The sequence below is a fragment of the Anomalospiza imberbis genome, chromosome 3 (assembly GCF_031753505.1).
Source record: "Anomalospiza imberbis isolate Cuckoo-Finch-1a 21T00152 chromosome 3, ASM3175350v1, whole genome shotgun sequence".
Lineage (NCBI taxonomy): Eukaryota > Metazoa > Chordata > Aves > Passeriformes > Viduidae > Anomalospiza > Anomalospiza imberbis.
The window spans coordinates 11,146,833-11,435,190 of record NC_089683.1 but is presented as its reverse complement, the minus strand read 5'-3'; the positions used below and the strand labels follow the sequence as shown (position 1 = coordinate 11,435,190).

At 38.8% G+C, this 288,358-nt stretch overlaps 2 protein-coding genes and 5 long non-coding RNA genes across 9 annotated transcripts; 4 read left to right on the top strand and 3 right to left on the bottom strand.

Moving 5' to 3' along the window:
* Positions 1-119,021: 119,021 nt before the first annotated feature.
* On the bottom strand, positions 119,022-124,032 carry RDH14 (retinol dehydrogenase 14). Its single transcript, XM_068183408.1, has 2 exons — positions 123,650-124,032; positions 119,022-120,498 (listed from the first exon to the last, which is right to left on the bottom strand). Exons 1-2 carry the CDS (start codon positions 123,995-123,997, stop codon positions 119,881-119,883), a joined length of 966 nt encoding a protein of 321 aa, XP_068039509.1. The 5' UTR covers positions 123,998-124,032; the 3' UTR covers positions 119,022-119,880.
* A 198-nt stretch (positions 124,033-124,230) lies between these two features.
* On the top strand, positions 124,231-128,062 carry LOC137470267 (uncharacterized). The gene is made up of 2 exons (XR_010996976.1): positions 124,231-124,515; positions 126,262-128,062. It is a non-coding gene; the product is annotated as an uncharacterized lncRNA (long non-coding RNA).
* Positions 128,063-128,703: 641 nt separating this feature from the next.
* Positions 128,704-135,397, bottom strand: NT5C1B (5'-nucleotidase, cytosolic IB). The gene is made up of 6 exons (XM_068183407.1): positions 135,090-135,397; positions 134,816-134,983; positions 132,049-132,178; positions 131,447-131,569; positions 130,601-130,785; positions 128,704-129,589 (listed from the first exon to the last, which is right to left on the bottom strand). The coding sequence occupies exons 1-6, from the start codon at positions 135,219-135,221 to the stop codon at positions 129,251-129,253; spliced, it is 1,077 nt and encodes a 358-aa protein (XP_068039508.1). The 5' UTR covers positions 135,222-135,397; the 3' UTR covers positions 128,704-129,250.
* Positions 135,398-142,206: 6,809 nt separating this feature from the next.
* Positions 142,207-220,588, bottom strand: LOC137470262 (uncharacterized). Of its 3 annotated transcripts, none has more exons than XR_010996972.1 (5): positions 220,454-220,588; positions 209,815-209,922; positions 205,391-205,521; positions 177,286-177,380; positions 142,207-142,355 (listed from the first exon to the last, which is right to left on the bottom strand). It is a non-coding gene; the product is annotated as an uncharacterized lncRNA (long non-coding RNA). The 3 variants fall into 3 exon arrangements; XR_010996971.1 differs by lacking the exon at positions 220,454-220,588 and adding an exon at positions 211,369-213,267; XR_010996973.1 differs by lacking the exons at positions 142,207-142,355; positions 177,286-177,380; positions 220,454-220,588 and adding exons at positions 194,170-194,533; positions 211,369-213,263.
* On the top strand, positions 170,067-171,840 carry LOC137470263 (uncharacterized). The gene is made up of 2 exons (XR_010996974.1): positions 170,067-170,197; positions 171,506-171,840. It is a non-coding gene; the product is annotated as an uncharacterized lncRNA (long non-coding RNA).
* Positions 194,819-200,833, top strand: LOC137470261 (uncharacterized). The gene is made up of 2 exons (XR_010996970.1): positions 194,819-195,042; positions 199,278-200,833. It is a non-coding gene; the product is annotated as an uncharacterized lncRNA (long non-coding RNA).
* A 561-nt stretch (positions 220,589-221,149) lies between the features above and the next one.
* Positions 221,150-236,325, top strand: LOC137470264 (uncharacterized). Its single transcript, XR_010996975.1, has 3 exons — positions 221,150-221,294; positions 228,017-228,147; positions 236,134-236,325. It is a non-coding gene; the product is annotated as an uncharacterized lncRNA (long non-coding RNA).
* The last annotated feature ends 52,033 nt before the right edge of the window (positions 236,326-288,358 follow it).

Below are 288,358 nucleotides of genomic sequence, written 5' to 3'. Positions count from 1 at the left end.
AGTTAACTGAAATATTATTAAATCAGGCAGATATTGTGTAGCTAGTGTTTTACAAAAGTAAAATTTACTCTAGCAAAGTTCTTTACCTCAGAATCATTATTAAATGATCAAAGCGTACAATCTCACAGACTTAGTAGTTAATTGCAACATGTTTGCTCTGTACTTGAGGAGGTGATGTTTGATTTGTGACTGCTAACTGAGGTAAACATCCTGCCTAGTTTGTTTTTTTTTATCTTTGTGATAAGTGAAGTCCTACTGAGCAACCAAAAAATCTTAATGAATATCTATGTTATTTTCCCTGTTGTTTCAGCACATACACATTAAAGTAGTCTGTAGATTAATGTCTAAATCACAGTTCAACCCATAATTTTGAGCATCCATGAGAAAAGACACCAATAGTCATCTGAGTGAGCTGCTAACAGGAGTAAACACTCCATGGAGGATGCATAGGAGGGGAGGAAGAAGCATGAATAAATGTAACTAAGTTGGCACAAAGGCCAACAGAGGCATTCACCCTCTGTTCTCAGTCCTACAGCTGGGACACTATGATCCTCCTTCTCCCAGAATTTTACAGGTTCAACTCCAGCAGGACACAAACAGCTCCTCAGAGCAATGTGGGTAAATGCTGGCATTGCAAACACACAGGTAAGTTAGAAGACAAATTTTTCTTTTTGTAATTTCTTTCTTTTTTTCTGACAACCAGCCTGAATGTTTGCCCATGTCTTAGATTGATGATAAGCTGTGAGCCCCACAAAGCTACAGAGCCTTGAAAAATAGTTTACAAAGACAAGACAACCCTCATTTCTCTCAGGTACTCCTGGGTTTACATTACAGCCTCCCTGATCTCTTAAGTTTTGTGTTCCACTTCAAGCTAAACAATTAAAATGGTCTGGCCTCAAGACAATAATTTATAATTCTTGTCTGTTCTTCTATATAGCACTTGGGTGTCTGAAATGTACTTGAAGATCTACAGATGAGATAGAAGCAGCTTCACAAATACAAATCAGATTTTACTTAACAGCTAATGAAGCAAAGAACCAGGCTGTTGGAGAGACTGATTTAGTGAAAGGGAAAAAAAAAAAAGAAGCTGTTGGCAGTATTTCTGTCTTCCTGTCTGCATTCGGAGACCTTAGGTCCTTTTTTATTTTGCCATGTACTTCTCTATGCCAAGAAACAGTAATCTGGAAAAGGCAGTGACATGGAACTGTTAAATTGATGCTGGACCTTGGCTTAACTGGGAGAGTGCTGCTGTACAGGGGCCTGCTATTGTCGCCTCTAGAGGTAAATGATTTTCCAAAGAGTAAACCTTTCCCTGAACCACAACCAACAGCTGCTTCTAAATAAGTTGTACAGTAGAGGTACTACAGCAACAATCTGGTATCAGTATTTTTTAACATGTACACAAATCTGCTGCTCTTTAGCAATCTGGGGTTTTATTGTTTTGTTTTGGCTTTAGAAGCACCTGAGATTTTAAAATTTGCTTGCTGTTGCCACTGACACAGAAATGACTGTTTGTCTTAGGCTGGAAACAAACCAAAACACTTCTCTAACTAAATGTCTGAGACTGAGAACTTCTGCAAAACCCACACCAGCATGCTACTGCTGCTGACCATGTTGTTAAAATTCTGGTAGCAAGTTCAGCTGGATGTCAGCTGGCACCAAAGGCATAACTCACTCATCAGATTCCATTCTGCAGTGACTATAAGAAGTGAAAACATAATGTTAATGTCTGGAAATATAGAAAGAGAGTGGAAAAAGTATCTGCTTTCTTATTACAGAAATACTGACAGGGTAAGTGTGGTAGGATAATTATGCCTGCCACAGACAGATGAGTTATATCCTGAAGAACTCAAAGAAATTCCCCCTCTGCTTCAGAAACTTTGGGAACAGACCTGTTCACCTGACTGTTTGAATGAATGTGAGGGCTGGAGGGACCCTGTTGAACTCATGTCTCCTTGGCTTCATCAGAGTAGGAAAGGAGAACACACAACTCTAGGACTCCCCAGCCCAAGGTTTTATGCCTTGATAAATTCTTCTGTCAAGTACCACATTGTTTTATATTCAGGTAATCTACCAAAGCTAAATTTGATGTTAGACTTTATCTGAGAAAAAAAAGCAAAGTCTATTCACCCAGGTGAATAAATAATCCAAAGTGACCAATACTAGCAGCTAGTAAAAGAGTGATACCTTCTGTCTCATGAGGCCAAAATGAAAATGTGTTGTATCAAAGGATTATATTTAGGTAAAAAGGAGACTCAAACCATTCTTTTAGTTATCACAATGTCTTGTCTAACCCTTTTGGAGAAGAATCCTCATCCTTTTATTCTTTCTGCATCTCTCTTACTTTCTATGTCTGTCTGCTCCTACCTATAGCAACACAAAGTCAGCACTGGACTAAACCCTTTCTTCCTGAGTGAGGTGGAATAAAGTTAGGCAGTGTTGGCTGGTACTGATTGTGTGCCTGAAAAATAGAGATGTTTGCTACTCCTTCAAAATATATTTCTATACAGCTGAAAAATGCACTGAATTTCTAACTCAGGTGCTTCAAATTCTATGAGAAATAAGGAGCGATTTTATCGCAGCACTGGTGAGGTGTTGTTTCTACAAGGCTTTCACAGGACTTCCTCCATCTACTGTCTAGTAGCTTTATTAGTTCAGGAGAACTCTCATCTAAGAGTGATGAGTATCAGCCCATGAAGCTGCCACACTCTCAAAATCCTGCTCATCAGAGTCAGTGAAAATTCACTGCTGCGCATCAAAGCAATTTGGCCTCAGGGAATGGGTTACATGGTGGCATATCTTGCTTTTTGTGGTAATTAAAAATCATACTTATGAGAATCCATTAATGACACAACTGAGATCCCAAAGGACAGAAGCCATTATGTGTATGAATCATGATCTGTCATCCTCAGTTTTAGCAATCATTGACAAAACTCCTCGGATCTTTGGAAGATCGAGTTTACAATGTGAATCCTTTAGTCATGATCTGCTTCCTGATTATGTTCCAAGGAAGGACTTGCCTGATCCAAGGGCCAAAGTGGACTGTTAACATTTCTGGAAACTGGTAATTTTGCTTTTTTTATGTTGATTTTCCTCATCCAGTCATGACTATATGGGCCAAGTGGTTAATAATCAGGACACAGCATTATTTAATTGTGGCTGTGAATTATGTGTGATGTGAAGCAGAAAGTTTCAGCTTGCAGTGCAAACATTGTTTTCACCTGGCAGCACCATGACGAGGAGGACTGGAGCTGAGCACATTTGCAGTGAGGCCAAGAGTTTAATGGATGGCAAAGATACCCTTTCTGCCCTGACCATGGCATGTGAAGTGCACTGAAAAAGAGATCGTGGTCACACAGCTGCTGCTGCTCCTCTCCTTGTTCTGAGAACATCCAGGGAATTTCTGTCTCCAGACATTTCCAACTGGCATTAAAATTTGATACTGATGTAAAGAAACCTGTGCTGTAGTGTGCTCTCCAGGTACACAGACTGAGTGAACTCCATCTGTTAGGGAATCTGGACAGATCTGTGAACATGAATTGGGGCTTTTAGGTGGATTTGGATAGCAGCGGTCTTAGTCAAAAAGACACTTGAGCTGACCAGGAGTAATTTAGTGATTTAGTGACTTGAGGACTCTTGGTTAAATCCAAATATCCCATACAGTAAGTCACCAGTTCATCAGTATAATCAGTATGAACCAATTCAGATACCAGAGTTTACAGGAGAAATTAATTTCCCATGTCCATGCAGTAGGTATGCCAGTGGCACAGCAGTGGCAGAAGGGTCAGCATTAGTCTCAGATAGCAGTGACAGTGCCCAAACTGAGCTTGGCACATGCAGCACCTGCAGCATCATGAGGTCCTGCACCTGCAGCACATGCAGGACCTCAGCTTTCATTACCACACAGCAGAACCACAGAGGCCTTGAATTGTCTCCCTTCTGTGTGAGCAGAGAATCAAAGGGCATACCAATGGATTCCAGGATGGACATGCAGGGGGTTATCTGACATGGGGAAAATGCACACAAACAAAAAAACAATCCCAAGAACAGGGAATGGCATTGACAATTAAGTTCAAAATATTTACTTCATGTTTTAATCCCCGTGAGCTACGAGGGGCTCCCCACAGCTACACACTCACTCCTCAAGATGGGATGGGAGAGAGAATCAGTGGTAAAAGTGAGAAGACAGCTGAGTTGAGATAAAATATGACAATAATTACAAAAAATAACAGAAATATTATTAATAAATGAAAAATAAAATAACAAAAAGGAGATGTAATCCCCAAGAAAAATAAATTATGCAAATGAAAAACAAATGTTTACCACCAACTGAGTGATGCCCAATCATTTCCTGAGCAGCAGCCCTGGCCCGCGTTCCCCCTGGTTTAAGTGCTGAGCATGACTCTGTATGGTCTCAGATATCCCCTGGATCAGGTGGGGTCAGCTGTCTCTGCTGTGTCCTCTCACAGCTGCTTGTGCATCCCCAGCCTCATTGTAGCTCCAGTGAGGAGTAGAAAAGGTCTTGGTTCTGTGCAAGTCCTGCTCAGCAACAACTGAGTGTTATCAGTGTGTTATCAGTATTGTTATCATCCTAAATCCAAAACACAGCAGTGTGCCAGGTACTAGAAGAAAATTAACTCTATTCTGGCCAAAACTAGGACAAGGAGACTTAAAATATTCTCCCAAAGTAAACCAAGATGCATTCTCCTCAGAGTCAAAAAATAAAGAATAGGGATTTAATACCTCTTCTGTAAGCCTGAGCCTATGTCTCCTTTAATTAAATGAAATAAAGGATAAATTCAGTGTTAGAATTTTCTTATCAAATGTTGAATTGAGATTTCTTCAGAAAGCTTTGTCTCTGTCTTGGCTTTCTGCTCACAACTTAATAGCTACAATTAAACACTTTCTTCAGTCAGGCACACAGGCATGGCCAGAATGAAACAGAACACTGCAAAACCTCCAAGCATACAAATAGCTTGTTTAAAAATCCTTACATTTGCTCGAGCTCTGGGGTGATGGCTGTGTTCTGCTGCCCTCTCCTGTCACTTCCATGTCCTTACAGCTGGATCGACTACTGGCTAAACGTAAGATTATGAAAATTCACATACAGCTGCATAACAGTAAACCAGCACTCTAAAATTTTTCTGGGGCTGTACAGCTTTTTTCCAAATACTCTTTCAAAGCTTCCATTCCTTACTGCTGTATTGTTTTGAAGAGTAAAATAATTTAAGCTATGACTCCATGTATGGCTTTATATGCCTGTATTTTGAAAAAAAGAGGTACAATTATAAAGTCTATGATATACTTCAGGATAAGAGCTTCTAGATAAAATCATGAACCCATAAACACAAGAAAAAGTTCTCCTGATGGCTCCAAGGAGCTCAGGCTTTTCTTTTCTGGCAGTAAGAGAAAAGTTTTTGTTGTCTACTGTCAACGAAACCCAACTTGAAATAAGTTATTGGCAGTTGTTTGTGGTCATGTTGCTGAGGGTGGATTACATAGTCTGGCAGCAAATGTCTCCAGTGTTAATGAACAAGTAAACCCAGAGTTATCAAGCTTATTAAATTTGGTGCACAGCTCCAGGAGCACTGTAAATAATGACTTGTTACTATTGGAATTCAGATTTTGAACCCCAGAAAGTCCATGCTTAGGCCATGGTCTCAAACTGACTAAGACAACTATTTCCCAGGCAGTCTTTGGACAAGAAAATGCCTTCCCTCTCCTTAAAAGTTGGTATTGATGCTTCTTATTAAAGATTTTAAAGTAGAAAATGTCTAAATTACTCCATGTAATGCAACACATAGTTGCATGCAGTTTCTGTTTGCATAGTGGAGGTTGTTTATCTTTAATGTAGTTCTGTGGAGAGCATATATGCTTTGAAGCCATAAAGTGTATATTGGAGTGTCCATTGAAGGGCTGACTTTGTAGAAATGTTCATTTTGAAAGAAGATCATGTCATAAAGACTGTATGTTTTATGAAGAGCACATGAACAAGGATCTCAGCAAGGCTAACAGAAACAAGAAAAGAATATTCTCAACTTTTAATTTTTCTTAATCCTGCAAAGGGATCCAGGAACTGTAAAACCCAAAAAAAGATTTAAGAAATTAAGTGGGAGTAAGTGGTTTACACACACGCAGTGTGAGACAGCCTTTGCTTCTTCATGCCTTTCTGGACATTGAATTATCCTGTCTATAACTTTCGTCTATTTCTTTAAAAATCTTGATTTCTGAGTTTGGTAGTTCTTTCCCACTGTGGAATAGAGAAGACTTTGTGTTTTGCCTGTTTTTCTTTCACAGCTGTGTCTGTTGTGTGTTAAGAAACACGACCACAATTTATGAATTACGTGTTTTTACATCTGAAGTAGAAAATTCTTTCTCGGTGTGTGTGCAGAGGTCCATAGTGTCTACATGAACTTAGCTCTTTAGAGGGGAATCTCTCAGGATAATTTCTGGTACCAAAGGGCAAATTTTGCTTTCACTTACACTGTGGAAAAATCAAAAAATTTCCTTGAATTCAGTGAAATTTCTGTGGTCTTGTTTTCCACCTACCAAGCTATGGGTACAAGAAACCAGGAAACCATTCCTCTTGCTTCTGTTTGCTTCCCATTGTAGAAAGCATCTATGGGATTGTCTTCTTGGATCAACATGATGTTTCAAAGAGACAAAGCAGTGTCAGAACCCAGGTCTGAATGAATTATATCTTCCTTTATTTTTTGTATTCATAATTTGAATCTTTTGCAATAAAACACTCTGATATGCAATATAATTTATTTTATCATGATCTTAAACGGATATTCTTTTGAGTTCCTAATAGTTCTTATCATTCTAAGAGAGAGATGGGCCAGTTTCTCTAAATGGAGATATCTGAAATTTTGAGGAAACCTATCTTTTTTTTTCCCCATGAAATTAAATCATGATTTAGTTTTTGGAAAACAATCAAAATACTTCAGTATGAGAACAGTGGGACATGAGAGTTAAGTTTGTAAAATTTCCAGTTTCTGGGCTGAATTGGAGCAGCATCTAAAGGGTCGGGTGCAGAGTTGTAATGCAGTTTTATCACGGGATTTTCCTTTTAATTGAGATGGGTTTTGAAACATGAAACGCTTGCCTGTTATACCAGCACAGTTGCAGTGGCGTTACTGATGTAATCTGCCTTGTGATGTCACTGTTCCGATCCCTGAATTTCCTTCCCAAAGGCACGAGGTGTTCCAGACCTGGGGAACACCACTAGATGGGGATGTTTTCTCACGTTCGCCTCATTCTCTGGCTCTGAGGGGCTGAATTTTCTCTCTGTAAGTACATTCATTTTTAATGACTGCACATTAAAAAGTGCAAAATCAGTTCAAGTAACTTTCATATATAAAGAGGTGTCATGTGCTTGAAATATCTGCACATGGCAATGAACACAATAATTGATGCCATCTAGTGTGGAGTTGTTTAGACTCGATGGAATGAACAGACAGGGTTGTACGAGCAGGCAAAAAAGATTGGAAGAATACCTGAGGCCTCCATACCTCTGTGTAACAGAACAAATTATTACTTATTTAGCTTATATCACATGGTGGAAGACATATTTTATCAATATTTCTTATCCACAAAGCAGTTTTCAGCTCCAGAGGTTTTAAACACATTCACCCCCATGGGGAAAAACTCTAAATGGGTATGGGATAAGTGTAATTGCTGAAGTGACAGCTTCTATTGTCTTTCTGCCCTCATCAGTATTCAATATAATGGCAAGGGCAGGGACAGATTTAGAAACAGCTGATTATCTGTACAGTCTCCCTGGCCACATATTCCCACTCGGATTGTCTGCAAATGCATCATAAGGGTGGGCACACCAGGAACACAATGAATTTTTTTTTTTTTTAATTCCCAGTGTAATTCATATAAGAATGGAACTGGTTTCTTCTGGCTTTCTTTTGTTATGGTTTTTTTTTTCTATTCACATATCAGTGACCTAAAACTCAACGTTGTGGAATAAGGATTCTCATATGAGGTTAATGAAAGCTTTACTCCTCAAAAGCTGGTTTAACTATTCATATTGCAAAACATATCAAACTGTAATCAGATCCTAAATATTCGAAGTTTCTATTTAGTAAAGAGAAAGAAAAACAGAGAATTGTAGATAATTCATGTTCTGAGTAACTATGTTTGTACCTTTGTGTTAACAGGCAGAAAACAGAGAATATGGTATTACCTCTACTCTGGGCAGTTCTTTACTATTTCTTCTAAACTACTTAACATAAATGTACATCCCAGACATTTCTGTCAGGGACTTTTTATGCCAATAATGAGAATTAAGTGTGTGTATATAACCCCAGTTGGAGAAACCATCTGCAAAATATTGATGGCTCAGAAGCAAATTGGAAGCTCAGAAAGTGCATCAATTTGAATACACAGAAAAAGGCTTTATTCAACTGCAGAGGTAAAAAGTAGTATTTTCCAATGTGTTTAGGTGATTTAGAAGCCTGCTTTTACTGAGATTCAAAGCCCAGAAACTCTAATTACTGGAGGGCTTTGGGTTAATTTTACTTTTTGAAATTCCCTCATTTGCACAGAGAATTTTTTCTTGTATATTCAACAATATAAATATTCTAAAAGAGAAAACCAAAATGGAACAGAAACAAGAACTATGCATTCACTCATTTGTAATTTCTCTGAATTCAGTTAAATATTGAACTACTAAAAAACTTCCTTTTAAAATGTTGCACTAAATCAAAGATTCCTGCTGAGTCAGAAGGTATGCAGTTTATAAATCAGACTGTAAACATGGATAAGTAAATCTGGGCAATATATAAAAACTCTGGAGTTAGTACATTTGAAACAGAAGCTTTAAAAGTAAACCTTTATAAATCAACTCTTTAAATCAAGGAGAAAACAATGCTTTTTCTTGTCCTATGCACCAGGGAAAGTTACTCCCCAAGCAACTTGTGTAGATAAAGGCTCTGTTTTTAATGCAGGTTGATGTATTTATGTACAGAGAAACTACAAACCAATGTTAAGTGAGAAACATAAAAACTCTAAGTACCAATCCAGAAACATTTTGACACCAAATAGGTTAACAGTTGGATAATTCAAAAGACTGTTTGGATAGTTACAAGGTAGGGCATGATCACACAGTAAAGGACAGTCAGCAAGGGGCCTTCATCTGCTATAAATTACAGAAAATTTAATTAGAGAAAAGCCATTAAACCTAAAGTGAGCATTTCCTACCAGTTCATACAAAGCAGCTTTTAAATGCTTATTAAACTTTCAGTATCAAGACCTACACATTCACGTTTGATTGGGAAACTTTTTTGTAAGTTTTTATATTTAAGCACACACATTTGTAAGGTGAGTTAAGCTCTGACTTTGCAGGGTCTTCTGTGGCTTTTATTTCTTTACAGTTGAGGCAGCTTTTCAGAGACTGTGCTGGCAAATGAGGTGCTAGTGTTCAGATGGACTATAAAAGAACATTTTACACACGGCCATAACATTACTTTGTAAATGATTTTGTTCTCCAAATTTAATAATCTTTCTGGAACTTTTGGTTCCTCAAGGTCAGAAATTTCTCCTTCCAGGCTTCCAAACATTATTAGAGTCAATATCTAATGAGGACATTTATGCAATGAATAAAGAGGTGTAGTGAAAAAATGATATAGTCACTAATAAGTAACAGGGAAAGACTTATTACTTTGGAAGGTTCTTTTTCTTTATATTTTACAGTGACAAGCTGGAGAAAAGCGCGCCTTTTTTAATTGGAATTTCACTTCCAAGATTGACTCTGTCATTCTAAGATTTGTAATGTCTACAAGTATGTACATATCTATGTGTATCCATGTGTGTGTATATATATTTAAATACAGCTGGCTACACCAGGCCATACATTAACAGACCAATCTGTTGAAACAACACAAACTTTCCAATTCTATTTATGTTATACATCCAACTTTATCTTGTGTGAATTACAGCCTTTCTGCAATTTCCAGATGTAACTTTCTTTCTTTCAAGGCTAGTAATGAACGAAGCCTAAGCTTCCTTTAAGACTGTATTTTTATCAAGGACCCGCCAAGGCTGTTCCTGTCAGAGCCCAGGCACAAAAAGGAGCCAGAAGAAGCCATAGAAGACCAGAGGATAGAGCACACTCATCTGAGTGTACCTGGCAGCTGCATGAACTGCCAGAGAAGATTAGTTGATTCTGGAATGAGTGCCTTTCAGTAAAAAAAAAAAAAAAAAAAAAAAAAAACAAAAACAAAAAAACCCACAAAAACTCCAAACCTGCAATCCCTTCCTCTTTGATAACAGTTTTGCTACAGCCACTTCTATGTGCACAATATAAATCACATATCCACTATACTTTTTTATTTTTTTAATCGCATTCCAACAGAGAATTCTATATCCTAGTAAGGAAGAAGAGCAAGTGTCCAAGAACCTCTTTAGAGGCCTTGCTATTGCCCTGTTTTATATGGAAGTTTCTGAGTAGAGGAGAGGCATCCATATATTAGAAATCCTTTACTCTGTGTACCCAATGCATATGGGCATATATACAAAGTTTTATGTAGTCAGAATTTAAGGTGTGTGTTTGAACTTTATGTAGAATTTGATGTTTGGATTACTTTTGAAGGCACATCAGACAGAATTTAATGTGTGTATTCAATTATTGAGTGATTCCATACTGTAGACCTTTACTTAATTATACTTAAACTGAAGCATGTGAAATAGAAGCTTTGGAATAAAGGTAAACTGTGAAACATGAAGCTACACTTTAAAATTATAAAAGCAGAAATAGATTTTTTTTTCTGGAAGATATGTTATTTTCAGTCTCTGCTAAAGAACTGTATATCTTTTGTAAAAGTCATCCCTGCACAAGACTCCTGAATTGAAAAAAGAGTTCCCTCATGGCATATCCAGCTCACTGCTCCTCTTTGGAAATTAGGTAAAAAAAAAATTGCTGATTATTTCAAATTGTTGATTCTTTCAGCAGATCAGAAGATGTTGAGCTATCCAGCTGATACCAAGATTGTGTCAATTCACTTGTGGATAAAGGAAAAGACAATTCTGAATAATGACAAAGTGTTTGAAAGATAGTACTTTGGCACAAAGATATGTCAGAAAATTAGTGAAATCGAATGAATTCATTTTTCTAATTAAGATTTCATTGGAATACTAGGAATTCTGTATGACACCCAACATTAGTGCATATTTTGGTGAACAAAATGTGCTTGTGGTTTGCTCCTTCACTTGTAGCTGACCTGCCCTGACTGCTTAAGCTGAACAGAACTAGCTCACCCATGGGCATGCAATCAATCAGAACGACTAAATATTAAATTCTTTCCCCACAGTGCCTGGGGATTTTGCTATTACTATAATTTATCTCTTTTCCCTTACTATTACTTTATATACATAATTTTGTGTTTTTTTCTTTGGACCACGGACTGTGTTTACTCATGTCCCTAAAAATATGCAGAGCACAGTATATTTTAAGTCTGACTAAGGACTTTGGACCCCTTTCTCACACAAATAATAGTAATTAACTAATTGATTGTTAGATTACTAATCAGCTTTTGATCTCTGCATCTACTTGTGCAATTTCTCCCATGTAATATATTACTTGGTTTTTATTACAGCTGTGTCTTCTTGTATTTGTTCTGCATTAGTACAAAACCAGATAAATTTTTGTCTTTGAGTAAAGACACACTGGCAGCCCCAGACAAATAAAAAGAAAACATCCTTTAAATCAGGACCTGTGTCTATGTTATTAAATGATTTATGACAAAGAGAATTAATTTCTGGAAACTGTGAACCCATTTAAATTTCCTAAGCTTTCACTGTGCCACTGGAAGTGGCCTATTAATGCTCCTGCTCCTCTGAAGTCCTTTGTAGCAGTCTCCAGCAGGAGTCTGAATGACTCTTCTCTCACCTCGATCAAACCCTTGTCTCCAACTGTACTGGCTGGGCTGTTTTGTCCCAAAAAATGAGGAGTGGGAAAATGAAACCAAGACAAAGCAGCAGCATGATATAGAAACTTCACATCGGGCTGGTGAATAAGGGGCCTATCCACATTTTGGAGGAGTGTACATGATGTGTCTGCAGTATTTTTCTTATTGAGAAACTTTTTTGTGTTTTCTTCATTATTAACAGGATCCAAATTGTTCTCTGTAGATATGGTCCAAGCCATGCTTTTGAACATATGAGAAAAATCACCTTTAAGACTTGGTATTTAAACCATGTGGTTCTTGTGGAGCTGAACTACAAAGGACTTTTTTTGGCTATAAATTGGTTGTGGACCTTAGAAAAAAGTTAATGCCAACACTGATTGGTGCACATAAAAATTAGTGTGTTAATATGACATCTCATGATTAGTAGATGACCTATGAAGAGCCTATACCAAAGTGTTTCTCAGGAAAAGAAAGATTCTGCTGAAAGGTTAATTCCTATTTTTCTCAGGATGTATGGGAATTTTAAAGAAAGGATTCTTCTCATACAGATTTGAGGATCACAGTCTGGCCTAAGATTTAGAGGATCAAGCCTAGAAAGAAGCCCCTTCCTCTCATCTACCTTTACCCAAAAAACAGCTGAAAATTCCTGAATTCAACATGAAGGCAAAGAAAAGGCATGGAAAGAAGAGAAAAAAAAAAAAAAAAAGAGCTGCATAGATCCAGTGAGAATTGCAATATGCCAGAGATCTCATGTTATCATTGCTGACATTAAATTTCTACTTGTGTTATTTTACAGACTTAGCAGATGTGCCAGGCAGCCAGATTTCTGAGCAGTTTTCTGAGATGAACACTCAAACATTTTGAAGTCCTGCCTTCATCACCTAATATTCAAAATCTGTTGGATGATATTGAGACCAGACAAATGTATAATGTACCACTAGAAAAAAAAAATGCAGCTGAAATTTGACCCAGTTTATTTTGCTTAGTTAATTATCATTATGAGGACCAATCTGTTTCAATGAAAATCAGTGGAAAGGTATCACTGTATACACAGGCTAGGCCCTTCTAATAATATTTAGCAGCTGAATAAGAATACAGGGAATACAGTTCCTATCAATTTTGGAAGCTAAGATAAGATAGAGTACAATGAGTATTATAGAGTATAATAGAGTATTATAATGGAACAAGACACAAAAAGATACTTAATATGCTAAATTTTTCCCTTTTTCTTCAGCACAAAGAGAAACTGCCAAGAATAGGTAGTGGAGATCATTAGACATTCAGGTTTCTAAAAGTATATTGTTTTGAAAGAAAGCTTTTAACAGCCAAAGGGAAAGCAACCAGACAAGCTCCCCACAAAGTGAGGATAGAGATAGTGGTGCTGGCAAATGCAGATGAAACATAATTTTATTTAGTTGTCAGTCATCCTGAAATTCTTGTCTTCCAAAATGAAGCTTTTCCCCTTCAAAATGTCAATAGACTAAGGTGTTTTTCATGAATGCACCTACATTGTCAATTGCATCTGACATTTATATGGTGCCAAACATCACAATGTTGAGATATGACAGCTTAAGCAGGCATAAAATGCCTGGACTTTTAAATGATTTTGATTTTCATAATTGCTTATCCACATGTGTGCAGTGGAGAAGAATGGAAGATGATCACACTGTAGATTGTCTTACATGGGAGATAGAATGCTGGGTGGTGGTGCTCATTTTGGGCTGCATTTTTATAAAAAACATCTTTTTTGGTGGGTCTTCAGCGAAAAGTTGTTAGATATTATTTCTATGGGCCGAGTTCTGTTCTGATACTAAACAGGGGAAGTTCAGACATCAGAGCTACAGAAGAAGCTGTGCAAGAGTGTGAATTGAGCAGGAAACCAGAGTGGGACCATGAAGACAGTGACTTGCTTATCATCTCAGAAACTAAAGTGGATGTCTTCTGAGTCTGAATATGGTCTTACAATTTTTTGTGTGTTTTGTTATCTTGGAATCAAGAACAACAGGCTAAATCTTTTTCAATTTATTAATAATGCTAAAGGACATTGAATTCAACCGAATGGGATATAGGATGAAAAAGTATGGGAGGACAAAATGCATCAGAGTGATGCATAGACTATGTAATATATATTTCTTTTTAATAGGGATGAAGAAATCTCAGAAGATGTGGATAAATATTGCTAAAAAGTTTGGATTGTTATCCTGATCTTATCTGAATCCTAAGACTGAGCTGGAAGTCTCACAAGAATGGGCTTTCTCACAGTATTTCAGAAAGCTCCAGACATCGTAAATACTCATGGTATTTCAACAATTCTTGTTTCAGCCCTGGCTTTAGCCTGGTGGTATAAAGAGGCACAGTGTAAAAATTAAGGGGAGGGTGGGAAAGAGAAGTTAGCCTTTTAAATATTAAGAATTCTAACACATATAGCTAAGGGAAACAGTAGCTGAAGAGTCCATTCCAAGGATGAGCATCATTAATGGAATAGGAGTTCTTTAGTAAAGTAATAAAATCCTGAAACCCTACCAAAACAAAACAAAAAACCAGGCTAGTTTAAAAGAAATGTAAAATTTAAGAGAAAGATGAGTGAAAGGAAAAGAACTTCCTGATAACAATTTCTGTTTAGTAGAAGAGCTGTGTCCCAAAGAAATAGCAAAGATTCTATAGATCAGGACCTTAGGGCATAAACCCAAATCCTTTGAAGATAACAAGGATCCCATGATATGTAAATACAATACACACTGGTTTCTGAGCATCATTAGTGTGTCTTAGTACAAGAGAAACTGGACAGATGTCTTCCTTTAGAACAGACATAATTATATTGCATATTTATTCCACAACTTCTAGCAATAAAAGGTATGGTTTTAGTGGTTTCCATTCTCACCCTTGCCTGGAGTCACTGACAGCTCTTTTGAGCTGAGGGTTAGTGTATTGAGCTCTAGTGGAGTATGGTTACCTAATTCATAGGTTCTAGTTAGAAACTGATTAACATTTGAGCATAAGAAAGGTGGAAAAAGCATTTTTCCAAATTTTTAACAAGGAATAACTTGAACAGGCTTCAGGAACACAGATTTTGAGGTGCTCAGTCTAAGATCTCTGAAATACCGTGGCTTTGACCTCTGCTATGATCTGTGATTTGTGATCCTCTAATCCCATGGAGGTGAAGAGCCCAGCAGGATTTACACTACCATACAGAAGAGCTCAGACCAAGATATATCTGGGTTTGCCAACACAAACAGATGCAATGGTTATCATTACAATGATGCAGATGTCTGTAAATATTGCTGCAAACACATGCTTTTCTTGACCTTTTGAAAAGTTAATTTCTGATCAGTTAACTGTGTGAAAGACAACACCCAATTTCAGTAGTTTATTTCCTTCAACTTTTTGAAGGTCCTGTGGGTAGGCAATAGCTCAATAGCACATGTGGTTGTGTTATCCAAGGATATTCATCCAGTTAAAGGCATAGCTGCCTGGCAGCCGATTTACTGTTCTTGTTTCTCCATCACGCAGCTCAACTCTATCTCATCATAAGTCAAGTGAATTGCTTGTGGTGTGCTCGGCAGATGAATCAGCACAGGGATCTTGCAGCTGCTTTGTATTTGACATACAGGTACAGCATGTTTGGATGTAATTGCCAGCCGGCCAGCCAGCAGTGGATTTTTGGCGGGGTCCTCAGACAGATGTTTTACAGTCAGATAGTGGTCTTCATAAATTTAGCTGTCCACATTGCCTTCCAGGTCATTCTTATCTGCCATGTATAACTAGGAGGGGCACAGATATCTTTGAGATAATCTACCTACTGTGAATATGGTCATATGATATGAAAACTAACAACCCAAGGAGCCTTATTGAGAGAGGCTCTGTGTCCTATATCATACCCTGCTTTGTTTGGAATTTTAGCGTTCAGGAGACATGGTAGGTGATGACTAATAAACATAGAAATAAGCTTTTTCTTTTAAAGTATTCATTCAATTCCAAAGATCTATTTGCACACTAAGCAAAACTCAAATTTCTTTTCTAAAAGGCATATTCTTGATAAATCTGATAATAATATAATTCTCAGTAAGATTACCTAGTGAACATAATGGGATAGCCTAGATTAACAAAAGCCTGGATAGATTATACTGCCAATTTTACATTGTCCTATAATTGTAGTGTGTTTTCTATTCTCAGAGAGAGAACCTAGAGTAAAACAGAAGTAGTTTTTTCATAGATACCTTTAAATATCTAAAAGCATTTATTCTCATCTATTCTAGATTAGAAATCTAGGTCCTTTTCTATAATCCACAAGGAGAGAAAAGAACTTTTAAAGTGAGTTTCACCCCATCTGTATCAGACACTTCCTATATATGAGATATATGAAAATATCCAGAGATAGCTACATCTCCATCCACAGATATAATTTAGGTAGAAGTTGAGCTTAGGGAAAGCATCAAATATTTCAGATATCTAAGGATGCCCATCAAGTGTCTTTCAACACAGTGCCTATCTCAGCAGGTGAAGAGAATGGTTGTCTCAGAGCGTTAGTCTGTTAAGCTTCATGCAATCATCAGGTTTGTTCTGCCCCTTGGTCACTGTAGTTTTTCACTGACTTAAAATAATGGTATTGCTGCAGCACAAAAGAGGAGTCACAGAACAATAAATATAAATCACTCCTACTGTTCAAAACAAAAAAATGTATAGAGGTTTTTCTCAATTTATATTCTCTTTAAAATATCTTCTACTGATTCTTGATTTTGCAAATAACTTCTAGAATAACAAGAATCATAACTTTGTGATTTATGTTCTGCAACAATAAATCCTCATGCTTCTGGTTTTCTGTCCTTCCCAGTAATTGATTTTCCCTGAAGATGAAATGGCATAACTGGTGTAGACCATTTTTTCAATTTGTCTTATGCAAGAGTTCTTGGACCATCAAGGTTAGCAGGACAGAAACATTCCATTTCTGTACATTAAGGTTCCTTTCAAGCCAAATTGAGTGAGTATGGTTCTATATTTCCCACAGTGCTACATATCACTACCTGTATTTTCAAATAGGAATTATTTGTTCAGAGCTAAAGCAAGCTTCAGATTGATGCTCACTCTCTGACCGCAGGTCATTTTTACTTTACTTTTTATTAAACCTTTCAGACAGAATTTTTGTCTCTTTCTTCCTTCTATTGTCTATTTCTATTTGGAAATCTGGCAGCGATTGGAAAGACTTCCAAATGGAATGTGATAGTCCTGCAATCAACCATCAAAGCAGTGCTTTAATCTGGTATATAGCATATCTCTGGTAACAAGAGGATGACCCTGTATTTGTTGGTCTGTTTTAGATCATGCATCACTTGCTGTGCAACGTTTCAGAGAAGTTCAAAATAGCTTTTACTGAGGGTGGTTGCATCAGAGTAATGCAAACTCGATGAGAAACAAATATTGCATTATTCTTTATTTTTAAAAATATAAAAATTACCTTTGAAATATAGACTTTGTCATCTGTAAAATAAGAGGCATATATTTATCTTTAAAATGTAAAAATGTGAAATTAAATTGCTTCATGTCTTATTAATTTTGGTGTCACCTTTATTCATGTTGTAAATTTATTACCCTTGTGCATAAGGGAAGGGAACCCTCCGAAATTCCTAATCCTGCAGCATCAATAACCAATATAGTGATGACATAAATATCAAGGCACCTACAGGACTTCCTGAAATGGGACTGGTAGTAAAGTAAAGGATTATCTGTGACCCTCTACAAATCAGTTTTGACTAGTGCTGAAAATAAATGTCTGGAACTTTGCATTTCTTCTACTGATATGGTACATCTTATTTATAAAGTACATTATAGAACACTGCAATTTCTGTAGAAAACGAAACTTCAGAAAAACAGCAGCAGCCAGTAAAATCCAGAAAGGAAAACCAATTAAGGTAAATTATATGGTTCTATAACTGTAACTACAGCATTTTAGTGGGCAGGCTTCCAGTTTGGAAGGCAAGTCAGAATGCCTTATGCAAGGATTTGCTTTTATTATTGCAAGAATACAGCCACATCTCAGTGCAACTAATGGCAGCCCACCATTTTGACACAATCAAGGTAAGATGCATCTGATTTACTACTAAATTTAAGAAAAAGGTTACCAGACCATTTTTATTTACCTAACAGTCAGTACCCTGTCTTTAATGCCCACTTTTACTGCAGGGTTGTATGTATATTTTAGTTAATCCAAGTAAAAAATTCATAATTTTTAGCATGGAACATAAGGCCTGAATTATTGTTTGAAAATGACATTAAATAGCTATTAATGCACTTATTTCTTAATGTTGTCTAAGTAGTCTAAGTAAAAGTCTCATCAAAAAGCAAATGCTGCAATAGACTGCACAATATGACTACTGTTACAGTAGTTTAAACGGAATTCCAGTAGGTCAAAGTTTCCTCCAGTACCTCTGGTTTTTTCATGTTATAATTTCAACAATATACTTTAAGAGACTTTTTTTAAAACCATCCGCATGGACCAATTCATCTGCAATTTGCTATACTTGGTAGATTTAAAAGCCCCCATATGCTTAAGCTGTAAAAAAAAAAATTCTGGACACATCAATAAAAAGGTAATATAATTCAAAACAGCTGCCTGTAACATGCCATTACACAAACTGATACCGTATTTTACCCCCATTTTGTGTTATTATCCTACATTAATCTTCAATTCTGACTGTAAATGTTTTATCCCAAGAGCAAATAAAGAGTAAAATTAATTGTATTAAAGAATAAAGGTACTTCTAACCATACAAAAACATCACAACTGCTGTACTATTATTTTATCAAATCCTATTACTTGCATTCTAAAATACTGTGCTGTATTGGAAGTATGTTATTAATAATTATGACTGTACATTTACATTTAAATATAATTATTTATATTGTGTGATGATGTATCAGTTATAGAGCTAGGAAAAAAATGTCTGTAAATCATTTCAATCAAATATTTGGTGTTCAAAAGATTGAGGTTAGCCAATCAAATTATAGAATCTTTCTTAAATTATTAGCTCTTAAAAATTATCTCTCTGCAATCTGACCTATGATTTGTTCAAAGAGTTATGGGTTAATTACTTGACTCAAGGAGAGTACTATTTTAACTTTTTGATTTGTCTTTTCCATGATTATTCTACCACAAAATTGTACCACTATGTCTTTGGGAAAGACCTCGTCATGTTCCCATACAAATCATCTGCAAAATTACTATTGGCTTCAGTACTTCAGAATTATACCAATATAATCCCTTAACGAAATTTCTCTCTTGAACAAATGAAGTGTGGCTTCTGGACAGATTCTAGTTTTTCATAGATGTTTGACTGCACAAATACTCAAGAACAGTGAATGAAAAAAAGCTCTGAATTTATTTTTGTAGCCAATCACAAAGTTTCTTTATAGAAGTAATTTGAATTGCTTCTATAGCTAGTTATCACAAAAAAGCAGAAGCTGACTATTCAATACAACCAAATTTTATGGCAAACCAAAGTTTTTATTACTGCATTTCCTTAGATCAGCATCCCCTTATGATGGCAATGATGAGGACTCAAACATGCAATTTGCTCATGAAGGTAGAATTTATTGTATTTACTAATTTTGTTGGCTCTGGTGAGCTTGATTAGGAAGTGGCACATCTGTCCCTTGTGGACACACAGTGCAAAGTTGGTGAGGGACTCTCCTTCAAGAAACTGTACTTATTGGACACCAAGTTATTCTGCTGCCAGCTCAATCTTTCATTTAGACATTCCTTCTCACCAGAGTCTCTCACAGCTCCCATGAACATCACAACAGGCTTTGTTCAGCCATGAAGTCTTCATATCTTCAGTGCTCTAGGGTAGAGCTTGTATCCTACAAGTCTTGTGCCTCATGAAGTATCCTCACAGTGCACCAGGTTTCCTCCTATATGGGGATCCCACATCAGACACAGAGAGAAAGGTGAGATATTGTGCCAAATCTGGATTTTCCCCCCACCCGCATCCCCGGCTGAGAGCGATGCCCACTTTTCTCCTGTCCCTAACCCAACTGCAAATCTCCTCTCTGATGAAACTCGGGCATATGGTCTCAGTATAAACCAAGCTGTAAATACCCTTGAGAGGCAGCATGGACTTGAAGATGATTGGCATATTATCCCACAGAGGTCTGTGAGCAAAAAGCTCTATGTTTTTCTGCTTCCCTCATCTCCACTGATACCAAGGAAATGTTTCTACCTCCATTGCTCACTAAACATGGCAGGACAAGTCTTCGTTCTGCCAAATATTTGATTATATGCCAGAAGAAAAACTACTTGTACCTGGAATACTATTTGTAACAGACAGTCTGTTGATTTTGGCTATAACATTAAATAACAAAATTAAATAAATATTTACTTTTTAAAAATAAAACCCCAATCCATTTAAATAAATGCATAGTTATTTTTCCACTAAAAGTTGTATTTAATGTTTGGGGTGGAAAGGCTTTATGCACATCTGTATGTAACGAACACTTAAGGAAAAGAGTCCAGCAACTTTAAATCATAGTATAGACAAACCTTGCACTCAAGTTAATCACACACTGGCACAGAGACACATCCTTTTGTTCTCTGCACGCACATTCCAATACGGATCATGTATGGATTTTGCTCACAAGAAATATTAAAGCTGTAAACTTTTTTCCCCTCCACATTCCTACAGCCCCATAAATAGGGTGGCAAGTAAAAGAAGTGTATGTCAGAAATAGTCCAGCTGTTCCCCACGCTCAGTGCTCATTCCTTTTCCAGCATACTCTTCACCCAATTCTCTTTATTCAAGACATGCAATAAAAATAACAGCTAAAGTGAAGAAAATTTCTCACAGAGACTTTCATGCATTCAGCTCACACTCTTCTTACTGCTACAGCCTCCCACAGCCCTTTTCTAATTCATCTGTGAAATGCATGCTATACTGGTGTCCGAAGATTTACCCCCTTTCAAACACTGCCCAGCTGCCAGTCTGTCTTCTGGCCCTCACAACACACTGAGCTCTGGTTTTAAGTGTTCAGCTGCTCTTGCCAATGCTGTTCACATCTTTTTAACTCAATTAGATCTATGAGCCTTCCAGCCTTGATTTCCCACACCCTTGATAAGTGTGTTTTCTACTAGTCAGCCCCTGTTTTTCTGCCTGTCTCCTCCTCTTCCTCAGCATTTATTCAAAATGAAAGATATTCAGAAGGAGGAGTGCCAGCTGACAAATATTTATTTAAAATTCATGCAGAGAGAGATTTAACCTAAACTTCTGCTCCCTAAGGTGTCTGTCTTCCATTTCTACACACTCTTGAAACAGTTCCAATGAAGCACATGAATACTCTGCTCTCAAATGTCCCATTTAGCAGCTCTCTTTTTCACCCTTGGTAAGGCTGAGACTCATAAGCTCAGGTCACACATTTGTACATAGAGTAACTTGTGTAGTTATTGACCAACATGAGGGGGGAAAACAGCTGGGGAAACACAGTAAATACAAAAAAATGGGGATAGATCTTTCAGATTTCTGGACTGGTCTCTTGCAATCTGGCAGCTTGTAGACACCCAGGCAGCTGGTGCAGACTCCTGGGCTCTGCTGAACAAACTCTCTGCCTGGTCCAGATGCTGCACCTCTCTGCTTCTTTGGGAATCTGCTCTCAGGAAACACATATACCTAGATTTATCCTGTAGACTCCTTTCATGAGCCAAGGTTATAAAGATTCGCTGCCTTGAAGCAAACCCAAAGGCCTGGCCTGGAATAAGAACCAGGATCCAAGGATGTGACTCAAGCTGTCAGGAGAAGCAGAGGATCCTCCTCAGGCCTGTGTGCAGTAGAAATGGTGTAGGGAGAGATTTTGCGACTAAAAGCTATTCTTAGATCACTCAAACAGAGGCAAAACTATGGTTTGTCAAGTGACAGCATGTTGTCCCAGCAACCATGAAAGCCGTTGCAGTTGTCCAAGATAAACACTGTTCTTCCCTGGCTACTCTAGGCTGTGGGCAAAGGACAGAATCCAGGTTTGGAAGACCTGGATTCACATGTGGTCCTTCAGAATCCACCAGCAGCACTAAACAGAGTTTCATTTTAGGGTTACAACAGGGACTGAGGTGGTGGCTGCCCCAGACCTCAGCTAATTCTTCCATTACAAATCCTGTCCATCACTGGCCATCACAGAAGCCCATTGAACTGAGACCTCCAGCTCAGATTTTATAGCCTGAACAAACAGTTTATGCTGACTCTAATTTAGGATTTATGTCTGTCTGTCTGGATAGTTCACACAACTGACATGAATAAAAAAACCCAAACAATAAACACAGCACTCCCTAAAACGTATGACCAAAACGTATGACCAAAAGAAAAGCAAGTATAGGGAGATTTTCTAAGCCTTTTCCTCAGACACATGTTTGCCTAGAGGTTGCTTAGCATCTATTCTGTGTTTGAACTAGACCATTGAATGAGCTGGACTTGAAATATTCCAGAGAAATCCTTGCAGGACTCTTCCTAGGGACATGAGAGACAAAGGATAAAAAAGAGTAGATAAATCCCAAATATTCTGAACCCAGTTTGCTTCAAGTATAAGTGATATTGTCATCATGCTCTTCTCAAGGCCTCATGATTAAGTCATTCCCATAGCCTTTATCCTATGGAAAGTCAAGGAGAAATCAACAGAAGTCTGTAATTCTCCAGCAAGTCAAGCCAATCAGCACCTTGCCTATAAATGAGCCAGTTTGGAATAAGATATCTTTCGTGTTGACTCAGAACATTAAGATGCCCAGAAGGACTGTTCTAGATCTAAATAGAGAGTGGGGGGAGAGGAAAGATATAGGGGAGACAACCCCAAGTGCTCCTGTCTGGTAAAGTAATGGTCTTTGAGGGACACTGTTTTCTTAGCCTGTCAGGTATGGTGTGCATTATGTTATACAACAATCTGAGAAGCAGTTATGTCCCAGTGTAGTATAGAAATGAAGATACAGAGTATTTCTGAGTTGTGTGTCAGTCCTCCTGAGTCCTCAGGCATGACACGTATTATTTGTGTTAATAGTGCAGTCCTTGACACTTTATTGTAAATGCAGGTGAACCCAGTGGGAAGAAATGATGATGTCTGACTCCAGTTCAAAAGGCTGAATGATTTCGTTATTATAACTATACTATAATACATTAAAATACTATTTAAAGGAGATATGAAAACTACAAACCTACTTGTTCTAACTACTATATCTAACTGACCCACAACTCGTGACCCTCTGTTGAGTCTCTGATTGGCCATCAGGCTCAAACAATCCTCACCAGAATCCAATCAAGCAATCACCCCAGGCAAACAATTCTCCAAACACATTCCACATGAGAAAAACAAGGAGCAGAAATAGAAATTGTTTTCTCTTTCTTTCCTCTGTGCTGCTCTATGAAAAAATCCTGAGAGAGAAAGAAATGTGCTTGCCACAATACTTCATTCTATAAAGGAGAGGGAGAAATATAACCCACTACAGGACAATAGTACAGATAATTCTATAGAGTAATCATGGAAAATGTGGGTGACTGAGCAGACAGCTTAATGCTGTATTGGGATGTATTGGGGGATGCAGTGCTCCTTTGCTAAGGTGACACAAGTGTGTGGTCCTTCTAACCTCCATTTTAGTGGTACATCAAGGGGTTGATTTTTCTGCCTAGCTTTTCCATTTGCCTTAAACTGAGCTCAGTGTTTCCCCCAGACGCTCAGTGTGCCAGGGTAAGTTAGGCAGGTGGTGATCATGGCCCCCCAGTGCTGCATGCAGGTACTAAAGTAGAGCAGAGCTCTTTCCTCTGCCAGGTCAAGGTTCTCCAGCCCCGAGGCCAGCTGGCACTGTCCTGCCACAGCCACACTCTGAAACATGCTGTCCAAAGAGAGTGGCTGCATCCAAACTGCTTATGCAGGATTCTTTCTGGGCCAGGTTTAACTCCCACACAATGTCCAGGAATTGTTCTGGAAAATGTTTAGTTGACTTGAAACAAAATGGTTCTGAAAATTTAACCACATGGGTGAACGATGACCAGGCACCATGCCCCTAATTTGGCAAACTCAATGTGAACTGGTGCTGGGTCCACAGCTGTGTGTTAGTGCTCACTTATTCTCCCAGCTCTCCCATGTAGCAGAGAAACACTATTCAACCATATTTTTAGTTAGGGCCTGAGGCCAAGAACCAGGACTGATATACACAAATATATTGGTTGAAGGAAGAGCCCTTGTTTTGATTCTTATTATCCTATTTATTCTCTCAAGGGCCCTACATCTCTTTCATTTTGAGCAGAAACAATTTAAAAGTTTTTCTCATGCCTCTGATTTTTGCAGTGCTACTGAGAGGTCAGCCTTCATTCCCATCAACATATTCATGACTTTTCATATCTCATAATGTGTGCAACATCTCAGTTAAAATCTTATAATCCTTCAAATTTCTCCATGAATCTGTCCTCCACTGACAAGCAATGTCAGTGTTAAATAGGAAAGCAGTGTATAGAAATATTCCTTGTACCTGATACATATTATCCTTCATCTAGAGAGTGTTTATTTTGCTTGTTGTCCTTAATGATGGACATTTTTCCAAGGATCAGTGAACTCTTTTTGTTCTACATAGTGCTTAGATTAAGATAGGGTATATGTCTGTAACAATAATATTTCCAAACAATAATGCAAATCATATTAATTTTATTTCATTTTTATATTAGTCATTCACTCAAAAAAGCATAGCATACTGTATTAACAAATTAATCTTTTCTTTAAAATACCTGTTGCTGATGTTGTTATATTTTACTTTGTTTACAATTATTAAGCTGTTCTTATCTCAAGTAAAAAATTTCATTTTTAATTCTCCATCCCCCTGGGGTGGGGTAGAAGTGAGCAAGCTGCTGTGTTGTGCTTAGTTGCCATCAGGGCTTAAAACAGTCTTATATGAAAGGCACAAAAAGGAAAAGGAGAAATAAAAACATACAAAAGGTTAGAAATTATTAGAAAGCATAGCAAAAAAATTCTCTTTCCACATTCCCATTGTTCATTACTCTTACTAATTTGTCTTTTTCTAAGATACTCAAAGTTACAATAAGAAAGGACAGATATATATTCCTTTCTCTGCAGCTCATTTGTATTTTTCATGTATATCCAAGACAGTCATTTCTGAATGTACAATTGAAAATACACATTTTTCTTTCTTAGGGGTTACCGGGAGTTTAACATAGTGTAAAATAGAAAAATCAACTCTAACTCATGTTCTCTTCACCTCACTCCACCCTCTCAAAGAAAAAAAAATCAGGATAAAGTAAGTTGAGTTTGACATCTCAGCTGGTTTGTTATTGCTTATTTTAAAATTGGGGAAAAAATGCTGAATTCACAGGCTTTGATAAAACAGTCATTTATTTCCCTGTCAGATATAATGAAAGTCAAATGAAACAATCAGTTACAAACATACACAAAAGTATACTCTAAAGCTCAACATGAGCACTCACATCAGAGACAGTCTGAATAGCGGCAAAGTCACGTAAAGCTATTGAAAAAAGTACTTTAATATACAACAGACTTTTGTTCTCACCAACAGCTGAGGACATATCGGTGATTAACTTACAGACTGGATGCTCTTGGGTCTGAAGAACTTCAAACTTGTTGAAGTATCTGGAAAACATGTCAGATACTACCTGCCCTCTCATTCCCTCAAGGATCTGGCCAACTACAAATTGTGGTTGCATTAAAAACATTGAAACTTCCTGAATGAGCCCAAGAGCTGGCTCTTGACAGGATAGACAAGGCAAGAGAGTACAAGTGCAGAATAGCAAATGTCCTGTCTGAACTTTGTTTTGATAAAGAGAAAAAGGTGGCACACAGAAAAACAGCCAATTTACTATTCCATAATTTTTCTTCATAAGTATTCAGTATTCAAACTACTGGCAAACTCACTGTAATGGTTAACTGCACTACATAATAATGAAGGGAATATCAGAATTGTTGTAAGACACTGTGTATGACACTGTGTATCCATGCAGCCCACATAATGTGATGACAGCCATTTTAGGACATGTATGTGTATATTTATCTATGGCTTTATGTCTAACATACATGTATGTGTACATAGATATGTATGTATGTATGCATGTATGTCAGAATCTTCCACCAGTCATGAAATGAAAAAAAAATTGAATGCAAACATTTAATTGTAATATAATGAACAAATATAGTATTTGACAAGTGGTATCTTAATTTTTAAAATGAATTAAAACATTCCTTAAAGTGCTCTTTTTTTCCTTTTTATCTTTTTTTAAACCGCTGATCCTTTTAAGGAAAACCACTCAACCTTTCTATTTGGATGCGACTTCATTATGCAGCCTTAATCTTTTCTCTTGGGCCAACATAATCCAAAATGACTTGTGAGAAAGACTTACAATATTCCTTAGGCAGAGCAGCAGAAGCCCCAAGATTTAGGTTGCAGAAGATTTCACTGATAATAACATCGTTGGTATTTGGTAATGAAAAAAAATCTGAGGCATAAATCATTGACATTGTCAACATCTAGTACAGCCTGACGATTGCAAGGAAAGATAAAAGCTCTGATAAATGTTTTGTTATTTATAAATGTAGTAGGCATGGTTAGCAGTTATTTAATTAAAGATTTACTGCTCTCAGTCCCAGGCTTCTTGCCCTTCTCTCCAGAGATGCAGATGCATCCAAAACCCATATAAAGTCAAACATCCCTGCCTGGTTTTAAATTTAACATTACTGCCTAATCAGGCTGTTGGTCTTTGTCAGACAGTGGATTACATTCACATTTGCTGAGCCTTTATTTAAAACAACAGTATAGTGATGAAGCTTTCCTTAATTACAAAGAATCAGTACCTATTAAAATTATTATATTTAGAACTGGGCAAAATATTAGAAACCGTTACTGTCCTAAATTACTTATTATAAATAGTAGAGTCTAATTTCTTTCCAGATAGACAGCAAACCAGAAATAACTGTAAATATCATCATAAAACACCCTCAGAAAGTGGTAAATCTTATCGTTTAATACTGAGGAGATGGAAAGGAGGATGACATTTTGAGTTCTGCAATTTCCTGTGTGACTACAGACACGTGATTTCACCTTGTCCCTGAGAAAAATGCAATTTCTCAGTAGAATTTAGTTGGTTTGAAGTGCCAGGGGATCAGGACTGCAGAGTATCTGAGTCTCACACAGAGGTGGCTCCTTTGGAGCGCCTGCACACAGAGGCCTCTGAGCAGTGCTCAGGAGTGTTCTCCCACTGCAGTCAATGCTATTGAGATCTTTCTCAGAAAACGTGTAGGTTTCTTTTGGAAGCTCAAAAATCATCCTACTAGACTTTCAATTATCCAGACCCAGCTGTCAAGAAGACCTGCAAGCATTTAAAGTCCCATCTGCCACTCCTGGCAATAGAGAATTTTTGTTAAGAATTTCACCCACAGCACAATACATGTCCAAACCTGAGCACCAGGAGGATCTTTGCTGTGATTCCAGCTTTCTATTAGTGCAACACATAAAACACCGTGAATGCAGTTTTTCCAAGGGTAGACAGAGCAGTTTCTAATTGCCAAGGCATTGCAGATACCCCAACACACAAACTGTTGCTTGAGACAGCCCATAACAAATCTACCTCTCAGCTCAAAACAGAGACTTGCCATGGATCTAGCTGGTGTAATTTCATCTTTTCCTGCCTTTAAACAAGTCTTGCCACAAGAAGAATTGCTCCTTTTCACTGTTTCCTGTCTTACCTTTCTCTTCAGGAATGCTTGCCACTTGCAGTGCTCAGAGTAGGAGTCATAACATTTCCCCTTGAAGTCTGACCTTCAGCTGAGGCTTCCTCTTGCCCTCCTTTGAGGGATGATAGGGCTCCTCAGTTCACAATAGGAATCAGGAATCAGAATCAATCTAAAATTGATTTTAGAAGTTGCTCAAATAGTTGATTCCTCTTTTAAAAAGACACGCTGTCAGCCTCTTCACACACAGATATTGCCAGGTCTTGGTGGGAAGTGTGACCTGTATGTTTTCATTTCCTGCCCACCATGGCCAAGGGAAAATATTAAAGGCTCCACTAGAGAATAGTTGCAACATTGTATAGTAGCATCATAAAACTGTGGAGTGCTTTGGCTTGGATCACCTAGTTCCAACCCCTCTGCCTTGGACAGGTTGCTCAAAGCCCCATCCAACCTGGCCTTGAACTCTGCCAGGGTTGGGGCATCCCCAAATGCTCTGAGCAACCTGTTTCAGTGCCTCACCACCCTCTCAATAAAGAACGTCTTCCTAAAAGTATTCAAACTAGAGAAATATATATCCATAGTAAGATAAAAATGTATGTTTTACACATATGCATTCCATAACCCATATAACAAAATATATACTAATATATTAAGTGAACTTAATCCTATCTCTAAATCTAAGTGTCTTAATTTCAAACAAAATCCTGTCCAAAGTGTCAGTGCCTTTCTCCAAGCAGAAAGGCACTTGGATTTCAAATCAACACTGTTCTGTGGCATTAATCTATTGAGTTGTGCAGGACAAATTCAGGAACTAGGAAATTTGTTTGATATGAATTAAGTTTGCTTCAGACATTTCGAAATGCAAAACTGTCTCAGAAAGGTGTTGTGTGAAAGTGCATTGGTTTGAAGGGAATGGGGGGAAACTAAGGGAAGAAGAAGGATATTTTTCTTCAACTAGGTTACTTGGTTAGTTTGCAAAAACTGTTTAAGGTTAGCAATGCAGCAAAAGGGTAACCATACCAACACATTAACTGTTGTTGTAAATGTGACAGGAATTCTCTGTCATTGTAGCCAGCAATAAATATATTTTATTTCTTAATATACTCAATATGCTAGAAAATGAATATTCTAATTGGAAAGTGAAGTGTAAAAGACAAGATAAAGAGTGATACTTTGAAGCTGTCCTCAGCTATTCCTGAAAGTCCTATCACAATGCTTGCCCCAGGCAATGCTGGAATAACCCAGAAAAGCTGTTTTATGATGTTAGCAAGAAAGCATGCTCTGATGCATAAGAAAACTTCTGCCTCTCTGAAATAATTTTTGCAATAGTGTTCAGAAATCAACTAATAAGGGTTAACAATCACAAAACAGGACTTGACTAGTAAACACCATGATCACTCTGGTCACAGAAGTTTTGCTCAGTGTTGTGGTTTAACTCATGGGTTGAGATAAAGATAGTTTAATAGGAAAAGCAAAAGCCACACACCCAAGCAAAGAAAACCAAAGAACTAATTCAGTGCTTTCCAAGGTCTGGAAGGTGTTCAGCAATCTTCAGGACAGCAGGGCCTCATCACACATAACGGTGACTTGGGAAGACAAAATCCATCACTCCAAACGTCCCCTCTTCCTCCTCCTTGCCCCCACTTTATACACTGAGCATGCCCCATGGTCTGGAATATCCCTTTGGTCAGTTTGGGTCACCTGTCCTGGCTGTATCTCCTCCCACCCTCCCATGCACCCCAACTTCCTCCCCAGCATGGAATCATGAAAAGCAGAAAAGGCCTTGGCTCTGTGTAAGCCCCGCTCAGAAATAACAAAAAAAAAAAAAATCTGTTATCAACCCTGTGTTCCACAACACAACCCCGTACCAGCCACTGTGAAGAAAATTACCACAGCCAAAACCAGCACACTCAGGCAAGTCATGACCAATCCAGTAAAAATTTTCTATAAAATTCTGAACTGTGAATCTTTTCTGCTTTCCCTGAGGACCTGGAGATCTCTGTCTCCTTCTTTGTTAACTTTAAATTTGCAGGCCCGAAGCTGTCACTTTTTTATTAACTGCTAGTGTATCTAGATCACTTCCCTTGCCATCAGGAAGATCTGTTCAGGTTTTACCCTAATACAATATCTTGATGGATCTAGGTTTTCCTTTAATTAGAAAATTAACAAAATCCTTTTTTAAAAGCTTTATTCCTAGCTTAGGATGTTCTTCATATCTTTAATGTACATAGAATTATTTCTTGTATCAGGACGCAGTGGGGCTGATTTCTGTCGTGGTAAATGTCAACAGCTGAGCTCATATTCAGCAGAACTTCCACCTTCCAGCAGTAAGAGGGGAGAAATCTGGAGCTAGCTGGGTTTGAACAATTATTTGTTCCACTGCGCTTGAACTAGTTTTGTTTTCTGTAGGACTGTTGGTTATGAATCTTCATTCTGCCTCCTGAACATACACTAGAAATGCAAATATCAAAAGCTGTTTCCACCTCTGATATTTTAATTAAGCCCTGGTGTGCTTTTTCACAGGTGTCTATGACCACCATGAGCACTATGTTGTCTTGCAGGTCTGGTTGCTCACTGTGTGCAAGAATCCCAAATTCAACTCCTTGTAAATCAGGTTTCTACCAGAATCATCCACAAGATGTTTTACCATGTGGGTTTATCACTTTAGCACAGACAGTGAGATTATCTACAAGTACATCTGTTTTAGGAGTGTGGTCTGAATGTTGAACTTCCTTCCCACTCTTCCCTCTCTCACTGATGCCTCAGAATCTGTGGTTGAAAGGCCAAAGACCACCAAGACATTCTATATACTCACATGCAGTATTGCAAAGGGTAAGGGACCATTTCCTACAATTACAGGTGGGAATATGTATGCAGATCTAGCAAATGGATGAACATAGGGGCAATATTTTTCAGAAGCTTGCAGTTATTAAGAGATAAGATATACATTAATTTCTGCTTTGATGGGAATGGAAGTTTCTACCTGCAACAGAAGTATGTTGCTATTTTTCTTAAGGCACCAACTCATTTAAGACTAGACTTAGAAGTGAAAAACATTTTTTAGTTGTTGGTGCTCCAATCTGCTTCAAGAAATAAAAGGTGTGTGGAAAGGAGGAGGTAGATGAAGTGAGCAATCAGCTCCAAGGACTGCCCCTGAAATATTCAGATGTAAGTTTATTCACCTTGGATCACATCTAAGCTGCAGTGGGAGTTCAATCTTCTTTTGACTTGACATCCATATGAAACCAGAACTATGCAGTCCAGGTTCAGTGGTTCAAAATCAGTTTTCCATGAATACACTCCCTGAAGTTTTAGGAAACTCTGGAAACTTCTGTTCAGGCTCATTCTTAGCTTGAACACAGAGGTGGGTTCAGCCTCAATTCAATCAATTTATCCAGAGAGTTACATTAGAATCTGACAGTTAAAAATGTCCAGATTCATTAACAGAGAAAATAATGGTCAGTGATTCAAAGGAGGAGAAAGCAAAATATCTGGCTTTCCAACTGAGCTACATTAAGATCTAATAAACACTGCCAAGAAGGTATCCAGATTTCTAATCAAAATAAATCTGGAGGATTACTCTGTTCTACAATGTTTTAAAGGAAATAAGTCCCTTCAATTCCAAGTCCACATTAAAGCAGTGTTTTGTGCTGCAACTCAGTGCCCTTTAATCTAACAGGACACCTCAGTGGCCTTCCAAGCTGCAGAACCCTGCTCAGGGACACTGACAGCTCCTGGCATTGGCAGAGACAATTGCTGTGGGCTCCCTTGGAACAGGTCCAGCTGAGAAGCACGTATAATCCCCTGCCTCTTCTCCAGAACACAATGCCTTGGGCCTCCATACAGCAGGATGTTACTTCATGTTTATATTTAATAACCTCCTCCCTTCCCGCCTCCGAGAAGGGAGGTCTTGGGACTAGCACATTCTCCGATAGCTCAGGAGGGTTGGATTTAATTTGCTTGATTCATTACAGGCTTTCTGTTTGACCTGGGGCTAATCACTTTGGACAAAGGCCACAAGGGGATTTAGGTAGAACCCAGATCCTTGCCAGTCTTTCTTATCCAATACCTAATTTTCTGCTGGTTGGCATGTGCAAAATTGCCTCAGTCCTGATTAGAGCCAGGCAATTTTTATGGAAGAATTCTTTGTTTGCTCAAAAAATGCACTTTCGTGTTGATGGAAACTATCTGCAAATTTGTACCAGATTTGACCAATTGTTTCAGCCAAAAAAAAAAAAAAATATTGGAAATGTCAAGATGATTTGTTTGAACATTTTTAAGGAAAATATTTTTGAAGCTGTTCCATTTTGAATAAATAATCAAATATTCAATGGAGTAAAACTGGAGCCTAATTCACCCTCATTTTAGGTAAGAACCCCAAAGAGTCCATTTGTTGCTTATTGGCAGTGACATCTAAAGCGTGCAAAAAAGGAATAGCTTCTGGGAGACCAAACATATCTACCAGTTAGTGACTCAGATTTCTCTATGAATAAGGAAAAAAATTAATATTTTGCTTTGTGATCAAAGAGACAGAAGTTGTTAAAACAAACACCTTTGGGTCAGTCCATTAACTGAAAATGTGGTGCTCTTTCATGTCTACAAGATGATCTAGGGACATAATTTCCAGTTAAAAATCCAACACAGAGTTTAATATATAACTGTATTTTAGAGACAAGATTTATGGGCAGAGGCCTGATTTTTCTCCCAGCATTTCTTATTAAAAATTTATTGTCCTCTCTTGAACCAGTTCATTAGATTATGATTGCTCAGATCATTTCAAGTCATGTTCTTTCTTTATCACTCTTATACACAGTATGGGTGCTATATGAGCTAGAAATTCCATTGTACGGACTGAAATGTGAAAAGAAGTTGTTGTGTTTTGTGGCGTCCTTCTAGATATTTATGTAGTTGGTTGTTTTCTTTAGTGCTAATTTTGCAAATAACTCTTCCTCATCACTCAAAGACTGTGTATGCTCTCACAAAGGTTAAGGAGAATATTGAGATGTTGACTGCCTGCATAATTTAGGCACAACTTATTTACCCAAACCTAGATGCCTGATGGCAATTAAGATGACCAGGCATATTTTCCTGGCTTCTAGCTTCTCTTGGGAAGGATATGGACTTTCTGTGGGAATTACACATCTGCCATCCCTATACAGAGGTGCTGCATTCCCAAGTATGTCTCAAATGCAACTGAACTGAACCCAAAAACCTTCAGGGTTTTTCTTCACTTGGATCCTGGCATTCAAAGAAAAGGTTCTTGCTAGGACTGTGTAACATCTAAAATAAAAATAATACCCCTAAATGCTCTGGAGGTCTGCAAACAATCTATGTGTTGAACAGTCTAAGCTCTGTTCATCAAATTGTTTTAACTCATTGTAAAAACCAGAAGTTCATTGCTTTATTCTGAAGAGGCTAAAAGGTGATAAAGGGTCATGGGGAAGGGAAAGGAGGAGGAAAGCCAAATTATTGCCTTCAGTTTATCAGAAAGTTTGGGGATGATTCTCGGGCAGATGCATAGAAGTTTCTTTCTCTTCCTGATGTCTAGTTCCCACACCATTATAAGTTTGGAAATTTTACTGTGCAGGATCATGTTTAGAATTTGAGTATCTCAGATATATTTCTTAAACTGACAAATAAGATGAAGATTTAGCCTGAAATTGAAACTTTCTATAGTTCTACAGTTCAATGGAAACTGAGAAATTAATTATGTTAAACATAAACCGTTTATGATCTTTGAATCTTCGATCCACGGTAATTTCATTATTTTGCATTTTTTCCCTTTTTACTTTTTACTTTTTTTTTTTTTTAATGGCTGAAGGTGTAGGATTCCTTTATGTTTAATCATGTCCCCGATTTTAGAATACATGGATACAAGTATGCACATATGTGAGTATGTGTGTGTGTGCATGGGCACATGTGGGGTCCCTCCTCTCTTCTAAAGCATGGTGTGCCCACTCAAAGGCAGTAGAGCTCTAGAAGGTGCAGAATCTGACTTCCAGTCCCTGTCTATGAGTGATTTATATTCTAAACTTGTCTGTTGTCTCCAGCACATGGGTTCAATGAAGTGTGAGATGCTCTCCCTATAAAAATGTAGGAGTAAAAATATATAGTACATTTTTCCATTTGTTAATAAAGTTCAGCAGGCATCTGTGCACAGAACATACAATAGTTAGGCTGCTTATGTGCAAATGTGGTCTCTCTCAGTGACTTCTGTAAGCTCATAAACTTCATTTATCTACACTCTGTAAGCTATTTTCGGTGAAAGCTTCGTTCTGAATGAACCCGTTACAGGCTGGTTTTCTCTAGCTGATGAATTCATAATTTCTTTTCTAATTTTAAAAACATTCAAACCTCCATAAGTTAATCACAGCTTTCTGACTTAAGATAAGGCTTGATGGATACTTTTTTTCCACCAAGTAGTAACAATTCTTTAGAATTCAGTTAACTTGCTTTGAATTCACTGAATCATTTCGTTTGTCATAACACAGTCTTTTATGACCTTTTGTGTATAAATAGGGAAAATTAATTGCTTCTGGCAACATCAAAGTGTTGTTTCACTATACATTTAATCATTAGCTTTAAATGCTTCCAAACTAACGTTCCAAGACATTGCAAAGAGGTAATAAGTTCAAAGCAATACAAAACATAAAGCAGGACTCTAGAGCGAGTTGAAAGGATTTTCTTTAAATACATAAGAGCTTTCAAACCCATTGTACAAAACTTGGAGGAATTTTGGACAGAACTAAAAGAAGAGCTTTACTCCCACATTTGAATGAATTACCAGATCTGCTAGATACTTCATGCCCTTCTGAACTCAAACAATCTGTCTCCAAGAAATAAAAAGTATAAAAATAAGTTTAATTGGTTCTGATATATGTCAGAATTTATTCTTGTGACATATTAATAAAGCTGATGAACAGCTCACATGCTCAATATCAAATCTCACAAAACTCATGAGTTCTGTACTATCATTTATAGCAAAAACTTAAAATAGGGAGTTTTCTTTTACATGTTCAGATTCCTTTTGTTTTCCTTTGCACAAAGGATTAGGTTCAATTGTTTATGAAAATACACATTCACTAAAATGTTTTATTTTGAAGGAGTTGCTTCCCCAAACCATGTCAGCAGCTCCCAAAATATCCATGCACTTGGATCCTAGGCACTCTGGATGTCTTGGAGAAAAGCCTTTGTCCTGGGGAGAGTCACAACAAGCTGTGATGCAGTTACAAGTGATTTAATAATCATAAGAGACAACAGCACAACAAAGGTGAGTATAAGAATGTCTCATGAACTTTGAGATTTAATGCCTGCAACAAAGACTATTTTAACCTCATCTTTCCTACGTGGGATGTGGATCATGACCATAATATTGTTCCACATTGCCTTCAATCTTTATCCATAATTGGCAAACTGAGAGCAGCAAGATCCAGGCTGTCACTTTTTTTCAGTTTCCAATGCAAAACTGCACATGCACGAGTTTCATGCTGAAAACATTTGGTGTTGTTGCATAAAATGGAAATTTGTGAGTGTCTGTGAGTGCCAGCGCTGAGCTGAGCACAAGTGCACTGTGCACATGCACGCAATGGGCATTTGTCAGCACTGCCAAAGGGCACTGCGGCACCAGCAGAGCACAGCGCCAGGAGCTCAGGCAGCAGAGCTCTGAGCTTTGCTCTAACATGGCCTTGCTTGTGACAGTGAACACTGTCTGAGCCCCAGATTCCTCTGGCCAGAAGGTGCCATTGCAGGCATTTATGCTCCTTTCAGCAATAATCACAAAGATACAGCTGTCTTCTAGTAAATACGGGCATCCGCAGCGTCCAGTTCTGTGGAGGTGTAAAATCACATTCATTAATGCAGCCTAATAACCTGAAAAATATATTTCCATAGATTTTTTTTTTTTAATGTGATCACTAAGTAATCACACCTTTATTGAAATTCATGGCTTGTTCACCATCCCAAATACCTCTACATACTGGCCAGATGTACAAGAAAAGATGACAACAGCCAGGTACAGGTTTATAGACAGTCTCCAGCAGTCAACAGCCTTACTCAACTCCATACAGGTATAGTGGCTTAGACTGAACCCTGAAAACATGGGACATTGTTTCCCAGTGCAATTTCCATAAGTGCTGCTCACATTTTGGAAGCTGAATAGCACCTGTTCTTTCACTAGTCATTGTTTGATGGTGCAGAGGAGAAGAAACAATTTGCCTAATTTGGCTTTTAGATCTTTTATGTTTTATGCATAATGAATACATTCCATAGACCCTCTAAAATAGGATCTTATTAACTAAATGGTAATCAAGAGCTAAAGAAAATGCTTTTTCCCTTGGCTTAGTCAGTTCAGTTCATACTGTTTTAAATCAAGAAATAAATCTAATGCTAAAACGTTCTCTATATAAATCTGCAGAAGATCATCTGAGATAGACAGCACCACATATGTTTATAGTTGAGAATCTGGCAGCCAGAAGATGTAACAACTGATGGTCAAGATGTTCTGGTTCAGAGTTGGAAAGTAAATAATTCCTGAGAGGAAGGATTCTACAGTTCTGGGCAGCTGATCCGGTAATAAAATAAATAAGCAATAAAATCCACTTCCTGTTTTGAGAGTTCACATTTCATACTGGCAAAATTCTCCTATTAAATTCAATTTCATGCTTCCATAAATAAACCTGGCACCTTTTTAAACACTTTTCCATCTGTTTTACAACTAGAAGTGTATTATTTAATGCACTCTTGGGATTCACACCAATGGGAAAAGGACTACTTGTATAGAACACAACATTTTAGTTGGAGAGCATACAGAAAAATAATCACTAGCTTCCCTAAAATCTCAAACAATTGTAACAGGACTCTGATGTAATATTTTTTATCAGGCAGGAAAAGGAGACTTTTTTCTTTTGTGCATAAATGTTATTTTTATTCAACATGAAATATATTTTGAAGCAGAACAGAATATTTGCTTTTTTTGCTTATGAAGAGACATTTCTTCTAAAATAGGGAAAATAGCTCCTAACAGTATAAAGAAACAATCAAGTGAGTTAATCCCAGAAAAAAGAGTCAGAAGTTATCTCTATTGAAAAAAGAGATCTAAAGACAATGTAAGTAATATGCTTTTATTCTTTGGGCCATTTGCATTTATAGATCCTGAATTGTTGTGCAGAAGTCCCATTATCTTTATTTCATATGTGATAATATATAAATTTCAGATAATAAAATGAAAATATGAAACCATTTGCCCCAGTCATCAGCAAGCCAGAGGCAGACAGGCATCTTGAGGCACAGACAAAGGCACTAGGTGCTTGACTCTCCTGTACCTCCATCTAGGATTTGTTCTAAAAACAATTTAAAGGTTTTTCCTGTTGTCCTTGATCTTGGACTGAGATGGTGATGAAACAGAGTGAAACCACTTGAACTGCATGCCTCTGTTCAGTACTCACTGATTTTTCTGCTGTTTCCAGTATATAATTCAGAAGATATGTGGCTTAGAGTCTTATTTTAAAGTGTGAAAGGCAGCAATGTCAGCACTTAGGGCAGGGAACCTCTTAACCTCCCCAGCACTCCAATAAACACCAAAACACCTACTGAGCCCACAAAGCTCCCACACATAGAATTTCCACAAAAGCACTAGCAGAGACAAAGGAGAAGTCTTTAAGTCATAGTAGAAATTAACACTGAGTGATAGTCCCTAGGAAAAAATCTAGGGTGTGACAAGGGAAAAACTGTCTCATAGATGGATCTTTGCTTTGTTTTTTTAACACTGCCCTTTAACTAAAGCCTTTGACATACAATGATGATCACTTTCCTTGTGACAGCAAACTAAAACCACTGATACAGTGCTCACAACAAAAGGCAGCAGCTCTGATGGTGCCTAAAGAAGTCAGATTGAATATTATTGAAATTATAAAGAATAATATTTTTTGTGTTCCATCTGACTTTGTACCCACTGCAAAGGAAGGATACACACAGGTAAAGAGCATCCACAGCAGGATAAAGGCTTACAGGTGAGAATCCTCCATCTCCAGTGACTTGTCCAAAACCAGGAACTGGTTTGTTAGTTGCTGTTCTTTACCTTCATTCATGGAAAATTAAAATGGCTTGTCAATCCCATTTCATTACTTTATTTCTTGGGTGCTCATGAGTACACGTGAAAACCAAATATTCCTGTAGTTAGACCCACCCCAAATACTAGCATGAGCCAGAGAAAGCAGGCAAGGATCCTCAGCTCTAACATGTGCTGTGGATATTCTCATCAGTCAAAGGCCCTAATCCATGAGCTATAGGCTTTGAATGGCTTTGACCCCTTTTGGTCAGACATCTGTAGAGAGGCCCCTTGAAGTTTCAAATATGATGCATATCCTCAACATGCTGGATCCAGATGATGTTCTTATTTCTGCACTGTAGAGAAATTTTACCTTTTTAAGCAATAGTTGGGAAAATTATTTAATACTGAATTTCTGATTTGGCCTCCACATTGTCCTTGTTGCTAGGGCAGATTTACTAGGGGATCAAAGGAACAAGAGGCAAGAGTACTCCTTGATTATATGTGCTCTCATAAATTAACCAGTTCCAGAGAGCATTCCTGGGGTACTGGAAGTCAGTCAGTCATATATACTGTTAAATTGTTAGCAGAGTCCTTGGCATGGTTTTGACCCAGGTCAATGAGCACACTCCCAGACAATTCCTAAGAAAGTATGGAAGTTACAGTGGGCCAGGAAGCCCTCTGAAGAGTGACTTTGGATGCCACCACCCTATTCTGGAGCATAAGAGAGTTCAGCAGGATGGTTATGGGCTGTTTCATGCAAGTTATTTCCATTGGCAGAGGATAACATTGGAAGTGAATTTAATATAGTCACACAACCCTTAAAAATGCTGCTTTATGCATGACAGTATCAGGATCAAACAACAAAAGCATTGCTTGGAATGGCTGCATCCAGTTGTATCCAAAATTACTTTCAACCTCAGACCAGGAAAAAATGTGTAACGCCTCTGTCAGAAACACAGACAGGAAGAATGAGTGCACTCTCAACCAGTTTTACAGTGACACCAGGCTTTATGATGTGGTCCACATGCTGGAGAGAAGGGATACCATCCAGAGGGACCTTGACAGGCTTGAGAGGTGAGTCTGTGCAAACCTCATGAAGTTCAGCAAGGCCAAATACAAAATCCTGCACATGTGTCATGGCAAGCACAAGCACAAGTACAGGCTCGTCAGAGAATGTGGGAGCAGCCCTGTGGAGAAGGACTTGGGGAAATTGATGGATGAGAAGTTCAACACAACCTGGCAACATGTACTTGCAACCCAGAAAGAAAACTGGGTCCTAGGCTGCATCCAAAGCAGCACGGGCAGCGGTGGAGGCAGAGGATTCCTCCCCTCTGCTCTGCTCTGGTGAGACCTCACCTGGAGTTCTGTGTCTAGCTCTGGGGCACCCAACATAAGTAGGATGGGAATCTGTTAGAGTGAATCCAGAGGAGGCCATGAAAATGATCAGTGGGCTGGAAAACCTCTCCTGTGAAGACAGGCTGAGAGATCTGTAGCTCCTCAGCCTGGAGAAGAAAAAGCTCTGTAGAGTCCTCATAGCAGCCTTCCAGTAACTAAAGGGGGATTATATGATGGGCACAAACTTTTTAGTTGGATCAGTGGCAGTAGGAAAAATGTTAATGGTTTCAAGTTGAGGTAAGGGTGATTTAGGTTAGATATAAGGAAGAACTTTTTTACAAGGAGGCTGGTAAAAAACTGCCAAGAGAAGTTCTGGATGCCCTGTCCCTGCAAGTGTTCAAGGCCAGATGGGATGAGGCTCTGATCAGCCTGGTCTGGTGTAAAGTGTCCCTGCCCATGGCAGGTGCATTGGAAGTAGATGATCTTTAAGGTCCATTCCAACCAAAACCATTCTATTATCCTATGAAATAGACTTTGGGCTTTTTTTTTAAATTTTCCCTATTGCTACTGCTATTTAGTTATTAATTTCCTAAAGTGTCAATACCTGGTTATAATAGAAATACACAGAATTCAAAATCTTTTGGCCTACTTTGTTTCAAAGAAGCAGATTTGTCCTTTCTTATTGCTTTAAGGCAGCATGAAATTTTAACCCAGCATTTCCTTTTTTGTTGTTTAGGGACTAACAAGAGCTGCAAAGTATTTCCTGCATTCACAGCTTGTAACCACTCCCTAGGAATTTCAAGTACATAAATCTTTTTAGGTTTTCACAAGCAGAAATTGCCTTGTCCTGATCCCAATAATCAGCTCATTGATTCATACAGTTTCCCTGGTTTTTGATGCAATGTAGTAAAGTGCCTTGGAGTTTCGTCAACGTGTGTATGTGTATGTGAAGGTGCACATATGTATGTGAATATGCACACAGATAACAGGACGATATACCTCAGTAGAAGCTGCTGGGCCAGCCACCAGACTGGCAGTCTTACAAGCAAATAGCGTGTCAGTGCACCTGGAGTAAAGCTTTGAACTTCAGCTCAAGAGTGTTTGCTTCTCTGCTCCCACTGCTCCTGTAGTAAAGCTGTTCTAGGATCTAACTGCTGTAACAGATCTTCTTCTTCTGCAGATCTTCTGATTTCCAGATTGAGTCTATTCAGGGACCAATTTATAGCTTTCTGTTGTTGTGCCAGCATCATCCTTTTGTTTAAATCACTGTTATTTTTCAGTGGTATTTGTCTCTGTGATGTATTTATAGAATGTAATCATATTTTTTCTTGATTTTCATCGTCCAGGCAAGACAAATTAAGTAAACCCACTGTTCTCTGACAATACCTGCTCTTCTTTTCTGCACCCATCTCTCATCAGCACGAGTTACCAGAATTGCACACAAGACTAAAAAGTCATGTCTTGTTAGTTACTTTGTAAAATGCCAATAACCCCTTACTCATCTCTGCATAATTTTGATAGTAATCTTGCAAAGAATTTATATTGTGAAATTCATCATCATATCAGCAATTTCCAGCTGATTAGGTCTGCATATCTCCACCCTGTAAAAGACACATCCAAATGCAATTTTTGTCTTGTTGAAGCCCAGCCCATTCCCACAATACTCAATATCACCCATTTCCTTCGCATTCATCACCTTCTAATTCCATACCTCTTACAGGCTTCATGGAAGATCTTTTGTATCAATACCAAAACAACAAAGTCATTTCCTCCCAGTCTGGATTTCCCCTCATGCCAGTGGCTTTAATGGTCTTTCTGGCCAAATCCTAATCATCTTTGCAGTTCCATTACTGAACCCATCTTCTCTGGCCTTGAGAGTAATCTCTCGGTGGCCACCACATTAAAAGTTTTCATCAATGTCCAAAAAGTTTATATTTGCCTCATTTCCTCTGACTGGAAATTATTTTTTTTTAAAAAAGGAAAATGGATGCTTAGTTTATCTTTATCTGCATTAGATAAACTCTTTCAGTAACTGATCTCCATGCCTTTAATAATTCTTTTATTCCAATCTTTTTAAAGACATCAGATTGCTGAACTAAAATCTGGGTGACCTCTATTTCAGACCATTTTCTTATTCCAACTTATTTACTGTGTGTGTGTGATGTGTCTCCAAATATTAGGCACCAAACAGGTTTTATGTATTTACTAAAAATAGCTGCTGCAGCACTTGAAATTTTGTTTGCCAGTTTCCTCTTGGGATTGTACTTATTTTCCACTTTTTACCTTCTGGAGTATATTAGACATCTCAAATTGTGTTTCTACCTTGATTCTGCTGTTTTCCATTCCTATACATTAAAAAATATGTCCTCGCTTTTTCCCATGTCCAAAATCTTTGCTTATTTCCTTGAAATCTGAGCTAAAGCATAATTCAGTTTTCAGTCTATACATGATTTATTATTCATTTCTACTCCATCATCACTACATTCTGGCCCTACTTATTTTTCCACCCTTGTTCTTTTTATTTGCATGGCTGAAGAATCTTCTGCTATGTGCTTTAATATTCTTTGTAAGGTCCAACTCAGCTTGACTCTGTTATTCTCACTTTATCTACACTTTTTTTGGCCTCTAAGGCAGTTTTCTTTGTTGATTAGTCCTTTTTCCCCTAATCAGTGTAGGCACTCTGCTTATTTCTAATATTCTTTTTTTTTTTTAATCTGGTCAGATCTGAAATCACTTCCTGCAAGTTTCCTTTTCTTTTTTTCTCTCTGAGACAGAGACTTGTGATAAGTTTTGCACCCTTGACTTCATGGCTTCTTTTACATTCAAGTATCAAATTCAAGTCCAGTGGAATTAACTCTCTAGTTTCCACTGTTTATCAAAATTTGCCCTTTGGAAATTAATGTTAATGTTTATGAAATAAATTTTCATTTCATTTCAACTCATTACTTCATGGTACCTCAGGTTCAGTGCCATTCTCCACGAACAGTAACTCATTTTGGAGTTCTTTGATGCTTATCAACATCAAAACCAGTGGTTAGATGGTTAAGAGAAAGGCTAAGGACGGAAGATATTTGGCCTTACTATTTCTTCTGTACTTTTGACCTAAGCCTGACTTACTATTTGGTCACTGGTATTTTTTATGCTATTTATTTTATGATTGTAGCAACTGCTATGATCTGGTCTTTGTGTCTCAAACCCAACAGGCACAATCTGACATTATCAATTTTTGCCAAGCTCTCTCTGCCTTCAGAATATGTTGGACACATCCAAACTCTTTGTGGGTCACTTCTGTATCCATGCAAATTCCTAAACTGAGGAATTCTCTTATCCTGCTGATTATCTCTGGCCAGAATCATGTTGGGCTCCAATTTAAGGCTCTCTAATTGGTTGGAACACCAATTTAGGAGTACAGTGAGCCTATGTCCGTACCTGAGCATTGCTTAATTTACAAGGTAGCCTGTTTTTTTGATCATCCCAGCACTCACAGATAATGAGTGGGAAGTGGAAGGAAAATTTCAGCTCCCCTGTTTGCCTATCAGAAAGGCAGCACAAACCTGATTTTTCACTTCCAAGTTTGCCAGTCTTTTCATTGAGCAATGAGGCAGTGCCTTTGAAAAGATCCAAATGCTGTTGCTGCAGGAAGAGGATCAGGCTCTCTGATATATTATGGCAAGGCTTACTTCAACAATGGGATCCAGACTCCTCACCTTTGATGTTGGACAGACACCACATGGAGAAGGAGACAACCATTTTACCTGTGGGTTTAGCAGAAATTTGATGCAAATAGAATTTCAGTTCCTTGAGGGAGATATTTAGAAATAAAAACGCCATAAGCATTTTACGATATTGAAAAATTCATTATTGGATTCTTGCCAGGAAATTTACCTTCAATTAATCTGATGTTATTCTACAATACAAAATGGAAACTTCTCAATTCAGCTTAGGCAAATAGTTATCTACCTTGAAATGAGGAGGATCTCTAAAAAAATGGTATTTTTCCTTCATTTAAAAAAAATATAAATCTTCAGAGTAAACTCAGGGGAAAATGTTTCAGTAATGCTTTGTGTTCTGTCTGAATAGTATAGTTGTATTTTCCAGAGAGCCTCAATATGTTTAAATTTCAGCTTGTTCAGTTTGAGATTTACTTTTCCTTGAATGCAAGAATGTAGATTTTGACACAGTACATTATGCTAAGAGGGAAACCATGCTCAACTGTCTCTGAGAAGCCATGAGCAACAAATAGAAAATTCTGAAAGATGTACAAGTTATGAACAATGGATAAGCTTAAAGGTTTTTCATGAAGACTAGACATTTCTATAAACCATTTCATTTCATGAATAAAATATTAACTTCACAGAAATAAAGATCACTTCCTTAGATGGAATCTCAACAAAATGATAAGACAAAGCTTACTACATTTTTCATTCATAATTTATAATTCTGAGAGTTTTCCTTATACATTTTGGACTGTTCCACATTTATGAGATCATATATTCCTTGAAAGTGGAAAAATACAGTTTTGGAATTCAAAATGTCTAGAATATGTACCAAGACATAAAGTTGATATGAGAGGAAAGAAATTCTATTTTGCATGTAAACCCTGCTGATGCAATATCAATAGTAGGCATCCCTAAAATATTGGATAAAGAGTATTCATCATCTAGTTAAGGGACATTAGAAATAATTAATCAATCAGAAAGAAACAACTCTGCCTAAAATGTTATCATGCTTGTGAGAAAGACAGGACTGATATGTTCTGAAGTTCTCTTATTGAAAGAATAATTGAACTGTTTTTACAAACATGATCTTAAGACTTACCTACACGTAATTTTCATTTCTCCTATTTCCTTCCAGTAGCAATATTATCTCTACCAATCCAGCTCAGATCTGAGTGAGAATTACTTTATATCAACTGGGTCTTATGAATTAACAGAGATGCCTTCTTCAGAAAGAGGAAGCAAACACCAGCTTTGATCTACCAGATTGTTCCAGGTTCTGAAGAAATAAACATTCCTCCGTTTGTGGAGTTTCACATTCATGTTTCAAATATGATTCTCTGGCTAAAAGTTCCCATACAGAATCAGAAACCTGCAGTAATTTATAAAACATTCTTGTGCAATACTAGATGCAAAGGCAATGTGATGCTTGCCAATAGATTGCATAGTGTTACATGAACTGCTTTACAATGGTAGGGAGAGAGAAATGATGTCTGTAGACAACGAAAGCCTGAAAATCAAAAAGTAAAAGTAAAATGGTCACAGAAGATTTTGTCAGCATGACTGATTTGGGGGCAAAAATGTAGGTTAGATTTTTCTATGCTTGTGTTGCATTTGGTCTTAAACTGCTATGCAGTTATCACTGTCTAAGCTCCAGGACTAGATGTGGGTACTATAAGTGACAATACTTATGGCCATCTGCAGACAACACTGTAATATTTCCCAAAATTAATTCCTGTTTCTATCCTAGTAAGTGCAGTTGACCTAGAGTACTGAGAAAAATATCAGTTTAAAGAGTTATTTTGATGAAGAATCTACACTGTTTCTAAATATCCAGAAAATTACCTGGAAGTATAATAGAACAAATGTACCTATTAGTCTCCTTAGTCTGAGCCTACACGTTTCTCCTTCTGCTTTTCCTTGAAGATCATGAAATTTCAAAGACACGGGGAAAATCAACATATTCAGACTAATCAGGACCTGGTCTCGGAAATACCCTTCCTCTCTTTTATTTTTCTTATGCTCTGCAAAGCATCCACCTTCTGAAGAATGTCAAAGGTGAGACAGACTTAAAAAAATTGCCTTGTTAATATACATTCAGATTGGTGAAAAAAATAAATTTACTGGAGATATCTGTAAGGTACTTAAATGTTCACAACTAGTGTAAATCCCAGACGACATGGGACCCTTATGTGTGATGTAAGCATCACCCTTACATCAGACATCTAAATTCTGAAATGTTTTTGAAAGTAAAAGAATGGAAAAGAGATACACAAGAAGCATTGGTGATTTAAAATGTTTCTATAAATTTATTCTCTGAGATATCAAACATGTAAATAATCTTCCTTTTGAACTGAATAATTTTTAGGGACCAAAAGTACAGCTGTTTTTCTAATCTAAAGGAATCTAAAATTGCTTTTCAGGTAGTATTTGCAAGCAAATATACCCTATTAATATCCCAGGTACATCTGTAGAATTTTTATTAACAGAAGAAAGTACTGTCCAAGACTCACATTCTTTCTCAAACATCTCAAGTAAACAGCAAGCTCTGCTTTGACAGCCACCAAAAAGTGAGCATGATCTGAAAGTAGGAGGGTGAATAATGTCCCCTCTGAGACAATATGGCACAAAAGTCTTGAATTCTCATCAGACAGCTGATGAATTTTAAGAGCTTTATGTATTTGTAGGACATGTGTCTTTTCTGGCTGGTATTCTCAGCAGGAATGGTACATGTTGCTTCTGGGAATGGCACTGCAGCTGCCCTTGCTTAATAGTTTCCTACTTCTGTTGAAATGAGTTTGCTTTTGTTCATATTTAACAAAACTTGTTTTTCCCCCTCTCCCTCTTGAGTCCTTTTTCTTCTGTTATGTTTTTCTAACCTGTCTCCAGATCTTGCTTGACTGGTCTCATATCTTTCAGCCCTTATTTCTCTCATTTAATAATTTCTGTTGCTCTGCAGTTTAGCTTTTCTCTCTACATCATTCATTATATCAAATCCTCATCTTCATTTCTGATAACCTTGATATTTCAATCATCTGTTTCCTACAGTTTCCCCAGCTGTTCTAACAATGCCACCTATAATGTTTCCTAATGCTGCTCATTGTCATACTTAGGACCTTATTTTTCTAACAGCCTGGCAATCTTATGTTTTCTATTTGTCTCTGATCTGAGTGTTATTTAACTTGTCAGTGCAACAAGAGTAAGACTTATGTCTATAAAAGCTGCTTGGCTTTAGATAATCTCGTTTGATGTTTCTCAATTACAAGCATTTTAATGGTTAGTGCTGTGATAGCACTGATTTGATGATTGGCACAACATAGAGCTTTTTAAATTAAAAGGAGCTGTACAAATAAACTTAGCCTTTTCACTTCTACCTCAAAACTCCATATATCTTTCCTATTATGCTATCTAGTTCCTATTTATTAACTCTGCTGAATTGACTGGGCACACTGACTTTTAAAATATTATACTAATGCAATTTAATTCCATTTTACAAGAGCTTCAAATGTATCATGATATGGTTTGATTTTTGATTTTTAACTTGTTGTCTTTATATTCAAAGAGAATATTGCCAGTAGAGTTTTTCCCTTACTTGTGGTCTATACATAAAATTTTTTATTTTCACAACTTCTTCTTTCATCACCAATGCTTCATTTTTTTTTAGCAAAACCTAGTTCTCTAAACTGTGAAGTAGTTTTCTCATTGGCATTACTATAATTCACATGCTTCCTATATGGTGCTGGAATTTCTCTAAGCAGGAGAATCAGACTATGAATCAGAAGAGGCAGCTGTGATGTTTTCATATTTTCCAATAATCATGTGGCAGTGCAAAAAGAGGAAGCAATAGCATCATGTTGTGGAATTGCGACCCACAGCAGTCATTGACAGTGGCACAATGATGAGATGATGGGATCTTTAGCAATAGAGCACAGTTCAAGGCACTACATGATTGTGACACAAAGGAATCTTTCTCAACAAACTAGTTGAACATTATGGGGCAGTGTGAAAATAAATATCCATATACACATACACATACACACACATACACATACATACACATATACATATCCATATACATATATAATTTCTTGGGTTTGACATTTCTTCTTATCATGTTATAGTTTGTCATGCGAATGACAGGAAAAAAAAGAGGGGGGGAGAGAATGATGAAAGTGGTGAGACCGTGGCACAGGTTGCCCAGACAAGCTGGACAAGCTGTTGGATGCCCTGTGCCTGGAAGAGTTCTAGGTCTGGATGGGTGGGGCTCTGATCAACCAGGTCTAGTGGAAGGTGTTCTGGCCATGGCAGATGTGTTGGAAGTAGATGAACTTTAAGGTCTGTTCCAACCCAGACTATTCCATTACACTGTTAAAAAAACCAAACAAAAACACAAACAAAACAAACAAGCAAGCAAAACACAACAAAAAACTCCAAAAACAACCCCCAAAAAAACCCTCTGCTATTTGATAAGCTAGTCAATATGAAGATCTAGTTTGAAAGAAACATGAGCTTTTTTATGCTCATACTATTAAAGCAAAAAGCTATAAGAAATTTGAAATAGTATTATACTGCAAAAGACTCTTGGCAACCTCAGCTCTAGGTATTGCTGACTGTGTAACCTGTAATATACCATTCTGGCAGGGGCACAGGCTGAGTGTATATAAAAAGGTTAAAATGATATTAAAAATAGCACAAAGAACTGGAGAAAAATATGGCTGACAGACGATACTTAACATGTACAAAAAGTTTCCATAGAGACATATGTCATGAGCTATTCATATTGAAACAGCAAATGCAACTAGCCTTCTAATTATTTTAGCATTAGAATTGGTTTTATGCTAGCCAAGCAAAAGGACCCTGTAATGGTACAGGGTAGGATAATAAAAGAGGAATGTTTAACCTTCCCTCCAAAGTCATTTAGCCAGATCCTTTCCTAGCAAAAGTCAATTGGCTCCAGAAAGGCTGCACCAGAGAAATATTTATTCCAGGATGTTTTTTGCAATGTGAAATTCAGCTCATTCATTTTTCTGTGTTTTCATTTAATCTGAAAAGTAATGACACATCGCAGACTTTCCTTCGGCTAAGGAGAGATTCACCAGCACTCAGAGCTGGGTCCTGGCCTGCCAGGGACTGTCAGATAGAGAATTCAGGTTCATCCACCTGCTGCTGCCTCAGTCCTGGCAGAAGCCTCTGGTTTTGTTCTCCACCAGCATCCTGCCCTGCTGTGTGTGAAGCTCCCTGGTAACCTGTGCCATTACCAGCATTGTGAAACACAGCAACCTCACTGCTGAGATCACTTGTGTTCCTGTGCTGATTGCACTGTTTTCTTATGCTATTAAATGACAGCAAAAATATTTTTTTAAAAATATTTTGCAACTTCTGTAATTTCAGCACTACTCCAACTACCTCACAAGTCTGGCAGACAACAAGTTCATAATAAATACTGCTATAACCAGCCAGGGATGGGAACTACCTGGGTGTGGGATATAAGGTTATACCCATATGCTGACTAAAGAAATTGCAAATTTTTACAAAACAAATCAGACTGGGGAGGAGACACACACACACACACACACACACACACAGATTCATACGACAACACACACAGCACTTTAAAAGACCTGTATCTGAGACAAAATATATGACATGAGGACTTGAGTGGCAAATAGCTGCAGGTTTTATAAACAAAACCTTTCATCTTTTCAAAGATTCAGAACTACACAGAATTTTAACATTTTAAAAACTGTCTTATCAGAGAAGTCTGGAAATTCTGTATTTATTTTTCTGATAAATCTAGAATTTAAAAAACATGAAATAACCATTTTGAATAGGAATTTTCTATTGAGCATTTTTCTCTGAATTTTCATTTATGTAGAAGGATTCTGAAAAAAGTAACTCCTTCCTTCCCAGTTTTGGAACAGTTCTTTGAAACTTTTCTGCAAGAAACATGAGTGTCTAGGAAAATACATATGTTATTTTTGAAGTTTTGGCATAAGGAAAGAGTATAATTTATAATTCATTGGTATTTGCATGGTGATAGGATACCAGTCACTAAAAATATAAGGAAACATCACCCTTCTTCGAAGTTAATCAGAATTGAATAGGAACACAAATTATGCTGCTTCTTCTGCCCCTTTTTTTTAATGTGGCTATTTTCAGAATATGTTATTCATTCATACTAATTCATTTAAATGAAGATTTTTTAAATATAATTGCTTTTTTATATTCTTATTGCATATCTTTGCAAAAGTCCATATGCATTTTAAATGCAACTATAAGAGTATTCAAGTTGTTTGAGACTTCATGCATATATTGTTTTGGGACAGTTCCAACACATTTAGAAGAGTTTAGTGAATAAATAGAGAAAATGCATGCCCAGAATCCCAGAACAACAAAGAGCGAATGCTCATATTTTCTAGATTTCATAAATTATATATGCCCTTATTTCACATTTCTACAGTTCAAGTCTTCCAGAGTCTTCAAACACCCTCATATGAAGGGAAAATTCTCCTGCTACATAAATATTATTTAAAGTTTTACAGTGTTTAAACTATAAATATTTCCACCAGATGTCAGCAATGCACTCTCTAAACTCCAGCTGTCAGAGGCTTCAAGCTTTCCCAGCATTACAGAAATCATGTAACACACTGCACTGTATTTAAGCAACCAGAGAAAAACAAAATGACCATCATTGCTTCTGAAGAGACTCGTGACATTACTAAGCTTGTCCAGCTAATAATGTGGTTCTTTACTTAGTTTCTTCTGGGAGGGAAGTTTTATTGCACATTGGACCACTAACATATTCATTATTTTTTTCTCCCAGTCTCTGTAAAAATTGAATTTCTTATTCTTATTATCTCTGTGAATGTTTTCCTCTATTAATCTATCGATAATAATGCACTTGGGTTTATTTTTCTTTTTTTTGTGAGACTATAGAGGAAGGAGAAATAATGAATCTATTTTGGACCGTAATGCTGCAATAATTTTAGGGCAAACCAGAAGTACACTACACCATGGGGAATGGTAAAAGCACTGGGGTCAGTAGAAGTTGTTGTCTTCATGGCTGATTCTTCTCCTGGAGCTCAGGCATCCAGCTGCAACATCCAAACCAAACAGAGAACACTTTCAGGCTCTGGTTTGGTTTCATAGGGATAACTTTGCTGTTACTTATTAACTTAAGCCTCTTAAAGTTCACTTAGATACAACAACAAAAAGCTGCAGAATGACCTCTAGCGAGGCAGTATTTTGTGTGTCGTGCCAAAGCAGACAAGATAGTTTTTACACTATAATGTCCCTGGCAATAATCTCACAGGTTTCAGAACACTGCTTTTTGTTTTCCAATGGTTTCTAGAAATTGTTTCACAAATTCTTTTGGAATAGCATTGATCTGTCAGAAGCAGAACTTTCAGATTTGGCCAAAATTGCATAGAAAAGATTCCTCATGTCAGAGATAAAATTTCCGTTAAAAACCACAAAAAAGAAAGCCCCACTTCTGAGTGAGAAGGGAAGCCTGGGAATTCATTTAGTTCACGATCAGCCTGACTCACACCGGACTTTTAACAGTCCTAGGGAGTCTCCTGACTGCTGAACTAGAGATTAAGATCTGGAACCATAAAACCATTTAAGCATCAAACTTCATAAGAATGAGACATCAGATTATCTTTGTGTATTGAGCTTTAGAAGCTTTCTCTGGATCAATGAATAATAAATATACCAAGTGAAGCAGCTATACCAGGGGAAAAATATAAAGGAAATAAGACATAAAGTGAGAGCTCATCCCCAGCAAATGGAGGGTGTAGGTGAATACTCTGATCACCAGGTTAATAGGAGTGGTTTCGGTCTCTCTTTTTTCAGTAAAACCTCAAAAGCTGTTGGGTTTGTGCCAATGTGCAATTGAAAAAAATGTTGGAGGTTATGGGAAAACTGATTCTTGCCCAATTCTAATTATAGGTCTGTCTGGTAGCACTCCATGTTATAAAGGTTGTTTGATATGTGTCATTATAAAATACAGTTTTTGGCTGCTTATTACTATGCCAGAACATTAACCATTTGGACTGAAATATTCCATGACTTTGCCTGCCTCAGGCCGATATTTTGGCAACTGCCAATCAAATTATTCAGTGAGTTGAAGGAAAAACCCAAAAAGTGTGGGGTTTTTAACATTAATAACTTCTGCTCCCTGTTTTGTTTAAGCAGTCTCTTTGTGCTCTGTATGTGGGAGGTCAGAATCAGTACAAGTTCATGTGCGTCTGTGCTTCTGTGCAGAACATGCTGAGATCTGATCAACCTATATTTTCCTGGATTTTGAGCTCTTGAAAAAAAAAAGATTAACAACAGTTCCCATGATTTCCAAAACATGATCACTGTACTTACCAATCACGCTTGAACATTTCAACTTTACTGAAAGGACGCAGCCCTACAGAACACCATTTAGAAATATGCTGAAATATGTCAATGAAAAGTGCTTCCTCACGTAGCTTCCTTGCCTAGTAAGGAACACAAAATGGGATTTCACCTTTCCCTGTCACCTCACGTCCTTGTGTCTGCTTCCTGATGGGGCACGAACCTCCAAAGTTATCAAAGCCATGTTGAAGCCATCAAAGGCAATTAGGAAGAGAGAGACATTGGGTTGTGAATCATAAGATAAAAAACAGAATAAGGTGGCTGCAGGGGATTATGAAAACATGATACTGGAGAAACTGGGATGAGTTGGTGGGAAATGTGGCTGGAATTGACACAAAAAACAGACTGAAACATGATGAAGGAATTAATAAGAGCCAGGCAGATGGTAAGGAAAAATCAAAGATTAAGGGAAGGTGTGAGAAAGCAGAGGAGGTTGCACACTATAAAAACAGCAGGCTGAAATTTAGCCAGTAAAGAGGTTACTATAAGAGAAACCTGGCTTTTGCTGGGCAAGAAACAGAGGGGAAAATCAGTGATTTGGTTAGATAGGTTCATTGAACAAGGAGTTTTTTTGTCCTGGACCTGGTCTTGTCTGAACTGATTTTGGAGGAAGAGATGACACACATGCAGCGTTCATGCCATAATGGTGTAAAGGCAGCATCAGTGAAGCAGTTTGGGAGTCACAGTTCAATTCTCAGAATTTCACAGTGTTTCAATTTTTTTAAAAAATAGAGGAGCATTCACTGCTCATCTGTGAGTTATTTTCTTTGTCATCACTGCAACTGAGAGTAGAGAAAGGGGGAAATTTAGATGTAGAAGAAAATACTCATGTGCTTGAACAAGTCCATTCTGTGTAAAAACTCATTCCATTCACTACAGAGCTTCCAATGCCGCAAACAATGGAGACACTGCAGCAGAAAATACCTTTATTAGCTACACAGAACTTGTCTGTGGCCAGAGCAGTCCTGAAACTGAATGAAGGAACTTTGTGAGGAAAAAGTACCATTAGCTGTGTCATTAAAGACCTTCTCCTGATGTGAACAAGCACAACTGAGAGCAGGTTAGGAAAACAGTCTGAATTTGGTCTTTCACTAGTTTTTGAACAGAGTTTTCTGTTAACTTGTTTGTGTTTAATACACATTAATGGAGATAGATTTATTCAAGCTCTTAAAAATAAACTGTATAAATTTAAGCTACTGTATCCAAGTCCAAACCTTGACTCAGTTTTTGTTTTCTCCCTACTCAGTCAAATCTCCCTCTAACTTTAGTAGGATTAGGCTGGGTAAGGATCTAGCAAAACTCATCAACAACTTCATGATTTGGCTTAGAGCTCAGTGAAAAATGAACTCTTTAAAAGGACTGTCACGGAACTTACATAAATTTACCAAGTCAAAGTATGGAATATTCAGTGATTCATGGCTGTGTGGTTTTTATTAGAGCTCCTCTGAAACACAGCGGGCTTGCTTAGCAAGGGTTCATGCAAACATTTTCTTTGGTTTCAAGCTGCAAAGGTTCACACGCTCCAAGTTTCACTTTAGGTTTCGAGTTTGAGTCTTGGAAATACCCTACTTTCACTTAATTTTTGTATCCAAACCATAGTAAAATAAATCTGGCATGAATGTGAACCAAATTCAGGCTGGCAAAAGTCCACCCAAAGCTGTGAATGCAGTTTAGATATTTGGTGTGCTAAATGGCATTTTGTTGTTGACTGTACCACTGACATCATTTTGATATTCACCTTGCTTCTCTTGCCCCCCAGACTGCACAGTACCTTTGTGAAACTGCGTAACAGTATGAAATGAATGTCAAAGCCACGAGGAAGATACCAGGATACTATGACATTTGAAGGTCTGCACTAGCAACAGGTCTCAAAAGAAACATTTTAAGAGTTTCTTCAATTGTTGAACTCCATTTTATGTCCTGTCATAAACAATATAATGTTATTATAGTGCATTATCTAAACTGTCCCTTTTCTTGCCATACCCTTGCTATGTTAGAGTTCTCCACAAGCATCTATGAATTGATCTTAATGACCACCCCTGAGCTCCCAAATAAAACACCTTTTTGCTGCAACTGTGCCAGGTACCTCATCTGTAAAGACCACCACTTACTAAGATGCTCAGTGCCATTTCTTCCCTTTCTTTTTTACTCCATTATATACTTTTTTAAATCTTGTTTCTAAATAAGTCTCTGTCTTATTTTTGTGGCTGTTCCATTACATAAGTAATTATTAAGGTTCTTCTTTTCCCATATTTTTTCTATGAATTAAATATTTCACCTCCCTGCTCCTACTGTTTTCCTGGTTTCTCAAATATGCTTTTCAACCTGATCTTGCTGAATGCAAGCATCCTGCTGTGCTTTCACCTCTCCACCTCTCCAGGAAAGCCAGGGAAAATTAAACAGGCTTGGGAATGGTTCTGATTTGATTGGAAAGATTTTTTAAACAGTTATAGACACAGTGAAGACATTCATTGACATTTGCTGGAAGAAGGACAGTACCAATATGACTTGAAGAATAAAAGAAATGTAACAAGTTCTTTCCAACAAAGATGAGCTAGGCTGGACAGCAATATAAGCTGCGGTTAGCACTCAGTTTAAAGCTAGTTGATCATACCTTCACCGTGACACCTAATTTTGAGCATACAGACAGCTGTTTCAGAAAAATCCTGACGTTTTAGAATTTCTTACTAAATTTATTCCAGTCTTGAGGTAGAGGTCAGTGCCTATTAAATCTGAAGCTAATTTATTACATCAGCAGAAGTAAGAGGCACAGAAAGAAGTTTAGGTAGTAAAATTCTTTAGAGACATTGATTAGGATGAAATCCAGCTTACCAGCTTAGATGCTAATTTTTCCTTTCTTATTGTCATGACAGAGAAGAGGGTAACGATTCCAGTTATCTTCCTGTCTCTGTTTTCAGCCTTCCTCTCCTGACTGTTCTGACAGGGCTCAAACCACCACTACCAGCCCTTTACCAATGCAACAACATTTTCAATTGCCCTGTGAGCTCTGGGGTGATCTAGTATTTGTAGATACCTTCATTTATTCTGAAATATAGAGTGGTGTTTTATCTCTTGTCACTAAAGGAATAAGAAAAGCAGAGTGCCATGCCATCTCCCACGGAAAAATAGAGCCAGGGGCTTGATATATTTGTTCCATGCATGGTCTGGTGCCACCCAAATGGGTTTGGCCATCCAGCTGCAATTGTAGAAGGGTTTCTCTTAGGCCTGAGGTCATAATAGCCAGATCCATAGTAACATCTTCACCATCTCTGAGGATATGTATACAAATATCTTAAAGGTCAGTGTCAAGAGGATGGGGACTGACCCTCTTCAGTGGTGCCAGGGAACAGGATAAAGGAAATAGGCAGAACTGAAACACAGGAAGTTTTCTTTGAATATAAGTGACAAAACACTGGAACAGGCTCTGGTCCAGAGAGATTGTGGAATGTCCTTCTCTGGAGATATTCAGAACCCACCGGGACACAGCCCTGTGCAACCTGCTCTAGGCAAACCTGCCTGAACAGAGGGGTTAGACTAGATGATCTCCAGAGTTCCTTTGCAACCCCATCCATTCTGTGATACTGTGATACAAACCAACAGCAGACACTTGAACTCAAGCCACTTCCAACCTGCAGTTATGGATAGGCTCTTTTTTCTTGTCTTTTGAAAGTAGTTGCTGCTTTGAATAGACAAGAACAATTAAGTGGAGTTGCTTGCCACACTTGGTATAACAGGAATATTAATAGATAAGATTTGAAGTCTGAAATATGTATTGTTAATGGGGAAAATGATATTATGAGAAGGACTCTAGGATTAATGAACCCACAGAGAAGTGGCACAAATAACTGACATTCATACAGTGCATGTAAAATAAATATTTCAAAACTAATAAAGGGTTGGTAGCCAAGTTTTATTTCAGGCAAGTGAAATATTTCAAGTGTTTAAAATAAGGCCTGATTGAGTAAAAGGACTTAGATACAGACTCAAAATATTCTACACAAGATTGCAGTGACTAAGGAACACTGGAGAGAGGGATTTGTCTAAAATACTACCTCTTCTCTTAACAGCATTGGTCATAACAGTTCTGTAAAAGTCTGTCTAGGACTGCCTCATTCTTTGGGTATGGTTAAGTATAGCTGATAGAAACCAACAGGGTCCTCTTAGCAAAAAAACCCACTTTGGAGGAGAGAGACCTGGTGTGAAAGTTTTCACATATTTTCTCCTTACATGAGAATAAATTAAAAGCAGGGTGAAGATATAGGACCAGTCCATTCATTTGGTATGGTTGAAAATACCAAGATGTGCAGAAACCAGAGATGTTGCAGGCATGATCCTGACTATGACTTTTTTTTCTGTAAGAGAAGAGCCATGGACTCCACTTCCAAAGAATATGGGCTAAATTGAAAATATTTATAATAGAATATACCAAGCCAATAACCCAACCTTCAAAGTAACAACCACCTATCTCTATGTTACAAAGTCAAGTTTTCCTTTATGTGTTTTCTATTTGCCCTAAGAATCCTTTGACTTGTTTAATATGTGCTGGTACAGCTTCTGAAAAGAAAGGCTAAGGGCACCTCAGAATCTGCTATAAATTGTTAATTAGGGTAATCATGGGATTAAGATGTATGTTTGAGCCCAGGAGATCTGAGAAGAACATTATATCTTGTTTTCCTGCTTCTTTTGTGCCACAGCTAACCCTGAGGTAGGATACCAAACCTGGATCCAGCATCTTAGTTTTTGTGTTGCTGTGCTGTGCCTTGCATCTGGTGTTGTAATTTTTTTTTTTTTTTTGGCTGTTAAAGGTTCTTGCCCTAATCTTTGAAATCCAACACCAGATGCCTAGGTAACACTAGGTAAATGCCTAGTTACTCATCTCTGTGGAGACAGTAACTCTGAGTATGCCAGTAGTAGAAATACGTGTTCCTGAGTAACTGCTGGCAGAAAGAAAGATCTCTATCTGCCTACACTAGTACGTGGATTTTTTGTATCAATCACACTCTCTTATTCAGGTTTCTAAATCCCATCTAAACTGCTCTCTAAATTCCTATATTCCCTTGTTCACCAAGTCCAAGTTACAAGTCCCACAGTATCAGAGCTTTTCATAATCTCAAATGTTTCACATTGCTGGGAAGCCGAGAACCACTATATTCTCAGTTTAACACATGGGAAATTAAGACAGAGGCCTTCAACAAAATTATGCAAAGTGCCTGTGATAGTGCAAGCAATTAACCTTCTCATAGCCATCCTCCAAAAAAATCTTGCTTTCTCCTAAAGTGAGTAAGTAAGTATTCTGGGAGCAAAAATAAATATGTCTAATACAATAGAAGAGCATGAGAAAGGAGAATGGGTGAAAGGGCATTATTTGATTAAATGAGTGGGCAGGACAGCTGATACAGGATACCTGCACAGAAACCTAAGGCTGGCCTGTGTTCTGTGTCCTTTGCCTTCAGAAGGCTTCAGCTTAACATGCAAATTGGCTCCAGGGTTGAACAAAACAAACACTAGTGCCAGTTTTTGTTCAAGGTAATGCATTCCATCTGCTTTATAAGAAACGAAACAATTTTCTGGACCACTCCAGGTACACAATCATATAGTATATAGTAATAAATCACTCCTTAAGAAAGCAATAAATGTAGCTGAGAGCTCAAACTTTTTACAGAAAGCCACCATATTGTTACACTACAGATTAGAGGGTTGCTGTCATAGTTTAGCAATCTGGTTGAAAAGCACCAATGCCTGGATTAGCCCCAACCACCTGAGGAATGCGTGTGGTCACTCTGGCTCCATAGACTGTCAGTAAAATAAACTCTTAATCCCCAGGTTCAAAGGATAGCATGAATGAACAGCTTCCAGGAGACACCCATCAAGGTCCATTGATTAGATGTAGCACCTAAGATGGCAATGATTTAAACTTGAGTGCACTGGGAAACTGCCTAAATCTGGATTGAATCTGTTGCCTCTAATGGCAGTGCTGCAGGGCTGCATGCCAGCAGTCTCCTTGGTCATTCCCTTGCAACTCCTTGCACTGCTGGCACTCTCCCATTTACTAACAGATGAAGTGGAGCAAGGGCAAAATAACAAATAAGCAACAAGAAGAAAAACCTTCAATTTCCCGATGGGTGTATTCATACATCAGTTGAACATTCAATTCTGAAATTAATATAGACTTGGGGATCTTTGTACACACTGTAATGTTGGAACTGGCTCCACTTTTGACCAACCATCTCCTCATCAAAAACTTCGTTCACAAACTATAATGTTCCACTTAGATGGATTCTTTTTGGGTTTTTTTTTCTGAATTTGAACAGACTTAAGAGAATAAGAAAAAAAACTGAACCCAAATTTTTAAGTAATTTCTTTCTAAGCATCTCTTCCCAGGTCCATGTGCAGATCAGCTATGAGAACAGATAGTTCCTTTCACTTCTGAGCTGGTTTAACCACCTACAGATACTGCCCCAAGATATCTGTTTTAATGACTTCTCTCAAAAGTTGAAAGAATAAAATCCCAGCTGTATGTAAGGGTCATGAAGGTGGGAGACACCAGCAGGTCTGTTCTCCATCAGAGAGACTTTCTAAAATGAAGACTCAAATGCTAGATGTGGACCTGATTTTTTCTTCTCTTACTCCTTCTTTCCCACAAATGGGTGAAGTGGTCAGCTTACTTGGTGCACGCACAGTCAGAAATCCAGTCTTCCTGTCTGCACATCACCATCTTTGCAGATGATATGAAAAATTTGTACTGGTTATTCTAGCACAATAATGCGAGTAGTTAATCTCAACTACCTTGTCTCAAATAGATGAGAACATCCTCCATTTGTATTGAAGTGCTATTCAATAGTTGGAGACAAAAGTGGACCCTTCTTATTCTACATTCTCTACAAAACATTTTTTATTCTGCTACAAAAATATCAATGTGCCTGTGGAAAAATAAAAATAGCTTTTTTTTTTTTTTTCTGGACATGTCAAAACTTGGGAAAAAATAAAGGAACTCAAAGTAAAAGAAATGTTTTTCTCATGTAAATCCTGTCATTAGAGGAAAGAAGCCATATATATATACACATACCACACAAAACCACAGACACTCTTAAGATGAAAACTTAATTTTATTTTGGTTTAGAGTATTGAGAACATTCCTCCTGACTCTTGAAGCCAGAAGTAGTATTCCAAGGAAAGAACAGATCCTAAATGAACTACTACAATCTTCTTTTTCTGTTGAGTAGGTAGAGGTGGATACAATTATCATCTGTTTTGTAGCCTGGTGGCTCTTTCCTCACATAACTTGCGGCACATATAACCACTTCACCCACTTGTGGGAAGGAAGGGGTGCTCATCCAGCATTTGAGTCTTCATTTTGAGACAGTCACTCTGATGGAAAATGGGCTGGCTGGTATCTTCCCCCTCCCCCCATGCCCATTGCATAGAGTTGGGATTTTTTTCATTTAACTCTGAGAAGTAACCTTGAAGTAGGTGGGTATTAAAACTCTTATTTTTTCTAAAACTGCCCCACAAATTTATGACATAAGATACCATTACTGACCTAATATTTTTTACACCAAGGTGCTGGTGGTGCCAGACTTGCCACATTGAGGCTAACAGCACAGTAGCAACTTCATAAGAAAAATATTTTTTTCATCCTGTTTCCACCATTTTCCTGGTCCCCATACAAAATTGGTCTTTTCAAATGCTTGCACAAAATCTAACTAGTCCTTGAAATACACCATGCATTCACTTAAAGATCTAAGCAGGTTTGCAATTTAGGTTTTTGTGCTGCTTTTTTTCTACATCTTACAGGCTCTTACTGTGCTATTGACTTTTCTAATAAGGGAAAGTATTAGTGTCATTCTTACTTCTACCAGATATTCCTCCAAAACCATTTCTGGACCATTTTTATTTGCTGTATATTTAAGTCCCAATGAGTGATTGCTTTCTAAAAATAACAAAATTATTTTGCCAGCAAATTCCTAAGGTAACACTTCTAAAATAGTCATAGCAGGGCAGCAGCCAAATTTATTTTACTAATTCTTGATAATACGCTTTTCCTGCTCCAGTAGCCTGAATATTTTAGTGAACAAGGTCAATAAGCAGAGAGTAGATGACACTGCCATAAATATGAGAGCATTTGTAGAATCATTTAGGTTGGAAAAAACCTTTAAGATCATCAAGTCCAATGATGAACCCAGCACTGCCAAGTTCACCACTATACCATGTCTCCAAATGCCCCAGGCATGATGATGTAATCACTTCCCTGGGCAGTCTCTTCCAACACATAATAAGCCCTTCACTGAAGAATTTTTTCCTTAAATCCAACGTAAATCTCCCATAGTGAAATTTGAGGCCACTTTCTACTGTCCAGTTGCTTGTTACCTGGGAGAAAAAGCCTAGCCCTGATGCCTTAAGTTTTAGCTTTTGTATTTTCCAGATTCTGTACTGCATTAGTACCTAACTCTGAACTTCATATAAAGTGTTAGGAAGTTCTCCTCACAGTTTAGTCAGACAAAAAAATCCTTTTCCAGCCCAAGAACCAAGGACACTGTTGCAGCTTTAAGCCCAAAAGTATCAACAACAGCAAATTGAGGAGAGCAGACTGGGAGGATGGGACTTCACAACCTGAAGTTGTAATTGACAATTAACCCCAATATGTAAATGGACCAGAACTTATAAAAGTATGAAAACATGTGACCCATTGTCCATCTTGGGTGGAGCCATGGCCGGGCTCTTGTACTGCCCAAGGTGTATCCTTTGAAGGCCTTTTAATAAATACCTACTTTATTCTCTTAACACTGTCTAGCCTCTGTTCTAGGTAGCCTCTCAAGGCATCATCCCTACCTGGCAACAACCAGCTTTCAGGGAGTTGTAGAATAAGGCTTCTCTTCTCCAGGCTAAACACTCCCAGCTCCTTCAGCCACTCCTCATAGAACTTGTACTCCGGACCCTTCACCAGCTTTGTTGCCCTTCTCTGCACATGTTTCAAGACCTCAATCAATGTCTTTCTTCTTGTGAGGGGCCCTGAACTGGACTCAAGCTGTGGTCTTACCAGTGCTAAGTAAAGAAAGAGAATCACTGCCCTGGTCCTGCTGGCCACTCTATTGCTGATACAAGGTAGGATCCCATTGGCTTTCTTCACAACCTGGGCACACTCTGGCTCATGTTCAGCTGCTGTTGACCAACACCTCCAGATCCTTTTGCTCTTGGCCACTTTCCAGCCATTCTTCCCCAACCTGTAGCACTGCAGAGGCTGTTGTGACCCAAGGGCAGGACACAGCACTTGGCCTTGTTGAACCTCATACAATTGGCTTCAGCATCAGTTCAGCCTGTCCAGATCCCTCTGCAAAGTTGTCCTGCCCTCCAGCAGGTCAACATTCCCAGTCAATTTGGTGTCATCTGCAAACTGACTGAGGGTGATTGATTCCCCTGATCCAGACCTCTGATAAAGAAATTGAGCAGGACTGGCCCCAGCCCTGAGCACTGGAAGTGCACTACTGTCTGGTGCCAACTGGATGTAACCTTATTCACCACCACTCTCTTGGCTGGGCTGTCCAGCCTATTTTTTACCCAGTGCACAGTGCACCCAGAAGCCAGTTTTTCCACAAGAGTGCTGTGACTCTTCATGTCTTGCCATGAAACCCATCAACTGAAACATTGTCTTCACAAGAAAACCTGATATTAAGGTATTGCCAGAGTTAATAACTGCCATTCAGAATCTTTCCTACATAAAAGGGAAATTTAATCAGTACTTGCACTATGTACTGCAGTGAAAAAGATATCCAATTTTGAAGAAGTCTGCCTCTTTACACACTGCAGTTTGTGTTTTAAATATACCTGTCTGCCTAACTTCTTCATAAGGTGGCAGGAACGTTCTATGAGAATACAGAGGCGGGTAGAAGCATGGAGAACTGCACATTTTTCTGTCTAAATCCATCCTTGTAAGTGGGTGTAAAATGATACCATTATGATCTAGTTAAATTTAATTCTTCAATTTGCCAGTCACCACATTTTGTATTTGCTTCTGTGCCTTGTCTACAGGGTATACACATTAAAGCCCCATTAATGCTGCAGGCACAGCACTTGAAGAGAAGCATGTTATTTAATCTGGTGAGGAATATTTGATCCCTGCTTTTAGTTCTGGTAGTGGTAGTCCCAAATTTGAATGGTCTGAGAGGTTTTGAAGAATTACATTTTTGTGGGAAAACGTTTTCAAATAACATATGCCCAGGTCTTGTGTTTAAATCTGTATTAAGTATTTTCAAGGCCTGTGGCTGGATGAAATCAATGGGCACAAATCTTCTAAACCACTGCAGTGTTTATCAAAGATTCTAGTGTGTCCCTGAATTTCACTGCAAGGTCAGGAATGAGACGTGTATTTAGACTAGACCCCTAGCCACCCTGTGTGTATCTTCCACACTCATAGACTGATATGTTTTCTCCTAATGCAATATAAGACTCTTTCTCCAGGTCAGCAAACATCTTACTATTTCTGGCGCCATTTCTGGGATCCAGGCAGCTTCTGTGAGTATAACTGATGTTACTTATTTAGGCAAAGGAGGCCTTAAGTGCCTTTTCCTCAGCCTTTGTCACTATGTTCCCTCTGTATCCAAAAATGGATGGAGATTCTCTTTAGCCCTCCTTTTGTTATTAATGTATTTATAGGAGCTTGTTATTGAAAAAAACCCTAAAAGACAGAAGAAGAACAACACCCCTCATCTCACCTAACACACAGAATTTGAAAACCAAGGAATTAAAGGCTTTTCAGGATGCCAAAACCCTCTTGCCAGTGGTGAGTGCTGCTCACTGAAGCAGCCCAGCTGAGGCCACAGACTCACGTCTGTGAGTAACTATGGATTCATACTCCCACTGGTGAGCAATCTTGACCTACATGTAGCACTCTGTTTACTTTCTTTCTTTTAATGACTGCTCTGTGCTCACCATGGGGAAAGAGCTTATCAAAAGAATGGCAGAAATTTTGCAAATATGATGGTGATTTTGTTTCTCATCACTGTCAGCTCAAAAATAGAAAAAAAAAAAAAAAGAAAAGAAAAAACATAGCACCATTTCATTCTATTCATATACTGGGGAATAAAACTTAAGTTCACACAGAGTAGTAAAATCAGTGGATTTTTGCTGACTTGCGCCAGCTGAGAATTTTTTCCAGTGTATTTATATGTAAAATCACACAAACGTTATGTGGATGGCGTTATATCTGAAAATCAATATTAAATTCATCATATTTAGCTGCTACAGACCACAGTGAACACTTGCTCTCTAATGGTTAAATGCCCTTTGGATCTGAAGCCCTTTGATTTATTGGAAGAAACCTGCTGGGCAGAACATACTGTGGAGCTGATTAATGTCAGCTTCTGTCATCAGTTTCCACTTAGATTCTTGGCCAGCTCTGACATCTCCTCCCTCAAGGATCCAGAAGAATTTGAAGACTGATCCAAGAGCTTTACTGGCATGGGATTTGCAGAATGTGGTGCTTGCAAAATAAGGAAGATGAATGGAAGTAAAATTCCATGTTCTCTACTGGACTTGTTTCTTTAACTCATTTCTCTGGAGAATGAGACCAATGCCAGGACCACACCAGCAAGGGAAACAAATCAATAGCGTGTTCACTGGTTTTGTTACAGATGTCTTGCATTTCCTTTGCTGCTTTATATGCTCCCTTGTAGCCTGTCAAACTGTAAAATGACTGCAGTGAGAATGCAGAGCTACCATAGCTGTCTAGATTTACACTCACCATTGTACAGGAAAACTTATGGACTCCAAACCAGTTGGTAGTGCTCACCATTTTAGAGAGGATAAGCTCTTATCTCAACAGGGCTAATAAAAAGCAGCAACCACTGTGATTTGCGGGTTGATTGTTCATGAGTAGCATGAGCTTTTAGAGCAGTAGGACATGAACACCCTAGTCCTCTGCACTGACCTTCCTTTGGGAATGATGGCTGCTTATGGCAGATAATTTTCTCATGTTCATTTTGACACATTTCCCTGACAGTTTCTCATTTGGAGAAAATTACTCTAACATTTCTTCTGAGCATAGAATTCTCCTGGTGCTCATCACACATATGGATACTTCTGCTATAGGAATCACACATTGCTGTAAAAATCCTATGGCGCTGTACCCATTGCTGAACACATTCTCATTGGCAAGAAGGAAGTATGAGTGAACAGTCAAATGATGAAATATTAAAAACAAAGTATTATGAGATTGTAGGAAACTTAGGAAAATGAGCTGTCCTAGAAGTCACATTTAAACTTCCAAGAAACCAAAGTGCAATCCTAATAATTTTAAAATAGGATTTCCTGTTCTGCACCTCTCATGGCAACCTGATTTGTTAGAAATTATGTCATCTGGATTGAGAATATTACACTTCTCCCCTTTAATATTGTATTTGTAGCAATCTGCACTAATGAAACCAGTCTCATGTGTTCAATCCTTTCTCCTTCTCCACCCTTCATGGTGAATTTGGTGCTTTCCAAGATAAGCTGTGGAAGAGCAATTGCATAGTGCTGGAAGCCTTTATTTACTTCCTTGCTTTCATTTAAACCTCATTTCCCATCCCTTCTTTCACATTCCTTCACCACTACTTGTGTGCTTGCGCACAAAGGGAAAGTTACAAAAAGAAGGAAGTGAGCCCTTTTTTTCTTAGAAATAAGCCAAGGAGGTTTATAGGCTTATATAATGCTACATAATTAAGCAGATAATTTTTAAATGTAGCTGTGGGATTTTGCGGATGGTCTATTATTATTTTTTTAATGAGGAATTTTTTAGCAAGGAGGAAACTACATGTCTATAAAGAAAAAAAAAATAAACCTGAACACCACAAAAAAAAAGACCTTTCCAATGGCAAATTAAGTCCATACAGATTCTCACTGACTTTAATGGACCTTGAATCAGTCCCAAAGTTATCTCAAGCCTCCAAAGTAACCCAACTTTTAAAAACAGTGTTTATTAGTCAATTTTCTGGGATAGTGATTTAAGTCTATAAAATCCAGCCTTTTTCAGGGTCCTCAGTCTCAGGAAAAACCTGTTGGGAAAAGTTCATTGAACGCAGGATATTTAGATTTAAATAATTTATATTAATGAACCAGATTTTTTGATTAAATATTGCTGAACTGAACAACACTACAATGAATAAAATTAGCAGATGGCACACTGATTGCCAGAGCAATGATTAATGGCAGAATGTTCTGGACCAATTAAGAAACCAGACCAATTAAACAAAATATTTAAACAAAATATTCGGTATGCTCAAACATGAAGCTATGCATTGAAGAACAAGGAATGGCAGATTTGCTTTTGCTATCCTGGAAAGAAATTAGTCCAGTAACATTGTCCTGATGGAAAACCAACAGAGTATAAACTTCCACATGGCCAATGTGGCTGTTATATCTCCACAACTTAAAGTGCTTCTATTTTATTATGTAGCTCAGGTGACTCAATGCAGAGATGAAAGGAAATGGGGTTTGCTGGCTATCAGTAAGATGAGAAGTTAACTTGATTTCAGTGCAAGATTGGGAATGAAATGTCAAATGATAATTACCAGGGAAAGCTAGTTTATTAGCTTCAAGAACAGACGTGTTGATGGAGCCAGATCAGTCTAATTCAGAAACAGGAAGGACACATATTTACAATGAGGTAATAAATGAATGAAAAGAAACACCAAGGAAGGTAGAAGATTTTCCATCTCTTGATGGCCTCAGAGCACAAAACTGTAAAGCACACTTTAGGTGAAGAATCATCCTTTAGCTCAGTATCAGCAGAAAGCCAGATAGCTCCCTACATACAGGAAGTAAAGATGGATAGGTCCATTTTGCCATATTTATGAGATCTGTGAAGTAAGAACTGACAATCATAACTAAAAAAAGCTAGATAGAGCTTTATCAGTGGGTAAATACAGTCCAAAAGGCAATAGAGGAAAGTTTCTGTTGACCTATGAAAAAATATGACCCTTCTAGTTCATGCACAACATTAGTGAAAAGGAACAAGTGCTCGTTCTTGTTGCCATTGGCTCTGACACTGCATCTGCCATTGGCTTTGTTGTGTGTAGTAATAACCCCTTAATCATTACCAGCAAAAACTCCAAATCTGATTTGCTCGACACAGTTTTCCTTCAGTCAATTATTAACAGCTGGATCCTGGCTTTTAATTATGCTGAAGCTAATGACTGCCTAACAAAGCTCTAATATCCAGCACTGCTCAACTGATGAGACAGAGACAAAGTGGCCATTCTCTTTACGAGGTGTTATTTGCTTGACATGTTTGCATATGGCTGGGTCTGATGTTCACAGCTGATCTTCCAGGGTGCTGCATAATTGAGGTTTTAAATTCTTCTAAATTATTAGAATACCTCTGAGAGACTCCGAGCCATTCATCTAGCCAAAATCAGAATTCTCCAGAAGAGTCCTGTCAAAATGGCATCTTCATCATGCACAGAAAGTGCACTACACCTATACATTTTAAACTCCTAATTGTAATAATGACTGTGGCACCAAACCTTTCTGGAGGATTGATGGCTAGCTGAGGCTAATGGCTCTCAGCTGAATTTCAGGCCACAGCTTCTCCCAAACAGTCATTAATCTTCAGGAAATGTCCCATGTTTCCATCAGGAGTGTTTAAATGTCTCTGCATTTTTAACTTGATTATCTACAACATGTTTCTGAAATCAGCTGTATAAAAATGTGAATTTTTCTGAACAAACTTAAATGTCATTAATTCATTTTTACATGGCTGTTTTCCTGGAGTTCTGCCCCAGTGGTCTTCACCTCACCAAAGTTCTCAGTGACCTGGCTGAAAACTGGCCTCTTATTAAACTCTAAATATCACACTTGATAAAAATATGAAGCAGGATTTTCTGTTTTACTTAGCATTGCTCCATCCTAACTCTCATTGAGGTTACTGATCTGTCTAAATTATCACTTAGTTTAGGTCCCCAGCTAACCCATTGATCCTTGTCTCCTGGAGATCCATATTGTGTTGTTAATTTGCTCACAAGTTTTCCTCTGAAGTGAATCAGTCATCCTGGGGAAAAAATATCTCCCACAGTTTTTGGGATGGTTAGCTTTGGAATCCACTTCCAAAGGTCATGATGAGGAAGTCCCATTAGGTTTGGTGCTGCTCATCTCACATAGTCCTATAACACATTGTACCAGGTTTTGCATCCTCAAACATGCCCTCACCCCACAGTTCAGTTCACACAGTTCACTCTTTCTATTTCATGCTAAGAAAACAGAATTCTGTCAGGCTGTAATACGGTCCTCACTATTCCTGACACTGTGAACTGAACTAAGAACCATACACAAAAAAAAAAGATTGTTATGATTTGAGGTCACTGGGGGATTTCATGGGGCCCAGCAGAGGTCCAGGACCAATCACACTACATAGCACTGGTGCAGACAATCTGAGCTGACTCTGAGCAGCATAGACACAAACCACCCTTCACCACTTGGATGGGGGGCCAGAAATCAGTCCTGGTATTGAACACACTTAGCAGTTCAGCCAATAATAACATTTCCTGGGAATAAAGTGAGACCATTGCTGAACTGTTTGCAAAAATTGTCCTATCACCATTTTCACCATAAATCATTGACTGTCACACCAAACCTTCAGCAGTCAGAGAGTTATGCAGGGCTCTTGCTGGATTGACCCTTTTAAAGACAGTTCAGAAAAGCCACCAAGATTTTTTTCTTCATTCTTCCTTCAAAAGTCAAGGTTGTGCTTTATTTGTCATGGTCTTCAGGAGCACTTAGGTAAAGGATTTAAGGGGTCTAAAAGGCCACAAAGCAGTAAATTTTCAAACTGAAATGCTCCTGACAAGTAAGTTTGAACATGTAAAAGAATCAGACACAGCAATAACCTAAGAGAGGCTTTTGAATAAAAATAAACTTGAACAAATGCAAATGTTAGACATTTGCTAAGAGTTTCCAAAATAACATTTGTTTACACAGCTTTTCAAGAAAAGAGATTTGATAACAGTGGAAAATTGACTAACCTTTCCAAATACTTGCACGGGCTTGGTTGTTGGCTTTTGTTTCAAGATTCTTTACTATGAAAATGTGTAAAGCATTTACTTAAATAAGAACAGGTATGAGTCTTATGTAAACAAAAATGTGGCAGAAATAAGCATCATGTTTGAGTTTATCAATGTACTTCTGAGGCCAGATACCATCCTACTGCCTGCCATTTCCCACCAGGAATACAACATGTGCAATGAGCAATAAACCATAGACTCCTATCAGTTGTGCTAGCATAGAATTTTCCTTAGTAGTTTAATTATGAAAGCATATGGGAGACCTGAGAAATTTTCTGAAACCAGATCCCAGGAAACCTAATAGTATACTTTCCTACCCATACATTAGTTCACCCTTCAAAAAGTTTAGAGCCAAGAGCAATCTCAAAGGCCAATTTTTTACTCAACAACCAGTGAGTGCTGTTAGAACTAGATGAGGGTGTTTTGTAGCAAAAAATACCATCATTTCACTGTGAGATAAATGTAAACTATCATCTTCTAAAGATTATGTTTTTCATGGAACCATTACATAGAAAGGAGAAGGAACATGTACACTTTTCTGGATAGCCCAGCAGTGAGGACTCTTTATTGATACATGTGAAACCAGCTCTGCGGTCCTGCTCTCAATGCCCTTGTGAGTGGAGCCATATTGAGCTCAGGTTATTCAGGTCAGTGCTGCAGTCACAGGACAGATGATTCTCAGAGTTGAGGACATTTTCAGCAGAATTTTTAACCTTGGTTCCTCTCACAGTCCCCATGAAAGGATTCTGTTTTGACAAACCAGCACTTTCCAACACAAAACATTTTACTGAATAATTCCCACTTAGCTTTTCTAAATGAATAATTTGCCTCCATAAAACACTGTAGTATGGGAAAACTAATATTCCCATTGGTGACAAGGCTTTAAAATACAAATGGGTAGATTTTTGTGCAGTTGTTAATGTGTGATTCCTTACAGAGTTAACGTGAAGGACAGAATATGCTGGGATATGCCTTTAACTCTCAATCATTCAAATGATATTGTTATGGGTAAGGAAACTACTTGCAGATATCTTCATTTTTAAAAAATTTCTTAATACTTTGTCCAAAATTAAAGGTGTCTTATGGACATTTAACCATTTGGTTCTTAGCTCAAAACACATTGAAAGAAAGATAAATTCTTTAAACTACAGAATGGTCAATTTTAAGAGGATTACCTGTATCAGAAAGAGTAATCCATGGTTTACAACAGCAATATAATTTTTGAAGGTGGTAGATGGAGCAGCTGCTTTGTAAAGTTATTAATTTCCTGAAAGGAATACTGAATGCTTAGTGATCAGAATACAAGGCAGGATGTAATTATACAATCATGTATGTGCATCTTTTATACATTAATTCTGAGCAGAACTCCCCTGACTTTCAAAATTATCAATATTGTTTTCTGTTTTGTGGACCCAAAACTATACCCACAGACACAAAAAATGAACTCTGTATCTGTTAGAAAGGGGCCCCAAAAAGCTGATTTTAAGGACAGGCTGATTCTTAGAGCAGTCACAAGTGCAGTGGGCAGCTACTACATCTGAGAACACAATTATTCTCCCATGGAAAAAGATGTAGGTTTTTGAATGGAAGACATCTGAATGTCTCACGAATAAAGTTGTTCCCACATCTGTCTGAATGGCAGACTTAGGCATTGTTCTTCCCTCAGACTGGCTACACTCACTTATCCCTGTAGGCTCTCATTTACTGCCTGTACTTATCAGTGCTGGTATGTTTTTGTTTTTGGAGCTCATATGTGTGTAGGTTTTACTTTATACCTGCATTTCCCTAGAGGCAATTAACTTATTTTCTGCTCAAAAAATTTGACTGAAAGGTATTTGAAACTTCTGAGACTTGCTTTAATCCTCCTGCTAATCACATCAATGCTGGTAGAATTCAACCCCAGGTCACATGCAAGACATTCAGATGCGTGCATTTCTTGGGGGGGTGTGTGTAGTAAACCCAATTACATCAGATTTTCTGTGTATCCATGCATGATCTGGGAACCACATGAGCATTATTTCTGGGCAGAAAATGCTGGAGATTAATTTGGCAACCCTGCCTACCTAAACTGTAATCCAGAGCTAAGGCAGGAAACAAGTCTCCAGTCTATTTGGAGCTGAGGAAAGAAATCTGTCCCACACTTTCTGTTGAGATCTCCATTCAACCTGGGGATAAACAGTTTTAGTGAAATTAACTCACTTCGCTTTACCTCCTGACCTCTTAATGATCATGGCTCTACTTTTCACAAGCAGTGCAGACAATAGCAGGCAGACAATAGGAGAAGAGAATGAAAACTGGCTCAATAATTCCAGGATCAAAAGATATAAAGACCCCAAAACTCTTTCTTTGCAGTGCTCCTTAAAAATGGAACAGGTGTATTCTTTCCTGCAGAGAAGGAGCAATCAGAGCAATTGAGACCCTTGTGGGACACAATGACGGATGGAGAGGAGAAGAGTTTTTGCAAGGGCCTGTAGTGATAGGACAAGGAGGAATGGCATTAAACTGAAAGAGGGCAGGTTGATATTAGATGGTAGAAGGAAATTCTTTATTGTGAGGGTTGTGAGGCACTGGAACTTGCCCAAAGTCATGGATCCACAACCCTGGAAGTGTTCAAGGCCAGACTGGATTAAGCTCTGAGCAACCTGGTCTAGTGAAAGATGTCCCTGCCTGTGTAAAGAGGGCTGGAACTAGAAAGTCTTTAAGGTGCATTCCTACTCAGACCATTCTATGATATGATCCTACAACTTGGAGGTAGACACAGAAAATATCATGTTCACATACAAGAGCCTCAAGGTCTTTGTTCAGAACAAAACTTCACACTCTGGAGGAGTTTAAATGATTTTAAGGCATGAAGAAATTTATAGATTGTTCAGTGTATGTTTTTCTGATTGCAGCGTCATCTTAAGCTAAGGAACCTATATAGGCTAACTTGCCAAAAAGTCTTTATGGTTTATATGGTATGGACTTCTGTTTAAACAGAAGAAAAAAAACCAAAATTAATTGAAGCTACATTTCTGTTCAAAATTATGGTAAATGTTAAAAATGAATTAGGCAATCAGTTAGAGCAAGCACTCACTCCCTAGCTCAATTTAGCCCATTCAACCACAAACCCTGAGCTTTGGCCAGATTCCCCGGCGTATTCCAACTCCTGTGAGTTACTGGAACCATTCAAAGGCACTGGACTTCAGCCAGATGAGTCCAACTGAGAGTTCCTCACAGTGTGGGAGCCCTCAGTGCACACAAAGGCAGCACAGATGCTTCCTTGGTTCCTGTGCTGCCGCCCCATGCTCCTACCTCACTCAGTCCTGGCACAGGGACAATGTCACAGGGAGGGAGAGAACACTGCTGGCTGTGCTCATCTGACACGCAGGCCTGCAAAATTCTAACTAGCAGGAGGAAACCAGAGCAACACACGCGTCCTCAAAAAAAGCCAAAGAGTAGGGAGCTCTGCTTGAGATCCCCATGGCAGCATTCATTCACCAAAATCATGCTGAGCTGAGGCACAGGAAAACAGAGCCGTTATATTTCAGTCCAGTCACCAAGGAAACTCAAATTTTGTGCACTAGCATTAGGGCTTTATCTTAGTCCTTACAACCACATTGTCGTAAATTGCTTTCAGAGAGAAGGCTGGCAGCAGAAGAAACGAGGTGGGCAAAGTCCAGCTATAGTCCGAGACACCTCAGGGTAAACGTCTCTATGGACATCCACTTGATATCATCAGTGGAGACACTTGAGATTCCAGGAAAGATTCAGTTCCTTACACGTAGGTGTCTGGTACAATTTAATATGCCCTATCGTTTCCCACTGGCTTCCATCTCCAGAGGCTGAATATGTTGGTCCCCTGTGTGACCCTATCAAATCTGCCAGCTCTGAAAAAGTTTCTGGGATTTCCTCAAATGGCAATTATATTTATATAACTTAAATGATCCATGGGGCTCTTTAAGTGGAACTGGACCCTAACGATACGTTTAAGTGTTTTAAATTGACCCTTGCCTGACATGACCAAATGGATTTTCCTGTATTTAATGGGATGGTTCCAGAGCAAACATTGAACATTACTTTTTCCAAGAATTTTTGAATGTCCCTCGGTTTCCTAAAGAACATCTACACTGCCCATTTGTATATCTCAGCAGCTTCTGATGCTTATAAGACAGTTTTAATTGTGGCACAGTCATTGCAAAGCACTTTGCCACAGCAAAGACCACTGTCTGCAGTAACACCACTTATTTTTCAGGATAAATTATTTCATGCTACAGGAGTGTTGAAGCACTGCAGAACCCACAAAAAAGGCTCTGTGTGAAAAAACTGAGTATGTCTACAGTGGTTCAGGTGGAAAAAGTGCATTGCAAGAGCAAAACACCTTTCCTATGAGGAAGCAGGCTGGGATGGAGAATCCTCATTGTATTCATATCAACTGAATGAAACAAATTGGGGCATCTTCCCTTGGCACTTCTGTTTCCAATTTCTCCTGGAAGAACAGAATGTGTGTCTCCCCCAAAATTCACAAGAACGTTAGATGTTCTTTAACACCATGTCCAGAGCTATCAATGCAAAAATGCCTGGATCAGAGGGACATTTCTAAAACAAGAATGGAATATATTGTAGCTGTGGCAGTAAAGCTTCTCTCCTAATCTAAATTGTCAGCCTCCTAGGGCAGCGATGCTCAAGTCCACTTAGATGAAAAGATACATGAACAGTCTTTGCATGTAAAATGAGATTGGAAATGTGAAAAAATATTTAGCATAATTAGTAAAGTTAAAGAAGGAAAGATTTGAAGGGGAAAAGTTTTTGATGGCAAAAATTATTGCTAAAGTGATAATGAATATCTTCAAAGTATTGTTTTTCCTTTCTTTAATGTCTTTGAAGGTGTTGCTGATGACTTTTCAGAGGATTTTTTTCTAATGTTGTATTAATTTTGGGATTTTTTGTTGTGAAAATTGACATATCCAAGAATTCTTTTCAGGTCTAAGAATCAAAGTTGAAATTTAAGCAAAGTCAGATTTGCTTATGCCAGTTTTTATGCCTTTGTATGCCTCTGAAAGGAAGCTACTGGGACTACAGTAGGAGCCTTTGATCCCTTTACAACCATTAACCTCTTCATAGAGAAGATGAGTTTCTCAGAGTTTGGAGCTGTGCTTCCCTGTGGATCTGAGCCACCAGGCTGAAGGGAGGCATGGGCAATGCCACACATGGTTTTTCAGATGCATGGGCTCAAGAGTGTGTGCACATTTTCATTCAGATGGATCCACAGTTCCTAAGTTCCCAGTACTGTTAAACCATACAGTTTCATACACTTTCCAAAGACAGGACTATAATGAATTTATAATTCATTAAATAAATAAATTATTCTCTTCATTGTTCTAGAAGGATACTTGTATTTTCTTACCATGATTGTCTGTGATCTGGTCCCTTCATCAGCTCCTGCTCCCACCCTTCCCACATCCCAGGACCCCATTTCTTCCTCTTTGGGGTCATCAGCCCCTATCCCAGCATATCTGCAGAAGCACTGCCACTCTCCATCTACCACCAGACACAGTGCTCCTGCTGCCCTGCTCCTGGATGGAGGGTGGGATGGGACAGGCTGCCAGGTCCTGGCCTCTTGCTCCAGGGAGACCCTGCCACTACCAGTCCCCACCCTACGGAGCCCCTGGCCCTGCTTTGGCCTCACACACAGGTGTATAACTGGAGGCACAGGCCTGACCAAACCACACAACCAGAAGGTTTTTTAAAAAATGGCATCTGCGATACCTGGTGTTGTCCTGACAGTTAGTAATTTCCTGTGTTCAGTAATAATGGGATTGGCTCCTTAATCCTTCAAAGCGTTAAATGTACAAAATATTTTGACTGTGGCAAGTATTACTATTAATATATGGCAGGGAACAGTGGGTTTCCTGTGTACATGTGCCCCTCTGATGAGGTACGCATAACATGTGGCTCCTAATACCAAAGATGGTGTAATCCTTCACTTGTCAGCACCACACTAAAGGTCAGTCTGGTTTTTCTCACTTTGCAAACTTCCATCTGTCAAGGGATGCTTAATTCACAGTGTATTCTCACATCTACCCATAGGCTGTCTAAATTTAAAAACAGACATTTGTTTATCATGTTCTGCTTAAAGAAAGAAAAAAGAATAATTTTTCAAGCCATTGGTTTCTCACAAGAAATGAATTAGAGAAATCTGTTGGCACAAAATCTAAAAGGGTAGTATAGTCTTTTGTTTGATTATAAAAGCTGGCACTTCCATAATCTGAATTTAGCATTCTTTGTTCAGAAGATATTAGGCATCACTGATACTCTCTATGAGATAACATCTTGCTCTCCAGATAATTCTTTATTATTTAGCAAAGTAAACATGCACTAAAGCAGTTCAACCAAAAAACAGGCAACAGAATTATAATACATTATATATGCATATATATATATAGGTACAAACAAATTTGTATTTTAACAAAATTTTCATTGGCAATGAAAAAAAAAATGCTACTTGTTTAATGCAGCTCTCAAACATGAACATAGATTTTGATCACAAGAAGATTACCATGGCTGACTGCTGACTTCTTGTTCCAACACCTTGTACTTTGTGGTCTCTGTTACAAGGCATGTTCACTTACATTAGCAATTTGAGTTTTAATACAAAGTTATCAGATATTTTAAAAATAAATCTTGGTGAAAGACAATGATAATTGGATTACCTAGGCTCAAAGAGGCTACAGCAAAGAAAAATGTCTGTATTACCACCACAACTTTTTACTGTGAGGCATCAGATTTGAGTGATCTAGAACATCCTGAAAATTCCCAGGTATGTGGGCTGTACTGAAAGGATATGCTGATGGCTCTTACTCATCAATCTAAAAGAGCCTCTCTATCATTGTAGTACCCTGAGCTACCTATTAGTCACAATCATTTTTTCTGAAATAAATTTTCAAAAATTAGGAGAAATCTGTAAGTTGTTATTTTCTTAATGATTTAGTTATATTTTTCTCAAGTTATATGAGGCCTGAAGACATGTCTTAGTCCACACTCTAATCCTGGGTGGTCACTGCGAGTAAAATATGTCCTGCAGCAAAGAAAAAGCATCCAAAAGCACTAAAGCACAGCATATTATAAAAAAAAAATCTTCAGAATTCCCTCAAGGTAGTTACTGGTATAAAATAGCAAGGCTCCAGGAAAGCTAGGAAAATCTATGTCAAATATTCCCTTCTAAAATGATGTATATGGTTTTTCACATATAGCCTCTCCTCTGTAGCTTCTGAGCTAAAATATTCATTACTTCTCAAGTGACCTGACCAGGGGATGTCCCCTGGGCATTTTATGACACCTAGACTGAAGCCAGGCTCTGACAGCTAAGTACAGTAGAAAATTGGCAAAACTTGTAGAAGTTGAAACACTACAGAAGCATTGCCTCCTGAGCTGCACTCAGAACACTTGACTTTGAACCTACAGAAGGCACCCTGGATGCTGCAGCCCAAACAGAAACTGGGTGATTGTAAACCTAAAAAACAAAATAAAGCCCTCTTTAGCAAACAGACCAGTACAACGAGCCATTCATAGGAAATGTTGCCGGCACAGAAATGGGGCAAGGTTTTTTTTTTTGCAAAAGTTTATCTGAATCCTTGTTCTCTTTGCTATTTATCATGTTCTAACCTCTACCATGCCCTCACAAACACCCACAGTTATGTACAAACTAACACCTTGTACAGGAGCAGGCCCTCTTTTATGTTATGATCTGTCAAGAAAAATCTTGTGCTCTTACTTTTTATAGTCACTATGACTTGACCCAGCTGAGAAGAAAGGAAAATACAGTGACACTGCCAAGAAATATACTGAGTTGCAGTCATCATCAGAGACTTCCATTAATCATGGGCAGAACTGCAGCAAAATAAAGAACATCTTTTTTAGGTTCTCTTTGTTTAACTCTCCTAGGAGATTTACAGCTCTGATGTGTATCATGAACTTAGAGGGTATACTTTTAAGGGCTCACTCACCCCATCTGAAATTGAGCAAACATGTAAAAATAAATAAAATAAAGCTGGCCTATGTTAAGTGCTACAACAGAGTAAGCTGTATGCTAAAGAGTTTTCTTTTTAAAATAAAAGCCAGCCCCCTTCTCTCCTTCCATTGTTTGCAGTATCTTCTAAATTTAGAAACAAAATACTCTCTCTGCTGACTTCATCCTTCTCACTTGGCAAATGCTGGTATTTCTGCCTTCACATTGGAGTGCTACCAAATAAGCCCATTTCACATTTCCTTGCATTCACACTGGGGTCATTAGGAGTAAAGTTGTCTGAGTTCCTGCACTCATGTGGCAATGCCACTCTCAAACACAAGGACTGGAGTCCTTTCTGCTGGGCTACATCACCATGGAAGAATGAACCTGTGTCTGCCAACCTGCTGCAACCCTCATGCCTTCTCAGCTCTTGGGCGACAGCTTTCAGGCTGACATCCTCTGAGCCTTTCTGGCAATGCCAGACCCCAAGAGTTCAGGCAATTTGGGTCCTGTGGGCTCCACTTCTGCCTTAGCCCTTATTTGATCATTTTCTGCACCAAAATCTCTGGTGTGGTAGATTTTACTGAGACAATTTCTATGTAAACATATCCACAAATGTGGTATTACTAGCCCTGAAAACTGAGATGGGGCTAAAGAAAATTATAGCAGCTGAATGTGTGAGCCCGTGTTTTAGCTTTTTAAAGGTTAAATTCATTTCTGAGGAGATGATAATCATAAGGGTTGTCTTGTTTCCATGCACTTTATGTACTTAAAAGTGCTGGTGAAATTTGCTATGGTAACATTTTGTCCCAGTGTGTTGTAAATTAGTACAATATGAAAAGAAGCTGAATCTTCATCCTGAATCTCTAAATTCTGACCTCAATGTAACTTATTTCAAAAATAGTCTTATTATGCATTTTTCTTTATATATAATCATGCAAAGTAGGGAATAGAGTCAATTTTTTCCCTATGAATAGTGATTTGTCAAACTTGAAACTTCGTAAGAATATGTTTATTATTTCCAAGTCATTTTCATTGGCAGGCTTTACAAAGGTCAAGGGTGAAATTTGTGTTCAAATCCAGTAAAAGGTCTATGAGATCTATACTGAAAAAACCAGTGGCTCAATTCAAGACAAGAATTTTCTCCTTAATTCTACCTATGTACTAGAATTGCAATGCAATCAATTATTGTGGTATCTCTCATTTAGAGGAAGAAAAAAGGTACATGGCTTGGGTTTACTTCTCCACCAGATTAAAAAATTAATATGAAAACCTTGATTTTTTTTAACTGAAATAACATTCTTGTTTTCTTGCCAGCTATGTTTTAAAAGCCAGCTTTATAAAACCAACAAAAATCTTCATTGCTGCCTCAAGTTTCACAGCAAGCAAGACTTATCTCTTAGAAACACATTACAGAAAGGTGTTGTATTAAGCAATTCAGCTAGGATGTTGAAAGCAGTTGAGCTTTCCTTTTTGGATAAAATTGTCCAATGTTTGGAAACACTACCTTGCAAGCTAACAGAACAAAAACGTTATTCCTTTTTACGAGTGCCCAAAAATCTGCAGCCCCAAGAGAAGTCCCTATATCCAAGCAATTTAATACTGGATACATACCTAATATTGCAGTGATACAACCCAATACTGTATTAGCAGTGATAAAATTAGGGCATTGCTCTGCTTCAACTAAAGCCATCTTCCAAGGCCCTGGAAAGATGCAAGAGAATGAGGTTGAATGTATAGACAGGTGAGGAAAACTTCATTTGGATCATCTTATTGTCAATACTTATGTTTTTCAAAGGATAAATAATTATAGGACTGTTAAATAGCACTTTTCCATGATTAAAAAAAAATCCCCAGTCTAAACAAAATGCAACCAAACAAAAACAAAGAAGCATTCCCTAAAACCCTTTTTTCTTCTCTTTCAAATGTCTTTCCCCTAGTTTTACATACCACTGATGTTCTGTTATGGCTCATTTAGAGAAAAATTGGGAAATGAGTCAAAGTTTGTTTTCCTGCGGCAGCAGTGACCATATTGGACTTTTGTTTGTTTATTTGCTTCTTCGGTTGATTTCGCCCCCATCTTTTATCTCTGAACAAGAAACCAACTCAACTAGTAACATGAAACATATTTACATGAAATTTTATGCTTTCAATGAAGAAATAGAATGAAAATCCTCTGTCTGTCGCATCAAGTAGCAAAATAGTATGTATGCACTAGTGGAGGTGTTAGGCAGCTCCGTAACTGGTCACAAGCAGTAGTGTTCACATTTTGCGTTTTGAAAAATAGACTTATGTTTAGTCACTTGCCCAGGGCAAATAGGCAAGTGGTAAATGTTCAGAAACCACATGCAAAGAATAAGCAGAATTGAAGAGTGGAGGACTCCCTGGCTTCCAGCCTAGAAGGCTGTGAAAGCAGCAATGTATTTTTTCTTTAATCTAAATTTCTACTCAGAAGAAAACTTAGATTCCCCAATGGAGGAAGAAAACTCTGGTTTTAGACTCACGAAACCTGAATCCATCCCTCATTTTGCACCAAATGAATGTAGACAAGCTCCTTTTGTGGGAGCAAGATCTGAATGGTGAGAATGAAATGCAATTTAAAGCCTGGGATCTGCTCTTTATTAATCATTTGTTTGAATCTTAGTAGTACACAAGGGCCCTACTGAGGATCATGCCCTGCTCTGAAGTCTCAGTGCAGAATGCATCACCCAAGACAGCTCAGGTCCTGAAGAGAGCTGGAAAGAGGAACTGCCACAGGGAACAAGAGCAAGGCCATGTGGTCAGGGTCTTGAGAGGCTAAGTATTTGCCAGTCACAATTTTGTCTAATTTCTCAGTAAAAAATGGGGGCTGTGTTTTTTCATGGATTTTCTACAAGATATCTGCCTAAGTGGATTCTGTGAGGGAGAGCTTCTTGGCAATTAAAGCTCCAAGACTGCCTTTTTTTTTTTTTTCTGTTTTTGAGAAAGAAAGAAAACTCCACATGACCTCCAATTAGGTTTGAGCAAAACTGAAACAGGTTTCAGAACTAAAACACAGTCCCAAAGTGATTTACATCTGCTCAGTGGGAACCAGAGGAGGAAGGAAATACTAGCAGTACCATCTTCCAAGACGTGTCTGGTCCTGTTAATATTTGTTGAGTTGTGGTATAGTTAAAAAGTTCCAATACTGTGAAAAATGATGTGGCAGAATATGTTAGCAATTAACAGCATATACCACAGCAATGGAAAGCTCATAGTGCTTCGTACTATCCACATTGCGATGTGGTCAAAGGAGAGAAACTAGGTTTCATTTTGGCTGTAAGGCAAAACACAAGTAATCTAAAATGAAAGGGAAGAAATATGGTTCACAATAGCTATTCCCTGTGGAGGACCTGATTTCTGCATGGACTATTGTTTAGAAATTAAATGTTAACACAAAGTCACCGTGACTAACTTTTATTGAACTTATTAAAAGAGAAAGACATTAGCTTGTTGGAAGTATGTGTAACTGTGTATTTTTAAGTCCAAATGTTCAATGAACATGAATCAACTTCTCATCATGCAATTAGCTTTAAAAGTGTGAGAGAGCAAGAAGATAATGAGCACTGTTTGCATCAATATTAATTTTCCTTATTTCTTCTCTTAAGATGGGAAGGACAGTCACTGCTCCTTGGAAGATAAATCAGAGCAACATATCTCCAGGAACTGAAAAGTGGAGAGAAGACCAGCTATGTCCCACAAAAAGGACAATACGTACAGACCTCTGCTGTGAAGTCAGTAAGCATATCTATGGGTATTTAGAAGAGTCAAGGGTGCAAGAAAATTAATTTTATGGTGTAACTTGGTGCTGATGAAAAAGTCTGGATGCAGGGATTCAGGAAGGTCACATCACTAATTGCTAAAACTGCCTCAGGTTTATTAAATTGCTCACTTCAGATTTTAGAAATGCTCCTAGATAAGAACATCATGTTATCTCATCTGAGTACACAACTGCATCCTTACAAATTGTTGCTTCTCCTCCAAAACACTCCCCTCTTAGTCCCATCGTCGCATTTCTCAGTTTCCAGGATTCTGAAAAAAGAAATAGCCATACACAAAGACTGAAAACTTCAGAGAGTGTATCCACAGATCTTTACTGGAAAGGCAATTGTTCTAGTTTAGAAACATGACAGGGTGCAAGAAATCCCATCTAACTTCAAAGAGTTTTAAGTATAGACATGTGGATGCATGGTCATTTTCTAAACTGCTCTTACAGAACATGGACTGAAGGAGATCTGGTATTTTTGACATATACCTGGAGGTGGAAGCCCCATGTCCTCAGCTGAAAAACTCAGACACCTACACATAGAAAGATGAATGCACATGCTCCAAAGCCATGCACACAGTGTTCATGGTGCAGAGGAGTAAAGCAATACCACCTAAAGTAAATTATCTGTGTCCCTGTTATGCCCGAAGCTCTATCAACATCTAGAACCTCATTAGAGCTGTGTATATGTCTTGAATGTTGTGTATGTTCAGAATACAGAGGTATTTAAATATGCTGCCTGTGTTCATTCATACCTCAGTCTTTCTTTGTTCCTGCTTTTTTTCTCATGCTACGTTTGTTGAAAGAGGACATGAAAAATAACTAACATAGAATCTGAGTGGGAAATTTGAATGAACCCTCTAACATTGCAGAACTACAGGAAGAGAAATATATATAAACTATTCTCTTATCTGCAAAACTGTACCCACACTAGGGGTTTAATTAATATACATTCTGCTCATTTCTATGTCAATAGTGTCAAATTGGTACTAGAGTTGGCCAGAAAGCAAGAGTTTTATTTTGCCAAAAAGTCATGGTTTCAGAAAACATTTTCAGTCTGTACTGGGACAAAACTGAGACCGTTCCAGAAAAATTTGCAGCAAAAATGCATGTGAAAAAGTCTTTTCCCTTTGTATCTTATAACTCCCCCATGTGCTCACAGGGACTACTGTATTGCAGCTGTACTAGTAATGAAATTGCCCAGGGACTGTTGTCTGACCTGAGGCCAGCTCACACGGCTTGTGTTGACACAGTTAATTGCTTTTACCCCCCAAAAACATGCTGACTGCATCTATACTGGCTCAAGCTATCCCCTCAGCTGTGCTGGGACTTTCCTGGGAGACAGGCAGTTAGCCCAGGCCAAACTATTGCCAAGGACCATGCTAACAATTTAATTGTACAGACAACCATCTGCCCGTGCTCAGGTTTGTGCTGGCTCTGTTTCACATACTGAAATAAAATTGCTCAGGAGACCATACTGAAGTCCTTGCTCTTGTTCTTCTATGCCAAAGGAGTTTTCCATGCCATTAGCTATTTTGAGAAGGGATTTTCTCTGCCTGGTTTTGATGAGAAATTCCAGCCTCAGCTTGCAAAACAGTCATGACAAAAAATTTAATGGAAACACATGCACTGGTGTAAAAAGTTCAGATGAATCTGCATTTTTCTTCAAAAAATGCATGCTGTTGACAAATTCCACTGATTCAATGGTTGATTTAAGACATGGAGTATTCATCTGTAGTTCAGACCTTGAATATATCTGGCTGGTTTTCCAAGGCCATAGTTGCTAATGCAATTCACTCCGTAGCAATTACACTGTGGTTTTATCTACGTAAGAGCTGGATTAAACAATCTTGCAGATATCAAAGGGTATAACTATTCTTTTTTTTTTCCTTCTCTTTTTTCATGATCTTCCTGACTGTGGTGGCTTTGCTCTCTCCTAACACAGTTGATAGATACAGTGTGTTTGGAGACTAAATGCACATATGCTTTGTCCTATGCTAATTCCTAAGAAATGTACCTCCTTGAGCATTCATCAATGCAAGAACCAAGTATTTGAATATTGATAGAATAAATAAACAAAGGGATTTGATGGGACTGAAATTCATTTGCATTTAATTAAGTTTTCCTCAGATCTTATTTTGTCACTGCATATACACTGACACATTCTTCCTTCTCCTTTCTTGTTTATTAAACAAGTCATTACTTCAGTAAAGAGAAGCACGTCCACTTAATTCCTGCTCACTTCAGAACCTGCTTTCACACCATGGAAAAATGAATAGGGAAATCTTGAGTGTGTTTGAAGTGGTTTTAAAATTCTTCCCTTCTTTATAAGACAAGTTGTGTTTATCAGTAGCTTTAACTTTGGGGGATCTACAAAGGGACTGGTTTGTCAGCAAAAGACTTATAAGTCTCCCTAACAGTATCAAAGATATTAAGGGTCTCTCAATGGTAGGATGCTAGAGTTGCACACTAAAGATAGCAGACACATGCTTCATGGAAGTAGCACTACTGAAATATAAACAAGCCCCCTTCATCCAGACATTTTTGGTTATGTTTACAGATTAAATCTCAGGATGTGTATATTAGATGTTCTTGTTTCAGGATATTAATGGCAAAATGAACCTGTTTTTGATGTTTAAGTCACATTAATGTCTGATGGACTGTTAAAATGTTAAAGGGTACACTAGACATGCTGTAGTATGTGACATATGTTAGTCATACCATACTAGCTAGGAATTTGGGTTTGTTTATAATGAACATAAATTGACTGAATTTAACCCCCCTCTACCTCCTCCAACAGTTAAATCACATTAAGTTCCATTTCCTCTGAAAGACAGTCTTGAAAAATTAGATGAAACTTGAAAAGCAGTTGTATTCAGGTTTCAACAGTAGTACATAAAACTAACCTGCTTAGCAATAGGAATTTATGTGACCTGTGGACAAATAATTGGATATCAAAAGACCACTCAGAGGTAGCTGCTTGCTCTTCAGAAGTTTTGTGCAGAAAATAATCATTCTAACTCTTGAGCCACCATCAGAATAATTGCAATCATTACAATAAATAATTATCATCCTGGACATATTTGTTCTCAGATTTAATTTACTCTCTTTTACAAAAAAAATTGAGCATGGACATTTCCAGAAGATAACTTCTGCAGAATCATTCATGCAGGGAGAAAGATTAAATGAAGCAGGATAATTTATCTCAGATTTTAGACATTTCACAACCACTTAGGTTGCCTCATTGTTTCCTTATTCTTCCCACCTGTGCCTATCCCATATTTCTGACTTTTATACTAGCATCATAAACTCTTTTGGAGAGAGGTAGTACTTTTCTCTTTGCTTCTGTGATTGATTTTCAGTGCATGACCAGATCACTATGACATTGAAAGCTGAATTTACCTTTTTTTTAAACATTGTTAATTTGCTTGTGAGTATATGTGTTGCAGGTGGATTGCTTGCTTGCTTCTTTTCTATTAGTATGGCAGATTTTGGATTGATTGGAGTAAAGCAAAGCTTAAATAGTTGCTAAAGGCAACGAGCTGCAGATACACTGGGATCTGCTATAGCAGTAGGAGCCTTCTTCACTAAGTTCAGCCTGCCAGAGGATCTCACAGGAGGTGTCTGTCTGTCCCCCTGCAGAGTCCAGCTGTAGTCAGGGTGACATCTCAGCCTAGGAGCCAACCAGCCATCAATACACAACAATCAATACACTCAATATCCCATGAGGAGAAAATGTGGTGGCCTGGGGAGAAGCAAAAAGAAAAGATGCCCAAGTGCTAAGAAACAATTTGGGTCTGAATTCTGCTGATGAGGAAAGCAGGGGAGACAGTGGCTGAAAAATGTGGTCAGCGCTACAGCACCGTCAGCATTCGAACAAAACACTGCTGAGAAATGCTTTAAAATATTGCCAGTGAATTGAACCCGTAGACTCTGGGAAAAATCAGGCAGTGAAAATGCTTTTCTCTCCAAATTCCCTGTCTTTTCTGTAAATACACCCCTTTCCTCATGCCAGGCAGCACAGCAGAGGTGTCACAGACATCAAAGACATTTCTGCTGGCTTTACAACAACCAGAGAGTCCATCTTCTCAGAGGAAATATTCAGAAGGACCCTCCAGATGGTACACATCATTTTCCACTGCTGTAAAGTGAGCTATGAAGCAGAACAAAATGAACTCCATAGGATGAGAGATCTGGCTCCTTATAGCAAATTTGTATTTGAAGACAGCGCTACACAGACTGATCCTAATAAATGAACAGGTCAATCCTGATGTCTCTGAATCTACAGCTCTGAAGAAATACTTCCTTTTGGTTTCTTGAACATGACCTTCACAGAGGAAAATGAGAGCAACCATGAACTTAAACCACTCAAGCATTTTAATGCTAAAAACTAACACAGCTGTACTTTCAGAGATTATACTACTTTTTTGTATGTTCTCTGATCACTTTAAATTTTGCAGCGTGACTCAAAAGGTACCACAAATTTCTCCACAGATTCACTGGAAGAAAAGTGTTTCTGTACAGGGTATTCTTGCAGTTTTGGAATTGGATCAGAAGTCCTGGCTCAGCAAGGATGGAGTCCTCTCTAAGGAACAGTGAATCTCTTTTCCTTTCAGCTTTTTAAGAGGTCTGTGACTGACACACTCTTGGTGGAATATCAACAGTAAATCATATCTCTGCAGAAAATAAATTTTCAGAGGATTTTCTGATTTGGTTTAAGGAACAACTTTGGAAAGTTTCAGTTAGGAACAACTTTGGAAAATTTCAGAATTATCTGGAAGAGAAAGTTTTAAGAAAAATATCTCATACTAACTAAAATGTCTCTGAGAGAAACATTTGATTATGGTTGACTTTTTAATTGTACTGAGAACACAAAATGAAACACATCATAAGAACATTAAACATGCAAAACTATTTTGAAAGGAAATATTAGGTGCTGGGGGCCAAAATTATAAAACAATGTCAAACAAAATTATAAAACAAATATGACATTTTGGCAATGTCAGAATATTCCTATCTGCCAAAATTTAATTTCAGAAAATCAAATAGGACTGTGCAAAGTATTTTTATTTCAGAACATCTGCATTTTTAAATTTGACTTTTTTTTTTTTTTTTTTTCTGGCCAGCAGTAGCATAATAGTGATTCTAAGAATATATGATTAATCCACCTGTACCTGTATATCTTCCTAGTGAAGAGTAAGAGAGTATTCTTAAAATCAATTTCTATTTTGAGAGGCATTGAAAGAAGTTTAAATTAAATGTGAAAGAATTCTATTTAGATGCAATTAAAATAGTCAAAGAATTATAAAATGAGTTCTTATAATGATGTAAGAATATGACAAATACAAGAGTTGACTCAATGAGTTCTGTTTTTAATCTTGGCATTAAAAAATGGGTCCGGTGCCACCTTATTGTAGTTATTTAAACATTATTCCAGGGCTATCTTTGTCTATCATTACTGAGGGGAGAGAGGCACTTCCAATGGAAGATTAATCCCACCCAAAAATAGGTGTCTAAGGTACATGAGATAAGTTTCCCTCCCTGTAAATTTATGCAGCCTGGGTGAGGTGTCTGCAGAATACTGTCACTTTTTGGCACAGAATTCCAGCTTTTGCAAAAACTTGATAATATTAGAAAAGCAAGACAAAAAATATCTTACAAGAAAATGAAAACAATTCATAAAAAGTGTTTTGGTGACTCTTGATATTTCTTAGTATACCACTTGTAAAACCTCTGCTCAGAGTGATGTCCCACTCTTCCCCTGTGATAAAAGAAATAAAATGGAAAGAAAAGAGATTTAAAACAGACCCTCCTCAGAACAGGTCTTGCTGCCTTCACACAGCAACAGTGAAGGGAGCCCTGCTGATGCTCTCAGGCTGTGCTGATGAATGTGCAGTCGGAGCTCAAGCTTGAGCTGATGGGTTTTGAGCTGCTACCTGCGTGGTTGTTTGCTCAGTGCATGTAATGAGACAAAGAAGAGCTTGCATTCACTTTACACAAGACAAGATGTGAAAACAAAGAACTTCTCTTTCCTCTGCTTTAGCTTGCAGAGGATTTGCAACGAAAAGAACAGCCATTGTAAGAGCAAGTCTTACAACACGATGTGTTTTTCCCCAAAGGACAGTCCTAGTCTTTCATTATCTGTTAAGCAGAATCCTTTGACATGTCTAGGACAATTTAGGCATAAATGGTTCTCAAATGGCTCTCAGTCTTGTGGTATGCTGTAGGTCTTATGGGAGTAGAGTGGAAAACTTGTCTTTAAATTAATCTGAGTAGAACTTCGAGAGGCTGCGTGGATCTCAAATTTGTCTTCGGGGTATACAACAGTTCGTAAGACTGCTACTTTTTTGTGACATAGCTTTTATGGGGGTAGAGCCAGAATATTAAGCTCATTACTTCCAGATGGAAAGGTTGGACAAGACAAAAATCCTTGGCTTTGGGACCATGGACAGAGTGGTGTGATATGGACATGACATATTGAAGTAATCTAGATAGAAGATACAATGTTAGCCAAGGTTGTCAGTAGGATACTTTTTAAAACATTATATGGTTTGTAACAAGGTATTGTGTATCCTTCAAAACCCTCCAGATTGAAATCCTGGAAAGACAGTGGGGAAAATTGTGATTATTTTGCTTAAGTTACTTGAGTTCATTTTATATATATTAAGAGCTTGGCATCATTTGCCTGCAAGAACTTTCAGGCCAGCAATTTATACTGTATGAGCAATGTACATCATGCTAGCAGCACTTAAATGAGTCCAGGTGCTCATTTGTAACTTGGGATCTTGTATGTTCTTATTCATGGGCTGTACACCAATAACAGTGAAGTGTCTCAAACGAGAATGCGGCTCAGCTATGTCTTAGGAACCACACATCTGTTTACAGACCTTCCTGCAGGAAATCCTTACGGCTGCTCTGAGGCTTTTCCACCAGGGGGCATGCAAAGTCCGTCAGATTCATCACCCTTCCACCCTCTTTTTGCTTTGGATGTTTTGCCAAGGAGGATTGCTTCAAGCCCATTTAGCAGGCAGGAGCCCCGTTGTACATATTCAAAATGTGTGTTAGCTCAGTGAGAAGTAGGAGCAAAGAGAGACACACTACAAGGACTTGAGCAGACCTGCACACTGGACACAGCTATTTCATGGAGCTTTTATTGTTCAGGTGAGCTGTATGTCTGCTCATGGATAGTGTGTGAAAAATGCTTGTTCATACACATTGGACATTTATATTTTCTCTGATTTCAGAGAACATGCATCCAAAAATATTTCACTGTTGCATTTAAAACAAACCCCTTCTAGGATTTTTTTTCCTTTCATGTGCTTTCTCTGGTCCAGTGATGAGCACAGAAGTCTTTGTCAGGGACTTGGATATATCAGAGGTGACCAAAGTCCTAAGAAGTTTTTCAAGACCACTTCAGAGAGGTATAATATTAATTCCTGTGCCATTCACTACTGCTGTCCAAATGCACTTAAAAAAAAGCTTCACCTTACTCTTAAAAATACAGCCTCTCACTCCTTTGACATTGAAAGCAACCTGTCTCCAGTAATGAAATTAGCAACTCAATCACTTTATCCAACAGGACTGGTTCAGTAAGTGCCTAAGCAAAATAAAGTAAATACAAATAGGGAGCTCTTTGCTCTAAAGGGAAGCTTTGAACAAGACACATGTTATGATGCTCAAGGGAACTGTGAAAATTTGGGAAAACTTGAGGTGTATTCTGTAAGGTAAACAGGTCTATGTGTTAGCCTGTTTCTCTTCAGTGTTTGTAGGGTTTCATTCTTATTCATATATTTCATCCTTATCCCTTGCTTAATGTTCTCTGGTTCCACACTCATTGTTGAGAAAGGACTGTTAGTGAAATTACGATGAAAAACTGACAATACCTATCCCACATGAACCAGTCTTTACAGAAGGTCTCATAAATAGATCCAATAGGACCCTGAGAAGCACAGAGGTGAAATGTCTGTATTCAGCCTGCTGTGCAACAGCTCAAATCATGCACAGGGAATTTTCCAGGGCTGTGGATTAAAATATTAGTCACAGATAGTTTTTTTGTTTGGTTGGGTTTTTTTTTTTTTTTAAGTCTTTCAGTACTGAGCACATAAAAAAAAAAAAAAAAAAAAAAAAAAAAAAAAAAGTTAAGGGCAGAAGGGCTCCATTTTTAAAGAAAACAGTAATAAACAGACTCATGTAGATTCTCGGGAAGATCAGAGGATGCTGTGGCAGTAAGTAATAGCCATTCCACTTTCCATAACTATTAGCTCTGAAAGTTTTTCAGATGACCTATTTTCTTGAAAGGCTGTAATGAACTTCTTAAAATCTGGGATTCTCTTTTACCTAATTGGCTTCTACTCACATTAACTGAAACCTATTCCAACTCTCTCAGAGTTACAGAACTGGATAACAAATAAAAAAGCAAAAAATTGAATTGATAAATTTTATTTTAATCTGACAAGACATCAGGAAATTTGACCTGATAAACACTGTTATATAATTTGGTCCTGTCTGAACCAAAGTCAAACAGCTTGTTCTCAAACAAAGTACATCTTTGCAACAAGGTTTGAACCTGCATTTAAAACCAGAATAAGATAAATGCTTCTCTCATTCATGTAAACCCCCAAGTTAATCACAGCTCAGCCACTTTAAACTATCCTACACTTTAAAAAAAAAAAAAAAAAAAAAAAAAGGCATATGACCTTATTAGGGGATTTCACAGACTAAATGGATCTATGAACAGACTTAATTATTTAAATTTCAGAGACAGAAAAACTCCTCAGTCATCCTGAAAAAAATAAAATGGGACATAGTAATAGAGACTAAAATAGATCTGATCAATATCTCTCATAAACAGAAAAAAAAGACTGTAAAAACAGTACAGTAAAAACTTCTTACATGGTGAAAGATTTGCAGACATTGCTATCTATCAGGTCAAATTAAAAACTTATTTGCTGAATTAATCACCTCAAATTTTGAATTTAAAATTATTAACTGCAAAGAAAAGAAAACTGATAAGAGTGGTCTTTTTTCTGTGTATTGTCATGGAAAAAATAGAAATGGATGGAAACACAGGCTTCAAAGGTAGTGGAGAACATACAAGGAGAGGGCTGAGGATGACCAAACAGTAAACTCAAGATGAAGTGGTGGGAATTCAGCAGCTGTGTAATGGTTCATGGGGCCAATAATTCTGAACTCTGAAGGTTCTGCTGTGCGTGTTTTGGGCACAAAACCCTTTAGAAAGAGAAACCCTCATCAGAGTTCCCACAGCCATGAGGTTCTGCCCTGGGATGGGTATGAAGCTTTGTGTCTGCAAAGAAAACCACAGCAAAGGAGTCAGTGTACACCACATTTTATGCTTCATTGAAGCACGGAGCAAAACTTGGCAGAGATTTGTCTTGGAGGGCCATCATTTACCTCCAAACTGCAGGAGTGAGAGAACAGCAATGCACTGCCAAGGCCAGAAGAAAGAGATGGAGTTTCACTGAGCTGTGAAAAGAGATGGTCAGTCCACAGGCAGGAAACCTGTGCTTCTTCACAGTCTGTGTGATTTCACTGTCTCAGTTCCCTGGAAGAACATTTGTGTATCTTGATATAGCCTGATGCTTACATGACACCAGTTTTGGCTGCACTGTGAAACACTGACACAAAATCATGTTGCAGTATCCTTACAATCCTGTAATTTACAGACAGCAAAATTTTAAGAAAGAATAAGTGGAAAATAAACTGGGACTGGTAGTTCTTCCAAAAATAAGCATGAAGGACCCAGATGGGACACAGCCAGGACATTCAGGATGAATGACCACAACTACTAAGCTGATTCCCCGGCCTTTTTTTAGTCCTACTAGAGGCAGTCCTAGCAGGAGCAGTCTAATCCCCAGTGAATCTGTACCTCTGAAGGATGGGCATGTCAACCAGAAGCAAGAGGTTTTCCATGGGAAACACTGAAATTGTATCTGTCTTCTGCCCAAGGTTTAATGGAATGATCATAATGGCCCCCTTTACCCAGAAGATTATGGCTCAGTGGTAGTTTGGAACAGACAAATACAGTAGCCAAGAAATTTAGAAGAGATAATTTTGACCAAAGTGATTTCAGACAAACAGTGAAAAAGGATTCCCCTCTACAAGCAGATACATCAAATTAAAAGACACAGTTACTTACAAGAAACAGAAAGATTCTTTCAAGACTGAAAGCTTAGGAAAAGTATCAGCTACAGACATATTTCCTGCAGCTTTTTAAAATACATTTTTGCAACAGCTGTCTCAAGTTCTGTGGAAATATTCCAGAAGGGAATCCTGTCCCATGGCAGAAGGATGGCTTTGATCAGACTGATTACAAAAGCAGATACAGAAGGTCACAGTGACAGAAACTTCCTAATTTTTTTTTTTTTTGAATGAGTAACCTGAGACTTTAGCTACTTGGTTATGAGAAATTGTTCCTATTCTCACCCAAAAGAGTACAACAATTTTGATGAAATGCAACTTGCAGCCATCAGTACTCAAAATAGGCTTTCATTTAGTACATCAGGTTCAGCTAACAGTGAGATCAGCCTGCCTTTGTTGAGAAGAAAGAAGATATTGGTGGAGTATTCTAGGTTGAAAATATTTTGAGGAAAGTTTAAAAATTTACCTTGATATTTCTGAATTCTTTTATACTTCTCCACTCCTGATAGAAAACACTGATTACTGAAATATTTCTTTCTAAATTATGAGAATGCATCTTTTCCCCTTTATATTACATTCTTTCATGTGTTTTATCTGGATCTTTTGCCTATGCCAAAACCATTGACAACAAAATATATGCTTTTAAGGGAGATTCTCTGCTGGAATATTTTTGAATCTCAAAAACCTAAATTTTTTTACCTTAATGTTCTATCCCATACCTTAAGCTTCATATACTTCCACACAGAATGAAACAAATGGAGATATCCAAGGGTCTGAAGCAGAAAGCATTTTATTTACTTTCTACTGACTTTACACAGACACAGCAGTTTGTGAATCCTGTCCAAAGCATTTTCTGAGTTATGACCACGCTGCATATTAAGGCGGAGAAAGAGATGTCTGAAAGATCCTTTTATCATTGCTACAGCATATGGAAAGCTAGAGTGAATATCCATCCTTGGCTCTCCTACTTACATTACAGGTTTATTACTGCTTGCATTCCTGTTTTGTGTGAGAGTTGTGAGACTATGTACAGCATGGACTAATACAGGATAAGGGAGACAAAGAATATCCTGTTATTGCTATTTGTACAAGCTGGCAACAGCAAAAAGGGTCCATTTTTCAAAGCTGTCAGAAATCTGAAGGCAACATTTAGGTGCTTCATGTTTATATGCTTGCTTGGTTGCTATGTGAGTTTTCTTAGGAAGATAAATCCTGCACTGGCAAACAAATAAACACTTTGCTCCTAACCCTGATAAGGAAGCCCAATGGTTGAAGGAAGAAAAAGGGAGCACTGTGCCTTGGTTACAGTTCTGCTTCACAGACTGGGAGCAAGAGGGCAAACTGCCCCTCTTTCAAATCACTTCTCTTGGGTTTTTGGGAAGTAGGTTTCAGTGCAGAGTCTGAGGGCTGTGGGTGGGCAGTGAACCAACTGAAAAGTTTTCTGCACTGAAACCAGTTGCCCTTGAGACAGATGGTTTTTCCTGGTTCTTTCTGTTTTGACCGAAGCAGAATGCAAATAGTCAGGAGTCTGTTTCCTTCAGGGTAAACCAACTGACCATATCAATTCTGGCATCTTCTGCCTGCACAGATCCAGGCATCACATCTAAGCCTTCCCCAGGTATGAGCCACCAGTGAAAATTGAGAAGAAGCTGGAAACCATGAGAGGGAGCAATTCTCAAGACAGCCTGCTCCAACAGAACCCTGAGGAGCTCAGAGGGCAGTTGATCCCTCCCTCCCATGCCACCTCCTGCTCATTTTCCATGACCATTCAGAAGACAGCCATTCTCCTTGAGCATGGAGGCCTCTTGGTGCTCAGAACTGGCAAGTGATGTGGTAGAACACTCTCACTTTGGGCATAGCCTTGGCTATGGTCAGCATTGCCATATGCTTTTCCCTTTGTGAATCTGCTGCTATGCCCCTTTTGGTAAAGGGACTTGGATTCATAAGTCATTTAGGAGCTTTAACATGTTTCTCCCATAGTAACTGGCCCGAGGTCGCAGAGGAAATCTGTAGCAGAACTGGGAAATAAATCAAGATCTGAGTCCCAGTCCGGAACCTCAGAGACAAAACTACCATTTTTCATGGGAGGCTTAAATATGTGATGAGTTCTTTTATAATCATATAGTTTCCTTTCCAATGCCTAAAGTTCTCTTGCTACAATCATTAAACTACTAGCTGTCCACTTTTAACAGTTCTGCAGGAATTCTTTCATGTCAGTAGTGTTTGATAATAGGCCACATATGAGATTCCAAACTTACTTTTTCCATTATTAACCTTTCATTTACTGATATTTCCCTTAGTATGTTTTGTTCTTATACCCTTCTGCACCATATGTTTATAATCATCTGAAACTTCTGAGTAATCCCATTATTTTTCTATTCTCTCACACATCATAAATGTGGGCTGAGTTCCAGAATAATTTATGCAGGATTAAAACATGGACTTGGCTTCAATGCTTCATCAATGATGTCTTTTGAGTTTATCTCCCAGATTTGTGTCCTTTTCAGGGCTAAAAATCTAGGAGATGGAGATCACAAACACACAGTCACACACACTCACACACATCTTGAATACCAAAGTAAGTGAAAGAAAATGAAAAACCAGGATTTTTCAAAGAAAAATACCTCATTCAAAACATATTTAAATCCAGAAGAGGACTTCCTTCCACTTCACTGTGCATCACACTAGCTCTCTATGTCTAGCAGGGAAGCCTGAAATAATTATTGTACTGATGAAGTGTAGGATTGTAGAAAAGTTTTTCCAAAGGGCAGACACAAGCAGTGGGTGTACGACAAGAAAGAGCTGAGTATGTGACAGGAGAAATAGTAACTGAGAAAAATCTGGAAGCCTAAAGAGAACAAGATTCAGTCTATAAACCCAATGTGTGAGGCAGCAGCCAACACCTCTCTGAGTCCATTGGTTTTAATTAGCCTGTTTTCCTTTGCCCCAAAGGAGAAAAAACATCAAAAGTCCTTTCTTCAGAGAGTCCAGTGCCTGCAACTCCCAGTGAATGAGTTGGTTTGACTGCTTTGTTCTTCAAATTCAGTGGCAGGCCAAAGGAGTCCCAAAGGCTGTGTGACCAAAGTCACTGAAGGCTTAGAGGTGATGAGAACACTGCAAGTGCAGATGGGGCCACAGGGTGCAACAGGGACCCCAAAGCCAAGCACAGACAAGTGGCAATAAAGGGAGGGGCAAGCTCTGAAGATAATGAGGGATGACAGGAATTACCAGGAGCAGCACTTGCTGGAGGCAGCTTTTGGCAGCTGGCTCGAGACTTATAGTCAAATTTAACAACCATTCTACCAAACCTACTGAACCATCTCCATCTATACAGCTGTGGCTTCAGCTGATGGGCCAAACATCCATCATGAAGATAGATGTGTTCCCCTCAGCATGCAGCCTTTGTTCCAGTAGATGAGGTCGGCTTTTGGTAAGTCAGAGGACATAAATGCAGCATGAGAACCCTGGGTTCCTTCAGACAAGTGCAAGCTTCTGCTTATAAAGAGAAAACCAGATGTTGCCTAGAAACTACCTCTATTCTGACTTATTATTTTTCTTAACTCCCACATCCAGCGTTGTGATTTTTGATGGTAGGTGTTAGCTTGAAACACAAATAATTTTAGGAGATATTGGGTGAACACAGAATTTATTTGTTTAAATGATGAAAACTCATTTCTTGACCTATTCCAAAAAGCTAATTTGTTCACTGAACCCCAGTCACTTTCATATGCTTTTGTATATGGGAGAAGAACTGACAACTGTATCAAGGATAGGTGAAGGAGCAACTTTGAAGTGTAAAGGGAGACCAGGATCTCTCTTTGGTGCAAATAGACTTACATTTATGTTAAATTGTGGCAATGACTTTCTGGGGTAGGACTTAGAAACTGAAATTAAGGAAAAAACCCCAAAGACTGGCATATAGAAATAAGTGAAATAAGTGGAAAAGGCAAGAGTGGGAAGGATAGTAAAAACTAGTTCTACTTGAGAGAAAAGATAGAAGAATCTTTGGCCACAAGGTCAAAATCTTCTCCACAGGCCAGGCTGCATCTTTACAGTGGGACATGCTGTGTCTCTTGTATTTCGAGAGAATTCCAGCAAGAGAGAAACTGAGTTTGCAAAGGAAGGCCCTTCAGGAAAATGCTTCAGTAATTTGGAGGCTAAAAGGCTAAAAGGTGTGATGCAAACAGAAAAAGTAGGTGCATACAGCTTGAGATAACTGGAATCAGTTTAGCTTTTGTCCTAAACTCATCCCAGATGAGAGAGGTATCTTATGAGAAAGAAGATTTTTATTTTGCAAGTAAAGAATATATACCAGTGGCTTCATATGACAGCTGTAAATGTCACTTTGTTTCATTTTGTAACTTCTGAGTGCAGGACATCAAAACCAAAAACCTTTTAGCCCAGTCTTCATCTGTATATTTTTTGTATCTGATGGGAAATAGTCTGCCCATACGTTTATTACATGTTACTCATAGGCCTTCCCAGGCTGGACTGAAAACTTTCACAGCACACTCCTGAAGACACTTCACCCCTTGTGGTGCCCTTCTGGGCAGTGGATCTGAGTGTTACCTGATGGGAAGGGGTTGTGCTGCAGCGTTAGGAAGAGAGGCAGTGACAGGGTGCCGGCAGGAAGTCTGGATAACAAGGATTAATCAGGCAGTTCCAGAAGGATTCATAATGATCTGATGCATAGTGCTAGGGCTGCGGCAGCTCATTCCTCTATTTTTAAAGAAAATGAGGTCTCCAGTCCTCTGCAGAGAGAGGAACAACTGTATGAGGAAATTAAATGGACGAAGGACTGTGATTTGTCCCTGAGGGCATCTGGCATGGCATGGCTCACATTCATATCCTTCCAAAACAAAGAGAGGGGTGGTCCTCAGACTGTGTCTCCTGAATTGTGCCCATCTGAAGTATCCTGGATGGTGTTTGATACCAAAAACAGTACCAGAGAGACAATTTAACTCTATGGATAACCAGGTGACAGTAGTGGGTCTGTACCCAGGCCTTGGTTAGTCTGCTGATAAAGTCCCTGCCAATTAATCTTACCTTCTCTTTGATTACTGCTTGATACTCTATCTTCCTTGGCAAAATATTTGCTGAATAAGAAGCAAAACAACAATCATAACAATAAAGAATTAATACCTAAATATTTATTTGGAAGAGGTCAAGAGGGTACTGGAGCACACACTTAGACAAAGCAGGTAAGATGACACTTGTCTGGATGATGTCAGTATTCTGATTGGAGAACTAGCATGGTTTTGAACCATTTACTACCCATAAGCTCATTTTAAGTGAGTGATTTTCTTGAGTGTGAGTTAGATTGCATTTAAATGACAGTAAACTGTACCCTTGTTTCCCAGAGTGCACCAAAAGCTTCCCAACTCTTGAAAATAAAGGTTTTTTTAAATTATGGTTTTAATAGTCTCAAACCATTATTATTATATGCAAGCTAAAATTACAGCAATGAATAAAAGTAACCTTTTTTTTGAAAGCCAAAAGTGCAAAGTTGCAAAAATGGTGCATACATACTGTGAGCACTATAAATTAAAAGAAGAAAAGGGGACAAATACTATGATTTGAACTTATCACTGACAGTGCAATGCAGACTGCCCCCACAACTCTGAACATTACAGACTACAGCTGTTGGTGGCTGTGGGTTTTCTGCCTGATGACCTTTGAGGAATCTGAAGAGCCGGAAGCAAGTTTCTGCAGCAATAAAATCATATTTGGGTTGCAGAGGTCTGAAGTGGGCACTGCTGTGGTCACTGCCTTGTGAGAAGCTGTGATTTGGGTTCTTGAGGACCTTGCATTTCCAGTCTGATCATTCTTTGGAGGTCTGGGGATCCAGACACAGAACCACTTGAGACTGCAGGATGAGAGAGAGTGGGAGGGAAGCTTTGGTATGGCATGTTTTCCATAAGAGCTGCTTGTCTGTTCAGAATCTCATTAATCTCCCCATCCTTTCCCACTGACTCCTGGGTCATTGTAAGGTTTCTCTGTCGACTTCTCACTCATGGAAAGATAGCTGTCTGCCAGTTCCTGGGCTGCATTTTCACATGTTTAGCTGCAGTTCTGAAAACTTCTCATTTCTCCAACAATTTCATCACCCTCAGATTTTGCAAGACATTTTGATAAGAGAAATGTACTTGAAACCTGCTCTGTTAAATCCTGCTCATAGTCCAAAAAATAACTGAGGGTTTGTTTATCCTCCAGTTTCTATCACAGATAGACAATTCCCATATTAAAATGTCATCCTCATAATCTCTCATCAGTCTCAAGGGGGCTGAAGGCAATAAATCCTTTCCGAACTACATTTGTATGCCTGAAAATCCTGTTGCAATGAACAATCTTTTTCATTCCAAAGGTCTTTGCAGCCAACTGCTTCAAATTGCTAGCTTGATATCTTTTATATAGGTTTCTTTCACAGAAATATTGGGTTTACAAGCTTAGATGCTAGATTTGTGTTTATGTGTAAGAAATGTTGAGATAGGATGAGGGCAGGACTATTCCACAAAATAGGGAACCGGGCACTAGATATTCTGGGCATGTAAGAGTTCTGGTCACTGACATCTCTGCAGCTGTAATTCAGTTATAATATTGGAGAATTTTTCAATGATCCAGGGGCTCGGGGAGCAGGGAAAATGATTGCTTAGGAGGTCTAAGGGGAGTAAAGCAAAATACTTTCTGCTGTTAGTCACCTGCTGTTTGGACACAGTGGGAAAATTCGGCCATTTATTCTGGAATAAGTGAAAAAGATATAGTGCAGTGTTAACTGACCTCACATGTTCATTTTCTAGGCTTTTCAGGTACAAAGCTTGTGATGAAATACATGAAGTTTGGAAATTGCTGCTAGGTCCATTTCCAGATAATATGACTTGAATACACTGCTAGCTGATACCAGTGGTACAAGGAAAACACATTCCATGGCCTTGCACTAGTGGGTACTACAGGATGGACTTTAAAAGTTCTTCCAAGGTAATTTAAAAGCAGTTCAGTATATGACCAATCGACTGATTTTAAATATTCTCTTTTACATAAAGAGTTTAAATAAACTCTTTTATTCCTGGTTTCAAACACTTAATGAAGGAGACCAGACAAAGTGACCTCTGTTGGCTCTGCAGCAGGAGGACCATGAAGGGTCAAATGCTGGGTGTGCAGCAGGAGAGTTGTAAAAGCCACTGGGTACTGCAGGCTAGTTAGAGCACACCCCAGACAGAGAGCACAAAGAAGGGAGATATGGGGATGGTTGTAAATAGAGTGAGAGGGAAGGGATGGAAATAGTAGGGCTGAAATACGTTAGTCTGTGGGATAACAAATGACAAAATTTCTGATATTCTAGTCAAGAGGTTGTAAGATTTCCCTGAATATACACAGAGGGCATAGTAGGTATGACTGGTCCCAGCCACAGTCCTACCATTCATGAGTCTGTAACTGGTTTTCTGGGAAGTCATGGTGTTAATTCTGCCTTTCTGGACTAATTCCAGCAAGAAACATCTGTGTTTCAACCTATCTGCTGCTAATATTTAACAGTGAATTTTACAGGAATTTGAATTTATAATCAAATATTTACAAGTCACAGACATTACGTAATAGTTATTGCACAGTAGTAAGTAATGAAGATAGCAGGAACAGGCTGGGACAATATGGGCTGGCTATTTGAAAGCCATAGTGATACAGTCTGTGAAATCAGACTTGGTCCTTACCTTATACTATGGAAACAACTAAGGAGATTCTGATGGCATTTCTATGCTGTTGCCAGGGTGCATTCTTGCCAAAATACCCCTTGTTGCCTGTTGGAGTAGCCCATGCCCTGAGAATCTAGGACAAAATCAGGCAATGCCATTCTTCACTGGGATTTTGGACCATGCTAGAATGAGACTCAGAACAGCACTGCTTGACCTTCAGCTGACAGAGGAAAATAACAGAGCACGGCAATTATGTATGGAAGAAATACACCTGACAGCTCCAATATTACATGGTTTCATCATAGAAAACCCTGCCTATTAAAAGGTTCTGTTTGGAATAACAAGGAGGTGTTTTCTCTTCAGTACTGTGACTATGTAAAAACTGCCTGGATGCAACATGCTTCCCTACCTTGTTTTCCATAATATGTGATGAATGTCATGTGTATCTTTTTCCCTGTTCTCTAACAGTTTGCCTTATCCCACAGGCTCTCCATACAATGGCAAGAACACGTATCCTAGCTTGTCCAACATCACAAATGGAGTGAAAATTCCTAAAATAAAAACTCAAATCAGCTAGGTTCATCCTGAACTACATCTCAGTATTTATAAATGCTTCACCTTTGCGTTAATGAAGTCAAGTCTGTATTAATGTTCTCTAGGTGCCTCAGCTTTGGTCCCCAGCTCCCAGCTCTCTCAGTTTTGGCAGCACTGAGACACCCATTGGTTCAATCATCCCTGTGCCCTGAAAGAAGGCACAAATTAAACACTTTTCCTCTCAGCCCCCTCCCAGCCTACACCCTACAGAATGGACTTCAGGCAAAACATGACAATTCCCTGTCTTTTATCCCACACCACAGTCTGTCCTGCTTATAAAGCACTTGCTCTCATCCTTAGCTCAGCTGTGGCTTTGTGTAGGACCTGTGTGGGAGGGTGGATGGAGGGGCTGGAAGGATGGCTACCTCTACTCAGACAGCATACAGGCAAAATCAGCTACACCAGCTGAAAAGTGAGCACAAAGGGGTTGTTCTGGCAGGGCTATTTTTAGCTTCATCTGGATCATATTAAGTACTCACTGGTGTCCAAGATGCCCTTTCTCCCATTCAGTGATGCTACAGGGCCAGAATTGATCTTTCCAAAAAACCAATGAAGAAGAAAGAGCAGTGACAGCCTTGATCGAAAACATTTGCTGTAGCTAATGTGTTGTCAGTAGTGACAAATGAGGAGGAAATGTTATTTTTTCAGCAGTGAAAAAAAGGAATGGTCTAGATTAATTGTTGAGCTGAGCCCTGGTTCCTGAGTTCCACAGCAGCATTTAGAAATGTGAATCCTAAGAAGGAGACATGCTTTGGTCCCAGAGGAGCAGGATTTTAGCCACATGCTTCCTTGTTCCATTTTTTATCATCTGTATTGGTCAGTTTTTGACTAAGTAACTTGGATTTGACAAATCATTCTGAGACCATGCTTCAGAATTGGAACAGAACTGCCTTTTCCAGTAGTGCAGGTCACTGTTTTTCACAAAACCCATCTTTCACTGAGTAGGAATACTTCCTGTCTCTCTCTAAATATTTTCTGCCACCATACTAGATTATATTAATTAAGAATTCTGTATGATCCTGGTTGGAGCTTGGGAGGATGAACATGGATTTAGCAGACAAAATGACTACTGAATAAATCAGAGAGAAAACAACTTTTTCTTGTACTGTCAGACATTGCTTGTTTCCCCATGACAAGGTAATATTTTACTTACTACCAGTAATGCAGGAGGAAAAAAGGAGCAGAAAGAAAGTATTGAACAGAAGAAATTGTTTTAAAAAACCCCAAACTAAACCCAAAACCTCTTGCTCGTTGGGCACTGGCAGGTCACAGAGTTTACAACATTGCTGCTCTGATATCTGATAAAGTGCAAATGGATTGAAGCACAGGAAGGTGTTCCATATTATAAATATTTTCTGAGACAGGAACTCTAGATGCTGCTAAGAGACTGAGACTTGTATAACTCTCCTGCAAGTTTCTAGAAACTTGGATAATCTATAACTTTTTTGTAATACACCATATTTCCATAATGCAAAGTGCTCAAAAATAGCAATTAATACTGTGATTTGTATTTACATAGCAGAGAGTATTAGGAATATGAGTAAGGTTGACAAAGATTTGTAGGTGAACTGCTTTTCCAGTATCTATAAAGCTGGGTATTTGGCACTTGGTAGGAATGAATATTCCATATTGAGGATTTAGAACTTTCAGTAATTCTTACATATATAGGTTGCAATTTTGACACCTGCCCTGTAAAGTGCAAGTGTGAGGAATGGACTCACAGGCATAATCATCTTCCATGTACTTTTTTAAACATTCATATGACTTTTCCAAATAATTACTCTTTGAATTTTATACATTGTTGTACCAGGTGGCAAACTGCAGTGGAATAAACTGCACAGTGCCTTGTTATGTAATGGGAAAGCACGCACTACCAGGTGACATATCCAATAAAATCTACACCTATCATCTCCTCCCTATGAGTGGGTTGTTTACTACACTTTGTGGGTTGGATTTGTGTTTTCTGTCTGCAGGTTTCAAGGGCTCTGTCTTCATAGTGCAAACCAATTTGCAGCATTCCCTCGTGTCAAGACACTTGTATATGGTTTTATCAGGGGTGACAGTGATTTATTCAAAGAAAAATTTCTGTCACATTTCATGGTGAGTTTGGCAATCATTTCATTTCCAAACTTGCCATATCCTTCAAGAAAGAGGAATTAGGTTTAAGAGACTCTGCAGCTGTTTGGCATCTGATATTCAGAGCTTATTATTATTAGTGATTTGGAATCTCTAACCAGTCAGATCATTCCTTTCTCTAAACATTTTTTACCTTACTTTTTTTCACAGGGAATATAAAACTTTCCTTCTTTAAAGTCCAATGAAGGGAGGTGAAGACATTTACTTTTCAAATGTAATAAAATGAAATTTATATTATTATTTCAATGACTGATTAAAAATATTATTTATACCATACCAGTGCTTCCATGCATATTATAGGGTGTTTCATTTGTGATCCAGCTGAGATAGAACAGTTCCCTTTTACTTAAGAGTCCTAGAGAATGACCCCAAATGATTCACAACCTTGTGCAATGTAAACGTGAAGTACCTCTGAGTAACATATATGTTTATGGTTATATACATTCATTCTACAGAAAAAAGAGATTTGTGTTTGCAAAGATTTTGCAAAGTTCTGTGGCTTGTTTTAAGCAGGAGGTCAAATAACTGAGCACAGTGACCTCATTGGTGCTACACTCTGTGAATCAATCTATAAAGAGCTACACTATGCACAACAATCCAGACCCATTCCACTGGCGCTGAATGGCTTCCAATGGCTTCCAATGGCAGCAAACCCACTTGAACTGGGGGGGATTTAGCCCAACATTCCCTCTTTCTCCCCATTCACCAGAACGGACTACTAAATTTTGCTAATTGAATTGTCCTGGGCAGGTTTTGAATAAGCCTCCCCATGGATTTTGTGAAAGCAAATCAATGAGTTTGTCCTGGTTTTGCAGAACAAGCCCCACGTGCTGAGCTATGCCAGGCTCAGCACTGGCTGTGAGCCACAGTGGGAAACGTGGTCATGGCTGAAGGTCAACAAAAGTCAGCAAGCTCTGCTTTCTAAGGAAACCTTTGTATAGATCTCAGCACCAGAGGTCAATGCCATCAACTGTGTTGCCTGAAATCACATCTCATTCAAACAATATTTTCCCCTTAATATAGATCTGAAGTAATGTTTCCTTTGTCATGTGTTTCCTTGGAACAGGCTTATGCTAGAGCTTTGAGTTGGTACTGGGGCCATGTACTTGGGCCAACAGTTTGCCACAGTCTGCATATGGGTGATAATAATTGCTGCAGAAAATAGCTTATTTTGTCCTTTAATACACCCTTCGTCTGGAAATCCTTCAAGAACTATAGCATTGTTACTGAAGTATGAAAAGGTTCCTGAGAAGCATTAATTTAATTATTCTGCAGGTGAATAAATGTAGCAGACCCCAGGGTTATGAAGGAGTCTCAACTCCTAGTTGCCTACCATAGCTCCTAGAGAATATTATGTAAAAAGACACCAGGTTAAACTTCAAAAATCTTATTAGAAAGTATTTTAGTTGCCTTTACATCATTCTTCTGAGTACAGTAAGCTTTCACTGAAGACTTTTGTTTTGTTGTTTCAGTATGTCCAAAACAATGATTGTTGTGTTAAAAATCCTCATGGAAATCCGTGCTAAAAATGTGATTTTTCTATCTCAATCTTTGGCTTTTTCCCTTCTTTTCCAGGACTCTGTAAAATGCAGAGGTGCTTCCAGGATGACTCTCGCACTCAGAGATACTCACGGTACTCCCAGGTTGCCGCCAGTGGGCTTTTGGCCAGTTATCCCAGCCCACAGAACTGGCAGAGTATACTCAGAGCTCTTGGCCAGGAACCCAGAGCCATTCCCAAAGCAGAAAATTAGTCCTTAAAAATACTGGTCTGGCCACTACAGCTGAGGAACAGTTGTATATTTGCAAGATGCAATTCTCATTTCCATCAAAAAGTTTTCTGGCTAAAACTTATTAGATTACAGCAGGAATAGGGTTTGTACCAAGTGTTCAAAGACAGCCTAGAGTGAGTATTAGATATGGTCTGGAAATCCAGCAAACCGATTTCAACTACTGGCATGTGAGTATTCATAAAAAAATAATCTGAGTTTTCTCTTCTTTCAGTTCCTGTGTTTGTCCAAAGTAAGTGATTACATGGATGACATTTATAAAGCACCTTGAGACCTGCAGGGTACTAGTCTAACAGCTGGGTGTTATTATTACTCTGTTCAGTTGATGTTTTATACTATAACCATAGCAATGCTATATCTGAATGACTTCCAAAAGTAAAAATAAACAATGTGGTTATTTAACATAATTTCTCCCATGAAGGGAGATGTGCATTTCTTTTTAGCTCAGGCCTAAAAAATATCAGCAAAATCCAGATTGAAAATATGAGCAGAAATGTAAAGTACAAGCAAAAAGGTTGGATTTGGACTGAAAAGTGAGATTTGCATGTCTCCCATTGGAATTAAGTTTAGTATTCTGATTTATAAATATTACCTTATGTAAATGAGTTTCAGTGATTGAAAGGTTTCCAGAGAAAGGAGCTCCTAACAGTGGTTAATATCTTGATGGGGGGATAGTCCTTTACATACATTAATCTCTGCAGGCAAAAAGAAACACTGGGGATTATCTTTTATGCATAATTGATAAATGTTTAACACTGTAGGGAAGGTTTCTAAAGCTAAAAGAAGTAGTTGGTAGGAAGGCTTGACATTTGACCAAAGACAGCTGCAAAATATTTGCCTCCTGTATGCTGAAAAACAGTTAGAAATATTTACTTGAGACTACAAACCAGTGCTTTGGCAGGTTTTTAACATCATTTCAGAGAAAGTAAGTTATAGATCTATGTTTATTCTATTGTCCTGTATTTTCTTGGTGTCAGTTTTAAAGATTCTTAGAATTATGGCATAGAGTCATACCCACTTCTAGATCCATCAGGCTTAAAAAAAAAAGCAGTGATGTCCCCAGTGATTTCTCTTGCTGTTGTATCTTCATAGGTCCCTTGCCCACCGTATCTTATGAGAATTCATGATGTTACAAGCACAGCTCTGCAAAAACCATTTGAAAGAAGGGTGAGGAACTAAGCCACAGAAGCTACTAGCCACTAGCTGCTTCAGCTGGGATTCTATATGCTGAAAGTATTTGCCCCAGGGAGCGATTTGAGCTTCGGGGTTCAGCATGGTCACACCCAGGCTGTCCAGAGCACACTGACCATACACACACAGGCAGCACTTCCCTGTGGATCTCCTCTGTCCCTGTGCGGTATCTCTGTGGCCGTGAGACTTGATTATTTTATAACTTCTATCAGTTTATGGTGTTAAAAATCATTTCTGTGCTGCGCTGCAACCCACTAGAATAGCATTTTCATGGCAGGAGACAGACATTATGTGCTGTGTACCTTGGCATATCACAGCGTAGGGGAGTCTCCAAGCGCCCTGCCTGGAGAGGGTTACAGGGCTGTGTAGAGATCCCACTCTTCTATCTACTGGTAGCAGTCTGGAAGTGAAATTTCTCCAAGAAACACACCTGATGGTTTCGAATGGAACTAACTAACCCATTCTTGAAGGAAGCCCAGAAGTGAACTGCACTGCATCTGTGCAGGGTAGATTGCCATGGGACCATGATGGATGAAGTGGGGACATAGTCATTTGAGAGTACAGACACATCCAGCTGAAAAAATATGTGTACTCATGAGCTGAGTGAAGTTACAAATGCATTTAACAGTCTGGGCTCTGCAGAGGAGTCCATAGAGGCAGAACAAAAATAGTGCCCTGAAGCAGCCAGTGAGACTATCCCAATGAGTCTGTGGAAATGCAGGAACTTCAGCTAAAAGAGAGAAATGATGTCAAGCACCCACTCCTTTTTTTCTTCTTCTACACATGTGACTGTTTTTTGCCTATTATCACTGGTGTCAAGCATCAAACACCAAGAACTGAGTCTCCATAAACAGTTGTTTTGGAAGATGAACTATATGTGGTCAGTTCTGTCTATGAAATGTTCTTTTGATTTGCTGCTACAGCAGTGAGTAGGAATCTGCAGCTGCAAGAAGAGGGGCAGAAAGGGAAAATCCAATTTTTATACATTTATTTATTTGAAGCAAATTCCTTGATTAAGCATTGCAGTCAGCTCTGATGTGCAAGTCACACTATGTGTGTGAAGGCTGAAGTGCTGATTCTTGCTTAGAGTTATTCTAAAGCCAATTGTCACTTCCATCACTTTAGTACACTAACTTCTCTCAGCTGTCCCACATGGGCAGTGAGGTAAATCTAACAATATTCATCCAGTCCGGGGCAAAATGAATGGATCAATGGGCTGAGGCCAAGAGCACAAGGTTTAACAAGTTTAGCCCTGAACTTGGGTCACAAAAACCCCTGCAGTGCTACAGCCTGGGGAAGAGGGGCTGGAAAGCAGCCCAGAGGAGAAGGACCTGGGGGTGCTGGTCAGCAGCAGCTGATCAAGAGCCAGTATGTGCCCAGGTGGTCAAGAAGACCAATGGCATCCTGGCTTGTAACAGCAATAGTGTGGCCAGCAGGACCAGTGACTGCTGGTAAATCTCCTACCTGTTAATCTCATCTCCACAACAGACAGAGCCTCCATCTGAATGGGCCACTTATTTGGGCTTCATAAGGGGTTATCCTTTACAGGTTTTGATACCCAAGGTTGTCCTGGCTAAGACAGCTAATTCCAAAAAATATTTAATAGTCATTAAAACAGCATACATGATGGACTAAGTTCATGAGGGTCAGCAGAAATTCAGCTCAGTCTTTTTCAGCATTTCCTCCTGAAAGAGGAGGTGTTTTACCACTCTGGGAGCTCACTCTTCCGTGCTCAGGTTTTGTGATTGATTGTGTGGAGAAACTGGAAAGATAATTTTTGTCTTCTGATTCTTGTAGCCTGGGACAAATCTGAAAGACTTGCAACACTGGAGTTTGTCCATGCAGCTGAGGTAGCACCCTGATATGCACTCCAGTCACAGGTTATCAATCTAGGAGGCATCTACTGTGAAGTTGTGGCAGGCTGGCTTGGCTGGCCACCAGGTGTCCAGCAACTCACTCTATAAATCAAAGGCAATTTAAGGAAACACCACCTTCATGTTGGCTCTAGCAACATCTTTAGTCTTAGCAGACAACGTCACACTGAATGTGGCAAGACAGAAATTAAAGTGAGCTAATGCTGGGATATGTAGACCTTGTCTGGTTATTCTACAGGATGGATGCCCAAAAACCTCTTGAGATGTAGCCCTGATGACTGTGTTGCTGGGTTGTATTAATTTTTTTCACTATGCCCAACATGCAGCCTGTAGGATGTGTGACTATCAGGACAAATCAGTCAACCTTGTCTTGCTCACCTTTTTTTTTTTTTTTTGACACCAAGAAATCTGAAAGAGGCATTTGACTATACATGTATTTTATATTCCTAGTGTTTCAAGGAAACATGAGATTACAACAAACACACAGCTAAACTTTCTTTACTCTAATGAATAAGGAAAACAATATTTCCCAACGTGGCCTAGGAAGGTCTCTGCTCAGCCAGTGTAATGGAACTGTACTTGACCAGTAAAATTGTAAAGCAGCAATCTAAACAGCCGCTTCTTCCAAATAGTAATGCCACAATTAACAGAAGTGTTTCTCCATTCCCCTACAACATAGCTGCTTGTGAAGCCCACTTGTAATAATGACATCTGATGACTTGCAGGCCAAACAAAAAACAGTTATTCTACACTTTTACATGAAGTAGAAGATAATTATTTTTGGAAATTTTATTAAAGAGACCCAGAAGCTGCATAGTTTATGCTTCTACTGACACAGATATATCTGAGGTATCAAAAATGGTGGATAAAGGAGCAGTTCAGTTTACATTTTCTTTCCACTCTGCTACTGCACAGAGCTGGAGTGAGCCGAGTCCCACTGTTCCTACAAAGTGATATTATCCTTACAGCTATTTGTGTCAGCCAAGCCATATGGACCATGCATTTGAAGAATGACCTTAGTTTGGGTTATATTTTCACAAAATTTTAAAAACAACAGGATCATTTCCTTTTGTTTATCTATTCCCTTGTTCAAATAAAAGAAGTTGAAATAATATGAAACATGTCGAGTTTTGTTATCAATTGGACTAACTTACATAGGCATAGAACTATTCTAAGTATTTAAAGCCTTTAATTAGTATGTTTTCGGGAACGGACATTTCTAATCTCCTTGGACTTTCAAGCAGATGTTTCTGAATTAAAATCATTCTGTTTCAAAAGACATCACTGAGCTTATTATAATATTTAAATAATACAATCCTTTTGATCATGGTATTGTGACCTACCTCAGACATCTTCATTGTTTGTGCTATTTCTTCAGAGCCCCAATGAAATATGATATTTTGTTGGCACTGAATCAAGCGGTTGTGCTAGGCACTGCTCTATGTTACGCAGTGTTTATTAAAATCTACTCTATAAACAATTTAAATCTATTATTATTACACAAGAGGCCTTTACATTAATTTGTGCTGACAGAAAAACTACAAACTCTGACCTGCTTCAGCAGTTTGCCTGTGAAAGCAAGAGCAAGAGCAATTTTTCAAATATTATATATAAAAGATAAAAATCTACGTTTTATACTACCTGTTCCAGAAATTACATTTGACTGGAGAAAATATGTAATCAGAAATATGTAATCAAAATATGTGTGACCAGAAAGTGGCTACCAGGTACATGGCAAAGGGACTGGCCAGTTCACCTTGGTTTTACTTCAGCTTACATCTAACCTATACATACAATATTACAAACTATTACAGATCTGAGATTCCTCCTCACTGCTGCTATCAATGTTTCAAAGAACTGTTGCCACAACTCTGTTAAAAAGGAAGTGCCAATCCTGAGTTGTCATTTGGATGTCTCCATTTTCCAGAAGAAGCAAATCTATTTTCTGAGTAAGAAGAGAGACAAAACTTCTAAAAAGAAAAATGTTTATGTTTATTAGCTACTACCTCTTGATATGAGTCAAAATTCTTATGTGATAACAAATACATGTGAGGATAAGTTTCATCTGAAATAAGCTTAGTTCTGTCCCAAGTAGTCTGAGTCTTAATTCAATAAATACTTATGTTTTGGTCAGCCTCAGAGGAATTTAGACATATGTGTCAGTACCCTGTTGATAAAGGTTGCTATCCCAAATCACTAAGATACTTTTTATTCTGTCTTATTTAGCAGCATTACCAAAGCTGTAGAATTCAGATCTCAAGGCTAGAATGGGCAGAATGTGCACATATTAACTTTAGTGAGAGGGAGAATTTCATTGCAATAGTCTAGACACCAGCTTGAAAATAGAAAAATGTCTCCTAGGATATGAAGGCATCAATAATATCTGTCCTCTGTCACATGTATTTGTGTTTGCCAATGTATTTTATACCAAATGCATAATCAGCCCTTCAAAGCACATGGAACATTTAATTTTTAATTTCTCCCTGCCTTCTTAAAATGCAAAAGAAAAGTATGAACGTATTCTTTCTGCTACTTCTAAAATTTAGAAACACAAAAAAGAGGCAATTTTACTGGAAAATGAGTTAGGTATATCTGTCTACCAAGAAGTTAAACAGAAAACATCTTTTACTCAAAATGCTCATTGGTTCAGTCTTCAATAACAACATATTTTAAGAAGTCTGATAAACATCCTTTACTTTGAAAATCTCCCAGCCACCAGTTATTCTTCCAGACCATTCATTTATCAATTTTTCTAGGCAACAGAAGGCCCACATTTCTTGTCAGTGAACAGGGTAAAAACATATCTTGAGCAACATTTATAAAAATCCCAAAACCACAGACAATTCTACAGGCTGGGGTTTTTAGCTGGTTACTATCAGAGGCTGATTATCATTATCAATAAACTTGGCAAAATGATCTGAAATTATTTCATTTCTTCCTTGAAATCTCACTGAGTCCTTTGCTAACATCAAACTCAGGATGAATTCGTAGGGAGTAATGCAAAGAAATTTTTAAATTTATGAACAGAGAGCAGATGCATCCTTGAAACATATGTACAAACACATGGCCATGCCCCAGTGCGAATTTCAAGCAAACAGTATGTTTCATAAGAAACAGCGAGTTTGCTCATTTCTAGAGAACTGGCAGCCACTCTGACTTGCTGAAAGATCCAAAAAACATAATTTAAGTACTGTATTTAAAGTTAATCTAGCTAACAAAAAACAGGGACAAACTTTCCTAGACTAAAATTGTAAATTAGATGCAAATTGACAATAGGAATGGAACTTTAATGAAGTACAGTATTCCTCACTGCTGAGGAAGTTAAGTTGATGGTTAATGACATTCATTTACACATGGGTTCATTTGTTGACTTCCTCCAGTGCAATGGCACTAGCTACCCTGTTGGCAGTTAGCAATCAGGAAGGAGTTTTTTTTTTTTTAAAAAAACTCATCTAAGAGAATTAGGAACAAACAAAGGGGGAAAAAAAGGAAAATCAATGGGACTGACACTTTTGAATATGCCCCAGTGAGCAGTGGAAAGTTTTAAGCAGAAAGACTGACACTTGAGTAAGTATTTCTCTGATTCACTGCTCTGAAGGATGGTTTCTGGAATGCTCTAATGCCAGTGGGCACATGGGGTCTGACAGTGAAGCACCCTCAGCCCTTTGGAGAAGGGTCAGCAACTTACAGGAGTGGAGGAACAAAGAGAGGAATCCAGCTTTTAGAGTCAAAAATTCCCAGGCTTTTCCAAGTTAGCCCAATCATGACCTGTCCATTACAATTTTCTTCTAGCCATTCCATATAAGCCCTAAATGCATTCAACAAAGCTGTGACCAAGCCCTTAGTCTCTCTTGGCAGAGATCAAATCAATAGCACACCACATAAATTAGTGAGTCAACAATGCAAATGGATTTCTCTCTATATTAGTGGCTTCACTATTGACTGTGCTCTACTTTATGCTGTTTCAATCATCTTCAGCAGCGGAGCTCCAACTTGCTCAGCTGCTTGGCTTCCCTACTAAAAAAGAAATATTGAATTTAATAATATCTCTGTGAATTACACTGGATTTTGGACTGTTTTCCATGCTATATTATTTATTGTACATAGGGTGAAAAGGAACCTACTGGAACAGAGTTCACAGCTGAAGAGAATTTAGTTTTTTACAGATGGTAACATCCATGTTTTGTAATTTTTTTATTTGAAGAAAACAAAGGAAAGATTGAGAGAGAAAAAAAACCTAAAAATGAGAAAAAGAAATACTTTTATTAGAGTATTGTGAAAACATTTGCCATGCATATTTTGCTTCAAAATATATTAACTGTAGTCTACCAAGATCAGATAAACTACAGCATAAAAAGAGTGCATTTGTTTTCTCTGTACTCAGCAGGATTATTCACATTTGTTGCTTCATCAGATATTATTAATATAATAAATTGCACATGTTACATGTTTGCCAACATTTCTAAATTAGTCTACAAAGAAACATCTAAATGATCTTCCACTATAAAAGGAGGAAAATACTGAATGTACACTGCATTAAAAATAACAGAGTGGCATCATAAATATCTGCATGCACATTCATTTTTGCTAACCCAATCTGCCCAGAGGTCTTTCACTGCCAGAGATCTCTAAACCCAAACTAGACCAATGGTGATATATTTGCTTAGGAAGGCCTTGTTTTAAGTAATCTCATCTCTTTGATCAGCTGTGAAAGCTCAAATCTAAAATCAATGGTGGCAGAACAAACTTCAGCAAAGAAAGACTTGCCAGATGGGCAGGTGTTGAGAAATATTAGACTGCAGTTGTAGTGTTTAACTCCCTTACAGGGTGATGAAAGAAACACTGTGTGTCACTGAAGGTGATGATAATAAATGTAATCAAAGTAATAATGAATCCCCACTGTATGTCTACAACAGCCTTTGCCCTGGTTCAGGCCATATCAGCTATTACTTCAAATTATTCCTGAACATAGGTGTTTCTGAGGTAAGAACAACAATTTGTACTTTTTCAATACTCACAGAAATGAATATTAAAGCTGTTTTCTAAGTGAGAAGAAAGTCAAGACAGCTATTCATGTTTGTCAATAGATCTATCTCAAGTGGCTGAGAGTTATGATATCTGCCATCCCTTCCTATCTCCACAAAGAGTAATTGTCCTGTATAAAGAACAGAGAGGGATTTTGGTCCCAAACTACCACAATCTACAGCACACTCTACAGCCCAAACTGGTGACAATCTCTTAATATGAGAGTCTCACACTGACAATTTGAATATGCTGTGCTCAGCACTCCATGCTTCACTAGCACTTTTCTCTCGGAGACAGTGAAACCAGGTGCAAGGCCCTTCCATGGCTTTCACCCAACCAGGTACATGCACGAACACACTACTGTTTGCATTCTGAAGACTCCGGATAGAAGGTTCTATTTCATGTACAATTCTTAACTGCAAGAGTCAGAGAAAATGAATTAAAAGTCTGTTTATCATATCCATGCAAATATATTATATTCATGGGTAATTTAACCAAAAAAACCTTTCAGTGATTTAGATGCATAACTGTCACACATAGGAGTCATCTCCGTAGTAGTTGTGCACAAAAGTGAAGTTGAGCAGGAGTTATTTTATCTAAGTGTTGTCATGAGAAGTTGGACTTGGGCTCTTAATTGTCTAAGTACCCTTACTGTCAGCTCTGAAGTGGGGAGAGGCAAATCTTACCAAACAAAGAAACTGTTCAAAACCAGGCATGTGAGGAAAATGGGTTGAATAAAAATCAGGACATCTCTAACTTGACAATATCTCCAGCTAGCCGAGGTGACCAGTTGAGTGTATACATCTGTCTTCTAGATTCTTAAAGCAAAAATAAAAAATGTGTCTTTTTTAATCCTTTCACTGAAGCTAAAAATATAAGTAATGCCTTGAGGGTAACTGGACCATTTTAGGCTACCACATTGAACAAAAAAATCCCAGGAAATGTTCCTAGAGATGAGCCCTTGAGCATACGCACCAAAGAATGTTTATTTTTCATCCCTGGCATGGTTTTGGCCTCTGACAACATTTTCCCAGATGATTTCCAAACACCAACTCAGTACCAGAAATTGACAGGAAGCAATACCAGAAAGTAGTTTGGATGTCAACATCCTGCTGTGAAAGATAAAAAGCATTCAAGAGTGGTGATGCAAACTGTAATATTCCAGCTGGCCTCAGTGCCAGGGGGCTGCCCAAGGCACATCTAAATTAGTGATAGCTTTAGAGCAACTGAGTGAAATCACTGAGAAGCACTAGGATTGCCTATTATTGGCACACACTGGAGTATTACATCCAGTTCTTGTTTCCTTGTGTCACAAAAGAGGTGAAACATTGGCTGGGATGTGGAGGAGAGCCACAGATAGTATTGGAAATCTTGGAAAAGGGCCTTGCAATAAGAGAATAAAGGGGTTCAGTCTGTTGAATTTAATAAAAACATCCAGTGATGATTTCAGTGATTACAGTGTGCAAGTATCAGCACAGGGAGAAAATACTGAGCAGTAACAGCAGCACCCTCATCTCACACAGAACAGCATAATCAGAGGTGATTGCTGGAAGTGAAATCCAGACAAATTCAGGCAAAACTCAAACCACACATTTTGAAGAGGGTGGGCTGCAGTTCCAAAGGAAGCAATAGATTCTCCCAACTACTGATGGCTTTAGATCTTGACTGCACATTGTTCTAGAAGATAAGCCTTAGCCAAACACAGATTGCTGGACTAACTGGGTTAAATTAAATGTCTTGTGTCATTCAGGAAGTCAGACTAAATAATCTAAGGGCCTTTTCTGTCTTTAAAAAAAATCTATGGATCTATAAAATAAAATGGCATAACTCTGAATTCTAGTCCAAGAATAACACATTTTGATAAAATAAGGCTTCCACAGTCCAGTGCTGTGATAGCAGATACAATTCCAAGAGATCAGACTATCGTTATAAAATTGGAAATGAATAAATCATGATGACATGATGATGTTAATAGTACCAATTTCCCATGTGTTTACAGGGTCAGTCCATAGAAATTGCATCAAAGTCAGTGGAATTTTCACACTATAAAATTATTCAGAGAAAATATGGTTCAGCTTTTTAGACCAGTCTCTGAATGTCATGGATATAAATTGAAAAATCACTTTTATCTATAACATTTGATGGAAGAAGGGCATTTTTTGGCTATGCTTATTGCACTCCATGAAGGAGTTACAGGGCACCAGCCCAAGCACTGAAATTCAAGCATCAGTGCTGTTCAACAGTTCTGGCAGGTCTTGGCACAATTTTGGCTCTGGCCAACTAATGCTTTTCAAAATAACTCCTTGCATCATTCAGGAGTCAGCATGGGCCAAGGACACTCCCAGCAAGCAGTTTGGATGCACCTACACATCTTCTGGGAGAGAACAGGATATGGTACACATGAACATTGCCCAACTATCCCTGTCAACCTGTGATTAAGGAAACAATTTATTCTGGCAATAAATGCCCAGTAATACAGATACAGCCAGTGAGTTCAAAGTGTCAACTGCTTTGCAGGAAAAGAGCTGAGGTCTCAATTATTTCCCTATCTTCTACAAAAACATTTACACTATGTGTATTTTAATTTCACATATGAGTTAGATTGGTTGATTGATTTCTGAGGAAAATCGGCAATACAAACTTTCAACTGCAAATGGAACCACAGAATTAACTATTTGAAGTGACCTATCAAGGCCAGATCCAATTAAAAGCCAGAAGAGACTAAAAATAAGGTACACTCAATACTTATATTTTAGAACTTCAGACCAGAGAGCAGAATTTCAATCCAAAATAAGAAACCTGTTATGTACATAGAGTTAGCCACTGCGGAGAACTCAGTCAGAATACATTGAGGAGACATTACATTATCTCAAGCATAGAAGAGCATCAGAATACTCACCTCTCCTTAGAATTTAAAAAAAGATATAAGGGAATGCTTCTATTCACTCACAGCTTGGGATTTGCTTCTCAAGGCATAATCCCCTGGTTATTTTACTTCCAGATATAGCAATTCAAGGCTCTTTCTTTTGTATTACAGCAGAGGAAGCAGACTAATATTAATATAATAATGAAGTAGCTAGATCTGTTGCCTGATAAATGGAAATATCCTGATCTGGATAAACTTCTGACTCAGGTTAAGAACTGGGAGAATTCCTTAACCACAAAACTACTGGTTAGATCACACAGCTGTCCTGCTAAAAAAAAAAAAGCTTTATTTCCCAGAAGAAATAAACGTTTCATGAGGCCAAGAAGGGACCTTACAGGAGAAAATACAATTACCATCAGGGCAATGATACCATCCTAGGGCTGGATGCTCACCACTCTGGTCCCATCTGAGCTACATGTAAGTGTTGAAATAAATGGGCTAAAGCCCAAGTAGATCTCGGGTGAATAAAACCATGAAAAGAATGAAAAGGAAATATCAGACTCAAGGAAAATGCTTAATATAGGTAAAGGCACAATGAATTTGGCACATCCCTTTCCATAATGCTGTTCTAATTTTAAACAACCTATTGTACTGTGCTGTTGATAGCCTTGTGTGAGCCATGTAGGGTTCAGCCAACTCAGCTGCATGATCAGTAAAGAGACAATGCTACCACACACAGGGTTATTTGGATTAGCGAATACCATATGCAAGTAAATCATTTTCCAGATGGCACTGGAAGAAAGTTGCAACTCTCTCACTTTCATTTCCACAGCAGCAAACAATGTTCCGTGTTTAAAATAAACTCTTCCAGATGAGTAAAAGATAAACTTTGTGGTGCTTTTTTCTTGGTCTTCTCTTTGACTTCAGCTTTTTCCTAAAAAAAAAAATTAACAAAAAACCAGGAAAAAACCCCATCTACTCTGATTGAGTTACATTAATGAAAAATCCCAGTTTAGACCACCGTAATACAAAGCTGTCCCTCTAGGCAGCATCAAAATTCCATGCTATTTACTGAACAAAAGGCAAAAATGAAATACAATATTTTCATTCATCAACTTCTGTCAACAGAACCCCTAAAAATGAACACCTACCACATTAAGCCATTTCCTGACATTTTATGGGTTTTCCACAGTGAAGAACAGTGCCTCTTTGTTGAAACGTGGATGTTTTCATATTTTATACAGTTTTAACCCTTTTAATAAAAGTAGCAAGTATTTAGAATCAAACAAACAGAACCTCCCCAAAAACCCAAATTCAGAAAAAACATAACTGTAATCAAAGTTTTGCAATTATTCCTTTTGAGTATTCAAATTGCCTCTTTTGTGACTACAGATGAGCTTCGTATCTCTTAGTCTGTTCTACTGGCCCAAGACCCCAGTCTTAGCTATGCTAATACAATTATTTCATAATACATCTTGCTATATAAAATAAGAATTTTTTTAAATTTTTGGCTGACAGCAAAATTTTATGGACAAAAAACCTCCATAAAGCAATCTTATTTTTATTTCCCTATCTGTGGTGGTTCTTCTGAGACAAATCTAGAACTCTGAAGATTTTGAGGAGGGCAGACTGAAGGAAAATGAAGCTCTAGTCTCTTCCCAAGTATTTTCAAAGTCAGGTGAGGTGCCAACTAGAACTATCAATAATTTTTACTGGACCTGTAGGATCTCAGCCCTGCAGAGTAGCAAATGGGTTGGTTGTACTGAAGCAATTTTCAATTTACTTTGCTTTACTCATGGAATACAGATACAGAGCTGCATATAGAGGCCTTCAGGGAAGCCTGAAGCCTAAAATACCCATCCATGTACACTGGAGAAGGCATTTCTATCTGTAAATAAGTATATAAAATGATACCAAAACTACTTGTTGCAATGCATGCTGGTTCTGTGCCTCCAGGTGTGTCACCTGTCATTTTGCAGAGGCTGTTCATGACCCCTTTCTTGAAGCATCCAGAAAGACCCTGGCATTGCTTATCTCCAAGGCAGATGGCCTTTGGAGAGGTCAAGGTCATGCTGGGACTTAGGAGGACCCAGAACACCTGCGTTGGGGAAGGTTGCAATAGGACTTAGATAAACTCAAGTAACATCAGTCATCATCAGACTGCAGTCCAGGTGACTGGACTGGCAGACATCCCAACAACTGCAACAATGAACTGACATCTCTTTGAGGAAAAAAACCACACCTTTCAGTAGAATGTTGCAGGATATCTTACACATGCATAGCACTGCTACTGCCACCACCATCCCACCCTCCTAATTTCACGATTTATGAAGTATTTCTTTAAAAATGCCATACATCCACAGGAGTGCAAAATGCCTCATTCATCAAGCTTAAAAGAATCATCATCCATCTGGCTGTAAGGGTCCTACTGCCCAAACCTAAAGCTGGGAAATCAAGATCAGCAAAAATATTTAGATGTCTGACTTCCAGTGCTTTTAGTGGGATCATGATTCCAGATTGCTTGGTTTGCCCAAGAAGCAGACAGCAAGAACAGCTATCACTTTCTCAGAACCCTGATAAAGTAATTCAAGCACCTGATGGCCTCCTGAGTCTTTCATGGCAAATAAGCTATCGATGCTTTCCTTATGCAGATTAACTAAGTTTCTCCCACATTACCTGATCATTCTTAAATGTGGAAAAAAGGGCTCTAAACCTTCTTTGGTAGTCATTGTGCCAGGCTTCCATCAAAAAGGGCGATTAGGAAAGCATTCCTTTCCCCATGTTACACAGGACATTTGGAATTAATTAACTTTTCTAATTAATTTCTCTGATCTGAATCCAGTTTCGACAGGTGTGAGGCTGCTAGTGGTAGCTAAAGCTGAAAGTAAAAAGTCTAGAGGGAGCCTGTCATTTTCTGTTATGAGAAATAGCAGCACCATTCTGGGACAGATCAAAAATAATAATTCAACTGCGGAGGCCTCCTGGATCGTTTTGCAAGTCAATTACTCTCTAAATGATTAGTTTGGAAAAAGTTATGTGAAAAAGGGAACAGGCCTTCCATTTTAAAGTTATTTGTATGACTCTTGCAAGTTGTTTATTTTGTTTATAGCCTTAGGTGAAAGAAATTAAGTCTGTTTGAAGTGGGAATTATCCACATTTTTCAGCAAAAGCATAATCATGCCACACATTCACAGGGCTCAGGCTTTGGAGCCTGTGAAGCATTCACTTAGTAGTAAGCTTAGGCAAACCAGGCAACTGCTGAAAAGAGGAGAGTTTAAATACTTCTGGTTTATTGCATCATGGAAAAACTGAACATTTATCTCATTAAGATGGAAAATTTTTACTGAAGAACCCCCACTGGGTTTATAAGCTTGCCTACTGTGTTGACTGGAGTAACTGAAAGAGCAGAGTTGTCCCTTTGCCTGGGGATAGATGCTGGCCTTTGTGGCAAGGTAAGAAAGGTAAATTGGTGACAGATTCAGAGTGCTTTTTAAAAAGTAAGTAAGTCTCCCTTGGCTTAAACAGATGGGGCATATAAAATGAATACATGCAACTTCAATTTAGTTTGCTTGCAGAAACCTCAGCTATAATACATACATGTGTGCAGGGAGAGCTGGCAATTTAGAATCAAAATAAAGAAGTTAAAAAAAAAAAGTAATTTTTTCAATTTTTCTTTCTTAAATTCTTGGTCTGTCCATGAGGGAAGTTGGTTATTACAGGTACTTTCAAAAGCACCACAGCCAAAGGTGAATAGATGATAGTGAAGCAGTTAGAAAGTGCTCTCCTTAAGATACTTGAAGTCAGTTTCTCTTGACCATTACACAGAGATGTTTCCCCCCCTCAGCTCTGTGTGTTCTCCAGAGACTGTATACCTGGATGTGGCTTCAAGCAGTTGATCTCAACACTGAGCCCAAGCCCCACTGCTCTGTCTCCAGCCCAATGCCTCATCACATACCAGAGCAGCACAGTGGCAGATGACACTCCTGTGCTAACAACCCACTGTCCTTGGTATATCTCAGCTCCTTGGCACATCACTGACAGCTCTTCCTGTCTATCTTTTAAACTGAGAGATTAAATTGTACCTACACACGTGTCTGCACACACACACAGACAAACACACCACCCCTCAAAATGCCAGTTCTAATCCCAGCCTTTTAGAATGCAGTTAGTGTGCAATGTTGTTGCCATACAAAATGTGACCACTGAGGAATGGGGCCACTTGACCCCACCTTACTGACAGTGGCCAAAAGCTTCACTGGGGAAAGTCTGCATTTAGGCAGTTAAGCCCTGCTGTGGCTCTCCACCTCTCAGCTATTAGAGACACTCTACCTGGGAAAAGCAAAAAGGGCACGGAATAAGTTCTCAGGAGTCACTGTGCCCTAGACATGTCCCAGCCTGTTTTCAAATCCCCTGGGCACAGGTATGGGGTGCTGGCCCAACACTGCTCATGGACTGAAAAATCAACATTCAAATTCAACCATTTACCAAGGAAAGCTGAAGGTACATTTTGTGTTTGAAAAAAGCCTTTTAACATTTATGTTTATCAGAAACTTCAGTAAGATCTTAAACTCAACTGTGGCTTTCTTAACTGTATCTATCTGCAGGTGATTAGATATTTGCACTTCCATACGTGTAATGTACTTGCCAGCTATGTTATCAGTGTCCTGTCAATAAAAGCTGCACTTCCAGGGCTTTGCCTGATATCCCTGCTCACTGCCTTCCTCTTTCACCCTTATTTTAAAAACTTTAATTCTTCACAGGAACCAAGTTTAATTTGAGGACAGAAGCACTCAAATGGTGGTGACAGTGAAAGAAGGCAACTGGAACGCAACACTTTCAGCTGCATGCTCTCCATACAAATTCTTTATACAACAGTAACACAGAGAGCTTGCCACATCATTCTGAAGGCTGCTACAGTGGGGGCAAATGAGAAAGTGCTGATCTTCTCTTTGTGTACTACCAGCTCCAAGAGGAGACATTCAGCCCACAGTCCTCAAATCATACATATACACCTGAGTTTATTGGGGAAGAGGGGAGGGGAGGGGAGAAGAGAGGGAGAGGGAGAGCAGAATGCTTCCTTAGCCAAAAGGTTTGGTTCTTACCTAGACTGAGTCAGCATTAGTGTTTGTTGAAATAAGGACTCTTCTCTGGTTTTGCATTTAGCTTTTGTAGATCTGTTGACCTGTGAGGTCTCTAGTTCCTAGATGCTAGAATAACAAAGGCATCACATACAGAAACATTCATGGTAGCCTCAAGAGAGTAATCAAAGCTTTCTAGTCCACAGCAATTAAATGACATACCACCTTGAAAGCGATAAACTTTACTTATTTCAGATGTTGAAAAAAAACCCACTTTTCCATAAGTCCCCCAAAAATCCATCCTTTCAAATTGTTTTCAGCTAATATTCATCCTCCATTAAGGGTCCATTAAGGATTACTCTACTCTGGAATAAGGCTGTAATTTAGTTATGATTACAGGAATGTAATCCCTTTCCGACAATGGCTCTTATTTTAAAAATGTTGCAAAAGAACAGAAATAAGTACATGGTAGATGCATGAAGTATGGCCCGCTACACACAATTAGGACTTCCTATTTTGCATCTCCTATTTCAGTATGAATGCACCTTTGCTGTTTTGAAGGCAAGTGCACATCCTATGTAGGTCATTCAGTCTGCAAATTACATACATCTCTGCTCTTCAGGCAGTTTCAGTGCAGTTCCTTACTGCAGTATTTTGAGGATAATCATCCTCTCCACTGCCCACCTTGGCATCCAAGGCTTTCCTTGCAAAAGGTGTACACACATTTCAGCAGAGGAACAATGCAGTCGTGATTCTTCAGAATTACTACAGTAGTATTGAAACACAAACCCAAATTTGGCGCAGCTTCTAACTCTTTACAGAGAAGTTAATGAAGTCTTTATTCTTCAGCTGCCTGCTAAAGGCACTGCTTGCAGTCATTTACAAGTGTTTAAAATTAAAACATGAAATGCATCACTGAAGATCAAAGCTGGACTTCTTCAAGTGTGTAGCACAACTCCCTCCGCATCACTTAGAGAACTTTGTTCAACACTCACGGTGTGCTTTGACAACACATCCACCTCTACACCTTCCCTTACAGTGAGTAGTGCAAAGTTCAACCTGTTACATGATTTTACAAACCTGCTCTGCTTTGTAGCTTGCCTTCTGATTTTTTGGAATGCTGCTTTCTGCCCCACCCATGTCACTTGCCCAGTATAGACTCTTGCAGGGGAACAGGAAGGCAAGATCCACTCCACTCCACTGTGCAAAAGCTAAAGTATGCTGAGAGTCCAAGTAAACAATCAGAGAAAGAATTAAAAAAATTTAGTAGGTCACCACCTGAAGTGCAGAACTGATGTATTTATAACTAAGGAACTACTGAATACATAATTTATTATTGATTCTCCTTCCTTTGAGCAATAGTAACATAGATCACTTTAAACTATTCTTCCATATTTCTACTATATATCCTAACCACTAGAACTTTATAATGATGTAAACCAAAACAAAAAGGCATAAATGTCAATATGAATTGTAAATTGTATGAATTCATAAATTGTATGAATTAAAAAAAAAATCAGTACAGATTCACGCAATACTCATGTATTTCACTGGAGCCCATTTCATTTCTACCAACCCCACAGCACAGGCTCCCTAAACCAACACACAGGTTCATCTTCTGCTTCGAAATAAGGCTACTCTACCAAGGCTGCTGGCTTCTGATACATCTCCCACAATAAAAGAATGAATGCTATGTCTTCTTTTTAAAAGACTTTATTAAAGAATATTCAGTCAGCTGTATGAGACATTTATGGAACCTCATTACTGAGTTAAAGTGCCATCAGTCAAGCCAAACACACTGAGAAGCTTATTCTCTTCAGTCTAATTTGCATGAGGTCTTAGTTCATGCCATGCAAAGCCCTATCCAAGACCATTATACATTTTGCAACTACCCTTTAAATGAAACCCGAGGTTTCAAGAAACAGCAAGTTCAACGCATGTGAAAATAAAAATACAACTTGCACAACCAAGTGTACTTACACATTGAACAGCAGCAACATCACAAAATAGCTGACTTTGTGCTTCACAGCAAAACTGCACATGGCTCAACAATTTTGTTCACTGAACCATGGGGCTGACAAGCCTTTGAAAGGCACTCAGAGGCCTCAACAATTACAGTGCAAGGAAAACTCTTAATTCCATTTATCATTGTGATGATTCAAAAAAAGATTACTAAGACTTATTTTCAAATTATTTTTTTACAGAAGTGTTTCACCATCAGTACCCTGCATCGTCCAGCAAGACACGTATTGACAAATATGCTTATATATTGCAAAACAAACTTCTGCTTAATTTTTATTTGTAAAACATGAGTTGCTAAGCAGATTTAACCAGAAATTATATTCACGCCCACAATTTTTTTTTAATTTTTCTGAATGCCTGTCTCTTGAAGATTGTCTTTCATTTCAAAACAGAGTTCCAAAATAAATCACTCTTTCATTTCATACTTACTGAGCACAATTCTGTATTTCCACAGCATTTAAACTGAGAATTTCACTGCTGCCAAAATGCACTGCATAGCTATCTGCATTCTTTTTTGCAGAGACTCCCTAGCACTTACTTCAGTAAGCCAACCATCACTTCACTGATATCCCACAATTTTCTTGCAACCAAGTCATCCATGGCTTTGGGCAGAAGTTCTTCCTCTTTGCAGTCTCCAAAATACTTTCCTGACACGCCTTCGACGTCAGGAGAAGAGGCCAAATAAATAGATGTCTGGGCTCCTTCCAGAGGAGTTTTGAAGAAAGCCCACGACACCAAGTTGAATAGAGGTTTGGCCAGCAAAGGAATATTCACATGTCTGCCTAGATTTGTTCTGACAATCCCAGGATGAAGGGAGTTGACGGTGACTCCAGTCCCCTCCAAGCGACGGGCCAGCTCCCTGGCAAATAGTATGTTAGCCAGTTTACTTCGGCTGTAACAAAAGCTTTTATTGTAGCTTATTTCACTGTTCAAGTCTTCAAAGTTGATCTCTCCATATTTGTAAAGCTTTGAGGACACTACAACAATTCTGCTTGGGGCAGAATTTTTGAGGAGGCCCAGAAGAAGGTTGGTGAGCAAGAAGTGGCCCAAGTGGTTTACACCAAATTGCATCTCAAAACCATCCTCTGTCTTCATATATGGACACTGGAATATCCCTGCATTATTTATCAGAACATCCAGCCTTGACTCTTCCTTTAAAGAGGAAAGAAAAAAAAATCATTCAGGTTTAGAAGTCCCATGTATAACATTATTATGTTTCAATTTCTCACTGGGCATTATTAAAAAAGACATAATTACATATCTAGTTTTCTGAATTGTAACTTTCTGATAATCTCTTAAAGCGTTGCTGGGAAAAAAAACACCTTTAAGTTGAACTACCGCTAAACTGTGCACTTGACCCCAGTAGGATGCAAGTACCTGAGAGTAGGTCTGCATCAACTTCTAATGCAGCAAAGAACACAACTACTGGCTTCTCCAAGAGCAGGTTTTTCTACAGCAATTCAGTGATAAATTACCTTTGTGATGAATTCTTTTCCTCTTTAAAAAGCAACCTGTCTTTTGCATTACAAGAGGACACACGTCAATTTATGGCAAATCTCTGCTACAGCAGAGGGATCTAGTAAGCAAAAGACATGCAAGCATGGAATACAAAGTGTTAGCACAAGGAATTAACCTCAGGGCTGAAGAGGAACCATTGAAAAACTCTGCCAAATAATGTTTTCATTATTTTAAACTTGTCTTACTTTAAAACCAGTACACATCACTCTGTTGCTGGGTGAGAACTATGGAGCAGTACTCATAGAAAAGTAACACTTGTTTCACGTAATTCAAGTCCAATAGGTCTACTCAGGAACAGAGGCTCTATGAGGTGCTCGCCACATGAGATTTGATGGATCACTATTCTGGTTCACATTAGTAAAAAATCAGACTCAAGGATATATGTTACACTCTCCAGGATCAAAAAATATAAATAATTAACAGAGAGATGGCATTGATGATTTAGATATATGCATCATGCACTTCATGCTCCAGAATCCACTCAAAAATTAAGAGCTCTCCAATTTGCCCAAAACTGAAAACTGTAATTAAAAAAAAAAAATTAAAGTATGCTGCATAAATAAACTCTGAATTCAACATTCTTACCCACCTCTGACAAAAGACTGTGAAAGCACGATTTATGCTTGCATGAATCAGAGGCAAAGGTATTAATTTTCTCTAAGAGCACTGGGAGTTTTCTTTGCTTTTAATTCTTTAAAGCCAATGCAAGGACTGGAAGACAAGCCGAGACAATCTTTGACCATTTTGATGATAAAAATAGAGAGCCTCATAAATGAATTCTGCACCATTTCCCTTTTATTTCACTGCCATTAGCAGCAAAGATACAAAGAGCAAACCCCAAATCTGCACTTGGCATTCAGTTAAAGGTGCTGGCATCTGATCACTCAAAACTTCAAGTACTTCAATCTCAGACTGATTTCCGTGGAACTTGTGGCTGCTTGGTGTTTCATACAACTGGGTCCCAAAGACATGATCCAAAGAGCACCAAACTCACTTCTCCTCTTCACCCAAAGGGACACGATGGTCAGTCACTATCATTAAACCAGGACAGGTGTGAAGAAGTACTGACTGCAGATTTGCTCACTGAAGTGATCCTTCTTTCTTCTTTAGAGAAAAATATCTGACTGGAGAATTTATTTTGCAAGACTTAACACTTCAAGAAGCAAGACCTCCACATGTGCTATTCTGTGAAATTCCTACATGTAATAACCTAGAGTTATGCGATCAATGCCAAGGAGGCAGCTACCACGACCAAGGGCAGCAGAGTGCACAAAACATTGCTTTGATGGGCAGTGCTATTCCCTGCAGCCTCTAAGCTCACTTTCACTTTCTCCATTTTCCCATGGAACCCTTCAATACTTCAGTCTTTTATTTTTTTTCAGTGAGACTAAGGAGTGAGAGATATAATCACTTTCAGTCATGCAAAGTAAAGCTCCCACAAATAAGGCTCAGCAGTGGGAGTGCAACGTCTCTCCATCCTGCCGATGTTTATATCTTCTTTATGTCAAAAAAAACCCCACAGGAACCCCCAAACAAATCCCTAAATAACAGCTCCAAAAAGGACTCAAAAATAGAGTCAGTAAATTACATAACCTTGGGTGGAAAAGTTCTTGAAAGTATCTCTTGAGCTTGCATCCCTTGTCATTCAAGTTATAATGCAGGCATCAGCAGTACTCTGAAGACAGCACACTCTCCTTTCCTTTATCTATTTCTCACTTAAGAGCCACTCTGATACTCTGTGGTTATTACACAAATTTTATATCCTTTCATGCATGCAGGTTTTCCTACAGCACTGAAACAAGATCAGAACTTATCACTGGATTCATATATATATATATATATACACACACATATATATAGACTACAAAGTGTCCCACCAGAGAACTTAAAACTTGACACTTGACTTTTAGAAAAGCAGTTTTAAAATTAATACAATACAATGCCTATTTTCTTTCCCTCTTACAACAGGGTCTGAGCATCTTTTAAGCACTTAACAAATCCCTGAGCGGCAGCAGAATTTATTAAGCCTGGCTTCCCATGACTTCATGTCTCATGACTTGAGTAGCTAGATGTGGTGAGATCAAAGTCCAAAAAGATGCTTTTGGTGGGAATGAAACAGTCCCTCCAACAATGCTTCTCTCTGCTCTACAAATCTAGTGGCATTTCCATCAGGCAAAGCAACTGGATGTCCCCACTCTCCTTAAACTCAAGTTTTCAGGGAATCTGCAAATATTTTATATATTCAAAAATGCCTATTGACTAGATTCTGCTGGTGGTGGGTGAGAGATTTAAATCCGTGTGGGGACACAACCTAAGGTGGATGTCTGGAGCATGTCAGCAGTGCATCTGTCAACTTTTATTTTTCTGGTGGCAAAGCTGAGCTGTAACACTAATTTAAACCAACAAAAGTTAAGCTAGTTAATTGAAAAAGAAAGGAAGAAATTAATTTATCTCACACATAAACAAGCATTTCCTTCCCAGAACAGAAAATATCAAGAATATTTTAAACCAAAACAGACGAAACTATCAGGAAGCTCACGCTTCCAAGAGCTAATTTACGGCCAGTCTGCTTACATCCTCTTCCCAAACCCCGCGGTGACCTCAGCGACTTCCCCAGCCCCCGAGCGCGCTGCTGGCAGCAGGAACTGCCTCGTCCAACCCGCATGGAAACCCGGGCGCCGGCGCGGAGCTCAGAGGCCGCCGGCAGCAGCGCGCAGCCCGCGCCTGCCGTGCCCTCTCCGGGCCCGGGGCAGCGCGGCGCGGGGACCCGCGGGCCCGGCCCTACCTGCAGGACGCGGTGGCAGAAGGCGCGCACGGAGCGCAGCGAGGCCAGGTCCAGCTCGCGGACCACCAGCTCGCCCGCGCCGTCCGCCCGCTCGCCCACCTCGGCCCGGATCTCGCGGGCCGCCCGCTCGGCCCGCGCCCGGTCGCGGCAGCCCATGATGACGCGGGCCCGCATCCGCAGCAGCTCGGCCGCCGCCGCCCGGCCCAGCCCGCTGTTGGCGCCGGTGATGATGACGGTCTTGCCCCGCATGGAGCCGCCGCGCCCGGGCCGCGCCGCGCCCCGCAGCCAGCGCCAGGCGGCCACCAGCAGCCCCGCGCCCAGCGCCAGCGCCGGCAGCGCCGCGGCCATGCCGGGGCTGGCCGGGCCGCGCGGGGCCTGCTGGGGCTTGTGGTCCCGCAGCGGCCCGGGAGCCTGCGCGCTGCCCGCGGGCCGGGCTGCCACACCTGAGGGCTCTGCTGCCCTTCCGCGGCACCGCCCCGGGCTGGCGAGTTGGGCGGAGAGAAACCTAATGGGGCTCGACAGGGGCCGCTGTAGGGTCCTGCGCCTAGTGGGGAATAACCCCAAGTACCAGCGCAGGTTGGGGGCTGATTGAACCTCTTTAGTTGTTGGCACTGAAGCTCTTGGGCGGTCCCTCAGCTCTGCCAACTTTGTTTTGAATCCTTAACCCAAAATCTATTTTCTGCTATCGACTTCACATAATGTTTTTAGACACTGTTATTAATCCCAGACCCCGATGATCCAAACCAAGGCATCGTGAACCCATTCAGGGAGGCAGGAGTGGCCCCTGCAGTTCCCCCACTCAAAGTCCTTTTCACCCTAGCCAGGGAAGAGTCAGTAGTAGAAATGTACAGAGAGAGAATTAAAAGGTAAGCGAATTTTGATCAAGAGCAAGGTAGGTCTAAAAAACCAAACAAACAAACAAAAAAAACCCCAAAAAACAAAAAACAAAAAAAAAAAAAACCACAAAAAAACCCAAACAAAAAAAAAAAAAAAAAAAAAGAAAAAACAAAAAACAAAACCGACCAATCAAACAAACAAACAAACAAAAAACCCCCAAAACCACAGTACTGGAGTTCAGTGCAGATTTAGGAATAAAACAGAGTCAAAGAGGACAGAACAACACAGATTAAAATAAGTTTGTGATGAGGAACTAGAGGCCAGCGAGCAGGAGAATATGGGGAGACAAAAAACAAGCTTGACTTGGCTGATAAGGAGAATGTCTGTCCTGAGTCAAGACCTGGCACATTTGGGGAAATTACTAAGAAACCCAAGAGGAAATCAATGAGCCTTTAATCAGGTTTCTTGTGGCTTGTCTGGACATGACAACCATTTGCAATAACAAGCTCTCCTTAACTGCCACATGTTGGTGCTACCTGCAGGCTGTCACACAGCTGCAGTCAGTTCTGAGGCTGACCTCAGCTCACGTTACAGCAGCAGAAACAGCAGATTCTTCTGCAAGTACCCTTACAATGTCTTTTCTGACCGTCTCTTGCACTTCTCAGGCAGTTTAAGGGCTGTATAGGCAGCACCACATCTAAACACTCCAGATTTTTTGACAGACGTCTTCTGTCTTTGTCTTCACCACGGAAAACACTTTCTTCATTCTTGGCCCTTCACTCCATTTTGAGCCTTGTGGTTACACCACAGGGTATTTTAGCTAGGCCATACCATTGCATCTGTGTATAAAATATGGACTTTTAGATCCTTAATGTGGTGTAAGAGCCATATTGGGGAGTTCTTCCATATATTCTTCTCATAGTAAACACGTACTGGGAGGCATTGCAGCCACATCCAGTCAAGGACCATGAGGAAGGAACAGTACTTGCCAAAGAGATGTCAAAATAGGAGAACTGGGAAACATCCTGTTAGAGGAACAGATTAATTCTGTAAGAAATCATCCTGGTGAGAACTGAAGAATGTGCTGTTCATCACCTGGCTGTGCAGACTCTCCAGTCATCTCTGATGCCCCTACTCAGAAGGCTGCAGATGTGTTGGAGAGGGCACTGCCTCGAGGGTGCTGCCTGAGATTGTTGATGTCAGTCCAGCCTTCAGTGCAAGGAGCATTGTGCACAGGAGCTCGTGGTGATCAGAAGCTGCTCATGTAGGCAGGAATGATGTGTGCATGCAGATGTTGGTCCCAGATACTGAGCATGATAACTGGAAATTATTTCTTCTGACATTGACCTGCTCCACAGATTTCTGTACCCCTCTATTGCACTCAAGGTTGTGTTTAGCAATACTGCAGGCCAGTGCAGGTTACAGGATCTGGCAGAGGAGCTTGAGGGGGTACCTGAGGATCCTCCTCAGAATGTAGGAGCCCTCTGAATCCCACATCCTCAGAACAGACCACAGTCCAGAATGCATGTTGGAAGACATGTGATGATGACCATCTCCAATTTTTTTATCTGAAATACTTTATATTTTGGCTCCTGCAGATAACATGCTAGCCTGGAAATTAAAAGGGTGTCTTAAAGATGGGAAGGAACTGGGAACACGGGTTTATGATGTCTTGGTAGCTGGTGGGAAATATCTAACACACTCTGAGAATATGTTCTGGAAAAACAAATCTGAAGACACCTTCAGAATCCTATTTATAACATTTTTCTCCACAGGGATTGGTAGCAGTTGGAGACATTCCCATTTGTCTGTCTTTCCTGGACTCTTATGCAGTGCAGGAACCTGGAAACTAAGGGAACAAGAACTGGGTTTCCCTGACGGAGTTCTGTTTTCACACAATTCATCTGTGTTATTACTAATCCTCCTCCAGATTTTGTCTAAGATGACAGTTTCCTTTTCATGAGTCTGTCTTCCAGTGTTGTAAATAGGCTGATAAAGGACAGTTTCTCTATTCCCTTACTGAAAAAATATTTCTGTTGTTTTAATTGTGACTGGCTTAGGGTTACGAGGGCATAAACTCATGGTAGCATGATAAGCGTGAGAAGACTTTTTTTTATTGAGTTTTGTGGTTGTTGCTGTTTGCTTGTTTGTTTTGTTTTGTGGATTGGAATGCTATTAAGAGACAATTCTCTTCTATGTCTACAAAAATAGAAAACATTTTCCCTCAGCTCCCACCCCACTTCACAGAATTTTCTTGAAAAAGATTATTTCGGTCCACTAGCCGTGCCTTGGAGCAGAAGAAAATAATTTTAACAGGCAGAGGCTGCTTGGCAAGCCTGATTCTCCCCAAACATCCAGATTAGTCTGGAAGGTACTTGCATGAACTAGTAGGCTCCACTCCCCCACCATGCTGCCAGCTGGATATGCAGAGAAGCAGCCATCGAGCCTGGGGACAGTTGCCTGACAATTAAAAGACAGTGTATGATCTGAAACATTTATGAGCATTTTGCTCAACTAATTTAGGAAAAGTGATTGTGGGCCTTAACATCAGCTTCTGAACTTTAATGTCAATTTGAATTCTGTGACCAAGAATGTAAATTCGACTGTGTAGATTTGTGAACACTTTTTACACATGCTTTAGTGCTGTCAGGAGGACACTGCAAAAGGGAGCCCCTAGTACTGTGTGCACAGATCAAAAAAGACTTGGAAGCTCCGGTGTCATGGCCAGTAGGCTTCATTCTTGCTGTTACGTGGATGGTTCATTGGAAATAAAGGTAAACATAACAGACCACATGACTCGGCTTCCAATTTATTCACTGATTTGCATGCTTGCCCTGTCAGATACGAGACTCACCTCTGCACTCCTATAGGGATTAAGGATTCCATTAACCTTTTCATTATCAAGACGTAATTGTTCAGTGAGAGTCAAATGCCAGTTTTATTTCCTGCACCCAATCTCTACAGCTCTAACAATGCATGGATGAAAACCAGGTAATACATGATCTGCTTCAAAAAGGCAGGACTGGTCTTTCTGAAATTTGCAGCCGTGCTTTTGTGGTAAAGGTACGCACAGAATTTATATTCCGCAGCTAAGGAATATTTTTGAATTCCTTGTGGACTCTGATCTCTCACATAAAAACATCTGCTAATAACATTTTTCATAATCTCCATTTAGTAACTCTATCCCATCCTGGCAGACAATGACCAGGCCTCAGTTAATTCATGTCTTCCTCACCTCCTGGCTGGGCTGAGAAATGTGATACGTTTTGGGCACCAAGCCTTTAGCACATAACGAAGCTCCAAGTACACCAGAAATCTGCAGTGCATCCCATCAACATCACATACTGGTGTGAACACTTGAAAACCTTTCCAACGGTCTCTATTTGTGTTTCATGCAGGATCAAGGCTTTTGCCTTTGCTTCCAAAGAACTTTGTGGCTTGGACCCAGAACATTAAAATGATTGCCTATGTTCCTGGGAGGGAAACCATAATTGATGCAGTGGAGCTTTCTGCAATAACAGGACAGTTCATCTGGACAGAGGAGACCAAACTTTCAGAGGCTAACATGAGATTCTGGGCCAAATTCCCCCAGGAACCACAGATCATGACAAGCTTGATTCACCATTTCTACTCCCACTGCAAAGTACATTCTTTTGGTTTTGTCTCTTCTGGTGTGAATATATGACAACAATAAATAATAAAACAGGACAGTTGTTCCACTAGGTAGAGAAAGAGAACAAACACCACCTGACAGATATCACTTAGTTACGTGGATAACAATGAGATACAGGAATTTAGCATAAAAGAGAGAGAATAGATCTATGGTGTAAATACGAAGTCATGCAGCAACAGGCACCTGTCCCCTGGAAACTCATCAGAAGTTGCCAAACTGAGTTCACGCAGATCACAGAACGGCTGCAAATCCTAAGGGGATCTAGTTAATAAGAAAGTAGTTCCATCAACAACATTATTTCCAGGTAGATTATCTGCTATTATGAAGGCATGCTCTAAAGCTTCAGCCTTTGTCCCAGCCAAGATACTCACAGCATCTCAGACTTCTGCCCACTTCTGTGAAGTATGTTGGGTCAAGGTGAGACCTCTAGCTCTCAGATTTGACTGAAAGTGGTCACTTGTGGTTCTAAATATCAGGAACATTTTGATTACGCAAACTCTGCCTAAGAAATTATGCTAAAACCTCTGCATAGAAAATTACAATGTTCTGTAAAGCCAGCTTTATTAAGTCAAGAAAACAATATAGAAAAATAATGCAATCATGACCAAATGCATGAATATTTTACTAGAAGCCAAAACTCTGTGGTGACAGACCTACTGAACACATATTTAGCCAGCAAACCATCAACAGGTAAACAGTTACATGTAAACTGTGCTTTTGGGAACTTCAGAAGTTACTGTCAAAAGCCAGCATTGCAGAATGAATTTTCTTATAAATTACCCATCAACAGTTTTTTAGGTAAAATATAACTGTTCTGTCTCTCAGAATATGTCTCAAACTATAAAAACAGTACAAATCTCCTAATATCAAAACCACAGCATTAGATACAGACAGGTAAAAAAATCTAAATTCCTTAAGAATTATATTAAAATAACTCTATTAAAAATACTTCCTTTAAAGGCTGTTCTAGCCAGAAGTTAAATGTTTAGACACAGTGCTCACAATACACAAATGTAGAGGTTTCAGATGTAACTATTGGTAGATTAGAGGCTGGCTGAGTTAAGAACCTTATCCATAATAGCACCCTCCAGTCATGTAGATTTGTGGTACTTCTGAGCAATGCCATAGGGGACATGTGCGGCTATGGTGCCTAATTTCTGTGCTCCTTCGATGTGGAACATCTGGTCATCAAAGAAGATGTGAGGGTGGATTTTCACCAGGATTGGTCCTTTAGGTGCTCCTGCTAGGAAAAGTGCCTCATCAATCTCCAGACCCCAGCTACGGAGAGTCTTCAGCACTCTGGCTCCAGAGCTCGCTGCACTCCTGGCTGTGACCAGGTAGGTCCTTATAGGACAATTTAATCGTTCGTTTTTTGCATAGAACTTCTTCTGCAGTTTCCCCAGGTCTTCCAGAAAACCCTTCAAAGGACCCTGAGTATGAAATACCAGAAGCATATTTAGTGTATGTCCACAGTTCCCCAAGTAATTCTTTTGCTTTCTTCACAGCTGCCAGTTACACAGAGAATTCCTTTTCCTAATGCTGTGCTACTCCACAAATTCTCTATGTAACATCTCCAAATGGGTCTGCACCCTCACTAGGAATTCACACATTGGCAAAAAGTTAAAACCATAACACTACATGGTAGGATCAGTGGGAAAATAATTCTCACTAAGGCTTATAAGATGTCTTGCAATACTATTTTTTAATTATAGTCTTTAATAAAATGTTCATTGAAAACACAGAAGTCTTTTTGCTATGAACCATGAGCTGTAATTTTTTTTCCTGCACAAAAACCAGTAGAATACCTAATTACAAAGCCATCAATGAACTCTTTTCAGACTAATGACTATACTATCCTCGAATTATTAGAAGCAAATGACAGTTTTGTTCAAATTGCAATATATTGCACTGTCCAGTACTTTCATAAATAAAGCTTTTACTCTGAATTTACACTATTTTTAACAATAGCAGAATTGGTATTTCAGTTTAAGCTAATGTTAAAATATTTGTGGTTTTAGACAAATGGCATAACTCTGCTTGGGAATAAGCAGATATTATCCTGTTTTAATAACCAGAATATCTCAGTGCTTGAAATTAACATTACCTACAGTGTGATTAAAAAAAAATCAGGGAAATTGGTACTAACATTTCTTTTTCTAATGATACTATTAAAAGACAACTGTCAGTGACTGTCTTATATATGCAGTTCTCAGAGAAATGAGAGAGGACTGCAATGATGGCCTGGTAAAAGGACTGCAATGGTGGCCCCTTTTATGTGAAACATGCATTTTAAAGATTATCTTCGAAGAAGGAAATAAATAGGGGCATCAGCTTTCACAAAGAACACATCCACGCTGGGGAATTGGAGAAATACAGCAGCAATGAAAGTCATCAGGTCTTCTGGAAACTCCCTTTAAACAAGAAATTAAAGAAATACAAACCTGTGCAAGAGGCTTATTTTCATTCAGTTGTTCGTGTTCAAAAAATCTATCTAATCCTTGCTCTTTGAAAATCTGTTCTGATTCATCAGAAAAGATAACAGCATCCCCATCAAAAGCCACCCTCAGCTGTGTATCCGAGTAAACAACGTCTTTGTTGGCAGTGAACATCGTAGCTGATGCAATGCCTGAAAACAGATCAGGGACACTCAGTTAGCATGTCCTGCAAAGTCAGTCATGAAACCATCAGCAGTTTGGTTCCAACAACTTACTGGTGGTGACCCCTGTATATGGTGAGCATGACTGATCACAAAAGCTAATTAGAGATGCCTGTTCTGTAACACAAATTCATGGAAGCTGTCCCACTGCCAAAATGGACATGCTTCCTTCCACTTTCATATATGACTATATAAAAATGCTTCCCAAGCTGTGCTGCAAATGAGAGAAAAGCAGGAAATCCCAAGAAGGCCACTCAATCAAAGTATTTGTTACTTTTTAAGAAAAAGGGGGCACAGAAGTTGCTTTTTGAAGTTGTATCAAAGAGATGATGCTATTCAAACAGAAGCTGAATAGAGGTGGGAGTCTTGTTTCTTTCTGAAAGGGAGAAGACAAAGGTGGTGAAGTTATCACTATCAGCAGGCTGAAGGGTCAGAGAGGGACTGTATCACATTATTTTATTTGGTTGAATAAAAATAAGTGATAAGCTTGCACCATACAAAGTGGTGACTTTCTGCATTTGATGAAGCAGCACTAATTTCTGTGAAAGACACACAATATATGTAATTTTTGAACAAGCTCAACAAGATAACAAAAGAAATCAACAGATAGCAAAAGAAAGTCAATTCAAACCTGCTTCTATAGCTTCCTGCACTTTGTCAGAATCCGCTGAGAGGTACAGGTTCGTGAGGTACGCAGTCAGGTAACCAATGGGGCTCTCTCCTCCCGTCATACAGAAACGTTCAATTGTTAAGCCTAAAGTAAGAACAGCACAAGGTTTGGCTCTGCCTTGACACTACAAAGCTGTTAAAGGAACCTGTGGAAAGGTACACTAGCCTTGCTTACAGTAAACTTAAGAAAATACGTTCACTGTAATTTCAACAAGTCACACAACTGCAAACATTTACAATGTTTGATCAGCCCATCCTCATTGAGAATTTAGGGGGAAAAAATTCCCTCTGTGGCAGCAGAGTAACTGCTGTGAAGATGTATATGTAGGGAGCATAGATACCAAATATGAAAAAGTTTAAGGACTTCTCAGAAGTTATGGTTCACATCTGACAAATCTAGACCACTGGATCAAATTCTGTCTAATACTATTTCACTTGTGCTGACACCCAAAAACAAAGATCCAAGAAAGGTCTTTTCCCAAAGTCAGAAGAGGAAGAATAAAATTAATTCATATTATTATGTAACAGGTGGCAATTCTACACATCAGTAATTCTTTTATTTACCATAGTGATTGATGCTGTTTATGAGCCTCACTCCCACTTGGGCATGGTTATTAGTCATCAGGACAATATCAAACCGTTCTTCGTCATCAGGGTACAGCTCGAGAAGCCGGGCATTGACATGCTCCAGCGCCTGCAGATTGAAAATGTGGAAGTCAACAGTCAAGTGTGCCTCCTTTCTTAGTCACTGGAGTTTTAGTGATAGGATTATCTTGAAGGAGAGTGTAAAATACCTGATAGTTTAACTTGCTGAACTTCTTTTACTCCTGCTTTGCTGCCCCCAGCAACCATTTGACTGGGTTCATTTGAAAGGAAGCAAGTACTTTTTTTTTTTTTTGAGCTATGGAATTTACTTTTGCTGATTTACTGACACAGTGCAGGTCATTAGGTGTCAAAGACCATCCTTAAGTAATGAGTCAGCATCCTGTCAGCATGATTAGCTTGAGTTTCTAATTGCAGCAATGAAGAGACAGATTTTGATTTGAGAGCACTTCAAATATAATTGGCCAACATGTTATAACCACAGTCTGGCATTCTTATTTCCTTGACCTTTTATCTGCTCATCTCTCTCTGTATCCATATGTTCTCCTATTTAGAACTTAATTTTGACCCTTGAATGGAATTCTTTGGGATTACAGCAACAAAATCAATAATGAATCATCAAATGAATGCAAGATAGAGTGATTTTTATTAAGATGCTTTAAAAAGTCAGGCTAGTTGTTCAGAACTAAACCACAGATTTCATAATTAAATTCTGGAACTCTCACTTTAAAAAGCTATGTTATTATGGGACTGTGCTTAGGAAAATTCTAAGTTACAGCCCGGTGTAAGGCCTAGAAAAAAATCTTGGTATGTGTTCATAACTCACTTCTATTGTTAATACTCTACTACACAGGCAATTTCTTAAATTATTAGAGAATAAGGGTGAGTGGATGAGGGGATTCCATTTATTGTCCAGTGTCTTTATACTTTGCAGTCTAAAGACACCCTGGCCTGTGATTACAAATCTTAAGCACTACAAGCATGAGATACAATACTTTTAAGTTAGTATCTTAAACATTCCAATAAGGGAATCCAAAGAAAAATATATTATTTCTTTTTTGCTTTCTTTGTCTCCAAGTAAAAAGGATGACTCAACAAAGCCACAGTTCCCTAGCCTAATGTTTCCTGTGACTAAGCAATATAAAGAATTCAAACAGAAATAGCATATCAGAAGGGAACAGAGGTCAAGCTGCATTTAGCTGGGCCTAGCTAACAGCTCTGATTTCCAAAGTATGAGCAGTTAAAGAGTCAAATTGTGCTTATAATCTAAGTAAATTTGACACTGAACTCTAATCTTAAAAACTAACTGTGCTAGCAGGGCTGCTACATATACGAAAAGATGCAGTAAATTCCCAAGTCAGTCTGTCCTCACTGGTGTACACAGTGAATTATTTTATGACCACACTTCTGTGTTACAAACACCTTTACAGTGCTTGTGCCATTAATGCTACTAATAGCTATGTTATATTTACATGCATGGGTATTGACATAAGTAATTTTTCCACTGTGTATGTTCATAAAGTGAGTAATGAAGAAAATGCTTTAAATTCCTGAGACCAAAACTGAAGTAATGAAAAGCTACTTTTAAAGCCTGAAATGCTCTGCAACAACTCTGATGTCAGCAAGTATGATTTCTAATTATGATTTCATTAATTTTCTAAAGTCCCTGTGGTAAAGCTCAGCAAACAGTTCTCAATGGACTGTAATAAAATTAACTCTATAGATAGTGTTTTTTCAAGACTATCCTACTAAAACCTGTGCTCTTCAAAAACTTCAACTATTTTCCTTTTTTTCACTTTTCTGTAATTTTACTTGCTTTCCATGCTGCAGGATGTTTTCCTTGGTCATTTCTCTTTTTTTTTTTTTTTTTTGTGCAATGAAAGCAAAATATTCCATTTCAGCTCTTTTTAAACCCTGACTCAGAAGTAGGGACTACATCTCTTTTGCTGGTCCTCAAGAACAATTTCCAGGGTGATAACAAAAGCAAGGAAAAATTAAAGCTAAACAAAAGAAATTAAAATCAACACCCACTGTTTGGGTTTAGTTTTGTTTTTTTTAGGTGGGGAGAAAAACTGAGTTGGCTTATTTGTTTTGTTTTGGGTGGTTTTGTAGAGGAGGAGGTTGTGACAAACTTAAACAAAAAATGTGGGGCTTATCTTGACTGAAATGGTCTTAAAAGGAAAGGTGCTTCATACGCCCCATGTCCAGTGGAAAAAGCAGGTTGCTCCTTACGCACACCTGGGATGTGGTGCTGTGAGCCGGGATTCAAAGGAGAAGCCAAAGGTGTAGGGTGGTGAAGTTGTCACTATCAGCAGGCTGAAGGGTCAGAGAGGAACGGGATGCTGAGGGTACCACTCTGGTCCCGGTGACGCGAGCAGTACGTGCTCTGCCGCAGGCGTTCGGCATTAGAGCAGACGGGAGGGGAGGGCAGGAGAGCAGAGGGAATGGGAGAGGAGAGGGAATGGGAGAGGAGAGAGAAGCCGTGGCCGTGGGGCCAGGTCGCGCAGAAATGCGGGGGATGCTCCCGGGCAGCCCCGCCGCGACGAGCTCGGCGCTGGGAGAACAACTCCCAGCAACATCTCCCCGAGGCAGGATTATCCCCGCTGCAGGAGGCTTCGTGCTCCTCCTCCTCCCGAAATTTGGCCTCGCGGCATCCCCCGCGCCCCGCCGCACCCCACACGCTCTCCTGCCCCGCCGGGCCACCCGCTCCGGGCCGCTTCCTGGCTACCTTGACGAAGTAGAACGCCGGTCCGGGCTTGAAGATGACGTTCTCGTTTTTCTGCTGGTACTCCACGTACTTCTCCACGCCCTGCTCTTCGTAGATCCGCTGCTCCTCCACCAGGTTGAAGAGTGCTCGGGAGGACACGGCCACCGTGATGGCGTTCTGGGGCTTGGGCTGCGGAGCGAGCGCAGGGTAGCGCCGGCCCGTGGCCCTCAGCCCCCGGGCGCCCAGCCTCCCCCCGGACCCCCGAGCTCCGGACCCCCGGCCCGCCCGCACTCACCGGCCGGGGCTTCTGAGTAACCAGATTGTCGTAGAAAGCCTTGGCCGCCGCCCAGTCCCGCTCGGCCTCCTGCTGCCGGTCCTCCTCTGTCGCCTGGCCGGGCGGCGGCTCCTCCGAGCCGGAGCCGCTCATGGTTCCGGGCGCGGCCGGGGCCGTAACGGGCGACCGGGAAGCGGCGGCAGCGGCCGCCCCCCTGCCCCGCCCCGGCCGGGCGGGGAAGGCACCGGCGCTGCCTCTCCCTGGCGCTGTGCGCGCCTGGGGATGCGGCCCGGAGCGGTGCAGCCGTCCTCCGGAGAGGAGCAGCCCCGGCGACCCCCCGCCCCTCACACCCCGAGGCGCAGCCCGCCCGCAGAGTCTCCCCTCAGCGTGGGGCTCGTGGGGTGCGCGGGAGCCGGAGCCGCCGCCCTTCCCCGCCGCCCTCACGGCACCTGTGGCGGCCCCTTCCAGCGCACGCTGACTCCGGCCGCTGCCCTCCGCAGTGCTCGGGAGAGCGATGCCCGCAGCTGCTTGATGTCAGGCAGCAGCCGGCAGCACTCAGTGTACCTGCAGCATTAGAGATGTATTATTTAACTGCAACGGCTTAATTGATTTAAGGTTAACTGCAACAAATTCCCAGGAGATCTTATATATTTTAGCAGTCAACATGGGCTCGATGTCTGTGACCTTGGGTCCTTTATGCCACATGGAAAATACCTTCAAGAAAGAGCAATTTGGGCAGTGTGGCTGAGAGTGTGTTCACACCCACAAAAACTGTTTTTCTGGCATGAGGTTGGGGTGGTCCTAAAATCCAGAGTCCCACACAGAGCTATGGGCAGCATCTAATACAGCTGTCTGAAAGGGCCCTGTCTGCCTCTGCAGATCACGTCTGAACCGCAGCAAAGATTTCCGCACTGATAAGCTGCAGGAGAGAGTGGAAAGTGAAGAAGAAATCGGATTTTCTCCTAAGCCAGTGCTGGATATGGCACAGCAGACCCATAGTGATATCTATGTCGTAGCACATGTGATGACCATCCAAAGCCCCTTTAACATTTTGAATGAACATTCTAAATATTGATTCCGACCTTGATCACTATGTAATCTGTATCTGATTGTCAGATCTCTCTGCCTTCATCCAGTCTCCAAAAAGGAACAGGATGGTTTTGTTACTTTTGCCCCTCCTTTTTTTTTTTTTTTTTTTTAATGTGGCTTCCCAGTGAAATGAGGCTTATGTGATTATACCATCTGTCCGTCTTTCCCCAGTGATGTTCAACTGCAAAAAAAATTTGTCAGAAGGATAAAGATCTCAAAGAGATTTAAATTGTTAAAATGTTTAATGAGAATCAACAGTAAAATGCAATTTGTTGCCCTACTGATGAAAGAACTTTATCTGCTTGTTCCCCTGCTGTAGTAGCAAACAAATACTGTCTGGCTGATCTGCCACCTCCAAATCTTCCACATTGCCTGATGTCCAGCTAACCAGGGAGGGATCTGGAAATGGGGAAGTGATGGAAACTGGGGAGGTTAGAGGAAATGGGAAATGGGAGTTTACCATAGGAGGGGAGCTGGAAAGAGGAGGTGAAAGAAGATATACTGAGAGCAGTGCATTGAGAAAACAAATGCAAAAAGGCAAGTTAGGATCATTGTAGTGGCTGTTGTCATGGGAAGCTGCAAAAGGCATAACTTCAATCTGAACAAACCTGATTTTAGTAGCTCTGCTACTGATACATTTTTTTCCTTGAATTTTATTCTGATTATTTCACTCTGAGTGTGTTTCTGTGTCTGAGGTCAGACCTGTAGCATGTCATATGCCACACCTGTTCCCCTCCACACAGTGAGATCAGGTGGAGCAGCCAGGCTGACCTGGAAAAAGTGTTCAAGTCACAAAACAGCAGCTCCTGGTCCCAGTCACCACCGCTGTCCTGCTCAGAGACTTCAGCACTAGTCTAAGAAGATGATCTCCAAGAAGAGACAATTCTTTGTTAAACTGTTGGGTACATTGCCCATGGAGAAGAGGGGAAAAGAACAGGAGGAATCAGGAAGCAATTCTTTGGTGGTTACAAAACTGAATTGTCCTCCCTGTGTGAAAATGGGACAATACTTTTACAGAGCCGTGCCCAGGTTGACTTGTTGTTCTGTGTTCCCCACCACCCTGCATCTACTCAGGAGCAAAATCAAAGCTCCTCAGTAACATTCTTGGTTTTTATTTTTGTTACCCCCTTTCCTGTCCACCCAAGCGAAGAGTCATCACACAGTGAAGACTCCTTTTAACCTATGCAAGGCATCTAAAAACGTAAAAGATGATAATCTGGTGCTGGGCCCAAGCAGTGCTGTTGATATGCTGCTGCTGAAAGCAGTGCTATGCTAACAGAAATACTTTGCCAGACACACGTGGTATCGCAACACAGCACTCAGCTCTGTGAACATATGCACTGAGCTGCCATGTCTCTGTTCTGTGCTTGGCTGCCTGCTGCTGACATACCCTCCATTTCCTCTTTTGCTGGAGATTGTAAGCTGAGGGCCTGACATGAAAGCCTTTCAGCTTCAGCACCTTATAAATGAAATCTTGACTTCCCAAATGCAGAGTGTAGCAGCCTTTATCTACATCTAAAACATGTAGTAATGCCCATGGGGTTCCAGGAAAGAGCTATGTCTTGCTTTCACTAAACCTCCTGGGGAGTCTGGGAAATAGGAATGGATCCAAAACTGAATGACTTTGTGGTTTCTGAGTTAAGCTGAAAAGGAAAGGGAAGGAAAGGAATTTTCTGTTATCATGCATTAATTTGTAGGGCATTTACATTAAAAAAAAGAATTTGTGTTTCTATCTTTGTAAGTACATTTTTGTAGTTAGTCATGCACATTCTCTGAAGTCTGTTACAAGTATTCAAATAAAAAGAAAGTCCCCCTGCTTGACCTGCTGATATTTTTCCTGTGTTAAGAACAACCACTCAGAATGATTTATATGTTCTTATTCGAGAAGGAGCTCAAATTGCATTTCTGAAAATAATAAAAAAGTTGTAGGTTTTTTTTTCTTCTCTTGATACTAACTTCCATTTAGAAAGACATTAAATATTTCCAAATATTTACAATAATGAGAGCAAAATTGCAATTTTTTTTATTGGAAGGATGTTATCTCTCTTTAAATGTATAGATCCCAGTATGTATTGTGCCTAGTTATGTCACAAACATCTAGAATCCAGAACCTAACTCTCCCAGAGTCATGCCAGGGTCACTTCAGAGAGCATTTGCACTGACTTTTACTTCATCTATGCATTGTGATTTTTCATGCTGAGAGCCCAAGATCCGTAGCGTGAGTGTGGTGTTCGCACAAGGAAGGAACCTGAGAATGATTTTGATCTAGGTCTACCTGGCATGGCAAAATGTGTGATAACACTGCCACATTACATCTGACCAGCCAAATAAATAGTTTGTAAAATCCTCCTGCTTGTAGATAGTATAAGGACCTATAATACAATCCTAGTATTGAGGAACTGATTCTACAAAACAGTTAACAGCTGATTTTCTACATGCGTTTCTACATTTCTACATGATTTCTACAAATCCTCAATGTGGATCTCAGGTAGTCTATATTCTTTTGTTTGCCTGCCTGCTGCTATCAAATTTATTCTAACACAGGCAGAAATAAAAAAGCAGTTCTATTGTGCCAAATAGCATTTATTTATGCTGAAGAAACCTTCAGTATTGCATCATAGTATTCATTTTCCTTTTTCATCTCATGACACTTTCTTTTGGTCCCTCCGAAGCAGTATTTTTCATTTTCTCTGTCTTCTTCTACCACTTCTCATCCTCTGTGTTGTGCAGGGAAACAACAATGCAAAAACCTGTGGCATCACATTACTATCTATGGCAACTGCCTTTCATCATCCCCTGGCATTGCTTTGCTACAGTCTTTAATAATATGTTTGTTTGCGACAGCCACATAAATTCCCTAATGACACAGATATTTTGTTCTTAGATGATCTCTTCCACCTCCATCATTCTAAGCATGACTCAATTCAATATTCATGAGACAGGGGACAAGGAAAGCTGAATCCAGCACAAATGCAGAGGAATGCTCACTAAGATTTGTTGAGCCGTGATCTCTCTTCCCAAAGAAATCCAGTTTAATCTTTGCAATACAAGTTTCACTTGCCTTATTACTAAAGTTAGTTCTAATCGTTAATCTTCTCAGAAGGAAATCAGCAACCAAATTTTATCCTTGGCTTTTGGGAGATTTCTTCTCTTTAAAGGACTTAATATAATTTTTCCTTGGAAAATATAACTGCAACCAAACTTTTAGAACTGAACTCTCTTCCAGCTATTCTGAACAACAATTTTTCACCTATCTTTACCCCAAGAAAGACTTGTCACATAACTGTGACATGGAAAAACAAATCAAGAAGAATTGTGAGATTTAGATAAAATATTATTTTTACCTAGATGCTAACTAAAAAAGTAGAAAAATGGTGTCTTATCTCCAAAGATGAATATGTCTGCCCCATCTAGTAGTTTGCCACAGGGAGAATTGAGAAGCATTCAGTGAGCAAGCAATCCTGGCCACCTTTTCAAGAATGTGGATGATGACAAATAGGAGAAAAATGGAGTCTTGTTTAAAATCTGTGGTCAGAAAAGTCACTAAATAAGGCACATATGCTATCCAAATATAGTGTTTTTTTTTTTTTTTCTGAGTTAGGAACAAATCTCTAGTAAAGTCATTACTTTTGTATCAACAAAAACAAAGACAAATGACAATAACCATATCAATAATAACAGGTTCAGCTGTTCAGGATTTGACTTTGTTGCACTCTGGAGGAATCACCCTGTAGGCATTTAGCATATAGGGGAAAAAAAATTGAGCTGGAGAAAGGTTTGTTCCCGTTCCAAGCTTAAACAGAAGAATATTTGCATTGCAAAACAACCACACATAAGATGGAATGTGGATAAATTGTACATACAAGCCCTTTGGGGTTCCAAGATCCTACTGAATAAAAATTTGAATATCATGAAAAATTTTAGATTCAGTTCTCTATAATAGAGACAGTTGTTTGAGCATTTTTCATTATGCACTAATTATCTCTTTATTCATGGAAATTAATGGAGGGTCTAGTCACACAAACAGCTCCACGCAGGGATGTGTCTGTGCAAGACTGAAACCTAAATGTTGAAACCTTATTGATTCATTTTACCATAACAAAAGACATTAAACTATTCTAAGATTCACTCTGGTAATTACATATCCTATTATGTGTTAAATACCCATGGTTTAGTTGTGCTGTTGTCCACGAGGGTTCATGTTAAGTATTCAGTTAGGTTAAAATCTTTATTGAGAACATCATATTAAAAAAGATTCTTAGATGTTTTTTGTGCGGTTCTGCAAAACTACCATAAAGATATCATATAATCTGTGTTGCACTGCGCTAGTTATAGTTTTAAAAATGGGGAGAACAAGGAAGTCTATTAGATGTGTTTCTCCTCCCCCTGTTCCAGGCGTTCAGAGAAACCCATTCAAGCAAACTGGTTTCCCACCCACTTCCTGAATTCAAGGATGGTATCAAATAATGTGAGTACCAGAGTGACACTGATGGAGCTGCTGGGCACCCCTGATGGGACACCAGAGCGGTCCCATGGGCTTTGGACAGCAAGAGCAATGGCAGAGCTATCAGAGCAAAACCATCCACTGTCCGCTACTGCACTGATTCTATTCACACATCAGAAAAACTGATCACTGCATTCCAAAACCAGAACTTCTTCCTTTCCTCTTTACACACGTACCAAGTCTCATTTGAGCCTTAACCCACAGTGTAACTCACCTACAGAGCAAACTGGGCAACAGGAATTTTGTTTCCATAGCCAGCCATCCTGCTGCTGTCCTTGAGAACAAGGCTTTTTGTTTGTCTCTTTATGAATATGAGAAAAAAAATACACTTTCTACAATCTCCTAGGCAATGAAGAATAGGAATATAGTCATAAAATGTACCAATTTCTCCAAGCAAGGGGTGTGGGATGATGTGGTTATACCTACTAATAAAGGAGACAAAGTTTAATTGCAGCAAGAGTGCTTTTGGCTGCACAGTTACTGCCCAGGTCCAAAAATAGGATTGCAAGTGATTAGTGTAGCACTCCTGATGGGGAAAGAGGAGCCAGAAGTGTAAATAGAAGAGAAGATTTAGGGTTTCTCTAAGCTATGGCTTCAAACCTGTCAGCAGCCTGCACACAACCTCTCTGTTACTTGAGTTATGATGTGATTCTCTTTTTCAGGGAATGTGTATCCCATTTCTGGTTCAGGTCCCCTCCCTCCTTTTAGCAAGTAAAGCTTTTGGGAGAAAACAGGTAAGGACTAAAAACAATGATAATGTGTTATTGTTTGTGTTGTGCTAGTTTCCAAGGACCTCAGAAAGCATCGGGGAGCTGTTGTGTTTGCTGCTGTAGGAACACACAGGAAGGTGCTCCCCATATGACACCCCTCCTCCCTTCTTAAATCCTCTCAGCAGAAGGAAGATTATTTTTGCAGACCTTTCCAAGCTCAAGCATTAAGTGTGAGGCTCCCACAGTTGCCCTTCTCCGCATGCTTTCCCACAGCTGTGCTGCTGTGTCGTGCATTTGCAGTGCTGTGTTTCAGTCCCACTCCTGCACTTGGCCCCCACAGAGCCAAGGAAACTGGGCTGACCTAGTTGGTGTGAGCGCTAGTGGGAATTTCCTGGTGCAGAGGGTTATGAGCTGAGGTTATGGGACTCAGCTGCAACTGAAGGTGAGACCCACACTCAAAATCTCCTCCTGCTATGGCTTCTCCTTTTGTTTTAGCGACTTGAACACTCCTCAGACACGTTCATCAATTCTTACTGTGCTTGCATCACGGTAGAGAACACATCAGCAGCCTGTTTTTAATTCCCTTGAAAGTGACTTTCAAGTTGTATTGTTTATATTAAAGCAGTGTTTACATTTCTCTGTTTTCAATATTTTTCTTGAGAGTGTGGAAAGATAACAATGACAAGAGCAGCACCAGTGAAAATATAAAAGTAATGTTTCCAGTCAGAGGCTTCTACAATTTAGTAGTAAGTACCTATATCACAAAATAATTTTAAATGGTGCTATACCTCATTTTTAGTGGTGGTGTAAAATCGCAGAAGAAAAAGGCACCCAATGAGATTTCAGTAGGTCATAGATCATATAAATAGGTTATCAACTTCAGCTCCTGACTTTGAAGAAAACACATTAACTGGCCAGCTTTCATCCTATTTTCCTTTCTTTACAGAAAATTTCCAGGTTGGATGTATTCAATATGTTCTTTCTCTGCAAAGAAAAAAAAAAAAGTATGTGTAGAGGACCGTTCATTACACTGAAGGCTTAACTTGCACCCTCTTCTCTTTCACACAGAGAGAGCCTCAGGTGACTGTACTGCTGAGGTCAATGCCTTTGGCAAATGTATGTGTGTGTAATGTTGGCACAGTGTGGGGGAATGAATCCAGACCTCTGAATCTGAGACTTTTCAACAAGATTAATGTGAAGACTCTCCAAAGGTACTGCAGGACTTTGCCTGGCAAGCCCTGTGGAGGGCTCCAAAGCTAGAAGCTACAGACTCTACCAAAAGATGGAGAGCTTGTGAGAACTACAGTCAAAGATTATCCAAGGATCTTCACCCAAGGGTCTTCAAAGTAGTTATACTGGGTACTGGTGTGTTAATGTGGCAGCAGTAAAGAGCACAGGGCAACTAGCAAGTGTTTGTACAGCCTAGGCTGGCCCAGTGCTGCTGTGCCTGCTCTTGGCAGTATCAGTTCAGGTTTACTCATTGGCAGCCTGTTGCTGTGTAAGCACAACTCAACAAGTAGCTTCTGTTCATCTAAAATATATATTCTGTCATTTTGCTGGGCTTGTATGTATATTACTGTGTGAAACTCGGTGGTCTGTGGCATGATGGAGGTTATACAAGTTGATAGGAAGTGTTGTTAGTGATTCCCCTCAGTGAATCACTGGGGGATCTGATTGAGTGTAGTATTAGGAGAGACCCTGACAGGTCCCAGTGGCTTGTTCAAATTTGTCACTTCTCTGGTGACAGTTCTAGCCACTACCAGCTTTTGCTTTTAATTGAAGTGCATTGAATGTTTTTGTGACCTGCAGCCATGTCCTTTTATTTTGCCTTATCTGCTCACAGAGACTCAGAGGATTATTGTAAATCAGGATTTGCGTGATGCTGGGATGCAACTGTTTAGTCAGAAGGCTGAGCTGGTCCTGAATTCACCCCCTAGACACATTATTGCAATACACACTGCTAGTAAATCAATGCAATTATTCTTTCTTTCTATTTTCAACTCAAAGCTTTGAATACTACTTTGTATCTTCAATTTATTTTCAGCTGACTTGATTGCTAGTTTTTTAATTAAAAAAACCTACCCATATCTCTCTCTGTAGATACTGCTTCTCTAATATCCTTCCCATTTATGCTAATCAAATAAAAATAATGTGTCTTCTTATCCAGGCAGGAGGTGTGTGATGAAATCTGTTGCTTAGAAAATCCAGAAGTAGTGCTTATCACTACTGGTACCATTTGTTCTCCAGTCTGGATCCATTCATTCCTACTGAAGAGACACAGTTCCTGTTGATACTTGTAGCTCAAATAATATCACAGATATTTGAACATGGTATTTCTCACTGTCTTCTTTAATTGGTTTTAGAATATTTGTCCTTATGCATAACCTTCTTCCAGATATTTTAAATAAGTTCTATGATCAAAATCCTATCTTTCCTGCCAGTAGTGGGGTATTTTCATCAGGAGAAATCTCAAGTGAGCCACAGCAGACCTCCAGTGACAAGGGCTGAATACAGCCCACACAGAAGTTAAGTCTTTAACACTTAATAGACCATCATAGAAATGGAAAATGCCATAGGGGTAACTGGGTTTGTTTTGTTGGCTGCAAACTCTTTTCAAAGGGAAAAGTTGTTTTGTTATAGCAGTAGGTTTTTGTTTCTTTCTTTCTTTTTTCTGTCCTGAAGAATTGTTTACATTAGAAACCCTTTGTAAAGTCCCTTAGATCTCCAGTTCATCTGAATTACATCAAATTATTAATCCTTGTCAGTCATGAATGTCAAAAAAGTGCCACTGAGAGTAGGGAAAAATTTAAATCCTGCAGTTCTAGTTTACCTCGCTATAACAGTATCTGAATAGCTAAGAAACATTGACCAAAAGACTCTTGATACAGTACAATATATTTTATATTTTGCTTTTGTTGGTTTTTTGGTGGCTGTTTTTTATTGATTTTGGGGTTTTTGTGGGTGGGGTTTTTTTGTTTGTTTGTTGGTTGGTTTTGGTTTTGTTTGTTTGTTTGGTTTTTTTTTTTTCCTGTGAATTTCAGCATGTTGCAGGAGGTTTTTGGACATCTAGGTGAGAAGAGAATATTCTCAGTGCAGGTTAATTTTTGCTAACTCAAGTACATTTTTCCTGAGCATGTATAAACAGATTTTCCAAAGCCTCAAAACTTGGCAAATTTAGCTTTCTGAAGTATGAAAAAAGTTGCTTTAAATTATTAATGCAACCCAAATGATATATTTTTCCCTAGCTACATTCTAAGAAGAGAAGAGCAAATTTTGCTTAAATAACATTTTTCAGTCCAGGTTGAAATAGAGCTATTGCATATAAACTATATGTATTCTACCAACAATGTATTCACTCAAAAATGAGAGAAGTCTTTGCAGTTGAATAAGCTGTTAAATAATTGGTAATCTAATTCTTGTGGGCTTTTTTATTGCCATGAAAAAGCTTCTAAATAGCAGACCACACACTGTACATGATTCTGATGAAATGAAAAAGACGGTAAGTAGTCAAGTTATAGCAAAAAACATAGCATAAATGGAATTATTTTAGAGGATGTGAATCCCAGTTTTATAGTATGTTGGAATAAAGATGGGTAATAGTGCGAAATATGTGAAAACACCCATAAAGTTTTTCATACTAACCCTCCTTATATAATGAAAAAAAGATAATCCACAAGTTTTCCTGTAATACACTCTGAGACAATTTTTTGTGAGTTGGTCTTATGTCATCTTGCATCAGTAGAGAGAGTTCAAATCCTGTTACCATTTCAAAATACTTCCTGTTTCCATTTGTATAATTGCACTGAGAATCAACATTCTTAATATTTTAAGCTATTAAAGAAAACCAAGAGGAAAAAAAAAGAATAGATAGCTCTTATATCTAACAGACTTTTTCCAGTTTGTTCTAAAAGTTCTCTAAAAAAAGAAATACAGCAAACCAAAAAAACACAACCCCCTGCCCCCCCCTCACCAAACTAGTTAAGATTCACCTGAAATGATACAAGTTTTACTCTTGTGTAGGGCTTCAGGCCAGCATCAAGTGGAATTCTCTCCAGTAAATAAGCTATCCCATTCAGCTGTAGCACAACATGCAGCACAAGTCATGCTACTCCTGATTACATGGACTGGGGGGTAAAGCCCAGGCTGAACAGGTGCTCCATCTTGTGATGCTTCCATATTTTGTTGCTAATGAACATAGGAATACTCATTTGCTCCTTTTTGCTAAAAACTTACTTGGAATCATTTAGTCAAGCTTGAGGAAAGATTTTGGTGTTCAGGTGTCTGGAGACATCTTTGTCTATGTAGCATCAGTAGTTAAGGACATCAGGGTTGATATGGAACAGGAGAAACATGAAGCAATATTAATTTATTGCTGTTAATATCTCCATCATTTAGGAAAAATAAGACTCTTTGGTATATCTCCCCTTTCCCAACATGTCCACTAACATCTATTCAATATTGACTCTTGGAAAAAAATAAGGTTATAGCAAAATGGCACTATGCGACTTTTTGCTATATTTCTTCCTAATCTTCTGACACTGAAATACATAATGTGAGTTTTCCACTTCAAGATAAACATTTTTTTCTAACAAGGCTTTTTACTCCTCCATAACAAAGATGATCAGAGCCCTGGCAGGGATGTGGTCTGTCCAAGTGCCAGCGGAGAAGCTCCAGCCTGATAGCAGACTCAAAGCTTCTGGTCTAATGGGTGATGGTGGTGCCAGCTGTTGTGTCTTCTCAGAGATAGGAATGTCGATCTCACACCACAGCAGGATTTCTTCCCTTTGCAGCAGTCAGCAGCTGCTGCCAGGAGCAGCAGTGGTGGCATTGATTCCAGCTGCTGCTGCCCAGCTGAATGCCAAGACACATAAACTGTGGGATGTCTTAGCAACTCCTCCGTGAGGTAGTAAGATAACATGAGAAACATTAAGAGATATTAAAAAGCAGATGATAAACCATTTTCAGGAAACAGCATTTCTCCAGAAAGAGGCTGAAGTTTATCAAAGGGAAAATGTCGCCCGGAGGACTTGCCAAAGTAAATCTCTTTGATGCAAATGGTTTAAGCAAAGACTTTCACCTTAATCTACCATGCGGTGACCTGGTCTTCTGATACAGAGAATAATCATGGGTGTTTTCAAATTGCTGTGGTGTGCAAGCCCTCCAAACCTAAAATAAGTACTTACAGCATTCCCACTTCACCACTCTGATCTTAGTCACCTACATTTCTCTTAAATAATACCTAATTCCTTTAAACTTTGCTGCTTGAAAAGGATTCAGTGCCTTGTGGAAGATTGATTAAAAAAATGAAATCCCTCATAAACAAGTTTCTTTCAGCTTTACAGTTTTATTATTTTGCCTGTGCTAAAAGGGATAACATCTATTATAATGAATGACCCACGAAGAACTTGCCCAAAGGGTAGTACAAAATGGAAAGGAAAAGATGAGTGTGTAGCTGTTGAAATTAGTATTTTCTTGCAGCTTGATCTCTTTGCCAGTTTGTCACCCTGGACATTTTCAGTTTAGTTTATTTGTGTTACAGTAGAAGTGACAATGTAGCTTTAAATATAGCCTCTGAAAACAAGATCTATGCCTATTTCATTTGAATTCTACTGTTCTTTCATTAAACATTTCTTCATTTTTGCAGAGCCAAATTCTTAAAATAATAAATCAGAGACACCTAAAGTTCTTGCCAAGTCAAATATCTACAGTTTCTGGCAATTATGTAATTTCCAGATTTGCTGCAATGGCTCTTGCTGATAAGTCAATTGTCATAAAAAGAAATGTTCCAGACCAATCTTTATTAGGGTGTCCTTCACTGATCTGTGTAAAATAATCCCCCTCCTGCCCCACTCTCTTTCAGAAAAGAGAAACATAATTACAGCTTTTTCCCTTGCTTTGAATGACTCTTCATCATAACAATTTATATCTGGAAAATGTCACAAGAAAATGTGAAAAAGGTAAGTTTAAACCAAAGAAATCAGGCACTGCTGTTATTAATAGAGCAGCTCAAGAATGTTTCCCATGATGTGTTATAAGGGCTCTGTCTTACAATAAAATTTAACAGTGATGTATTTCCCTTGTTCTCAAGTTGATTTTGTATTAGAAGTCCAGACAAAAGTAATTTGTAGCAAAGGTTTCTGATCCAATGTCTGTATATGTAAAAGACTCAAAGGACTTCCATGCCCATTTAAAAGCCCTTTAAAATGATTAATGACTAAATGCATTACAAATTATCAAGTATTTCACACTGACAAAACAGAGGACTTGTCATGAGTTTTGGCCAAATTTTTCTCCCTTAGTATTTAGAGTAAAATATCTCATAAATAGTAATTTTGAGCCCCCATTTAGAGTAGTGATAATGGGCAGATGAAATAAACCCCTGTACCTTTTGCCCTTATTTTTTACCTTTTTAAATGCAATTGTTTTATATTTAAATGGGTGTTTGAAATCCTCATCGCCACCTCCAGTGCAAAACATTCTCTGAGTCCTTCATCATTTTGATGGCAAATGAGGAAGAACAAAATTAAATCCCAGGACTTAGATGCAAGTTCTCGATTTCTTGTCATACCTGGAAGTGATTCTGGCACCAACTCTGAAAAAGACGGCTATGCCTTTTTGCACTTAAAATCTAATGATTTATTTTCCAACTCTCAATAGTTTTTCTCTTTCTGTGAAAAGGCAAAACTAGGCTATAATAGAAATGGGACCTATCCTAACTAAAGAAGTTGGTCAGTCTCATTCCCCATGCTGTATTTGAAATAAAGTCCTAAAATACTATTGGTTTTGCACAAGCAGAATTGTCGAGTATTAACACAAAACCAGACAAAGACAATCACAAGCCCTATATCTTTCAGTGGTAGTCAAAAAAGAAAACTCGTTATATTTTACTTTACTTGTAACAGCCGTGTTTGGCTCTGGTGGTGTTTTGGACTCCTCCGTGCTGCGATGGCCACACAGGAAAGCAGAGATCTCCTCACATGGAGGAAGGCCAGACACAGCAGTTTGTTTGCTCCCGTGGCCGTGCTGGCATCCCCCAAAGCGCTCTCGGGGCACTGCGCGCTTCACCTCTGCACAGCGCCCTGTTCACAGCAGCCAGCACTCCCAGAGCTGGCAGTGCCTGCCAGGGGTCTGCCGGCTGCCACCTGTGCCTGAACTGCCACACAGGAACACCCAGAGCCCGGTCCAAAACCTGCTGACAGCTAAGAATGTATCAAATTATAATAGCCATTACGCATATTTAATGACGGTGTGTATATTTACACAACTGTATTAGGTCATTTGCTTACTTTATGCTGAGAGCTGCTACCTGTCAACAAATGTGATAAAACTGCTGATCCTATGTTTGAGATCATTGGTACCTTTTTATGCAGCTGCAAGAGGTTTGAAGCACACGTGGGGAGAGCAAGAACAGAATTGTCTACCATCTTAGAAGCATTGTGGGGATCACAACATGGAGGAGGCTAATTAATCAAGCACAAGACATGATCAGCCTGTGTAATATCACAGAGTAAAAATGTGGACCCTGTATGTCTGTTTATCCATTATCATATTATTTTCCGGTTTCTGTTTCTTTCTACAAAACATTGATTTTTCATCCCTGCATGTTGTGCCTCAATACTGTGCATATAATTCAATAATTTTTCTGAAGTTTGGCATGCTTCCAGCTGCCCTTGTGTCATCTTTATGAAATTTGAAAACATTAGGGTTGTACATATTATCTTTTGAAGTGATGATGTGATTAATTATCCTGCAGCTCCCATTACCCTCAAGGGGCTAAGAAATTTATATCATATGCAAACTCAACTGTTTAGTGGTTTGTCCAGGGGCAATGCTAGGGTCAAAATTAAAAATGTTGAACCTCTCTCTTCCATCTTCCATGCTCCCTGCCCTCTCTTTATTAGCAAGATCTCTATAAGAAATAAACAAACAAACCACCAAAAAAATTGCTTTTAGGTATTTATAGGCTTAAAGGAATATCTCACCCAATAGAAAAAAAAAGTCAGTATTCATTCAAATAAGCTGAAATTCCTCACAATACTATTTTAGGAATTGTATGAAATAATTATTTTCAAGCTTTCCATGGTACCAATGCCAAAAAAATATCACTTTACCACCAATATCACTCCACCCTTTGCTAAGTGTTATAGGTGAGGGCTCAGTGAGCTTTCAAGGTGAGGTTCTCTGACTGATCCCTCACCCTCTGGATGGTCAGGGGTTTGTCTCTGGGTCTCAACCTCCAGGTGGAGGTTATATATATTCTTGTCAGTAACTCTTTGTCTGCTGGCTGGGGGTACTGGAAACCTTTGCCAGCAAAGTTTTCTTTCTTCCCAATCTTGTTGGGATGCTGAGCTGGACAGACAGGTCCATGCTAGTAAATAACACCAGGCTGGGGAAGGACTCAGGTCTGAGCCCATGACTGCCTGTAGTGCTCTGCTGTCAGGGTGCTCCTGGGCACAATGGAGCTGTGCCACACAGGGCTCTTCCAACCCTGCTCTTCTGCAGGGATTTAATGGGACAGGTATTGCTTCCAGCAAGCTATTTTCCATATAGACATCCTACTTTTGGAGGCAAGAAATGTTACCCTTTTGAACATGAGCTGTGCCCTGCCAGCAGTCCTCAGAATACAGGAATAGTCCCCAAACTGGTTTTTATTGTAGATATGCCATAAAATTCCACTGAAGGCTGCACCCCTCTGCTGTAGTGTTGTGACTGGAAAACAGAGAAGCACATCTAGGCCAGGGAAAGGAACACAGTCCATGGTTCCTCTTCAGCTCTTCTCACATCCAAGTGCTGGAGAACAGAAGGAATACCAACAGTCTTACCTGAGCTCACAGACAGTGACTGGAGCAGCAAGAAAGAGGCCAAAAAGAGGAGCAGGACACAAAATTATCAGAGTGAATACAGCAAGTCTATTAACCTCTAATAATTCTGCCTTTTTCTTTTTATTTTTTTTAACAGGGGTATTAGGGGTATTTCCATGGTATTAATGCATCTCCCATCACTATATTCAAGTATTAAAATATGGATTACAGTAACATTAAAATTGCTTATATGGGACCCAAGAGACCCTTTGCATTTTGCTGAATTACAGGAATGCTTTCAGTGAAGTAGATTAATTGATGTGAATAGGGGAAAATCTACTCAAATTTATGGCTAACACAAGCTAGATCTGATGGATGTGTTTGTGTGTGTGTGTGTGTGTGTGTGTAAGAGTATACAGTTATCCTAGCAAGTAAAAAACTGGGTTTGCACCACAGTTATCTTTTGGGTCTGTGGAACTGATATAAAATATCTCAGCAAAAGCAGCCTTACGGTTGCAGCAGAGCCAATATCTTACAGCTGTGACTGTGCTAGGAGAACTGCCATCAGTGTGGTAGTAAAAAAGAAACAGGCAGGAAATAGGTTTCACATTCTGGCCAAATGTAACAGTATGGAAAAATGTTTATGTCCTGAATCAAGACAAAGCAGTCAAAAATCTAAAAACATCATGAGCTATAAATCCAGAAGATATGGTTTTGGTTCAAATCAGCTGTAACATTTTGTTTTGGCAATTTGGAAATACTTTGGTATTTTTCAATATATACTTTGTAATTTAAGTTGCTTATATTTCTTCACGAAATGTAATTTTGAGACATAGAATAGTCATTTTTATATACAAAGTCTTCGTTACTTCAAAAAACACTTGAAAATGCTTTTTAATCCATTTCCCAAAACCAACATTTCCCCTTGAAAAAATATTGTATGAAGTAATCAATATGTTCTAATTTGGGAAGTAGAACAAAAATGATCCTGACCAATTCACTGATGTATCAGTAATGACAGCAATTTTCTTTGGTAAATGAGGCTTGGAAAAATTCATATAAATTAGACTTATGTATGTGGGTGTTGTAGGACTGGCAATGATAGTTTTATATATTTTGATAGTTTTATAAACTCTGTCTTCATTTGCTGCAGTTGATTGTTATTTATTATTTTCTGAAAGTATTGGGGATTCTTTCACCACACTCACAGATGTCAATGAGCAGAACTATTCCCACCACTTAATAATGATTTTGGATTGATTTTAGATTTGAGATGGACAATTACAGCACCCTAAATACTATGAGAAGATAGGTCAGATTGGACATAAAAACTGGAATGGGAACTGTAAACATTTTTGCAAAGTGGTATCCTCTTTTTGTGGCCTGTAATATTTAAGAAAAATACATCTGAGGAGGCATTTTGACAGAACTTTCTGATATATGTTCACTTTGCTCCAGAGGATGACATATTCTCTCATTAATGCATGTGCAGAACACCCACAACTCTGCACACAAGATATTCACTGTTGTCCACAGCAGAACTAATATTAGCTAACATAATGCCATGCATTTAACAGAGGATAAATGATTACAAATGTGATAACAAAGGCTGACTCTAGACAAAGAGTTCAGTTTCCTCCATGGTCGCTAGGGAGTGGTGGGTTCTCCTAGGGGAACCCACCAGAGCAGAAATTCAGAATCCAGAGCAGAAATTTCCCACTGGGACCCTTTGGCCGAGCCAACACTACTGGACTGACAGGTCCTTGCAGGATCCTTGCGGGATCCTTGCAGGCTCAGCTCATGCAGCACCATGGCCTCATTCCAGCACTGGGAGGGGGGCAGGTGGGGGTTGTGTTTCTTTCACTTGTACATCAGTATTTCATTCCAAAGGAAGTACAAGTCCACGGGTACAGAGGATATCACATACTATTTCAGTTTATACAATGATGGAAAAAGTTGTGGGCAAACTGCAGATTATCTTTCCCACTGTATGGATGCACGTGCTGGGATCAGGGCTGCAAGGGGCACAGTGAAGTACCCTCATGGTATTGCAGAGTAGCCTCTTGCTCTCCAGGACCTCTAACTCCCTCAGTCAGATACAAATGAAGTATAGCATGGATTACGACTTACTTCTGAAGTTATGCTCTGGATTTCTGTCCCTCCAAACTCTGAAAAGCATCAGCTGTGAATCCAGATATTGTTTCTTTATCATATGGAATAAAATCCAAGCACCATTGAGCAATGTCTTGCCTCTTAATTTTAATAATGCATATCCTTTAAAATATGTTATCTCCTGAAAATAAATTATGGAATTGTTTTTTTATAGACCAGCTCTTTACTGCTGACTATGTTAAAATTAAGCTTCTCTGGAGACTGCAGATATTTATGATCACGACCACATCAGTGCTGATCAAACTGCTTTGCTTGATATGGACATTTTAGACCTTCCCTTTTGTAACTATCTGGGAAATGCTCGTTTTCATATAGACATTAATAGGGTTTCTAAAGTAATACTTAAATAGTGTCCTTGTTCAGCTTATTTTACCCCAACATCATTTTCTATGTATGGTCTTTTGCTGCTGAGCTATAACAACTAAAAGCAAATGACTTTGCAAAAATGGAGAGAGAATCTTGAGGCCATTATGCTTTGTGATTCCAACTGTTATTTTATATACCTATAGAAATTATATGTTAGCTAAACCATCTGCTAAAGTCATGCACAAGCTGTTGTTTAACAGGGTCTGCAAATGATCAGATAGAGCCTCACAACCAGGTCACTCAGTCATTACAAATGCATTTCAAATAGGATAATTTGACCAGCTGAAAGATATATACATGTATTTTCTGAGGAGAAAAACACTAGAAACTCTTTGCCTGTTACTAGGTTTTAACCCTGGAAATATCACTAGAAAGAGACTGGTGTCCAAACCACAAAATACAGAGCTGGATTTTAAAATTCTTCAATTTGGGGTATCTGGTATGTAGTTTTAGTTCTACTCTGTGTTGAGGGGGAACAAATTTATGAAATTTAGAGCTGCATCTGGGTTTGAGTTGGAAATTAATCCAAGAATGGGGTTATTTACTTCCAAGAATTTTGGTTCAGACCCCATTTCTAATTATTGTCACAACTGAGAAAGCACTGATCACTAATGCACGTCATTCAGGAACTCTGCACGAGTATACTTGCACAAAAGTTTCACTTTACTCAATTGGAAGCAAATGTAGTTTTTTGCAGCCAGACCTGGTTTGGCCATGAGTAAAACTGCTTACAGCTCTGCAGAATGCAAAATTGGATCTTTAAGGTTAGCAGGATATGGCTTCCAGAAGCAATCAAAAGGACATCACTTACCTTGAACTTTGACTAAGAGAAGCTGAGTTTATGTGAAAACGTGTTTGTATCGCTGAAAGCTTTTGCTATTTTTGGTTAATTTCAGGAAGAACTACTAAACATACCAGATTTCTACAGTTTTTATGTAGGGTCTGTGTGAGGGTCCTCTTTGAGGAGAATGTGACTGTCAAAGGAGTTGCCTTTATGGATAAAACCATGGTGATTGAAAGAGAGTATCAGTCATTGTTAACCCTTTCTGAGGAAATGGAGAATCTATCCCTGAAATCCCAAGCCATAGGAAAACAGATTTAATTAGCTTTGTTACTTTGAGGACCTTTGTTTTGTTTTGATTTTGAGTTTTGGGGGTTTTTAATATATATGTAACAATTATGCTGTGGTTTGAAGCTTACTCTTTGCACCTCTCATGCTTCATATGATATTTTGACCAGAGAAAACATTCCTAAATCTGTACAGTGAAGTCCACTTCTTAGGACAGTTCATGACAGATCAGGAATGTAAATATTTATGAACATCTTCCTAGGGCCCTGAACTTGTAGCTGAGGATGATGCTGCCAGTTGAGTTATTTAGAGAAATATGAATATATAAAATAAAGCATTTCCAATAACAGATGCCTTAATTCATTCTGATCTTTGAGAAAGGAGAATTCACTCATGTGAATGGCAAAGGGGATTCAACTTGTGTGAGGAAATCTCTGATTTTTGTAAAGCAATTTGTTCGATCTTGCCTACTAGAAATACCTTGGGAGATAAAAATGAAGGTGGCATGTTTCAATTAATTGTGAACATAGTTTACCTCTTCCTTCTCAGAGGAAAACTTCCTTCTCAATTTGAAAACTAAGCCTTGAGAAGAAGGCTATAGGAATTGCCACAGTAGATCAGATCCATTGTTGATATAATCCAGTAGCCAGTACCCAACAGCAACCAGTGACCAGGACATGCTTCAAGGGAAATATGGTTCATCTCCTCTTTCCTCAAGGTCTCCTAGGATAGTTCTGTTTTAGCATAATAACTAGAGAGGGGTTTGTGACCAGATTAGTGAGGTCTAATATGTCACCTTTATACCAATTCTGTGTAAAAGAAGAGAGGATGTGGTGTGCTTTTAAAGGGTTAATGCTGAGCTGATGATTATCCAGCCTGAGTTAATAGGGTTTATTTTGCTGTTCAGCAATAGTGGAACCACAACAAGACTGGGTTTTTTTGAAGGCTTAGCCCCAGACAGTCCAACACTCAACATGCCTACTCATTGCTCACTACCGAGATTTCATTATGGTTCCAGGATTTAAGGCTGGAAAAACTGCATCATATCCAAGCTCTGATTAAGTGAAATTGCTTTTTTTTTTAATTTATTAAAGTTGAAAAATAAAGATGACCCAAGTAGAATTTCCGATTTTACCTCTCTGCACTTTATTTTATACATATCTGTGTTTAACATCAAAATAGCAGATGGATCCAATACTGGAAGGGGCCTATTCTCTGGTTCAGACATTCCCAAATTTCATAAAATCAGCCTCAGGATATTGCTGTTAATATGTCTGAGCATTTGTCCAATTTGCCCTCAAACCTAAATTAAAACCCTAACCTAGATCTGGACACTATCAGTCCATTCCTAATAAAAAAAGTGGACTTTCTTTATCACAATGAATAGTTTTATCAGTTGTGATCCTTTGAGGCCAAATATCCTTACATAATGATAATTCTTTAGTCTTTTATGATCTCTCTTTTGTAGTTCTCTAAATGCACTTTATGAAAATAATTTCTTATGTGTCAGCAAAATACATAGTTGATACCTTATTCTTTATGAACAGTTCAGTGCCCAAAGATACCTGGAACTCAAAACACAAAGCTTGTCTGTTCTACCTAAGATAAAACCCTGGAATCTAACCACTCTATTTCTGTGATGAGAAAAATAAAATTGTTTCACAATAACTGAATTGCTAGTATATTGGGGTTTTTTTTTTCATTTTTTATGATCCTTTGATTTTCCTAATAGCCACTTGGCAAATATAAGGTGATGTGAGTTTAAATCAATGCGCTTCTCAATGCAGAATGCATAGTGTAGAAAATAAAGCAGTGTGAGGGTGACACTAGACTAAAACACAGGACTCGAAGATTCACCTCATGTATTGACCACAGCTTCCTGGGGTGACGGTGGAAGTCACACTCACTCTTTGCATGAGAAGTCTCTGATGGTTTAGAGGACTAGTGGCACTTCTTTATTTCTTCCCTGTCTGATCTTAAAATCTTTATGGGCAAAACTGCCATTCATTAGAAATCATTGTATTATCACTGATCATCAGGCTTTGAGCTCATCTTGAGCATTTTGATACTACTAGAATACAAATTTGAAGTAACACTGTAGGAATATTACATATTTATCTTGCATAGTAAACTAGCTAATAGGAAGACTTACATTAAAGTTTTGAGGTAATTCCTGTCATCTCATGGAAGCCAAAATATAGTCACTAAAATGTAAAGTGAGTTTGTGTCCTGCACTGTTTCTGCCAGAGCTCTAAGGAGCTTTTCCATCTCACAGCTTTAAGGAGCAATCCCAGGAAATCCTCCCGGCTCCATGCAGCACTCGCTGTGTAGCTGAGCACTGAGTGACCACTGGATGGCTGCACTTCCCTTCAGCATCTCCTCGCCCTTGCTCCATCCTGTCATCCCAGTATTATGTGCTTATTAAGATGAACAATGGAAGGATACACCCAGAAATCTGGAAGTATTCAAAACCCAGGCTTCACTGTTCTCTTATATGTACACTGTGGCCCATCAGCCTGTACACTGAAAAGTTACAGTGCTGTTGGAAAACACCATCAAAAGGCAATAAACGTGCAGGGGAGAAAGGGAGACACAGAGATTAGTTAGCAATAAAGTGAGCATATTCTGCACATTTACCTTGTTAGTCTACATGTGCTGCCCACTTCCCAGTCTGATCACTTCTGCTGGATATCCTACTAATTCATAACTATTTCAGATTTTGATTCCCTTTCCTATGCTGGTACCCATCAAGAAGTTCCCTGCCATGTTCTTGGATGATCTCCTGGTTACTGATATGGATCAGGGATTCTGATCTCTGCCACCTGACATCTCTTCATTTCAGCCCCATTAGAAGATGACCTGTTATATTAGAGAGGTCACATGTGTGAAATCATCAGTGTGGCTTCACAGCATTCTCATTTTCAGAGATTAAAAGTTCCAAGCCAAACTTGTAACTGAAGGTCTATTTAAGTTCTCTCCAAAGAACTTTTGACACCAGGAGATTTCTGGTGCAATAGCAAGACAAATAATAGGAAATTATAAACAGCACCAGTGTGACCAGCAGAGCAAACAGCTCAGCTGCAGCATATCCTGCGGTCCTGAGAACTGGAAGAGCAACTATTACTTTCTTAGATATGAGTGCTGTAGATTGCCATGAACAGCCCCATTGGAAATGGTAGCAGGGAAGCTTTGGGAAGAGAGAAAATATTCTGATAGTTTCTGTGTTTATCCTGAAAAGTGACAATCTTGACTCTTTCTGCCTGATACTCACTAGTCTTTTGTATCTTGGGAGGACTTTTTTCTTCTATTAACTGAAAAAACATAGGGAAAATGTATGAAATTTAATTTATGTGAGAAAAAAAATGCAGGATTAGAGCAAGGCACTGCTGTTAACAGGAGGTGCAGTAACTCAGAACTGGCAGATGCTAAGTTTAAAAAGGAAAAAGGGAAAAAAAAAGCTGTCAGTAAAAGTGGATGTGTCAATAATGATGCAGCATTGATGGACAGATGTGTCAAGAAAATACCCACACACCACAGTCCCATTTCAACTACAGAAAAGGTCTTTTGTTGTGGCTCACTAAAGTCAGGACATCAGAAGGGAAGGAGAAAGCAGTTGGTGCGTTAGTGGAGCGAATGAAGTCAAGGAGCTAATTCTGGGTCTTGTATGCAATGCAATTTCCAGTCTCTCAATGTAGCTGGAGTGAAAGAAAACTTCTCAGTCTAAATATAGCATTGGCTGATTGCTATGTGCTGTGCAGTCATGCTGAAAGGTTTCTGTCCTGATAGCCATGTGAGTGGGAGGCTCTTTGCAACCAGGCACCAGTGCGGTGCATGTGTGAGGGGATTTCCTGCTGCACTGAGCAATTTATGCCAAGAGCTTGCAATATTCAAAGGCTTTGATTCAAACTACAGCCTCTGCAGTCTTGGCCATGTCTGCTCATGGACTTTAAAGAACAAACTTTAGGTGATCATTTTATTTAAAGATTTAAAGCTTTTTTGTAGACTAAGTGTTCAGCAGATCACCTGCTGAAGTATTCACCCATGTCCCAGTTTATGGGGCATTATTAGCCCACAGGGCCAGGCACAGCTGGGTGTGCATGGCATGAGGGTGTCCTGGAAGGTCCCATGGCCTCTCCCTCATCACCTAGTGTGAAATGTGAGTGAATGGAAAAACAGGATTCAGCTTCTTGAATTGCCATTTATCTGGTCCTGTCCCTTAGGTGAAAACAAGGGCTATCTTTGGGCAGGTGAATTATTAACTCAACAGAATCTTGATTCTTCCATCTTTTCAAGTGGGGATAATGTACCTTATCCACCCCTATGAATGGCTTTAAGATATCTGGATAAAAAGTTCTAGTTAAACACTGAATGCTATTTTTAGAGCACTTTGCCATCTGACTATGCCAGATGCAAATATTCACTCCTGTTTGTTCAATAAAATTGAAGACAGAATGAGAAACTTGGGCATTTTTTTCTTTTTTTTTGAGAACTTTTGCACACAGATATGGAGTACCATTTCTCCTTTGGAATAGCATCTTCTGAACACAGGAGAACTACTATTCCTTGCTCAGTTTCTGCTTTCTCATTGATTTTCTTCACTTCTGCAATGATTAAAACTAGGGCTTGCTAAGAGGAGGTCAGAGTTATTATTTTGTTGTTTTAATTTTGAACTTCTGAGTCTCCCAGGTTTAATCTGTAAGAGCAGTGCCCGTATGATACAGCTGCTTTCCATATGTGCTGGAGGGAGGAACGTGTGATTGTGAGGAATATGATGACATCCAAACCAATAAAACATTCATCCCAAGGTGAATGGGTGTATCAGTTATATATTTAGACATTGGCTTTTACTGGCAGACGTAGAGCCATTTAAAAGCACAAAACCATAAAAGGAGGAAAGATCATAAGGGTCTGTGAGGGAGACTGACAGGGATGGAGGAGAGGGCTCATCATGAGCTACAGTGATGAAAACAGTGGGAGGTACAGATGAAGTGGAACCACTCTGAGGTTCGCCTTCTTACATATACTTGATGCTAAGAATGGCTGGTTTCCAAAGGGTTTTTTTGTTTTTTTGTTTGTTTTTTTTTAATCGCTAGGAATATCTGTTTTGCTATTGATTGCATTTTACTCCCTTAAACACCCTGTCTCTGTTCTCCATTTGTTTTTCTATCTCCCATCCTGTGTCTCATTATCAGAGTCCAAAATACCTCAAAAACTGGCACCAAGTTAAAATGATACTGACATAGATCAGCCTAGTATATCCTAACAGCCCAGCCCAAGACAATCCTATGATTTTGACATATCATAATAGACCACTGTTAGATAAGTTTTTATCTTTGCTATATGTAAAGAAAGAAGTCAGCATAAAACCAACCTATGCCTCTGGTGCTTCCCTTGGTGGGGAGGCTTCTCCCTAGACAGAAAAATTCAAGTCCTGTTTGGAGCCTTAAAATAAAGCATCAGTGGAGGTGAGCAGTGTAGAAATAACCCTCTGAGGTGCCGTAGAACATGCACATCTGGGCTTTGGGAGGAAACACATAAGAATTTTCCATGAGAAGTAGCACCAATCGCCTTTCCAGCTTTTCTCTTCTGTTAACAACATCTACTGCTACAGTTATGCTGAGCCTCTTCTGGTCAGCCTTTGCTGCGCACATCATGCCCAGCTGAATGAGACAGAGCTTTGGCTTCCTGAATTATTAATCCTTTTGGGAGTGTAACACATCTAGATGTCTGAAATTTGGAGATATTTTGAGATTCCAGAAGTATTTTTTCACTTGGCACTGTTATGGTTACAATCACATCACTGTAAATGTCTTTCATTTCTTTTAGGTTAAAGAAAATGTCAATTACCGAGCCAAGTAGTACATTTAGAGGATCAGGAATGAAGAATTGGCAAAATTCCATAAAAGCAATTGATAAATAAGCAAATAAGCAATTGACAATATATGCAGTAATAAATAGTACAGGCCTAAGTTTGAGCACAAATATAATCCTTTAAATTTATCAATCTACATGTGAAGCAAAGTCACTGGTATTTTTTCAGATCATTCAAAAAACAGCATATCCAATTAATTAAAAAAAAAAAAGTTGCTTAAATCTGTATCAATATCTATAAGAAAACTGAAAAGTACTACATGGAGAAACTTCAAACACAATCTGACTGGGTATAATTGTTGAATGTGTCATATAATGCTAATGTGTGATGCAAGGCATGACTGTGTCTCTCTAATCTGCAGTAGCCCCTAGGCACTTTTTCCTTAAGAAACCAGAATCTGTAGTTGTGTCTGTTAATTGTAAAGAAGGCTCCCAGGACTGGCCAATAGCATAGTATATTCCCTGGTCACCGCCTCTCCCATCTTCCTCAGAGCCATCTCAGGTAGGCTGATGAAAAGCCTGATGGTGACTTACTGGCTACACAGTGAAGTATACAAAGGAACTGGTCCAAACAGGTGGGATCTGAAGGGTCACCCACCACATGTGGCTGGGACAGGCCTGGAAGACATTTATACACTGTATAATTCACATACCAAAATGGAAATAGGTATTTGTATGAAATTCCTAATACAATCAGACTTTGCTGGTGGTGTTTTCTTCAATGCAGCAGGTTTAATATCTTCTTGATGCTTGCCAGATGTATGGTCTGATGTAGATCATCAGCTGCAGTGCTTTGTGCTTACAAGGCATTGTGGAACACATATATTTACAGTGCCACATTAAAACTCAATTGGCTACTGCTTACCCTCAGAAGTCACTGTAAGCAAGATGCGAGTTTTAAAAGAAAAGGCCATAAGGATGTGTTAATGCTCCAATGCAGAGTTTTAGATTGACTTCTAGTGAAAGACTGAAGGAATTTCAGAGCAATTAATAGTCTTTCTCTGATTGTTGAGGTGATCTCACCCATGGCTAACTATTGTAAAATACATGCACAGGAGAGAGATGTGGATCAGTCATGCAGCAGAGCAGATCCAGCATCTAAGTTGAGATACGGAAGGATTAGCAAGTGAATCTGTATGGAAAGAAGGGTACTTAAGCAAAGCATGATGACTTCATGGCATAAAAAGAAGGGTGTGCTATAAAGATCATAGATTTTATATTTTCTTTCCTGTTTTTAAATAATACCAGTTAAAACAACGGAGTTTAATGACATTATATTTATAATTTGCAATGCCAATATATGTGAATTTATATCTTTGTATCTCACTACACTCAATGCTAGAGAGTATGGTTGTATTATTTGATCTATGCCTTAATCTTCATGCAGAAGGTCCAGCTGGCCAAGGGAATCCTTTTTATCCTCTCAGAGTGCTGTTCTGTCCCAAGGTTTCCCATGTGCAGTGTCACAGAGGGAGGAGAAATGCACCAAACCAAACAATCCAAAACAACAACCCACTAGCTAAACAGAAAATGAGCAAATAAACAGAAGAACACTTGAAGTTATTCATCAGGGTGGAAAAAATATTTATCTGATTTCTTCAAGCAACAATCTGACATTTGAGATTGAAACACAGCCACTCACTAAATCCAGAGCAGCTGATTCTCCTTGCCTACTGCAGCAACCCACAGCCCCCAAATTTTGTAAGAATGGAGATTTACTACACTCATCAGTGAATCTACACTCATCAGAGAGCCATAAATCCTTAACTTAGTGCCTATAAGTTTAATCCTAGCAGCTGTCTGAGAATGTGCTGTAAAAAGTTACTGAACTCTTCCAATTGATGAGGATGTGATCATCTCCCCTTAGCATCTTATCACAGGCTGATTTGTGTAATCTGACCTTCCAGCTCATGAGCTTTTGGCAGAAGGCTGATGTCAGCAGTTCTGCTCACTCTTATCCTTGTGCTTGCATGGTGTGATACTCACTCACCAGAAAGGAAGCCCTCACTCAGGCCTCGTTTAACAGCAAGGGGAACAGAATACAGAAAAAAATTCAAGGATTTGCTTGTAGTTGTCAGTAAGCTAAGCAAGAGAAAAGTAGAAATTGGCTTTAATTTGGAGCTTTTTAACCATCATAATGATGTGGTTAGGGGAGTTCCACAGACTTTTTCCTAAGTGAAATCCAGTGGGTGTGAACAGATCCTGTGAATACCTCAGAGAGTCCTGCCAGGGCTCCACCAAGAAACAGTACATCTCCCTGGAGCATGGCAGACTTTCCAAAAGCAGTAAATTGCAGATTTTGTTCCTTACAGGACTTTGTTAATCAAAGCTTTACATCTGCAGATTTAAGCATTTATACAAGTTGAGCTTTTAGCTAATATTACTTAAATAGGGTTTGGAATGTTGTAGGCAGCCAAAATTAGTCTTTCCTCTTAACATATGGTATGGTATAACAGAACATCTAAGCCTTTAATCTTGCTAAGTAGGAGAGAGAGGGAGAAATCAAATATTTTTTAAGTCAATAGGCAGCTGATAGCAATATTATACGCATGTGAAGTACAGCAGCTAGTGTTGGAGAAGCTGTGTTTTCAACTGCAAGGAAGAATTTTTATATTATGGATTCCTCAACAAAATCCAGGTATTTAAAAAATCCCCTAGAATAAAAGCTAAACTTACACGTATAAGACCAATGATTCCTTTTAGCACTCTTCAAAAAAGTACACCTAAGTATGCCAAGCCATAAAAAGTCCCCCAGATCCAGTGTGTGACAAACCATTATAGAATAAACCCACAGACATCAAAGGTTTTGTTCATAAAGTTAAAAACAGGCATTTAGTTTGCGGAGCCAGAACCAGAATTTCATTTTCTGTAAGTTGTTTATTCTTTGCCTAAGACAGAGATTTCATGAAGCAGATTTCATGAAGCAGTTTCATATTCAGCTTCAGGCCATTCTGATGTATTTGTTTGAATTCAAGAGGAAGAAAATTTCTACAAAGTTTTCTCTAATTTCTCTGAATTTTTATTTTGGGCACAGTCGATTGCATTCCTGATCTTGCAAATACTTTATGCATGTTCTTAATTTTGTAAAACCCTTTGATCTGTGAAACCATAAAAGTTTACTCTTGTGTGTTAACATTTGAAGGACCAGACACATCAGAGCAGCAATATGTGTTTACTTTGAGAAATAAAAAGGAACAACAATACCAGAAGCTGGAGTATTTCACAATCTAAAACCAGACAAATTCTCCTTTGGGGCAAATCTAGCAAATCTCAGTTCCCACGCTTTTCTCCAAAATAGCACTTGAAGTTTAACTACTGAATTAACTAGGTAGCTCCTTTAAATGACAATGTATGCTTGGAATGACACTGCTGAATCTCTGCCTTTCTGATGTACAGAACTCCAGGACTCTTCTCCCACAGTGCAAAGGTGGGAAGACACATGGGACTGGCCAGATGTGCCTGGCTGGGACAAACCTGCCTGTGAGAGGGAGGGAGTTTAAGGGAGAAAAAGAAGGAAGAATTAAAAGGAAGGAACTCCTCAGTAACACAGCAACTGCGATTTGTGTCATATAAGAAGGGACAATTCTGCAGCTGTTTAACACTGTTGGGGCTATATCCTGCCTTGCTTTCCTGCAAGGGGAGAGAGTGTATTCTGCCAGAAGGGGGAGAGAGCGGCATTGTGTAATCAGGCTTCTGCTGGTGTCCTGCAATATCAACGCACTCCTATGTAGGAGAGAGCCAACAACACAAAGTAAAGCATGCATTTGCCTTGCTACATCTGTGCAAGACCTATAGATATCACTCAAGGTGTGAATGGACTCTAAACAAACCAATTTGATAGATATCGTCGCTCTTCCATGGCTAAAATCCCATTTGTTTAAATATCTGCCACTTGTTACTAAATCTGTGCCAAATAGAAGATTGCACTTGGTAAAAGATAGAAGTAATGTTCTTAATTAAAGCAGATTCTTAGAATATTTTGTTTGATAAACAAGTCTCAAGATAACTTTGTTCCTTAATGAGGCAGTCCTGTTGATTTTGTGTTAATCTGGCAGATTTTTGTCACTTGGAAAAAAAAACCCCAACTATAAAATCTTTTTATCTTTATTCCATTTTCCTCTGGCTTTATTTTAAAAAATAATTTCCTTATCTGCTGTGCAGCCTCTGCTCAGTCTTTATCAGAGATATGTTTCTTCTTCAACACTATCAGCATTAGTACATTTGCTGAAGTTAAGCTATCTCAGTTGTCTAGAAAGCAGTTTCTTTGCTGGCTCTAGGCTTAAAAGAAAAACAAACAAAACAAAACAAAAAAATGCTTGGCAAACTTATTTTTAAACAATGCCTGGTATTTAATGAAGCATTCCCAGCTGTAAAGGACTTAATGCCACAGGTGAGTTACAAAACTGACATTAAATCTGAGTTGCTCTCAGAGGTCTTTTTTTGCCTTCCTGACACAGTGGTCCCATCCTGACACTGCTTCTCCTCTCTGCCAAGCAGTAGCAGGCGAAGAGCCTTTCGTGCTGATTTCTCTTTGGAAGATCAATCAGTAATGGTGAAACTGGGTTTAATCCAAGAGTAACTGTGCTTCATTTACTGTCTTGGGCCAGAGGCAGTCAATCAACAAGCATAATAAAAATTTCTGTGTTTTCCAGAAAAAAATTGACTGCTTTAAATCAGGGACCAAACCAGAGAGTAAAGCCTTCAGCTTTTCACATAGTACCTAACCTATATCTCTTTTTTCTATACAGAATTTGGCATAACCTAAAAACTAACTGTCCCATGCTTCATCTTAGATATTTTCTGGCATGCAAAGACAAGTGCAGCCCTGACCCACACACAGATGAATTCAGGAGCCCTATTTAATTATCCTCCTGCGTAACGCTGTCTCTAAAATATATTTCTTTATGAAACACGTATGCTACTTCAGCCTCAGATTTCACAGGTCCTGCTGCAAAAGATGGTTAACACACTGAAAAACAAAGAAAATTTTCAAACATCAGAAGGGTCTGCATGACAACATATTTGTGAGACTTGTTTGATTAAAGGGGGGAATTTCAGCACCATTATAATTTTTAAGTACAGTAAAAAAAAAAAAAAATTCTTCCTTTTTCCTCAGTGGAACAGTTTCAAGCTAGGAGGCCTGGGGGTGTAAAAATTCTTTTGACAGGAGTACTTTCCTCTGCAGGACACAGAGTATCATTTAAGCCTTACATGACATGGTGATATTCATACAGCAATTTTCCAATCCTGTCTTGGGTTGTAACCAGACATCTCTTCTCTTTTTGTGTTTGTGGAGGGAGGGAATGAAAGAAGGAAGAGGACACAATTCTAGAATGAGACAATTTTTCCCTGCTGATTGAGAACAAAAAAGGCTGAGCTGGGCTCTTTGACCCCTCCATCATATCATGGGTATCAAAAATACGATGAAGCTGGGAAGAGTAAGATTGAGACCCTCAGTCAGAATAGAGGAAATAAAAGAAACCCAGGTTCAGAACACCATTTGGGAGAAAGGCACAGGAGGAAATGGATATTAATTTCTTTTCATTTTCATCTGCCAAATGAAATCAAGTTCACTCCCAGAAGGTAGTTTGAAAATAAGTCTTCTAAGACAACAATTTTCCTGGCTAGATAATCAAAAGAATGAGAAAGATATTCAAAGAACTGAGCTTTTCATGTGTGGGTATGTCCATAAAAATGGGTGCAGGCTGTATGTTGAATGGCCCAGACATGAACCATCTGTGACTGGCAAATTACTGAGCTGTCCTAGCACCCAGTTCTAGTGTAAATAGACACTAAAACATACTAATGTGCTGTGTGCTGTCTGAAGTGGAGACAGCTTATGTCTGTCTTCTCAGGGAATAGACAGAAAAAGGTCATCCCTTCCATGCAGTCATGTGCAGCATTATCGTTAGCTCATGATGCACATTAGCCAACTAAAAGGAAACGTTTCCAGGAAAGTAATGGATCTGTTAGTTCCTCTGGTTCAGTAGCCAACTTTTCCTTTTGTTCCCATGATGATTAGTTCTCAAAACATATGAGAAAAGTAATTCCCTTTGTCTAGAAGCATTAAATAACCATATCATTAGTAGTTCAACACTTGGCAATTTGTAAACTAGGTATTAACACTCCAAAATGAAGAATCAGTGGCTACCTAAGACATTGCAACAAAACTGCATGGCCAGTTATAACTTTTAAATACTGGAGGGAGAAAGAGAGCTTTTTATTTCTTTTGTAAATTAAGTATTTTTTCTGGCAACAATTTTAGCAAATTCTTCTTTTTTTAATGACAACTCTGGATTGTTTTTTCACCATCTTTGCATACAACTAAGATGCTTCTGCCTCCCAAACAAATAATGAAGATTTGGAACTGCAGGCAAATCAGTGTTTGGTGACATGCTCATAAAACCATGAAGGAAATTAGATTCCATCCAGAAGCTGATATCCACGAGCCAGCTCATTATACCTTTGCTAAGAAACATATACAACTTTTTGATTTCCTTTTACTGGAGTGGCCCCAGAAATGGTGTCAACAGCAAGGCAAGAGAAAAAAGATGAGTTTAGAGCTCTCCTTCTGAAGATGGGGTTACATGAACCTGACTCCACATTAGGTAGTGGGGACAGCAAAAGTATCTAATTTTCTAAGGAAGACAGAAGAGCAGGCCAGCTGGCAGCTCCTGAGGACCACAGAGAGCAGGAAAAGAGCCAACTGGAGCAGATAGGCTGAAGCCTTGGGAAGTGCTTGGAGAGAGACCGTGGGAATGGGCAGAGAGAAGGCTGCAGAGGTAGGGGGGATCTGTATTCCAGAGCTTTGGTTGACATGAGTAAGGAGCTTGCTTCTGACTTGATAAGACCTATCAGACATGTTGGTGAAGGGATTTGGGAGCAGAAGGACAGAAGGGAAAGGAGAATTTAGCTGTGACTTTAATGAGTGGAAAAGCTAGATTTGAGAAAATCACAGAGCAAGCATAAAGAAGCAGCCAAGAACTGAACCTGAGTTGTACTGGAAGGAATTGGTAGAATTTTGAATAGCAAAAAGGAATAATTGACTCCATTTAATGACAGGGCTCGCATCAGAAATAGGTATGGCAATTTTTATACAGAGGTATATATTTTGCTGTCTAGCTATGCACCAACATACATAGAAGTGGTAATTTCACAAGTTCTGTTTTAAATCATACTCCTCCAAGTTATTGTCATGTGAAACTTGATCTTAACTATAATTAATGAAAGTTTAGAACAGCTTAGCTAAGGAAACATGGAGTTTGAAAGTGTATAATTAGAAATTAATTGCTTTAAAAGCCAGTATATTATTGTAAAATATATTATGAGGACAAATCTAGGTGGTGTATTATACAACAGATCAAATGACCATAATAATCTCTTCTGGCTTTAGCATGCAGAAAATTTATAGAGGGAGATGTAAATTTGATACGCTGAAGGCTTTGTTCTGTTCAGGATTGGCTTCTTAGCTGATTTAAGGAGATGCATGGGCAGAGCCAAGTTCAAGAATGGATGTAAAAGACTGATGTGTGAAGTGGTTCTCTTTTTCTCTTTGGTGCCCTAGAAAGGCCTCACATAAAATGAGGTCAGCTTGCCTTTGGTGTGTCTCTCCTGCCTCAGTAACCTGTGCCTGCTCTAAAGGAAGTCCCATTCACCGCTCTGTTGTGCCTAAAACTAAAACTAGGGAGATTGAGTCTTTCAGTAGATGCCTTGAAAGACACCGCATTTTCCCCAGCTGACCGAACAGGAAATATAGAAACCTCCTTAAAAGTGACTTCCCTGCTAGGAATACACCATTATCTGGGTCCTTTGCTGAAGGCTTGCCATGAAAATCTTGCTCAGCCATCCCACTATCTATCTCCACTCAACCTATACACGGAGACAACTTGAAGTAGCATTTTGTCTTAGGCCTGGCATTTGTGAAATACTTGTTAAATTACCTCAGCTATCATTAGATCAGTGCCAAGGAAATTTAGGAAGAATTCCAGTTCAATGAAAGTAGCTTTCCAAAAATCTGCACGTTTTGGACACTCACAAGTGGATCAATTAAGGAATCTCATGAGATATTTGCAGTGCCAGAAGATGTTGGTTTTTTGAGATCAGGAGCCCAGTATGCATGAAATATAATTTTTTTAGAAGAGCAGAATCACATATCCAAGCTGCTGAATTATTAATGTTTTTTAAATGTATTACATTATCTTGTAATGAATCTGGTCTTTGTGTTTTGTAGTTTATATTGAAAAACTCCCCCCCTTATTTTTTTAAGATTTTCCCTATCTTTACAAAGTTCACTAATAACCTGAGCACAGTTTGATGGCTGTGTTTTTCCATGAATCACAGCTAGAAGTTCTCTTCTCATGTTTTATGAAACAGAAAGTCAAAACACAATATTAGAGGGAGTAAAATGTAAGGTCAGTCAAGCAACAGGACTAGGAACTGAAGCCAAACAACCTTGTGCTTTCATTGCAAGGTCTTTCTCCTCCTCCAGCCGTTTTAAGCAGAAATGCCTAACACCTTGGTGCTTTCAGCAGGTTTCCATACTAGGCACATCTCTGGAGGTCAGAGGAGGGTGGGAAAATCTCTCTCTGTCAGTGCGTGGGAGGGCCCTGACAGCTGCAGGCGGAGCTGGGGCCCATCGAAACCAATTTGGCAGCCCTTGCTGTTCTCTGGCCTCTGGAGATGGGGACCTGGAATGCAAAGCCTTCTGCTTTGTGTGGTCTTGTGCCTATACAGGCTGCACGAGCCTAATGCTAGTCTTGCTAGAAGAGGTAAGTTATAGAAATTATTCAGGTATGTAGAAATCTTAATTAAAATCCATGATCTCAACACAGTTCATAAATATCTCAGTCTAATTTCTGGGATGAAAGCTGGAAAACAGGAGAAGAAGCTAGAAAATGAAGGAAAGAACTACCTTACTACAGCCAATTACTGTGAAAAGAGTAAATATGTCTTCGTAACTCTGAAAAAGGAAAGTTTTGGCCTCGTCTCTACTGTGGCATTATCTCAGACTAAGAAAGAGGGTGATGAATTTGTTGGGATAATCACTGGAGAAACTGCTTGATTGCAATCTGGCCTGCTGCTTAAGGAAAATAAAATTTGAGTTCTCATCAGGCAACAAGCCTGTATAAGTTAATAGGCTTTAATAATAGCACCTCATTACATTTTTATAAAACTGCCTGGGAAATGAATGCTGGAAATACAAAGGAAAGCTCTAAGGGATCACAGTTATAAAGCAAAGATAACAATATTACAGCATTTGAAAATAATGCATACACTATAGTGGATACCACACAGAATTCAGTGACTGGGATTAAGGCCAAGTAAGCTTTTTTGAATGGATGTCCAAAGCAGATGGGAGACCTGACTCATGCTTTGGAATAGAAAAATGATTTCTGGGACAAGGTGTTTGGGAAGCCTGATAGCAGTAAGAAAATTAGGGGGGACTAGCCTCTGTGAATGCTGATGTATGGTAACAATATTGTGGTCACTATTACAAAAGTCACATTTGCCAGCAAATAATACTAATGATAGTCATACTTTTTGTATCCAAGGCACACCACTTCTTTCCCATAGATTTTTATTACGTCTGTGCAGTAATTGTTGACAAACATTTACATTTTTGAAATATGATGAGCACTGGGTTTGTGAACTTGGAGACATCGCTCTTCCCAACAACTGGTCATTAATAAAAGCTGTGGTGAAGAAACCCTTGGACCAGTGGAGGTAAGAGCAACAAGAGGAGAACGCTTTTGAATGGATGTATGAGCAAACAGCACACAGTGCAGAAAATAATGCTTTTATCAGTGACGTCAGTCACATTGCCTGTAGTAAGGATCAAATTTAGGGGGTTTTGTGTGGGAGCCAGGGCTCCCAAGCCTGACTGATGGAGGAAAGCACCTCTGGAGGATGATGCAGAATATCTGAGTTGTACTGCAATTAGAATAATAATTTAGATACCTTCTTCTTTCCTTTTGCTATACTTAGAACCTCAGTAGGTACCTAAATTAAGGGATTAAAATTAGTCAAGAGAAATTACATTCCCTCTGCTCCAGTGTGTTCAGTACCATGAAATGTCCCTGGGGGCTGTATGTGCTCTGTACTTCATAGGATTTTTTAGTATATCAGGGGCAGATTTCCTCTGATCCTATGTCCTCAGGGGGAATGGTGTATTTTAATTAGTGTTTCAAATTTGTCAGGTTGTCATGGTCAGTTCCTGACTAGAGATGATGCTTTCATGTGACACTCACTGACTCTTCTGGAATAGCAAAGTATCTTATATTCATCTCATTTGAGGGGTTTCTTATGGGAGTTTTTGATGACAACTCTGAACATGTGTGGCTAATTCTTGCCTGATAGAGTCTGGCTGTTTTGTCTTTGAGGAATGAAGTCATAAGAGATGGACTCAAACCAGAATGTGACACATTGCTTGGAGGTGGAGAGATGCTTCTTCCACTCCACTGAGGAGACCTGAGGGCAATGCCAGAGCCTCGACATTGAAACATTTCAGAAGGCAAGGTTCACGTCTCTGACTTCAGCCAAGACTGAGTGTGAGTGCTCATTAAAAATTAAATAATAGTACAGTTCAGATCTGAATCCAAACTTCTCATCTTGCACCATTCCAGCTAAGCTGGTTATGAACAGGAACACGGCTCGGAAACCCCTTTGAACTTTGGAGGAATTTTGTTTCTGGATCTAAAAGCTGAGTTCAGTAGTGTGCAGCAAGGGCTTTCAGTCAAAAGGGAAGCATGAAAGGAAATAATTCAGGATTATTTTTGTAACATATTTGAGTAAACAACAGATGAAAAAAAGTCAAGTCATCTGTGACTTGTATTCTAATTGCCAAAATTATCTAAAAATACAAATTAAAAATATGAAACAGGGTTGTATGAGTACACTTGAACCACTATTTCACAAAAGTTTTAACTGTGGAAAAAAAACTTTATAACACCACCTGCTGTTCAGCTGGTTTTGACCTGACCCCTTTCTCCTTTTCTTGTTATTATAAACAGTGAGCTCTTTAAGTGAGAGCTGTTTAAAGGATAGGGGGCTGTAAGTGTTCCTTCCTAGATCCCAGATGCAGTGGGAGACTGATGGGCTTTTTGATCTTTATTTTATGAGTGTCTGATAAATTGCCTCTGGCACCTGGCAACTGAAATTTCACTATCTGAAAACTAACCCTTATGTCAAACAATGTGGCCAGTCTCATACTCCAAGTTAAAGAGCTGCATGCATTTAAGTACAGGATGTTTTCCAACATTCAGTACAGTATGTGGTGAAGCCCTGCTTCACATATTACTATTAGACAGATCCTCAGCTGATGTAAATTGGCATAACCCCATCTGATTAAAGGAGCTGAACTGTTTTACATCAGCTGGCAACCTGGTCCAAAGTGCAACACACATACTTTTGATTTAAAATAGTATTTTGTATGTGATCCTTCAAAGGTTGGTATGTTTCAACTTTTTCAATATATTGCTCTGCAGCCTCTGTTTTTTGTTTCTGAGGTAAGAAAAAAAAAAAAAGAAAAGAAACGATGAAGACAAAGGATCATGGGTAATGTTTTCTGGTTTGCTTGTTTTTTGCCTGCTCTAGATGGAAACTGAGCTATCATGTATTTGAAATCAAAGTCTCAAATGGTGCTCTGAGTAATGACTACCAAACTGTATTACTGCTTGTGCCCTGGGGGAAGACACACTGGTCCCCACTTTGCTTCTCATATGTTCTGAAAAATGATAGGGAAACTCATGCCTTTTTTGTCAGAATTAAAAAGATCAGCAACAGATCTACCTGTAATACTGGGGTTTCTAGCAGTAATCTCAGCATTTCATATTTTTCTCATCCTCTTTTGCAACAAGGATTTGTGAGGGAGAACAACAGAAGTGGAAGAGAGGACTTATGAGGAACAGTGATGAAAACAGTGGGAGACAGATGAATACAGATGAACTGGAACCACTGTAAGGAAATAAGTGTAGAGGCAGCAGTCCACATATTTAAATAATCCAGAACGTGGTTTAGTCCTACAGAGATTTTAGGACCTGTTCTGTGCAGGGGCAGTCAAGTGTGGCTCAGAGGTCTCTGCTGGGCTTGTGAGTGGGAGGAAGGTTTTCAATGCTCCCTTAATCAGGGGAGTCTGGAAATGTCAGCTGGGTGAGACAGAGCATTAAATCTCAAATAAAGCAAAAAGCACAAAGTAACTGAAGAGCCTAATCAGCATAGCAAACTGTATATGTCAATAATAGTAAATAATTGGTTTCTTTTCTACATTCTTGAAATGTAGAAAAGAATACTTGAAATCTGATGGAGCTTAATAGGAACATGGGTATGAAGTCACATTATATTTCTTTAAGTTCATAGGTCTCCTTCTGCAGGATCCATTTCCTGTGACAAGCATCCAAGTGACATCCAAGTGTGACCGAATCTACAGCCTGTGACCGAAGCTACAGCCCTGTGCACAGTCATAATTGTTTTCTGTTGACCAAGACACATCCAAATATTAGGTTACTCCAGAGGAGAACATGCCATCGCCTATAACATGTGCCTCTTCATTTCTTGCTGCCATCTCCACCACCCTGAATACCCTGCAGAAGGGCTGGGCACTGACTTTGGAAGGATGACAGCATTCAGCACCCAACACTGGAGTGCAGGTTAGATGGCTCCATGGGACACATCCTGTTGGAGGATGACATCCCACCCAGAGTGCTAATAAGATGGTTCCTTTTACAGGAAAGCTCATGCTGGCAAATTGTCTTTGAAAACAATGCTGTTTGCTTAAAGCAGAGCATTCTGTGTTTCCTTGCAGGACAGGCAGTGTGGCTGGCAGGGTGCTGTGGGAGGGCTCCACACATCTGAGCTCTGGTGCAGGCTTTGCCTCCGGGCTTGTGAAGGGATATGGACAAGCACCCCTGGAATTACTTTGCATCTCTTTCTACCCCCAGCCTTGCTTATTAAAGTGGGATCATGTAAAACCTAGCACAAATGAAGCCTGGAGCTTAGAAGAGGCTGTTAGCTGCTACTGAAGCACAAATTAAAATAATCCATAATTCTTCCATAGAACATTTAAAGCAAACAGTCTGGGAAAGAAACAGCCACATTTTACTTCACTAAAAATTCACATAGGACAAAAGGAAATGCAGATGTACTGACTGAACTGCCTTATGAGTTGTTGACTAGTTAATTAATCAAAGTTGTCTAGTGATTTATTGATTAACAGAGCTTCTGCAGTCATGAACATGTCAAATTTCACAATGGAAAATTTAGCAATGGAAAAAGTCTGGTCTTTTAGTTCCTTCCTTAATCAAGACAGAGAATGGCATGAGAACTGAGGACATGTCATGTATTAAGCTTATGCCAGGCAATCTAATTATGTGATAGTATTGCTTGGGCAATTTTGATTGTTTTTTCCATGGAACTTTTATTTTAAGTGGAGAGATTTTTTTTTTCATATTTAAACAGTGTTAACAGTGCCCCCTATATAAGAGTCCTGTAATGTCTTTAAGTACATACAGACAAAGTATGCAGTATTTCCTGTGATTGTAGTCACATTCGGTAGTCTATTAAAGGATAAATCCCAAAAGACTTACCTTTCCTGTAGTTGGGAATGCACAGAAATAAAATATATTTAAATTTTCTTGGAAGACTGAAATCTACCTTAACTATAACTCTTGCTTTGCTCTGTATTCAACCCTGTCATAAGAAGAATGTGATAAGGGCTATTTTTTTGCAAACATTTGCCCCTCTGTAAAGTTTTCTGTAAGTATTTAATTAATGAGTGCAAAAAGATAATCAAATGTGCAGATTTGAATTGTTTTTCAGAAGACACTGAGATCTGTCACTGTGCTCATAAGTCCTGGAAGGTTAAGTTTCTCTGTCATAAAGATCATGAGTAGGACGCCAGTCCTGCATGATCATAAGCCTCCCCTTTGTACGTGGTGAAAGTCAACTGTAAATGGGTCTGTTTCTCCAATGTGCATGTGTATCACAGAATCATCTGGGCTTTAAGGGCCCTTCAGAATCATCCAGATCCAACCCACCTGCCATGGGCAGAGATACCTTTCAGTAGATCAGGTTGCTCAAAGCCTCATTCAACCTGGTCTTGAACACTTCTGGGGATGGATTATCCACAGCTTCTCTGGGCAGCCTGTTCCTGTTCTTCACCACCCTCACAGTGAAGAATTTCTTCCTAACATCTAATCTAAACCTACTGTCTTTCAGTTTAAAGCCAGTACCTCTCATCATATCCCAAAAGGCCCTTTTAAAAAATCCCTCTCCAGCTCCATTGTAGGCTCCTCTTCTTCAGGCTCAATAGCCCCAACTCTTTCAGCCTGTCTTCATAGAAGAAGTTTTCCAGTTCTCTGATCATCTTTGTGACCTCCTCTGGACTTGCTCCAACAGTTCCATGTCCTTCTTATGTTGGGAGCCTCACAGCTGAGCACAGTACTCCAGGTGGGGTCTCACAAGATTAGTTAGGGAGGGAAAATCCTTTTTCTTGACCTGCTAGACATGTTACTTTTGATGCAGCCCAGGACACAGGACCACAGAATCAGAGAACAGGCCAGGTTGGAAGGGACCACAGTCATCTGGTCCAGCCTTCCTGCTCAAGCAGGGTCATCCCAGAGCTCATGGCACAGAATTGTGTCCAGATGGTTCTTGATTATCTCCAGTAAGGGAGACTCCACAACCTCTGGGCAATCTGTTCCAGTGCTTGGTCACCTTCACAGAGATGCTTTCCAGCAGGTTGGCCCCCAGACTGTAATGGTGCCTGGGATTATTCTTCCCCACATGCAGCACCTCGCATTTGCCTTTTCTGAATTTCAGATTGCTCTTCTCTGCCCATCTCTTCAACTTGCCACGGTCCCTCTGAAGTGTAGCACAGCTGTCTGAGATACTGGCCACTCCTCCTGGCTTTCTGTCATCGGGGAAATTGCTGAGGCAGCCTCTGGCCCCTTATCCAAGCAATTGATGAATGAGTTAAACAATGCTGGGCCAAGTATCGAATCTCCAACTGGACCCTGTGCCACTGATCGTGGCCTTCTGGGATCTGCTGTTCAGCCTGTTCTCAATCCACCTTAATCCACCTCACTCCTCTCCTCAGTTTGCCTATGAGGATGTTGTGAGAGACAGTACTGAAAGTGTTGCTGAAATTGAGGTAGACAATATCTGTTGTTCTTCCTTCATCTCTCCAGGCACTTGTTTCATCTTAGAAGGCAATAAGATTGGTCAAGCATGATTTCATGTTTAGTGAATCTGTGATGATTACTCCTGATCACCTTCTTATCATCCATGTGGACAGAGATGGCCTCCAGAATGAGGCGTTCCATCACCTTCACAGGGATTGAGGTGAGGCTGGCTGGCAGGTAGTTCCCTGGATTCTCCTCCTTGCTTTTTTTGAAGAGTGGGGTGACATTTGCTTTCTTTTAGTCCTCAGGCACCTCTCCTGATCTCCATGGCTTTCTGGGCTGTGAGTATGCATTGCCAAGTCATACTGAGCTTTTTGTCCACTATCACTCTCAAGTCCTTTTCCCCAGGGCTGCTCTCAATCCATTCTCCACCCAGCCTGTACTTGTCCTTGGGATTGCCTTGACCCTGCTACAGGATGTTGCACTTGGCCTTGTTGAACTTCATGAGGTTCACACGGGCTCAACCCTCAAGACTGTCAAGGTTCCTCTGAATGGTCTGTCATGTATTATAAACATCTCTCAGGACAATTGTGCACCAGACTGGGTAAGAGATTCTGTATCGTGCAGGAATGTCCTCCAGCAAAGCATGGAGAGGTCAGAAGGCTCATCAAAAGCTATGATGACCCTGTCAAAAGAGCTTTTTCTAATAGTGTCCCAATGTCAGCAACTGATAGAAAGTTCAGTTTCTGGTTTCATAACTCTTCAATAATGCTAGGTCTATTTATTGTATTGTACTCCATTGTTTCATATTCATTGTATAATATTTCACAACATATTATTTTACATGTTGTTATTTATACAAGTCAGTCTGATTCCAGAAGAAGAAAGGTGATTTGAATTTGACTTCATGACATCTTCCTGGCTTCTGGAGCAGCCCCCAGATTCAAAAGTTAGAGTGTTCCTGATGCTACTCATTTTGACACAAGTGCTGAACTAATCTTTGGCTCAGTAGGTGCTGAGGGAATTCCATCAGATCATTTACACACACCTGCACTTAATGAACTTAAAAAATGAGGTAATGCCATTTTAATGACAGAAATTCTCAGATTCTTGATCTGATAACTTGGTTGGAGAAGGCAGTTACTGTTTTCCCAATGGGAAGAAATTTTTTTTTCTGTTATTAGTAATATCTGGATATTCAAGCCACATAATTTTTAATATAACTTTGAATTACCTATGATTAAAAAAATCTGAAGAGCATTTTCTAATAAAAAAGTGAAGCATACATGAAAAAAAAGGAAAGGTATTTTAAATATAAGCATTAGACTACTGAAAATATAAGTAATTTGAAAGGATAGGCCTGCTTTTAGAAGTATAGAGATATAGTCTTGTGCATATATGTGTTCTGTATTACAAAGATAAAACTTCCACATAAATTTGTAAGAAAGAATTATTGGAATAAGTCAAGAAAATGTGACTTTATTAAGGAGTTGACTTCTCATGTTCCAACCATGACCATATTGTTGTATTCTTTTAAATGCTTGGACACTAAAAATAATTTTTAAAGTGATTTTTAGAGACTTTTGCTGAGTTACTAGCTTGCTTTCTTTGAACCTGCATTGCATCTGTCTTTGCACACAAAATTTCTTGTAATATCCACAGAAGCCATATGAGAAGTACAGGTGTAGGATGCACATTAATTATCTGAGGATTAATGTGGTGTTATATTTCAGTTAAATGGTATGCTCTGTCTCACCCCTGGAAAATGTCTGGTTTGTTCCAAGCCTGTGATCCTCCCCTGCAGTATCCTGTGTCTGTAATGCCATTGGCCCGATCTGTTCCGCGCCCACTTTGAATCTCCCTGTTCAGTGTGCCGGGGGACGTTTCTCTCTCTCTTCGCGGCTCTCCTGGCCGGTGCTCTCTCAGCCCTTCTCTCCCCCTCTCCTTTCCCCCCTCACTCCCCTTTCCCCCCTGTCCCTCAGAAACCATGCTGCCTCCCGGGGGTAGGACCCCCAATAAACCCTCATCTAACGAGCACCCTCAGAAGCCGTGTGGAGTCTCCTTGCCTGCCTGCTGCCACCAGAGAACTCACAGCCTTGGGGGCCCCCGGGGACACCCCCGGCCCCCTACACCCCCCAGGAACGCGCCGCTACCGATTAAAAACCTACAGTGAAAAGGCACAAATTTATTCTCTTCCAAAATCATAGGGAGACTTGTAATGAAGATTAAAGTCTGGAATGTACAAAGAACTACTCCTGTATCTGTATTCTGTTACTGTGACACCTTAAGCCCTCACAGGGTAATAGGCTCTTTCATCGGGTGACAGGCACTTTCCTCTGGGGACCACAGAGACCACAATGCTCCCATCTATCTATTAACAAACAGCAGGGAAAGTTTATATCTGAATAATGAAATAATGCATGGTCTTCAAAATTCTCTCCTCCTTTATTCCCTGTTTCCCAGGAGTAATTTTCTCCAGTGGACAAATTGTTTCTGTGTATGCATTTTATTTGACTTACCCAAGCCTCACGAATCACTGTGGATGCTCAAGTCACTCATCTTCCTGGGTTGCAGCCTGCCTAAAGCCAGCCATCGACACAGGCCTCAGTTAAATCTGCAAAGAGAGGTGGAGTGAATCAGGGTCTTCCAATGCTACAATTAATAATAGTTTGGCTCTTGTTCTGTAAAAGCTTGACATAGTATTTATTACACCTATGGTTTGCAAGGTTCTACTCCAGCAGTAAAGATCACACCCAGAGTTCACAGGATTTGGCTCTGATGTTTCATACATTTTGTAATGCATGCTACAAAAAAGGGTGTTTTTTTGGCTCACAAATGGAACATTTCTTAATAGAAATGGGAAACAAATGCAGCAGCCTCTCTTTGACACCAGCCTGCAGATCCCTGTCTGGGGGCACACGGCATCAATGTTGTGCAATGTTTGAAGGGGAATGATCTTGGGTTCAGCTGAGTTTTGCAGCCTTAGCCCTGTTCCTGGTCCCAGCACACTCTGGGGAATGGAGAAGAGAGATCCAGCTGTTGTGATCTCCAGAGATACCTACCTACCTACCTGGTCATCCATCTGCTGTTCGTAAAAACAGCACACAAAGGTCATAGATAAGCAGACTTCTCAGTTGCACAGACTTTCTGGTTTTTGTTCCTCAAGGATCTTCCTACCTGTTTGTTCATGATTTTCTCACCTTCATTTTCTTTGTTTATTTCTCTCTTTTCTGGCAGAGCTGAAGAAAATGGACTGAGACTGTGGAGTTCCCTGAGTGCTCCCCTTCCTCTCGTCAGCTTTGTGCTGTAAGAGGAGATGTCACCCTCTGGTCCTGAGCTGACACTGTGTTGAGCAGTGGCTTTGAAAATCCAGGTCTAGCAAGAGCCCAAGGAAGTCCAACCTTTGATCAGCCACACGGCACCATAGGTGATGTGTCATCACAGAGTCAGGGACTGCACTTTTTAGTCAGGGGTTACCTTTAATCTCTAATTTGGCAAAACAAAACAAAATAAAGCAGAAAATTCCCCTGAAGCATTTAATTTTTGCCTTTAATGCCAGAGAGCTTAAGTGTGGCAGTTCGGTGATGTGCTATGCAAATTAAAGCTGTGAAAAAACAAAGCTAGTTAAACACAGGTTTTTCTTTAGCAGGTAATTATTCTTAGCTGTTTCCACATGCCTCCTCACATCTATGAAACCCTGGTACATTACAATGGAAGACTTATTTCAGAACTCACACATGCACTATTTTTTTAGCAGTGGAAGCACAAGCAGAACATCTGGGTGCCAAGTTCAAGCAAAGTGCAAGATTTTTTTCTGAATTCAATGTTGGTGTGTCCCATCATGTAACTATGATATATGATAAAAGGAAAAATCACAGCCAAACTCAACCTTGTTCAAAGCAAGGTGCTAGTGAAAGGATGGGATGGAAAATAAGTACTAATGGATTAATGTTCCATGATAAATGTTTTATTATAAAAGCTAGCAAGTGATTAGATAATTCTTGCTTCCAAAAGCTGGGTTTAAATATTTCTGCTTGGCTAGAAACCAAAATAAATACATCACTTAACTATCTGGTTTATAGGAACATCTATATGAATAAAAAAGTAATAGAGACTTGGTTCCTTTTGTACAGTAGGTGTAAAAAATAGCCAGCTATAGCAATGTCCTGCTTACTGTTTGGAGCTGTTATGATACATAAAAAGAAATTATTACAAGTATTAAAGGTACAGCCAGAATTCTCCTCCATACAACAGAGCTACACTGTTACTAATTAAGATAGTTTTCAAAGGGTTCAACTGAAAAAGTTCACATAAAGAAATCTTCCTCTTTAAGGGAAATTAAGATACAGACAAAAAAAAAACTGAATACTTTGATTTCTAAAATTTATACAAACACTTGAGCCATAACAATTTTCATTTCCACCAGTAGAGCAGATTTTGAACACAGGTGGAATTGTTAAAAGGATATCATAAAGATTTTAAGTATAATTCCTTATAAAACTTTGTTTCTGTAGATATCTTTATTAATTAATGGATCTCAAAAGACTTATGGGGGAAATTGATTTTATCCCTGTTTCACTGGTGAAGAAATCAAGGTATTCAGAAATAAACCAGCTTATTTAGCAGCCTCCAACAAATCAGACTGCAGATGTCTTAGGTCCAATTTAATAGCATGTTTAAAGGATCATGATGGCACTAATTGTCTTGGTTATACTTGATGCAAATGCTTGGATAGACACTTGATAATTTCTTCTTAAGGAAGTGCCTTTAGAGGGGCAGTGTCCTCAAATCATCTACAGTGCCTTTTGTGCAGTTTTCTCAGAATAACCAATATGATTTCAAATAGCATCTACAAGAATTCAGTCTGGGAGGCCTGGATGGACATTGAGAAGAGTTGGAAGAGAAAAGGCAGACTCTATCACATGAGGTCTTCTCCTGTGTACAATTGCTGAAATATGGATAAGAAGGTTAGAAAAAAATGATGCAAACTAATTCATAGATGCAGTCACAGTCACAGTTCATTGACTTAACAGAGAATGAACAAACATAGGAATGTGTAAGCTACAGGGAGGAGGACACAGAAGTTATTTTACTAGAACATCAGATTAAGAATAAAGCAGAACAATGCAGAGAAATGTGCTCATACTCTTTCCTTCTGTCAGCTTAGAATCTAAGTCTGCACTCTGCTTGTTGTTGAACACTCTTGATTTTGTTCATGTCACTCTGTCTTGCCTGGATTATTGAGAGATGCTCCAAGTGCCAAGGGAATATAAATGACACGAACAACAGTCAAAGCAACCATAAGTTGATCAGTAGATATTCACTCTGAAGTACCCCATTTTAAGGCATGACCGTGTGCTTCTTTAACACTACAACCCTCCCAAATACTAATCTTAAGAGCTCAGGCTGATCTCAATATGAAAGGCAAACAGACCATTCTATTAGTCCAGGCAGCCTAGGGATGAGTGACTGTTTATGCATTTTTATTCTGGCTGTCTAGAATTCAATACTTAATTAATTAATATATTTAGTATGTGGTGTCTGCTGACAGTGGGATGCTTGTGCTTAGGGGCTGTTGCTCCATCTTCTGCAATCTCACCACCTTGTTCTGTGCACAGGATGAGAGAACAAGAGCATGAGTGGACCTACTAACTCCAAGTTCCCTGGACTTTGGAGAGATTGTCCTGGCCAGCAGTTTTGGGCTCAGGCAGACTAGCCCTAAAACTGAGCAAATATGGGGGACCCCAGTCTGTGCTGAAGTCTGTGCTATCACAGCTGTGCTGCAAACAGTCCTCAGATACTCCTTAAAATGCTTACTAAGGAATGTCTACTCACATTACACTCACTCCAGTGTAAACACACCCTTAAAGCAGATGTAGAAGCTGCCTCGGAGGGAGATAATGCAACACCCAGGGAAGGCTGGTGAATAAAGCAGCCTACATGCAGTCACTCTGCCCTGCACATTCATACTGCGATGAAGGTCAGACTTCAGCTTGGTGCAAAACTAGTGGATCATGACAGCCAAATAAAATATGATATAATAAACATATGGGAGTGTTGCTTTCTTCTGCTGCTATCAGTCTTATGGATGTCAGTGGAATAAAGATTTAGCCTGTGTTGCATTGCCCTACAGTAGTTTTACAAACAAGGTGGATTTATATGGCTTTGGAGTTAAGCTGCTGCTGTGAAAACAAGTCCTGTAGAAATGTTTGGTGTGAGTGTATTTATAGAGAGGCTACCCTGGTTTCTATTGTATTAATGCTGACGCTGTCTTAAAATTATGCAGAGCATAATTCTTTTCCATTTCTGCTACAGGAGGGGTAGAAAATTATATTTTTATGGAAAGATTCCCAGTCTTAATATCCCTGGCTTAAAATAAACCCCTTTTTGAAAGTACTTGAATTAAGCTGTGTACTAAAAGCCAACAGAAGAAACTATATTGAATTGTCTTGCATGAAAAATTACTAGGAAATACATCTGGTGAAGCTGTGCAGCACATCCATGAGTAAAGATACATGACCACCATTGCAATTCAACACATTGCTCTGAAGTTCAACAAACACTGGAATTTGAGTTTGATGGGTGCTGAAGTCTATTTCACAAAATTACCTGGCCATGCGACTCACATATAATTGAAATAGGAGCTGATTGCTTGAATAGCTTTTATCAAATGGACTCAAATTTTGTATCTATCAAAATTCACTATATTTTCAAAATATATTTCTAATATTAGAATGTTGTCAAACACCGGAGGAAGAGGTGTTCTAATGAATGTTTTACAACATTTCAACATTCTCACTGGAGCATGAAAACAGTGTGCCCATGAGTAACCTGAAGAAGATGCAGGAAAATCCTTTTCCCTACATGGTACAGAAGTGACTTGAGGGCTCCTATGCAGCCGTTCATATTGCTGAACTTCTTAAAAAGTAAAGCAGAACTATCACATGTAAATCCAAGGGATGTATATGAAGGTGGGGAAGTTTCCTCCCTTCCCACTGATCTGCATGAACAGAGCAATAACATATTTATCTGAGGGCAAAGTTTGGGATCAGAATGTTGGTTTTGTCAGAAAAAGGCTTGGGACAGGTTTTCTTTTTAAAATAACCTTTCACCATAAAATGAATTCTTCTAGGGCTTACAGAATTTGGGGCATTCAGGTATATCCTGCAGTATTTTGAATCAAAACTGACAGACACTGGAGTGCGTGTTACCATCCCTATTTGTCTGAGAGCCTGGGATGCGGTTGATACTGCGCCTGTGTCCTCAGCCACAGGGAGGTTTGGATTTTCCAGGCTTGCAGTGGCACAGGGGAAGAGCAGCAGATGGGTGAAGGCCAACTGTGGGCTCCTATCTTAGGTAGGATAAGGTTTATATACCACAGGCAAAAGCAAGCTTTCTTCAAAGCACTGATCACAGTAAGAGCCTAAATAGGGTTTTCTAAACTGCTTTTTGAGGTGCCTATCTCTCCTTAATGGCTATAAAGAGAGTGTAGGGTGACTGGCCTCTGAAATTAGTTGCTTCCACTGATACTGTGAATATCTACTGAATGCCACCTGGAAAGTATTTGCTTCCTCCTGGCCCTCTGAAGATTGACCCCATTCACTCAGGCTATGCTCCTTGGTGAGCTTTTGCCCCTGCCTGAACTCATAGAGTGAAGGTTTGTTTATATCCAAACTGAATTAAAATTTCCATGTAGTACAGGCTATGGAGTTGTGTGAAAACTGCAGCTCTGACTCCAGGGAGTCTTGGTTTACAGTGAACCTCTTGAACAAAGAAACATGAATTTTCTGTTCTTCCCCACTCCTCTGATTCTCTCACGATGAGCCAAAGGAATTCAGTCAGTGAGGGGGTGGCTCAGGCTCTGCTCTTGGGGCTTTTCACTCAAATGAAGATGCTGACTCCTCATGAAACTAGTAGTGGGCTAAGTGTAAATTTGCTTTCCCATCCCAAGGACTTGCCTCTGACTATGCACAGAAATTTATAGTTTGTTTTTTAAAAAAATATTGCTCCCCATTACCCATAAAAGAGAGAGGCTTGTTGGAGCTGCACACCTCCCAGGCACAGTGCTATTGGTTGCCCTGCCAGCCCCATAATGTAAATTACCTTTGCACTTTGTAATAGAGTCAGCACCATGACAGGAACTCACACATCACTCAGTTGGCTAAGGGTAATAAAGAGGAAAATCAAAAGGAGCATGAGTTCATGCTGGAGGTATGTGCAATCAAGGAGAGAGATTTATGACAAAAGCTGAGTTATAATATTATAGGGTATAAACAGCTTCTTACTGTTATGTTTTCATACACCCCATGTTCCTTCAGTAAGTACAGTGTTAAGTTTGGGGGAGACTTAGCTGTGAATTTTTGCCTTCTTAAAAAGGCCTAGAAAAACACACTTGCATTTATGTGGCATAAAAATCGTTGCTGAGGTTCCTGCCAGTGTGGACAAGTACAAGGTAGCAACTTCTGGCTAATCGTCATCAAAAGCATACTTCAAAAGTCTGGTGTGATGATTCCCATTTGTTGACAGAGGTTTAGCTTCTGCAAAACTCACTTGGACCATTCACCACTCTGCAGTAACATCTATCATCAGTAGCCACTCGGTATTATGTATTTACCAGAAACAGTGCCAAGTGCCTGACACAGGGATGGCCTCACTACAGACTGTACCCAATTCATTCTCCTAAGAATATCCTGACTATAACATTATCCGAGCATCCTCTGGTACAGAGTAGCAATGGCTGTGCAGTCTTGGGACAAAGCTTTACCAATTTCCGTTGCAGATGCTGAGGGACCACCACTCTCTCAGGAGATGGCACACTGAGGTCTTTGGTTCCATGCTGGTGACTCCCCACAGAGCTGCTCCATCACCATCAGAGCTCCTGGGTATGGTCTGCAGTCCCAGTGATGTGGGCCAGCCCTGCTTCCTCTTTCCCCTTCACTCACACTAACCCCTGCCTCCTAGGTGAACAAGTGGTTGGTGTGCAAGAGAATAAAGAAAATAAAAAATAAAGAAAAGCAGAATGAACAACAAAAGACCCAGTTGTAACTTGGAATTAGGTCAGAATAGAATTTTAGAAGAACTGAAATGCTGCAGAACCATATAACAAAAATTGGACTATTTCAATGTGCTTTTTTTGTCCCTGTCTTTGTTACAAAGAGCAGCTCTTTGCACTTGATAGCATTATATGATCTGAGTTTCCCTGTAAAACTGCAAAAAGAACATTTCTGGTGTCTGTGTTTCTTCTAGTGGTCTTTATGCTGCTTTTATTCTTATCTGGGAAACCAACAACAGGCCCAGGCAATGAGATCTCCTGCCCACCATTTGCTCACGTCAAGCTGTAGCTACTACCTCAGTCAAAGTCCTAGGGACTGGTGTACACTACTGTGGTATGTCAGCCCTTCCTCTGGGTGCCCATTTTTCACACCATCTCACCCCACGACTCCACTGGCGGTGGTGAGATAGAGGGGGATCCAGGTTTAGCCCCAAAGAAACTGTCTCATAGTTTGACAAGAGGGTAGAATTACAGAATCATAGAATAAATTAGGTAGCAAAAGACCTCTGAATGTATTGAGTCCAACTTTTAACTGAACACCACCATGTCAACTAGACCATGCCACTGATTGCTGCACCCAGTCTTTCCTTAAACACCTCCAGGGACAGTCAATGGAAAACGTGGAAAACATCAGCCCACTTTTTATATTAAAGCAAAAAGGATGAAGCAGATGTTTTTAAGTAAACATGGACTCTTGTTATGCATATCTGAGAAGTCAAGAGAAGCTTTTTCAGAAGCAGGAGTAGCCCATGAATTTAAAGGAGTTTTAAATACTGTACTTTCCCATAAAGCTATAAAATCCTGGCAGAAAGCTCAGCAGCCAATCAAGAAGGAATGAACCTGAGCATGTTATAACTCAGATTTCCAATAAAAATGTCAGTCTGAAATCAGAAGTGGGTAGTTTTATAATCTTGAACTGAAAGTATTTTTTTAATTGCTTTCAAATGGGGAACTTAACAATATAATTAAATATATATATATAAAAACCCCCAAAGTGCTACAATCTGCTTTACTATCTGACTTTGTCAAGCTGATTATTATTACAATAGGGGAAATGGTGGATTTGATTGTCTTTTCTCTGGCACTGCAATTTCCCAGCTGTTTTATTGGGATTGTATTAAAACTGGACAAAATGTACTCTGCTGTTTCCATAAAAACTAGTTGAGCATTAAGAGTTAATACCAGCATTTTAAAATCATTAAAACCAGCCTATAGCTGTAGATTAGTGTGGGGTGAGATGTGTTATTTGAAGCAGGTGTGATCTGTCAGGAGCAGTGTTTTGGCATTTTACAACGAGGGAGGCTAGGTGCACAGCTGTAGACTGAAGAAAAATGGACCAGTGTGGGTACAATGGGCGGCTTTGTATATATGTTGCTATTTTGCTAATGCACTTTTAGCGTATATATAGATAAACAGTTCAAATATTGATTGGTATTTTGTGGTATTAATAGACTCACTTTAATCTGGTTTAGTCTCTAAAGTATATTACATTGATCAGTGACCACTGATATATTTTCTTAGTGAGACTAAATTATGCTCTTTCCCAAAGGATATGTCTGTAAACAAAGCGCCTGGAGGAATAGTTTGGATAGTGAAAGAGAGCTGAGTATGTGTCAGTCAGGTGTAAACTGCTGGAAATAACCTGTTACTGTTTATGGGACAGCTTGTACAGATTGCTTCAGAACAGAGTTGGTTGGGAGCCAGCAATCAAACACTTCTTTTGTTGGGAAATGCTGGTATGGGGAAACAGAAGTATTTCATAGGAATGTGTCAGTCTGATGAAGTTTTGATGAAATACAAACAGGGTCCTGCTGGAAGCCTACCATGTTCCTGCCAACCCTCACAAGTTGTTGTTGGACAAGAAACTGTTTATTCTTCTAAGGCTCATGTTGATAGGGCTGCCCCAACCTCCACAGGTCCTGACCCTCCCTGGTGCTGGTGGGGTTGGGCAGTGTGGAAACCTGGTCTGAGGCTTAGAGGGTGATCTTCCAGGAATTATTTGATTATGCAAATTTCAAACCTCAAATTTCAATATCTTCATTAGGACAAAACATTTTTTTACGTGAATTTTCTTTTCCATGGAGTGTTTCTATATTTCTAATTTTCCAAAATACAGTGAAGTTTTCAATTATTTTAAGTAAAGGTATCTTCCCAACAGAAGAAAATTTCAACTTAATCTCATATAGTCGATGGCACAGAAATGGTACTGAAATCATGCATATGGATTACCCAAACTTTCATATAAGCTCCTCAGGTCTTGATAGCAACTTGTTATTTGGGACAGGAACATGTAGTGGTCTTCCTCTGTTTAAAGTAGTAATATCCTTAATTTCATAATAGAAAACTTCCCTGATATGACTGCTTTAAAGAATGTTATTTATTATACTACAGGACTAGTGAAAAGTACTTTTTTAGCTATGTGGTGGTAACAAAATATAATTGAAATATGTAAACTCTGTAAGTTTATGGAAATGTTGAGTTAAACACCATAAAGACTGATAAGTAGATTTTAAGAACAAAATAGATTTCTGTGAGACTGACAGATTGTAGATAACATACAGATAGTGCTCATTCCTTTGCTATAAATATGAGAGTCTGTTTTTCTTCCCACCTATACTGATTTTTGTTTCCATTGTAACTCATTTTCTTGCAGTTGAGCTACTAGTGATTTATACTAGTGCAAATAAGAATTAGAATTGGAAGCATTACTTTCAACCCAGCAGTGTCCATTTAACTGTTACAATGGGTAAAGACAAGAGCTCTCAGCGAAGGTTGTTTATCCTTACGGGAAGGTACAATAAAAACCACAGGGGATTTCCCTTCTGGCCTGGGTGGAATTTTAAGGGATGGAAAAGGGTAATTTTTATTCTATACTTTAATTATCCAAGACCTTTGATGTTAGTGGTAGATATCAGTATAAATCTCAAGGGCACGAAGTTAATGGAATTACATTAAGGGTGAATTTTCCTCAAGGAGCAATCCACACACTCTGCTTTGCAGCTAAGAGTACTATAGGTCAACCAGGCTTTGCTAATTATTACAGATTATGTGAAACATGACTACTCAGACCACAGAAATATGTACTGTTCAATTACACATATATAACCAAAAAGACAATATTATTCTGAATCTTTCCTGTTGAACAAAATACTATAATTTTTTACTACCAGCCTCCAGCCAGGACCACTGGTATGTTAGCTGGAGGACCGTGAGTATAAAGTAAGGTCTTAAGAGTTTAATCCTTATTTTTGTACTTAAATCTTGTACTATTTGCATTCTCTGTTACTGGGACATTCACACGATCCCTGGTGACTCCTGGGACACAAAATGTGTATCCTGCGCAGCCAAAGGAGCAAAGCCAGCACTGTCACATAATAAATAAAAATGTGGAAGATGAAATGTTATAACATCCTGAAGGGTGTAGTAAGTGAAGTCAAGCTAAGGAAGAATGTATCCAGAAAGGCCCGTGAGGCCAGACCAAGTATTTTCAGTTCAAAATATCACAATGGGAGTGTGAGGGCATTATTTCCATCATCACTGGTGGTGGGGAGGAACAAGGGCAGAGATAGAGGAGGAGAGCTGCCACCAGCACTTTCAATGTCTCCAGCGTATAAGAGTGGCCATCATTAATCAGCCAGCAATGGTCACATGAGGTTACATGATATTATAAACTCCCTTTAGGAAAGAGAAGCTATTCTGTGGCAAGGCTTGGAAACTACTTTTGATGAGGACTGGTCTCTATTTGGAAATTTCCCATGTCTGTGGGAGAGGCATGTAGTTTGCTCTTATTGATGGTGAAGTTATGGTAGAAATTATTTAGAGGGAAAACTGTGTCGTAAAAGGGCAGTGGCAGGAAGAAAAATGTCTCTATGTACACAGTGGCTCAGTCTGCAAAAGCATTAATTTAAAGACTTCCTATGCTTTACTATCATTAACACATTGTAAACACATGAAGCTAACTATTCATAAAATAGCATCCATTTCATGGTCCAGATCACTCATCTCTTGTGGGAAACCACGCAGGAAGAGTAGGGTGAGCTCCTGGGGAATAGGAAAAATTTTAGTATCATTCCTTAAGGGAAGATAATATTTCTCTGGCCTATAAACAAACAGCTCATTTGAATGTGAGAATTGGTATAGCTGCAGGACGGCCATAGAATCCAAAATCCAACCCCCCTCCATGATTCTGCATCCCATCAGTACAGTAGAAGACAACTCTGGGTCTACAGCGAATCTTGTGCTTCTTAATCCTCAGCCTGATGCTTTTGCAGGTCTCACTTCAGAAGAAGTTAGGCAGAAAGTCCTACAGCCTGTGGCAGATAACTTAATTAAAATTATAAGGTGTCAGATAATGTGATGAGGTCTGGATTTCAAGGAGGACACAGATATTCACAAGATGAAGAAAGTTAAATATTGTGAGAGAAGATTTGAAAATGAATAAAGAGATTTGTCATGAAAAGTTGAAGAATTGAGTTTATTTTCTCTATCACAGAAAAAAATTGCAGCGTACATCTGTCACTCCAATGTGACATGGTTTACCCTTGTTCCTTTTTCCAGGCCAGTGGATATATTAGGTCATAATTCCATGGACAATGACAGATTTTAGGTCAGTAGTGATGGCAATGTCAAGCTGAGGACAGATACTGCATCACCTCTCTAAAGACAGCATCTCTTGGTTACCACTGTATTTCCAAGTGGCACTGTCATCTGCTAAGCAACAGCTCTTCCCTGTTTCTCATTCTGCATTACTCTACATTTCTAGAAACTTGCTTCTAGTCACTGCTACAGCTCCTTCACCTGCTTTTTGCTCCCATGGACATGAGCTCAGCCAAAACTTTGCTGAAAGCATGAAAAAGGTACTTTCACTATGTTGAATTCTGGGGCAGGAGAGTGGGAGGGAAGAGGGTCCATCTCCCAGCCCTGCATTCTCACACTCATACATCACAAAGACCATGGAGCCAGGTTGGAAGGGGCAGAGGATGGTGTCAGTGTCAGCCTTTCATTTTCAGTTGAAGAAGTTGTACGTGTGTCTGTGCTATTGAGGACAGTCTGGTCCTCTGTAATGAGATATAAGCTTACAGGAGAACTAGACTAATTGTCCCAGCAAAGTTCTGTAAAAACTCCTGTGGTAGCGAGTATAAATAAAAGATCCAACAGTCTCTTTCAATTAATATTACTTGTACTACACTTGAAATGTATACAGTGCTACATGAAGAAAAGCACATACCACCAGTGCAAGCAACAACTTCCAGCTCTGTAAGAAGTGGGAAACATATTTTTTGCTTAAATGAGGTTTGACTTAAACTTGTGGCACTTTGGGCAGCTGTTAAATTATATTTTGAACTAGCATTTGCAGACATCTTATCACATCCAGATTGAGGCAGAAATTGGACAAAGATGTGAATGGCCATTGTTCATCTGAAAGCTATTCCTGTATTCTCCGTAGAACTGTTGATATTTGAATTGGGGAAATACCCCTCTCTCTCTGTTAAATTGTTTCACCCCTCCACCAGCGGCAGTTGTGTTTTCTTGTAGTGAGCCCATCCTTTGGATGACCTGTGCTGAGGCAGCAAGGGCTGGGGTAGAGGGGGACCCACTTTTTACCTGTCATCTTCTCCGGAATAAGACTGACAATCTCAGAAAGCCAGCATCACTTGCAGTGCAGCAGAAAGATAACCTACAGAACTTGGTTAAATGGTTGCACGAGATATAGGTGTATACTTATGTATAAATTTCTCTTGACAAAGAAATGGCTAAGTGCAGCTGGGCAGAACAACCATCTTAGCCTTCCTTTACATTTCTTCTTGCAGAAGTTTTACCAGCAAGAGAACCCACTGGTCCACTGAGCAGTGATGGGGCAGAAGCTTTGGTCTTTGTTTTTGCCTTCGATTGATGGACTCTCAGACTTGAAACCAGGCATGCAGCTTCCCTGAGACCCAGTCACTGTGCCAATAACACAGACTGGTGAAGATATCTCCCTAGGGTGTGGTGAGGATGTATAAATGGTTGAAAAGAGCATTGAGGTACTCAACTGAAACATACTTGATACTGTCAGATAATTGTTATCATCTTTATTCATTGATAAATAGCTATTTGGATAGTCCTTGGGAAAATGTGGACATTTGAAAAGAGGCCAATAATATTCTTTACAGGAAAAGCAATGACCATAAATTTGAACATGCTTTATATAGGTTACATCTGAAGAATGAAAATATATCTGTAGATTAAATTACTACATTTGTAGAGTATAAAAATAGGATATAGTCATAATCCCCCTTTGAGTAAAGGAGGCAAAAAAAACCCCAAACTAACAAAACAGCTGCTTTGCAAAGTTTCTAGAGGCAGAGTTCAATAAAACCTTGATGTATGTAGTATGTATAAGCAGAACTGAGCTTGGATATATTAATCTCCATAACCCTTTTTTTTGCAGCCAAAATATGCCTACATGGAGTAGATTAAAAATATTTATACAAGGCAAAATTCCAAGGCTAGTGAACATCCTGTTGCCAAAGACATTTTGCGGACAACAATATATCATTTTACCACATACAGTAGTTACTGCTTTCACAGTGAAAGAATATGATAACATAGATATATACACATGAAATTCTGAAATTATGTTTGTGCCCACAAGCTGACTGCAGTGTCTCATATGGCCATGCAGGAGACCAAATCCTCCAAGTGACTGCAGATGCCCTCTTTCCAGGCTGTGAATAATTTTTTGAACTCCAGGAAAAAGCTGTGTAAGTTAAAAAATAATGTTATTTAGACATGATGGATGTCTTTGATTGCTAGCTATAGACTTGGAGTGAGTTACCCTGCTGCAACTCAGATTTTTTAAGTGAGGCAAAGCAGTGCTTTAAGACTTCATCACCTTTAGAAACATTACTGAACATTACAGAGTCAAAGCTTCCTATGCCCTTCCCTTGTGGGTCACAGAAAGCTATTCAGAAAAAATAAATCAAGAAGGATAAGAGTGAGTCAGACCAAATATCCACACAGTCCAGAGGCCCATATCTGAGAGCAGACTTTGAATTATTTCTATGCCAGAGTGTGCCTGATCTCCTTGAACCTGCTCCTGCCCTACATTGCAATGAGTTCTGACATTTTATTTCTTACTGTTAGATAGCCCCACATTTTTTTTCAAGTCTGCCATGGGTTTATCTCAATTGGTAAAATTCCCTCTTGAAAAAAAAATGAGGCACAGTGACCATCTCCTCCAAGTTCAACTTCTTTGAGGGACATAATAGCACATATTTCTGCAAGATCTTCCTCAGGCTGAAGACTCTAAGCCAAATTTCATGTTTTTTGGTGGAAGTACTTCCACTTCAGTGCCCATTTTTATCTTCATTTTCTCTCTCTAACTAGGTTGCAATAATCTCTTAGAGATGAGGGGATGAGGACACAATCATCAAACTGTACATGAACCAAAGATTTATATAAGAAAAAAATGTTAACTTTTGGTGTGGTTTTTTTTTTCATTTTTTTCTTTTTTTTTTCATTTTTTTCTTTTTTTTTTTCTTTTTTTTTTTTTTCTTCTTTTTTTTTTTCTTCTTTTTTATTTTTTCTTCTTTTTTATTTTTGCTTTTTTTTCTTCCTCCTTCTTTTTTTCTGCTATAGTCCCTTCCAGAAACACTTCTGGTTTATATGCTGCTTTGGTATATGCCTTCTATGGGTTCAACCTCCCTCTGGTGGGTCCTGTCTATCTTCTTTTACTATAGACAGAACTCAGAGAAACTGTGATCCTGAAGCACACATAAGTACTCCGTGTTATATTTCTAAAATGAGGAGGAATTAATACAGACTTCTATTTCCCAGTTTCTTTTGCTCAAAAAAACCCCAAAGAATACTGTGAAAATGAGCCTTAGAGACACACAAACAGTATTGCAATAGAACATGTCAAGTATGATTACTTACATTAATTAAAAATACTCCGACTTAATTTAATGAAGTGTGGTTATCTCTAGTTTTGGCAAAATAATCCTGTTGCTCTGCCATTTTTATTGAGAAAAATAAAAACAAGGTATATGGGAAATGCCAACAATAGATAGAGATGTTAAACATGCTCGAAAACCAGGTACCTTAATATTCTGCTTAACAAAAATTAGTCTGAAATAAAAATTAAACAAAAGACAATAAAAACTGTCTTTTCTAGATGATGCTGGGGAATAAAAAAACCCAAAGTACTTTTACTGGGCATTAAATAAAACTGTTTTCATCTTGGCACAGGGACAGACAATGTTATGACAAAGTTAGCATCATTTTTTTGTTTTCACAGCACATTTTGTAAAAAAAAAGTATTTGCCTTGGTTTGATGTTCACTTTGAGTTTTTTGAAGAGGTTAGAGGTCTATGAAAAGAATGTAAGGAAATTCCTCTTCTTGGATATTTTTCAATCTGAAAATGGAGTATTTCTTTGATTAAAAGAAAAATTAAATAAAGAGTCTTTTATATTTACTTTTGAACTCATTAGTTGGATAAAACTGAATAATCATTCAGATCTTGAGTTTTGGACTATTTGAAAAATGGTTTAAAAAGTCATTTCAATACAAAGAAATTAAAAATTTAAAAATTTTCATTTCAAAGCGTGTACTTTCTTCATACTGCTTAGAACTTTCAACACAAAATTGCAAAAAACAATTTGTTGTCTAACCACTTGCAGTTTGTCAGGATTTATTTATTTGTTTACTGTTTTGTTGTTTGTTTGTTTTAAAACTCTTGGGCAAGCTGTTATTGTCTGCACTAATTATAATGACCCAATGCACAATAATTAGTCCAATTTTTTAACTCTACACACTCTGAACATGAACCTCATATTGAAGAAACCAGAGCTAAAAAACTGACTATAAAATAAATGAGTATCAGGGATTATGATGTTTTGTCACACAGAATCGTAAACTAGATAAATAAACTTTATTGGAGTCAATATCCAAAATTATTTAAGCTCTTCCATGGTACACATCAGTGTCAAATTTTTTAGATGATTGCACATTCCAAAACCACTTAATTTACAGTGAAGGAAGGCTGGACTCTGCTTTTTATCTTTACCAAGCTTTCAAGCAGAAACAAATACCCAGGCCTCCCAAAACTTAAAACAGAAGCAATAAAGTACCAAAGAAAAGATGAGAACTTCCCCATTCCACAACAAAACTGCTATTGGGAGCTATATTCCAGGACATCCTGTCTTGATTTTTCTATTTAATCTATTCTTCATCTCAACTGTTTTTCAAACATTTTCAGTAAAGATCTTTAAACAATTGTGGAAATGTTTTCTCTTAATTGAAAAAAAACCAAAAAAAATACCCAAAAAACCAAAGGGGACATTTCAGCCAGAAAAGCCCTTTAGGATGGTTCAGAGCGTTCTGAACCCAGTGCCACTGAGGTGTCACCCTCACACAGGTGTACAAGGACCATGTGTTTGCAGAAGTGATGTCCTGCATTGTGCTTGAGACATCAGAGTTTTCCCTGCTCCCAGACTTTAGGCATCCTCTACATAGGCAAGACGTGATTCTGCAAACACTTACACATGTTAATTGGTAGTTCTGATAGACACAAAGTCACTTTGACTCAAATTTGTTCAAATGCATGAAGTCCGAGGCATGGAAGTATAACACAAAATTAAATGTAACCTTGCTTTTTATTTTCCATCCAACTCTTTTTTTCCCGAACTACACACTGTAGCAAATACTTGCTTACTTCTGCATTTCCCATGACTTTTTCTCCCTTACTATTGTTTGGTAATGACACTGTTCTATGGTAATGATAAAAATATTTTAATATTTTGAATGCAGTATATATTAAGGCTGTTGTTGGTTGAAAATTATTTCAAGATATATTTAAATTACTTGTAGTTTTGTTTTACCTCTTTTTGCGCTCTATATTCTATTAGAAAAACATTTGGCCTGCCCTTTTTTTTTTTTTTTTTTTTGAATAAAACAAGCCCATTCTTTTCCAATCTGGCAAATAAAACTTAATAAAATTATATTCTTTGATCTCTACCTAACAAAGAACTGTATATTGTTAAATGAAGTGGAACTGCAGCTACACAGTTTGCTGTGGATGCATACTCCTGGAATCAATTATCTATAGATTTTAGAGGAGGACAGAATTTACAGACATTTCAAATGGGAATTGATGGTGAGCTGAAGGAAAAACAGAGATGTTTCATAGTGGTGCAATGACAAGAAAGAGATCAATAAAACACTATGAAGAAAAATTTTAAAGGAAATAATATTTCCAGATTTATATATAACATTTCATTGGGCACCACCGGAGGAAATAATTTAATTATTTGCAGAGATAAATATGTACATCTTTTAAAATGGTTTCTGTGAGAGTTACTCAATAGTATGGAAATTTAATTGCAGTTTTAATACCTATGTATTAAGTAAATTTTATGTATCACAAATTGTTAATAAAGTGGTGATATAATGTCCATTCACCTCACAGAAAGAAGAGTGCACTGTTAGAAAGTTTACCATAACCAGCAAAGGTGATGGAAACTGCCACTATTACAGCTGCTGCGAGAGCCATGTCTGTGCTTTGCTGGACATTCAAAATGCACTGAGTACCATGGTGAAGGAAATGCTTGGATATTTTCTAACTTGCTATCAACAGATGACTGCTGTGAGCAAAAGGTTTATAAATGGAGGTCCACCTGTGTAACATTTGATGCCAGATACATTCATATCCTCGTGCAAGAACTGTTACCTCAGCCTGGAAAATTGGACACAGAATTGCACAGGCTTTGCATTCAGTTCAGAAAGACAGGGTCTCCAAAGAGAGATTCTATCTATTCTATTCTATTCTATTCTATTCCATCCTATTCTATTCTATTCTATTCTATTCTATTCTATTCTATTCTAATCTCCTCAGTGACTCTAAAAACAGTGCAGAAGTTGACTCAGATGCTGACACTAATGCAGCGGATACCTACAGAGGGCCAAACAAGTCTCACAGGTGACTCTGTAGGTTATTCAAGCCAACTGAACAGTTCAATTCAGCTCCAAATCAGCAGCACCAATTATAGTTGCATGCTGAATCTGCACCTGCTTCACTTGGGCTTGGTATAGGTGTCAGGCAGAATGAGTTCACAATTTACCTCAAAGCCCTCCTAGGTGCATCCCTGGGATATATAAAGAAAGCATTGTAACAAGTCCTAGAGCTTTGATAAATATAATATAATGCGAATCATATGCTTTAAGAAAACCCAAACCCAAACAACAGTAAAGATCTATTTACCTTTCAGCTTCACCTCTAGCTTGCCATTGTATATAAATTGTCTTTGGAATTTTGGCTTGAAGCAATGCTGCTCTTTGATAAGGCATCCAGAGTGACAGATGGAGACAAAACAAGACATAAAATAAGCTGTGAAGGTTTGTACAACTGTACAAGGTAAAATCATGAGTTGATATGAAGAAAGAGCACCACTGATCATAGAGTTTAGTGTGGAGAAAAGTAAAAAAAAAATAAATGATTTATCAAGGAAAAGTGAACAGATATGGATGGTCGCGGCACATTTTGGAGGGGGGGGACCCCTGGGGGTGTCCCCAGGGGGGCCCCCTAGGCTGTGAGTTCTCTGGTGGCAGCAGGCAGGCAAGGAGACTCCACACGGCTTCTGAGGGTGCTCATTAGATGAGGGTTTATTGGGGGTCCTACCCCCGGGAGGCAGCATGGTTTCTGAGGGAGAGGGGGGGAAAGGGGAGTGAGGGGGGAAAGAGGAGGGGGAGAGAAGGATTGAGAGAGCACCGGCCAGGAGAGCCGCGAAGAGAGAGAGAAACGTCCCCCGGCACACTGAACAGGGAAATTCAAAGTGGGCGCGGAACAGATCGGGCCAATGGCATTACAGACACAGGATACTGCAGGGGAGGATCACAGGCTTGGAACAAACCAGACATTTTTTGAGGGGTGAGACAGAGCATACCATTTAACTAAAATATAACACCACAATTCACCCTTTTTTGTTAGAAAAAAAGATGAAGAGAATTATGATAATTAACAATTTAAAAATGAAGTAGTAATTACACAGTTTTACAGCATAAAATAAGTACAATTGCAGTGAGGATAAATTGAATACACTATAAACAGTCCATTTGAATTGCTATTTGCCTTTGGTGGGAGGTATTGTTCAGTTCTGAAAGGGTGTTAACACAGTATAAAGTAAAATGAGTATTTTATTGTAATAAACGGCTTATGTGGGTCCATGTTGCAAATTTTTAAACTAATTTAAAGCATGGGCAAGTGCTTAAAGGGCTTCAGCGTTTGGCACTTGTTGCAGTTCAGTGGGTGCCCTGCAGCTGGGCCCCACAGATAGGAATGTCCGAATGACCCTTAACCTTAGCTAGACCCCATTGGCTGAGTGCCAGATAGCTCCAGCCCCCCTAGACCCAGACCTAGATAAAAAACCTTCCCGCCATTGTTCGGTCTCTTTTCCTGCATACCACCAGAGAATAAACACCTGGAAAACGAGCCTCTCTCTCCTGGTTTCTGTGGCACTGCTCCTCTGAAGTCCCCAAGGCTGAGCTAGCAGAACAGTTTGGGGGGACTGAAAGAGGGCTCTGCCGCAGGCACTAAGCTCATATGAGAGTTTTGGGATTGGCCTTTTCAGCGTGACTGGCCCAGTGGTGTCTTACTTTTTCCAACTGGCTTTTCGGAACACCACAACCCCCAGTTTTAGGCTATGGCACGACTTCTGTTCCCCCTCTCAGGGACAGGAAAACACCTGGAGCCCCTGGACTCCACACAAATTTGTGGCCTCAGATTCTCACCCTTGGATCTGAGCTTTACCACTGCTTCCACCTTCCAACCAGTTTAACCTAGAAGACCCCCGGTTTTAGGTTGTCCCCCCCTCCCTCCTTTTCCCTCCCGCCCGGATCTCCGGGGCCCATGGGAATGTGGAGGTAGGGGTTATTCACCACAAAAAATCGCAAAATACTTTCCCAGACACCATTTTAGGTTATCAGTCACCCTCAGAACCTACTGAGGACAGCATAAACCCAAAAGCGATTCTGATCCAGCAGTCTAATACTATCTGAACACTCGCTATTCAGGAAACAATTGAAAACTGCTTCTTGTGGGATCTACCCTTGTGACCTGACAGGCCCCTGCTTTCTAAAACTGAAAACGGGACAGACAGTCTGCAACATGAGCACACACTTAAACTATAAAAGCATAATTGTAAAAACTACTTCATGGGGATGGGAGGGAAATGGAGAGAAGACAGGTATGGGATAAGCATGATAAAAAGGTTAGAGGGTTTTAGGAGAAAAGTTCTAGCTGACGAGCTCTTTTCAGCTAGAACAAGTAGATAGGGATTGGGAACTGGGAAGGTTACAGGGAGCCAGGGACTCTGCGGAAGAAAAATCTTTTTGGGGTGCCCCGAGCCTTCAAGCAGTTTGTTCCTGGTGAACTACCCAAAATGAGGAAAAAAGGGGTATGGATTGCAGAGAAGGATATCATCTTGCTCTGGGAATAACAGGAAAAGGAGATAATGAAGTACAATTTACAATTCAACTAAATATACAAGGCTGTTAAAACTGGTATTACAAAATTATTTTAGCTTTGGGTTTTGGTTTCTCAGCTTCCCAAATTCCAGCTCCCACCCTGTGAAATTTGGAAGGCGGAAGGTGGGAATTAGGAGCTGACAGGGGGGTTGCTTCTTGAGAGACAGGGAAGGGGCGGAGCACAAGCGAGAAAGAGCGGGAAGAGAGGGATTTAGGGAAGGAGCAGAAGATGGTGCCGTGCCATGTGGCTGGAGCCATCTTGGCTGACACGTGGTCGTGGCTATGTTGGATAATCCTGGGGCTTTGTTTAGGGGAAGGCGGGTTAGGGATGAAGTTAGGGAGAAGGGGCAGCAAGGGAGGGAGAGAGTAAGACTGAGGAAGGAGGTCACAGAACTGACGAAAGCAGTTTTGGGGGGTCCGGTGCCCAGGTTGTCTGGTGGCTCACTCGTGGAAACTGGTGGGCTTTTGCCACTGCTGTGGTCCAGGGCATTGGCTGCTTGGGCTCGACGCTCCACACGGTCTGCCCGCTCTGAAGGGGCCCCCCTGCCGCCGCCAAGCAGGGGGCCAGGTGCGCTCTGCATGGGGCGCGCACATGCAGTGGCGGGGCCGCGCCGGGGCCCGGGCCCACGCTGCATCTGCGCCGCACTGGGGTCGTGCAGTGCCGGGGCCCGCCGGGGCCGCGTTGCTGCCGGGGCCCGCGCGGGGCCGGGGCCGCACCGTGCCAGGCCGTGGCCACACTGACTGGTGGTGGAGGGCTCGCAGGGCATCTGCACGGTGGTGACAGGGCCGCACGGGACCGTGGCTGCGGCTCCACCGCCGCCCCTCCATGGTGCTGGAGGCGGTGCTGAAGTGGTGTTCCGCGGGGTTCTGCGCTGTACCGGCGGGGCGGTGGTGGTCTCAGGGTCGTCAATCCTCGAGCCCAGAGTTGGGCGCCATTTGTAGCAGCGCGTTTCGGCTGGGGGGACCCCTGGGGGTGTCCCTAGAGGGGCCCCCCAAGGCTGTGAGTTCGCTGGTGGCAGCAGGCAGCAAGGAGACTCCACACGGCTTCTGAGGGTTCTCGTTAGATGAGGGTTTATTGGGGGTCCTACCCCCGGGAGGCAGCATGGTTTCTGAGGGAGAGGGGGGGAAAGGGGAGTGAGGGGGGAAAGGGGCGGGGGAGAGAGGGGCTGAGAGAGCACCGGCCAGGAGAGCCGCGAAGAGAGAGAGAAACGTCCCCCGGCACACTGAACAGGGAAATTCAAAGTGGGCGCGGAACAGATCGGGCCAATGGCATTACAGACACAGGATACTGCAGGGGAGGATCACAGGCTTGGAACAAACCAGACATTTTCCAGGGGTGAGACAGAGCATAACTATTAACTAAAATAAAACACCACAATGGATTTAGGACAATGAGTCAGGAGGATGTTTCTAGCTGTCCCACTTTGAAGGTTCTGTACGGAAGTCAAGAGATTTTTGTCTACTTATCCTTTTCTTACACTTCTTTTTGCTAACTATTAATCTTTACATTTTCAGATAGAAAAATGAAAGTGAAGACCTTTCCTATTGATGGATTTGCTGTTCACAGTGCTCTGTATTAAAAATGTGGATTCTAATACCTGCTGTCCTACTTTATTTTGATTTGAGTTTTGCATTTTCTCTTTTCATGTTAATATTTCAGATTACTCTTGATCACATAGTTAAATTTGGCAAAACTACAAGAGTATCATGGGGCAGGACAAATAGAAAATACTAATTACTTCATTCTACCTAGGATATAGGTGTGATTGCTTTCTTCCTACCTACCTTCCTTTCTTCTACCTACCTTCATTCAACCTAGGAGATAGGTGTGATTGTTTTCTTCCTACAATGCACACCTCTTGGAACTGGGAGGATCTAGTTCCAGTTGTCACCTTTTCCATATTATCCTGAAATACAAGAAATAGGAGTCCTGCAGTCATTAATTATTTAGCTTATAGCTAATGGAACGGCAACTCTGGCAAGTGCTCTGACCATGAGACCATCATGCCATCGTGGGAAACAATCATATCCACTTCCTCACTGGAGTTTGGGCTGCTGCAAAAATTGGATTTTTTCATGTCACCATGAAGAACATGAAAAGCCCAGCTCTCTCTGTGGTTGTCCACCAATGAAGCAACTTCTGAGGGTCTAAGTACAACAAAAATTAAGGACTCGTAATTCTTTCAACTGATATAGATGAAGTAATGAATTCAGGTGCCTACAAGGCCAAGCAGCTCTAGGAGATAATTTGTTCTCTGGGTTTGAATAGAGTTCAGGATTCCACCTGGGCACCACTCCTGAAGAAGCAGAAGCAGCAATTATCAGGAGTAGAAAGATCAGAATGATGTTAAAGCCATGGTTCATGTTTACAGCCTAAGCACAGCTGCACTTAACATTTGTCAGTGAAAGAGGCCTCCAGCTGTCTTGTTGACAGGTACTAACCTTGCATTGCTCTGCCACAATAATAGATTGTGATTATGATCAAAAATAAAGTATTCTGTTATACCCCTGTAGCCACACACCTTTTCTGCTCTGTACTCAACAACATTTACATACACAGTCAGTAATTCAGTGCGTGTGCAACTGTGCAAACAGTAACACTAGATAGCACTGTTTCTTTTAAGATCTTCTTTACAGATCTCTGGTTGAAACATAATCCTGACCTAACCATGCCCTCCTCTTCTAGAAATGGGATGGTATTTGAAAATATGATGGTACTATGAAAGCCTGTGGAGCTGAGAATGGGGACATTTAAGCTGAAGTGTTTGATCTTTGCACTCAGAGTTAAGCATCATTTAGACAGCCAAGTGGCTTAATTTTCAGAAGGGCAGACTGACTGAAAATGTGCTGGGTAATTAACATCCCAACAGTCCATTTAAGTAACTTAATAATGTTATCCCTGATTTACTGAGTAGGCCTCTGGCTTGCAATCAATAGCACAGCCAGAACGAGATCCCAGAGCACGTAACTCCCCCTCCAGCGCTTCTCTTCATTAAGCAATGAGTCAAGTTTAAACCTCTACAGATATTTTGTGGATAGAACGGGTAACCTCTCGCAGCAGGTGGGGTCAAAACACAGGCATGCCCTCACCAGGGACTTCCTAAGTAATATCAGATCTGCCCACACCTTCATTCCCTGAGCAACTTCCCAGGTTTTGACTGTCTCACAGAGAGAGTAAAATCCAGCCTCAACCCAGTAGTGGCAGTAACATGAGCTCCCCCCAGGGCCAAAATTTTTGATCACACACTCAGAAATATCTATGTGAACAATCCCCCTTTTAATGCTATTTCTGTATAAATTATGTACTACTCCTTTCCAGCCAACTTTTTTTTTATCAGCAAAAGTTATTTGGTAAGGTTTTTGTTTTCATACTGAGTTTTGATTAAGGAGAAGGAAAAAAAGAGCTTCCCTTCATTTTCACAGTATCTCTCGGCAGAGCAAGCACTCTTGTTTCTACTGTGGGATTTTGGTTTTCTCTACAGTATGTCTTGACAAATAGCCCTCTCTGATTACTGTGCTTGCACAAGATTTCGTTATGGTTTTGATAACATGCCACAATCTTTAAGTTTCTGTTTGATATAAAGAGTCTGTCCCTGAACAGTAATCATGAGAGAGTAGGGAATATTGAGTGTTAGAGTTTCCATATTTTATGAGCTGCCAAAATAAATGATTTAGGGCAGAGAAGCCTGTATTAGTAGCAGATCTCCAGCTTCACTAAGGCAAGATACAGCGCTGACGAGTGAGCCAGTTTGTGGGAACTTATTTTTAGTTCCATTGTTATGACTTCAGTCTTCAGAGCCCAGATTCCCAGGTGGTATGAGTTGATCTAGTTGCATTGTCTTCTGTGCAACTGTGAGTTCTACACTCATTTGTGATTCTCTCCATAGCCCATGTCTGTCTAAGCATCTGGTGCTGATGAGACAAGTCTCTTCCGGACATATCCAAAATTTTCATTTTTCCACTGCCCAACATGAGCAGTGTTTTGATTATTTGCAGTGCTTCTTGGGGTCTTTCTGATCCCTGCTATACATAATTCTGTATCTGACTGTAAAACTGGTATCAGTCAAAGGGGAGTCAAGTTAGCTTTAAACTTTGGCTGGCTGCAAAAGAGGAGTAATACACCAGAGATCAAAGGGAAATATTTTCCAAGGGTCTCATCCAAGGGAACTCCTCTTGGATGAAAATATTCCAAGGGCCACACAGACTGTAAAAAGTCTCTCCAGAGGCCAGAACTGCCCATTTTCAGAATCTCTGTGTTAACAACTTCCAATTCTCTGTTTGAGCAAATTTCTCTGGTGGTTCTTGTTTCATTGTGTTGTTTATTATCTGTCTACTTGGGAAATCATATGTAGGTAGTGTTTCCCACCACGTTAATTTTATCTTGCATGTATCTTAAAAAGTAACGCTGAACTGCTCCTAAGGCTGTGGGAAATTGTGTTTCTGGGAAGTTACTGGTTTAGGGTAAATATCCTGGTGACATTTGTCCCATCAGTGGAGTTTCACTAGTAGTGAGTTGAAATTATATGATATCCCCTCAGTAGACTCTCATATGTTTGGGTTTTTTCTCCCCCTTAACAGAGAATTTCAATGCATCTATAATCAAAGAAAAGAACAGTGCAGTTTGTAGTCATGACCAAATTCTGAATAAAATGGGATCGAGCCAGTATATTGGACCTAAATTCCAGATCGTGGCCAGACTTGTACTCTGCTACCTTCTCCCACAAAACAGAGTGCCTGAAGGACTTCAGTTTGCTGAAATCATTCCCAGTCATGGCGATTCCCATTCTTTGCATACTGAACTGATGAGTAAATGTCTTGCCAGGAAGGAAGGGAGGAAGGGATTTAGACTGCTCATTGTCATTGCTGTAAAGGATATATGATAAAGTGAAATCTATTGTCTGTTATATATTGTTTTAAGTGATAAGGGTTTAACAAAGTCACATTATCTTGGTGATCCACTTCACACACCTGTGTCCTCCTGTTATTTTCCAATTACATTTTAAAAGATTTTTGCCTATATTAAAAGAGTACACTGAGGTAATTTTTACATGGCTTCATATTCTGAGAGGATTTTTTTTTTGAACTTTCATTTGACCTTCCTAATAGGTTGAAGGGGAGGAGAGGAAAAATAGTGAATCAGAGGATCAAGAAAATAAGGGAACCAATCTGGAGGTCATCTATTACAATATCTTGATTAAAGCAAGACTACAACAACAGTAGATCTGAGCAGCAGAGGCCAAGTCTAGCTAATTCTTGAAACCCTCTGAGGACAGAACTTCCACCTGGATATGGGTTCCAGTGTTACACTACTATCCAACTGAAGAAATCCTGATGTTCAAGGTGAACCTCCCAAGCTGCAGCACTTTGGTCTTGCCCTTTGTTAAATCATCTCCTACTCCTGAGAGTAGTTTGATCCCATCGCCTTTACAACTGTCCTTCAAAGAGTTGTAGTCTGCAGTTAAATTGCCTCTTTGCCTCCATATCACTGCTTAAAGGCAGGGCGACTTAATCTTGCCTTCCTCTGGCCACATTCCTCCTAATGTGATCTATTATGCAGTTTCCTGTGCTTGTGATCAGAACACCCTTGTGTCCATTGGTCTGGTATTCCCTAAATGCCAAATGTCCTTTTCAAAGAGGCTGCTGTTCAGACAATTTACTCACTGACTTGTGCTTGCCCCAGGTATAAACCTTTGCATTTATCCTGGCTGAATTTTGTGAGAATTCTCTGAGATTATTCTCCAAGTTTGTCAGGGTCCCTTTGGCTTCAAACTCTAGTTTTAGAGTATGTCAAACCCTGCCTTTTCTGCTTAATTACTACACATTTGACAAGGGTGGCTTCTGTCTTGTTATCCAGGTCATGGCAAAAGATGATGAAGACCACCAGTCTTCAGCTCCCAGGCTGCTCTGCTTGTTGCTGGCTGCCAAATTGATACTGAGACACTAATTAGAATGAGGTGCCTTGGCCAGTATTCAACCTATCTTGAAGACAGTTTGTCTAGCTGTATTTCTTCAGCCTACCCATGAAAACACTATGTGGGATGGTGTCAACAATTTTACAGAAGTCAGAGTGTATTACATGTTATCTGCACAAACACTCATTTCTTCAACAAAAGCACTTGGGTGGGTGGTGTGTGATCTGCTGATGTTGACCATTCCTGATTACCTTCCTATCCTTCAAGCTGGTGAAGCAATAATGCTATTGTGGTGGTGGTGGAAAGGATGGAAAGCTCCTCTGATGTAACAGGTTTCAGTCAAATGATACACCAAAATATTTTACCACTCAGTGCAAAAGGCTGTGCATTAAACCAGTGAGGGTTTTGGCGGCACCAAAAAATTTGTCTCCTGAGACTCTTCTTCCCCTTAGCAGAGCTTCATTGTTGCTGGAGGATTTGTGTGTCTTGACTTGGGAAGCACATAAGTATGCAAGGATATAAGAACATTTATAACTTTATAAAAATATAGTTTTAGCAAATATAGTTTGTTCTTGGCACCAAATTAAGCTGTCTCTTACAATACCTGGTCTTTCCTGTATCATGCCCTTTTCTCCTATTCTGTTTGTCATCTTCCTTGATAAACTATTTTAAATATCATTGTTATTAAGTATCACTCCTGGACACAAGTCAAGATGAATAGCTCATTTCACATCTCCCACAGTTGTTGTTTTAGAGTTTCCATAAACTCAGCTAGACATCAATGTATCAGTTACATTTGGGCCATATGTTCAAGACTTTCTTTAAAGTATTAGGAATAGCATCTCATATTTTATGCTGCTTGGTATATTATAATGTAAAAAATAAATATGAAAGACAAAATTAAAAGGATTTTGGGTTTGGTCAGACTGAAACCTTTCAATTGACCCCAAATTAATTTCATCTAGCCATTTCCCTTCAGAGAATTTGGAAATTTTCTAGTGGGGAAAAAAGCCAAGGTTTTAAATCCTTTGTGAAAAAGATTTTCATTCCCTGTAGAGCTGTAAAATTCAAGTAACAAACATGTATATGTTTTATCCCCTCCTAAATCACATGTTAGCTTCCTGCAGGCGAATGCCAGCAGTTCCTGTCAAAGGTATGAGGTATAAAACTATTCTGGTAGGAGCTGAGCTTCAGAGACTTCCTGGCTAACATGGGGATTGTAAAAAAATCCAAAATAGATTGGGAAGGAAGGCTGCATTCATGTGAAACATGGAAGCTCTGCTCCAAGATCAGAGGTAATTTTTAAAGGGTCAGGATCCTCTGGATTGTTAGAATGGCCTTAGGCTTTTCTTTGGAGAGATAAAGCTTGAAGAAGAGAGTGTTAAGGTAATAAAAATTACTCCAGTTGCAGGATTCTTCAGCTGGAGCTTTCTGAAACTTTGAGAAGAAAAATGTGTCCTCCCTGGAGCTCACACAAGAACTATGAGTGGATAATGGATAAAGTGAGAAATGATCATTTTTCAGGAAAACAGTCCAAGCCATTTCAGAGAAGAAACTGAAGCCACAATGATAATAAATAACTAAATAATATTTGGTTATCTGGGCCAAGCTGTGTGAATATGTCCCTAGTTTAGATGAGTGTAAGTCAGAAGATGTGCAGAATGAGAAAGATTTGCTTCAGAATTAGTCCTTAAAATAGACAGAGATACTCTTAAAGTAAGTTAAAGAAGGTTATATTCATTGTTTCACTAACAGTCACAGCAGATGCAAATAACAGGTAAACACAGATAAACACTACCCTATCTGGTGCATCTTCTAGCCTCAGCTAGATTTTTCTATGCAGATTAGCCTCTTATTATTTTGATTTTTAGGAAGTCAAAAGTTCCAAAGTGTACACAGTGATGAATATAATTTTGGAGACTATTCTATAAATAGTCTATAAAACATTTTTATCAGTGAGGGAGCTTTTCTGATCTTAGTCCTAAGGACATTTTTAACCTAGAATATAGCATCTGCAGTAAATATAAACTGATTTTGTCTAATACTTTAAAATCCTCTGTAATTTTATCTTTTTTTTTAGCCTGTAGACATAGATTTAAATGCATTTCATATGACATATACAAATGTCCAGCCTTGTCAGCAAGGGTCAAGTAAGTTACCTATGTTGGCTGTGGAACAAGGTCATCCATGGGTGAAGTGGCTGAGCTTCCAGAAATCCACACCCTGGCTCACCGCACTGCAGCTTCACCAGTGACTTGAGCCCATTTTTGTGAGAAATTAATGGAAGCCACTGAAATCAAAGGAAGAAATTAAATGCTAGTGTACACTCCTGCTTAACTCACAGACTTTAAAAATTATTTTAATCATTTTAATATAACTTGCCTTCTAGCCATATCATAATTTTCTTTTTATGTAATGACAATATTTAATAATTAATATTTAATAGCAATTACATAAGTGTTATTTTTTAATATACACCTTTTTTATCTGGGTGGACATTCCTTTTCATCACCTAGATTCTTGAAAAATCTTGCAGACTTCTTTGTGTCCCCAGCATAAGGGGCTATGATCCTGATTAAACTCCAGCCCTTGATGGTTTGCTGCTGCTTGGTAGTGCAATCCTGATAGTAACATCTAATTGTTTAAAAACACTTACATGAAGCTGATACTGGTAATTCCTGGTGTTGCATTAATGAAATAATCTTTTCCAGAACTGCTGAATGTTTTGCAGCAGTGAAACTTTAAAGAATCTTCACAATTGCAGAAGGTTGGTGAAGCTTTCCCCCTGTCAGCCCCCCTGAACTGCTAAGCTAGCCCAGCCTTGGGGAACCTGCAGGGATACGAAGCTTCAGAAACCAGGCGAGATATTCGCAGAGGCTCAGTTTCCAGGTGTTTATTCTCTGAGGAGAAGGAGGAAAAAGAGAACGGACAATGGCGGTGTCCGTTTTATCTAGGGTCTGAGAGGTCTGGGTTATCTGGCTCTGGGCCAATGGGGTACAAAGAGGAAGTAAGGATCATTCTAACAGTCACAGCTATAGGGGTCTTCCAGGAGGGTGATACCATTCCACAGGGAAATGCAGCAGGTTGGTTCTCACACTATGAAATTACCAGCAATGTTAATTGATAGTAATAAGCTGGCAGATACAATTAATTGTTGATAAATGAACCATCATAAATCTACAGAAAGCAGTGTTCATAACACCTATGAGATCAAATAATGTCTACTCCTCTCAGACTTGCAATGCAAGTTTAGGTCTTTCTCTTTGAACCAGTAACTTGTCATCTGGTAATTTTCAAATAAAGACGAGATTACATGGAATCTAGTTTGAATAGGAGCTATGGCCTGTAGGTAGTCATGGCCATCAAGATGATCAGGCTGTTTAGAAAATGTTCAGCAGTCAGCAAATGTAAGGTCTGAACATGAAGATCTCTGTGGCCAATTAAAATACACATCTGTCACATTTAATTCCAACATAATCAAGGAAAAAGATTATTATCTTCCCAACAGAGTTGTTTTTAACATGTTTTGGACAAATGCAGTATTTTCAATTAATTTCAAACCCATGTTTTTTCTAATCTACATCATCTTTCCTAGGTTTCTGTCAGAATTGTTAAATTTTTGGTTAAATATCAAAATTTATATTATTTTCTTCCCTGTGTTATGACTTCTTTATTTTTCAGTTTTCTTGTCTTTTATTCTATCAGGTCTCTCTAAACATTCTCTGTCCATAAAATTGCAAATCTTCCCAAATAACCCCTGGAGTGCATGCCCATTTTAACAGCACGAGAAAACCCACTGACATTTACATGTCTTACTTGCTCTCAGCTGGACATGTGCTTAACAGTGGTGCTGAACTGGGGTTTTAGAGCTAATCTCTAGAAAAATCCTTCTTTGAGCCTGCTGTGCTGGAAAAAGACATTTCTGTCACCAAGTGCACCTCACCCCTCCTTCCTTGGTTCTGGCCAGAGGTTCCCCTCTCTGCAGTCTTGCTTACAGAGCTGATGCTCCTGTCCCAACATGGTGTAGTGCCTGTAGGAACAGTTCAGCCCAACACCAAATTCTGCTGACGCTGATGGTGGCAAACATCTCCACCAGAGCCACTGCCTGGACAGGGGCTGCCTAAAGCATCCCAGCTCGCTTTCCTCAGGAACCAACATAGAGGTGAAACTGGGAAAAAGACTGAACACTTCCAGAGCTCAATATAAAAGTGATTTAAGGTACAGCATGTGGCGTGCCAGGAAACACTTCATTATGGTTGTAGGTGTTACCCAAAGAGCACTAGTGTGTTTAGCATTTTAAATTTTCTACCCTATAACACATGACATGAGGTTTATGCTGCACATGTTTAAGTCAGAAAAGGTGTTATGAATAGGAAAATGGGGAAGGAATTAAAGAACAAACAGATTTCTAGGCATGTTTGAGTTCATAAATAGCTTCTCCAAAGTAATATCTTTCTAGAAGATGAATCAGAAAAATATTATTTGCTTCTCTGTAGGCCACCAGAGCAAAAGTGATTCATTCAGCATGACTGAAATATTAGATACCTTTTAAGGATGGTCAGCAAACATTCTGCTCCTATGTACTCAGTATCACAAAGCCATTGGCAGAACCAAAATGGAAAAGTAAGGTTTGTTTATTTTGGGGACAACTCACTGTATTTCTTCCAACAGTTCTTCCTACTGTAAGTGAACCTGCATTTATTTAGGGCCAGGTACATCACTGTAAATTATCTCCTACAATGCAGGAGATGGAGCAGATTAATACGGAAAGCTTTTATTTTTAAAACAACAACAAATGGCCACAATAAACAAAAAGATCTCATTATAATCTGGAATGATGAATAAGTTGCACACACACACAGGATCCCCTTCCAAGAAAGGAAGGTCAAATAGTTAAAAGAATTTTGAAACTTTGACTGTGATCTATGTGATTACTCAATATTTCTCTCATCAGTTGTTATAAACATATATATAAGGATGAAAAGCTCATTTAAGGTAGGAAGGATAGGCTGCTGGAAATGGCACAGCCTTTGAATTTAGGAGTAGTGCTGTCTAAATAACTAATCTTTCCACTCTCTGTCTAAACTTAGGAAAAAATTGTTTCAGGTCAACATAAAATGACTTTTTTGTTAGTTTTTCCAGAACAAAAATGAAAGAAAAGTTATTTCAATTCTGATCAAATTAAACATACTACTTGATTTAAAAGACCTCATTTATCTTACAATTTTTTTTCTGCATTTCAATTTACATTAGATTCAACTAGGCTTACTCCCAAAGTGTGTCAAAGTGAAAAATCTGAGCATTCTTTTTTTTTTTCTAAAATGGGGTGAAAAATTCTTATCTCTACCTCCAATTTTATTATCAATTTATGTCATATTTTATTTTTACATCACAAGTTGTCTTCATCAGGAAAGACTTTTAGAACCTTTAGATTTCCTAGGAACATGGCGAAAGTTAAATCTAATGACTGAAGTAGATAGTCCAATATTTTCAAAAGACAAGGAATTAGGCAGATATGTGTAATAATTAATAACCAGATCCAACAATATCTTTCAATTTAAAGGATTTTTTAGCAACATGCCAATATTGATTTGAAATGTGAATTCTTCAAAGTCACCAGCCTTCGGATGTCTGGAGCGTATTGCAGCCACAACAAATGGAACACATTTATAACTGCAGAGGATGAGATCTCCTTTCTTTTTTAGAGCTACCTCTGTTAAGTGAGCTCCTTACATACATTTGATGTCACCTCTACCTTTCTGCCATTTTCATGTTGAAAAGAATTAGCAAATACAATAAATGTGTCTGGGGAACAGGCAGAGCTGCCCTGCCAACATGGTAATAATTTGTTTCCAATCCAGTGGCAAATTATTCTCTTCTAAAGAAAAAGGGAGTGGGGGAACATTTCTCTTAGAGAGAGAGAGAGAAAGAGAAAAAAAATAATAAATATTTTGCAGAAGGTGAACTTAGAGGTCCTGTCACAAATCCTGAACAAATTACAGGGAAGCAGAACCAGCTGGTGGAGGAATACTGCTGCAGTAAGCACAGCTCGTGGCCTGGCTGGCCAGCACTCTGCAGTTCCCAGCTTTACTGTTGCAAAATACCTTAGCCAAATAATAGGCAGGATGTGTTGCATTTATTCAAGAAAAACAAGAGATGATCCAAGTTACTTTATGAGGGAATCTGAAGTGGACCCTGGGGTTTCTACACCAGGTCACTCTGTGTGCTCAGAAAAGCTCAGCACAAGAGGGTTGCTAAAGGGAAGATTTTGAGGGGGTGTGGAAGGAAAAGTGGGCTGCAAGAAAAGAAGGCTATGATACAAACCTTATGGATACAGGAAGAACAGTTGTTTGGGTAGAGCTATTTTCTGCTGCAACATCCAAAATCCAGTGATTCCATGTGTGGTGTAGCATGGGTGATGTTATCTTGATATTTTATCTTAGTTTTGGTTTTAATTCACTATTTCAAATTACCCATAGCAAGCAGCCTGACCACCATCTCCCTCTGAGGGAGGGAGACCTTTTCTAGAGAGCTCTCCCAAGCGATATAACCCTGCAGGTACAGCTCTGGGGAGAAAACTTACCATGGTATGAAAGTGGCAAGGAGCTGCATGTATCCATTACTTATTCACTCTGTTCTCTGTGGCTAACCTCTGAGCCTTTAAACTTTTTCTCTGTCCATTAGATGTTGCCTATGTAATTTTTGGAAGTATGGGTTAGCATTTGATCATAATAACATCAACATGACTGATCCCTAGCTTTGATAGAGCTCAGATTCTACCAAAACCTAATTCTTAAGTAATGATTTTTACTTTTATTTATAACAAAGAATGTAAATGAAGTGAAAGAAGGCAAATGAGAGAGAAGTGGGAAGGTTGTAGTAGTGGCAGAATCTTTGCTGTGGCAGACTATTTAATATCTGAAATCTGGAATCACATAAGTAACTGCCTTTTTCAAGCCCAAATATTGAGTTATTAAGGATTCTTGAGAACTTCAGGTTTAAAAGAGATGCTTTTCTCGGAAAGATGAAGTAGCTCATCCAGAAACTGCTGTCTCAGTGCAGAACTCCTCTAACAAGATGTTGTGACCTGTAATCTGTGGGAAACCAGATTCAATGCCCCAAATGGTCCCTCATGTTCCTCAAATGTATTTGTCTGCATATAAAGTTAATGGGTAGTTAGCAATTTTCTCACAGGGTGTCAATAAAATGCTAATCAGTCCTTGCAGTAGGGGATTCTATAACAGCTTCTATTGATGGACTGTCTCTACTATGGCTTGTAAATCCTTTGTTTAAGGAGTCTTAGTATAAAGTGTTGCAATGAGAACAATAATCTAAATGTGCAACCAATTCTGCCTCCTCCGCTGCCAGCAATGCTGATAATGAGCTAACAGAAGCACTGCTATTATTGCAATGAAGCCTGCAGGGAGAAAACCCAAAAGGCTTTTATTAGCAACACCATGACATGCTGCTGTTTCATTCCAAACCAAAATGAATCACCTTTTCTATTTCTGGATTGGAACAGCCATTGCCTGCATTGCAATACATTGCACAGTATGGCACAAAAGTGTTGCCCTTATTATGAGTAAACTTCAAGTATTCCTGGAGTTTTATCCAGACAGTTTGCATATTCTATTTTATTTTTACAAAATGGGATATACAAACTTGGGGACTTCAATTAAGACAACTTGGCATACTCTTGCCTTTCTAAACATGTGCAATGATTTGGAAAATTTGTGTATTTACAGCACTGGAAAATAAAATCCAGTGTACCAGGTAAAACAGTTGTGCCATGACAGCACCACTGACAACCTCACCTCTACTTTGGAGTAACTATTTCTTAAGAAAAGGAGATTCTTATTCAGTGTTTGACCTATATGTTGAGGCAGCAAGAAAGAAACTCAAGTAGAAGGGTAAGGTTGAGAAGTCTTGAATTTTCTTTTTGGAATATATTACTGATGTTAATTATTTGATTGGATCCTTTACTCATTTCATAAATGCCGTAAATAACACACAGTTAATTCAAGTCTCCATTTGCTATAAATTTAGATTCAGAATGAAGATATAAGTTAAACACTTTTTAAATGGTGTCTCTTGCATGTGCTCTTCAAAAAACCAGAAGCCATATTTAGCACAGTACCTCATGGTCACAGTTCCCCTTGGCTCACATGGAAGCTATTAATTGCCCAACACCTCTGAAAACCAGGTCTGAATTGTCTCCATCTGAGACCCAACAGATGAATAAATACATACAGTACCAAATGAGAAGTGACCATGAAAACCTTGGCCTTCCAAAGAGAAAATCACAGTAGTTTATCCCCATGCTTTGGCTACACATCTTAAAAACAAACTAAAGAAACCTTAAAAACAAGATTGGGGTGGGCAGAGACCTTGCTGCTGGCTTTTTAGGTGCTGTTGAAATAGAGCCAACAGAGCAGCACAGGGAATCTTCAAGAAGCCAAAGTGTTATTAATTACTATTATATTTACATGCTAATGCTGGTAATCTTAAGTAACTGTTTGTGAGAATGTTTCAGCCTGGCTGAATCCAGAAGTATTGTGTAGATGCAGTAACTGTCAGGAATATGAGCTGTGGAACAACAAAAGCCACCTGCATTGCTCATGAAGGTCTGGAACCAAAGTACCGGAAAGACGGGGTTACATGCCAAGAAAAGAAAAATCCATTCTGTATGTTCTACATATGGACCGAGGCATGAGGCCCATAAAGATGAAAAGCTGCCGCTAATTTTAGTGGGATGTTTCTATGACTAATGGGCCGTGTCAGTTATAAGTCCTCTGGACACACCACAGTGCCTGCTCAGAACTGAAGGAGAGTTGTTTGATTCCCAGATGGATACCCTGGAAAACTGGCATTCCCACGAACCATCGTGTACCTTTAAAATGATGCTGTAGCAATGGTGATGAAAATAAAACACAGTCAGATCCTGTGCTTTCATGGCTGGAGGCAGCAATCAGCACATCGTCACATTGCCAGAGCTGACTTCATTTGCTCTTTGGCAAATCTGTGCAGCAAATCTTAAATCCAGGTATTATTATTTTCAGTCAAAATTCCAGCAACTGACATCTCTTGCTACTTTTCAAGTAGCCCCTAGTGACTTGCCAACACTAAAGGACTTTGCCATATTTTCAGGAGCACAGCCACTAAAAATAGTCAAGCATGTGCCTACAAGATGGCTTAGTCTGTGCAGGGTTATAAAACACACACTGGACATGTGATTTGCTTTGCTGTCGTATTTTCTGAGTTGTGAGCAGCAAGCTGCCAAAATAGAATTCATTTAGTGATTTCTTCAGAGCTGTAAGCTTTAAACTGGTTTTTCTGTTCTTAATTTATGTCATAGAGTCTCAACAGCAATTTAATTTGAAGCCTCAGAGTGGGGGAAAGCCAGCTACTGATGTCTACAGGCTGGGTGAATGTGTGCTGGCAGAGGGCTGGAGTCAGAAGCTGTGCTGGTAACTGCTTCAAAGAAGTGGCTGCTCAATCCTCAGACAGTCTGAACATTTTCCTTCAGCAGGTGACATAAGAACTGGAGTAGAAGTCATGCAAATGCTGTACCTGAGAGTTATGTGGCCAACTTGGTATAAATGAATACCAAAATACTACCGCAGTGATTGAAAAAGGCACAATAATATTTTCTCCTTCAGAGAAATAGTTCATTTCTTTTCAGGTTTATACTTGAAAATGTGGAAAGGGGCTCAAACTCTTTAAAATTTAGAAAATAAGCAGCAAAAGTTTAGTTTGAAAGAAGGTGACTGTTAAGAAATTATTTATGTCCTTCCTTCCTTCCTTCCTTCCTTCCTTCCTTCCTTCCTTCCTTCCTTCCTTCCTTCCTTCCTTCCTTCCTTCCTTCCTTCCTTCCTTCCTTCCTTCCTTCCTTCCTTCCTTCCTTCCTTCCTTCCTTCCTTCCTTCCTTCCTTCCTTCCTTCCTTCCTTCCTTCCTTCCTTCCTTCCTTCCTTCCTTCCTTCCTTCCTTCCTTCCTTCCTTCCTTCCTCCCTCCCTCCCTCCCTCCCTCCCTCCCTCCCTCCCTCCTTCCCTCCTTCCCTCCTTCCCTCCTTCCCTCCCTCATACTTCTAAAAACTGAGATGTCTCTCTAAAGAGTGTTAAACCTTGCATCTGACTGTTCTCCAATCTTTATCCACTGAAACAGAAACAATTTGTACTCCTGTGTATAGAGATTGGAAATGGTTGCTTCCAAACCCACAAAATTTATTGACAAGAGGGCACTGTGATAATATGGTCCCTGTGATTCCAGGCATTAATGCACCCTTTCTTATATATAATAAATTAGCAAGGCACATCAGAGTTTATTTTTAATGTTGTTTGCTAAATTTTATCATACATATCAGTTTTGACAAGAACTTTTCACAAAAAAAAATCTCCGCCACTTGAGAATTTCAATGTGGAAATCCTAGGGACAAAAAAAAAAGAGAAATGAAACCGCAAAAAAAAATCAAGAAACCCATATCTTATATGCTAAATAGAATTAATATATTAGGACTGGATTTTTCTGCTACTTGCAAGAGTTCCTGGTGAAGCCCCTGTCCCTGCTCCAGACCAGCTCTGGCAGTGCCAGCTGGTGCTGGCTGCACCACGGTCACTGCCACTGGGGCAGAAATTGCTCTCAGAAGCAGCACTAGTGTCAGCTGAGGCAAATTCCTGTGTTCCTCTGGAAGTCAAGAAAATTACCAATAAAAGAGAGCTGGTGAACTAACCTACATTTTTGAACATCTAAAGGTTTTCTTGTTATGGTTATGTGTGCATCAGTTTACTTTTTCTCAATATTTTCATTCCAGTTCTTTTCTTCCACTTCATGAAACTTCCCAACAGGCCAGAAATTCCGCAAATTGGCTCTTCCACATCAAAATCAGAACCCTTGTTCTTTCTGCAATCATGTCAGCACACCACATTGTATTCTATCTGAATTTTTCATGGCTGTGGTTTCGGAAGAAAATTAAAACTAAGAAGTAAGAGGTAATTTCAAACATCTACTAGTTCCAATGCCTCCATGGCAGGGGGAATCCTATCAAGCCCCATAGACTTATAGGGGTCTAGCTGGAGCAGCAGATCCCACACAAGTTCAGGTTCCACTGGGAATTTATAATTCCTACAGCCATGGTCCTTCCTTTTTTGCCTTAGCTGCAAATGAAGATCCCTCCTCAGCAGAGCCAGTCTTCTTCCTCATTTCCTTCCCTTCCAACATTTAGGAATTGCCTACTCCTGTGCCCTTAAGAGGTGGTTCTTACCATCCATCAGCACTGATGGACCCCAGCCCCTTCAAATGCATTTTCCCAGGAGACCTTACTCACTAATTTCCTGCACAGTCTGAAACCTGCTCTCCTTGTGTCCCGGGTAGGAGTTTTGCTGGCACTTCTCCTCCTGTCAACAGATTTTAAATGCAATCACTTCATAGTTGCTGTGGCCAAAACAGACACTAATCACCATTTCACTTATGACACCTTCTCTGTTTACAAGAAAAAAAATCAAGGCGATCATCTTCCCTAGTCTCTTCCAACCAAAAGCATTCCATGGCCTTGAAAGAAAAAAAAAAAAAAAAAAAAAAAAAAAAAAAAAAAAAAAAAAAAAAAAGCTCACTTACTAGTTTGCATTTCCTAGCATTTCCTAGATTTCCTAGTTGGGGTGGAAGGACTCTTTCGTAATTTTCTGTTTACTGAGTAGGTACCTAAATCTGAAAGAGTCATTCTGGGTCCTCTCTATAGCCAATGGAGATTAAATAGATGCAGTTCTGAAGGGAACAATCACATCTTAATATCTACTTGTCAGCCGAGTCACCTGGTACCCTAGAATTACTTATGCCCACCCACTGGGCACAAATGGAGTGCAGAGTGACCAGCCTTGTTGTAAACCTTCAGGCCACAGGTGGCTGCCTGGAGCTTGATGGATGCTGGTACCTCACACCACACCAAATTGTGACAAATGGGGCACAGAGAGCATGGGAACTTCTACTTTAGTCTCTGCTTGCAAAATTTTGCTCTTGCTGCTATTTCCTACTCTGTGAAATATTTTTTGCCCGATGTATCATGGGGATGAAGTGCAGCCAACTCTTTACTTTGGGGACAGACACAGGGAAACCTAAGGATCTATTCCTAAAGTCTCAAAGGTGTCCCATAGTTATTGGTTTTATTTTCATTTGGAGCCTTCACATATGCAAACAGATATAGGGTGCAGGTGGTTCACACAATGCCATTTTCAGCATGCTGTGAGAAGACAAGAATGATATGATGGCTATTACTTTCTTCTACTTCTTATTTATTAATGTGCCTGACCCATGGGCTCTCTTCCTCCCACCATGCCCAATTTATGTGCATATAACATATTCATGGAAACCCAAAGTGTATCATTTGCTGCCAGCCAGCCTACATTAAGTAAGTACAAAAAGGAGACTACATTACAGTGTGGGAAGTGTGGTATCACAAATGTGTACAAAAGTAAGGGCTCACCTCATAATTCATGTGTGAGGGAACAAATATGACACAGCTAAGATTTTTTATTGTTAATTTTTTGCAAGCACATTCTAATTGTTAACAGGCAGGACTGGTGGCTATGTGTGGTCCCTCTCCGATCTTCCTCTTTTGGTGGTTGGAGGGTGTTGGTGAGGAATTTGAGCAGATCTTGATGTTCTTGAATCACCCCCATAAGCAGTCACAGAGATGGAGCTGTTAAATGAGCTAAACTTGCCAGCTCCCTTCCAGCTGCAACCACAGACCTGATGTCTCTCAAGACAGCATCCCTGCCTCCTCAGAGCCAACATATAATGTCTGATCAGAGCAGAGCCCACTTCTCTGGAGTGTTATGAAAAATCTCGTGGCTTATCAGCTATAAACCTGGTCCCACTGCTGTCAGCCAGGGAGTTGCCCACATTATCTTTGATGAAGATTGAAATAGATGTTGCTGATTAAAAAAGCCTGCTTTGATTCTTTTTTAAGTGTCTTGTATAGTGAGTTTTCCAATTAAACGTCAGAATCATAATGTACCATAGGCATTGTAATTGTAGTTACAGATGTTTCTGGCTTTCAGAAAAGATTTCCTTATGTCTTGTAATATTGCATACTCAGTTTGAAAAACAAACCCTTTGCTTTTTTTTTGGTGCATGGGGGGCAGAAATGTGAAATGTCCTTCAGTTTCAGCTTAAGACTTTTTTGTTTGTTTGTTTTGCATTGAGGTCAAAACTTTTCAAGACTTTTTTATTTATTTATTTTTTTTTTTTTTTTTTTTTAGGAGAAAAATATAGAATTAAAAAGGCAAGGCAGCATAAGCCAGTAGTAATGGCCAGGAATTTTAATGGTATTTTCTAGCCTGGAGATAAAGCTAAAAGCCAAAAAAGAGGTTTTCTCTTCAGTGGTTACCTCTGATTTTTAAAGAGCCCAATTAGCTCTAGCCTGACCAATAAGCACATGAATAGCTTTGAGAAAGCTCGTGAAGCTTTGGCTGTCACATTGAAATACACTTACGAACATATTCCTATTTCTTGTGGTTTTATGGCTTTCAGCAATAAGCCTCTTGAATTCAGTTATATTTTTGCAAATTATACAAAAAATTTGCAAAATACTTTTCTTCCTTAATGTCAAAAAGATATAATAATCAGAATGTAATCTGATGTGGTGTGGCTGTATGAAACCAGTCTTCCAGAAAATTGATTCCAGCAAGCAGTAGTCCTGGGAAGGGGTTCTACCCACCCCTCCATTCTCCAGCTGATGTCAAAGTATTTTCAATATTTAAATGGAGAAATTATCAAACACAGTGCTTTTTTTTTCCTTTTCACTTCTTCCACTTCTTTTTTTTCCTTTAAATGAAACTAATTGCATCACTGAAAAAAAAAATAAGAAAAGCAAAAGTAAATAATATTTGGTGTCCCTGTTGTGCACATTAGAAATTTTAATTGAAACTCAGAAAAACCTTTCCCTTTTCAATTTTTGGTCATGAGAGTGGTGAATACATTAGAAGTCCTGAACAGCAGCAGTCTGGCTGTAGGCCACATGCCCACAGGACTTCTCTGAATGAAAAGAAAGAACAAAAAAAAAATAGTTAAAATAAGATATAAGTATTATCTGAAATGCAAATGCCAGTGCACAAGCTGACGTCACACCTGAATTATCCTGACAAGACATCCTCTGTCTGTGAAATCCAGAAACAGGATGTGACAAATGCTTGGCATGCATTGAAGTGACTCAGAAACAACATTGTGGCCAGAGTTTCATGTTCCTAACATGAAAGATGGGTTATAGAGGTATCATTGTTGAGAATCAGGTATCTTCTTCCACCATGATGGGAAAGCCTCCATTTAAATCACATTTAGTCCATAGTCTGTGTGGTTTTTAGCTCTAAAGGAAGAGCTTGAGAGAGAACAACTGTCTCTTGAAAGATTGCAGATGTATAGTCATCACAGATATAACTGCTTTAAGCTGAGGTTCTTCCTTTACTAAAGAGAAAATAAGGGCAAAGGTGTGTGAAGGGAGAGTTTACACATTCTTCCTTGAGTTCATTGTGTTTATAAAAGAAAGGCAGAGCTTTGTGGACTGTGAGTCTTGGAGATTCTGAGAACATTTGTTTTATATGCTGATCCAAACGCTTGCACTTACGGACTATCTATGCATTTCAATTCCATCAGCATTCATAAAGCAGCTAGACATCATCCACAGGACTGAAAACCATAGCTGAGTGGAACCAGGACTGTTCTTTGACATAGCTCAGGGATGTTTTGAAAGACTGAAGTACTATCATCTTCACAGCTGAAATGCACAGGTGGTTCACTATATATATATATATCTATATTTGTATATACATGTATGTATATTATGGGCAGACAGCTCAGGGGGAGTACATTTAGATGTATTAAAATGTCTGTTTCAATGTTAATGAAAGCTATTTCCACATTCACTTGAAGGTATTGCCATGAGAAATTATGTGAAGAAATCTGAGCAAGCAACTTATATCTCATGTTTAAAACCATCTATAGAAGCCCTAATTATATTTAAATATTTACACTTTGTATCGTGCTTACTGGGAGTATTAGACATTTAATTGACAAGGAAAACACTTGACAATGAGAAAATCAGAAATCTACACAGTTAAGTATGGCAGACCAGAATCTACATGCTTAATATTTTCTGTCTTATTTGGCCTGAGTTTTGGTTGAACCACATTGACATGTAGTGAAAAAAAATGAAGCAATTGTAGTTAGACATGAAGGAAGATCCCCTTACATATTAACAAATAACAGCACCAGAATATATTTTAGAGAAGTCTTATTATTCTGAAAAGCCACTTCTTTAAAACGAATTTAATTTGTACTGTACTGAACCTGTGTGCAACAGAATCAGAATGGCATGAATGACATCATCGCTGCCTGAGTTTCCCTTTCTTCTTCTGTACTGTCTGTGGAAAACTGCCTTGCTGCCAATTTGTGGACTTGTCTATGCTCCATAGCCACCAAATAGTGCTGAGGCTCAAAAACTGCCAGATGCTATCCACAGGACAGTGACCAAGGCGGCAGCTGCTACCCGTGCCAGGGGTTTGCTTTGGTCTGCAGGCAGGAAGCAGAGGAAGATGAAAACCCAAGAGGAGGCAGGACCCTTGCAGAGAGCGTCTACCCCCGCTAAAGCCGGCCTGCAAATGGAGTTCAGCTCACCTGGCATCTCCACTGAACTCTGGATCTCTGCAAAGTGTCTGCGATGTACAGTGGGGAGAACAGGGTGTGCTTCCCCTGGTCTTTTGGGGTCTGAAGGTGCCTGTCCATCCTCATCCACGGCCTGAGAGAGCTCGTGTGGGCTTCTTAGGGGCCGCAGCAGGTGTGGGGCAGGGCTGGAGCTCCCCGGCCGCCCCGCTGCTCCCTGCCTGTCCCGCAGGGACGCGGCCGTGCAGCCCTGGAAGGAGCTCGGCGGGCTAACGGGAAAAAGCTCGTCGGCTGAGCCTCCAGAGGCAGCTTCCTTGTGCTGGTAGGCAGGAGGCGCCATTACACAGCTTGTGAGGGGGAAGGAGCGAGCCGGCGAGCGGGACCAGGAGCGTCCGTGGCTGCCAAGCCCCCGCCGGGGCCCGCGGCCCGGCCCGGGGCAGCGCCGCCGGCAGCTCACACGCTCCGGTCACCACCTCCCGCTCCAAGGAGCAGCTGCTTCCCAGCTCCTGGCCGCGGAGGAGCAGGAGGAGGCCACAGCCCGCAGCAGCGCAGCCTCGCCCGGCGTCTGCCAGGTGCGCCCCGGCCGCGGCTCCCTCGGCCCCGGGCCCGCTCCGCCCGGCGGCAGCGTCCGCCGCGACAGAGGATTCGGAGATCGGCAACCTGCAGATCACGAGAAACGCATCTGCTACCTGATGTGTGCTTTTAGTGTATGAAGTCCTTTAGCGCAGGGGACAGTTCTAGTATTAGCACAGGCATTGCCCGCGGCAAAACGCAACCGAATGCGGCACAGCTGAGCTGCGGTGGGATTCTGTCCGCTGCGCTCAGGGCTCCAGCTGCTCTTCTGCCTCCTTAAAACTTGTCTCTCTTTTCTATTCTTTTTATTTCCCAGGTAAATGGATTAAATGGAAACTTGCCCTTCTCGAAATAACAACAACAGCAGCAAAAAACTCTAACAAATATAGCAATGAAACACACCACCACCACAACAAAACAAACACAACAAGAAAAACAAAATAAAACTCAAAATCTGTGGTGTTTTCATTAAAACGTCAAAACCTTTTGGTTAGAAAAATTTGGAAAGTATGTTTGATGAGTTATTTTTTTTTAAATTCATATAGTCTGTCTCAGGGAGGGGAAAGGAAGGACAGATGAGAAAAAAAAAAAAAAAGAGAAAAAATATGGGGTGGGGGGAAAAGGTTGAATGGAGAAGGGAGAAAAAAGTAAAAAAAAAAAAAAGAGAAAAAAGGAAAGGAGAGGAGAGGAGAGGAGAGGAGAGGAGAGGAGAGGAGAGGAGAGGAGAGGAGAGGAGAGGAGAGGAGAAAAGAGAAGAGAAGAGAAGAAAAGAGAAGAGAAGAGAAGAGAAGAGAAGAGAAGAGAAGAGAAGAGAAGAGAAGAGAAGAGAAGAGAAGAGAAGAGAAGAGAAGAGAAGAGAAGAGAAGAAGAGAAGAGAAGAGAGGTATTTCCTGCAAAACTTTGTTTAAAAAGAGAAGTAATGTTCAGCTGAAAATACTTCAACAACAGCAATAAAAAAGTAACTTTAGTAAGTAGTTAAACCACACAAATAAATTTACTCACCTGAATGGCATGATTTCCTTGTCTGAGCAAAGTTTATGAACTGCTCATGTGTCAGTAGGATGGATTCCTGGTAAAGAACTGATTTATTTCAGTGAGTAATCCTAACACAAATTGGGTATAAGATCAGAATAGGTGTCCAGCTTCAGTGATTCCTGATTTACATCATTAGCCAGCCGAACTGAACTCTGACATTTCTCCTTAAACATGCTTAGTATTAAATGAAACTGGCTTGTTTGACCTAATGTTCGCTGCTCCATGGAGATAATACCAAAATCTGCCCTAACATGTATGTACATTAACCCTGATGATCCTAAAGGGAAGCTGAACTTGTGCATGTATCAGAGAGCAGAATTTACCCCTGTACTTACAATAACTAGAAATTTTAATTATATGTCTGGCACATGACGGATTTTAGATTGATTTCTGAATAAAAGCAAGCACTTTACTGGGTTTAGCACTCGGCCAAGCCAATTGGAAAGAATGTGTAAACTTTACCTTTTGCCTACTCCATCTGCCTGTGCCTTGAGAGTTGCCTTTGCATAAACCTTACTTGGGTATTTGTTATCTACTCTACAGGCACACTGTGTTCTTTATTTTCCTTTCAACCCCAGCCACCATCGAGCCTAATAAAAACTGGCATTATGTTGAGTTTTTCTAAAATAATGCTGGGATTGAGGCTTATGTTCTGGGATGACAGTAAAACCCAGCCAAAGCTATGCTCTGAAGAAGCTCAGGAAAGCACAGCATGGATGAGAGGAGCTCAGGGGTGCAGGGCAAGTCACCCCTTCGGCTGTCTGGTAGCAAAACTCTTTGGTGTGAAGGACTCGGGGACTTGCAGGGGGTATGTTTTGCTCAGTGAAGTATCTCCCTGGCCGATGGCTCAGAGCTCCTCGAGGGTTTCGGAGCCTGCGGGCTCTCCGCTGGCCCCCGGAGGGAGCTGCAGGCTGCCGCAAGTTCCGCTCGCCGGGCCAGGCACCGGGCATGGGACGGGGACGGGGACGGGGACGGTGCGGGTAAATCACCGCTGTGACTAAACAGCCCGCGGGAAAACAGCAATCCAAAAACCGACGAGGAATTCAAGGTCTTTTTCCACCTACAGCTGAGAGTGTGTTTGATAAGCAACACCTAAAACATGTTAGGAAGGAGACAGTTTGTTTGCTCGAGTGTGACTTTCTTGGCAGCAGGATTTCTCTCTAATTTATAACCATTATGTAAACTTCTGACTTCCAGATTCACACTGTGAAAATATTCAAGATGAACTAATCAGGGTGGAAATCTGAAATTGTTTCTGCATGGTTTATATCCCCCATCTGGCAGCACAGAACAAACAGTATGACCCTGATGGTGTTTACATGAGTTACCTTGTTGGAGGAAATGATTGTACTTAGAAAATTGTCCTTGTTCAAGAAATGTAACAACTTGGCCTAAACAGGGCTGTATAGCTTTATAGCTTTTAAATCTCCTTTTTTTTTTTTTTTTTTTTTTTTTTTTTTTTTTTTTTTCATTGTATGTGTTTGAGGAGGGGGAATTTTATAACTGTGAATTCAAGCTTTCACACCACATCTGTCTTTTAACTACAAGATGAATTTTGGTTAAATGTTCAAAAGTTACAGTTGGTCCCTTTGATTAAACTCTATTGAGAGCAGTACTGGGGAGCATTCTCAGAAATCCTGATTATTATTCATATTACCTATTAAGACATTCAGTCTGACTCTTTCCCTCCCTAAAAAACTTGGCTGTCAGCAGTTTCAAGTGGCTGTGTAAATGCAGTGTGCTTGGTCAAAAAGCATAAACGTGCTTCGTGATTTTTATTTTGCTGCACCCTTAAGTGGAGTTTCACTATAGCAAAGTTTATTATGGCCAGTTTTCATGGTGTTTGATTGGATTTGCAGTTCTGTCACTCACCAAGGTTTTCTTTTAGGAAGATTTAGAGAATAGAATATTCTATATATATAGAAAGAATATATATAGTATGACTTGACAAACACTAATAATGATAATAGGATAATTTGTCTTTGTAAACTATGGAGTTTTTAGCAACTTTAGAAGAGAAATATTGTTTCAGTCATTGCCTTGTAGTGCAGAATATTTTACATGTTTGTAGCAGAGTCTGAATCTGCATCCAGAAGTGTTTCAGAAAAAACATAAATGCATAACATTATACCGTGAGAATTCATAACCCTAAAAGGTAATAGTTTTCATTACAGAATGGTCATTTAAGTTAGAGTTGTTGCACGAAGTTATCATGGGGAAGACAACGTCTTTTTTTAAACCTAAAATAAATGAGGTCTTGTGTAGTGAACCGTTTAAATTTTTTGGCTCTAGTTTTTATTATTCTGTAGTTTTCAGTTGGCCTTCTAGAGATCACTGTGAATTAATGGGATATGACTCTGTCATGTGAGCTTTCCAAAAAAATGATGGAATTACATTAAATTTATTTTACTATGAATTCCATCTATGTTCTCCCAGAAAAATTCCTGGACACAAATAATTTTAAAAACAACAAAACTGGCTTGTCTTTCAGGCTGAAAATTATTTTCCAAACACTTAAATTCATAATTAAAAAGTGGGTGTTCTTTCATCCTAATATAAGGAGCCAAGAAAATGAATACTTTGCATTAAAATTTTGGCAGTTTTTATGCAGTTATTTCTTAGTCCAAATCAAATTTATATGCTAAGTGATTTACATTGAAATTGTTTTATGTTTCTTAGCTTGAAGGTTTAAGATGATTTGAAGGAAAACAACATATCCAATATCCCAAAGCGACTTTCCGTGAAGACCTGTTTACTAAATAGATTATATATTTAATTAGGATTTTTTTAAAGCTTTTTTTTTTTTTTTTATGAAAGAAGTGTTCTGTGTTGGAAGGAGCTGCTGCTATATAAGGCAGTAAAATAAGTGGATCCTATAGCAAAGCAAAAGTACCATTGACGCTTAAGGAAACAGAATTAAGGTCAAATTATATAAAGAAAAAAGGTGAGATTTTAGACATACGAAAGAAAAACTTATTTCCTGAATGCATTGTAGTGCTAGAGAGATCCTAAATGTGTTTGAACATGATAAACTTTAGGAACTGGGAGACGTGCAAGGACATTGTGAGCATTGAAAAAAACATATCCAGTTAATTTAAAAGATCGAATTACGTATTACTTAATAGAATGCAAGGAACTAAAAAGAAAAGATATTTTTTGGAAGTACTTTTCGCCTTTTTCATAGGTTGAATGTGAAAAGTGTAGATTTTCTTTTTAATCACTTTTTTTTTTTTTTTACAGACAGCTGAACGGCAACTTATTTTGAAATTTCAAGGACTATTTTGAAGTGCATAGTTACCAAATAGATTTTAGATTTGTTGACATGAATGTTCTTATCATTACTTACAGGAAATATAAATTCTATCTAGAGAGAAAATCTGGAAAATGTTAAATAATATCTAAAATAATATGGCAGAATGTATGTTAATTTCAAATCCTTTACATGATTAAAAAAAAAAGAAAAAAGTGAAGGTAAACTGCTGTTTAACAGCTTCCCACTGTTATATAAACTTTCAAACAACCATGAAATGTAGGTCTCTGGACATCACTTAAAAGAACCACAAATAAACAGAGGGTCGTACCACACTTCTGTTCCCTAATGTGTAACTAAAAGGTTTAGCTAGGAACAGAAAGTGTCTAAGACTCCTTTTTGTTTATCTACTGCCTTGTGTACCATAAACACAAATAAGCAAAACTGGGCTGGAGAGGGGAGGTAGGATGCTGCCTGCCTGTGAATAAAGCACAGAGGAGGTAAAAAGCCTGTTAATGTCTCTGGAGGGTCATCTTACCTTTGTTCATGCAGCAGGCTGGGACATTTATGTAGCAAAGAATCACCTACTTAAAATATAAGGATGCTGCACTTAACACTCGTGTACCAGAACATCTCTGGGGACTTGTATATCTTTCATGGAAATTTGCTGAAGTGTAACTGTTTAGCAATTACTTGGGACTTAGAAGAATGGTGTCCTTTTAACTGAGCAAAACACAAGCAGGGCTGTTGTATCTAATGTATCGCCAGCCTGCAAGGCTCTATCCATATCAGACTTTCTGTGATCAGGACCAGAAATTTGTAGTGGTCCTAAATCATACAAAATTCCTCTGAAATTGAGGGTGGCCCTGTAAAAGCTAGAATTTCCTCCTGTGAGGAAGTGTTGGTACCTCTGTTGTTACTGGTGGTGCATATGCTGAGCTGGGGAGAAGGGTCTGCTCCTGTGGAGAAACCCAGCTCTCGGTGATGGCACAAACCCACTACCAGAAAAAAAAATAATCATCTCTTACCTGCACTGGTGTAAACTAAGAGTTATGCAAATTATCCAGAAGTATACCTGGGCAGAAGGATTTATTTTCTCCAAAGATAATACTTGCAATACTGTTATCCTTTGACATCAAAACAGTTTAAATAAAACAATGCAAATAAAACCTGGAAAGTTAATTTTTTTTGAGTCTTGCTCCAAAACTATCCAATCTTTTCCAAATCCCTCATTAAAAAAAATTCTCTCCTTTGAGAATTTAATTTTTGCTTTTATTTTAGCAAATAAAATGTTTAGGCCAGCACAGTGATGAGCAACAGCATAACTAAAATAGCCCACTGAATGTAGTATGTTTAGGAGAAAAGTGGGATCTCTAGTTCAGACAGAGTAATTAATATCTATTGGGGTATAGGCTTTCTTGAAATATTCATTATGTGAAATCAGGTACTTACATGTGCAGCAATTAAGTTGATATATATGTGTGTATTATTTATTTATTTGTGCAATGTGTGTGTGATAAATTACCAGTATGTGGACATACTTTGAAACCTGTTCCTAATCGCAGTGCTGGTCATGTAACCTAAGAAGGAATGAAGACGTAGGCTCGAGTGATGATGGCTATACAACACCCCAACACGAGCAAGATAGAGCACAAATGTCATTACAGCCCAGGGCTGCACACAAAATGTTGGGACCGCTCGCGGGTTTCATTTGAGTGGTAAAAAAATGTGTGCATGTGTGTGTGTGTCTGTGTGTAGCAAGGATGAATCAAAGGATCCATATGCTCCCTTTGTTCCAATTTACAGGAACATTTCATGGCAGGAGCTCACTGGTGGCATTTCCAGAGCAATGTGGTAGGTGGGAGACTATGCAAAGGGTTACAAGCTGTAGAATGAAGTCAACAGCCTGCAAGCGACCCAATAATAATGCAATTTGCAGAAGGAGTATGTACAGGAACAGAAAGGAAAAAATATATTCCCCATCTGGGCAGTTATTGAACATTTTTGACTGTGGAACACGCAAAGTGGGGTGGAGCAGAGATTTTCCTGGCTTGCCTTCCACATCAATCAGTTTGTTGGGAATTGTGCACAGCAAACACAGTTGTGCCACTCTGAAAAAGACAATGGATCAGAGAAACAGCAACAACATTTTTCCAAAATGACTGGTGCTTCTAGGGTCTCATTGGACATACTTTGAAGCTGTCACACTTTCAGGAAGCGTTGAAGCCCTATTCTCTGAAACTCAGGCGCTCTCAGTCAACTGAGGGCAAAACACATTGTGTTTAGGGAAGGCTTTGAGTGAGGGACATGAAAATCTTGATCTGAGATAATTGTGTTCAGGGAATTTCTGTCACTGCAGTAAAAAACTGTGACAATTCAAATCTGCTCTTCTTATTATTGATGTGATTTTCAACCAAAATGGAGAAATAGCACAGCATTGCAAAACAGCAAAAAAAATTTAAATGATAGATACCCTCTACAAATTAAAAGCATTTCAAGGAATGTACAGATCTCATACTTTTTCTGTAAGAAGTAATAACACACACAGCCAATTTTAGTCATGAAGATGATTTTCAAATAACATATACAAGGTATACAATACAGGAGATCTGCCACTAAAATGACTTTCTTTTGACTGTTGAATGGTATGTGAAAGGCTTAGGGTCCAAAATGGTACCTTTCACTTCTCAAATGCCCTACAAAGGTTTTTGTGGGTTCTCAAGACAATAATGGAGTTTCACTTTCTTGAAATTCAAGCTATTTTTTCTGATCAAAACCTAAGGAAAAAAAAAAAAAAAAAAAGAAAACTGGACCTAACCGAACCAAAAGACCAAAAAACAGTGTAAAAATGTTTATGTCTAATTTTAAAAGACCATATTAGTCCAGTGCTAGCACTGAAGTTTGTTGAATTTTAAGTTGAAGTTTTTTGTTCAAGAAAATGTCAATTTTGTCAACATTTTTTAATTGACAAAAAAGAAGCCAGTAAAAAAAGAAATTATTCTAGGTATCAAGGTTTCTTTTCAAAAAGAAAAGTCCCAGTTGTCTGCTTTTGTTTTTTCTTCCTTTTTTTTAGAAACTGAAAGCAATCAAACCCCAGTTTTATGATCAACGAAAAACTGAGAAAAAGGGAGAAATAGTTTATCTTTCAAAAATGTCATCAATGCATTTAATTATTACTGGAGCTAAAGTCTCTGAGTGCTTGAATATTTTTCTTTTCCTTTCTTTCCTTTTGCATACTTTTGTGTGTGTGTGTGCATATCTGCCTTCACAAGGCTGTAAATTGTGATTAATCTCCCAGTCTATCACCAGGATTGAATTACACTTTGTACTGTGCTGCAAGACTAATTAATTTAATAGTCTTATGTAAGTGCATTCTAGATGTGGTAGTTTTGAGCCTCCTCACACATTCTGAGACTCCAAACGGAATCTGAAACTTTTTAGGTTCATGTTCTGGACAAGCCTGAGAACGTGCCAGCTCTGGCTGCTGTGGGCTGTGCAAACTCAGCTCTGCCAGACATTATTTGGGTTAGTTGAGCAGAAGTACAAGCACACATGTTCCTTCCTCACCCATCCTCTCAATCCCATATAAATGCCCCATTCCTAAGAGATCCTTTCTTGACTATATTGCTATAACTAACCTAAATAGACTTTCCAGCTTGCTGTCTTCTCCTCATGGTCCAGACACCTTCAGTTCTTTGCCCTTTGAGAATGGTTGGACCAGAAGCAGTAACAGCTCTTCTGGTCTATTATATCTCTGTAGTTGTTTTATGTGCCAGAATTTAAAGGAGCTTAAAATAGCAGTGACTTGTGAAAGGTTCTTCCTCATCAACTCAGAGAAGTCACCAGAGAGGTAGAGGTAGGAATGTATTGAGCCCAGAGTATATTTTACTGTACTATTCCTATGCAAGCAATGAAAAGTCATAATATTGGAAGAGTAAAGTTCTTCACTCAGGGAAGGAATTAAATTCCTCTTTCCACGCAAAAACATGCACTTGCACATCTGACCTTATTTTTTGTAACACAGATATGTATTTTCTCCATGTTCTTATATCCATTTCCAAAATGACAGAGCTGGTTTTGTACATATCCTGTTCAGTATTTTCTAGCATTGCTGTTGGCTTCCTGCCCATTGTGGATGTCTATTTTCACTGCTGGTTTTGACTGTATAACTTTATTTTATTTTATTTTATTTTATTTTATTTTATTTTATTTTTCTTCTTCTAATTTACATAGCATGAGTTTTTACTCAGCTAGAAATCCTGGTCTGGGTTTTTCCACAGCCCTGAAACTCATGAAGCAAAGAGGACGTTCATGAAGTGAAGACAAAAGCAGAGCTTCCAGACCAGACCAATGGATTTCTTCACCCTCTGTACATAGCTAGAAGCTCAAGAGAATGAGGTGGATTCTGAAGGTATCCTAAGCCAGCTTGGAAGGATTCCTAATTTCTCTAAAAGCTAAATTAGCTCCCTTGCACTGTCATGGTGAGATCACTGTCACCTAAAGAACTGGGATACCACTGCCTGGGTCATATCAGCTGCATCGGTCAACAGCTTTTACAATTATGACATCTGGGAGAAACAGTCGTAAGATTTTAATGAGAGCAGACACTTACCACCCCCAAGTAGCCAAATGGGCTAAAAATATTCCTTGTTTTGGTATTCCTAGGTTCCCTGAGGTTAGTGATATGTTTAATTTGCTGTCCATTTGAATACAGGAACTCCCTTGACAGATTCTTGATGGTGGAGAGTTTTTTTAATGGTAAGTTTTGAATCAAGTAACATTCCCACTCAATCCCCTTCTTTAGCTGTCCTCAACAGTATATTGCTCACGTTTTGTTCATAAAAGGAGGGGCAGCAAAGATTCCAAGATCTGACAGGTTCTCTGTTGTTCTTTATTTTTAAAATAGAGCCATTCCCCAATAAGTTTTTTCCTATTAATTTATTCTGCTTAAGGCAAAAAAACCCCAAGCAAACGACCCCCCTCAAAACAAAACACCAACAAAACCCCACAAAAAAAACCTACGAATTGAAGAATACTTTATAACACTCATAAAATTTTCTTTTTAAGGTCCTCTAATTCTCTTACATTCCTTCCTTACTGATTATGGTTTCATGCCCTTTGCTTAGTGAAATATTCAGAAGCCCATGATGAATGAAAATGGGCTGACTGTGGGAATTGTGGCAGAATACAGGCCTTCATTGCTGGTTCCATGTTAGGAGCTGTACTGGCAGCAGCCATACTGCTGAAGATGTAATTGGTTCTGAGACCAGCAGCTTCTGGGAGGTGAATGTAGGTCATTTGCATATCAACTTTTTTTCTAGGAGATCGTGTATTGAACATCTAGTGGAAGGGTTACATGGGAAAGAAAAAGTACTATTTTAATTTATATTAAACTTGCTTCCCTTGCATGAGATGCATCTTGCTTTCTTTATGGAAAATGTCTACCCCAAACATTCTTTTCTCATTCCTACCTAGGATGCTCCAGATCCACGTTTTCTACTAATGGTCCAACTGATTAACCTTGTGAGTTAAAATATCTCTGTTTACTTTAGCAAAACGAAAGCTTACTTTGTCAGTGGACTAAAGATCCAGAAAAGTGTCCTCAACATTGGTCTACAGGTACAATTTCTTTTGGGGAGGTTGAACAGCAGAGAAGCTGGGTGGAGACGAGGCCTTCTCAGCTGGAGACACACTTACCTGAGAGGAAATGTGGACAACAGACAGAGCCCAGTCTTTTCAGCCTAAACAGTTCTATGATTCCATATGAGAGAGAAGAATTAGCACAGAGCAATGAAGATTTGAAGAGCAAAGGCCTGAATAGTCTCTGAACTGAAAGCAAGGTTCAGCACTCTGACAAATCCCATCATGTCTGTACCAGGTGCTTTCACAGCACTGCCCTATGCAGTGTGCATGTACTTCACAGGGGTTTCTGCACCCCATCCACTGCTTAGCCTGTGTAAGCCCTAGAGAGAGGGTCTGCACATGGTTTGGGAACTCCTGGAGGTACCCCAAACAATTGTGCAGCACTGAAGGGTATTTGTGTAGAAGCCATATGATGTCTACAGGTCAACTACTATTTGCAGTCAGGAATTTATGCACAAGGTTTTGGTATTCCCACTGTTACTCTTATCCCCCAGTCAGCTACAAAACATTCTGGAGTTTTAAGTGCTTTTAAAAACTCACATCTTCCTAAGTTTTTAAAGTGGAGTTTTATGTGGGAGGAAAACCCCTTCTGGATATTTCTGCTGCTCTTTTGTTTCACAAACTCTCTTTCACTTGGTAGGGTTTCTAGGAAGAGGCATCCAGAAATACAGTGTTCCTGTGCAGAGGTGTCTTAGTCATACAGGCTAAGTTTATACTACAGAGCAACCAGTCCAAATGCCTGTTCTTCAACCATAGGGCCAGCTGGCATTGTCATGACATTTACATATTACTAAGTTTTCTTTATTTCCAAAATGTGGACTGTTTCAATCTGCATGTTCTGAGTGGTCATTCTCCCATATTAACTTCTGCACTGTGCCAGGAAATTGTTTGGGAAATGCTAGGTGATTTTAACAAAACCATGTCAGGGACCATTCTTACAGATTAACCATGTAAGTGGCAGTTGCAGTGCCCAGAATATTCCCTGGCATAGTCATAAAACAGGACTATCGTGTCCATAACTGGCAATATGATGCCTTCTTGCTTGCAAGCCAGAACTTATTTTTGGCAGTTCAGTTTCTGTATATTAGAATTACATTTGAGATAAAGACTAAAACAAGAAGGCAAATTAGCAAACTGTTTATCCCTTTTCAGTATTCACATATTTTGGGTAAGAAATTAGAGGCTGCCCTTTCAATTATTTGAGGTTTGATTTATGTTCTGAAGTTATTTGATCTGCACTATTTCATTTTTCATTTTAAAATAGACCCAAAGACCCTGACCCTCTTAAAAAGAAAGAACATTAACTTGTGGTATTGCTGTACAAAAAGTAAACAGCCAGTTTTACGAGGAAAACGTCTTTGGGATGCATAACTTTTGCATGCCAAAGACTGAATGTGGGATACAGTGTGTGACAAAGACGCAAATGAGGGACACACATAAACTATTCATCCAGTAAATTTAAAATGTGGTGGGATCCAGTCCTGTAGTATAAATACGTCTTGTTCTAACCTCAAAATGATGATTCTTTATTTCTGATATAAATGGTTTTCAACAAAAAAATTGTGGTATAACCACATTTGTGTGGAAAGCAGGAATCTGAGTCTAAAACTAGATGCTGTAAAGGAATGTCTAAATATATGAGATTTATATGTAGATATATATATATTTAACCTATTTAGTTCTTGTTGTTGTTCATGAAAGTCTTAGGTTAGCACTGGCAACTGATTCTTTTATTTATTCACATATTTTCATTGACTCCTCACTAATATAAACTGGATGTCAGTCTGAAATCAACCTGTCAAAGAGAAAATGAGGGACATGTGAGGCCATTCTGATTCCCACCAGTTGAGAGCTTGGACTTTCCTTATTCCTTTTTTTTTTTTTTTTTTTTTTTTCTTTTCTCTTTTTATCTGTCTTTATTTTTTCCTCCCCTCATTTTAATACAAGATAGCACTTTAAATTCCCAGCGGCAAAATGCAAATAAAAACTGGTAAACAAGTTATTTTATACAAAGATTGTTTAATGGTGTTATTCAATGTTATGAATACTACTGTACCTAGTTGCTTGGCTAAAGGAAGTCAATCAACTGGAAGACTTATTTATGTGTCTGAAACCTTGATGTAAATTGGAACTTGTAAGGAAGTGCTAATGCAGCCTCTGTTGTGAGATAAGAGTGAAAGTGTCGTTAGTCATGTAGCTAATAAGCAATTTCTGTTGCTGTTTTTACTAAATTTATGGATTAAAATCCATTAGATGTGATAGTAATGACCTGCTTCTAATCCAGACAGATTTTATAGTTGTTAGCACCTCTGACTTTAGTGTAACAGTTCTAGGATCAATCTGATGCAAATGAGAAGAAAATCAGGCTGCAAATGCTGCAGTTCTAATGAAACCCTTTCCCCCGATCCTGTCTCTGACCTCCCATACTTTATCTTCCAAGGATCAGCTTTGTGGTGTTAATTATGGGGTAAGTAAGCAGTTACTTCCTAGAGCAAATCAGCAAAAGTCCAGGTTTGCTCTAGAGGTCCCAAAGATCAGAGCTCTGTGTTTCTTCAGGTTTCAATTTACCAGGCTCAAAACACTTAAAAGCACAAGGAGGAGAGGCTGGGGAGTGATCGGTTTACAAGTGACCTGGGAGTTCACAGTCTCCATCCCGTGAAATTACAGCCCATATAATAGGTCTTGTGCAGACAAAACTGCAACAAATTAACTCTAGCATCTTTGCTGGGAGGAGAAAAACACCTCTGCTTTATCAGCAGTTCCCAGGTTGCCCTTCACTGCAGCCCCAAAGTCTTTCTTTCCAGGAGAAATATTTTGGACATGACACACACTTTGCTATTCTGTTAAGAAGGTGAACAGCATTTACCAGTGTGCCTTGGTTTGGGTCAAAACTCAAACCCCAGCCCTTCAAGAAGTGACGAGCACCAAGGACTTGTCTTACATGTGTAGTTGCACCAACATCACTCTCCATCTGTTACCACTCATTTGAGTTCCCACCAAGTTTTCATGGTCAGAAAATTCTTCTGTGACCAGTATGAATTTAATGACATGTTGAAGTGTTTGAAAGACTTAGTGTAGGGTGAGCAGTGTGTTTTGTCATCACACATCATTCAGTGTGCTTGATGCCATTTTATAGGTGGGTCTGGGAATGTATACGTGTCTACATTCTGTTAACCTACACCAAAACCAAAAGTGTAATGACTGAACATATCTAGAGGAAATTGACACAGACAAGTCAGAAGCATTGGCCTGTAACAAAAATAATGTGCTTAGAAATGAGTGTTAGCTGCAAAAGTGGCAACACTTTTACTAAAACTTTCAGAAAACATTTTCTCAAGTCATGTTCATTTTTTGCTGCCCCACATTTATTTTTGCAGATTTCAAGACTGAAACATATTTTATGATTTTACTGTGAAATCTGTCAGCTTTGCAAAACCAGGCAGTTTTAATTCTGGGGTTGAAAATTTACTGCTAGTTCCAGCAGTGAATCCCATTACTTCTTTTCAATAAACTTGTATTTGTAGCTAGGGTGTGCTGCAGCAATCCTGAAGTTAGACTGCAAGCCAAGATTCAAGGTAGTTAAATTAATCTTTCCAAGAAAAGTGCGTTCAGAGGTGTATATAATCTATAGCAAGGAATTTAAAGAACGATCCTGGAGATGAAAGTATATTGCCATCTCTGAGATTAGCAGTTGTTTCTAGGCCGTCACCTACTTTTGCAGGGTCTTTGGCAGGGTTCCAGAGGATAACTTCTGTCCATATAAAAATACCATATAAATAACCTTAGGAATATGTTTTGGTGGGGCTTTGTACTGAAGATGAAATGTTGTCTGGTGCTTCTTTGTGTTTGGGGAGAAAAAATGAAACTAATTCTATTTAGAAAATCATTAAGGCCCAAAAGGACTCAGAAGAACCTAATTATTGCTGCATTTCTCTGGATATACACCAGTCTGTAGAAGCAGCAAGGTGAGCAGAAGGCAGAAATGCACGAAGGAGAAATAAGTTGCCCTTTTATGTAGGTGTTGAGAACCCAAAATGTCTCGGAAATATTGACCACAACTGTGTAGATGCAGTGAATGTGCTTATCTCAATCAATTATTACAACTAGATGGTATTTTGCACTCCAGACATTTGAGCAGAGTGGTTTGACAGGCAGTTATATAGGTTATGTGACTTCTTAATATCTGTACATGTAGACACTAAGGAATAGGCATGCTGTCAAAAGTCCCAAAGCCACTGGAGGAAAGGTTAAGGTTGTACATTGACATGTAAAACAGCCATCTGCTTCTGTAGAGGCAGCCTTTGTCTGCCTGTAGGGCAAATTTAGATATGGGGTAGGGGAGAGGAACTTTGCTAATGAAACCAGAACATCTCTGGCATGATAGTCATGCTGTGCCTGAGCTAAGTGGGGATAGGGCATGGATAGCAGAGTACTCTTTTGGACAGAGAGGAAAATCAAGGTTGCTTGGGCAGTAAGTCCAGTGGATGACACACCTGATATGTTGCAAACAAATGGAACAGTCACAAAACTTTACAGATTATATTCTCACTCTGCAATACTCGCAACACAGGCTTAAATCAATGTCCTAGTGGATACTGTATGAGACCTGGTTAGCAGAAAATGGTGAACAGTCCTCCTGCCAGTTGAGGCACAGCCCTGCAGGACTCTCTCATGCTCCTTGGTGCCTTGAGAGGGCATTTCTGCAAACTCTGGCTTGTACCTAGATGTTGGGAAAAAGAGATGCTTCCTCAAACTGTCCTTGATCATTTCAGCCTGCAAAATAGACCTGAACATCATGTGCTAGCTCACCTTGGACCTTAGAAGCCCAAAGGACTTAAACCTCTGCCATCGAGGGAATTGCAACCTTGTTTTAAGGCTGTAAATTTTTGCAATGTCTGTAAGTTAGAGTTCAGATCCAGAATGCTGACCTGAGCTTGACATGCAATATAAATGTATCCTATGATGGGTTTATAACATCCTGAAGTCTGTTGTGGTTGTGGATCCAGACTACAGACTTTTTAGCTGTGTCCTAAGGTTTCATTTTTACCAGCAAATGAAACAGGGCACAGACACAGACACTAAAACTCCATTATCTGTAATGTTAAATGGTGCCTTGCCTGATTTTGACTCAAGATAACTAGCACTCTCCCTGATGATTCCCAGGTGTGGTTTGAGGATAATGTATGGAATAAAGATATTCCCCATGTTGAGTCTGAGTGTAGCCACCTTATTTTGGAGGTAAAGACAGATTACCATATCGTGCTAAGTTAGGTTTGGGGTCACACTATCTTTTATTTTATTAGTATAGATTCTCTCACAGGCCATGAGAGGAAGCCATTCTTACATGGTCTGGACCCCAAGCTGGTGGAGAGGCTGTTGTGTTGCTTGGGAGAAGACAGAAAGCCTCTCCATGGGAAGGGTGTAAGGAGTGTTTCCACACATGCATGCCATAAGGCAGACTTTACACTGGAAATACAGAGCAGTAATATGATGAGGCTGTTTGCATGGGAAAGTCTAGACTGAGTTAGTGCCTACTAGCTTCTCAAGGCAAAGTCTCTGAGGCATCCCCAGAAGCTGATTGCAATGGTAGGTGTGTATTAACTCTATTTTCTAATTGGTTGCAGAGCACATGCTCTTGATGGTACACTTTTCCTGGTAAAGTCTTGAAAAGACTGACTAAGCTGTGGTCTCTGCTTCAGCAACAAAATATACCAAGGGACATGAAGAGAAAAAGAGTGAATGAAAGCAAATCAGTACCCCATAATCCATTATAAAATATCATATTTCTGCCTAATGGGGCCTGCAGTTATTATCACAGTTTTGGATCCCCTGGCTGTCTGTACTAGAAACTCATCTCTCTCAAACCATTAAAATAGAAAAGAACAAAAATAATCTCCTTCAGAGAAATTATTATGATCAAAAAGCTAGACAGAGAATAAAGTCTTCTGCTACTGCTGCTGTTCCTTCTCTAGCAACTCTAATTCTGTACAAGAACTTGACTCTAAACCAGGACAGAAAATCTACAAAAATCTGAATATATGCTTAGGCTGAGAGAAAGAATTTGGATGTACTAATACTTCAAAGGCAAGCTCACTTTTTTTCAAAATACTGCCATGACTTCAATTTTCATAATTTTTAAAAGACCACCGCTATAATTATTTACGCAATCAGTTTGATTGCATAAATTTTTTAATCTGTTTTACAGTTCTTCTTGACTTGTCCTTGCTTACAGTGTAATCATGAGAATTCTTTGTCACAAACATGCAGAAAACAAAGTTAAAGGGTCTTCTGTAAAATGTTTTTTCTTCAGTTTAGCAATATTACTTTTTCTTTACATTGTATGAACATTCTCATTTGGCTGTGGAAGAAAGTCTTCTATATCTGTATTTTGACATGCAAATATTTAAAATAAAAATGTTTCAAGGCAGCTGTCAGATACTTAATAAAAATATTCGTTCAGGTTACACATATTTAGAGCACTGAAAACATTGGATATGAGAACTGAATTGAGAAAGAACGTTTTAATTGTAAACTAGTGGTATAGAACTTTTAAACAATAGTAATGAGACCCAGGATATAGACATCTTGAATTCTGCAGCCCCTATTAAGCAAAGTACAGCCAGACGCAACAGTTAAAAATATGTAACCACACAAGTTCCCCATTTGCCCTCTTTTATTTGCTCTGTGTTTTCAATTTGTAATGACAATTTTGTATCAGAACAATAAACCAAGAGGATCATCTTTCTTTTGCCAGCTGTGACCCAAATGGCTAGATTTGACTGTCCCACGAATGGAAACTGACAAATGAGACTTCAAAAGACTTCCCATTGCCAAGTTTAACAAAATTCTGCTATCTTTTAACCAAATATTTATGTATTACATGACTGTGCTTTATTATATTTATGTATTACATGGCTGTGTCCTATTAAATTTAAGTTTCCTCTGATCAGTGATACTCTCTTTCAGTGTCATTTGTAATATTTGGTTTCAATTAATATACATGGGACTGAAAGAAATGCACAAAAGCTTGTTTATTTTCCAGCAGTTGATGGTAACTGATTAAATCATTGCACATGGCATGGTCTCCATCCCCTGTTTGCTGTACAAGGCAGCTGGCAAGCCGCACCTGTCAGCCTAGGAGAGAATCTCATAAAGCTGCCAGTAAAACAGTGTAGCTGAATACACATCTGCTAATAAATTCTTTTCATCATATCCTAATCAAACAGCATATGTAGTTTATGGCCTTGCTAATAAAGGGTTTGAAATATCTGCCTGTGAACTTGATTTTATCAATGTCAGCCAGCATGACCAGTTTTTATTTACTCCGCTGCTCAGTGGAAAAGTCTGTGGTGAAACAGCCAATGCACAGGAAAAGGGGAATGAACATAGGTTGTTATTATAAACAATGGGTAAATCCAGCCTTTTATTAATCCTCTTTGTCCATTAATGGGACTGCTTCACTGCCTGCTTTGCCAGTCATTCTGTTCCTGACTCCAGCTGCCATGTGCAGATACTTCCCCAGTGGTTCACACGGGTAATATTCTAATGCTGTCTACTGTAATACAAAAAAAGTGAGTGACAACTTGAATTTAAAGGTGGCCATGTCCAGCTGTCTGCTTGGGTGATTGCAGCTTAAATTATCAGACAAATAATGATTTACTCTTTTTAGCTAGTATGTAGAACCAGGATGTTGACATGGTGTATTGGCTTATGGCACTGGCTTGAAGATATTAAAAAACATAATGCCTTTTCACAGAACTATCCATTGATGGTAATCAAGAGTGGTTGTGACTAAAATAATTATATTTAAAGTTGGAATGAGCATTTGTGGGACAGATTTTAGCCATTCAGATTGAAACAGACCTCATCCAATGTGGCTCTTCTGAATGATTTTTCCTACTGGAAGAGTGCTTTTTCCTCTACATAAGCCATTGCTCTTTTAATGTGTCAGCTCAGTTTGCCACCTAACATTCTTCCTCCTTAGTGTCAGAGAATATACAGCAAAAGTATATTTCACAGGGAAAACATCTTTCTGTGGAGTTGTTAACCCCACTGCACTAACTTCTGGAGTTCCTCACAAGCTGTACAAAAAGGTAGTAATTTCTTTTCCTTACCAGTCCCAATGATCTCCTGCAAGCATCCAGCACAGTTTGCTCTTTGCTGGGGTTATTTATGCTATCCTACAACTCAGCCAAATGTTTCACCAGTCAGATTTTATCTTCCATACTGATCTGGCAAAGTGTCTCCCTTAACATAGCTCCATGCACTTTTAGGGTTTCTGAAGATATATAGTGTATTGTGCAGCCAGTTATTGCATTTATCTGTTGTTAACTACAAACATGCACTACTTTTAATTTTACTCTTTATCTCTTGTGCTACCATTCCATTGCTCTGTATAAGAGCAATGTTACTTTTATGAAGCATTTCAAATTGATGTTCCTCTTCAGTGTCTTCCTAATCCTCCTGAAAGACCTCCTAAAATGTGTGGTGAGTTTTTAAGGCAGGAGTTGGATGTGAGTGCATCATGCTGTTTTGGGAGCCCCACTGCTCCTTTGCACTGGAGCTCACGCACACCTGATGTCTTCTTTGTTACCTTTTCTTTGGCACCACTGACCACTGAGTTGTGCATCATGCTGATATCCACTCTGGGTTATTTTCTTTTCCTGGATATCCAACACTGTCCTTCTGGCCTGCACATCTTGCTCCTCTTGTGTGGATCTGGTATCCATGTGAACTACAATAAGTGGAAATTCCTCGGTATTCTTCAGGATATCCTTTGCTTTTTTAGTCACACAAATCTTTAAAAACTTTTTAAATATGAAAGGCAATCACACAGATGATTCAAATCTGACTGTGATTTTTTTGTGTCACCTTCGCTTCTTTTTTTGTTTCTTTCTCTTTATGGTACATTGTCATCAGCAGGAAGTTTCACTCACCTTGCCTCATTGTTTCTGAGTCTCTGGACTATAGATAAACCATAGGACTGTTATCTTCTGTGTATCTAGCTCTAAAGAACCTAAAGAGGAAGGAAAGAAAAAAAAAATCAAGACATTGGTAATGTCACAACACATCCTCTCTGAACTAGAAAACACCACTTTCCTGACTTTGGAAAAAAACTTTGTGTGGGGAAAAAAGTTGGAAAATATAAAGTTAATAAATGTTATTAATGCTTCAAAAGAAAAGACACTCTCACCTCTCCTACTACCATAGTATTACATCTTGAGTGTTCATATTTTTAATGCAATTTCCACATGAAAGATTTTGCAAAATTCTTAGAAATAAATGTATTTAATACTCAGTATCAATATCTAGTTATTCTTCCAAAAAAAAAAAAACCAACAAAAAAAACTGGAATGCTTTATATGTCAGAGCCATTAACTACCCTTTTGCATTTACATTAAGACTGACAGAGGATGTCAGCGGAGAGTTACTTAGTTTTCTGTAGTCTCAGCAAATTTTCCTAGAAAATCAGCCTTTGTCAACAAGAATAATTCAGACCCTCATAATAGAATCTCATAGATCCTAAAAATGGTTTTGTTTATTGATGATTATAATACTGGCAGTTTTTATTTTCACATTTCTTTGAGCAAGGAAAGCACTGTTTCCCAAGGTGGTCTGCAGCACTCCAAAAGGACACATGCCTGAAGAACCTGATAGAAGAGAGCTTCCATGAATAGAAAGAGGATCGATTTTTGGTGCACAAGAAGCTGACTTAGGCAGAGACACATAGAAATAACCTTTTAAAGATGTAACAGTCCCATTGCAATTTCTCTCCCATCAGCTTTCTCCTGATTCTGTTTTTTAAGCTCTGACAGCTGTTTAACATATGATTTCCCTGCAGAAAAAGCACCCAGCTGACAGTTTAGAATTTAAGATTAAATCTGCACATCCTGGGTCCAAGAAGGACAATTTTATCACTCTGTGTCAGATAAGTGTCCTGTTCAGGCAGTTGTATATCCCATACTCACCTCTCAGGTTCAAAACAAGTTCTCCCTTCACATTTTGGTAGCTTAAATTAGAGATTCTTTGGACAGGCCTAGAGGATTACACTTGACTAGTGAGATAGAGTTTCCTAGAAAAGCTTGAATGTAAACTCTGAAGCCTTTGACTGTAGTCGGAGCACAATCTCTAAGCAGTTTGTGACATGTAGAGCATGCTCATGGCTTAAACATATCGACTGCAAAGACCTGGATATTTATGGAGAAGGTGACATCGGAGAAACAGTTCTGGGAATGCCTGCTTACATCCCAGTAGGTGTCTATAGAGACTGGGAGATGCTTCACCAATCTTTATATGAAGTTTCTCTTAAAACTGGGAATGAAGCCTGTGAATTCAGGCACTGTAATGTTAGTGATTTCCAACCAGCAACCTAAGGATTTCCACATAGGTTATAAGCAGTCAGCAAAGAACTGAGGAAAATATTGAGTGTGGATTGTTTGGACAGAAGCCAAAGGAATAAATTTCAGCAATAATCTCTGAATGGGGAAAAGTTCTACTGGATAGCTATAGCTTATTTCTTTTATACATCCTTGTAGAATCATAAAACAGATTGCAGATTCCTAGCTGATACAGGATAAATTCTCATTTTAGTACTACATTTTGGTGCAGAGACCATTTCTAGGCAGCAAAACATTACAAAAACATACTCAATGGATATGGGATTGAAACAGACGTTTTTAATTATTTAGGCTGTCACATAAAACGGCCAGTGGCCACTATTTAGAATGCTTTTAAATTTCATGACCAGGAGCTGTACAATGCATTAATCTCAAAACTGGGAATATAATCCCTCCTGGGCCAGTATTTGGCTATAATACTTTAAGCAGATATCTGTAATTTTGTAATCAAAGTCAAACAAATATGAACTCTGACCAGGGGTATTCTGAAGTGGTTTCTATTTACAACTTCTGAAAAGAGATTTTTGCCATAACACTCATTTTACTTTTCAGCTTGTGAAATAATCAGCAGATAACAGGCAAAAATTTCCAAAGAAGGCGATAAATATATTTAATAAGTAAATGTTGTATTATTAAAAGAAATGTGTCATACTTAGTTTCTGCACACAAAGCAAAACTGGCAGAACTGGACAGAGATCCTTTATTTAACTGTGGGGTTTCTGACTTTTACAAGCCCTGAATGTGGTTTTGTGTCTGTTAGAATTTTTAGACATATACAACAGGCTACTCTTTGCAGTAGTGAAAAATGTGGAAAAAGAATCCATTTTTATCTGTAGAAATCTGGGATGAAAAATTATAATATTTTAGCAGGTGAGTCTGGGAAGAACAGAAGAAATGATCTTATCTCTCATTTGACCCAAGAAAAGATCAAGTAGACCTAAACCATCCCTGGCATGTTTGTCTAACCTGTTCTTACAACCTGTCAACAAGAAAAACAGCACCAGTTGCCAGGCGAGCTATTCCAGGGCTTAACTCTTCTCACCATCAGAAAGTTCTTTCCACTGTCTAACCTAATTGTCCCTTCCTGCAATTTAAACATACTGTTTTTCTTCCTCTTGTCAGGGGATCTGGAGAACAGACTATTCTGTTCCTCTTTGCAGCAACCTTTTAATTGCTTCATTCCTCAGCCCTCTTCCCCAGGCTGTCTATGCCATGTATTGGGTCACCTCCAGGATCCATTCTGGAGGTGAGAAATTAGGCATCTTCTTGAACAACTTGTTCATTTTTCAGGTAGTCTGAGGACTGATCTAGTGAATCAGTCAAGCATCCAACATCTATCCACAAAACCTGGTTTTTCAACTTATACTCACTCTGTTGGATGTTGCACACTTGTTTCCTCACACTGCATCCTTCTGCCTACAATCTAAACATATGTTGTCACTGCGAAGAAAATAATAAATATGACAGATGGCAAAGCATGCACACTTCACATCTCGGGCAAGCAGAAAAGCCATGCCCTCTTAAATACCAAAATTTCAGTCCTAAAGTTAGGCCACTTGGGGGCAGGAGGAGATCTAGCCCTTGTGGCAGGATGGCTCAGGCTACCCTGGGCTGAGGTGAGGAAGGACATAAGAGGAAAGAAAAGGACTGTGAGAATATCCCGAGCTGCTGACAGGGATGTGGCAGGGCAGCCACAGCTGTGAGCATCCAGTGGGAAGAGAGTGATAGACAAACTTTGTGCAGATCATGTGAGGTCAGTGCATTGGTTTGTGCCAAATTCATGGGGCAAGTACTAAGCCAGGCTTTGCTCCAAGGGCTTCAGTGTGTGGACACAATCAGTTCACATTACCAGGAGTGCACAAAAACATAAGGCAATTGTTAGAAATTAGGAGTGGAATACAGGATTTTAAAATGAGAGCTTGGTGGGCTACTCTATAAATTCACAAAAACTGGAATAGTTTTGCATGGTGCTGCAATCACTCAAATATAACAGCAGCACTGAAAAAAGTTTAGGCAAAGGCAGGGGTATGGATAAACTTCTTTCTGAAGGCTGAAGAAATGGGACTCCAGGTCTGGTAAAGCAAAGATGGGAGGGGCAGTCATGGAAAAGTTGATCCAGCCTAGATTGATGCTGAGGAGGCCATAAGGCTTGATTGTTTAGCAGGAGCTAGAAGGAAGGCATAAAACCAGGCAGGAAGCTCATTCACTTGAGGTGCAGTTAACTGGTGGAGTTCCTTGGCATAGGATGCTGTATATGGCAAAATTTAAGAGGAGAAACAGGCAAATTAAAGCAAGAGAAACCTGCTGAGCTCAGAAAACCCCTAAATTATGAGCAGTTGGAGGTAATGCAGTTTTACTAGCTGCTTACCTTGTTTTTATGCTCTTGCCTTGGCAGCTGCTTTTTGCATTTGTGTTTGGGTCTAGGTGGGCTTTTTGTTAGATGCAGTACAACCACTTCAAGGTAGGAACACTGTGGATGTGAGTCACTCTGGACCAGTGACCTTTCCAACAAGGAGATCAGAAAGCAATCAGAAAGGCTGTAGGGACACTGCCACAAAGTTGTTGCTCCAACATTTGTCTCTTCCTACCACCCATTCAACCCTTCCATCCTGCTATCCTCACTGTAGCCACCTGTGTCCCCAGAAGCACACTCTGCTAACAGCTCTTTGTCCTTGCTTAGCAACAGCTGCTTGTAGGTACCCTTATTCTTTTGACTGGCAAGTTTTTGTGGTTCCTCATCTTTTCTAGAGAAATTCTTAGGATTTCCCACATCCTCCCAAGGGCAGAATTCATGATTTTGATATTACTATATTATTTCTTGTACACAGACACTAAAACTGTGCTGTCAGAAAAATGGTTCAGGGCCTGATTTCTGGCCCTGAGATCAGATGACACATGGATCACATCCATACACCTAACCCTTTATCTGGAACCCATGTTAGTCTTATCCAAAGAACCTATTGGGATTTAGATTCTCACCTTGAACTGGGCTCAGCTGTCATCTGGGGAAATGGTAGCTGGCATAGACCAAAGGTGTGTTAACACTTTAAGCATATTGACAGTTACATTCCAGAGCTTGGGTTTTCTCTGGGGCACTACCATGGCAGCATTTTTAAGCTGGAACTGGATTTCAGAAAATAAAACTATTCTTAGTCTGATCATGATTCAGAAGGGAGTGCCACATTCTTAAGAGAAACTTCCGGAGATGCCCCATTGTAGACAATTTGGTTGAAACAGTTGCTCCAGATGAAAATTTTCTCCTTGGCCGTGGATAGTTTAGAGTTCATAGATGTTCTAGATAGGATCTTAGGTAATTTTTCATCTTGGACTATAAGGCCATCCTCTAGCAATACACTAGTTTATGTAACGCTCTGTCCATTCTCTGCTTCATGTCTCTCTCAAGGGGAAAGAAAATATATGTGAAAAAATTGTGTCTGCTGAATAAGACTGCAAGTATGGTTTTAGAGTTTGGCATAATATTTTGGTACCTTCTTTGACCTATATAAACAAAAACAAATGGCAGCACATAGAAATGTATTTTGAACTTTGAGAGATGTTAAAGTATGTGCTAGCTCATTAATTAAATAGTTAACCAATAAATTTCCAAATTTTCATTAATTCTATAATTGTACTCTGAGCAATCTTTAAAATGTGATCTAAAAAAGACCAAATTTTCCCCAATTGTCTCATAGCAAGGAAGTCAACAAGTGAATTGATTTTTAGGGAGAAAAGTTTATTTTTGTTTTCAGTATATTAATATTTTCATTATTTTCAGTAAGGCTACATAGATTCTCCAAGTTACATACATATATATGTATAACATTAATCATTGCACATGGTTAAGGTGTAATGTCCAAGTTGAATCTTGCTTTTTTCAGATGTTCCACAAGCGCCTCTTCTAAGTGTTTAATCATTTTCATTCCTTGTCTAATGTTCTCATTTAAGTTAGTAGTCTATCTAGAAGAAGTATTCTACACTTTAGAATGTGTATAAGTTAAATGTACTTTGGTATTAAAAGGTTTCTTACCAAAATAAAAACTTCAGTTAAACTATTTAATGAGAAAGGTTGGTCCAACCATCATACATGTTAGCTGTTCTTAAATCACTACAGAAATGGGTTTGGACTGCAGCTTTTTGTTTCAATATAAGTTGGTGAGCAACCAAATTATAATCAACATCAATAAAGAGTACAGGCTAGAACAGTAAAAAAGTGTTGAAACAAAATGGTTCATGTCAGTTGGAACAGGGAGATGGATTCCCATGTGGCTCATAAAGAAAAGGAAAATAGCCCTAATGAACAGTACATTGAATCCAAACCTCTGGTCCTTCCTGAGGCAAATCTTCCCTTGACTTCAAGCCATGTTGTTTGTGTAAAAAGTTGACCAGGACTGGTGTGGGAGATTTTGCTTATTTCCAAACACAAACTCCTTCAATCTTCACGAGCCCTTTAACTGTGTGTGTGTTCATGTGCCTGCTCCCAGTGACTGAGGTTTGCTGTCCAGGAAGAGTTCTGAGTTATGTTTCACTCTCAAGTTTTCTTCTGTTGTTGGAAATATTTATTCTACCTTGTTTTAATGTGGAATTCAAAGCAAACAGGAAAACATCCCAAAATTCAAAATCACAGCAAGTTCTTATTTCACACTGAAGATCGTTTTGTTCTGTGTCCTCCTGCTGAGGCTAGATAACTGGGTGGCAATGAGATGTTGGCCTTTAGCAAATGCAGACATTCAACTCCTTGTCTTTAATTCCCTTTTGAAAATCTATTTTTGAAATGTAGGGTAAGCATAATTTTTTATTGTTTGCTTTAAATTACATCTCATGCTGAAAAAAATGGAATACAAAATCTAAATGAATGTATATAAAAAGCTACATATTAATCACAGAAGAAATATCATAAACCTCTACCTCACCTAATCCGAGCAGAAATCCATGCACTGCCTTTCATGTTGAACTAGATGCATTGCTCGGGAATTGTCAGAATGCCTTCTTGACACTCAGACACCAAACTTAGGATTCCCCTGACTAAATGCATGTTTTTCACTGGAAATCTCTAATCAGAGCTAGTTATTCAATCTCCCTTTATAGTCTCTTTTTGTTCCCTTTATAACTTTTCTTTTGTAGTAGAAAGAAAGAGAAACCTCTCAGGATTAATCACATACTAATGCAGGCTTCTAAAATGGGTGAGATAAATCCAGCCCTCTAAGTGTCTTTTGACGCTAAAGCAATCTTGCAGAGGCTACCTGAGGTTCAGATAAATACACTGCAGAGAACTAAAGCTAAATTACTTGTATCCTCGATAAAGTGTTTAAGTGCAGAAGAAATAATTGGACAATTTAATATGTTAAGTTGAGCAAAAATCTCTGACTAAAGAATAGCTTTTGTTTGGCTGAAGCACATCTTTCTGAATTGCAGCCAATATTACTATGAAGAGAAGGAGAATTCACTACTTTCCCTTTTAGATTCTTTTTCTGACTAATCTCCCTCACTGCTGAAAAATGTGCCTTATTTCCAAACTAAACTTGTCTGGTTTTAGCCTGTATTTACTGATTTTCTTTAGGCCTTTTTGCTTTGGTTTAAAAGTCCTTTCAGTGTTCAGAACTTTTTCTAATGAATGTATGTACATAGATATTCAAGCCACCCTTAAATCTGCTATAATCTAAATAGATTGAGGATTTCCAGTGCCCCACTATAAGGTATTTTCTCCATCCTGAAATGATTTTTAAGATCCTCTCTGCATCCTTTTCAATTTTTCACTTTTTTTCTGCCCAAATATGGACACCAGATGTGTATGCAATATTCTAGTATCAATCTCATCAATATTACACAGAGGCAAAATCATCACCCTGCTTGTAATTGCTACTCAGTTTACACAACAAAATGTTCCTGTATATTCAGAATTACATTAGGAACTTCTGCTCTGTTGCATATTTCTAAAGATTCATTTTAGAACTGCTGCAGAAGCTTGGCTGTAGTGCCTTATTAGTTGAAATTGTCTCACCTGGCTAAATAAGTCAGCTAATTTTGTGTTCTTCAATTGGTTTTTATATCTGTCATTCACAACTGTCTTCTGCCACTATTTTAGGAATATTTTATGTTGCATGTCGTCAAGCTTGAGCCAATCCTTGAGAGCGGAGACTAGGGGTAGAAGTTCCCCATGGCTGGTTATTTTAGGGAACTCTCAGCCCATCTTAACCATATAAATTACTTTATCAGCTTATTCTTTTTTTTTTTTTTTTTTTTTTTTTAATCTGGGATTGATATCCAGTAACTTGCCTAATTCAAACTTTTTGTATATTGGCTCAGGATTAGTATTTTTTTTTTTAGTCTTCTGGAATTTCACCAGTATTTCAACATTTATTCAAGAGCAACATTAGTGATTCAGCTGACTCCTCAGAAAAATAAGGGCTCTTGGATTCAAGCTACCCAGCCTACTGATTTAAAAATATTTAACAGACTTTGCCTAAATTCCTCCTTGCTACTTGAAGGACTGGAAAAATTTTGATCATCTTCATGTGAAGTGACTAAATGAACCTGTTTTTCTACAAGGCACTATTTACTGAAACCTTATCCTTCTCTATGATTACTAACAGATTTAATATCCTTATCTCATGTCAGAATTATATCACTTCTAGCACTTTTTTATCTTTAATAAAACTTTAAAAATTATTGCTCTTTTTCATATAGACAGGAATTTTTCCAGGCTTTTAGTTTCTCATATTAATTATTTAATTTTGTTGATAGTTTCTCATTTTTACTGCTAACTAAATCTGCCTTTTTTTGTCTTCACATTATACATTGCTTTTATATTCACAGTTTCCAGAAAATTATGTTGGGCTTATAGCCAAAGTTTGTTCTTTCTTGATTGTGAAACTGTAGGGGTTTAGCCATTTAATAAACTCTTCTAAAAGAACATCCAAGTTTCATTCAAAGTTCTCTGCTTACATTTCAGTTTCCAGGAATTTTGCTCATAACATTCCTCACCTTTTAGAAATGATGCCTTTTTAAAACAGAAAACATGCCATTAATTGGGAATTGTCTTTGTTTACATTCTTAGGAGAGTGTAGACCATGATTGCTTATCTCTAGGCTGTCACCATCCTTCGGTCTAGAGGACCATTTTTTGGTCTAGAAGAGTAATTCACCTGTTCTGAACACCAAAAGGCTGTATTTAAGACAACAACAAACAAAAATGCCATAGGCAACATCTTTAGATTAACAACCATGTATTAATTATTTAAGACTGTCTTGGTTTTCAGCTGTTTGAAATGAACTTCCAATATTCTTGTTCCAAGTGAGAGCTTACACATCGCAAAATGAATTATTTTGTTGGGTTGTGTAAGATACTTTGGAAACAATTAAAGTTATTGAGAGTTTTGTCACTTGTATTTTAATGTACCCCATCCTGAATAGGTATCAATAGGCACAAACCAAACTGTTTTATTAATTTAGCTGCTTAGATTTAGGCATACAGAATAACAACAATCCTTTATTCCTGATAAAGTGATAAGCTCTCTTAATAGCAACTAGAGCTGCAGTGAACTTTGGAAAACAAGCCCCCTAAAGCTTGTAAGTTTTATTGCCATTTTCCAGGTGGGCTCATAAGGAAAAGGGAGGCCTTAAAATGATGGAAATAGCCAAAACACACTCAAGGTTAATTCAGAAATTTGAAAGCACAGCAGCCAATACAAATGTCACGCTATGGTGCAAGATGCAGGCCACAGCAACAATCTTGCATTACACTGAAATATGAAATTTTAACTTTCACTGAGTGCATCTTGGAGGAGACATGACAAGCGAGGTAAGTGCAGAGACAGAGGTAGCAAGAGGGAGGAAAGTATATGATTATTCAAAATTCAGGTCAGTTTGTGGATTTGCTATCAGTTATGGAAGAAAACAAATTTGTCGATAGAAGACTCTTGGTTTATATAATGAAGCTGTGACTTTTCCTTCCTCCCCTCCATCTGAGAGGGAAGATAGTGGGTATGAGAAATTGCAAGTGTTTTTTATAGCAGGATATTCAGATATCCTTCTGCAGATGTGAGATGATTTGTTGGGCCTGAGTCATGCTTCCATCTCTTCCTGAATGTGAATTCATGTGGATAACCAGAATCCAGCCAGTAATTAAATCCCAGCCTGCAAGAGAAGGTGTCCCACATAGGAACTGAAGAGTAGGTGTGTCCCACTGTTCTGTGTGTGTGATGTCCAGCAATAGTTCAGAAAACAAAATGAAGAGTGTGCAATCTTCTTTCAGTTGAACTGCTTGTGCAATCCTCATTATCATAATATCTGGCTGCTACCCTGTCTTGAATGTTAGGTACTTATTCCTCGCTAACGATCCCAAAGTTATGAGGAAAGACCTGAGGTGTGGAGGGGTGAGTAAATTATTTCAGGACTACATAAGAAATCTTCTTTTGAACAGAATTTGAGTCTCCTGAGTCCTGATTTCCTGTGTACAGGTGGTAGCACACAGGTCCAGTTTTAGCAAATATGGCAAACTGCCCTTCTCTGCTCCAACTTTGTGACTAAACATGCAGAATTAAACCCAATGCTTCCTGGCTATGGCAGGTCCCATATGCAGATCATCCTAGGAGATTTCTGAAGGACCATACCTACTGTAGGGGCTTGGTAGTTCTGCAAACAACCTTGCTCCCTACTCAGGGGAGGAACAAAATGCAAAGATGGTGGTTTAGATTAGTTTAATGGTGCCAAAGCATGAGGCACACAAGACACAGGGTCTGACTTCATCCCCATGTTCATATGTACATAGATCTCCTAAGGGAGACCCTTACAGAGCAAGACAAAGGAAGAATGAAACATTCTAAAAAATTAAAAAAAAAAAAAATCCAGTGGAGAAGAATCAGTTTCTAAAAGAAAATATTTAAGAACATTTTCTCCCTAAAAAGTTTCAGTTCTCATGTATTCTGTTTTATTATGAGATCTGTAAGAAACTGACCAGGAAGAGAAGATAAACTGCAAAATGTGTTGTAGAGCTTGGGATGGAGGGGCACAAAAGTCACTGCACTTTGATGTGTTTTTTATGGTTCCCTTTAAGAGATTTTTGTGTGTAAATAATGTAGTTGAGATCACCCAGAGTAAAGTAAACCTTTTCTATCAGATGCTCTGATTTCCTTCAAGAGCTGTTTGTGTATGCATGTGTGTGTGTTCCCAAATAGCTGAGAATAGTCAGTGATTTCAAACACATTGAAACAGTACTCGAGAATTATTTCTGAGCCCCCCAGCGTGTTTGGTGCTTTGTAAAACAGAGGAAATCCTAACTGCTATTTATAAAGAATTTTGTTTTATTTTTAAATTATAGAAATGGAGAAACCCAGCTGCTTTAGGGACTGGAGTAAAGAGGCACAACTTTGTTGTCATCATAGAGTTATTCCCCATCTACGTCAGATGGGAATCAGATACAAAGATGTCATGTTTAAAAATGATGGGTTTTACATTTGCTTCAGCATCTTACCCTGACTTGGTCAACTCTAATGAAAGAGGGAAACCACAAATATGATATCCAGAAGAGATGCTATTGCTGTTCCACTGATCTGATTGGGTAGGGCTGTTTAAGCACACAGCCTCAGTTACATCAATTACCACAAAACTCAGAAGGTATTTGGCATCCGTCAATGAGTGGCAAAGAAATAGTTTCTTTGTGACCACTTCAGTCCACAAGCCGCGCTCTAATGATCCAGCACAAACTTTTAGGAGCATTGACAGTTCTACATAGCCCTTTCCTGACCTCTGTGGAATATTTGACACCACAAAGGGTTTGGCAATAAGTTATCAAGTGGTAATTCTTAGGGAATTGTTATGTTCCCCCAGAAAAACCTATCTTTATTCTGGGAGTAAACTGTCATTTCCATTAATGTCAGTCAGAAATGTCGAAGGTAGACCTGCTTTTTGTATTTAATAGCTGACTTTCCTGAGCTTCCAAAGTAAAGGAGTCTATGCTTGTTTGCAACAGGCCTAAGCGCTTGCTTGGATTAGTGTTGATTAGCTCTGTTGATCTGAGGTTAGACCACAATTCGTTCACAAATGGAAATATTTTTGGTCGTCTTTAACCACACACAAAGGGCACTTTTTTGAAGAAGGATTTTCTGGGTGGATAGAGAACCTGTCATTCACCACTCTTCAACAGAACTGTCCCTGTTTGCCATCACTCCTTCTTCATTCAAGTCAGTGCTGTCAGTTACATTAGTTGTTTCCTGAGCACTACTTTTACCCAATAAAAGAAAACAAATAAACAAATTGGAAGCATGTTAAGCAATCTCTCTCTTTTCCCTTCAGTACCATATAATAAAACAATTGTGTAAATAAAACTGTCATTTTTATAGACCTCAAGCCAACATAGTTCTCAAGTGCATCAGATTCTGTGGGATGTGGTTCCACATCCCCATGGCTGCAGCCTGTCCTATTGCATGACCAACGCAATGTTCAGTTCCTTGACCAGAGCAGGTGACAGTGTCCAACAGCATCAGCAGCTGCTCTGGGTAACAGACACCACGAGTTTCTACTCTCTGTCAGTTGTGCTGGCTGCTGCTTGTATTTCCATGATTTCAAAGCCCTATTTTTGAGCAAAGTGTTATACCATAGAGTGGAACAGCATTTTTCGCTTTCTGATAGATTTTAGGGTTCACACACATTTGGAGTGGGAAGACAACCTCCTCATGCAGCAATAAAGCAAACTAACCACTGAGTATCAAGACTCAATATGTCATGATTTTGACCTTGGCTCAGAGGTCAACATTTCCAAAGCGGCTGTTATAGGGCAGTTTCCATGGTGAATCACACACAGGAAAAGTTTGAACTTGGTGCATCACCAGCATCAGCAGACATTCATATGGAACAAGAATGGATAAATCTTCATCTTCTCTAATGACTGACCAATCTAACACCAGTGTCTTTGAAATATGGTGAAAGATATATTTATGGACTATTTTTGGTTGCACATGGCAAGACTCTTTTGAAAATGTTTTTTCTCTCAGACTGAAACAGTATCATGTGAATAAGTTTTAAAATAAAAGCTATACTGACTTCATTATGGAAACACTTATAGTCTGCAGCTGGATGCTTGTGGTGTAAAAAACACTAACTGCTTTGGCACGTGCTAGGTGGATTGGGAGCTGTGAGATATATTATCCAATCAAACATTTGCATCTGGTCAACCGACATCCTACAGTGCTATAGTTGAGCTAATAAGCAAGGTATTATCTTTATAAACTTGTCATTCCCTACTATTAACCATAATGAATGAATTAATTGCTCCTGATTAGCCAATTTGTGATCAGCAATGAAGGTAAAAATCAGAACATAAATGGTTATCATGTAATTTCATGCTTAGTTTTGTATTATCATTTGGCAGAATGCTATGTACCAATTTAAAACAGCTGGTCCAAGTGAGCTAAACAAGTTTAATATCCGGGATATATCACCAAGGGGATTACTTATTAAATTATAGGAAGTGATATTAGATTTCAATATTGGTTTATTATTCAAAATTGTTTTGCCTTACAACAAATTGTAGTTTTTGACCTTAGAGTTTGTATCTTTCATTTTAATATTGTGGTAGTTTATTAGAATCATAAATATTAAGATATAAAAGTTTATTATCCCAAAATTTCAACAGAGACTCGTTGGGAACTATTATTCCCAAATGCTTTTTTGATGACAGTAAAATGTACTGTAAGCTAAGTGAAAACTTTTATTTAACAGTTCAGCTACAATGCTGTTTCTCTGTTACATAAAAAAGACCACACCATTTCATTAGAAGCAAACTGCATCATTCCATCTTCATGTAAGGTAACATTTGCTGCCATTTTAAAAATAGTAGGTCCAGATCCTTGCTTCCTACGAGGTTATCACCATCAATTTTGATGTAATTGCTCCCGATTTGCACTGGTTTGAGTGAGATCAATAACAAATTCCAATCTTGTTGAGTAACAAGGAGAAAATATGGTTTCTGGTTGCCTCACAAAATTTGCATAGTTTTTTGCTGAGTATGTCTTCTGAAAGATAGGAAGGTCAGGAAAAAATGCAGACCTAAATGAGTAGACTGACAAACTAAAAGTTTTATTTTGCCTAAAACTGAGTAATCTCTTGTGGGCCTCATCATTCCTGCAGTCAGTCCCTTATTTCGGAGTGCACTCTTGAAAGGCAGCTGTACTGTACTCATTTACTTTGTGCTGAGTAGATTGCAGAACAATTTCTCAGTGAATCAGAGTGAAAAATATTCAATACATTTGGCTTAAGTCTTGTCTGCTCTGTGACTTGTTAGTCTCCCTGCACAGGATTCATCTGACTGGCTGGAGATGTTTATAACATAAGGGGCTTTTTTCTTTTTCAGGAATCCACCCTAAACTCCCCTTCCATAAATGAGACAAACAGGCATTTTTGGGATATGAGTCAGCTCACAGTCATTTAATATAGGCCAGAGGAATTGTGTTCCAAAATTGCTGACTTATTTTCATGGGCGATGCAGGCAATCTAGACTTGCTCACATACAGTTATCTAAAATGTTGACATTAAAACTGTGGAAGCTGTATCTCACTGCATGACCATAATCTATCTATTGGGTGAAAAAAATGCAAACTGCCTCCTTTCTCAGCTCTCAGGATATGATCTCAAGACTGGAAGTGATTTAGCAGATTAGTGGAGAATTTAATCAAATATGATAGGCTTGGCCAAGTTAATCTCTTCCCAGAAGGTAGGTCAGTTTCTCTGTATGGTGCTGCTCTACACTGTGCAGAGGCATGGCCTGTTCAGCAATAGCAAACGATTCATGACACTGTGGGACACTGCTCAGTTGGCTCCCACTGGATATTAACTCGTCAGCAGTCCTTCTGCAAAATTCAGTCTGTAGCACTTGGTGCTTGCAGATACCATATTCCAGAGAGGAAATGACATGACTACCCTATAGACAGTAATGTTGGATTTTGATCTCCTCTGCACTGAATTTATGGGCAATATTAAGATGCCCAATTCTGGAGACAGTTCCAGTACATAACAGTACTGGATAAAATATAATGGTTTGTAGTGCACACTTTGTCACACGGTGTGATGAGTGATGCAGTTAGACACAGAGTTATATTTTCTTCCCCCCCTTCCTTTAATTAACTTGGTGAGAAGAGGCTAAGAAGCAGACATGTCTCCATACTGACTCTTTTGCATGTAAAATTTCTCGTTGTTTGTGTAGGCATAGCAAAACTATCTGGCCTGTCCTATTTTGCTTTGAGTACAAAACATTTCCACTAAGCACTGGTTTATGTATTCTGAAACTATGATTTTGATGTCTTTCTGGTAAGGGCAGACTGGAGGCTTGACTTGTCTTTTTAGCCAAGTACCACAGCAATAACTGATATTAATAAGGACAAGAAGTTGGGAGTGATTGTGCTTTTTATCTGTGAAGCTTCACAGAACAGAGCAAGTGGAACAACTCCTTTGCTTATATTTTTAAAAGGTCAGATTCCAGGCCTGTTATTCATGGTTTATACTACTGAATAGAATCTTCTTCTGTATGAAATCTGAGTGATATTCACATATAACATTGCATGCTAGCTGGGGCCCAAACCCTCTTCTGTCCACAGCCTCTTGTACTTGAAATGATTTGTACTTTATGCTTGGGCTGTCTGGAACTATCCAACTAATATTGGGATTTTGTTTCCGTGTGAAAAAACACCTAACTATGCAAGAATTTAAAGGCTGGACATATTCTAGTACCCACTTTTAAGTTCCCAGACTGGCTTGGAACAGGTGAATTCTGTAGTTGTTCTCCAGGAAATCATCAGAAGTCAGTCCAGTGCACTGCAGGAAGGAGAATTATGGAAAGTATTACCTTAGGTGTGTGCAGTACCAGTGAAGAAGAAACAGTGCATTATGGATAGAGAAGGGCAATCTGAATGCACTGATTCTGTTGTTGGTCTTCTATAGGTCAGTAATGAAAACATCCTCTGTGTGAATTGAGCTAAGAATCAGTGGGGTTTTTAAAAATAAGAAATTTCTGACTTTTCTTACTTGCTTTGGTAATATGTTCTAAGCATGATTTCCTTTCTTTCATCCTCTCAGTAACCCTCATAAAATATTCCTTTTTCTGCCTGTCCCTATCTTCCAATTCCTCAACCTGTGATTCATTGTCTGGGAGATCTGCTGGGAATATTGAGTCAGGTTTTCTTCTTCTTTAAGCCAGGATGACTTGCACTGCTACTGGATGTACTACTAGCACATATGGCAAAAACACCTGCTCCAAATTCTGAAGTTCCATGAAACATCTCTTGCTTACACTTTGAACTGCTTTTCAACTGATCCTTTTCTTTAAAGAGGTAGGGAAGAAGATGACAGTGGTTCTTTGATGTTTTTAAACAGTACCACTGCTAGGTTTTTTTCTGGCAATTACAGGAGCAGGTTTGTTTGTAGTGGATCCATAGCTTTGAAATACTTTGAGTGTGGCTTTGTAGTAAATTTGAGCTCTGGATGTGCATTTCCATCACAAAACTATTAAATGTAATTGATCTTTATTTTTACATTTTTCTTATTTTCATGATTTTCATACTGTTTTAATTATAAGCCTGATGTATATTGTTACTACAATATGAGTAAAGATGAGGATATTAGAAGAAACAGCAGAGCAGAACAAACAATAAATGTGAGGCAATGTGGAAAATTATCAGGATACGTTTTTCATTAGATAAATGGTAATTATACTTTTATGCATGAACGTGTATAAATAGCATTAAGTACTTCAAAAGATGATATTTCTGACAGCCAGAACTGCAAACTCAAGCTGAAACATGGGAGACAAGCTTTGTTTCAGTTTTCACCCTTTCATCATAAGAACTAATAGAAATATTCCATAATCAGAACATACTTGGCATCTTCAATGACACTTGAAGCAGAGGGGAACCCATCTTGCTCCCCACAGAGATTCATTGTCTTTCTGCTGCTGGCAACTGGTATGATCTGAAGATAGAGCTGAGGCTTGATATGTCACATATCAGATTTGCGTTGCTATTTTTCAGACAACTTTGAAAAGTGGGAGCTTCCAACTAAACCCAAGAATATAAATCACCAAGATTTTGGTCTAGCTGTTTGTTTCAGAATTGTCCAAATGTTCAGATCTGTATGTAAAGGACAGCAAAGATTTGAGTATAATTTTTCAATCTGCTCTCATTTTTAAGAGTTATTAAAATTGCAAAAAGCATCCAGTTTTTCTTATGCATTCTATTGGGAAATTTACATGGAGTCTGACACCATGGATATTGTAAATGACTGAAAAAAGCCCTAATGCTACACAGTCTAATAAGTAGAAGAAAATCATCTATCCAAGTATTCCCAAAATATTGGAGTGTTGATGGCTTTCACAGAAACATCACAGAAAAAAAAAATATTGGTATGGAATCTGGAAGTTTTCCTCAAGTAAAGGAATTATCAAAACATTGGGTGGAGGGTTTGACAGGTGGTGTATAATAGCTTCATATAAAAAGTGAATTACACCTGCTTTTCCTTGATACCTCCTGCAAAAGGAATCCAGGGCACATTAGCTTCAGTCTGTTGGGAAAATGTCATTTTGACCACTCTCAGATTGTGAAGTATGGCAAAAATCAGGAGCTCTTGTTTTATAAATAACCAGCTGAGATCTGAAATAGATTCACAGCCATCGAAGAGCAGCCACAGATGGAATCACATCCAATATGCTTACCAGCATAAGAAAGGGGAGCCTGGTAATTTTATGCAGGCTTTCCCATCCTCCCCACTACTTCCCATTACAACTTGGCTTGCAAGATGTAATGAACTTTTCTTTCTTGTCAAGTATGCAATTGCCTCCTTTGCAAAGGACATGAAATAAAGCATTGCTATGTTGTTTGAACTTAGAGCAGTAAAAAGATAGCAAACTTCACAATAACTAAGGTTGGTCATTCTGGCCTTGATTCAACAGTGCACTTAAATATGTGTTCAAGATCATCCCCATTAAGCAGAGCACTTAAGCACATTCTTAATTTTTAACATATGTATAAGTGCTTTTCAGAGTAACAATAGATTTAAGCACATGCTTGTGTGTCATACTGGATTGGGGCTAAAATCAGCACATATTAGCTCTTTCCAACAAATCAAAGCATCTGTTTCAAAAATAGCAATGGGTACTTCATAGCAAACATCTGCCTTCATCTGCAGAGTTTAAACCCAAGGCATGACTTGATGTTCATAATAAGAGAAATACCTTTTAAGATGGACTCACGTTTTCAGAAAGGTCATTTCTAAAGATGAAAGATGAAAAAAAAAGGGTCGTTACATCTTTTGTGTCTGCAAATGTTTTGGTTTTTTTTTTTTTTTTTTTGTAATAAGAATAAGAATATATGGATCTAAGTGCAGGCTTAAGGAAAGAAAAGAAAAATATCATAGTTTGGATTTCTGGTCACTTCACTGCTGTATTTAGAACAGCTAGAATTTCAGTTTGCTAAAACATTTCCAAAGCTATGGCTATTTTCATTTTTCCACAGGCAAAGGTTTACATATTTTTAGTGTCAATTCACTTTAATAAATAGGAACCCTTTAAAAAGTTGTACAATAGAGAGAATAACAGTTGTAGTGCAAATCATCTAGGGATTAAGGACTAATAATATAACACCACTCATCCCAAAGTATTCCTAAACACTGGAATGACTTTATAAAAAGATATCAGTCCTGAGTCACTCACTCTTTCCCTTTTGGGGTAAACCACAGTAATGATTTATCAAGGCATAGCATTACATTTAAGAACAGAAGGAGAAGGATATTATCATTGACTTCAACAAAAGAGAGAATTTTACGTACTGTAGACAGAATAATTACCCAAATTGGAATCGGCCAGGGCAGAGGAATAAAAATGGAGGAGGTGAACAGAAGGTCAAAATGAAGAAATGGGTGACTTCTAGAGAGCCATTTGTCACCTTAAGGGGAGAGGAGGAGGGGAGAAAGAAGCAGAGAAGAATTATGATTCTCTGTGGAAATCAAAGCAAAAGTATGCATTCCTGCCTTCAACATTGTTGTTTGGTAATACAAGGTTGTGGGGAGCTTGACAGAGAGCCAGAAATAAGTTTCTTTTACCCAGAGAGACAAGACAGATATATCTGGGAAAGAGGCTTGGGAGTCCTGTAACATGCTGAACTTGAGCCAAATATTATTGGAAAGGACCTGGGAGAAAAGAGAAACTCCAGGCTCGGCACTGGCTTTCTTTGTTGGAAAGATCAGATCTTTTTCTGTGTGATTCGAGATGTTATTATACATGTGAGCGTGCATGTGTGTGTATGCGGTGGGGAGGTATTTTGCTTTTACAGGAGCAGCACTTTACCAGCAGTGAGATCATCTGAGTCTTTGGCCATCTCCAGACTTAGGGGTCAGCATAAATTTCTCTGTAAGCAGTTCAGGACATGCATTTGTTTGGCTTCAAGGCTCACAATGGCATCATGATTTTTATTGAAGACTACTGCTGCTACTGAACTATCCACATCCATGTATTTTCTGAAATCTCTTGCATCCACCTGACAGGGCATTGCAGAGCAAAGACCATAAGGTTGAAATATAAAGGTCAAACTATACCATTGGGCAGAAAGACCTGAGTTTCTGTCTGCTAAGGTAGATTCAGCAATTAAAAGGTCTACAACAATTATTCTGTGGGTTCATTGTTATTGTACAAAACAAAAAGGTAGAGATGGAAGATCTAAATGTTATGCACACTGCATATCTTGCAGTCATGGCTATGTAGATCATATTTGAGTCCCTATTTACTGAAGATGAATAATTTATCATTCTAAGTAGAGTAGGAATTTGGAAGTCTAATTTTACAAATTCTTCCATTCTGAAATATGCTTTCATTTCAATCCATTTGAAAGCAGCCATAACAAAAATGGTTTGAGCCAGTGAAATGTTGTGTTTTGATAACAGAGAGATGTTTTGCTTCAACCTTTTTTATTACATCAGATAGCATTCATTTAAAAATGAAAAATCATTTAAAATGAAACATTCCTTTCTGCTTGTTATCCAAATTCTTCTCAACCTTTTTTTCCTCTGAATATAAATGAACCAGCACAATATGGCCAAATATGAATTAAGAGTTTAATGAAACTTCACATACTGACACAAAAATGGGACTTTGATATGAGAATAAAAGAACACCTCTTTTACTTAGCATGAGGAAACCTTGAGAGAAGGAAAGTAAAGCCTCCTAGGAGTGTGAGATAGCTGTACAAGCCTGCAGGCAGGAGTACTGAAAAACCTTGAACTTAAATTCTTTACCATTAGAATTATATTAGTTCCTTACCTGAGAAGGGACATTTAAAAGAAAAAAATCCACAAGTTTTTCTTGACACTTTTAGTCTGAAGCATATGTAATATGCAAACATATAACAGATACTCTGGCTATTGTCACCTAGTTCTAATTCCCATTACAGGACTGTGCAACTCTGGCTTTTGTGGCTTCTTTTCTTCTTTACTTCTAATCCCTGTCAGTTGACATGCTAGTAATCCCATGTGAACCCTTAGATTTTTAGTATGGCATTGTGTGTACTTATAATTTGAGTGATTATTTTTTCCACTGTTTGGCTCCATTGATATGTTTCTGAATAAAGGGCTGCTCTTACACCTTCCAGCTTTGCTGAGGTTTCCCCTAACATCCAGCAGAGCTTCGTAAAGAACTATCCGTATCTATCTCAAGCTTAAAATGCAGAAAGAGTATCTTGCACTAAAGAAATGAAAAGGCCTCTGGGTTGGATATGCAGGTTATAAAAATATTTTATATTTTATCAGTGAAGATATCTCCTTAATCCTGTTATCTTCAAAATAAAGGCATATTTTTAAAGTTACAGTAACTCTGACTAGTGTGCAAGTGTCCTGTAGATATGTGTATCAAGAAGCTTCATGTGCTCAATCGGCATGATTGTTCATCATGGCATGATGTATCCCAGGAATTTGTGTGAGTTTCGTTCCCTACCTGTCTCTGGAATTCTTTTCTCCCCGAAAAAAGGAATGTAAATAAGTCGGCCTCTGTGGAATAATTTTTTTTCAGAGACTGAAAGGTATTTCTCTTGCCAAGCGATTTCCCTGCCACCTCTGTTGCTTGTAGGAGATCCTATAAAAAATAACACTTTGCTCAAGGAGATCAAATGTCCAGTGCCAAGCCTTCATTATCAGAGTGACAGCTAAGAGCATACATCCTATACAGTCATTCATACTTAGTTACTATCCTGACTTTTGACAGGTTTATTCACTACACATTTGTTTTAAAAAATGCATCAGCTAGAACTTAATTTTTGTTGTGATAACATTAACCTGGAGGTTTAGAATCCTGCCTGCATTACACATACAACAATGATGTGGTGAAAGGGAGAAAGCCAGACTGGTTGAATTTGTACCAAGACCTGCACAGCAAAGCTTTGCAGTTCCCTGAAGCTGCATTAACTCTAACACAAATTCACTGGACTGTAGTTACATCTTTGCTATTTATGCCTGTACTCGTAACTTAATAGTGCTAGAATTTGTTTTCTGGCTTTGAAGCCAGTTTGCACAGCCTTGATAATCCATGCTGTAAAAATATCTTATCATTTAAAAACTGTGTGGTTATGCTATGACTGGTGTGAATGGTTACATTTCCAAAATGTGCTGGGCACTTTTTTTTGGTTTTTTTGAGTATGGTCACCCCAGGACAGATATATAGACTGACAAAATATCCTTTGAAATTTGCAGTTTCAACCAAGAAAATCTAGTTCTTGAATCTTGGTCTGGGTTCTACCAGCATTTGATTAATCACGAGAGTCATAATCTCAGAGTCCACCTAAGCTCTTATTCTTCAGTCTGTACTGACCCATGAGAACAATTTCAGCCTGCCAATTAGCATTTCCAGGTCATCCAGACATCTTTCTGCATCATGAATTCAATGATATAGTAGTGAAACTGCTACTGTTTCAGCACAGTTCTGTTTGTAATGTGTTATTTCCTGTATATTTGTGGCAATTAATAGTCTCTGCATTAACACAAAATTGTAAGGAAATAAAAAAAGTATGGAAATATATATAGGGCTCACAAAGAGAGGAAACAGTACAGTAAGAAATATCCCATGTTTTAGCAAAAATTTCTTGTAGAACAATTTTCAGACAAATATGCACAAGATGGTGTTTGTCTAAATGCTGCTTCATGGCAATGTTAATCATTAAAATAATAAATGTCTTCAGTGGGTAGTTTTTTCTACACAAACTTTCTCATGAATTACACACATAAATTTGGTTTGGACAAAAATATAAGGCAGTGTTGTAGGGAGCAGTTGTTGACAGAAGAAAGCAGAAACTCACCTCCTTTTAAGCCAGTGGCAGAGGTGGCAGAAGTTAACAGCAAGAAAGACTTCAACATAGTCCTGATAGAGTATTAAGGGGGAAAAAAAGCAGCGATCCTGCCTTACTTATACCTACTGGTCTCTTGCAGAGGTCTTTTTACATAGTGATGGTTTCTTCACCAATCAGCAAATATTCCACACACAACACTTGTAAGCTGTGTTCCATTGAATTAGGGTGTTCCATTGAATTAAGTGAAAGAATTCCTCAGAAGCGGGTGCACAGAGTTACTTTAGCTGGACTTCTGATATACCTTAGAACCTGGCCAAGCTCATCACAGGCACAGCACAGGACTAGGTCTTACATGTGCCCCTGTGATGCTTTAGCCCATGGATTCCTCAGCTTAGCTTCTGAAACTAACAAAAAATTCCATGTAAAAGATCCCACAGCTTCTATATGGGCAAAATTAGAGTTGACAAGTTTCTTTCTTCTTTCTTAACAGCAGTGAGCACCATCATTCAACTAGTTCCTTGCGCACATTTTTCAGTGATGTGGCCTTACTTCATTGGGTTTCTTTGTGCCTCTGGATCCTGCCTGTTTTGCTCCATATGAGAGGTCAAACTTCATAGATTAACCCATGGGCTTTCAGTCAGTCATAGCTAAGGCACCAAGCTTGTAGGAAGACACATTTTAAGTGAGAACTAGATCACCTGTAAACGATGAGAGAAACTAGTCAACCCCTCCTTAGGGGTTCAAGCAATCAACAGGAAGAGTAACTGGGTATTTTCCTGAGGTGCTCAACAGACTTTCAGAAGAGGCTGAAAATTCCTGACTTACAAAGACAAACCCTGAAAGACGCTGGGAAGTAGAATGCCCAGATATTTCCCCAGTGAATTCTTCAGCAGATATACAGAGGGGATTTTGACACAATCTGAACCACAAGACTTGGAAGCGGACTTGGCACTACTGTGTAAAAAATGAAACCTCCTCTTATTATGTTTGCCTAATATCTCACTCTGATATATGGATAATGAGTGTTATGAGTAAAAAATATTTTTACAAATTATTACTACAACTCTGAATAAGATTTCTGTGCCTACACTTTGGCATTGACATTGACATCAAAGAAGAGGGAAGAAAACTAAAAAAATTATATGAATTATATGAGATAAAGATGTATAAAGAAATTTTTAAGAAGAGCTGAAAGGTCTGATTCTGATCTAAAAGCTTGGGGTTTAATCACTCAAATAATAATCCAGGTAACAGTTTTAGTTATTTACCCATTAAAATGTCATTGCAGACAGGACTTTAAGATATTTTAAATGAGTCATCTGTGCCTAAATCAGACATAGAGTTTATATGACAAGTCTAGGATACTTTTATTACATTCTTAGTACTATACTATTTTACAATCAATATAATTAAAACTGTAAATACAGATAAAATTTTTAAAGTTTCGTGGTTTTGCACTTTTATTTGTTGAAGTTTCTCAAACTGTTCACAAACATAGGATCAAGAAATTTTAGAGTATTAGTTCTATACTAACAAGTAAATTAGGTACTTGCAAGTGAGAAGTGGCAAGTGAAATTCTTTATCTCTGTGCCTATATTGTGAAATCTATATTGTTATAGTTTCTTTAAAGTCTCATTACTTTAGGAAATCCAAATAATTTTAAATAAGAAAGAAAAGCTGCATAACAAAGTTGTAGAAAAAAATCTTCCCACTTTGAAAAAATCAGGTCTTAAAATTAATTAAATTATAGAAATAACTTTGCATTTTCCCTGATGGGTAATAGCAACATGTTGTAACAGTCAATATATCAAGATTGTATGCATTGGTTCCAACAAATGCAGGCTTGGAGATATCTAAGATAGCTTGGTAAATAGCTGAGTTAGATTAGAAAGGAAAATAAAAGCATGCAAATCTGTTTGTTTCTGAAAGAATGGGGTTTTTTTTTCCCCTGGGTGGTTCATTCCAGAAGTGGAAATATTTGAACTAAGTCATGCTAGCAATGATCATGGCTCTAGCGTCTTTTCTGCAATTTGTTATAAATTCTTTTTGGGAAAGGAAAAGTTTTGTGTATTTTTAAAAGTCAAAACATGGCTTTAAATATTCATATTTTCTGAAAGAAAGCATATTGCTTTTCTATTGAGTCATGCTATGGGAATAGAACCCAGACCATGCTGCCGGGATTCCTACAAGAGCTTTCAGTTGCTTGTGCATATTGTATAATCTGAGAATCAAGAGACTCAGCTGCAGTTAATTTTCATTTGCTGTTTGTATATAAATGCTTTTAGTACTTAAACTAAATTCAGATCAATTAAACTAATGTTGTTTGACATAATATTCCTTGTTCCAAAATCAATATCCCTTCATTTGACAGACTTATTCTTGAATTCAGGATGTTTATTATTCTTAAAGCTTACCTATAGACCTGGTTTTTGTCTTTGATGATGTAAACCAGTTCTTCCTCATGTACTGTGAGCCAGAGTATAATGGGGTTCAAATTTCTCTGGTAAATATCTTTAATTGTAAGATCATGTCTGTTAACCTCTTGCCGTAGTGCTAACTTCCTATCCTTTCTTTTGTCTTTGCTATTATTTCTTTGAGGCCATATTCTCCCAAGGAAGATACTTTTTTTTTTTAATAGTACTCTGCTACTGAGGATGTCTTTTGTCTGAGATTGTGGTATTTGGTGATGAATGGCCCTCCACCTGGTTTCAGAGGAAGAAGTCTTCTAATTTCATTTCAATCAACAGATTCCATAGAAATCCATTGTCGAAAAATCTTTCTCCAGACTGAGTTTGATATCGTTTGTGACACTGCCTAGAGATGAAGTAGGAAGGAAGGGGAACTTCAGGGAAGCGCAAACTTTTTCAGTGTTCATTGTCTAAGCCCGAGGAAGGTGCAAAGGGCTGTTTCCCTCAGTTTCACAATGATCCAGGGCTGAAGTGAGTCCTAGAACCAAGGCAGTAGTAGTTCTCCACTGTTTGTTTCCCAAACCCATTCACAGATAGGAAACCTCTTCTAGAGATATCTGTACCACCAGGGCTGTCTTGGCCTCCCACAAGTAAAGCACAAGTCACATTTTCCCATTCAGTTGTGTATTTCTGCAGATAGAGATAGCCTTCAAGATCTTGCCTGAATGATGTCTGGCTAAGGATTGAATGGAGTCCTGACGATTTGGTCCACCAGGAGAATTTTTCTTAAGCTTGAATTCTGAGAAGACAGAGCAGGGCTCATGCCCTTCAGATCCTCTTTACCCTCCCAGTGCAGTACTTATAAATCTTGTGATTTAGTTTTGTCTGGCCCTTGTCCAAAAACAGACCTGTCGAATGAAAGGCAGCTTTGGGATAATTTATCAATGTAACAGTGGGAATAGTGGGCTGAACAGTAGTTTTGTGCTGTTACCAAGTGAAACCACCATGAGCAGTTACCTAATTGAAATAATATGGCCCATGTTCCCATAATTGCTCTCCTTTGATAACTTTACTTAGGTCATGTTTTCTTAGTTAATTATCATTAGAAAAATATCTAATGAAGGTAACAAGGACTAAGGGTTGCAAAAAAAAATGTGTATAGGCTGCAGTGTGACATTTTCAGACACAAATATTTTCTTTACATTAATGGTAATAGAAATGATATAACTTGGCATCAACTGCAAAAGTAATCAACAGCTATGGTTCCCAGGTATTTATTATGACTGAAGGTCAGAGTGGAAGAGGGGTTATTAATGAGACTTAAGGCAAACTGTCTCAGTTATACTGCTGGAGGGCAGAGTCCTGACCTCGTCCTCTTCTGCAGCTCCCCAGATTTCCAGATGCAGATGAAAAATGGAATCCTATTGCCTCAGGTAGACCCCCTCAAACAGTCAGTCCCTGAGAAAAAAAAAAAAAGAATGAAATGGATATTGTTCCATGCTTAGAACAAGAATGAAGATAGCTTGGCTGCTGATAAATTCTATCATACTTCTGGGGGACATGTGAGAGAACATTACTGTTCTGGCAACACATTTGGAACAAAACCCTTCCGCACTCTCTTCTGTGGAGAAGAGGGTTTTTTTAGGTTTTCTGACAGGGCATTTTCTCTATGAGTTTTTCTACTGTTTTTCTTGAGTAAAAATCTATAATTTAACCTACAAGGTCCTTAAAAGTATATTTTAACCTGAAAGATACACTGATGAACTTATTAGTATGTATTAGGCTGGTATCTCTCACCTTATCTCAGGTTCCTAATAGTTGGAGGTCTAAGTCTGACCTGAAGACCTCAGACTCACTTTATAGTCCAAAGGAAAAATGGGCATTCCCAGATTGCAATCCATCTTATTTGAGCTAAGTACACAAGACAGGTCAGATGAATTGTGGCCTGGATTTGCTTCCACTGAGTATAACAGGAAGCCAGGGTAACTAGCAGAGGTTTTATGTTGAACTTTCGGATGTCTACATTAAGGTAGATGAATTGCACCCTGAAGTTATGCACACTAATAAATTAAGCAGTAGAAAAGAGCATGCCCTACCACTTTGTTGCCACGCAAACAAGTTTGGATGGTACCTGGCTGCTTTGACCCTGGAGTGTTGCTGCTGTTCAAACCAGTCCGGGAGTGAGTTGGGGCAGAGGTTGTTGTGGACAGTTTGGGTGTGGTTCTCAGTGCTTGGGGCACAAGGACTCCAAAAAGGGATGCAGGCCTTTCCGTGCTGGAGAGCTGCAGTGCCAGAGCACAGCTGTGAGCACATTTAATTTTATAGTATGGACATAGGCTTAGTACCTACCACAATCAACTCCTATCAAACCTATTCACCAGCTCCAGAAATCACAATTTCCTACAGATTTCAGAGGAGCCAATCTCCAGACAGATATAGAGATAGAAATCCCTTCATCCAGTTTCCAAGGGCCTCCAGAAGACATGGAAATCTCTTTTCATAAAGTAGGCAATGCTAATCTTACTGATCGAAAATAACAAAAACGTGAGCAACTGTGTGACAACATCTAACTGAAACATTATGTTTTAAGGCCATGATTCTGTTCCCACTGACTTCAAAGCTACAGGATTGGGCCTGAAATGTTTCTGAGGGTTTTTTTTTTTTCAGAAATGATAATGACCAGAAGTGGAGTTATTTTTATTCTTTATGAGAAACAATAAATAAGAGACCATACTTACTTTTCACTGGAAATTTTGAAACAATCAGTTCACTTCAGGAAAAAAAAAAAAAAAGCCCTTTGCACTGAGTTATTTTTTTTCCACTATGGCCATGAACACTTTCAAAGAAGCCTGACTCAGGACAGCCGATGTAGGATAAAGCCAAGCTACTAAAACATCTTTCCTCTCCTTATGTATTCAGGGTCTGTACTTGCTTTGTATATTTTGTTACTGGGAAAGAAAACATCTGTGTTCTTGAAATCCCTGTTTCTCTTTCTTGGTAGGTCAATTCTCTTTGATGCATTGTGTTTGGCCCTGCTAGTATCAGTGAGGGAAGCTGTTTTTTGATTAATAACATTTTGCTTTTTCTTTCCCCTAAACTTGCTTATTGGCAGGATGGTTTTCATTAACTAGCCAGTAACTAGAATCAATTACACTAGCTAAACAAAGCAGAGCGTAAAACTGTGGAAAGATTTAGATAATAAGAACTAAAGACTATCACACACAAAAATTCTTCAGCAGAAATAACTAAAACAAACTTATGCCAGCATCCTTTTTGCTTTATAAATTATGAAAAAAAACCCAATATACAGTTCTGTGTTGCTACTCTACTGGTAGAATTCTAGAATAATTTAGATGGGGAAGGACCTCTAGAGGCTTCTAGTACAACCTAATAATAAAGGCAGAGTCAGCTATGTGAACAGACTGTATTTTATCCAGTCAGATCTTGACAGCTTCCAAGGACAGAGGTTTCATTACCTTTCTTGACAGTCTGGTCCACTGCTTTACTGTGTCCATGAGGATCGAGCTTGTCTTGTTTCAGTTTGTCTTTGCTCTTCCTCTACTGACCATGTGCTCTTGGCTCTGCCTTCTCTCCAAACCCTTGCTCAGGGTCAACCAGTCCCCTTAGCTTGGTGTTGTCTGCACACTGAAAGAGACTGCTCTCCAACATCTCCACCAGGTCACCAGGGACAGCATCATGCAGGACAGGCCATGTGACAAACCCCTGCCATACTTCCCTGGTTACCAGCCTTTGGAGAGAGTATGACCCTTTAAACTGCTATCCTCAAGGCCCAGGCATTATATCAGCTTTTAACCACCTAATTATTCATCAGTACAGAGCATGGCATCCTAGCTGGAATGCTAAAAACCCAGCTAAAATCCAGGGTCATCCAAAACTCTCACCTCATCTACTTACTCTTCACAGAAGAAAACCAGGTTGTTGAGCATTAATTTTTTCAGTAAACCTGTGCTGATTTTACAAGTTACATCTAGTCCTTTACATGCCCGTGGATTCCAGGAAGACTTGCTTCATGATTTTCCTAGGGACCAAAATGAGACTCAGCAATTTGTATTCTGGGATAACCCTTTTGCACTTAGCTTTAAAAATATGCACAGTATTTACTTTCCTATACTCTTTGGGGTCCTCTCCTTATCACCATGACATTTCAGAGATGATAGAGAGTGATCTTGCTCTGACATTGCCTGTCACCCTCAGACACAGCCTATATCGTCCCAAGGACCACAGGGATTGAGTTCTCTTACCAGAGTCCCTGACTTGATCCTCATTCACCGCTTGTACCTCTTGTGCCTTCCTGTAACCACAAAACCCTGGGAAATTCTCCTGGTGAAGACTGAGACAAAGAGGGCATTGATCCATCTCAGCCTTATCCATGGCTGCTGTCTCTGAGCCGCCGGCCCCATTTAGCAACAGTGCCATACTTGGTTTTCATTCAGCCTTTTACTATTAAAGGTTCAACTTTAAGTGAGCTTTGACTTACCTGACACCATTGCTACATTCCTGGACAGCTTTGAAAATTTTCCTTTGTGGCACATCCATCCCTATTTCCATGCTGCCCATCCAGATGTCAGGTAGATTAATGTTTCCCATTAGAACTGGGGGTTGTGATCTAAGGTTTTGTTTTCCTTAGAAATGATGGAATTTCCCAAAACAGGTTCTGATGGAAAGATTTTGCCAAGAAATTTCATTACTGAAATGAAATGCTAACATGGATATTTAATTATGGTGTTAATAGCTATGAAAATTGCTTATTTATCATAACATTTTTGATAGATATAAAACCACATCAGGTACAGGTTTTTTTCAAGATAATTATGAGTAATTTTTACTACAAAGAACTCAGGAATGTCTTATATTTTTTTGATGGCTCATTATTAAATATCAACAGTTTTGGTTGGAACAAATGGTAGGGTTTTGTTTAGATTCATTACTAAAGACCAGACTGCAGTATTCACTGTCAGAGTGACTAGCTTAAGTGAAAAGGTCTTGTTTCACTTTGGTCAACATGATTCTTCAAAAAGTAGCATAAAACTCAGTATTGGTAAATTCTCAATACAGTTAAGAGCTAAGAGCAAAGTTACTATTTCCTCATCTTTCACTAGAATAAAAAAAAACACATAAGAAGGATGTGTTTCATAGAGCAATTTGGCTCAGCAGCATGATGGTCCTTTTCTCCAGAAACCAATGGAAATGCTCCAAATTTAATTGATATTTGAATCCTGTCGTACTTTTCAAGAGTTTTTCCTGAATGTGAAAGCACTGCATCCCATCTGAGTCCAAACCTGGGTTATTGAAGGTCTATATAAAAATTGCAAATTATTTAGAACAAACTGTTCAGAGTTCTAAAGCCATGATCTTTCCCCGAGTGCCAGAAACAGAAAATAATATGACAATTTGAGCTTCATGAAATATTATATCTTTTTTTCCTTTGCAAATGTAAGAGGAACTCTCAATACAGAAATATAATCTCTTTGCAATTTCAGGGTAGGATCATTGTATTCATTATTACTGGGATATGTTATATGCTTTTACTATTATCAAAGTAGGAAAAAGAAAAAAGAAACTTATAACAAAATTCATGAAAGCTATAAAGTGCCATTTAAATGTTGCCTACCTCCCAGCGTTTTCCATGTTCTAAGCTTGCAGCATTGTCTAGTTACCTTCTTACTTAGACAAATGCTTGTAGGCAGGCCTAAATGGGTTTAAGTCCTAAAACCCACTTAATTGATGCTTATCCTATTTGGAGTTTTATAGCTCAAGTATTGTCAGACTTCTCTGGCACAAAAGATTTTTTCCCTCTTTTTTTTTTTTTTTTTGGACATTCCTTCTTTCCTTGTCCAAACAAATCTTTACTTATTCTTTAAGAGATGGAAGCACACCTCTCATAGTAATTTATGGCTAACAATAGGGAAATATTTTGGAAGACAAGAGATCTGAATCCAGAGATCTTCTAAAAAATGAAAATGTCAAAACAAGAAAAGAAAAATTCCCTCCCTGCACAGCATCTAACCCAGGTGGTAGAGTCCGGGAAAAGGTAAATATACATTCAGTCTGCCCAAGGAAAAATAAGTGTGGACAACATTCTTTGACAGCTAGGAGAAACTTAGGCCTCAATAATCCTAAAAGTGTTTTGTGAGATAGAGTTTCTTAAATTGTCAGAGCCCAAGACATATTTGCATCTGTCCCTTCCACATGACAGTCATGATCTTCTCTCCCAATTCCTGGCCTAGGTGACCTCCTATCCAGCGAGCTGGATTTTGACTGCTGTTCTTAAGTGTTTAACACTCCCATTTTGTCATTCAGAGAAGTCCTTGTACCCAGAGCAGGGTTCTGCTCTCTGAAAAGGGTCATAGGTTGTAGTGGGGAAGTATTCTCAATGAATAATTTTAGCACCAAGAAGGATGGTAAAATAGAAGGAATCAACAGAACAGCAAAGTTAGCAAGTGCTCCAGTAAAAAAACTAAGCCTTTCTGTTTAACTCAAACTTTGTCCATCCCTCCTTTACCTTTTGTTAATCTAGTCATTCAATTAGGAGAAAGTAAGCTTGGAACAAACTCATTTAAATTTCTAGACATGGAGAAATCTGCCTGTCTCTTTTCTTACATAATTTTAATCTCACAATTGTTTGGCCAAGCTAGCTTTGTCTACACATTGGAAAACTCCCTCTCCAGTCCTTTTCTTCTGTCCCTAAAGGGACAGCTTTATTATGACAATAGCATTTTCTGGCTCATCCACTCTGATATTGATATTCTGGGAAAAGCCAAATTTCTGGTCCAAAGGGAGACAAAACAATATATTCCAAAATATTCCAATGCGTCAACAAAAACTACTCTGGGTTATAATATATAGAAAACTCACTTCAGCACACTATGTCAGTCCATCTCTGTTCAGGAAACTAGTTAACAACTTATTTAAATGATGTCTTTTCTTGGGATTCTTTTCTAAAAGAAAATAAATGCTTAAATACTTTCTTAAGTATTTTGTCTCAGGTGGGTTTTTAAAAATAGCTTCAAAATGCTATCCTAAACCACAGCTGCTGTGTCAATAGAACACTTTTTCTATGAGGAACTGCATCCAAAGTCAACCCAGCTATATCTATTTAGAGAATACATATATACACCCACATACATTTTTAAAGTTGATAAGGGCCTTTCTTGTTTTAATCCATTCTAAATTTGCTTGTAAATGTATTAACATTGCACTCATCATGTGTACTAGAAAAATATCTGCTTTGTTTGCAGTGCTTAGTGTAACACCAAGTGAAGGACATACAAAAGAGTGACACCACAGTTTTAAATATTATGTCAGAATTGGTAATTGCATGAAATTTCCCTGCACTGAAGGGACTGTCAGGTCAAATTAGGTTCCAGATTTTTTTTAATAAAGAAAAGCCTATAAAATCTTAAAAATGTAACATTATCATGATTATTTGTTCAACATTCCAATGGGAATTTTTTCCTTTTTTTTTTTGTCCCCTTTTTTTAAACAAGCATTGACCCTACAGTATTCATAATGCAAACGTGACACTGTTGAGGTGGTCACTGCTGGCCCATGAGAACCTAAATCTCTGAAATGAATTTATAGAAGTTGTAAAGCTTAGAACAATGAGACTGGTTTTGCTCTCAGAGTTAAGAAAAGGGGGTAAATAAACAATATAAAAGATAAGGCAAGGATATTCTCACATATAAAAGGTAAATGGAAATAGGTTTATTAAAGCCTGTTTGGAGAAAGATGGATTTGTTCTCTTGTTTTTTAATGGCAAGTGATCTGTATTGAGGAATATTGAGTCCAATAAAAAAATTGCAAACACTATGTTTGTGTTACAAAAAAACTCTGCTTAAAAATAATATTTTTTACCTAGACAGCTAATCTAAACAAAATTGTCTCAGGTTATAGTAGATTCCAAACTGAAAGACTGTCAGTGACTTAAAGATGCAAAATGTAAATTTCACACATTAAAACAGGTTGTGAAATCTTCATATATGGAGGTTTGTAGCTAATGTTTAATAACAAATGTTCTGTTCTATTCATGAGGATTTTATGGAAATTTGTTCTCTTTATATTGAGGGGGAAAGAAAATGACTTGAAGCTTCTATACATCTGCCTGAAAGCCTGATTGTTCTCAAAAAATATTATTCTTTGGTTCCTTCTTTTTTCCATAGAAATTTGAACAATGAAGAAAATGATGTAGTTAAAGCATTAAACTCATGAAGTTGGATAGGCTTAGGGATTTTTACCAGTGTTGCAATTATTAGAAATAGGCCTTTCATATTTTCTTAATAATTTTCATAGAACATTTGAAAAGTATTACTTTGGTAATGCTAATGATAATAAATACAGTAGTTCTTTAGAGATGTAAATAGGAATATGCATAGATATCCTTGAGACAGCAATATATAGGGCATTTCAAATGGTGGTAAGTTTCTTTGGTAATTAGATAGTTCATATCTCTGTTCTTGAACTGACTGCCATGATTTGGTTTTGGTCTCATCTGGGTTTGGTCTTCTGAATGACCTTAGATTTTATCATCTCTATGTTACTAACCATTATTGTGAAATGAGCTGGATATTAAATTTGAATATTCAATTCCTTGTTTGCAGATAGAAATAAGGAAGTTTTAATACATAACACTTACTACCACTCTAAATACATACATACATAAATGTTTTATGTGAGCTATATGAGGTCAGATTCATAAAGATTCTCTTCAAAGAGTTTCTGATGAAGACTGCCTCTCCAGCTTCCCTGTAGGCACCCTTCAGATACTGAAAGGCTGCTGTCAGGTGAGTGTAGTAGCAGATTTAAAGATGCTTCAAAAATCAAAGGAGAAAGATCACAGTTATCATCCTTTGTCCTGCTTTAATAAATTAGAGTAACCAAAAATAAATGTTTTAATAAAACCAGACATATTTTCACCTCAAAAAATAGAGGCACGTACAAGTTTGCATTACACTGGTAGCAAAGCAACTATGGTTATTTTGGTAGTAAACCAGAATGAAAAATGACATCTGTACCTCAGAAGTCTGAAGAAAAATGCAATTGTGTCTTTTTTTGCTTTTAATGAGAGACAAGGAAGGGGAAAATCTCTTTTATTAACCTTTTAATAATGCTGTCTTTGAATTCTCAAAGTAGTAGTTTGCCTATGTGGTCTCTCATCAGCTTAATTCTAAATTCCTAGTTTAAAAATTAATAACAAAAACCTCCTTAAACAGACTTGGAACTTATCAAGGGATTCAGAAGCTGTTTATTTCTCTTGAATGACATTAAAAGATGTTTTTATTTGTAGCCTACCTACTGGTTCCAATCAGTCTGAAACACTGGAGAAAAATAGGAGGCAATGATTGCCAAGAAGACATTTGCATTCAGTGAAAGGGTAATTTATATTTTTGTCCCTACTCCCATGTGTAGGACAGAGTTTCTCTCTCCCAGGAGCAGTCTAGAAGAGAGCAGCTCTTTGCTTTTGGGTTTCCATGTGTCCAGAGAAGCAGTGATTTACCCTATGTTAACCTCTCAGCTCTCTCATGTGTCTCTAATGGGTTACTCCCTGGCAGTCTGTCCTGTGGCACACATATTTTCCAGGTTACACGACCAAGCCAAGCAAATTTGAATGCCTAAATTAAACTTAGCTGCTTAAAAGTCTCTTCCAAACCAAATAATTTTATGATACAATGATTGCAGGAGTTCTTCCTGATGTAATGTCTATTCTAAATCACCTGTGATAAGTAAAAAGGGAATTTAAATAGATTGGCACAACATGCAGAGACTTTCAGTATCATGTACAGAGGATGAACCTGACATATTACCAGCATAAATGTAACTTTTGAGATGTCCAGCAGCTGTGATGTACAAAATCTTGGCTTGCTTGAGTCCTGTTCCCAAGCAGCTTCACTAAAATTGAATTCCTCTTTGTTGTGCTGTTCATGGTAACCGTAGGCACTGTGAAGCAATGTAAATATGCTCTAACCTTTCCTACCTTCCCTCTGTGTATGTACAGGTCAGTCTAAAATCTGGGTTTGATTAAGTTAATCACAATCTAAGTCTTGAACAGAAGGGAAAAAAACACCTTCAACTTTTTCTTTTGGTACAAAGCAGACACCAATATTGTTTTAAAACCAATGAGGATGGAGGGTTTTTATAAAACAGTAATATTTACTTGTAATTGTCTTGACTGTGTTAGAGCCATTGAGTTCCCATATTTATGGTATGTATTTTTCCTTACTCTAAAACTGCAAGGGATTTCTCACATACACCATGTTGCTCAAACAACAGTTCAGACTTAATCCAGCCTTGTTGGCTATCTTTAACTCATTAAACACTTTCACTCTCTTTGTTCCTCTTCTACCTATTTTTCCAGTTATATGGTGTAAATTTCTGGAGGAGCTCAATGTGTTTCATAGAAGACAAGGAGCTTTTAGCTTTGAGTCAATGTTTTAGTGGGACTGATTTTGCCATTTCAGCCTCTCAAAATAAAAGAATGCTAATAAAGACTGAATCTGAAGTATGACAGGTGCTTATTTAAAGCCTTGTGAAATCATTTAAGCACAGCAGAAACTTTTTTGCCATGGTAGTGTATTTAAAGCAAGTTTTATATGTAGAATTAAAATTTTAAAACTTGCTGGTTTATAAATTCATTACCTCTACCAGAAACCTTTATGGCTGATAGACATTTGTTACTTTCAGTAGTGACATGACCTCTCTCCAGGCAGTGAGTTCCTACTGCAGCCTTGTGTTGATTTTAGGGAGCCTTTGCATGTGTAAAAAAATCATACCTTTAAAAAGAAAAATCGTCTGCAAACATCTTTGTTTTTATATAAAAACAGTTAATGAATTTATTTTAGACCTATGTATCAACATTGCAGCAATCTCTGTTTAAAGAAAGACATAGACAAACTCCATTTTCCTGTAGATCATAACAGCCATACTTCCGAGAAAAATAAAATGATTGCTGACATTTGCAGTGTTTTGCTTAATATTTATTTGTTTGTTTAGGTTGGTTAGTTGGTGGGAATATGGCACATTTGCTGCAGCTCACTGCCTTCTGGGTTTCACTTATCTGAAGGGCTTGCATTCTCACAAAGCTTTCTGTACACAGCAATTTGTCATCAATTGAGGAGGATTAAAGAAAGATCAATTGCAAGACAGTCTGCTGCTTATATTTACTCTATCTACATCAAAACTTCTTCCTAGCTTAGTGAAATCAGAGCCTAGCACATGAGCTATTTGTGGATCTGTAACAAGTTTACTTGATATTAAGAGCAGATTGAATACAAACCACAGGTTGGAGCCTTTTTGTCTTCAATATTTGCCCTTTCCTTGTTGTCACAAATCACCCATTGATTTCGAGAGCACAAACATTTCTCAGTGGTGAGAGTTAACCTCTTTTTCATGCTTGTTTACACACTCAATTCAGTCCAAAAAGCCAGTTGCACTTTTCACCTTGGTCTACAAGTAGTCATGCAAACAATTGCCTCAAACCTGAGCAACACCCTTTTGTGTTCACCCTGTTTGCTTACCTTGTGCTTCTGCTCCCTGTTCCTAGCTTGATTATAGATTCATTTTAGAGCTAAGACTCTGAGATCAAAGGCTCTGAAGGTACACTGAGGAAACACTAGTGAGCAAAGGGCTGGACTGACCTTTGCTCACATCCTTTCGAAACACTGTTTCATGATATTCAAATCTTTTGTGTGCATATATGTGCGTGTGTGTTTACCTGTGTACACATATAGTAAATATGAGTATCACAACATTCTTCAATGTATCTGAGACTGATTCAGGTGTTATCCACCTGTACTTCACAGTAAAAGAAAGTCAGAGAGAGAAAATACAGGTTCTAAGAGGGCCTGAATCCATTTTAAATTATTTTGTATATGCAACTGGCAAATCAAAAAAGACAAGATAATATTAATTATTGTCCCAGACAAAGAAAGATGGCCCTTTTTGGCTTGACTTCTTAGTCAGCACACATTATTGTGATGACAGTTCCCTTAATTTCATTGGCATTGGGCTGAGGGCTTTAATATTTCATTTTTTGGAAGGAGCTCATAAGCCAGTCTGGCACTAAGACAGTTCACAGGTTCCAGGAGCAAAGAACAAACTATATTTGTTAATATGTTGTTAATGTTGATAAAACACATGTGAATATTAGCTTTTGGAAATTTTGTATATAAAGATTTTTTCCCCAGGAACTAAGTTGGCAGACGACATCTAGTCTACCTACAGATTTCATCATAAGAGACAACAAAACTATATAAATGGTGCCACACTTTTTTCTTGTCTGGTGTGTAAACCTTCATAGCAGCATCCCAAGGAAGAGCATTACCAATACACAGCAATCCACCAGCTGTCCAGAAGTTAGGTGAGACAGTAGACTCATGGGTCTGTCTCCTTAGAAAAGGGGCATTTATCAAGCAGTCAGCTTCAATTCTGAGCTTGACTCCACAAAACCAGACGATATGAGGAGACTTGAATGGGTCTCTTAAGCAAACATAGCTGGTGTGAAATGGGACTCAGCGGTGACATATTAGGTAGGCAGCTAAAAAGCAATTATGCTTGCCTAATGTATTCACTGTGAGGTGGTTCTCCATCCCCACAACAGATACTTGGAAGATCACCACAAGTTTTCCACAGCTTTTCAGTCTTTCTCAAAATTTGAAATCCAAAGATGGCAGTGAAAAATGCAGACAAATCCTGATGTGCTGAACACTTGACAGTGGTACGATGCATGGTTTCCTCTTAAATCAAACCTATTCCCACCAGTTTAATTTCTACCTCTGTGATTTTTTTTTTTCTTGCATAAGGAATCCATTGCGTGTCCAGACATGGCATGTCTGCCTGGTTTGGCCTTGGCAGCCTGGCATGTCCAAGCACACACCAGACAAAGCTACTTACAGGAACTGGCAAGAGAGTCAGTGGCTTAGGTCACATGCACACCTTTTGTTGTATGGATGTCATCCTGAGCCCTGGCTTTGCCTTGCTGGTGAAATAACATGGAGACACTAAGAAATGAGAGAGCATTTTGTGCTACCCCTGCCACTGAGCTTTTGAATAGAAGTTAGGCAGTGGAACATGCTCACAGCTGTGTTGCATTTCAGGTTTCTGCATGTCATGAGGCAGCAGGGTATAGGTTTTCTTGGTGGCTTCAAAGGGTGCACCGAACTGCCTTGTGACACCTGGGGCTTGTTAGGGTTTTCCTTCGGGCATTCCAGATGGAGCACTTCAGTGGTACTCTGGCGTGCACTCTGAGGCCAAGACTGGTGTGCCTACAACAGCAATTCACTTCAGGTCAGGAACAGGCTTCTGAAGTTAATCATCCAGTTAACCCCTCCAACTGATTCTTGGATTGCATCATGGTGTAGTCTTGAATCACAGGAAATCAATACTTTTTGGGTCAACATAAACCAAAAGTTGTTTTTTGGCATTGGACCTAACATGCAGCAAGTGATAATGGGCTGAAATTTACAGTATTAAACCAGAGCTAGTTGAAACTGAGATCCTGAAGTGTGTATAAAGGAGTTATTGCATCCTGAACTCTAACTTAAAAGATATGCTACCATTAAACTTTGATAGCATGAACATAGCTTGTGTAGAAAGTTGGGAATACAAACTTGAGAGTGCTGGTGGAGGCGCTATGTAATGGTCAATATTTCATAAAGCAATGTAAGAAATCGTGATTTGAGCTCTCCCACATACAGAAAAAGGTTTCTTTATACCGTAATTAAAAACATCAAGTGCTGCAGCTATCCCATGATGAGTTTTGTGGTGATCGTTACTACAGAAGTGTGGTACTTCTGTAGGAACTCAGTGATCCCATTGTTCAGAGCAGTGCTCATGCACCAAATGACAAGACTTAATCCTTTTAGCTTGTAGTCTGAGTGTAAAGCCTTTGTTGATCTATGCCTTGAAGCATGAGAGTTTGTTTTGTTTCCATACTTTATTTCTACCAGTGACATTTGTGGTGTGTTATTGCAGCATATTGTTCATTCTTTAGGAAAATGTACTTGATGTTATGGTTCATTCATAATGCCTCTGTTCAAGTGATGACTTGCTTGAGTGCTGACATGATAAATCATGCTCTGTCAATCTCAAGATCTTTACATCTTTTGGAGGCATGTATAATTAAAAAAAAAAAAAAAACACCAAAACAAAATGGAACTGAATGTGATACATTAATTCATTTCTTCTATTTTGCTGTATCAAAGTCTAAATAAAGGTGAAGAATCATCAATGCAAATAGGTCTGAATGCATGTAACAGAATCTTTGTGCTGTGATAAATAATTATGAAATATTAGTTCACATGAAGAAAATGTCTGTGTCACTCACAAGTTCCAAACCCACTGAGTTTTGCATGATTACTATCGCAGATCTTGGAATCCAGGCTAACTTTCACGATCCTTCAGTTAGGCATAAGTGGGGACCCTCATAAATTCTGAGCCCTTCTGAAATCTTGTTATGATCCTATGATTGCTATTCGAGTCCCACCTACTAAGTGATGATAGAACCAGGCTTCAAGTTCCTAGCAGCTACTTAGGTCTCTTGATTTCTATTACAGATCTGTGTAGCTGACTTTGCTTTTTTACTCATTAATCTGGCTACAGCTTAGGAGATCTCTCTTCATGGTCATGTAAAAATTTAGTGAAGAGGAAGATCTGAGAGATACTGAAGTGTTCTACATGGAACAATCACACAGGACCCAGAGAATACTTTAAAATATACTGAGTGGCTTTGAACAAGTCCCTTGGCTGCATGACCTCCTTCACTTTTTCTGTACTCTTTCTCTCATTCTCCCTCTTCATTTTTCCTTTCTATCTATTATCACTGTCCTTGCTGTCAGCAGTGCTTAGAATTTGCTGTTGACTGATTTATAATTTCTTCACCGTAGAGAGGTAGTGCAGACTAAAAATGATAGCTCTCCCCATGTTTTAACCCTCACTTTTTTCTCAATTAAAGTCTCAGTTGTCTTAGGATTCAGATTTGTACCTCTCCCACAACAGAACCAAAATAATTCCATAATTTTTTTTTAGGCCTGCTTTATGCTTCAGTCTTATTGATTACTTAAGAGTATTTGAATAGGTATAAAATATAATACTTCTACTGGTAGCTATGATCCACATGTAATAATGTAAAGTCTATAAAGAATAACATTTCATGGAGAAAAAAAGGATCACATTAAGGGCATCTGCATGCATAGCTTATCAAGTTAGTATTATTCCACATATCAGGTTTTAGGGTACATCTGATATTCCAGTACCTCTAAAAACTTCTCTAATGTAATAAGTGTTTTGGGCTTTAAAAGAAAAAGAGAAAAATACTTGGAAAGCAAAATCTAGTCACATAGTGTAGAGGGAAAGCTGTTGTTGAAAATAAGTTTATCTCAAAGAAAGTAGAATGGAACTGAATGAGTCCTTACTGTGGGTAACATTTTAAATTAGAATTAAGCCCAGAAAAAACAAGAGAAGATTTGCATATATGCTCAAAAATACCATCTGTATTATTAAAAATATAATGAGGAGGAAGAAGAGAGACACAATAGAAATGTCTTTTATTATTATTATGTTTTACTTAGGTTATTCCATGGTAAATATTTTTCAGTGACATTGTTGCAGTTTGCTTTGAGAACTTTTAGACATGCTTGACCTATAAGATGCACACTATAAAATTAATTTAATGTTTTACTACATTTGCCTTTGAACATGGTCCCTCTTCATTTTTTATGGTTAAGTGAAATGTGGAATGCTAAATTCCAGAGTTGGCAGCTGTATGCTCTAGTAGTTATTCATCTCTACACCACAGATTTTGTTTCAAAGGAATCATTCCTGAGCTGGATTGTATCCATTTTTCTGAGTGTTGTTCTACCCCCCAGACTTGAGTAGACAATTTTATTCTTGATGATTTCTCAAGAGTACCAGAAACTGTAACTTTATAGATGGAAAATAATTTTGTAAATTTTTCTAAACAAATTTTTTATAGATATGTATAAAATCATCCATTGTTTTCTGAATATATGGATTTTCAGTATTTCTTCCTCAAAAAACCAAAACCTTTTTTATGCTAATTCTATAATTTTTTCCTGAAATTTTACTTTTCATTGCTGATGAAAATAAGTTTTATTGACAGAAGAAAAAAAATTAAATTTATTCTAGATTATAAGAATATTAAAAATCTTTTGTAGCAGTACAGATTGTAGTAGAGACAGAAGTTGCAGTAACCTGTGAGCAAATTCTCCCCTCAAAATCTAAAAGAAACCTTTTTGTAAGAGAACTACTTAATAAACATCAGGCTGAATCAAGTATCTTTGATACTGGACAGTTAATAAGTAAAGTGTGGGTTCCTGTTAAACAGTTTTCCTGGAATGGAAAACCCAGTTAAGTTTAATGAGAGAAAGAAAAACAGTTCATAAAGAATATCCAATAATTCTTTTATTTCTACTTTTTATAATTGTTTTCTGTGGTACAAAAAAAAATTGAATAAGTTTTTAATTACTGACTGTAAAACTCACAGATTTTTATTCCAGTGGATCCAATCTTTTCCCAGTGATTTTACCTAGATGTAATAAACTTATCTATTTCACCTGGGGAGTAGAAATTGAATAGATAAATAGAAGTCTGAGTAATGGATGAGTAATGGATGTTGCTGTCAAAAATTACATCATGAAATATAAAAATTGTCTGGCTTAATTCAAGTAAATAATGGAATGCAGGAGGCCAAATATGTCAAAAATAATTTTGAGGGAGATCATCACAAAACTTCAATCATTTAGGTCAGACTATGGCACAGCTAAATTTCCTTCCCAAGGTGGGGAGATGAAGGAAGCAAAAAAGGCCCTGCCTATCAGTTCTTCTTCTTAAAATGGCATAGGATGGAGTGCAGTTTCAGTTTTGACCTTGAAAAATTAGTCTATTTTAAAGAGTCATTTTACTCCCAGTAGGTTTTAAAGAAATGTTGATGCAACATTCTGCAGAGGGAAGTTAGTGCCAGACATGTTGCAAAGGCAAATAGATGCTGTCCTGTGGCAAATATTTTGATTTTTTGAAAGGTGTTTATATGTTTCTTATGTTACTGTTGGTTTAGCTGGTAAGTAGTCCAATTGCTGTTACCTTTTTTTTTTTTTTTTCTTGTTTTAATTCCTGCAGAAATGGTTCATTCTTATGTATTCTAAACCTTTCAGTCCTCAATGAAGGAATAACTCCTCTTCAGCTGGGGGCTATTTATTTTAAAAAAGAACTATTTTAAAAAGCAATTTTTTTCAGAATAACATCTGACATTCTTCACAGAGGTATATGTTTTTAATAGATGTTCTCATTTATTCTGGACTTTTGAAAAAGCAGCTCTCTTCCTGTCGAAGATAAAATTCAAGTCCTCTCTTGTTCCAACCCCAAGAAATGGCATAATTTCTATTTCCTTCTCCTGCCCATGAACTTCGTTTCTAGTAACAAATTTTTCAAAATGAAGAAAAGTGATTGCCATTTTAGAACCTGTGTTTATCCTTCTGTCTTTTCCCTGCGAAGCACCACTGTTTATCTTAGCTGTATCGTGTTTTCAGAGAAGAACAACAGCTAGACATTTCAGAGATTGGTATCGTGCTGATAAATTGCCACAGACTGAAGAAAAGCTGCAGTAGAGCCATCATTTCTCTTTCACTCTGCAAGAAGCCTGCACAGAAACTACTCTGGCACTAGGACAAAATTCATGGCTAACACTAAGAAAACATAACATTTCCACCTCATTCAAGAGCATTCTTTTGGCCTCTGCTCTGCTGTCATTTGCTCACAGCATAACACCAATTTTCATGCACTTTAAGTAAGAGCTGAGTGCAACAGCTTTAAAAGTACCGGTGTTGGTATTCAGCCATCACTACCTGCTTATGTGTCAGCTTATATAAAACTGGAGGAAGAAGTTGACAGCTAATGCATGTCACTTTGACTGGTCTGTAGTAGAAACAGTTAAACTTTTGAAAGGGACAAAATGCTTTTTTGCTCCTAATAGTCTGTTCCTGCCAAACTGAATATATTTTGGCTGCTTCATGCTCTTCTGTTACAGCAAACCTGAGGAAGTGTTCTCCTGTGCCAGTACTGCAAATTGCATTTTTTCCCATTTGCTTTACCTTGTTACATCAGTAGATCATTAACTACTTAACCTTGTACGCATTATTACATTATTTTTCTAGATTCAAAATGATGTCTGTTTCTTTACTAGACAGTGTGGCTCAATCAGAGATTGAAACAAAAACAGCCAGTCTCAGCTGCCACCTCAATACATCATCTATGAAAATAACTTATTGCATCTTTCACTTTTTCCGCCTTTTACCTCTTTTGTCTGTTTGGCTTGTAAATTTTTCTGAGCTGAGCTATCTCCTAGTATACCAATGCAGAGAATTTAGCATAGAGTGATCTTAAAGCTCAGTTGTAATTAAATGAATTCTATGAATTAAAAAAAATAAGCACCAATATGATTTCACTACTCAGAAAATCTGAAGAGCTGCTCTTTTATTAAAGTTTTACCTGCAACAAGAGGTTTGTTGCACATTTGAGGAAGCACCCATAAAGTTCTAAGCATAATCACAAAATCCTTTATAAAATCTTATCTATATAGTTATGTTAATAAATCTTGCTAGTTCCCTCAGAGTTTTACAAGTTCTTCTTTATAATGTGAAATCACTTAGTTTATTCACAATAATCTAAATATTCTTCACCCCTTAAGTCCCCACACTAGTCCAGAAACAGGAACACTGATTAAAAGAAAATGAGGAAATGCCCTGGGAGAAATACCCTTTGGTGACCTTGTAGCAAGTGTGTATATGAAATTACATCAGAATTGTGTGTTTGACATAAATTGTACAAGCTATATATGCCTTTATCCCAAAAGACATCCATAAGCTAAGGAGCCTACATGTGCCACTGCAAGGAAAGTCGGGCTTTTGCTGTAATTACATAGCAATATAAATGTCACAATCTGTCTGGATGGGAATGAGTCGAGCAGGAAGGATGAAGTCCATGTGGGAGGGAGCCTGGAAACCCAGTCTTCATTTTCAGTACTGTTTCTACTGTGACACCTCACATCACCTTTCTGATGCTCTTATTTCTTCATTAGCTGCTGCTTGCTTTGCCCTTGTTGATGGCAAACTCTGTGTGATGACAGCCTCTCATTTCTTTAAGATCACTATGTGAATCAAGGAACTAACTATGAAAGAGATTGGAAAAAAAAAAGGACACGTAGTCACAGCAATACCTTAGGCAACAGAAACGCCTTTCCTTCAGTTGGTTTGCTTCTTATATCCACTGAAGGGAGAAGCCAAAGCTCCAGGGCACAAGTGTATAAATATTGTGCAGGAAATTGTGTCATCATTCCTTCCCCCACAATAACAATGTGTTAGTCTGGGGCCAGCTCTTTGCCAGGCGTTTGTCTGGGGTTTTCCAGTAGCAGCAGCTAGGCTTAAGGCTTGTTCTTTGGCAGGGTGTCCTGATGCTCTCTGGCACTACCCTGTTGCTGGTTTGGTTGGCTTCTATGCAGTAGAAATAAACTTAGAGTTAGCCAACTACTGAGGATCTGGCTTGTCTTTATTTCTTTCTGACATTTCCTCTGGTTTGAACAGAAAATGCAACACTAAATTGAGGTTGGATTTTTAACACGGGCCTTGCATTGCAAGGGTCCATTGCCTGTGGGTAGCTTGAAGGCACTGCTTTGTTTTGAAGGGTAGCAAGTTGGAATAGGAGAGATGAGGTCAACATGTGAAGTTGTTTCAGGTCTAGAGAAAGGGCTGGGTGTTACTCAGAGAGGTCAAATGATCAGATCGGTGCCCACACAGAGTCTGAGACTTTCAGTTTTGTTTCAGACATATCAATACAAGTGGTGACGTTTTTCTTTACCTGACAGGGGCAGTTAGTGTTGCATCCATTAATCCTGGTTATGGAGTTAGGTATATTGCTGTCTTCCTTCCTTTTCCTAATCTTCTTCTATGTGATGAGACTTCATAAAGCAGATCCAAGGCACAGCATGGGCAATTGTGAGGTTCAAATTACTCCTGGGGATTTACAGAGCTCCTGCTTCCACTTAGCCTGGAGCTTGGGATTTTTCAGTATGGAAAAGGAAAAGCTTTATTTGTTCAGTGCCCCTTGCTCAATCCCTACCACTCTGTTTGTTCATGGACATGACATTCCACTAGTAATTCTTTTTTAACCCTTCTTCTTATGGAAAAAGACATTAAGTCACAGAATGATGTCTTTACCTGTGGTGGCATGGGTAATCAATAAAACTGCTAGGAATTCCCAGCTGAATACAGCTACACTGAAGAGAGAGAGAGGAGATTTGCCTTGGTTTTTGGCTTTTTTCATTCTTCTCCTTTTTAATGTTTATCCATAACAGCAAGAAAATCTTCTGAAACATGTTTTAAAGCAGACAGACAAAAACAATACTTATTACATGACAGCGGCAACATTGCATTTGTAAAATAAGTCTAATAAAGCTGAGATCTACTACTGTTTAAAAATGTCCAGGTCAAAGAAGTTGACCTAACCTTGGTGAATTCTGCTTAAAGTGTTTGTAGTTCAAAAGACATCAAGGCAGATTGTTCAGCCATTGATTTTCTGTGGTTATGGATAGCTGTATTTTTTTTTTATGTGTCTGGCACTTAGTGATAGATACACATACACTAATTCATACATGCACAAGCATGTTAGAATTAAAAAATGTATTAGAGGACTTTCTTTTCAGGAAAAATCAAAAGGCTTTTATAAAAATCATTCTCTATTAATGCAAGGAATTTTATTCCTTTGTATATGTGAGGGACAAATGCAAAACAGTAATTCTCTTGATAATTTTTTTTAATTTTTTTCTTGTTTAGCATGGAAAAGTTACAAAAGAGATCTCATTTAAAATCACATAATTCAATTTGCTCATGATTGCAGGAGACTGGTGTCAGGATAATTTTCTTCAGGTGATAACCTTTTCACCTTTAAATTCTTTTTTCACTTCAGGCTGTCATGTCTTCCAGAAGTGAATGCATTTAACCTCCTAATGCAAGATCAGTTTTAAACTACTTGACAAAAAAAAAAAAAAAAAAAAAAAAAAAATTTAAACCCCCCCACACTTTGCTGTATTCTGCATGTAATTTTCCAGTTAGAGAAGTGCTTATAGGCCACAGAACAAAAACTTAAGGCTGTTTCAGAAATGATAATCGTTCATATTCATCTTGAAAAGAAGTATGCATTTCTTTTGCTGTTCAAAACTGAATCCCTCTTAAGGTTGTTAGCTAACAGTTACAAACCTTATTGGTTGTTTTAAGAGCCAAAGAAGGAAGGTGAGCTCTCCTGATCAAAATCCCCACAGCGCTTCAGTCTGAATTTGTCAACACTATATACCTGGTTCAGGTATATCAGTTCTTAAACCAGCTCTCTTAGGAGTCAGTATTGGATATGGATGTTTTGAAGGTTTTGCATTTGGGGGAAATTCTGTGAAATCCAATAGGAGAAGCAGGATTTTGCTTTAGACCAAAAACTTGTTCACAGATGTAGTTCATGGAATATGACTGCTGAAACTGAACTGCATAATGTGGTGAATTAGGACCAGACTGCCCAATGTTCACTTTCTTTGTAATACTTTCAGCTTTCAGAAGTGTGTCTTCTGCTGCTTATAGCATCTTGCTGTGGAGTATACAAGTATATACCCTAGATAATGGTTGTGCTTTCTTCCCTTCTCTTTTGCAAAAGAAACTAGTGTACACTACAGCCAATGTGAATTCTTGGAACAGAGTTTTTGTATTTATGTGCCTGTGAGATAAGCTTATCTGGTATTTAATCTAGTTTCATGTTATAAATTAGGAAATAATATATATGGGAAAGACATAAAGTCTGATTTGCAGTTGCTGGCACCCAGGCATTCAGCAGGCACCCAGAATCCACCAGGATGGCAGCATCACTGCAACACCGGAGTATCACTCACATCTCTTACCCTAGGGAAGGATATATAAATGAACTCATATCTAAATGAGTTTCATGCTTTCTGGACATAAAAAAATAACCATATATATACATGTGTCCAGTAACACCAGATGCATCCCTTTGTGTTTTACAGCAGAGCTTCTGAACCTCAATATTTTCATTCCAACCACTTCTTAAATACAAATATAAAAACTTTGAAACCTTCTCCCCTTGGAAGGCAGATGCATGCCCTTATCAGAGCCAAATGCAGAAATACAGTAAATAGCATTTTATTTCAGTAAAACTAAAAAAAACCAAAGCAACAAAAAAATCTCAGTGGAAGCATTTGGTGAGAGTTAAGCTCCTGCAATCAACAGACAAATCCTCTCTGATTTTATCTGAAGGGTCAACATCAGATGCACACCCTTCTCTTCAAGAAACTAAATTCTTTCAAACTTCATTAAGCAGTGTAAAATAAAAATGGTCCTTGGAAAATAATGAAATCTTTTAAGAAAAGCCTGAATTGGAAAAAGGAAAAAAAGTCAAAGTACAGTTCCAGCAAAGACCAATCCCATTCAACAGAGAGATCGAGTTTTTAAATTTACTTTTACATTGGTTTTTAATTTAATACGAAACTTGGGGTTAGATGTCCACTTTTGCACATGTGTGGTTCTGGCATCTGTGCTCTCCACTGAACACTGTTTCTCCCAGGAAATTGTGACATGAATATGTCATGGAAACAAAGAACCCTGGAGTCTAGGTTAAATTTAGACTTAAGGAGCATCATCTAACGGAGATCACTGCATGAGCAGCTTTAATAAACGTATCTGCTCATATTACATTGAAGTGGTCACTAATAATAACATATGCAGATAGATTCAGGCAAAACTAGTATTTTTCCTCCAGGTTTTTTGAAGAATGATGCCTGTCCAAACTGAAACTTTCTAACTTTCTCTTAATTCAGGACAATAAGGGTAAAAAAATTTAGCTGGTGAAACCCACTCTGTATTTTTTGGTCCCTTGATAATCCATTGAGAGCTGCTAACAATTCACCCAGAGCTTGGTTATGCTCACAAGGCTCTTCTTCCTTGTATCCAGGTGTTTCTACAAGGTTCAGCAACACATTTGGACTTTTCCTACCTTTTTTTTTTTTTTTTTAGAAGGTAGAAATAAGACTGCTACAGTGTGTGAATTTTCTTCTAAGCAGTTTTCAGAAAAAAATGGGCTGTTGAAAAAGAAGTAAATGAAGAAATGGTGTCAGATGAAGAGCAGTGCTAGGGAAAAATGTCCTAATTTGAAGTGGAAGTGTGGACAACACAGCTGGAAATCAAAGTGGAAGGAGTGCAGACTGGTACTGTAGAGTGAGAATATAAGGAAATGAAGTGATGTGAGATTTTTGGCAGTGACAAAGTTGTGAAGGGCTGTGAAGCTGAGTTCCTAGAGCCAACTTCTTCATGAATGGCTTTTAATTTCAGGTATCTGAGCTGAAAGAAAAAGAAAACAACCAACCAAAATCCAAATTTGGAAGGAGGCCAAGTTATTCAGAAAGCTTTGAGGTCAACCCCTCTTTAATATGGTTGTGTAATAACTGAGAAACCTCAAATTATTTTGCTCCCTGAGTATATATGGATGAATAGGACCTCTTGAAGCAATTTCACTGTTTATGAATTGGCATTGAAAGGTTCGGAAATTTTAGGTCACTAAAAAGTATTATCACCTAGGCCCTGGAATTTATTGTCTTCAAAATACACTCTTTCATCAGAGAAAAAAAACATTTTATAAGCCTAAAAATGTAATATTTCCTTTCTGGTGCACATTTGACAGTGAGAGTCTTATCATTAGATAAGAGTTAGAGTAGCTACCATCCCACATTCTCCAAATAGAGCCAGATGGTTTGGGGACTTAGTGAAAAAGCTCAGTCTTCAATCAAGCAAAGAAGCTTGCATCTTTATTGTACCATTTGTTTAGTACGCTGACATGAGATGCCAAACATCCTTAAATACCAGTATTTAGGCAGCTGCTTAATTAAATTCTCAAGGCTGCATTTTGATGGGGGTAATTCATTTTAAATGAACAACAAAACATAAGCCCTTTCTTGCCCTCTTTTTCTCTTAAGAGATAATACTCTGTTATCAGTTGCTTCTGACTCACCACAAATAACAGTGACAGCCTGAAACGAGTCACTGATCTCCACAACCTTCCTATCCCCTACAAATTGGTCTCAAAATATGTTGAGAAGTAACCTAGGTGTTTTATAATAGCTTCAAAAAAAAAAAAGCAAAAAACATTTCTGGGTCCTTTGTATCACATTTAAATGTCAAAATCTGTTCAGGAGCATACCCTTGTTTAGCAGTGGGAAGAGTTTTGTGGAACAGATTTTGTCTGTTGGTTTCTTAGGGGTTTTTTTTTTAACATAATGGAACAACAGTATTACTTTACAAAAGGCTATTTCTTCTGAAAAAGTCTTGAATAATCCGAAACTAACAGTTTTGGTTTCTTTCTACCTTATTAAAATCCATCTTATTTCCTTTCTGTATCTAAATTCCCACTCTTGTTTTTCAAGGGTGTCACAATTAAAATTGTCAATGAGAGATTATCCATATGCTGTGTGCAGTGTTAGCTGGACACAGGAAATACAACAGCAAGGAGATGCTCTGGCTCAAACCTGAACTCCAATTTAGCTCAGAAAATACTTTTTTCCTGAGATGTTCTTGTGATCCTTATTGAGATATCCTTTTTTTCCTCTAGATGCTCATATGATCCTGTTCATATATAATCTAAAATAAGCACCAATATGTCTATTTTTGCTTTCCAGCCTGACAGTTCTGGAGATGCCATTCTATACTATTTTCAGTAGACAAAGAAATGATAATGGAGAGGAAACTGATAAAACTTAGTAGTATATCCACTATTCATTATATACATATGTACATCTGGTTAATATCCATGTTTAGCAAATGTAAGGGGCGCTCTCAAGTCAAATATGGCTCTAGCATTAATAAAACAGTTTAACAAACTTCAGGAGAGCTTTCATAAGAAATAAATATGCTCTCTTTTTTTTATTACTATTACTTGAACTACTTATAAATAGTGTTGTCTTTCATTTAAATTTCATACAATATGAATCACATTGTCAAATAATTGAAATGATTATGATTTGTTGATGAGATGGAATTATTAATAATGATTTCAAATATTTAAAGCTGATTCATATTTTCTAATAGAAGGTGCTGTACCCTGTAATATATTCAAGATAATTCTTCATTTCCCATTGTGCTCAATCCTGTGGTCACATCCCAGACAAAATTAGCTCCTACTGACTGCAGTGGCTTATCCAAGGAGTAACTAATCTTATCTGAATTTCACAAATACCTCAAATGGTAGCTTGTGACTTTGATTACTAGGAGAGTAGGCCTAATCAGATTCCTTTTCTTAAAACAGTGGTTCATTCAGAGCCCTCACTTTGAGAGATCAAAGCTGTTTCTTCTCTCTATCTGCAGAGAAACTCATTAGGAGGAGGTTGTCAGGGTTGCAATCATGCAACAGTTTTACTTCTGGGTTATAACACTTTTCCTTTCTTATCAGTCTGTGAGGTCCAAAGTGAGAGGAACAAAGTAGGTATCACTGACATAAGTTAGTTTTAATACTTTCAGAAATCATTATGTTTTACTAGCTCTTTTATTAATTTCTTCATTCTGAAAGTATTTTTCAAATGTATCTCAACTATACAACCAGTTTAGAGGAGGTTTTACTTGGCTTCAAACATTTTTAAATCAGCAGCTATGTAAACAAGTTACTTTCAAATTAAAGCTTCATCAGTTTGATGGCATCATATAGCTGCTTGCATAAATTGATCTTAAGCATGATGTATTATTTACTTATGTCCTCATCATTGTTTCCATGTATAATTTAAAATAGAAAAGCATATTAAAATATGTT

Bases quoted from the DNA above. Each gene is read 5' to 3' on its own strand.
- RDH14 (XM_068183408.1), bottom strand. From the start codon at position 123,997: ATGGCCGCGGCGCTGCCGGCGCTGGCGCTGGGCGCGGGGCTGCTGGTG. The intron at 120,499-123,649 runs GTAGGGCCGGGC...TCCTCTTTAAAG, and splicing joins TCTGCCACCGCGTCCTGCAG to GAAGAGTCAAGGCTGGATGT.
- NT5C1B (XM_068183407.1), bottom strand. From the start codon at position 135,221: ATGAGCGGCTCCGGCTCGGAGGAGCCGCCGCCCGGCCAGGCGACAGAG. The intron at 132,179-134,815 runs GTAGCCAGGAAG...TTCAATCTGCAG, and splicing joins CGGCGTTCTACTTCGTCAAG to GCGCTGGAGCATGTCAATGC. The intron at 131,570-132,048 runs GTAAATAAAAGA...TTCTTACTTTAG, and splicing joins AAACAGCATCAATCACTATG to GCTTAACAATTGAACGTTTC.